A 205,894-nucleotide genomic window follows, 5' to 3' on the forward strand; every position below is an offset into this window, starting at 1 on the left:
TGACTGTCTTTTCCTTACATTGCTACCCCTTCTAAAAAAATCCTGTCTCAGCTTAAGCTCCAGGGTAGGGGCTGATCCAGAAACTCAAAGTTCACTGACTTCATATGTGGAAATATTCTCCAAGTAATTCTCAGAATTTATCCCTCTCTCTGGCTTAGAGTTTGGAGCTGTAAAGTGAGTCAACACAGGGCACTTCCGAAGCTATTTATTTTTCTTGTTTGGAAAATGGTCCTAATGAATCAGAAGCATGAACCTGCTCCTGATGTCCAAACCTCTCCCCATGTGTTCCTACTGGATGGTTTGACCAAAAAAGGGAAAAGCCAAGAGGGCCAGAGAAGGGACGAGTGACCGGCTGCAACTGGCATCGATCTAGTTATGTAAAGAACAGCAGGATCATAGGACATCCCAGCTGCTCCTCACTGGGCCAGGGAAAAACTCTGGAGTCAGGAGTTTATGTAAGTAGCAGAGGGTGCTTGTACACAGGCTTGGCATGCCCTCCAAGCATTTATTTCATTTTTAAAGTGTTGAGGCCACCTTTCTACTTTAATGAAGAAGTTGCCAAGGCAGCTTTCAATTTCAGTAAAAACAATCTAACATCCAAATAAGATACCATAATAAGCAGAATCAAAGGACAGACAAAAATAGAGATGTGTCTGTGAACATGTGACATTCCTATTCTTGCCTGAAGGAGTGCTTTCAGAACCTCTCCTTTCTTTCCTATGTCACTCTGCTTGTTGTTTCTTATATTAAACTTCCTCTCAAGATCTCCTCTTCACTAGCTTCTCATACAGAGTACTGTACATTAATAAACTGCTCAAACAATATCTCCTCTGCTTTATTTAAAAAAAAAAACCTGAAGAAAAAGTGATCATAGCTCAGTGGTAGAGTAGCTGCTTTGCACATAGGTTCAAGCCTGGACATTTCCAAGAAGGGGAGGGAAAGGTGCCTGCCAGGGACCTGGAGAACAGCTGCCAGTCAATCTATCTAGTTTAGTACTGTATTGTCTACATTAACAGCACAATCCTATGCATGCCTGCTCAGAAGTAAGTGCCACTGAATTCAACAATCCTGGGCAAGTGTATATAGAATTGTAGTCAAAGAATCTGACTCTAGATAGCAATTTTGTGTTTCTTTACATTCACTGTCTGATAAATGTTTAATCTCTCAAAGAATCTGGTTGTCATTCTTACAGAACACCTGCAATTTAAATGCACTGAGCAGCATTTACTATACAGATGTATTTATTTGATCCTTTCTCAAAGAAGCTCAGGGTTGGAATACACAGTCTCCTCCCCACCGCCATTATCCTCCCAACAAACTGACAAGATAAGTTGGGCCGAGAAACACTGAACCACTCCAAGTCATCTCACAAGAGTAAGTATTTGAATTAAAGGTCTTTCTCATATAAATCCACCACTAGCTGACAGGATGACACTGACTGCCTCTGGACACAGGGTTTGGGGCTGGAAAGAATGTGGAATGCTGGCCTTCTGTGGCAAGGGAAGGACCCGTCATTCAGTGGCACAACACATACCTGCATGCAGAAGGACCCAGGTTCAATCTTCACAGCATCTCAAGTTAAAAGGAACTCAGGTAGGAGTTCTGGGCAACAGTTTGGAGAAAAAACAGCCAACCAGAATAGATTGCCCCAGTGATGACTGAGCTCCCCTTGCTCTCCTCTTACACCCATTTGTTTCTTGTAAGTAAAGCCTCAGAATATACAGGTATCCACTGATTTGGCATCCACTGATTTGACTCACCACTGATACCAGGGTCTACCTTTAAATGCCTTATAACAAGGGGAAAAAGCACCAAAATCCAATTTCCTACATTTGTGCTGTTAAATAATTATAATTTCATTGCATTAGATTCCATTACTCACCCTATCTAGTGGATGAATGTGGTATAGCGTCTATACCAATGCATTCTGGGGCAACAATGGAGGAGCAAGAAACCTGGAACTGGGTCTTTAAAACTACTTTTCCACTGATTTGGTATCCAGTAATTTTTTTGGATAATGGATAATGAGGTATGACCTGTACTTAGTTATGTACTTCAGAGTTTGCATTTATTTTCCACTTGTCTTTTAACCCCTGTGCCATTCTTTGCAATCCACCTTCCTTTCACCTTTTGCCAGTTTATCAGTGCCTTACATTCATCCCTTGCCTTTTTCCAGCTCTTGTTTTAATTCCTCAGCCGTTTAATAAACTTGTTAGATTTTTACTGATTTACCTTCCTGGATTTTGTTAGTTCAGGAGTGAACAAGACTTGGACAAGACACAGTCATTTAGCATGTCAAGGAATCCGGTCTCCTTTTCATGACCAGAACACAAATTGACCCAGTCGATGTGAGGATAATTGAAGTCCCCCATGATTACAACCCTGTCCCTCCTTGTCACCTCTGTGATCTGTTTCCTCATTTCAAGGTCCCCTTCCGGTTTCTGGACTGGAGGATGATAGTATGCCCCCAGTATTACATCGCTCCTCAGGCCTGGTAATTTAACCCACAGAGATTCTCTGGTGGAGTCGGACCTACCTTCAATCTCTACTTTGCTGGATTCTATCCCTTCCTTAACATAAACGACCACCCCACCTCCAACATGTCCCTTCTGTAGCGTTTATAGCTCAGGATTGTGGTATCCCACTGATTTTCCACATTCCACCAGGTTTCCATTATGCCCACTATGTCAATGTTTTCCCTAGTCACCAGACATTCCAGTTCTCCCATCTTTGCTCAGAGACTTTGGGCATTTGCATAAAAGCATTTGTACATGGAATGACCCAGGATGGGCTGTTTATTAGTTCCTTTATCCCTGCATCCTCTCATTGTACCAAACAGTCTATCACATCCCATCACGCTACCATTCCCAATTTCTTCTCCTACTCTGTATTTACTTTGTTGTTCTCTAACCCCCCCCCATCCTCGTCCCATAGGGATGAGGAGTCACGAACCTTATAGAATTCTTTGAAAAGGTCAGCAGGCATGTGGATGCGGGAGAACCCATAGATATTATATATCTGGACTTTCGGAAGGTGTTCAACACGGTCCCTCACCAAAGGCTACTGAAAAAACTCCACAGTCAGGGAATTAGAGGGTAGGTTATGGATTGAGAACTGGTTGAAGACCAGGAAACAGAGAGTGGGTGTCAATGGGAAATTTTCACAATGGAGAGAGGTGAAAAGTGGTGTGCCCCAAGGATCTGTCCTGGGACTGGTGCTCTTCAACCTCTTCACAAATGACCTGGAGACAGGGGTGAGCAGTGAGGTGGCTAAGTTTGCAGATGACACCAAACTTTCCCAAGTGGTGAAGACCAGAAGTGATTGTGAGGAGCTCCAGAAGGATCTCTCCAAACTGGCAGAATGGGCAGCAAAATGGCAGATGTGTTTCAGTGTAAGTAAGTGTAAAGTCATGCACATTGGGGCAAAAAATCAAAACTTCACATATAGGCTGATGGGTTCTGAGCTGTCTGTGACAGATCAGGAGAGAGATCTTGGGGGGGGGGTGGACAGGTCAATGAAAGTGTCGGCCCAATGTGCGGCAGCAATGAAGAAGGCCAATTCTATGCTTGGGATCATTAGAAAAGGTATTGAGAACAAAACGGCTAATATTATAATGCCGTTGTACAAATCGATGGCAAGGCCACACCTGGAGTATTGCGTCCAGTTCTGGTCACCACATCTCAAAAAGGACATAGTAGAAATGGAAAAGGTCCAAAAGAGAGCGACTAAGATGATTACTGGGCTGGGGCACCTTCCTTATGAGGAAAGGCTACGGCATTTGGGCCTCCTCAGCCTAGAAAATAGACGTCTGAGGGGGGATATGATTGAGACATACAAAATTATGCATGGGAAGGATAAAGTGGATAGAGAGATGCTCTTTACACTCTCACATAACACCAGAACCAGGGGACATCCACTAAAATTGAGCGTTGGGAGAGTTAGGACAGACAAAAGAAAATATTTCTTTACACAGCATGTGGTTTGTCTGTGGAACTTCTTGCCACAGGATGTGGTGATGGCATCTGACCTGGATGCCTTTAAAAGGGGATTGGACAAGTTTCTGGAGGAAAAATCGCTTACAGGTTACAAGCCATGATGTGTATGTGCAACCTCCTGATTTTAGAAATGGGCTATGTCAGAATGCCAGATGCAAGGGAGGGCACCAGGATGCAGGTCTCTTGTTATCTGGTGTGCTCCCTGGGGCATTTGGTGGGCTGCTGTGAGATACAAGAAGCTGGACTAGATGGGCCTATGGCCTGATCCAGTGGGGCTGTTCTTATGTTCTTATGTCACACCTCTCAGATTGTCATATTCAGCTACAGTTAACTTTTTTGAGGGGTGCTCTGGATTTCAGAGCTCTCTGTCTTCCCCAAGGTGACCTCCTTGATTGAGACTTCCCCAAGGTGACCTCCTTCTATCTGGACTTGCTAGCCTTGGGTAGTGGCTGCAAAGAGACCACCACTTCCACAGTAAATCCCAGCCTCCGCCACAGAAGGGCACATGGAGAGCAGACAGTAAACTAGTTGCTGGGCTGTGCATCTGTTCTGCCCTCTATCTCATTCCTTCATAGGTAGTAGGGCTGTGAAATGCTTCTCTCTGCCCAAGATCTTGAAGGGCAGCTGCTAGTTAGAAAGACTATGCCTAGGTAGATGGATCAATGTCTGGCTCTGCAAGAGGCAGTTTCATATGTTCTACAACAGGGGTGCTCACACTTTTTTGGCTCGAGAGCTACTTTGAAACCCAGCAAGGCCTGGAGATCTACCAGAGTTTTTTTTTTTAAATGTTCGCGCCATCATAACATATAACATTTATGTGTACAATGTATGTTGGTGTACCTTGAGCCCCACTAAGTATAACAGGACTTACTCCTGAGTAGACATGCCTAGGATTAGGCTGTGAGGCTGCAATCCTAGCCACACTTACCTGGGAGTAAGCCCCATTGAGTACAATGGACCTTACTCCTGGCATTTCCTCCCAGAGGCACCTGAAGGGGGGGGTTGGCACTCCGCGATCTACTCATTTTGCCTCGCGATCTACCGGTAGATCGCGATCCACCTATTGAGCACCCCTGTTCTACAAGATGCACCAAGCAGCCACACTTTCAGAAGGCTGGAAATGGTTGGTCTGTTGTAGTAACAACAACAAAGGATTTTGTGGTACTTGAAAGACTAACAGCTGACCAAGTGGGCAGTAATCCGTTTAAAAAGTGATGTTAATTTTTTTCTAAATGCATAAAATGATTTGCTGTTTATACCACAAAAAGGTGCTAGAAATAGGGGCAGCTGGAGTACCGGAACATCCAGAGAAGGATTTTAGAGCCTGGCCAGCAGGACTGACCTGGAGGACCACACTATAGAATGATAAATCTACAGGATTTTGTCCATGAGCCTTACTTATGGAAGTCACCATATCTTTCTTTAGCTAGCATTTGAAAGCAGAGGTGAGATGAAGAATGGGTCCTAAGCCAATCACAGCATCTGAGAGCACCTCAGTACCCATTAATACAATTCACAGCTATAAACAGTGAATAGAGCTGTGGTGTATGCAACAACTACATTCAGGTCAGGGTACTCGTACTTTATGTGAGAGTTTTATGAGGCTGTATAATTTTAGACCAGATGCTTATGCTTTTGATGTGTGCTCCAATTACACTTATAGGAAATTGTGAGAATGAAGAGAAACCAGTGATTTGGCAAAATCCTTTTTTCAGCACAATGAAAGCTGTCAGGCTGGAATGGAGATGAAAAATCCTACAAGGTTTTTGGTAGGAAAAACCATAATCAGGCTGTTCACAGTATCTCCTGCTGATTGCTCATTCCATGTAGCTTTCATCACTCCACTGTCTGCTCATTTTTTTCTAGAAAAGAAAAGCATTTTGTTGTGTCAAACAAGCAGCTCCTGAATTTTCCTTTCTTTTAAAAAATTGCCTGAACAAAAACTGTACTGCAAGTCACTGGGACAGGAGACAGGCAGGTTGCTGGCATATTTCTGCTGCCCCCATCTGGTCAGCGTGGGCATTTTCACTATTTACAAGGGACCCACACCATGTTTCTCAGGCTTAATTAGGCCTTGCAGTGTGCTGCCTACACCCCCACTATGCTTTTTCACAAATGGGGTGGGCAAAAGCTCTTTAGCCTTTTTCCAAAATGCACATAGCTTGCTTACATTCATCCAATGTTCCTCTGGCTTCCCGCATCTTTTTCTTCCACTTACACCAGCACCTGTGTTGCCTTCTCCCACGATTGCTGATATTTAGATTGTAAGCTTCCTGGGGCAAGGACCTACCTTATCTGGAGGATTCTTTTTTCCTCTGTAAAGATTTATGCATATTAAGCATTGTGTAAACTAAAAACTAGAAGCATGCACCCAAACTGCTGGCAGATTGAGATTGGTGTAGTATAGAGACTAGGGCCCAATCCAACTTTCCAGCATTGATGCAGCCATGCCAATGGAGCGTATGCTGTATGCTGCAATAAGGGAGCAGTCACTGAGGCTTCCTCAAGGTAAAGGAACATTTGTTCCCTTAGCTTGGGGTTGCACTGGTGATGGGAAGTTGGATAAGATTTGGCTTTAAGTTACAAATGCAGAACTCAAGTTCATATTTCATCTCTGCCATAAACTCACTAGGTGGCCAGAGACAAACCATTCCCTTGTAGCCTCAGTGTTCACATTCAGTAATGTGCACTTCCCTCCCATTCCACTTTTGTCCTTTTTTAGATTATGAGATCCTTTGGGACAGGGGTCTCCAAACCCCTGCCCGGGGGCCAGATGCAGCCCACGACAAGCCTCTATCCGGCCCACAGCCAGCCTCTTGCCCCCTGAAAGCCTCTGGCCCACTCAACTGTACATGACCAGAACTGTGCTCTGGTTGTGTCTGGAGGGTGTTCTGAGGGCCAGAGAGGTTGAATGAATGAGCCCATTCATTCATTTATTCACTCATCTAAGTTCCACTTCTAATTTATTTATTTAAATTTTATATTTAAATTTTTTTTCTGGCCCTCAACACCACACCAGATATTTGATGCGGCCCTCTGACCAAAAAGTTTGGAGACACCTGCTTTGGGACATAGCAATCCTGTTTCTATGTGAACGACTTTGGAAATTTTAAGTTGAAAAGCAAGACAGCACATAAACATCAACACTAACCTTATAGGATTGTTATAAGGATAACAACAAGATGAGACTTACAGAGTGCTTTGACCACTTGAAAGCACTATACAAATGCTATTATTATTAGTTCAAGCCAATACATGAAATAACATTCCTTTCCACTCTGCCCCCCCCCCATTATTTTCCCCCTCAAGACCCTTCTCTCAGGCTCCTCTTTCTCAGTTCATGGCTCCTTTCATTCAGCCACCTTGCCTTTGGACCTCTCTGTCCCCACAGTTTTCCTACTTTCTGGGACTTGTTCCTTTATCCTCAGTCTGAACCATAAAGCTACTCCTATCCTGGGGCCTGTGTAGGTTGAATGTCAGACAATGTGACAACTTTCACTTCTCTCAGAGATGATGGACTGCAAATGTACCAACATCTTTTGTTCCCTGAGGAGCTGGGACATTCAGAAATGTTCTTTGCCATCACATCAACTCAGCCAATTGGTGTCACAAGCACAAAATAGTAACAAGCCAAAACAAAAAACCAACAAGGTGATATATCATGTGCTAGAAAGTCACTGTAAATTTAACTGAGAACCCAGTTGAAAGGTTACATTTACACACATGTAATGGTTCATGAGTTACAACTCCCACTCCCCATTGTTTGTTTCCATCAGTTGGTAAAGAGAGATTTACTTATCACATTCTCCCTAACCACAACTTTGAGAATCAGAAGTGACAAGCCATAGTAGGAACAACTGTGTTGCTCCTCTCACAAACTGAATTGAGAACAGCTCCCTCTTTTGAGTCCTTTCCGCGGTGTCTCAATAGTTTTTTATTTAGGGAAGCTTTTAAATGCTGACACTGGGGGGGCTGGCACTTTTTATGAAACATCTTTTAATGATTCAACTGTGTCTTACTGTTTTATGGTTTTAATTGTTTTTATTAATGTTTTAGCATTGTTTTATCTATTGAAATATTTTGTAAGCTGCCTTGAGGGCCCCTAAGCAGGGTGGCAAGGTGGTATATAAATTCCTTAAAGTAAACGAACAAACTCACACATATCCTCTTTCTTCTTCCAGTGTACTTACTATTATTTATTTAAAAGATTTATATCCCACCTTTTCTATGCCAGAACAAATGCTCAAGATGGCTTACAATTCAAGAACTAAAAATATACAATATAAAAAACAATAAATAATATGGTACAGTCAACAACAAATTGGAGGAGCACAACTATTTATAACCAGAGCACTTCGACAGAGACACAGGGGGCAGATGACATATCACCCAAATGCAAGACAGTACAAAGCTGTTTTGAGCCCTCGCCAAAATACCACAAGGGAGGGGAAGTTCTTAGATCATCCAGTAGGGAATTCGATAGCTGTGGCACTATTACAGAGAAGGCTTGCCCCTGTGTCACTATCCTTCTAAACTTGGGATAATTATGGCACTTGAAGGACCGCCCCTTCAGATGACCTAAGAGAGTGGACCGGAATGTATGGGAGAATTAAATTGAATTAAACTGCCTAGCTCTAGTAACCACCCAGGCGCCACATTCTGCACTAACTGCAGCTTCCAAACCATCTTCAAGGACACCCCCACATAGAGCGCATTACAGTAATCCAGTCTTGAAGTCACTAAGGCATGGACCCCTGTGGTCAGGTCCAATTGACTCAAGTATGGCCACAGCTGGCATACCATCCAAAGCTGGGCAAATGCATTCCTGGCCACCACTACCACTTGGCTCTCTAAGGAGAGCTGTGAGTCCAGGAACTCTTCCAAACTGTGCACCTGATCCTGCAGGAGGAGTGCAACCCCATTCAGAGTGAGCAAATGACTCAGTACCTGCATCAAAGATTTTCTGACCAGGAGGATCTATGTCTTTTCTGGATCCAATCTCAATTTTTTGGCCCTCATCCAGACCCCAACTGCCTCCAGACAGCAGACTAGGACTTCCACAGCCACCCTAGAACAAGATGGCAAGGAGAGATAGAGTTAGATGTCATCTGCATATTGGTGACACCCCACTCCAAATCCCCAGTTGATCTTTCCCAGGGGTTTCATGTAGATGTTGAAAAGCATAGGGGACAAAATAGAACCCTGTAGCACCCCACACTGTAAAGACCAGGGTGCCGAGCAGGTATCTTCCAGCATCACCATTTGGGATCTGTCAGCCAAGAAGGAACAGAACCACCGCAAAGCAGTGCCCCCAGTTCCCAACTCAGCCAGCCAACCCAGAAGGATACCATGGTTGATGGTATGAAAAGCTGCTGAGAGGTCCAACAGGGACACACTCCCCCGTCTAGTCCTCAGTGAAGATCATCCAACAGGGTGACCAAGGCTGTCTCTGTCCCAAAGTGTGGCCTGAAGCTGGATTGAAAGGTATCTAGATAATCTGTCTCATCTAGGATTCCCTGGAGCTGAGACACCATCATCCGCTCCATCACCTTACCCAAGAAAGGAAGATTAGAGACTGGTCAATAATTGTTTAAATTGGTGGACTCAAGAGATAGGTTTTTCAGAACGGGGCGCAGAACTGCAGTCTTCAGAATGCTAGACATCACTCCCTCCTGCAAAGATGAATTTGCAATGGGTTCCACTCTATCGGCCAAACCAGATCGTAGTAACCACAATGGACAAAGGTCAAGTGGGCACAAAGATGGTCTCAAGCTTCAGAGTACCCTATCCACAACCGCAGGCTGTAGCAGTTGAAAAGAATTCATAATGGTGGAACTGGCAGATGCTGTAGGGACTTCAAATGCTTGCAATTTCTTTTTGTAATTTTTATTTTAATTTTTTAAAAAATACTGTATGTATATGTATAAGCAGCATAGTCACAGATGTCCAAAAAAAGAGATATAATATCTAACTTCATGAAAAGGATATGCAACAGAACTAACACAGGCATCAGATGTTTTGTTGTTCTGTCAACAAAATAAATTTTGCAAGTTTTGCCATCTTAGCTACTTCCCACATTTTAAGCAATCATTTCATCGAGTCTAAAGGGTCTTTCCATTTTGGGGTTATATGCATTTTGGCAGCAGCAGTAAGAAGATTCCAAACTAACCTTCTTTTTCCCTATTCCACCTGATTATTAACACACTGCAAAAGAATCGCTAATGGGTTCAGCAATTAGTTTAAAAGAGGAGGTAATCAACATGTCACAGGTGAACTTCTTCCAGAAGTACAGTACTTGATTATAGGACTACCATATATGAATACAAGACTGTTCTTGATTGCTTTGCATCATCAGCAACTGTCATTTCATGTGCTATAGATTTTACTCAGCTTGTAGATGGTCAGAAACCACTGGTACACTATTTTTTAAAGGTTTGTATCTAATGTTGACACACAGAAGGCTGTGAGAGGATGTTTTCCAAACCTGGTCAGTAACAACATACAGGTGGAGCCTATTTATCCGCGTTAGTTCCGTTCCCTGACTCGGCACAATTAACAAAAAGCGTGTTGTACTGAATTCCATAGTTACGCAAATACACTGCAGCCTGACACTTCCAGATGGAAGGAAACTAAGGCAGCTGTTATCAATCCCCTCCGCTCCGCTCCGTACTCAGTCCTCCCCGTTGCCAGCTGCCAGGCTTCTTTCACATGGGATGCTGATCTTTTAAGAGTCCAGCCCTATGCGTTTCTACTGAGAAGTAAGCCCCATGTAGTCAATGGGGCTTACTCCCAGGAAAGTGTAGAGAGGATTGCAGGCAAAATCCCATACTTTGTTTGGTGGGAATGCTTGCTTGCCTGCACCATGGGGGGGGGGGGGTTGCTTGCGTTGGTGATTGCCTGCACCATCTCAATGGGGGCCGGAATTTGGCAAACACTCCCTGGGTTTTTTAAAGCAATCCCCTCTGTTGCTACCACACCTGCCCGTGTGTGTGTGTGTGTGTGTGTGTGTGTGTGTGTGTGAGAGAAAGAGAGAGAGAGAGAGAGAGAGAGAGAGAGAGAGAGAGAGAGAGAGCTCCACCCTGCTGCATGTGTTCTGGCTACAGAGATTTTCGCCCCCCCCTTCCCCTCTTTAGCCTCTTTGCTGGCTCAGGGGCTCCAGGAGTGTTACTGTTCCTTTGCAAGGGGAACCTCTTCCAGGGCTCCAGGGCTATTTCCCTGCCTGGGCGAGGCAGAGCCTTTTTGCAGTGTTTTGGGCTGCCTGGAAATGGATCGAGATGACAGTGCAGGGCAAAGGAGGCAAAGGTGTGTGTGACTTTCGTTTCCACCACCTTCATTCGTATTGAGACAAATCCACAGATAAAAAATCCGTGGATAAATAGGCTGCACCTGTATTCAATAATTCTATCCCACTTCTTTTTGAAATAATATTCTTACGCACAGCAATGACATCATATGTCATTGGACTTGGACTTCCAAGAATGCTGAACTCCAAGCTGCATGGAGCTCAGCTTCTCAGAGCTTTAAGCAAACTTTTCCGAGTGGTGTAGACCAGAAGTGATTGTGAGGAGCTCCAGAAGGATCTCTCCAGACTGGTAGAATGGGCAGCAAAACAGGAAGCTGGACTAGATGGTCCTATGGCCTGATCCGGTGGGGCTGTTCTTATGTTCTCATGTAAGCAGTAAGGCCTAAAAGAAACATTGCTTATCACCATCTAGAGCAGGGATTTTCAACCACTGTGCCACAGCACTTTGGTGTGCTGTGAATGGTCCACAGGACTGCCACAGGAGTTTGAGGGAGAGTCATTAATTTGTAGAGCCATTGGGGGATGTGAGCCCCCCTCTGGCAGTGTGGTGTGCCTTGTCAATTATCAAAAAACCGATGATGTGCCTTAATTTTGACACCTGTCAGTGTGCCATGAGATGAAAAAGGTTGAAAACCGCTTGATTACAGATAACTATAACACATAAATCTGGGATAGGAGTCCTTTCCACCTCTTCCTGCCAACAATGATAGATTCAAATGCTGAGAGCTTGCAGCTCATAACATCATCCCTGATACACTGCTCCAAATATGCAATTAGCTGAAAATACTGCCGCCACAAGGGGGCAATTTCATTTTAGTGTATGGGTTATTATTTCATCCAGCTGTAAACAACTCAGATGCTGTACCACATCTATAAATCTAATTGTTCCACACCTTATCCAAAGCATCAGATTACCTCCTAGACAACCTCCACATTACAAACAAAAGATGATAATAGAGGCTATCTGGAGGGCAGCGCATTCTTGAATTGATTTCTTTTGCTGCAAGGACATAGGGATTTTACTTTTGTTCTATCTTTCTATATTTTACTTTTGTGCTATACTAGATAAGTGCATTAAGTGAAAGGATGCTGCTATGTTGCACTAAGGGCGCAATCCTAGCCCCTTATGTCAGTGCTTTCCAGCACTGACATAAGGGCAATGCACCTCTGAGGTAAGGGAACAAACATTCCCTTACTTTGAGGAGGCCTCTGTGAGTGACACCCAACTGCAGGATGCAGCACACGTCCCATTGGCACCGCTATGCCAGTGCTGGAAAGCCCTGACTGCCACTGACTGGATTGTGCCCTAAAACACATTATGGGGTTTCTACAGGAGCATTAATCCATCAGGCAGCTATCTCTAAGTGCAAGCATAGCAACACTTTAGGACAGTGTTCTTCAATCTGTGGGTCATGATCCCACAGGGTCACAAAGCCTTATTTGGGGGGGGGGGTCGCAGCAACTTTCCAAACCTGTACAAGAGAGGGCTTGGATCCAATCCAATGATGGCATTGCCTTAGGAAAACTGAGTTCTTGATATAATCCTGCACAGCCTCTTCTTGCTGTCCTGCCCCACAGCTCCTAAGGCTGGCACTGCTCAGGCTGCTACCTCACAAGGTTGTTGTGAAAACACAAGAGGTAGGGGGAAATGGAGTGGGAGGTGAGTGGATTGAGTCCCGGAAGAGGGGAGGGATCAGCGGGGGGTCATAAGAACATAAGAACAGCCCCACTGGATCAGGCCATAAGCCCATCTAGTCCAGCTTCCTGTATCTCACAGCGGCCCACCAAATGCCCCAGGGAGCACACCAGATAACAAGAGACCTCGTCCTGGTGCCCTCCCTTGCATCTGGCATTCTGACATAACCCATTTCTAAAATCATGAGGTTGCACATACACATCATGGCTTGTACCCCGTAATTTATTTTTCCTCCAGAAACTTGTCCAATCCCCTTTTAAAGGCATCCAGGCTAGTCGCCATCACCACATCCTGTGACAAAGAGTTCCACAGACAAACCACATGCTGTGTAAAGAAATATTTTCTTTTGTCTGTCCTAACTCTCCCAACGCTCAATTTTAGTGGATGTCCCCTGGTTCTGGTGTTATGTGAGAGTGTAAAGAGCATCTCTCTATCCACTTTATCCTTCCCATGCATAATTTTGTATGTCTCAATCATATCCCCCCTCAGGCGTCTCTTTTCTAGGCTGAGGAGGCCCAAATGCCGTAGCCTTTCCTCATAAGGATTGCCCCGTAATCATCTTAGTCGCTCTCTTTTGCACCTTTTCCATTTCCACTATGTCTTTTTTGAGATGCGGCGACCAGAACTGGACACAATACTCCAGGTGTGGCCTTACCATTGATTTGTACAACGGCATTATAATATTAGCCGCTTTGTTCTCAATACCTTTCCTAATGATCCCAAGCATAGAATTGGCCTTCTTCACTGCCGCAGAATTATACTTTATTGGGGTTGTGGCATGAAAAGGGTTGAAGACCACTATTTCCGATGTTCAGAACACGATGCTATGATGTTCAGAACATATGTGCCCCCCCCCATTTTCATACTGTTTCTCCAAAATTGCTGCGGCCACACTCACTTTCTTCCTACCCCAAATGAAATTTAGAACAGTTTCTTCTTAAATTGAATAAGAAATGGCAACTTTTCAAGCACAAACAAGGCCCTTGCAATAATATTCATTTCACATAGTCTGTATGTGATTTTATAGCCAGAGACATCACTAAATTGGTTTATACAAGCAAACGCTGTTTGTAAAGAAGGTCTAACAAATGTTTTTTTAGCAGGGCCTTATTGTAATATTTTAAGAGACCTCATTATTATTTACCTATTGTTAACTTTAAAATACAGAGCATTTCATATAGGAAAGTACTATCAGATTAGACATACTTAACTGACTACTGGTTAGCAGTCACAAATCGCTGAACAAGAACTTCAAGTGATGCTGATGGGTGAAGGAGCTACAATAAGAAATATGGTGAGTTAAGAGACTTGGTGGCAAGGAGAGCTAACGATAAATCAGCAAATCCCTGGTTTGTATCTTAAGACTGCTGTAAACTCACTAGGTGGATTTAGAAAGCATTAATCTTCAGCCTTAGTCTTCACAATGTTGTTGGCAACCTCCAGTCTCGAAAGACTATGGAATCGCGCTCTGAATGGTGGTTCTGGAACAGCATCTAGTGTGGCTGAAAAGGCCAATTTGGCAGTGACAATCCCTTCCACACTGGGAGCAAGTACAGTCTGTCCCTGGTCTGTCTCCCTGGCTATGGGCCTTTCTTCTTTGCCTCTTTGCCTCAGACTGCTGGCAAAGTGTCTCTTCAAACTGGGAAAGGCCATGCTGCACAGCCTGCCTCCAAGTGAGCAGCTCAGACGCCAGGGTTTCCCACTTTTTGAGGTCCACTCCTAAGGCCTTCAGATCCCTCTTGCAGATGTCCTTGTATTGCAGCTGTGGTCTACCTGTAGGGCGTGAGTCCACATCCACAGATTTTGGACTGGTTCAGCCTGCAATACAGTATAGCAGTGGTTCCCAAACGTATCTGACTGGTGCCTCCACATTACAGCTACAATCTTAAGCATTGTAAAGGGCAGTAAGTTCGATTCTGCAGCTCCTCTGGCTTATTTCTGCGGCTCCCTTGGGAGCCATGGCTCACAGTTTGGGGACCATTGCAGCATAAGTAATAATACTCAATTACTTTACAAGGTTGTTGTAAGGATTACAATAGAATAATATATGTGGAATACTAATTTAAAGGACTATATAAATGGGAAATACAATAAGAATATTATGCCAGGTGTAAAAATAATAGAACAGACTTCCGCTTTGAGGAAGCCTATATGATATGCAGCATCACATAATAGTGCTTAAAAATTAAAGTTTTTTCACTTAAGAACTGGTACCTGACTCACCTGTGAACCTGCAAACAGTGAAGTATCAGTGCAACTCTATGTGTATCTAGTCAGAATTTTTGCTGAATTTAATGGAACTTACTCCCAAAAAAGCACACAGAGGATTGCAGCATTGCTGCCCAAGCCTATGCATGTCTCCTCAAAACTAAGTTCCATTATGTTCAGTAGGACCCTGAAACTCCAGGGTCCTACTGAACATGCTCCAGGTATGGACATGCTCCAAGTAAGCATGCACAGAATTGCAGTCTTAACCCATTTCTGTGCAGCCCACAGGTGTTCACATCTGATCCTTGTTGTGTACATGCAACATTGGGCAGAAATGGCTGAATCTATGACAAGACTCTAGAACAGTGGTTCCCAACCTGGGGTAAGTGTACTGGGGTACTTGCCAGGACTTTTAGGGGTACTTGAAAAAGAATTAAATGGTGAAAAAGGCAGGTCTGTATTATAATGCCTTGTGGGGCTAATTTGAGGGGTACAATGGGCCACCAAAGGGTATGCAAGTGAAAAAATGTTGTGAACCACTGTCCTAGAAGCATAGGCAATATAAAAACGTAAAATACAATAATAACTGTAGAGTCATTCCAAACACCAAGTTTTCCCTCCCTTTTTCTCACTCACTTTTTCTCCCATCCTTAATTTTTTTATCCACTCTTTTTCTGTCACATCATCTTTTATTCTTTCATTCTCTCTCTTCTCCTCACATTATTTTGCTTCTCTCCCCATATGTATCTTCATTCTTTCTTGCTCTTTTCCTCACTCCATTTTCTTCCCCCTCCTCCATGTTTTCTTTCTTCTTTTTCTCTCCCTCTTTCTTCTACACTTTTTGTTTCTCTCTCCCTTCCTCACACTTTCCTTTTCCTCCCACATACATTCTTAAACCATATTTTTCTCCCTCTCTTTTTCTTCCCCTAAACCAGCCATTTTCAACCACTGTGCTGGTGACCAGACATCTTCTTTTTCTAGGACACATCTTCTTTTTAAACCTCATGTCCTGAAAAGAACTTCAATGTCCTCCTTTTCCCTGTGAGCATAGCCTTCTTGTAATCAATAAGTTGTATGTAATAAGTTACATGTAATATAGTTTTGAATTTAATAATAAGTAATATAGTGTTTAAATTAACCACATGAAATCAATTTATGAGCATCTTGAGCTTTTCTTTTGTCATGTCCTACACTTTTCTGCTGTCCCCATATTTTGGGGTGCCTTGTCCTCTTTTGTGGTTATGATATCTGTTCACCTTGGCCATGACACGTTGGTGGGCCATGAGTGGTCCACAGGTGTGCCACAGGAATTTTGGGGGAAGGTCATTTATTAGTAAGACCAATGGGGGATGTGAGCCCCCCACCGGCAGAATGGTGCACCTTGTCAGTTGTCAAAACCCTGATGGTGTGCCTTGACAGTTTGAGTGCCTTGTGAGTGTGCCGTGAGGTGAAAAGTGTTGGAAATGGCTGCCCTAAACTTTGTCTTTTCGTTCTTGCTGTCCATTTTCAATTCCCTCATGTGTTTCTCTTGGGTTTATTCTTATGCATGTATAGAAAACCACTCTACCATATTTTAAAAAATGGAACAAAAATGTACTCTGTGTGTGTATATATATACGTATAAATGTATATGTTTGTAGGTATATACACACACACATATACTGTAATGTACATATATAATATACATATATATCTGTAATGTTATTATTGCAAACTTGAGGTTTTCATTGTCTCCCCCAATCTATTTCTCTCTCCTTTACACAGTTCTCCCCCTCCATTATCCCTCCCCCCCCACACACTACTTCATCCTTTCTCTGCAATCGTTATTTTCAACCCCCTCCTGTCTCTTTCCCCTCACACACTCCCCACTTTGGCCCCCCTCAGAGAGGGGCGCGCAAAGCTTTCTGGGACTTGTAGTTCTGCCTGCATGATTCGCCTTTCCAGACCCCACCCACTAGTGGGTGGGAATCTTGGGCTGCAGGGATTGGACAGAGAGTCGAAGCAGGAAGCGTTCTCATGGAGGTGCCTGCGGGGGGTCTGTTCAGCAGTCTGGTCTCGGTGCTGGAGACGTACCGGGGCAGAGATCGCGTGGTAAGAGGAGGAAGAGTGGACAATGACTGACACACACACTTAGCTCCTTCTTCCCCCCACCAGGCTGTATCCTTTTTTCTCAGTAGTGGGAGGCGATGTGTCTGCAGCTCAAGCCCCTCATCATTACTGATCATCACTTATTGATCACCAATCATCATAATGATCAATGAATTCAATGACTCACTCCCAAGCAAGGATGCAGACTTACTTTTTGATACTTCTTTTATGCTATTCATGGCCTTTTCATTACATTTCCTAAAGTGTGGTGGCGGCCAGACGTTCAAGTCCCTGGGCAGGCAGGGCTCAAACTCATCTTACTTGGCTCTCCACCTGCATCTTCCTGCAGGAAGCTACCAACAGCCTGTTTGGCCTGAATGCTGTTGAGGCTCCCCTTATGACTCATCCCACACCCCCTCCAGGCAGAAGGGTTCCTTCCAGGTGATTAGTGCCTACAAAGCCACATAATCCTTGCCATGGACAGGCTTGTGTTCATTTTATAGGGCTGCCCTCTTCCCAGGGGGTAATCTTTCTACCTTTGCTTTGCCCTTCTGTAAAGGAGCATCCATTCTTTGGATGGGTGCTGCTGAACTTTGCACGTTGGAATTCCTAGCAGTTTTTGCCCCTTTGTTGTTGATGCCACAGTAGCTCCTGTAGGAGGTGAGTGGGCTGTGGCATCCTTGCTTGGGACATCTCCCCATTAGCTGAGTGGGCAACAACCCCACCTCAGTTTAACCTGGTGGTGCTTCACTGGCCTTCAGCATTGGAGCTAGGTGGATGTGATGATTGGCTCCTTGGACATCACACAGATAATGTGCTGATGTCACTAACTCCATGGCTGACAGGCTGTGGCAGGGTTCCCATGAATATTGATGTTACAACTAGCATAAATGAAATGTTACTTTGGAACATTCTGACATTCATTACAGTACAACCATTCTGACTTTTTAGTCATTTATTTCCACTATCCTCAGTTGCACACAGTTGCAATTCATTATGTGTGTTATTTTTCCTCACCGGAAAACAAGTATTTGCATCTTACAGAGACTAATTTTTTTTTCTCTTTTCCTGTTTCCTGCCTCCCCTTTCCCCTCAAGGTACGCACCCTCTCCTATGGGTGCCAGCTAGCTGGAGGGATTCTGACTAGGAAAGACCCCACAGGATCAGCTTTTGGGCATGGCCTTCTTGCTGCGTCAGCCCAGCTCAGCCACTGCCGGACCGTCCTACGTCTGTTTGATGATCTGGCTATGCTCACCTATAGCCATCAATATGGGTTAGGGAGTAAGGTAAGCCATTCCAGAAAAAACATGGATAGCTAGGCAAGTTTGGTATGCTAACTTTTTCTAGAGCTAGAAGCTCTGTGCCTGTAACAGCTTCTTGACATATTTTATGCCTGGATGCTTTAAAAACAACTTTAAAAAAATTAATGTTCATGTATTGAGAAAATTTATCTCTTAAGGATTCTTGATTACTGTGTCTTAGCCCTGATTTAATTATGAATTTTTAAAAGGCAATAATTCACTCATATGACAAGCAGACACCCGCCAGGTGCCACAGCTGTAGCATTTTTGGCTATAGTGCCATTATTCAGGGCTGTGCCAAAACTTGCACATAATTAAAAATTTAGCTTTCACATGAAGTCTTATCTCTTAACATGACAGCACCAGTCTTGATGGTATTTCTATTGCTTTAAGTTGTAGCATATAGGTCCTTGCATGCTTGAAGGGCAGGGCAACAGGCTGAGATCACTATTCTTCCATAAAGGATGCCTGTTCTATACCATGGGCTTTTGCCATGTCTTGATGATCGGAACCAGTACAAAGGACAGAACAGCAGCAGTTCATGGTTACTATAGAAAGCAGTTACAGCAGCAGCAGTTACTGCAGAAAGTTTTTCCCTCATTGATTGGGCCCAGTGGCTCTAAGGAGAAATAGGTCCAAACTCAGACTAAAGTCAGCCAGCCAGCCCCAGGAGCTGATCTGTCCCTCTCCAAACTTGCAGGGAGATCTGCTTCTGGAATCTCAGTTTTGCTTGGCTTGGTCACAGATCAAGCAACTCTGACATTCTGGGCTGTGTGGTCTGGAAATTGCTCTTTGCTGAGACCTCAAAGTTACGTAACAGACTTGGAAGACACAGCAGATTAAGATTGCAATCAAACACTTTAACTTAACTCCTTACTTAACTGGGCCTTAACTCCTGTGTGAACGTGAAGAAGACTGAAGAGAACTGTGAGACTATCGTATATCACTGGTGGAATTAAGGGAGTAAGGCCTGTACCAGTTTAAAGTTAATAATCTGAAAGAGTTTAGTAGGAGTACCTTCAACTAATAGTCCTGTATCAGTCCTCTAGAGAAAATCTTGTTTATGCCAGTTGCTTGCTACTGCCTTTCTCACATGATTTTAAAACAAACATACCTATTTTTAATCTGCAAAGGTTAGAAAGCATGAAATCAAAGTGCATCTCCCTATCTTACACACAGCAAAAGGCTAGTGACCTCTTAGGCATAGTCTATTTACATCATGGGAGAGTAACCTTGCAAAAGCAGCGTGGACCAGCAATCGTCCTTTGACCCTGGCATGAGGGATTGGCGTAGTAGGGAATAGCCTTTGCTCCCCAGGCAGAGCTTAATTTCTAGAGGAGAGGTGCCTGGTCCCATGGCTTCTAGGAAGCATATCTCTGCTCCAGAAGCTCTGCTATTCTCATGATTGTGATTAACATTTTTACATGTTTGAAATGCTCTCTGTTCACTTTTCCAAAAATCCCAGATCTGTTCTAAGTCCAGAAACATTGGCTGGTTGTGTAGTTGTGACAAAGTGGCATTCCGAGGGCCTTATCCTTTCCCCATGTACCCAATATTAGCTGACACTGTGGCAAAGAAATTCCCTGAAGGGATCAGAGTGGGGGACAGAGTTAGGGATTAGCGCTGAACATTGACCTATCTGTGCATTGCAGGAAAAGGATGCTGCAGTGCGTTGGATTTCTGTCCTCAATAACCTTGCTGACCAGCTCTACTATCCCTGTGAGCATGTGGCATGGGCTGCTGATGCCAGAATCATCCATGCCAACTCAAGCAAGTGGTGGGCACTCAGCACAGCACTCTGGGGAGTGTCTTTGCTTCTGGGGATTGTTCGGTAAGGAACACGGAAGAAAGCGAGGTAAAGAAAAAGTCTTTAGACTGAAGGTTTGAGACATGACCCCAGTCCTTCCTCATCACTTTGCACTTCTGTAACTGGGAAAGAATCTAGCATTCCCAGAATCCTTGTGTCTTGAAATGTTTCTCAAGACAGTCCCTTTTTCACATGCCTGCCATTTTAAAGGTCGTCCTGAAATTGAACGAGTACTTAGGGGCAGCCATCCCCATCCCCAACTTGCTCTAGGAGTATGGCCTGCTCTCAACATCTGTTTTTTACATTCGCTTTACAGCTCTTTGAGAATTCTGTCCCAGTTAAGAAGTAAGCTGAAGACACAATCCAGGTAGGACTCTTCCCACAACAATCACGATGCATTCTATCAGATTGAGGTGTTTATTCTGGCTTTCATCACTGCCCATCCACAGAAACGTTTTCCACTGGAGGTTTGCCAAGCTAGAGCCCCCTTCCTGAAGCACTGCAAGAGACATTGTGTAGTTTAGTTGAGAAAGTGTCACTGAATTTGCTGAAATCACCTCTTCTGCAGACTTTCTGCTTTGGTGTCCATTTCCTCCCCTCCCCCCAGCTCATAGCAGGCTTTTAAAAGAAGCTTCATCCTGTGCCCATTGAAAGGAGCAGCTCCATCATCAAATTCAGGCCCAATCATGCTGCTTACTTGTTTGGGACAAGAGAAGGAATTGGGAGAATGGATTGTAGCTCAGTGACAGAGTGTATGCAGAAGGCCCCATGTTCGGTTTCTAGCATCATGTTCAGGTAAGGGCTAGGAAAGATTGCTGTCTTCCCGAAAGCTGCTGCTAATTAGTACAGAGCCAGAAAGACCAACGACCTGACTTAGTATATGAGAGCTTCCTGTGTTCAATTCAGCTAGTGGAGCCCCCAAAAGGTAAATTTCTCCTCCCCCAAATACACAAGTTGCTGAGGACCAGTGGTTTCTGCTCAACAATAGCTGGCCAAGCAGTAAAAGATGAGTGCATTTACTAGAGATCTTCCCCTGCCTTCCCTTTGCCTCAACAGTGTTGCCTCCCACTCAATCGTCAAGAAACTGAGGACCAAAGCCAAGACTGAAGTGTTGACTATCATCAGCAACCTGGCTGACCTCTCCAATGCCATCCACTGGCTGCCTCCAGGATTGCTGTGGGCTGGGATGTTCTCTCCGTGGCTAGTGGGCCTTATGGGGACCATCTCTTCCCTCATTGGAGTTTATCTAAGCTATGCAGGGGATAGTTCTGGGATGGTATAAAAATCAGAGGTGCATTCATAGGACTCCAGCAGAAGTTAAAATTATGATCTCAGTTAGGGTAGGCAATTCTGAACCAAATCCTAAATGGAGATACAGCTGGGGTACTGTATATAGAAGGTACTGTTAGGGGTTGGAAACCAAGCCCCTATGAATTGCTATTTTTTTCTCTGGGGTGTTCTCCGTAAGAAGCAATGCTTCATGCTGGCATCACACTCTCATGGAAGGAATCTGCAGAGCTAGTCCTATCCTAGTGGGAGAGAAATCTAGCCTGAAGAGACATTTATTGATTTTTTTCTTTTGGGAAAGAATCAGGAGTCACTGATGAAATGAGACAGCAGATTTTTACAACTTCTCAAAACTGTAACATATCTGACAGAATAAATGGAAGTGAATTGTACAAAATAGGAGACCTGCTCGTCTGATTACTTTTGAAGTCTAAGACCATTTTTACTACATGGCATTATCCCTGCTATCTTTCCTGCTGCAAACCATTCTTCCTTTCTTCCCACCACCATGTGGCCTAGACATAAGACCATTTATTCCTCCAACCTAAAAGAAAGTATTCTTGTTTTTTATCTCTTTTACAGTCTTCATACCTAGAGCTGACATGCTTCCCTTGCATTTTACAGTCTTTTCTGATAGAATTAATGGTTGGCTTTTAAAATTTAATTGTATTACATGTTCCAGCAATGTTGATAGTAAAGATAGAGCTGACCTTGAAATTCCTCTAGAAGAAGGCTTCTAGATTTTTTTCTTCACACAGACTATCTTGGTAACCAACAGCTTGAACACACCTAGCAGGGTCTACTGGCCCCAAACAGTATCTCCCCAAACAGCACATTTATGAAACACCAAAACACCTCTGACAGCACATGAGGCGATGATTTAAAATTTCAAATCAAGGCTTAATCTAAAGTTTGAAATAGAAGTAACAGTTCAAGACAGTATCAGTTTTTCAATTTTTAAGCTTTTTTAAAATTGCTACGAGGTTTAGAGTTCAGTCATATCTGAGATTCCGAAATCATCCTGCAGTGGAAAAAATACAACTGCAATTGCTGCATTAAAAAAAAAAAACACACCCCAAGAACATTGCTATCATTTTGTGTGCCAGGATCCCATTTGATCATTAAAGTAGTGCACAAATTTGACAAAAAATATTTTGACATTTAAAACCATTAATTTTACAAATAAAATTAAGAGGGTTACAAAGGAGTGTTTGTGATGGAATGATTGGCAAGGCAGGACCTACGTACACACTTTGCATGGGTGGGTAGAGGGTGAACGAACAACAAGGATGTTAAGATGCTATGCCAACTTAAATCTCATTGAAGAAGCAGCAAGTTGGTTTATTCAAGCTGGTGCATAGAACACAAGATTTTTTTCTTTAAGACAATCTGCAGGAGGCAGGGCAAACTGACTTAGAAAGGGGATTCGTTTTACAGGAAACCTTGTTCCATAGGACAGACAGAAATTGGTTTGGAGTGGATTGTAGATGGACACTTTTTTTTAAAAATGCCACCCATATTCTAAAGTGCTCCAATTTTTTTCAGTACAAAATATAAAACACTGATAAGCATGGCACAAATGGTAGTCAAGATGTGGCCCACAAATATCACAAAGCTAATAAGAAGCCAACACCAGTGTGTTGGGAGGAAGGGAAAGAGGTGCATTTCTGTGAATCCAGCTGGGAGACTCAGAGGAAGGCAGCTTCTTATTTAGATACAACCAAATGCCATTTCCAGTTGCCTACTGGAACCGTGGGTACACACCAAGCCATTTTCCAGTTGTATCTGCCACTGACACTAAACCTTAAGCAGTCAATAAACCTAAATGCCATAAGAGTCTCTTGCCATGGAGGGCCTTCCATAACCTGCTAGAGAAAGGGTATTTTATAGGGTTAGCCCCACTGCTGCCTTCTCTTCCATCTACTGAGAATCAAAGTAGCTCCAAATCAGTGTCCCTATTCAACAGGGTCAAAAAGCAACAAACAACCTGGGCAGGCACAGCTCAGGAATGGGACAGGATCCACATGGTATTTCCACTCCTCAAGAAACAGAGGAAATATGTGATGAGGGAAGACATACTTCATTTCCACTCTACACAGTACAGTCCCTTCTGAAAGACCCATATGATGCAGCAAAGTTGGAAACAATGGCCCATAAACCCCATGTTGAGCCCCATGTTTGCTCAAGGTTTTTCAAATAGCAGATACAGGTACATGTACCAGATCAACACAAAAGAAAGCTAGATACACAATACAGAGCAGTGCAACATGAAAGACTGAGGCAAATCAAGCTGAAGGACATTCCAACTCCTGAAGGAATGCTACCCAGCTGGTTAAGGAAGCAACCCCAGAGACAAGTTTATTAGTGGTTAAATTTCAAGGTTCTTCATTCTTTTCCTTCCAGGCACAGGGCCACAGATACTTCAGCACCCACAGTGGCTCTGTGCTGCACTCCCCAGTCTTTGTAGAGGGGCTGTGCGTGATGAGTCAATATGTTGGCCCTGCCAGTTACAGCCAGAGTCTTTAGCAGGAGCAACCATTCCAGCCCCACAAATTGCCCTGTGGATCTGTCTGCAGAATGAGGACAAGACTTGCTAAATTGGCAAGGTACTTTGTACAAACTAATGGAGGGGGTATGTGTACCCATCCCTCAAAGCCCAACCATTGCCCAGGTCCTCTTCTCAACAGAGTCTTTGGCCTCTCAAAACATTCTCAGGAAAGCCCTCTAAACAGTTCCAAGAGCAGGCATATACTTGAGGAATAGGAACAACCAAAGAGACCCTACCCTCACAAGATGTCAGTTCAATATGCTGCTGAAAAAAGCACCACAGCATGCAGTCTGAAGACAGCCACTAGTATCAACTCCAAGGAACAAAACAGGCAGTCTTCAGGTCAGTGCTGCACATTCAAGTGGCCACAGCCTTATCTGGAAGAAGCCAAACCACCTTCCTCTTTTGAAGGTTTCTCTGGACAGACTGTCCTACTCCAGGTCCCAGCCACTCATCTGGGCTGGAGAGTGGTCCTCTTAACACACCAGTCAGAAGAAGATAACGTCCTCCTTGCTGGCATCATCCTGGGTGGGCAGAAGGGCATTGACGCTGTGGGGCTTGAAGAGGTTGCCAGAGGGAGATGGTACTGCTTCAGGGTGGCTCTCAGCAGGGCCGGGTAGATCTCCTGGGAGAAGGAGGAAAGGTGAAGTCTGTGGTTGAGTGGAATGTGGTCACCTACTTTGCCCAGTGAGTCTCTCAGGTTAAACCTACCTGGCAAGAAGGCAATGTTCTGGCTGTGGAGAGAGACTGGGCTTGTGGAGCGCCTGCTCCGGGACACAGATTCTTCCTTTCCAGGCATCCTGGGAGGGAACAGCTGCCTCAGGTCAACCGATGCTAGAAGTAGAAATGAAACACTGAATTGGTTCCAGAAGCCAAGCGAGCAGATAAGCATCTTTGATTAATCCACATCAGCCAAATTTTAATTTGTGAGACTTACCAAATCCTAACCAACTTTCCAGCACTGGCATAGCTGTACCAATGGGACATGTGCTGCATCTTGCAGTTGGGTAGCACTCAAGGTGGCCTCCTCAAAGTAAGGGGATGTTTGTTCCCTTACCTGAGAACTGCATTGCTCTTATGCTGGTGCTGGAAAATGGGTTAGGATTGCGCCCTATGGGTACAACAGTATATTGGGAGTGGAGAGGAGAGTACTTTGATTCTGGAGTCAGTAGACAATCCTGGGCTAGATGACCCAAAGGGCCTGCCTCTGTAAGGCAGCTTCATACGTTAATCTACTTTGAAAATGTCACTCCTCCACCCTGGCCCCAACAAGGTGAGCCGCACTTGCATCCCTGGGCACCAGGTCAACCCCAGAACCCCAAGCCTGTTCCAATTCCAGGCACTTTGGGCTATATTACTCACCTGAGCTATCAGCTCTGTGGGAAGCCTTGGCGGCTTTGCTGCTACCCTTCTCCTTGGAGCCCTTGGTGAAAGCAGCCAATTTGGTAGGGATCTGCTGCTGCACAGCTGCTTGCTTCTGGATTTGGTTGGTGGCACTCAAGAGGTGGATGGGCACCTCGTTCTTGAGAGCCAGCACAGGACGCCCCTCCAGGGCAGCACTGTCCCTACGAGCCAGTTCCGTCCGCTCCAGATAGTCCATCCCAGAGACACTGCCTCGACCACTTGGCTTCATAGGTGGCATGCCTCCTTCCAGCCCTTCCCCATTGAAGCTGACAGAGTGGATCAAGTTGGCCTGGGAAGTGAAAAAACAGCCACAGATCCAACAATGGTGGAGCTGGACAAGGCCTTCCAAGGCAGATCATCCTGCAACCATACTCAAGAGGACTTAGAGGAAAATCTAATTCAATTATCAACCCTGAGAGCCAGCTGACTTGCATATCTACCCCCCCCCCCATCCCACCTCAGTCCATTTGGAAACAAAATTGAAACCCAAGAAACTGCAACATGGGGGTTGTTAAGTTTTAAAAAATAAGATTACTAAGGGTGGGGGAATGACACCTCAGCAGAAGTCTATAAGTTTTTCTTCTCCTATACTATGGGAACTCTGGCACCCTCCAACAAAAATTGATACAACAGACTCAGGACAAACAAAAGGAAGTCCTCCTTTACATCATATGTAATTCATTTAGAATTTAATTCATTCACCTAACAGTCAGTCACACAATGTAGTGATGGCCTCATGCTTAGATGGCTTTAAAAAGGAATTGGTCAAACTCATGGAAGAGGTCTTTCTATGGCTACTAGTAATCAGTGCCATATGAAAGCTGCATAGGCAATATCCCACTATATATCAACTTGTGAGCTTCCCATTGGGGCTGCGTCACCTGTTAGAAACAGGACGCCTGACTAGATGGACTTTTGCTCCAGTCCAGTAGGGCTCTTATTAGGTTCTTAAAGAATAGAGCTGAATACATCACTCAGAGAAATCTGCCTCCAGATCATGCAGTCCTGTGATTCCAACCCAGTATGTCTGACTTTTCCATTCTAGAATTAAGTCTGAGAAAGCACCCAAGAGGTGGAACCTTCTCCTTCCCAAACAAAAATACTCACCTGGCCCATCTCAGGTGAAAAGGTGCCCGAGACTGTGTGCTGCTTCTTCAGCTTACGCAGCTGCTCCAGGCGCTCGCGCTCCTTTTCAACAGCACGCTGGGCCTCCCGCAGCCTTTCCAGATCATGCTGGTAAGCCTCCCGTTGCCGCTCCAGTTCCTCCCGCTCCTGGCCCAGGCGATCCTTCAGCTGTCGCATCTCCTCCTCCCGTTCCTGTAGCTGGGCCTCAGCTGCCTCCATCTCACGCCGCTGGCGGTCCCTTTCCCGTTCCCAACGCTGTTGTTCCGACTTCAGCTGGCTCTGCATCTTCTGGACACTGGCCAGCTCCTCCCGCTGCTTCTCAAAGTTGCGCTGCCTCTCCTGTTCCAGAAGCAGATTGCCACGTGTGGACTGCAGGCGGAACTGTTTCTCCCGGTCAACAAGGGTGCTCCGCTGCAGTTCAACATAGCTGTCCTGCTGGGCCATCACTGCCTGGGAAAGGGGGGATGGAGGGAAGAAGAGATGTACACAACTTGTTCAGCCTCTCTTCTGGAAATTCATTTTGTCTACATATACCCCACTTTTCTCTAATAAAAACTCAAAGCAGCTAACAAAAAGAATACAAGAAGAATATCAACGTTTAATGTAGAAATGAGGGACATAGGAGGTCTGGAATGCCTCCAAGCAGATGGCTCTACCTACTGCCTGAACCTGCTCTTCTGTAGTAGCAAACCCTCACTAAAATTAGCAGATGAATTTTTCACTTACGCGAAAGTATCTGGTGCAAGATTCAGCATTCCAACAGTTACTGAGCAAAAAAACCCTTATGCATTTCAAGTTATAATGGACAGAGAGAAAAACATCTGGATAACTTACAGTAAAATCTCCGATTTCTCCTTCACAACTGCTCCTACCTGGCCTCTGCTCCCACACCTACCCCGGGCTGCCACTCTAATCCTTGCTCAAATTCTTCTGGAACAGAAGTTTTGGAAGTTGAATGTTTGAGGTGGGGAGGTGGCAGCTTACCTGTAGACTGAGTAGCAATTGTGAGAGCGTCTTTATCCTCTGAACAAGCTGAGGAGACAAGTGAAAGGATTAAAATTCTGTACACCATCTAGCACATATTAGCCACCATCGAGGACTACAGTCAAGGGCCAGGAGGATGCCCTTAGAATTCAACAATCACTAACATGCAGCCCCCCCCTCCAGCCCAGACTAGGCTTGCTCCAAACAGTACTTGCTTGCTGCAGATGTGGGAGTGGGAGTGAGGTCATAACTCAGTGGTGGAGTACATGCTTTGCATGCAGAAGGGTTCTAGTTCAATCCTCATTTCAAAAAATCTCAGGTAGTAGGACTGAGAAAGACCCTGAAGATGAGCATCACAGTAGACCACACTGGGCTAACTAGACCAATGGTCTGACTTAGTGCAAGGCAGCTTCTTTGGCTCACACCATCTCCTAGTGACAAACCACTCCCCTTATTTTCACTCTGGGCAGACATCATACAGTACATAGACAAGAGGGGAGTTCCTGCACAGTAGCAAGGAGGAAGGCTGCTGGTTGAGAAACACCAGTCCAGAGCCCCTCTATCCAATATACAAGATGTATTCACATAGTTCATTTGTGCCAGACTATACCTCATACCAGCAGTTCCCAAACTTGCTGGGACTGCGATACCCTCAGAACCTGGAAGTGAATGGTGATGATGCAGAATATGTCACGTGGTGATGTCATCATCACTTCCTGGTTCTGAGGGCTATTGCGGGCCTCTAAGTGATAACAGGATCAGGACAGACAGACAGACAGACAGACAGACAGGCGGGCTTTTTGCAACATATGGTTTTCATGCACTGCAGCTCTGTTCACCATGCTGAGCCTCCTGTCACTATCTGGAGACTCACACCACAGTCTCAATGCTGGGCAGCAGGTGACTCAGATGTCCTGGCAAGTTTGGGATTAGGAACCACTGCCGTATTACAACATGGAGAAGCAGCAGATCAAGATGTCCCCAGTACCTCTGTCTCCGTTTCCAATGGCAGCTGAAGGCTGCTGTTACACTCCAACCTTGCATTATCACCCTGCAGAAAAGGCAAAAGAAAACACACAGGTTGACAGAGCTGTGATTTAATTAATTTTTAACACACAATAATGCTGGCCTCATTCTTCATTTATGGGTACAAGGAATATGCTTATACATTGATTTATTACATTTCTGTCCTGCCTGCTAGCCATCAAGAAGCCGCCAAGGGGTCTCCCAGCCAGACACTAACTGGACCCACGCCCACTTCAGCACAGCTGCCACACTGTGAGCCTTCAGGTAAGAGTCCTGGATAAAGCCTGTTAACAGCCCAGAAGTCAAAGGGGTGACTGAAAATATACCACAGCTTGCAGGCAAACTCTCAGTGTGCTATAAGCTTCTTGCCCTCTCCCCCTGACTGGCAAAAGCCACAGTCAAAATCAATTTGTAGTCTGTCGTTTTACCATGTACCCAAGGTGACTCACAACCAATCAAAGCAGAACAATGCATAACTATAAAAATAAAACACTGTAGGAAGAGCAAAGTGAATTATGCAAATACGTAATTTTAATGGCATGAATTGTAAGCAGATTTGGATCTGCTGAGATGCAGAGCAAATCTTATGAGCAGTATAGATGATGCTCAATTCTATAAATAAACTTCTAAGAGCAGAAACCACTTTTTCACAGGCAGGTTGGTGAACAGCCAAAGGGGGCAAATTTCAAGAAGTCTTCACTCACCAAGCGTAGCCCTTCATCCACAGCAGAAGGGGGTTCCTGGAGCAGCACCTCTGGGTTGGTTGAAGGGGAGCCCCGGCGCTCTCGAAGCCACAGGTCTCTGCCATAGACCTTATTCTTGAAACTGCCAGCTGTGAAAGAGGAATTCATCAGCATGCAGAGGAAACCCACCCAAACTCCTCTCTCTGCATACAACGGAAAAAGGAGTATACCATCTAGCATTACCTATGAGTGCAAAAGCAACTTTCTGCTTGACTGCACGAGATTTAAACAGGAAAATGCAGGAGACAAAGAGCTATGTGAGAATGAAAAGGATTTAGCTGAGACCCAAACAGAAACAAAATGAAGTCCAGAAACGTCTGCTCTGGACTCTTCCCCCACAGAGCAATAGCCAGACGAATGGCAAGCCAAAGCAAGGTGTGGGGGGAGGACATCCCTTGAGAGATTGGATTTGTCAATACCTAGGGACAGAAGACATCCAAGTTTCTAACAGCGGGGGAGGGGATGTTACAGTGGGGCTAACTAACCAGAAAAGGCCTAGAACTTATGATCTGAGTGTGCATGTGGGTGCACCCACTGCTTCATAGGTCTCATATTCCCTGATTGAATCCACCCAGCATCAACTTACTTTTGGTCAGGCATGCTGTGGCACTGTCATATCCCCCAAAAGTCTCTGCTCGCCTCAGCAGTATTGGTCCACCAGCATCCTCGGGACGAGAGGTCACACTCCCCAGTTGACTAAAGATCAGATTCTGGAGGCTTTCCACTACCAAAAGGATAGGGATTAATTTCAACAGCCAGTGAGGGAGATTGGAGGAGAAAGAAGAGTAGTTCTGTGCTAATGACAGGCCTAAGCCAGTGTTTTCCACTTGAGATATTGTTCAGTTGTACACAAGAGGCCTTGGAGCCAGTGGTTGCTTCTTTGCTCCCAGTAACAGTCGCTGTGTCCTGTTCTTGCAAGTTTTTGCAAGAATGAGTTCATTCGTTTCTTAGAGAAGTGACCACTCTGAGCTTTGCGAACCTGGAAGTGATGTCATAGTGACGTCACAGCCCCAGGTATTTTAGGTATTGGTGGTACTTAATTACAATATGAGAAATGGTATGTCAGGAGACACAGGTTGAAGAACACTGGCCTAACCTCTTCTGCTGTAGAAACAGCAAACTCTCCACACCAACATCTCAAGCCCACAAAGAGGCCAATGACAGCTCAGCATCCATGTCCATGGCAAGCTCACTGAGCAGCAAAGTAGAGACTTCCCTGCCAAAGCACAGTTTCAGCAGCTGAGGACTGCTTCCTACTACAGTCATCCTATTCCTCACCGCTCCCCCTCTGTTATGTCTGAATCAAGCAGCAAGGGGATGTTCTGGGGAGGGGAGGGCCACCAAACACATCTCAAATCAAAGCTACTCCAACTGGCTGCTGGAGTCTGTGCTTTTACTTCAGGGACCCAAAACCATTTCCATCCAAGGTTAAGGTTGTATGTACACTTTTTTTTTAAGTCAAAAAACAGACACTAAATTCTGTGACAAAGAAAGTGGAATACTGCCAAAATTACATTGAAACATATTTCACAGTATTATTGTTGCCTCTGTGGGTCAAGACACGACAACTGAACAGGTTGCTCAAGTCCTGTACTAGCAATCTTGTACAGTTACCCAGCCCCATCTAGACTTCTGAGCTCTTGCTAGGCACTGCCAACACAATCATATGTCTACATTATCCATGAGGTGATTTCATAACAGCCCTGCTGGATCAGGCCCAGGGCCCATCTAGTCCAGCTTCCTGTATCTCACAGTAGTCCACCAGATACCTCAGGGAGCACAAAAGACCACAAGATATTTGCATCTCACTATCACAACCCTGCATCTAGCATTCTATTTACCCTTGCACCCCCCTAAATAAAAGCAAGCTGCTGAAGGCCATCTTGCATTTTTAGAAGTCAGAATGTGTGTGTGTGTGTGGGGGGTGCAACTCAACAAACCTTCCCAGCAGCAATGCTGGGCTAAGAGGCACTTTTTAAAATGGTGCTTCTCTTATATTTAGTGGGCAGATAGCAACTGTCCCTATTCAGTGCAATCTGGTGTCTTTACCAGGTTATTAAGTAACATACCTTCTGTGTCTTTTTATACTGGGAATCATTCTGAGATACAGAATTATTTATTTTGTGACAAAAACCAGTTTTGTTGTTGAATAGCTCTGTGTGTGTGTGTGTGTGTGTGTGTGTGGTGTGTGTGTGTGGTGTGTGTGTGTGTGTGTGTTTAAATAATAACAACCATCACCACAATCCCCTTTTTAAAAACTCTGTAACAGATTGTATTCACAGAACTTCCACATTACATCTGGGTTAGCTCTCAGACAACTCCCAGATAATATGATGCCAGTTTGTTTTTTTTGGCACACATACCCATCCCTCTCTTGCTGACAGTCCTCCAGTGCACCCACCTTCTGTCACTGCACGCTTGAGAATGGCTTCCCCTTGCAAGTTCTCAGGGGACTCTGTTCTGCAGATGAGTCGTGACCGGAAGCCTGCAGTTGGCTCCTCAAAGCCATTCATCTCTGCCATCTCCAGATAGATTTGCTGCTTCTCATTCAGACTCTGCACAATCAGATCATCTTTTATACTCAGGCGCTCTGCCAGCGAGAAAAGAAAAAATGACTGTTGAGGCTCACAGCAGTTGGTCAAATATTGTTTGCATCTAAGAGCGGCAAAGAACATGAAAGAGCACAAATCTTGCAAGAGAACCTCCCTCACTTCCTGAGACAGAGGAAGGCAACAGGTGATCAAGACCCCACTCAGCAGGCTTGCAAATGAAGATCAATGCAGTTGTGACTGTGTTTGTATTTTATGAACAATGGGACCATATATCCTACCACAAGGGGGAAGTCAGAGATCTTGAAAAGGAGCTGCTAAGCCAGCAAGACCATCTTTAAGCTGTGTTATTACATTATATTTGCAATCCATAGATGGGGATTGGGGTGGGGAAATCTTCATTCCCCAAGACTAGAGCCTTCCCTTACCTTGGAATTCCTTCAGCTTAGCTGTTCTCACTTCTGCCTGCCTCCTTTCCACATCTGGGTCAGTCAAGATCCCCTCCTCTTCATCAGGACAGCTGCAGGGAAGTATAGAGACCAGAGACCCGACCATTAAGGCTTGGCCAAATTGTGCCCCCCTCTGATCTGTCAGCCAGTTGCAAAATTCTCCTCCACAGACTCCTGTTTTGCTCACACTGGAAAAAGCTAAGAGTAGTCAGCAGAAGGATTCAAGAGCAGAGCCAGCACTCTGGATCTCCCAAGGGGTAGAGGGATGGCAACAGCATCGCTTCCTCTCACCAGGAAGGGACAGCAATGAACACACCACGAATGCTCACCTCTCCACAGCCCTGCGAATCTGTGCCATCCAGAAATTTCTATCCTCCTTGGAATTGGCATGGATTTCATACATCTCTGGGCCTTCCATGGAGGCACTGATCAAGAACATGGCTCTCTCCTCATTAGCCACTTCCCGGACTATCAGTTTTTGCAAGGAAATTGCTGGCGGCTTTGAGTCCTGCAAAGGAAGAACCATAATCACATTTTCCTCCTAGGCAGTCTAGGTTGCAAATATTGCTCCATACTGACAAAGGATATTAAGTGTGTGTTATCTCCATAATGCAGATGGAGAAGGTGGAAGAAGACATGTAGGATGATGTGAACTTATGGCCAATGTGAAGTATGAACCAAGAAATTCCCAGTTCATAGCTCAGTCTCTTAGCCACTACACTATACCAGCGGGTACAGATAAGCACCTCTGTTGCACCATTGTTGTGGTGCTTTCAGATTCACAGAGTTCTGAATTTCTCCAACATCTTGCACACTCACCTCTAAAAACATACATGAGGCTGCCTTACAGCGAGTCAAACCCTTGATTCATCTAGTAGCTCATTATAGTCCACTCAGACTTGCAACAACTCTCTTCAATTTCAGACAAAGAAAGGCTTTCCCAACCCTACTTGGAGATGCTGGCAGGGAAAGTACATACCACAGATGCAAATGTGTATTTCTGGTCCTTCTCTTGCAGCAACAACAGCACATCTGTCAGCAGAACAGCCAGAATATCTGCCAAGGTTAAGAGGAAAAAAATTGTCAAGTAGAAGATTGAGGTGAACTCTCTGAATTCCAACATCTAAATTTGGAGGACTTGCCCAGATAAATAATCTGATCCAGAATGCTGCTTTCTGGTGTCTTTCACCACCGAGTTTCTTCTCTGTAGAGCAGGGTCCTCCAGACTCTAGCCACAGGCCAGAACCAGCGCCCTGCCTAATTCCTCCCCCATGTGAAAGGCACTTACCACTCCGCAGGGGAACCTTCAGTTCATGCCACATATTGCCCCCAACCTTTGTGCTTGCCAGCCACTTCTGGGGTCTTTCATCCCAGTTGGCTTTGCGCCCTGATTTCTGGGCAAGCACAGGCTGGCCAGCACAAAGGTCAGGGGCAATTTGTGGTGCAAATGAGAGGCCGCCAGGCAGAACAGCAAGCTCCATCCATGCCGGGAACAGCTTTACTAGTGCACAGCTTTACTAGTGCACTAGTGGACACCACTGTTGTGTAAAGCAACACTGCAGTGCTACTTGGGTACTGGAAATCATTCATGTTCCTGCCTAATAGGAGGTCCAGTTAGGTACCCAGACATACCAACACTTATGGACAGCCACTATAGAGCACAGTCATCCAAAATCAGACTGCCAATTCTGAGCACTCCAGATGTTTTTATCAGCCCAGAACACCAAGTGAGAACTCAATTTCCCAATTACTGGTCCCCCTCCCAGCAGCTTAAGCACAGATGCCCTCAGTGTCATACCAAAGAGCTATTAAGGACCTCAAATCTCGAAGAATTCACCTTGAAAAACATCACCACCACCACCCACCAGTTTTATAAAAGTCTTCTACGAAGTGGACTGTTCCCTGCTGTGATTACATCCTTCTTTGAGTTTTTCTGGAGCAGCCAGAATTATGTATGTCAGTAGACCCCATGCCATTAATTGTTAGCAACCTACCTGCCTTTCTAGTGAGTTGCACATACACAGTGGGGGACACCCAGGAGAACATTGCCCTCTTGCCCTTCAGTCATGATCTATGCCCCCATTGTGCTCACAAGTGCTGGGACTTCACAAGCCACAGACAATGTCATAGGCAGTGGCACTAAATAGCCGCAAAGCAGCAACAAGAGACCAAATTCAGCACCAACAAAGAAAATTCTGCCAGGCTTTAATTTTCTGAGAGAAGGAAAAAAAAACCACCTGCCATAAGGTTGACATGACATGCTTTGAAGAGGTGTGAAGTGGTCTGGAAGTCATTTCACTTGGAATAATGACTCAACAGTGTGTCATCCACACCAAGGACTTCCTCCAAATAAGGCAGCATACTTGGGAGGGGGGGTGGAAGCAGTCAGGCTCTGCTAAGCAGGCTCTGCTAAGCAACCTCAGTTTGCTTTGCAAGTCGGAAATATAACATGCACTACTTCCTCCAGCGACATTTTATCGAAATGTGCAAGTCAAATTGCAATTCTGTTTTACATCCAAATGAACAATAAGCGTAAAGCAGTATTTCCCAAACTGTGGGTCATGAAACTAACAAGCTGACAGTTGATGAGAAAAATGCATTGAGCACTAGGGAAAGGACCAGTGAGCTGCATGCACTCACATTTGCTTGTGAGTAGGTGGCCATACCTCAGTCCATTTCAAAAGGCAGGCTAAGAGGAATGCAATGCCACCAGAATGATCCCAATCCAAAGAGCACAGACACCAAAAAACACTTGAGAAGGAAGTCCCCCCTCCAAGCTGACAAATGTATTGAGCCCTATGGAAAGTGAAACTGAATCACATGCGTGTGATTACTCATGAGTAAGCATACACACCTTGGATCTGATTGAAGGCCAGATGATGGGGCATGAAAAGCCACCAAAATGGTCCTGATCCAATGACCATGGAGCTCAACAAATGGTCCAGAAGGCAACTCTCTCCCAAAAGTAAGAAGGATAAAAACAGAGACTTGACCTGGTAAGGTGACTTTTTTTTTAGTCTCATCAAGCTTGGTGGATCCCGATAGAGTGTCATTTTAAAAACTGAGTCCCAATGCTAAAATGTTTGGGGACCACTGGCCTAGAGAGTCTACACACATATAGAAAAAAGTGGAGAGAATGAAGTTTTCTCCCTCTTTTGTAATTTTAGAACTTGAGGACCACCCAATGAATCAATGGGCAGGAGATTCAAGACACACTGAAAAAGGTCCCTCACACAACATGTAACTACAGCAAAGGAAATTTCTACCACAAGATGTGGTGATGGTCACTAGTTTAGATAGTTTTAAGAGAAGATTAGAAAATTAGCTAAATTGAGCCTCCATGGGCAAAAACAATTTACCTCTGAATGCCAGATGCTGGCAAATTAGGGGGATAAAACATTGCTTATTCCTTGCTTTTTGCAAGCCCCCTAAAGACATCTGGCTCAGCATCTGTCAGCAGGAGTAGATGCACCCACCTGGGTCTAATCCAGCAAGGCAATTTCTTATGTTCTACCTTTCAGCCTCCCAGAGGCAGCTTTCCAATACAGCATTCCATCCACCAAGAGGCGCCGCTGTAGCATATCCTCCTTCCGGAAGACAAGGCCATTCTTGAATTTCCCTGAAGACTTCAGTTCCATTCTAGTCACAATCTCCCGGAGGCGCTGCCCTTTCTCACACTCATTCACTTTGGCATCCACAGCCATGATCGCTTCCTTGATCAGAGATAATGCTTGGGTCAGGTCCTCATACTCCTTCGTGCCAGCTGCAGCAAAGGAAAGGGCCACAAAGCAAGTTTAGAAAAGGAAAAATACACAGTTGGGGGGGCTGCTTTTCCTAACACAGCCACCAGGCTCAGGAAGAGAAAGAAACAGTCTTAAATTCTGCAGGAATTAAAAAGGCACTACCTGTTACGTGCTCTGTTTTAGTTACACTTGTGCATCTCCAAGGGAAGGGGCACCCACCAGAGTTGTACTTGGTCAGCTTCTCTGACCCAGGAGGGAAGTGGCCCTGGCTAACCACTACATTGAGGGAGAAGGAGGCTGACAATGGCCCATGGGGAGCCCTCAGCTGAGCAATCTTTGCACCTTCTGTGTTCTGAATGATGCGCTCCACCAAGACAGGGTACTTCATGATGCGCTGTGTGACTAAGAGGTAGCATTCTTGCATGCCGAGCCGTCTTACAATGGAAGAATTGCTGATTTTCTAGGGAACAAATACACACATACAAGAATTTTATTCATAGCAATGAGCAAGCAAATACTGGCAACACACCATTCTGTTCCTTGCATCACCTGCTCAAGAAGCACAGCATGACAAATTACAGCCATTTCTGTTGTGTACCCAAAGGCCGATAGTTTGAGGTACATTCTCCCAGTGAATTGAGTTTCCATGTTTAGCTTTCAAGACTAAAAGCAACTGCTAGCCCTCTACTCCTTCAGGAATCTGTGAAATACCGTATTTTTCGCTCCATAAGATGCACTTTTTCCCCCCCAAAAAGTGGGGGGGAAGTGTGTGTGTCTTATGGAGCGAATACTGCAAAAAAGAGTGCACGTTGGGGACCTTAATGAAGGGGGGATTTCATGCCAGTGTATGATCCCATTCACCCTAATAAAGGGAGGGATCTTCATGCCAGTGTATGATCCCATTCACCCTAATAAAGGGAGGGATCTTCATGCCAGTTTATGATCCCATTCACCCTAATAAAGGGAGGGATCTTCATGCCAGTTTATGATCCCATTCACCCTAATAAAGGGAGGGATCTTCATGCCAGTTTATGATCCCATTCACCCTAATAAAGGGGGGGATCTTCATGCCAGTTTATGATCCCATTCACCCTAATAAAGGGGGGATCTTCATGCCAGTTTATGCTCACATTCAAAAAATGTCATTCAAAAAATGTGGCATTAGCAATGCCTTAGATGGAAGTGAAGATGGTATCTTATATGAAGACAGCGAAGAAAGTGATGTCAGTGATTGTGAGCAAATGAGCTTCATAAATTCTGACTCTAGCGATGAGTTCTTGGGGTTTCCAGAAAACTAGAGTACTCAAACCTTTAAGTCTCTCCATTTGTTAATGACAGTGATAATGGTTCTTAATGCCACTGTTGACTGCTGTTCACTTTACATGGTTCAAATGTTATTCTGTTATAGTTTATTAAATATTTTATTACACTATTTGGTTCAGAATATTTTTTTCCCTGTTTTCCTCCTCTAAAAAATAGGTGCGTCTTATGGTCAGGTGCGTCTTATGGAGCGAAAAATATGGTAGTTTTTTGCATCTGAACCAGGGGCCATCACCACACTTCAGTGGAGAGGTGGATTTTGGCAATACAAACTCCATTTCTCCTCAGTGCAGTAGAAGCCAAAATTACATGTACACTTTTCATCCTTAACTTTTTCAGAAAGACTTAAAAAGAAGTGCTGTTAAGTTAGAAAGCCACTTCCAGGGGAAATCCAATCGAAACCTTAGGCTAAGTCCTCCTGTGCCAGGTCTGCTTGGAGTTTTCTTTATCCAATCGTGACATGTGTACTTTCCAGCATCCATATAAAAAACCCTGAAACCTATTCCATTTTACTGGAGATGCCAGGGATTGATAGTGTATGTTCCATCACTGAGCTAGTTACAGCCTCTCCTGGACCCTTTTTTAAAGTTAGTCAAGGCTAGGTTTTGGAACTAATTTGCTCTACACTGACCTGTTCCAAATCAAACAAGGTTTAAGAGCACTAACCCAACTCTAACTAACCCAACACTAGCCCACTGCTATCATTCACTATATTGTTACCTTGATCAAGTTTTGGAACTTCTTGCTTTGCTGCATCAGCTCTTTATAGTGATTCAGGGCCTCACTGTGGCTGCTGCAGAAGACACCATACTTTGCCTTCACCCTCTCTCCATTTTCACCCGAAAACTGAATAGAAAAACAATATTGTACATGGATGGCAACTGTTTTAGAGAGACTTAAGATACTTGCACACAAATTTAGGACCCAAAGTAGACTCAAGAATTGGGGGGGTTCTGGCACCCAACAGAGATGAACGCCCTCTGAGTGAATGTGCTGCAGCTCTGGAAAGGTGGCAGCAGAGACAGGAAAGGAATAACCAGAAGCCACCCACAAGGATCACCTTGAAAACTAAAATAACAGCAAGGCAGCTTTTAGAAAACACACCCCTTTCCCCCTCAGAACACAGGAAAGTGCTTGCACGAACATAACCCGCAAGAGCAAGACGTATGACCCCCACTCCACCTGCTGCACCAGGAGGTCCCCAATGTTCTGGATTACATAGTTCTGCTCGCTGCCCTCTTCCAGGGCCTCCTTCCGAAGCTCCTTCAGCTGGAAGAGGAATGTTCCATGGAGCTCCAACAGCTCATCTACACAGGGGAAGAGCCGGTGAATGACAGTGTTGCCAAACTGCAGCTCTTCCCTCATGGCCCGTGAGTAGACCTTCAGCATGATCTTCAGGGTCCGGACGTGGTGCATTTCTGTCTGCATCAATTCTGGAAGGGAAGCGACTCACTTAACCTCACTATAGCCATTAAGAACCATCTTTCTGGAGTAAATATCCAACATTCTGTTTCCAGCAGCAGCCAACCAGATGTTTCCAGGAAGCCTACAAAGCAATGGCCCTCCCCATTATCTGATTAGTGCTTATCAGACCTGATACTGCTTCAGGACATGGAAGCTTCATTTAGCTATCCTACTGGTTCCTACTGGATCAGACCAAAGTGGGTCTGTCTAGTCCAGCATCCTGCTTTGGGGAGTGTCAAGCCATACAATTCAGGAAAGCCCCTAAGCCCCTATGAAGACAGCAGTCATCTCCTGCTATTTTCCTGTGTATCAACTGGCAATGAAAGATAGGTTGCCTCTAGATATGCTAGTTCTACTTACCCATCATGGAACCTGATCAACCTCTCCTCCTCTTCCATGAATTTGCCTAAACACCTTTTAAAGTCACTTAAGTTGATGGCCATCACCTATGAATTCTGTATAGTAATTCTGAATTGTGTGAATGTCCACTCTCTTTTCTGTCCTAAATCTACCATCCACCAAGTTTACTGGGTGACCCTAAGTTCCAGTATTATGGCAGAACGTGAAAAGGATGTTTCTCTCTCTACCACATGCATGATTTCATAAAGTAGAATTATGTTCCACAACTCCTTCTTTACTTTCTTTTTAAACTAAAAGGCACCAAAACATTTTCAGTTTCGTCTTTCCTCAGACACTTCTCAGTGTGGCCCTTCTCACGAAGCCATAGACTTCCTTCCTGACTATTAAGTACAAAAAGGAAGACCAAGTCAGGAGGCCTCCCATAGTTTACCCCCAAAGTGAGGCTCCATGCATAAACAAGTAGTGGCAGCAGCAATGTTCCTGAAGGGATGGAAGGAATTTCAAAACACAGATCTTACAGGATCTTACCGTATATGACATCTTGCCTCTTGAGGACTTCCCTCTCTTGTTTCTTTGCATACTGTGGCTCCACTGCCAGACTCCAGGACTGAGCCTCAAATTCACGGGCATCTGTCTCCAGCTCATTCCACAAAGAAGCAAAGTGGGCATCTGGGAGAAGGATACATGTTCAATTGCATTTGTATGCAATAGCATTTCCTGCACTTCAAAGACACTGCCTTGGTATAATGCAAAGTACAACAGTAGTTCAGTATTCTTATCTCAATACTGGAATCCAAAGGGTATTATTGTAATTGCTAATTTATAAAATGCTGAACAATGGTAGATGATGTGCAAAAATTAAGCACAACACGAACTGTGCCTGAAGACATAATGAGCACCACTGGATCAGACCAGTCTTCAAATTCTGCTTTCCACAGGAGTCAGTCAAATGCCTTCAGAAAGTCCGCAAGCAAAGTATGAAGGAAACAGCTCCTTGAACTGGAAGTTCCATATAACCATCATATAACTACAGGAACAATTGATAAATTCATTAATTTTAAATTCATGAAGGTTAAAGTCTGTGGGATCTTCTTTAGAGTGGCTTTACAGATCAGGCACATTTTCGGAGGAGAAAAAATAGGGATTACAGGGGAGCCACCCGTGTCCATGGTTCCCATAACTGCAATTTCAGTTAACCATGGATCAGATCATGGATCAGTTAACCATGGATGCACATGTGCCTCGGGAGGGTCTTCTGAGCCCAGCAGAGGTCATGTACATCCACCTGCAGCCTGTGTCAGGCTCAGAATGACCTTTAACAAGCAAAAAAGTCACTTCCAATTTTTCTGAAAACCAGAAGTGACTTGTTTGCTTGTTACAGTCATTTTGGGCCTGGCACAGGCCATGGGTAGACATGTGTGGCCTCTGCTGGGCTCAGAAGACCCTCTGGAGGTGAGTGGAGCAGAGCTCCTCTCACAACTGGAGGGTGGAGGGAGACTTCCCCTGTATCCATGGATATGGCGGCATGCTTGCATAGTGGTTAATCAACTTGAAAGCTAAATGAGAACCTTCAAATCCAAAGGCAGTCAACTTCCAAATATCAGCTGCCAGACAGGGTTGTTCTAGTCATGCTCTGCAAGAGCTGTCCACTCAGGAAGATGATCTCTCTATTTTGAGAAATAAAATGCTGGACAACTGATCCAACTTGGTTTGATACTGCAGGACTGCAATTATTTCAACAATCTAAATATCATTTGACGATAACCTTGATAATCTTTGTTATTTCTTTCTCAACAGTACTGTCTTTTGGATTGACAGATAGACCTGGGAGATTCAAATTCACCTCCCAGATTGTTGTTCTGCATGGCCCTGAGCAAGTCTTTCACTCTCAGTCTTGATTTCCCCACCATGGCTTCTGAAAGACACCATTCCAATGCAAGAAAAACCAAATGACAGTTACTTCCAGCCAGGATGACAAAGTAGGGCCTTACTGTCTCAACTCTCCCTCCGAGGCTGCCAGATGGAACAGCTGACAATTGGGACAGGTCCTGGTGCCCTGTTGCTATCAGACTCCTTTCAAGAAAGGGAGTTCTCTGCTCCCTCTTTTATGTGCCCATTAGGCAGGGCAGGCAATTAACAGCCCATCTCAAGTCAACAGTTAAGGAGTTTCACAGAAGTGTCTTACCTTCCACAAAGACAGACTCTGCTGTCAACGGAGCCAGCGAGACAATGTCATCAGAGGCTGATTTAAATCTCAGGAAGCCAGAATCCCCTTCATCCATCTCTCCACCAAGGAGCCTGAGCAGTCAAAGAGGGGGGAAAAGATACCACCAAGTAAGCTTCTGCTACTGTGTCTGAACTACCAAGCAAATGCTGGACACTCATCTCTTGTTAAGCTATTTCCTACATTAGTAAGTTCAAAAAGAAATGCACATGGGATCAAACAGCTCCTAACTGCACATCTCAACCAGGATGGGTCCTGATTTAGGAAAGAGAGCCTAAAGGTCACAGTAAGAAAGTCAAGGGACATATATGAACATGCAAAGCTGCCTTATGCTGGCTATAGCTCTATCTAGCGCTGTACTTTCTGCTTTTATAGGTAGAGGATCTACAAAATCTCCAGGCAGAGAGTTCCTTCCAAAGTCTCCTGATTCTGAACTGAAGATGCCAAGGAATTAAACCTGGAACCTTCTGAACACAAAGCAAGTGCTCCATCACTGAACCGTGGGCCTTCCACCCCAATGTCAACATAGATAGGCTACTGCAGTAGGAACAGCAGCTCAAGAGAAGAAACCACCATTCATGAATATCAAAAAAGGGGTAAGAAAAGCCAGATGGCCAAGTATAAAGAAGGCCATCACACCAGGTGTGAAGGGTGGCCCTGTTTAAGATACCATGGGCAGTTCTATCCAGAAAATGATGCTACTGAGCTGGAAGAGTAGTCAGAGACAGATCTTCCTCCTTCTACAGCAGATTCCTTCCTTTTGCAGGGAAACCAAAGTAGATGGGATTTCGAGAATTTGGGGAAATGACAAATCCAAAACAGCCAAACCAAGTCCCACCAAAGCGACTTCTAAAAGGAGGTACAGACAATGTACGTTCACTCCAAACTTATTTCAGCAAGTTTAAGACTAACATTAAACCAAGGATCAAGTTTATTTAGAGACATGTTAAAAGATTAGGAATGGTTTTCGTCCCTGGGATCTCTTTTAAGGTCAGTGCTTTGCTTATGTAATAGACCTTATATTCCCATTATTATGATTATTTTGAAGAATGGCAAGAACATAGGGAATTGATCTGCCAGGGCTACTACCTACAATCAGTGGCGTTGCTAGGGGGTGCATGCTGCACCGGGTGACGTGCACAGGGGAATGACATGCACTGGGGGTGTGACGCACTAAAATCGCAGCGGTTAGGAGTAACCCCATCATGTTATATACCGTTGGATGTGGAATTTCAAGCAGAATGCAATGCACAAAATCAGTGTGAAATATCTCCTTTCTATCAAAAGGTATGGCCAAAAAACCGGAGAACAAAAATGCATGGAGCCCTATGGAAAGTGAAACTGAGCCGTTTCACATGTTTACTCGCATGTAGGCAAACCCGCCTTAGTCCATCGGAAAGGGCAAGATGAGAGGAATCCAACAACACCAGAATGGTCCTGATCCAAATGAATGCAGCCCCCAAAAACACCTGAGAAGGAAGTCCCTCCCTCCAAGCAGACAAATGTATTGAGCCCTATGGAAAGCAAAACTAAGACTTATGGTCATGTTTACTCATGAGTAAGCAAATGTGCCTTGGCTGGTGGTTAGGCCAGGCAAAGGGGAATCTGAAAACACCAGAATGGTCCTGATCTGATGGAACTGGAGCTCAACAAATGCTCCAGAAGGCAGGGCCCCCCCCCCCACTAAAAAGGATCAAAACAGAGGCTTCAGCTAATAAGGTGAACTTTTTTGAGACTTGCAAAGCCAGGAGAACCCTGACAGTGATCTGGTTTAAACAGAAGTTCTTAAATTGAACTGGGCACTGGGTGGGACTGAAAACTTTACTGATTTTGGAGGGGGGGTGTTATTGCAGGCAGGCTACAGAGGAAATTCACTTGGGGCATGAGCCTAACCAGGTCTACTCAGAAGTAAGTCCTATTTTGTTCAATGGGGCTTACTCTCAGGAAAGTGCGGTTAGGACTGCAGCCTCAGTGGAACAGGGTTGGCTTCTGCTTATTTAATTATTTGTTTTACTTTCATTATTTATACTTATTTATTTTAATTTGCTTGGTGTCACTTCCACCATGACATCACTTCTGGTGGGTCTTGGACAGACTGTCATTCTAACAAGTGGGTCCCAGTGCTAAAAGTTTGAGAACTGCTGCAATAAAGTGTAAGTAAGTTGACACCCTGGAGGGGGGTGTGTGACACCACTAGTGACCAAAATCACTATGCGTAATTTCATGCAGAATGTTTTCTATCTTAGTTACATCTAAAGGTACAGACAAAAAACCAGTTGAGGTGGAGTGATGGTACATCACCACGCCCACCAACTGGTGCGTTGCCCCACCCACTGCATGGGGTGTGACGTGCTGGCTTCCTGCACTGGGTGACACGAACCCTAGTGATGCCACTGGCTACAATAGCCAGAAAATACATCTCTGAAAGAGTTTATTACAAGCTACCACTTGCTGGGGCAGCTAATGGGGGACCAACACCACCATCTCTCCCTGCTTGTTAATTCTGAGCATCTGGTCAGCCCCTAACAAGAACCAAAACAGCAAGCTCTACAGGTCATTGCTCTCACCCAGCATGGTAAGGCTACTTTCCAATTACACAATAATTCAAATTCAACTCACAGACCATGATCAAATAAAAATAGGTAAATCTCACTGATGCTAATGGATACTAGTCCCTGGCCCCAAATGAACGATGCACCTAAGAAGGGTACATTAGCTAATGCACCCTGATAAGGGTACATTAGCACATACAGAAACAGGACACTCCATAGTAATCCCTCCAGGCTCTGCCCCCCTGCTGTCATACATGAATCTTACTTATTGCAATACGACCACCTAATGCTAAACATAGCCTAAGTGCATGTAGCTGAAATAGTCTCATGTCCTCCCCACCATCTCCACTTCCCTCCCTTTCATTTCCCCGTGCTGAATTGGAGATTATAACTTCTAGAGGCAGGGACTTGTCCTCTGGCATACAGCATGCAAAGAAACAGCACCATGATAACATTATAGTTAATATTAAACACTAATATTAGTACTAATATTATGTACTAATATAAATATAGTATAATAAATAAATATAAAGTACTAATATTATGAACACTACTAGCAATATTGTTGTACCACAGATGAACAAACCTTTTCTGACACTCCATCCCCATAAATCAGCAGTTTTTGATTTAAAAATCACTGTTGACACGTCTACAATAAGTCCCAAAGGAAAAAAGAGACCAGAAACAGCCACCAAAGGAGGAGAAGTCGTCCCTTCTTGCAACCAAGCAGCAAAGTCGGTCTCTTGGATCTTTTCAGGGTCCTTTACTGAGTCACTCACATCCAAGCAGGCACCTACTCACCCAAACTTACTGACTGCACCAGTGGTGGTACTCAGCGACGACGGTGAGCTCCCTCTCTGGACAATAGTCATGCCGAGATTCCGGGAGAGGCTGGGGGTGCCATCTGGGCCCAGGAGGGTGCTCCGGGGGTGCTCCTTGAGAGAGGTAGCTACAGAAGCAAAGACAGAATTTGCGCTTAGGAAGCGAGGAGTAAACTGCAGGCTGCCCATCCTTAGTCCTCGGTTTTCTGAATGTGGATGGAGGACAGACAAGATCTTAGACGTCAGAAGTTCATTCTCCAAGAAGACACTCTCATTCCACTTGTTAGAAAAGGAGCCACAAAACAGCAACTCTGAACGGGCAGAGTCACTGCCATCACCACCTTTAGAGTGGATATTCCCCATGTTTGCAAACTGGCTGCACATAGCAACTGTGGCCCCAAAACGCTCCACCTTTATACTGCTGTGTGATCCTTCTAGAAATATCTACAAAGTTGTCACTTCAGCGTTCCTTATTGGCTAAACCAGCAGGTCCAAAGAGCAGGAAATTGGTCCCTACTGTGTCAATTTGCTTTGAAAATTGCAAAGTATCTCTTTTAGCACAGGGGTGGGGAAAAATCACCACCATCAGACAGGAACCTACAACACATTATTATTCACACCCTTCCATGGAAAGGAGAAAATGCCTCATGTCAAAGCTGAGAATTATCTGACAGTACAAAGGGGAGGGGGGAAAAATCCTCACGACTACCAAGCTTCTCCAAGAAGCCAGATGTCTCAGTGCTCCCGATTTAGTCCCAGGCACTCAAGAGAACAGCCTAACAGATTCGAACTAAACTGAATTCAAATACTGCAGCACTTCTGACCATTTCAAATGGGCGGGCTATTCAAGAGTACACTGCAAGCCCAGAAAGTTGCAAAGTCAATATTCACCAAAAATCAGCTTTTAAGGACAGTAGTAAAAATATGGAGTGTAAAGATAAAGAGACATGGTAACAAGAAATCCCCTACTTCCCCAAATGGAGGCAATCCCTATGAGTAATGTTTTTATACGTTTACCTTAACAAAAACAGAGGCAGACTGAACGAAATGCTCTTCCAACAGCTTCAAGCAAAATGATCCTCATTATGATGGGTGGTGTACTGCGAAGGGGGAGTGTATATGACACAGACATCTTAGGAGAAGGGGGTCCTCTGTGAGGATTAGGCCATGCTTTACCAGAAATATTATCCTTACAGTTAACAGTGATAAATTTCTTCCACATTTACAGTCTACAACTGATGTTTAATTCCGTTATCCTTGCAACAACCTGGAGAGAGAGAGAGTGTGTGGTTGAAAGATGAAGGAGCTCGATCAGAGGTTCTCAAACTTTGAGGGAGCTTTACTCCCTCAGTAAGTTCTTGTGGGGGAGGGGCTAGGGCAGCGACGCTTAGTGTTGCTAAAGGAGGCGAGGAGGGGTGCTTTGCACTTATGTTATGTTATGGAACATACCAAGATCCAGGTCTATAGAGCTTGCGTCCTGAGTATACTTCTATACTGCAGCAAGTCATGGACTCTTCGCTCACAACAGGAGAGGAAACTGAACGCTTTCCACATGCGCTGCCTCCGACGCATCCTCGGCATCACCTGGCAGGACAAAGTTCCAAACAACACAGTCCTGGAACGTGCTGGAATCCCTAGCATGTATTCACTGCTGAAACAGAGACACCTGCGTTGGCTCGGTCATGTTGTGAGAACGGATGATGGCTGGATCCCAAAGGATCTCCTCTATGGAGAACTCGTGCAAGGAAAGCGCCCTACAGGTAGACCACAGCTGCGATACAAGGACAACTGCAAGAGGGATCTGAAGGCCTTAGGAGTGGACCTCAACAAGTGGGAAACCCTGGCCTCTGAGCGGCCTGCTTGGAGGCAGGCTGTGCAGCATGGCCTTTCCCAGTTTGAAGAGACACTTTGCCAGCAGTCTGAGGCAAAGAGGCAAAGAAGGAAGGCCCATAGCCAGGGAGACAGACCAGGGACAGACTGCACTTGCTCCCGGTGTGGAAGGGATTGTCACTCCCGAATCGGCCTTTTCAGCCACACTAGACGCTGTTCCAGAACCACCATTCAGAGCGCGATACCATAGTCTTTCGAGACTGAAGGTTGCCAACATTGTATGTAGGCAGGGATGCAGCAGGCTGCAAGAGGTGCGGGAAGCCCTGCGCAGTCCTGCACAGCACTCCCTGAGGCCTCAAACATTCGCTAAAAGCAGGCGCAAAGCACCTCCTGCGAAACGGAAGTGCTTTGCGCCCGCTTTAAGTGCACGTTCCAAGTCTTGGGGAGTGCTGCGCAGGGCTCCCCGCACCTCCTGCAGCCTTGCCTTCTTTAAGTAAGTGCAAAGCACCCCCCCTCGCCCCCCTTAGTGACACAATCCTGGAGGTCACATTGCTGCCCCCTCCCCTTCCCCCCTCCCTTAAAGGGACGGGGAAGCGTTACACAAACTGTTTGAGAACCACTGAGTTAGATGAATGGACAACACCCCTCCTACACCAAATGATTTGCTAAAATCTTTAGAGTATGCCATGGTATGTACATACATGAAACTACATATAAACATACCATATTTTATTATTTAGGTTCATTCCATACAACTGATGTTTAAGATTTAGTTCTGTCCATTCAATAAAGGCAGGCAGTTTTGGTGGGCTCATCTAACCACACACCCACACCCACCTCTGACTGGAATCACAGGGATGCTACTGACTAGGGGAGTGAGCCTTGGAGGTGGAGGGATATGCATACATGCACACACAATGTGTTCCCCACCAAGGTATCACAATTCTGCTCACAATATGAAAGAGTAACAAGAGGAGCCACGGCCTTCCTCTCCACTTTGAAACTGGGGATAGGGCAAGGGTTGTCCTCACAAAGCTATGGAGACTATCCATCTCCACCTCCAACCTGGAAACAAAGGCTGGGGTTAGCTGTTTTGGCAGTGAGGGGCTATGGTGCTTGGACTTTCAGCTTTGGAGAAGACTAGGGCTGCCTGTTCACAATCCAACACAAGAGTCACTCTTTCCCTCTGGCTCAAAATTTGAATTTGGGAGGTACTATCCTCACAGTTGCACTGAGCTTCAAAGACTCTCTACAGCCCAGCAGGAATGATGCCAACCAGCTTCACTCATATGCATTTACCTAGATGCAAAGGGTAATGATGCCCCCCTCCACTGAATACAGAAGGCTTACTTCTGACTAACTGTGTTAAAGAGTAGCCAGGACTCTGGTAATCATGGATTTTGGCTTAGATGCCAAAGTTAAAAGATCTCTGCTTCCAAACTCTCCCATACCCACAGGAAGAGATTGTGCAAGGACATGAGCACTGACAACTGCTGCAAAGTGGGTAGATTCCTCTGCCCTGGGTTGACACATAAATGCTGAAAAGCTGCTGACCTAAATGACAGAAAAAAGAGAGCAGCAAGGCTTCCTTGGCTCCCAGAATATTTGGCTGCAAATAAACAAGATTATCATAATCATCCAACTGACTGCCCCCATCTGGGTCTATTTCATCCTGCTCCTGGCAAGGAGGGCCAGCTGCAGTGGAAATGACTCAACTCTAACAAGGTTGCAGCAGGACCTGAGCCCTGTTTTGTATCATCGTAAACTATAAGACCAAAAGGACAGACTGTTCTTGTATACAGCAATTGTCACTGTCAATTCAAGAGCCTTTAAGAAGAACAAGATACGCAAACAATGCTATAAATGTATTACTGCAGATTAGGCCCAACAAGTTTTGGCCTCCAGAGTAGAGTAGAGCAGATCTCTCTCTTTCTCTCTCTCACACACACACAGGAATGATATGAATTTAATAAAAATATTTACACCTAGTTTTTCTATGTAAAGTATCAACACAGTTCACAAATTGCTATTAGCAAAAAAATATTTCTGAATAGTATGAATACAATTTCACTGGTTCCCATCTTTAAAACAAGTGTCTCATTACCTTCAGGCAAGGAGGGATGCAAGAGGAACCCCTGCCCCTCTCTATAGATCAGAAAAATACAGAGATCATCCTCATGCAGTGCAAGTAAGGGAAACATTTCAGCTTCACTGCTGAAAGAAAAGCTAGGGCTGGGTAAAGCCTCTTCCCACCAAAGCAAAACTAGGCCTTTCCTTCCTCATTCCAATCTTAGAGAGGGAGATCAAGCTTGCAGTGGCACCAGGTTTCTGCATCTCAGTATAACTGCTAGGATGATTCCTACCTGTCCCCAACAGGAAGAAAAGATTGTATCATACACTTTCCCTTTCATTGTCTCTCTCATCTTTGGGGACTTGCAAGTCTGAGGGAAGGAAGGTTTGGGTCTTATTCTTATTTATATACAGATCCCAATACTGAAATTGCATGTTCAATTTTAAAATGCTCTGGGAGACAAATTTTTACATATAACTTGGCATAAAAATATAATAAAGAACACCACACTGCTTCTCTGTAGGCCCTTCAACATTTAAAGATATACTCTTTCTGCCCCAGTGCTGGCAGTTTTGTCAGTTCCATGAAGAACAGACTGGTGAAAGCAGAGAAACTGCATTCTGAGTGCAATTAGCACAGTCTGCACACTGCTGAGAATAGATATTGATTACTGCTCCCTTCTTGCAACAGACCAGCTGTGTACCGCAAAGCTGTTTCAACCACAAAAGTTATCTTCATTTTACTCCCCCCTCTTTGGCCACCTTATTTCTTTTTTTAGTTTCCAAAGTGTTCCTTGTCAAGGAGATAAAATCATTCTAGGGATTAGGAGCCATTAAAGTCACCCTGGACCTTTGCGTTATCCCAACAGCAGAAATCAACCCCAGAGTCTCAAGTCTCCACAATAAATCATATCCCATTTTGCAAGGAATACTGGTCAGTTCTGACTGGTCTTCTTGTAGACTGAATGGCAATAACCTGGACTACAAAATATGTCTGGAAGGCAACATATTGGAAGGACCAGCATCCAAGCCTCACCACACACACCTAAATGCATTGGTTCATGTCCAGGGAGGCCCATACCTGTATCCTCAGGTGGGGTACTGGATTGCCCTCACCAGCTCCAACTGCCATGGATTCTGTCTTTGGGGCAGGACCACCTGCCTGGGCTGAACTGCAACACAGCCTTGGTGAGCCAGATGGCGCAGGCTCATCTGCTGCTAGGACTGCTGGTGCAAGCCTCCCCAGGCATCACCCAAGACACCGTCTCCCAACATGCCCAAGACTTTGGAGCATGGAAGGCTGCGCCATGCCATCCCACCGCCACACCCTCAGGCAAGCTGTGTCAGGAAGAGGCAGGGGACCTCCCACTTTGGCTGGTCCAAGCCCAGGCCACTGTGAGAGCTCTAACAGAGGGGGGACGGCACAGCAGGATCCCAATAGCTGGGATTATGAAGAGGTGAACCAAACAGAGCTGAGGAGCGGAACACTTTTTGGGTTTGTGAGGGGGGAGGAAGGGGTGGGGTTACCTATACATTAGCACGTCAGAATGCCAGATGCAAGGAATGGCACCAGGATGCAGGTCTCTTGCTGTCTTGTGTGCTCCCTGAAGCATTTGGTGGGCCACTGTGACATACAGGAAGCTGGACCAGATAGATCCAGTAGGGCAGTTCTTATGTTCTTACTGCATTCAGCCGATAAGGAAGCTTAGAAACAGTGATCCAAGTGACCCACAAGACAGCTAAGTCAGAGGAGAAATCTGACGATCAAGAAAGGCGGTATATAAATACTTATTATTATTACTACCACCACCACCACCACCACCACCTGGGAATAGGACAAGGGTTGGAGTAACCCATCCACTGGCCGGGTATTCCAGCCTTCACAATACCCTTATGGGCCCAGGGAAGAATCTTGGCCCCTAACCCTGGATCTCACATCCGTGACACAAACACCACAGACTAGTGAGGACACGAGGGTTCGCCCCTCACCGAAGACCCCAGATGCCCCAAGTGGATAGTTCATTAAAAGAAAAAAAATCCACAATCCAAAGTACAGTAATGCCTTCACAAGGGCCAACCAAAAGTTGCAAAATATCAAACAGCTAGATTTTGAGTAACAGGAGTCTTCAGCTGGCAGATGGTTAAAAAAAGACAGATGGAATAAAATGGGGCATGCTGTAGGCAGAGGCGTCCCTACTGCGGATCGTACCTGAGGCAGCAGTTCTTACCTGGAGCTTGGCATTCTGGAAGTTCAGGGGTGACATGGCAACATAATCACATAATCCCCAACCTTCCAGGCTCTTGCATGCAAAAAGCCCACCTTCCTTCTGCAATCTTCAGGCTGCTTCAAGCCCAGCTGCTGCACTAACTCGCCAGTGAGCGGTGGGAAAACTATTGATGGTAAGAGAAAGCAGAGGCTAGGCCTAAAGTGACCTGAAAATCACTGAAGGGAGGCTCAGGTGATGTGGTGATGCACCCCCTTGAGCCTAACACTCCGAGCAGCCCATCCCCTTTCCCCAACCTAGTGACACCACTGGATGTAGGGCCCCAGCAGTCTGCATTTATAAAAACCTAAGGATGGGATTACAGATTTAGTAAGGGGTATTCTTACAGGTTTGACTTCGCCAGTGAAAAGTGAAAGACAATTTCAATACACACAGGGCTGTTTGACAAAGAAAGCAAAAATGGAGGATAATCTTTTACCACCAGACAATAGGATTCTACTTCTGTGGGATGAAATGCTCTCCTCCACTGCATCTAATTTAGCTGCAGATGTGTTTCAGGTCTAGTCTACCACTTTAAATTGTCTCCTACTTTGACAGTACAATGTGTCTACTTGTTGCACTGTTTCTTTTCCCCCCTGATCTCTGCTATGGAAGGAACTTGTGGGCTTTAAGTCTGCACTGGAAATGAGACTGATTTAACCAACAGATTTTATCCTTCCAAAAATGGGAGCTTCAACCATTCTTTGCTTTGTCTAAACAGCCTTGCACAAGTACTGAATCTGTATCACAACTTTCAGAGACTGATTCAAATCTACATGAAAACCCCAACATGATATTTAGATTTTTAAAGCTGCAGAATGCTAGATCTCCTACATGTCCCCCCTTTTCTCAGCCTTTCACTTACGATCTATTTGATGAAGAGTCCTCAAAAGCTTGTCATTTGATATACAGGTTAAGTATCAGAAACCCTGAAATCCAAAAACTCAAAATCCTAAACTTTGAGTTTCATGTTAATGATTTCTGAAATATATGGTTGGCGTTATCTTGTTTTGCTCATGTTCTGTTCCTGTACCTTTAAATAGCAGCTTGATAAATAGAAATGAAGGTGAGGTTTTTCCTTGCACAGAAAGAAAGGTCTAGTTGCTGTGAAAAGGACAGGAACAGAACATGAGCGCCAAAAGGAAAAGACAGACACGCCTCAATGTTCCTCATCAAAGTTCCAGCTTCCACATCTCCTTCCCGGAGCTCGTTGTCTCTCCATACTTTCTGGAGAGAAAGGCTCAGGTGTGTGGTGCTTATTTTGTCTTCTCCCCGTGAATATCCCTTGGCGGTCACCATGCTGTGGAATCCCTCCACCTCTCTCCTTTGCCTCATCCAGATAGCTTCAGCAGAAGTTCCATGCCCAAGAGTGAGGGGGCACTGGAGGCTGTGGTCTGGGATTGGGTATGGCAGCCTGCAATTAGATCTGCAACCATTAGCATAAGATGAAGTTTCTCCTTTTAAGTGAGGAAATCGTGCGCCCTGATGCTTGCCTACCAAGCTGCTCTTCAAGTCTCCGAAGTGGGTCAGACCCACTTACAAATATACAAAATATTGTAAAAAAAATTACCTTCAGGCTATGTATTTATATAAGGTGTATATGAAACAAATGAATTTTGTGTTTGGACTTAGGTTCCATCCCCCAGACACCTCATTATGTACATGCAGATATTCCAAATTTTGAAAAAATCTGAAATCCAAAACACTTCTGATCCCAAACATTTCAGGTAAGGGATATTTAACCTGTATTACTTTACTTTTAGGTTGGTCCTAATGAAGGCATTATATATACAAAGTCCAGTCCTTCCTCAAGATGAGCAAAGCTGTTTCTGAACCAGTCTAAGTCAAGCCTCCATTAATCAGCCCTAGTGCAACCATCCCTTCCATTTTACCACTACCTACCCACTCCCTGCCACACAATACATCTAGATCAGTGGTTCCCAAACTTCTCCTCAGAAGTTGGAAACCACCTAAGTATTTGTGTGGGAGGAGGAAAGGCAGCAACACGATCACCAGGAAAATGCCTCCAGAGCTCCCCAAGCCTCAGAATATCTAAATCTGTGATCATGACCCACTTCTAGTTTGTGACCACAAAACCAGAAGTGGGTCGCGATCATGATTTTGAGACATTCCAAAGCTTGGGGAGCCCTATGGAGGCATCTGTGGGCTCCCCACACACACACACACACACACACACACACACACACACACACACACAGAGGGAGACTAGCAGAAAGATTTTTTAAAAACAATTTCTTCCCCATCAGCACATGATCCTGCCAATTGTGTCGCTGCCTTTCCTCCTTCACACCCCTTAAGGCATCAGAAATGGGGCTTTTCCTGGCTGGTGGGTCAGGACCCACCAGCTCGGGAACCACTGATCTAGACTGTAAGCCTCTAGGGGCACAAGATTATATTACTCAGTGTTCTGTAGAATAGTTAGGCCATTATTGACTACTGCTGCCGCTGCCGCCTTTCTTAGGCAAGACTTTGATTCAGATAGTGAATCCTATGAATAAAGGCAGCTATTTTATTAGTCAGATTATTGGTCCATCTAATCTAGTTCTATCTGCTCTGGTAGGCAACAAGTCTATCCCAGCTCTGTTACCTAGGATCTTTTTACTAGAGACACCAGGGATTGAACTTGGGACTTTCTGAATGTAGTCTGTCACTGAGCTACAGCTGTTCCTCCTCTAAACAAGGGACAGGGTTGGCTTGGAACCAGGGTCAGATCCTTATCCATCTAGTGTAGAATTGTCTGCTATGACTGACAATGGCTCTCCAGTGCCTCGGGTGCGCAGGGGTGTATTTCCCATCACCTGCTACTTAATCTGTTTTAAAACAAGAGATGCTGCAAGAGACTGACCCTGGAACCCTCAGTATAAAACCCATAGGCCCAATCACTTAGTGACAACCCATCCCCAAGTACTGAAGTGCAGGATAGTTGTGAACAAACACAAGCAAGATGGTTTCTGGAAAGTACACAGCTAAGGCAATGCCCTCTTTGGAAAGGTGTCAAATAGCAGGCATTACTGCCCAAGATAGCACTATGCTTGGCAGTAAAAAGCCCAAGGCTAAAAAACTCTCCTACCTCATTCCAGTTTTCTAGGCTCTGACTTTTCTCTGGGTTTGCCCCCCCCCCCCCACACACACACACCTTGGTCACTTTCTCTGAATAAATTCATTTTTGAAAATATTCAGGGAAAAGGTTAAAATACACATCATTTAACAAGTTCTGCTCATGGCACAATTTAACAAAAGCAAGTAAATCAGGATATATTTTTTCCATTTCACAGCTGCGGAAGAAGCAATCAATGAAAAGCCAGCGTATTGATTTTCACTGTTCTGTGGGCGCTGTTGTTGAGGTTGCAAAGCAAAGTGGGGTAAAGCAGAATAAAATTAAAGAAATAGCAGAGGTTATTCTAGACTATTCTAGACTAGACTATTCCCTAGAGAAAAAGGGAACCCTTTCTTCATTCCTACCATTTATAGTCTTAAGATAAACAGATATCTGAAGATGACACCATGATCCCTTAAAGAGGCATAGAAAACAGATCTTTTGTACAAACCTGAAGAATTCTGAAGAGAACTTTGAGGAGAGCCAGGAGGGCAATATGGTAAATCCTTTTGCTGCATGAGGAAAAAAACACAAAAGCATTTTTAAGCCTGGAGATGAGCCTTACATTCTGACTTGTGAGAAAGAGTGGCTGACATGTGCTTCAGCAACACAGATTGCTAGAACACCTAAGACATTTCTTTCCACCAGGAGACCCAAACTAAACCAAGATCCCCTGCATTTGAAACTGCCCACCAAGGGAAGCATCAGAAAAGGCTCCCATAGTCAATTACTGAAGTGCAATATAATCAGGATAGCCTATTTCCCAAGGTCCACTCTTAAACACAGTTGGTCAGGGATTGAAGCTGGGCCCTCCAACACTGCCAGACCTTTCATGAGCTAAAACTCCATTACTTGCTCTAATAGTTCATGAAAGCTTTGATTACACATTACAAGACTCTCTGTTGAGTTTGCTGCAACAGATTAATAGGAGTGCTGGTCCTCAAGAATTGCTGCACACCTTGTGCACATTTGAGCTGTGCATAGAAATGTCACTAGTTGGACCTTTTGCACATCAGGGCCTTTCTGGCCCCACTGTTGATAACCATTTCATTCATACCTACATATATACAGGTAGTTCATGATTTATGCAGGGGTTATGTTCTCAGTAACTGGCACATATATTGAAAACGTGTAACCTGAAACTGCTTTCCCACAGTAACATACGGGATTGGTATCTGTTAGGGGAAAAGTCACTGACTCCTACAATACGCAATTACAAAGGGAGGCTACTGGGAGTGGACCAACAAGGTTGCCAGTGTTGATGGCTGAGACAATTTGTTGTCAGACGTCGAATATCATGATGTTTTAGAGAAGTTGGATAACAGTGTCTTTTGCAAGGCATTTGTTTTTTTCCCCTTGCAAGGTCTCTCAGTAACACTGCATAGCCAAGTATGCTTCCTCAGCTGGGACAGGGACAGAAAGAAGGAAAAAAGAACAGCTGGAGACAGAATAACAGGCAGCTCAAGAACATCTGTGCCACCTTCAGTGGCTCTTGGGCCGTCTCCCCCAGCTCCTGTGGTTCATGGGGTGAGCAGGTGACAGCAGGGCTCAGGAGGAAACCAGAATGGCTTTCTTTCATTCAGACTGTGGGAGGAAGGGGGTGCTACCGCCTCTTAACTCCTCAGAAACAGTAACACAGGCCTACAAAATTGAGGGCCAGAAAAGATTTTCCCAAACTTTATTTATTTGATAGGAATTAGCCATGGTGTAGGCTTCCTCATGAGGAAGCTGCTTGAACCATTCTCTAAAGAGGCTATGCCATATCTTCAAAACTAAATGTGATAGGGCAAAACAGATGCCATTTTTGGAATCAGCACCCCAAATATACCCAGGAACTGTTGTAATGTTTAAGGAAGTAAAATGTGTGTTAGCAGTGGCTGACAGTGTTCAGGGCAGCAGTGCAATACCTACACACCGCTAGAGCGACTCCCTGCACCATCTGGGGTGCCCTTTAGAAGTCAACCATCCTTCTCCACACCCTCTCTGGACTGAAGGAGACACTGCCTCTTTTCCTCTCCCTTCTGCACAATAAATGGGATGCCCACATAGTGAGCTGAAAAGGGAATAAGGAGGGGAGAAGAGGAGCAGAGGCAACAGTTCCCTGCCAAGAGAGAACCAGGTGAGGCAGTGGGCATACGACAGCATGAGGTACAAAGCCTTGCCTGAGTGCATGATGGGAGTTTTCTAGATATGGTGTCACAACTGACAGATGTGCCAAGTTTTGCACATCACTCCTACTGGCCAAACACGCAGATGCATGGGACGATTTACTATTTCAAAAAGGAGCTTACATAAATCAGACTTCTAGTATTATTTTGCAAGTTGCACTTTTTCGAAAACATGGAAATTAAGACCATATAAATCAAAAGCTACCAATAAACATACCTCTATGGTATGATTTATCTGTCACGTTTAAGATTTTTCTTTTTTGCATTTGCTAAAACTGCTAATCATAGCTATAGAATAGAAAGGTGTGTCCATTTCTGTAATACCATCATTCTTTCTGTGCACAGAATTGTGATTGTGAGCAATTTGAAAAGCAACAAAATTCAGGGCATTTTCAACCAATTCTGCCTTGTTAATGAATAAATTAACACAGTCGCTTTCTCTTCTGAATAACTTTTGTGACTCAAGCTTGTTATCCAGGTCTCATTAAAGTTCCTTCAGGAAAACTCACACAGTGAAATTTTGAACTCAAAGGCCTGGTGTACACACATTCAGCATTCTGAGGTGGCAGGTTGGGCTGAAACAGCTCCAAGTTCTGGTGAAGGAGGGGGAGAACTGCCCACAAGTAGTAAACTAGCACAACAGGGAGCAGTTCGGGTTAGAAACATTCTCCCTGAAGTTCTTGTTTTCTTGTGAGGAGTTATTTTTTAATCACCACAGCCCAAAGCTGGGCAATCGATGGTCTCAGGATTCTTCCATCACATTCTCCTACATACGTAGATCACACTTGCCTTACCTCAATGAGGCAGTTCTGGAAGATTACAGATTGGTTTTTTACAAGATTTTATAATGAGAACCAAGACTTTGAAGATTGTTTCACATAGGAATATTGGCCAAGCTTAGCACTTTCATCAGTGTATTTTGTTTGTATACATGGGTGTTTTTTTAAAGAAAACTGAGAAGGGTCAACATACCTTGAGCCGGGCACTGCTGCATTCAGGCAAGAGGTTCTTGCAGTTCTTGTGGACATTTACAGCACAATCTGGAAACGACAAATACATTCTGCATCTTTCTATTCATGTTGTGCGTTTGTGATTTCCTACAAGTTTGGTGGCTTTGGCAGCCAGCTAAAATGTCAGCTCCACTGTCACGTATAACAACACAAGATATTCAGTATTGTACTTTTTGAAAATGCAAAGTGCTTCACATGTACTACCCCGATGTAATCTTTATAACACCGCACGGCAAGCAAGCATTATACCCATATTACAGTGGGGAGCAGAGGCCAACAGTGAATGACCTGCCTAAGACAATTTTGTGAGTTCGTGGCAGAGACAAGACATGAACAGCTCCATCTTTTAGCCAATATGATACCCCAGCCTCAATGGCAGGTGAAATTTCTTGTGCTCTCCCTCCCTCCCCCCCCCCATCAACTACAATGAGAAATATCACAGCCAAGACTTCCCCCTTAAGCGGTCACTATGAAGGAAAGTTGATCTTTAAGTGGCTACAATCTCTCCCACCCACCCCCCCAAAAAAAACCCACACACAACACAAAAAGGGAACTTCCCCCCTTCCCGTACTTTCCACTAAACACATGAAACTACCTTACACTGAGCCAGTGGCCAACATTAACTGGCAAAAGCAATTCGATATCGAAGGACAGGACAGGGGATCTTTCTCTACCCTGGATGTGCCATGAATTGAATCTGAAATCCTCTGCATGTAAATGTGGGTGCTCTACCACTGAGCTGGGCCCCTCAACACACAAATGCTACATCTAAAAGCAGCTATGCTTCAAACAAGCACACATCCCTCAAAGGGAGAACTGGTGATCTGGCTAGCTAGTCAAACTGTGCAATTAACACTATCAGTTATGCTTGGCTGATTTCTGTTCAAAGCTGTCTGATTCTACACTCTCCTGCAGCAAAGACGTCATTTTTGAAGGCTGATATTTCCAAGACAAACTGAAACAGGTTACACAATTCACACAAGATACAGCAAAATGGCCAACATTTCTTTGAGTTGCGATCGCACTCAAAGCACAGGCTGCACACCATGTTCTTGTAAGGAACTGGCCAAGAGGTTAACAAGGTAAGGTGCTCAGCTCTGAATTATCTGGGGCATTTGACCTCATTGCCTGCAGCAGAACAAGGAAGCTGGCCCCTCCTCAGCACTGCAGACATGTCTAAACAAGTCAGAACCACCCAATAGCCACTGCACAAGCGGACCCTCCAGGGGGAGGCAGTCTCTCTCACAGTTGCTCAAAAATCTGGACAAAGAAAGGGGGTGGTAACCAACTTCACAAACAGGGCCAGAGCTATTCCTAAACTGAATGGAACTATATAAGCAATGTGTAACTTAGAAGGAAAAGAGCCAATTTTAAAAGCTTCCCAATCTGGTTACCTAGGCAGAGATCTTCACTCACCATAGATGATCAAGTAAACCTGGCTGTAACACAGGTTTTAGCACCATGCATGACCCCACTTGTCTGAATCCATTCTGAAAGTCTGCCCCTTGAAAACTACAAGGCCTCTGCCCCACCCCTTACTTCAATAATGACTATTAGGGAGTCAGCAATACCACACCTACTCCAGGAAAAAGAAGGGGATGTTTGCAGAAAGACAAGCAGGCAGCAGATCAATCCAGCTTCTCTGGGCCTTCCACAGTCACCAGGATTTGACCATTTCTCCTTAAATTTTCATGTTTCAGTTGCAGAAAAGGGAGCTGAAACATGTCACGACCAACCAAACCAGCTATGAGAATAGTTTAAAGTGACAAAGGAATGAGAGACCAGGAACTCAAGAAACAAACATGACCTCACCCCTAGAGGTATTCAGAACATCTAGGAAGTGAAAACACCAAGAAAAGAGAAACCAGCAACAAGTCTAGTTCTGTTTCAGGTACTTTCTGAACTGCTTTTAAAACACTAACAAGTGTACTCCTCACAAGTACCTGGCTATAAGGCAAGCCAATTAGGGATCCAATCCAGGCGCTGGCCCTTAGCAACTGAAGCAAACTGATCCCACATATATACTCAAACTGCAAGACAAAATGCTCACATTAACAGGGAAAATACCCCCTTACACTTTATAACTTGAATCCATGCACATCAGAGCAGAGGTGGTGGCAACCTTGTTTCTGGATTATACCACTTCACATCAGAAGTGCTGGTCACACAGTTGACCACATCTGGTGAGCCACAGTTTTTGACCACATCAAAAACTGATGCTTGTGGAAAACTAACACGCCAGGTAGAAGGATAGGTTAAAGCAGGACTTGACAAGTCCTACGTGCCAGGTCACCATGGCACCCAGAAATTTAATAGTAGTGTGATTTGCTTCTTTTCAAGTTATTGAGATAGCTAAACAAAGTGCAGTGACTAGGTCACCTAAATGCTCATCTCCAGCAATGAATCCAAGTGCCAAATTCTTTGTTTACCGATATATGCTATTGCGTGCATTGTACTGTGTATTATACAGTGGGAGGACATTTCATCTGTGCACCACACAAAGCAAGGAGCACAGTGGTTGTGTACCAATCTGGAAAATCCATGAACACAATTTTATAATCTCATTAGTATGTTCATCATCTGTATGCTGAGGCATTAGTTTTTATTAGTTAATACAGCGGGCCCTTGGTATCCACAGATTTAACCAAGTGAAGATCAAAATATGTATTGGGGGGGGAATTTCACACACCTTGCAAAAAATACTGCATACCGTGCTGTAGCGTCCTGCCATTTCACAGATCTCTCCAGCACTAGCATCTTGTTTATGCAGTTTAACACAATTTATGCAATTTTATCTGTGGATTTAAGCATTCGCATTTTTTGGTATCCACGTAGAGCCCAAGAACCAAATCCCCACAAATATGGCAGGCCCACTGTACTGTAAAATGAAGTATGCATGCAGCAATGCTGCTGAGAAAGAAGAAAATGCAAAGCAACAGTGAAAGTGTTTGCTGTTTTACATCAGAATGTTATTCTATATGTTGTTCTTTATGCTTGTTTATATGTAAAATCTGATTTATGATCATTTACTAGAGGAAGATGAAGATTGTTGCCATTGTTAAAACAAAATCCTGAAAGCTTAAAAATTCATCTGGCTCTTAAATTTGAGGGCTAGCTCACAGATCTGAAGCAAATTTGGCAAACCCAGATTCTGATATCTAGTTTTAAAGGTACAGGGAATAATTTTGTGTGGAAGATCTTACAACCATCTGAGGCTGAAGTGGTATGGTCAAGGGACACAAACATTCAGCCACTTCATTGATTTTTTTGTGCAATGTAGACCTCGGTGTAGTAGCTAATGAATGTGAACGGCAAAGTCTCCAATTCAAATATCAACTCATTTTGGATTTCTTTGGGAAGCCACCAGGCAAGCCATTATGTTTTACCCCACTACCAATTTGTAGCATGAAGATAAATTAAACAATCATACCTCACAAAATAGTTGTAAGCATTACTGGAAGAATGTGAAGCTCTTGAGGCTACTCAAGTAGCCTTTTTTCCACCAGAGGTTCACTCTGATGTAACTGTTCAAATGTATTGTTTGGTCATACAGCTCGAGAGATACTACACTATGGCTGCTCTGTGCCCAGTTGTGTAAATCCACAAAAATAAGTGTGTTGGCCAACACTGCTTCACCATGAAAGTAACTTCCAACTATATTCTTTCCTATAAGATTGGTTAGTGGCGGGGAAGGTAAATTTCTGTGACTGACAAGATTATGGAAGGAGAAATCCATGTTCAGATGTTGCCTCCCTCTGAATACCAATTGTTGGGGAATAAACACCAGGGGAAGACTGTTGTCTTCCTGCCCTGCATGTGGGAAACAGGATGTTGAACTGGATGGACATTTCATTTAGCTTTATGTTAATACGACTAACTGGAACCTCCCTACTTAGAGATAATCTACCTTACCAGTTATGAATAAACAGAGTGCACGGTTGTCTTCTTGCTCCTTGGCTTTCCCACATACATCTAGGTTATGCTCTGATCCTGCAGGTCTCCTCCTGTGTTCCTAATAGCATGTACAGGGCTTCTACTTCAACACAGCATTCGAGCTGTGGGAAGGCTGCAGTACCCAAAAGCCCAAAGAGCAGCCACTCTTGTTTCGGGATTGAATATATGACAGTACCGCTGCTTTGACTGGCATCAAACTAAGATATCCAAAGCAGCTTTAGGTGCTCCAGTGGAAGAAAGTAAGATGTGGGAGTTAAACAAGAGGAGGAGATTGAAAGTCAGATCAGCAAAACCCCCAAAAGAAGCGCCCTGGCTACAAAGGGCTGATGTGGCCTCCTCTTCTCCAAGCCATCTCCTTAGCTCTAGCCGTCACTTTTGGCTAGGCTCACATGTCATCCTGGCAGGCATCAGCCTTTACAAATCATCTCCACTGGCCTTCTGAGGCCTCAGTCTGTTTTGTTTGGACTCTTTCCAGCAAGGCACCAACACCAAGAGGGATTCCCAAGGCATTTATCACTTCCAAGAGCAGGGAATAAGCCAACTCTTCTCTCTGTCTTCTAAACAACACTTCATTAGCAGCCCCATCTCCTTCAGAACCTTAGGGTTTTTTGCCCCTTAAGTTTCCTCAGATCCTGCATTATGTGGGATGAGCACTGAACAGAATTTAGGATTGGTAAATCTTGATAAATCAACCAATTTACATCTGCTTGGAAGGAATAACCTAAAGAAAGCAGGCAGGTTGTGCAGGCCTGGGTCACGCAAGCATTTTAGGAGAGGCATTCCTAGTCTTCGTCCCCCACATAGTAAAGAATGCCTCCTTTGCCATTTGCAGCTTTTGTTACCAACTTATATTAATATGCCTTAGAAATCTGCTGCCCTATTAATCATGGGCACCCACAGGTAGTCAATAAAACTGTTTTTAAATGTATTAACCAAATTTTCCTAAATATTATAGAGACAACTCCCCCTTTCTTAGACAGGTCTTCACCTGGTTGCATTAAATGGGTTCAGAAGTGAAATTATAATGCAGATCAGAGAGGACTGGGTGACAGAGAAAGGCAACCCAGCAATACACTCACCTTCTTTCTAGTTTGGAGAATAAATTCACTAACAGCTCTGAAACCACAGTAGCCACAGTACAGAGGACAAGAGCTACTGTTTGATCTGTAAACTCAAAGGCTGTAAAAGTGTATTCCCTTTCATTGGCTTAAGCCTAGCAGAACAGCTTCTGCTTCCATGTTTCTAATTTCATTGGCTTAAGCCTAGCAGAACAGCTTCTGCTTCCATGTTTCTAATTTCTCCAAATAATCTAGAATGGGGAGAGGAGCAGCACACCAGAGAGGAGTGAGAATTTAAAGTTTCTCCTTTTCCGTAACATTTAGATTTGACTGACAGCTGAGGTTGCCAAAAAACAAAACACTGCATCCACCAGCAGAACTGCTGTGCCTCCAGGTTAAATCTGCTACAGTACACTTAGTGATACCAAAATAATTTTATTCTATGCATTTATTTTAAACTATTTATTTTAAAGTATCCCACCTTTCCAAACATGACAGGAAAAGCTCAAGACAGTTTATATGAATAAAATAAACCACCAATAAAACTCAACACAGATCCGAAACAAAAATAAAGCAGCAACTCAATAACCAGCTGCTGTCAATGAAGTGCAGAAACACAACAACAAAGACTCAATGGAACAAAAATGTTTTAACTCCCCCTTCATAAGGCCCACAAAGAGGTGGCAGTCCCAATCTCAATTAAGAGTTCCAGGTGCTACAACTGAAAAGGCCCCACTGCAGTATAACTAATTATGTGACTCACAAGATAGGAAGAAAAGGTCTATCAAGTAATCTGTGTCCCACAGATGGAAGTATCAGTGGGGGGTGGTAAAATGGTCACAACTCCTGGCTCCAGGCTTTAATCAACAGCCTGATGGCTGCATTCTATGCCAGTTAAAGTTTCTGAATAATCTTTGCACAGTGTGGGGCAACAATGCAATCTAAATGTCATCAGCACCCAGGCAACCATAGCCAGGTCTGCCTGGCTGAATACTATTGAACAGACTAAGTTCCTTAACTCTGAACACTGGTTTGGGGACTGCTACAGCAACATGAACTCTCCTCCTGCAGCTAAACCAGCTCTGGAAATACCTTGTTTTCTAGGCAAAAGAAACCCATCAAGGAGCTTCCTGCAGGGGATAGACCAGAAACAGAGATACAGAACAGGAAGATCTCTGAACTATAATTCCCAACTTCACCCCTGAAATGAGCTAGACCTACTCTCTAGGAGTAACAGGGAGACGACACTTCTGCTATCTTTCACATCCACACACCCCTCTTCACTTATGTCTCACAAGGGAAGGGCCTTGGCCTCAATCCCAAGGCTTGACTTTTTGAAAGTACTGTTCTGCCCAGACCTTCCTGGGATTCATCTAACTCCTGCTACATAAACACTGGGGAAAGCATGTTTATGAGAAGGGATTAACAAGCACCAAAGTTTTTCTTCTGGGGAAGGGGGGACAGGGCAAGAAAGATACCCCAAGGGGAAAAACTCAACTTCCAACTGGACCAAGAAGCAGAAGCTAAAGACTGTTCTAGCTTTGGCATGAAGCTTCCTGCAGAGGATAATCCTGTGATCGGAGCAACCAACCTTTTCTTTCTGCTCTCTTTTTAATTCTCACCTTTCCCACTCCTCAGAGAACCAAACTCGGCATACAATCAAAATTAATAACTAAAATAATCCACAAGGCAAATAAACCAGCAAAGCAATGAAAGCACAACAGAGAACTAAAGCATCAAACCAAGACAGCACTATTTAAAAATCTACAATAGAGCTAACACTACTAAAAGCTTCAGTTAGGAATCTGAAGAGTTTTCTGTTCCCATGAAACACCAAAAGCATAAAAATATTGATTTCGCATATGGAAAGCATTTCCCAGGCTAGGCACCATACCAAAGAAAGGCCTAATGAGTCACCATGAACCACATATCCAATGGAGAAAACACCCATAAGGTCTCCCTGATTGTGGGGTGGGGGGGGTAGGGATATGGGAAGAGATCCAGATCAGGTCTCTATCAGAAATTAACCTGCATTTTGAATTGTGCCTGGAAATGTACAGGTAGCCAATGAAGATGGTACAGCAAAAGTGCACATGGTCCTGACCGCTGGAGCCACATAGCAACTTAGCAGGTGCATTCACATCATCTATGTTTCCTCGAAGAAGTCCACACTGCTGCACAGACCCCTTAGGTTGCTGCATGGCACCTCAATGCCATTTTCAAATGCACATTGATAACATCATACATCGCCAGACTTTCAGGATTGCCAAGCTCTGGAGTTGTGTAGAGCTCAGCTTCCCAGAGCTTCAAGCTTCACAGGCACATGGGCATTGTTCTCTTTAAACTGAGTGACCATCACCAACTACAAAAATTGATTCAGAACTTGCATAGCCTCCCCATCTAAAGAGGAAAAGAGCTGGGTACCAAGATGACATCCAACTCAAAAACCTCCTTTCACCAGCACTCTCACAGACCACTGAAGTCAGAATTGTCCACAAGCAATTGACAGTTAAATCCCAGTGACCCTCAAGCATAGCTCTTCACCAGCTCCTTTTGGAGGCCTCAAAGGTTCACAGAAACCTATGGTGGGAGATAACACCTGTCAGACTTCTTCCTTCCTCGTTCCAAAGCAAGATAGCTCCCCTCCACCATGCTAAAGGCTCCCCCCCTTCCCGGATTGTTCTAATAACTCATCTTGTTTCATACCAAATCAATATTCCTGTACTAGCACCTTAAGTACTCCCACCTGTAAAGAATAGTACTAAATATGCTTTGCATTAAACTCTATGTACAGTAAGGACACAGAGAACACAAGACAAGTTTGCCTTCCTGCCCTGTCTACAGGCTTTCCAGAAGTATCAAGCTAGCCAGAGCTGGCAACAAAATGCCAGACTAAACTGACCTTCGGTCTGATTTTACAACCTTGCAGATAAATCCACAAAAGTTACTAGTCTATACGGCAAATTATTTTGGCAAACAACATTTCTGAAACTTCTAAGCCTGGAGACAAGCCATTCTCATCATCCAGTCACCTATTTACAAGCAAATAATACAACTGCTGTAGTCATTAACAGCCACAATAATCCAACAACAACAGAACAATAACATTCTTTGGAGTAGCATAAAGGTAAACAAGAACTGGAAGAGGAGGGAGTTGTCCCATTGCAAGGAATGATGGCTGCAGGACCTCACACCCAGGAACCCTGGTTCTGTTCCCCTAAACCAGGAGTCTCCCAACTCCACTCTGCAGTGCATCATGATAATTTCAGGCGCAGCTTGGCAGGGGTGAAGCCTTACCATTCTGTGCCACAACCTCCTTTTTTCATGCCCAATCTTGACAGCAACTTGCACCAGACAGCCACTTCACCCCAGAAATTGGGATGCAGAGCCTTGTAGGGCAAAGTGGAGTGGAAGTGGCTGTCCAGCACATGCGGCTGCAGAGATCGAGTGCGAAAAAAGGAGGACATGGCGCAGAATGGTAAGCCTTTGCCACTGCCACACCACACCCAAGATTATCATGGTACACTGGATTGGGTCTGCATGCCGGAGTTTGGAGACCCATGCCCTAGACTAGCAATTTTCAACTACTGCACCATGGCACACTGGTGTGCCATAAATGGTCCACTGATATATTGTGGGGGGGAGGATCATTTATTAGTAGGGCCACTGGGGGATGCAAGCCTCCTCCCAACAGCACAGTGTGCCTTGTCAGTTGTTAAAAACTTACAGTATGCCTTGACAATTTTAGCACCTTGTCAATGTGCTGTGAGATGAAAAAGGCTGAAAATTGCTGTCCTCAAGCTTTTGATACCAACACTTAATTAAGTTAGGACCTAGCCTCCATACACTTGTGTACCACACTTCTCCCATTCCATTCCAAGGATTATCACAAAGACATTTTGTTCACCGAGAAACCCCATTCCCTTCCTGCGCCATTGTGCTTCATTTACTTAACATTTAGCCTCAAGAATTTAAAGCAGCAGTTCCCAACCCATGGTCCACAGGAGCATAGCAGGTGGTCTGTGAGCCAGCTGGCCTTAGCAGCCAGCAGACAAGCAAAGCGCCATGTGCTCCTCACTTCACCAGCTTTGTGTAAGCGCCCCCACCCTCCCTTGGTTCCAACAGGTCTGAAATTAGGCCAGTTCAGGAGCTATTGGCGAAGGCATGATGATGTCATTGCATCATCACAACTTCCTGCAGCTGCATAATCAGTGGTCCAGTCTCCCAAAGGTTAGGAACCACTGATTTAAAGGAACTCTAAAGCTTGCTCAGTTGTTCATGACTATTCTAAAATAAAGGTCCTTTTACTTGGTCCTAAAAAAAAGGAATTTCTCTATTACATTTTGAACATTATTCTTCCTAAAGAACAGCCACAACTACTTGCAATTTGCAACAGACACTTTGTAAATTCCTCCTTCTTTTTGTTGTTCTCCAAAGTTGCCTTCTATCACATCAGTTGCTTTGTTCATCTAGCCTTGTACTGTCTAACTAGTAGCAGATCTCCACTCCTGCTACCAGAAATCCATTATCAGAAGAGGCCTAAACCCACAACATTATGAGGCTGCTGAATTCAGACTGAACTATGTCCTCTCCCCAATTAGCTTATACCACAAAATTTAGTGAAGACTAATACCTTACATGGCCTCTCTTTTCAACAACTGGACAAATGAAATAAATGGTTATTAAGCTACAACAGCAAGACATAACCTCCATGTTCAGAGGCAGTCAATCTCTGAACATTACCAAGTTGCCTTGTGTGGAAATAACCCACTATACCACTTATTATTGCATGGCAAATTTGAAAAGGCAGACACAGCCCTAGATCTTGGCATCTTATCCATGCTAAGCATGTGCTCAACCATAAACCTGCTCTTTGCCCCTTAGTGCATGTGCTCCCTTCATTTACCCAACTGTATTTGAGACTACTTCATCAGGCTGCATAAGCTACTTTCAGGCTTCAAAAATCACCCTGTCTTCACTATGCACAGTGAGTTCCCTCCAAGCTGTAGCCCATATTCTTTCTCACAGCATTTCTACAAACTTCTCTGAAGTACTTTCTCAAGAAATGGAGATGGCACAGGAATAATCTGGACACACACTGTTTTGTTCGTTCTCTCACACTCACACGCAGAAAGTATATAAAAATACACACTCAAGTTCAATAGATTTCACTAGTCCACAAGTTTCAAATGAGGAAAAACAAAAGAGTCCAAGTTACTCTGTGTACGTATGTACTGATTTTTTAAAAATTACATTCCTATTCCATTCCTTCAAAATTTGAAAAAGGAACAAAACAACTGAAAGTTGAGGTAACCCTGCATGTGTGCACATTTATAAATGTGTGCTCTGCCTTTTGCTCAAGTGATCCTCAAGGTGATCTAGAATATATGGCAATAATAATGCAAATACCCAACACAGACAACCAAGTAGCCCTTAGCCTTCTGGATGATAACACAACTGAAGGGTGCTTTCTTTTAGCTCTGCAATCCCTGAGATAAACTGGTAGCTGGCGCAGGGTCTGGCAGAGAGAGGGGAAGTAAGCTCTATCCAGCTGCTAATTTCCCTGGCCAATGGCTAGGGATAGGCTACTTGTCTTTTTGTTAGGATGTTCTTCCTTGGAGCCAGAAGGTACATCATCTCAGAGGCCTTTAGTCTTTTGGTTGATTACACAGGCCAACACATTTTGCTTCGTTAACCATTACACCAATTCCTGGGTATATTTGGAGTGCTGATTCCAACAATGGCATCCATTTTGCCCTATCTAGTTTTGGAGACACGGCATAGCCTCTTTAGTGAATAGTTCAAGCAGCTTCCTCATGAGGAAGCCTACACCATGGCTTCTTCATGAGGAAGCTGCTTGAACTCATTAGAGGCTATATCTCCAAAACTAGACATGATAGGACAAAACAGACGCCATTTTTTGAATTGGCTCCCCAAATTCATATCAAACCATCATAAAGTTTAGGAAAAACTTTTCTGACCCTCAATTTTGTAGGCCTGTGTTATCAGAGGCCTGAGGTAGCTCTGTAGTCTCCAAGCAACAGGAAGTTAGAGCACAAAACTGTTTTAATATACTCTCTCTCTCTCTCACTCACACACACACACACAGAGCTACCTAGAATTTCACTGCTTTGTTTTTACCCGATTTGGAAACATAAGGGCTAGGACTTTGACACACTCTTTGTCTCACACTCATGCTAGGTCCTTCACATACACACAATGCTTCTGGAAACATGAGGGCTAGGACCTCAACTGCCACACACAGTCACACACACACACACACACACTCTGCCACACACACACACTGTCTCTCACACACACACTCTCTGTCAGTCTCACACTCACTCTGCCACACACACACATACACACACAGTCTCACACTGCCACACACACTCTCTGTCTCACACACACACTCTGTCCACACATACACTCTGTCACAGTCTCAGACTCACTTTGCCACACACACACACTCCCTCTCACACACACACTCTCTGTCTCTCTCTACCTCACACACACACACAGTCTCATACTCACTCTGCCACACACACACACACACACACACACTCTCTCTCTCTCTCTCTCTCTCTCTCTGTCACTCACACACACACAGAGAGATTCACTGCTTTGTTTTTACCCGATTTGGAAACATGAGGGCTAGGACTTCGACACACTCTTTGTCTCACACTCATGCTAGGACCTTCACATACACACAATGCTACTGGAAACATGAGGGCTAGGACCTCAACTGACACACACAGTCACACACACACACACACACACACTCTGCCACACACACACACACACACACTGTCTCTCTCACACACACTCTCTGTCAGTCTCACACTCACTCTGCCACACACACACATACACACACAGTCTCACACTGCCACACACACACTCTCTGTCTCACACACACACTCTCTGTCACAGTCTCAGACTCACTTTGCCACACACACACACTCCCTCTCACACACACACTCTCTGTCTCCCTCTCTACCTCACACACACACACACACACACAGTCTCATACTCACTCTGCCACACACTCTCTCTCTCTCTCTCTCTCTCTCTCTGTCACTCACACACACACACAGAGATTCACTGCTTTGTTTTTCCCCAGTCCGTAAACACGAGGCTGGGACCTTCACCCCTGGGGCTGAATGCAACACACGCACAGAGCAAGCTCAGCCTGGAGCCTGCGGCTGCTGCTGCCTTCCTCGAACCCGAGCCTTGCCACCACTGTTCGCACTCTGCCCCTTCCTGTACAGCCCCCAGGGGTGCACGCCGGGCCCTGCTGCGCTCACGCAGCGCCGGGCAGGAAGAGCCGAAGGAACACACAGGCCGGCCCTGCCGAGCTCCCTCCCCACGCACTGGAAGGGTCACTGGCTGCCACGAACCTGTGGCATGATCGGGGCGCCCTGGCGGGTCTCCCGGTCCGCCTCTGTTCCTCCCCACACTTCGCGTAACTGCGGCTCCGCCTCGGGGAGGGCCTGGCACGACCAGCGGCGACAGCGGCGGCGCCCCTCTCCCGTTCCAGGGAGGCCGCTCCTGGACTGGCCACCTCACTAAGCCCTTTCCCTTCTGACCCCGCCCCCTGTGGCAGCTTTCCAGGCCTCGCGAGATGTTCTTTTTTCTCGCGAGAGCTCGGCGAGGGAGGGGTTTCACCCTCCTAGTCTTCTGTTGAGCCAAAGGAGAACATGTGAATGCACAATAAGGCACAAGCAAGCCCTTTCCCGAAATCTCGCGGGACTTCCAACCGCTGCCAGGACGACACATAGGACATGCCCCCACCATAGTCCGGTGTTGGCCCCCCACAAAACGGGCCACAAGAGTCTGCCGCGAGGCTTCCCACTCCCTCTTGAAGCGCATGCGCACCTCACACGCGAGCCGCCCTGGAATTCTCGCGAGATGTCACCTGTGCAGAAATGCTAACCGTTGGTTGCCCCTAGCAACCGGGCCTAGCCATTAAGGGCGCACAGAAGCTATAATACAGTTTTAGTGTAATTTTGTTTTTTTAATAAAATGATTGTAAACTCACAGAGATCCTCTATCTTATTTGAATGTTAATTATATATCAGGGATGTGAGGTGGGTGGGGAGGCAGGTGAGGCAGAGCCTTCCCACCAGAGTCTTTTGAAAAGCGCCGCCACCATGTGAAGCACCCAAGCACTCTGCCACCATGCTCTGCGTGTGTGTGGTGGGTGCCTCACATGGTGCTTTTCGAAGGACTCCAGTGGAGAGGCTCTGCCTCACCTGCCTCACCACCCTCTGCACATCCCTGAGTACCCTCACACCTCACACAGTTGTGGCCCCTTTTGAAGGACTCCAGTGGGGAGGCTCTGCCTCACCTGACTCCCCACCCACCGCACATCCCTGAGTACCCTCACACAGTGGCGGCCCTTTTTGAAGGACTCTAGTGGGGAGGCTCTGCCTCACCTGACTCCCCACCCACCGCACATCCCTGAGTATCCTCACACCTCACACAGTGGTGGCCCCTTTTTGAAGGACTCCAATGGGGAGGCTCTGCCTCACCTGCCTTCCCACCCACTGCACATCCCTGAGTACCCTCACACCTCACACAGTGGTGGCCCTTTTTGAAGGACATATCCCTGAGTACCCTCACATGTATGTATGTATGTGGGCAAACAGACAAGTCCAGGGGTACCAGCTCTGGTACCCATGAATGGTTTGAAAAATCAGCATCAGCTCATTGAACTGTGCCTGGTGGCAGACCAGCAATCCATGAAGCTATTTCATAATTGCCTCCTACAGATAACAAAAAATACTTCTATCAAACCTTTCCTGCCTTTTCATTTTCTTTAAAATATTTATACACTGCCTTTCTTCCAAGAAAGTAAGGTTCCAAGGCTTCCAAGTAAGGTTCCAAGGTGGCTCACAAACAATAAAATACAATAAGATAAATTAATATTTTAGTCACGCATTTTATTTAATAAAAATAATTTAACTAAAAATATTAATTTTATCATCCTCATAACTGAGCCTGTGCCATAAGTAGGTTGGGCTAAGACAGTGACCCACAGTTACTCAATGATTTTCACTTAGCTAATTTGTATTTGAGTTGGTCTTTGAACCAGCATCTTCCTGCAGTTAATCCAATCACTACACCACACTGGCTCAAGGCTCTTGGGAGGGTAATAATGATTGGAGTGAAAGTAGGTAAAACCAAAATACACTATGAAATCTGTGGAAGACAGGAGGCAAATTAGTAAGAACAAAGTAAAATAAAGGCCATACTAGGCATTAAGGGACACTAGTCTCTCAGAATAAAGCACTCCATAGCTGCTGCAAAATGGGTGTAATAATACAATACTCACCAACCTCACAGGGTGGTTGTTAGAATTCCTGAGATAAAATACAGTACATAAAATGCTCTGAAGATTTGAAACACACACTACAGCAATACTGTTATATTAACAGAATATAATGCATTATAATTGTTATTCTTCACAGGGTAAGCATGTGCAGAAGTGGATTTTCCTATACCAGTGGTTCTCAAACTCTCTGGGAGTTTGGGAACCACAGTAAGTGCTTGTGGGGGAGGAACAAAGGCAGCAATGCAATGACTATGATTGTGCCACTGCCGTGGATAAAAGGGTTTTTTTTTTCTTTACATACTCTTTACATACTCAGTGCTGGGAGCCCACTGACCCATCTGCAGGGCTCCCCAAGCTTCAGAACAGCTAAAAATAGCAATCATGACCCACTTCTGGTTTGCAAATGCAAAGAGCAGAGCAATCATGGCTGTGTTGATGCCTTCACTTTTGCTATTGTCCTGCTCCTTAAGGGGGCAGAGACAGGGCCTCCCTGGATGATGCATTGCAACACCCCAGTTTAGGAACCTCTGCTCTATACTTACCCATACATGATTTCCTCAATCCTTCAGCTTTGTCCAAACTCAATTATTTCCATACAATCTATAAGCAAGTTACTAGACCATAATGTTTTGTTCACCTTTTAACTTTCTGACCCATCTATGCAATCTGATTATTATTTTTGTTCTAAGAATTAACAAAAGCAACTTTGGAGGAAAACACACCCAGTAGAGGTAGCTGTGTATGGTGATCATTATTTGAATAACATTTGTAAAACATTGTCCTGTTTGGTTGCTTCAACAAACTCAAATACTGTAAAAGGAAACAACGAAGTAGAGATTATATTGAATGCATGTGTGTATCAAGGGAAGGAAGAGGCACCCTTATTCTTAGATCTGGCTAGGCAGTTTTCCTTTTCTCCCCCTTTAATATATAAAGTGTTCCCCTTGGAGGTATGCAAAGATACTCTCAGAAAGGTACATCAGCAATTTGTGCAAGATTTTTGTGTCTCCACTCACTGGAGGTTTTCAAGCTGTGGCTGGACCACCACCTGTCAAGGATATTGTGGCAGTAGCTTGCACTGTTCAGGGGATTAGACAGGTTATCTTTAAGGGCCTCCCTAACTCTAACATTTATGAGTCTATGGATTTTTAGCCTAAATTAAACTTTGCTCAACTGGCACATGGTTAGAAAAATATTCCCACATCATGGATTTCTGCCAGCAAAGCTGCTGTCAGAAGCCTTATCAAAAGAGAAAGAGTCCATCCTAACTAGAGACTTGAGGGAGGAGAAAGAGACAGAACAGCAGGTGAAAAGCCAGGCCAAACTACGAGGGGATGTGTGGAAAGAGCTACAGACAAAACCAGCCCTGTGAAGGAGGAAGCTACTCACTCAAGCATTGCAGCCCTGGTTTGTTCAGCAGGGTTTTGCCACACAGAGAGCAGCAGGTGCCATTAGAGAAAGCCCCTGGTGCCAGCTCATGCCCATGCACAGCCTGCCTCTGTTCCTTTGCTTCTACAGCCTCTTTCTCCCGGTCTTTGTTCTTACCCTAAAAATGAAAGGAAAAAAATGCCACAGGATCATGCTCTGAGCAGCATGCAGAAGTAGACAGCCACTCACATTTTCAAATTTGGAGGGGGATAATCTCTCCCTCAGGGGACCTGCTTCATCTCTTCTCTGACAATAACACCACGTGTAAGGTGAGCCAAATCCCCCAAGCACACAACCCTCTCACCTTCTCCTTCTGCCATGAGCCAGTGACACGGTTGCGCAGTGAGCTCAGCCGGCGCTTCACCTTGGTCCCCTTCTCAGCCTTGTCACTCTTCCCACTCTCTTCACTCCTGTGGTAAGGCAGAAGGAAAGAGGTATGTAACTCTGAGCACTGAGCCCATTTTCAAACTCCGCACTTGGCTTGGCACTTGTGTGGAATCGTACACAGCCCTGGCTAATCATCATTGGGTAGCGGAAAGAGATGCTGCCAAGTCCCATCACAGCATCTTGTTCCACACTCCAGAGCACTACAAGCCCAGTGCTATCTGGGATGACACAGCCAGGCCAGGAGCAACAGTATAGTATTGTCTGTCACCCCTCACATAAACAACCCCTCCACTTACTCGTTAGACAGGAATTCAAACCATGTCAGATTTTGCTGGGCCTCACTGCTGCCTTCAGGTGCACAGGACCTCTGCTTAGCACTAGCATTGGAGACACAAAGCAGAACAAAGGTCAGCACAGAATGCCAGGGCAGTGAGTGGCCATCTGGATGGCATTTTACTAGCCTAGCTAGAAAGCATGACTTGCACGCCCAGGAATCATCTCCAGCCCTCCCTCATCAGATAGATCAGTGCTGGAATAACAGCTGACATAGTCAGGACAGAGGGAGCACCGTAGAGGCAGTGAGATCTAGGTGGTGATGATGGTGGAATCATCATTTTTAAAACAAACACACAAAAAGATGACAATCTTCACAGAGCAGCAGGATGGAGTGACAGACTGACTAAGGGGCATGCACAACCTATCAAACAACTATGGAGTCCTAACTCTGTTCCCCAAACCTAGAATAATTCTTAGCCAAGTCTGCAACCAGCCACTCAAAAGCTTTTTGGAATCCAGGCTTCCTTTTCCTGATCTTCCACCCCCACCTTGAGAAGAAACTTAAGGTTTCACCACATGGAATCCAAGTTCTTCTGGAACCTGAAGCAGCACTATGGTATGAAGTGAACAGCCTGGAGGAAGGCAGATGCCTGGAAAAAGATACCATACAATCCAGACTCACATTACGCAGGACATTGATCCTCAAAGACTCACCTGTGATATTGTGTAAGCTCCTTCAGCACCTGCTGAACTATCAGCCTGTTTGGAGAAGGAATGGAAATCAGAGGCAAAATATGGAACCCTATGTCTGCTATAAGCAAGAATGAACGCAGCTATAAAGCCCCCATTTAACTTTCCTAATGAGTCTTGTCTGTCCATCACCCCAGATTTGCATGTATAATGTAGAGCACCACAGAGACAGAATCGTATTTTTTCATTTATGTTTATAAATGCCTGCAGTGCTCAACTCCATCAAGGGCAACTTATCCCCCCAAAATGTAAGAATTCATATCAATAGGGAAAACACACATTTTTCTTTTAAAATATCAAATTAAATATGTACTGGAAGAAGTAACTATAAAACAAAAGTTTGCGACATTTTAAGCCAGTGACATTTTACAATATTTTAGGTAGTACAATACCACTGGTTTTAAAGCACTGTTTGAACAAAGAGCAGACCCAGAATTTCTTTGCCATCCAAAAATGTTATTGCCCCAAATATCCTTTTAGAAAGGTTTTTGCCAGTCTTACATGAAGCTGGTCGGGGATTGCACTGATTGCTGGGGTAAGGAGGAATCTGACAGGAGCTGGGAAGTTTCCAGTTCAGGAGGGTTCATCCCTCAGGGATCATGGGATTAAAGTGTTTGAGGTCATCAAAAAGGAAAGGGAACAGAGCAAAAGGAATTTTAAATTCCAGTATTTTCCAAAGTCAGGTACCTACACTTGCTCTGGGGCTACATGTTCTTTTTCAATTATCTCCAGTGCAGGTGGCACAATCCCTGAAATACAAAAGAAAAGTAATACATTAGGACAGGGAGGTTATAGGAGAAAACAGGAGTACCAGGACTAAAGCTAACACTTTGCTGTGAGGCTTTTGACCATTTTTCACACCCAATCCTAACCTGTACTGGTAAGCCAAGTCACATGGACTGCACTGTATCCAGCACAGGTTAGGAGATGGTTCGAGGTCTCCTCAGGGTAAGGGAATTTTTCCCCTTACCCCGAGTAACACCACAGTATGCCCTATGAGGTTACTCAGATCTCTGCCAGCTATTTAGCTGGTGGACATCTCAGTGGCTTGGGTTTATTGCTGGGAGGCAGGTTAGGATACAGCAGAGGAGGTCTCTGCTGAACGCTTCCCCTTCCTGGGCCTTTCCCACTCCCTGTTGCAGCCTTCCTGCTCTGAAACACCCTCCCACCACCCTGTCCCAGGCCCTGCACCACTTGGCGGCATATGTACTTCTGGAAGTGGCTGGACCTCTGAATATACTGCAGGACTGGCGGGGTAGCACAGGCCTCCCCACCAGCACTGCTTACTTCCACAGTGTCACCAATATGCTTTACATCATGTTCACAACACCTTCAGCTGGCACAATGGCCATTGAGCTGGTCGAAGGTGCTGTTAGGATTGCACTCTCATTTGCAGAAAGGGCCCCTCACCACATGCATTGGTAGAGAAGGCAGCCAACTGTGTTCCTGTTACTTGGTGCCTTTGCCTTCTTCCCTTGTTCATTTACTCCATGGGACAAAGACAAAACAGTGGAAGAAAATACAGACCAAAAAAGGTCTTCCCCATCAACTTGTTACATTCTTCTCTTCAGGACACAATCAGGATAAACTTTCTGGATGATCTGACACCTCCCTGCCTTTAGTTATATTTTAGGAATACATTGTTTCGCATCTCATTCTCAAAATATGGTGTTTCTTCAGTTTCAGCATGACAGCATGTGTCCTCCAAAAACGGCTTCTAAGCCCTGGTAATAAAAGCTTCCTTTTGTTTACTACAATGGTGATGTTTTGGAACTCTCTTCCCCTGGCCCCCATTCTCCCAACTGTCAGAAATGAAAATATACTTGTTTAGTATAAGAGTGCAGCCAATTTCAGCTCAGTTTGTAATTATAATTTGCAGGGCCAGCCTTAGGAGCTGCCAGCCCAATTGGAAACATTTTTTGTGGCGACCCAAGTTCATAGCCAAGGTCTACAAAATCTTAGAACTTATTATAGACATTATATCTCTGGTAGAATGGAAAGCAATCAAAATGTGTACTTTAAAAGTGCATGTGAGTTAATAGGTCTAAGCACCTTTTAATAAAAAAAAATTGCATACAGGTAAGCCTACAAGTAAACAAACAAAATGTGTAGATTACCTTTGAGTAAACAGTTACAAAACCACTTGTTTTAGTGACTATGAAATGATTTAGTAAAAATATTAATGTTAAGGGGAAAAAATTCAAAATGTAAGTGAACAGCATTGCTGGAAACAAATTATCTATGAAAAATTAAAGTTGCTACTGTTCTCTTGATTACCCTAGCATGGTTGCCACTCAGGCACAGGGTCCAATTGGTCCAATTAGCTTAGAGTTAAATAATTTGAATTATTAGGGCTGGCTTAATTAAGTTAATTTGTGTTTCATAAATACAGCAAACCGGACAGTTGTATGTGCAGTGATATATACAGCACAGGTAATGCCCTTGCTGTATTTCACAGAAGGAAGGATTTCACAGAAGGAAGAATTCTACTCAATGCAACAGGTTCCATTCTAGTACAACCACACTAAAAACATTTCCATTACATAGACTCTCTCTTGCAGATCACTTTGGACAAGACAGGAGCTTTCTCAAGCTCTGGACCCAGCAACCCAACTACATCAGCTGTGCCACATGAAAAACAGGCTTGGGGCTGCCCAACAGGCACAGCACCTCCCCTCCACATGTACCAAGTTATCAAAGAATCCAACACTCCTAAAGGGATACCAACCTACATTGACTGGAATTGAGACCTCCAGACTTTGAGACATTTGTTGGGAGGAGGTACTATCAGAGGGAGATGGAACAGACTTGGACCTCTGACGCTTCCCAGTGCTGCCAAAATCCTGAAAGAAGAAGAGAAGTGGGAGCAGCCCATTAGCATGGCCCTGACTAAGTTGGCTGGTATACATGCCTCTTACCTAATTGCTGTTTCCTGTGCATGTGCATAACAACCAAATTCTACTGTATGCCTAGTACCACCATCACAAGCACCACAGAAATATCCTTGAGAGTTAGACATTTCCCCATTTTCAGCACACTTTTTCTTTAAAACTTTGGGACTATGAAACTTCATATTGTTAGGAGCAGGGCTGTCAAACATAAGGTCTGGCCCTCAGGATCTCCCAGGCTGCTGAGCTGAGGTGTCACTGCTGACAGGGCTGCTCTTGTGATAAATCTCTTCAAATTTGAAAGCATCTTCAAATTTGTGTATTTTCTCTTCTGTCATTTGCAGTTGTGAGAAAAAAGTGAGAAAGTAAGAGAGAGAAAAGTACTTATTTCTATTCATGACTTGTTTAATGATGTCACTTCCTGCTTCATGACATCACTTCTAGCCCTCAACAGGCATCATGAATGCTATTTTGGCCCACCGTATGAAACAAGTTTGACACCCCTGGTCCAGAGGGTTGAAACTTCATGAAGTCGCTAAGGACAAATGTCATATACTGTCTCTTTTATGGGAGAGAGTCTTTAATCTTTAATTCTTTGATCTCAGAGTCTTTTCCTGTTGCCCCAGTGCACCCATTTGTCACTTGGACATCTTTTAAAATTTTTCCTAACAGGAGCTTTCTCCAATCAACCTCAGTCTCCATGCCACCTGTATCACATCATGTACCAAGCCAGCACTTGGGTGACGCCTCATGCTAGGCCACATCTAATCAAACAATACAGTTGCAGCAACTGATTGCAGTTTTGAAAGAGATTAGGAAAATCTGAGGGCTGTCACTCAGTGGGAAGGAAGCCACCATCATCCCCCCTCCCTTCACAGCACACCACATTAGGATTTCACATAACTCAAACTTACCCCATTGGTAGGCTCCTGCACAAGGCCCAAATTCAAGCACAAAGGCTCAATCTCCACCTTGACCACTGTCCCCCCAACACTCCAGGTGTCTACCTCTGCTTGGGGCAGAAGCAGGGAAAGATCCAGAGAATTCTTTTCAGTGGCACCTTCTCTCTCTGTATCACTTTGTAATTCTGAGGCATCCAGACTGAACCTGATGGGAGGGGGAAATGGAATATGACAGCTTCAAATCCAATAAACATAAGGCCTCCATGAAATCCCTGACAAGGCTATTAGCCAGTGAAATCCCTGACAAGTCTGTTAGCTAGGACTACATTCTGTACACACTCAACATTCCAGTTAACCCTTTTAAGAGGAGAGTGAACCCAAGGTTCAGAGTAAGATTAGGAAATAAGGGGATAGTGTCTGAAGAAATCCAAGTAGCATGGAAAGAGGGAACATGGTACGCAGCAGAATCTCCAGACGGCAGGATACCAACAGCTATCCCCAGTGTTCCTTTTTGCAATCTGGCATGTTTATGTGCATGTACCTTTTAAATTCTTAGAAGTAGGGATTCAAAATTATATGTGCAGGAGTAGCAGTAAACTTATCATTTATGTGCAGAACCCAGACTTCCTTGACTGAAACAAATCTAAACTTATTTTGTAATAGCTTTTATTGTCTTGAATACAGAGTCACACTGGTGGTTGGCACAAAGACAGAAGTTTTAAGATTTCTTTTTTTACATGTGTCTGTATTTTTGTTTTGTTTCTCTGTTTAAATTGGGATACCCTAATAAAATTCTCTTTCTGCTACCATAAATGACTTTATTTACACACCACACTTAAGGCTGTTTGAAACTCCAGAGCAGACACAGGGAGAAGGCAGGTCAGGATCTACTGGTAGTTGTCTAGAGCAGTGGTTCTCACACATTTAGCACTGGGACCCACCGGGACAGAATGAGAATCTGTCGGGACCTACCGGAAGTGATGTCATGACTGGAAGTGACATCATCAAGCAGGGAAATTTTTAACTATCCTAGGCTGCAATCCTACCCACACTTACCCAGGAGTAAGTTTCCTTTCCTATCATTGTTAAAATAATATACAAAGTAGTTTGTTAAAAGTACAGGTCTATAACAATTCCCCAAATGCAGTCACATACTATGGAAGCATCAAGTCTAATATATTAAAAAGAAAATATTGAAATTAATGGGGACCCACCTGAAATTGGCTCATGACCCACCTAGTGGGTCCCAACCCACAGCTTGAGAAACACTGGTCTAGAGGATTGGCAAGCGTTTATGATACCAATTGTTTAATGATAGCAATGAAACAAAGGCTGCGCATTTACTTGCCTGATCCATGGACAAGTAATATATTTCTGATGGTCCAATTCTATCCTCCCCCTCCCAACCGTACTGAAAAGGTGCACAGTGTACCCAGATTTGGGGGGGGGGGGGTTGGTGGAGCAGGAGGCTTTGGAAGGAAAAGGGGATTTCCCTTTCCACTCTGAAAGCTTCTGTCCCCACAGTGGGTCTCCTTGGACCTGCACCAGTGATTTTGTTGGTGCAAGTTTGAGAAGACAAAGGGGGCAGCGAGGCTCTGAAAAGGATAGAATCCAGCATGCACCATCACCACCTTATCCTCCCCTTCCTGAAACCTCCCCTTGCCGCATTTCTCCTCCTCCCCACCTACTGTCACCTCTCCCCTGTTCCACCTTCCCCACCCTCTCTCACTTCCCAAGTTGGCTTATCTTCTCCAGCGGGCAGCCAACATGGTGACAACACACATGGGAAGGCTCTGGCCTTTTCACACAATGCTGGAGTGTGCTTTACAGCTCCCTTATGGCAGCCAGAACTAGCAGAACACTAGTTCTAACAGCAGGGCAGCTGCCCACCTCTGTTTTCCCTGTAAAATTAGACTTTATGTTTAGCATTGACACAACCGGCCTTTTCTTAAAATTGCAAGTTTAAAAAAATTCTCTGCCATGGCTGACCTTGTACCAAATGCTTCTCTCTGTCTCAGTGTTCCTCACATAAAGTAGGAGTATTAATTAGTTGCATTTGAACAGGTCTTTGTACAGCTCTAATGACTAGTTATAGAAGCAAAAGGAAAGTTTTGCTGGATCAGGCCCAAGACCCATCTAGTCCAGGATCCTGTTTCACAAAGTGGTCAACTATATGCCTGCAGGAAGTCCACAAGTACAAGATAGTGTTCTAGATTGTAGTGATAGGAGAGAGGAAGAAAAAACTACTCTATATTCACTTTCCCCACACTATGCATAATTATACATGCTTCAGTCATGTCCCAATCAATCACCTTTTTCTAAACTAAAAAGCTGCAGCCTTCCTTTGTAGGGAAGGTGCTCCAGTCCTCTGATCATTTTGTTTGTCCTCTTTAACTCTTGTTCAGCTCAACAATATCCTTTTAAGATGTGGTAATAAGGACTGTACAGGGTATTTATTTATTAGATTTATATGCTGCATTTCTCTCTGAAGGGCACCCAAGGCAGCTAGTATTCCAAATGTGTTGTACCATAGAATTATGACAACATGATATGGGCATTTCAATCTCTTTCCTAAAGACTCCTATCATAGAATTATCCTTTTTCACAGCTGTCACACATTGACTTGATATTGTCATTGAGCTATCCAAATTTTAGCTGGGCTGCTATTATTGTGACTTGCCCTTCTTGACCCTCCCTTTCAACTTTTCACTAGTTTGTTATTTGTGTTTGTGTTGAACTTTCTTGGGGGGGGGGGGCAATTTTCCACTTCAATATGTGTTTAACTGAAATGCGCTATAGTCACCATTCCCTATCAGTTCAAAAATAGTTACATCTTACAGCAGGTCTTGCATGCCAAAGAGCATGAAGTCTGGATTTGCCTCCCCTCCTGTTGATTCCACGACCAGCTCTTTTGGCACAGTCATTTAGGGCACCAAGGAATGTGGATTCCTTGTCATGTGACTCCTTGTCATGTGTCATGAACATAAACACACCCAGTCTACATGAGAGTACAGTAACTGAAGTCACCATTATTTCAACACTCTCTCCTTTGGACACCTCCCTGGTTTCTTTCTCTAACTCAGGATGTCCCTCAGCATCCCTCAGATTCCCAGTACTAAATTACCAAGTTAAAAGAGTTTTACGTTTGACTTCCCGCTATGCAGTAACTCAGGTGTAGTTTTGTACTCATATGTGCAAGTGAGCCACTATTTCCCATTTGAATCCTGCTGGTGGCTCTTCAGGATTTAGTAGTATGCGCACAGAGAAGATCCCACAAAACTAAGAGTCTGCCCACCTTGCTCTAGAGAAAAGGAGTTCTAAAATGGAGGAGATATTGATGCATTTTGGTTCTGTTTGCTCTTAAGCTTCTGATTTGAGGAAAAACCCTTGAAACTGGCAATAATTTGTCTCTGCCGTCAGCCTGAAAGGAGTGGACATGAGGATGGAAGGAAATCTGCCTCCAGGTTGAGGTGACACTGGGGGTGACTTCCCAAACCTAAACTGAACCACTTCTGCCCAGGCCTCCATTTGCATTGCCAAGCCTGAAGGGCAACTGTACAGGGCCTTGGGTAGGCACTCTGCTCCTTCCCATTTTGACAAAAGGCCCTGCCAAGATCCCAGGCAGTGATCATTTCCCCGGGCACCTTATAAGGAGGGCAAAGCTAAAAATAGACACACACACCCTTCCTGGCCAAGCAGCAAGATCAATATTGCATGTTCAGAGCTGGTAGAGATGCAGGGTGACAGCAGTCACCTCACTGGACTTGCATAGCCTTAAAAAGGCACAGCCTGGATTAGTTCCAGAGCTCTGTAGAGTTTTTTTTGTTTTTTTTAATCATACTAGCTGACAGGCCTGGCAACTCACCCAACTTTGAAAAACAGGCTTCTGAGTGTTAGAGACTGGCTTCGCTCTCCCTTTTGAAACTGTTCTCTAAACTATCTTTTGCTCCAGTCGCATCTTAATTCAGATGCCAATAATTCATTGTTTAGGACAGGGGTGTCCAAAGTTTTTGCCAGGAGGGCCACATCATCTTTCTGACACTGTGTCGGGGGCCTGTGAAAAAAAGAATTAATTTACATTTAAAATTTGAATAAATTTACATAAGGTTACATAAATGAATATATTAAAGATGAACTTATATGAATGAATGAAGGTCTTGGAATAGATCAAGCTGGCACAAAGCAAGGCCAGCCTTTCCTTCGCTGCCACTGTTGCATTACAGATGTGAAACAGCAAGCAGTGGAGGGAGCCCTCATCCCACAGCTCACGCAAGAGGTCAAACAGTCACCCTCACGCTGAAAGCAGTTGCGTCGGGCCAGTGCGAGCTCCAACAAATCTTCGGAGGGCCAGAGGCTCATTGGGGACTGGGGGCTCCCTGAGGGCTGCATTGGGAGTCCTCAAGGGCCACAAGTGGCCCCAGGGCCGGGGTTTGGGCACCCCTGGTTTAGGAAATAAAAATGCCAGCTTTGTAAGACCTGTGCTTGCTAGAGCAGAATTAAGCACTTTGGAATATATGTATATGAAAGTATGAAGCTGCCTTTACACCAAATTAAACCCCTGGTTCATCCAAGCCTACTGTTGGCTTTTACTGAGAGCAGATCCCCAAGTTTTCAAGGATAGAATAAACTTTCCCATGCTTTTCTATCTGGGATCTTTTTAACTGGAGATGACAGGAATTGCGTGCACAGTAGGTGCCACAAAGCTGAGCTATAAACCTTCCCCCAGAACTTGCAAATATCTTCTCAGGACACTTAATCTGAAACATAAACATTGCAAGATCTGAGCTGTAAAGTTAAACTAGAGCTCTTCCATAAGTTCTCAGAAGAGGATGGATCATCATAGCTCAATGGCACAGTATCTGTTTTGCAAGCAAAACTCTCAGCTTCAGTCCTTGACAGCATTTCCATCCAAAGAGGGCTAGCTGAACTGTGAAGAGCTGTTGTCAGCCAGTTTACACTTTACTGAACTAGAAGGACCAACACTTTGACTTGATAAATAGCCATTTCAGATGCTAATAGATGCTTTTTTCAAAGGATCCAAGCATCATTTCTGCCAGGCCTTTCCCTGAAAGAGAATTTGGAACAAGCAGGGCCAAGGTAGGCAATATTCCCCTTCATAGAAAGATGCTTCTAGGACAGAACATGGGGCTCCAATAAGTTGCCAGAGGAAAGCCAGGCTAAAAGAAGAAGGAAATTCTTTGCTGCTGTTCAATTCAGAGGTACCTTGATAGCTTAGAACAGTGTTTCTCAAACTGTGGGTCAGGACCCACTAGGTGGGTTGCGAGCCAATTTCAGGTGGGTCCCCATTCATTTCAATATATATATTCAATATATATATTTTTAATATAGTAGACTTGATGCTGCCATGGTATGTGACTGCATTTGAGGAAATGTTACAGATCAATTCTTTCAACAGGGTATCGTGTATATGCTTTAAACCAGGGGTCTCCAAACTTTTTGACCAGAGGGCCACATCAAATATCTGGCGTGGTGTTGAGGGCTGGAAAAAAAAATTAAATATAAAATTTAAATAAATAAATTAGAGATGGAACTTAGATGAGTGAATGAATGAATGAATGGGCTCATTCATTCCACCTCTCTGGCCCTCAGAACACCCTTCAGACACAATCAGAGCACAGCTCTGGTCATATTCACTTGAGTGGGCCAGAGGCTTTCAGAGGTTGGTCGTGGGCCAGAAAGAGGCTTCCTGTGGGTCACATCTGGCCCCCGGGCCGGGGTTTGGAGACCCCTGCTTTAAACAATTATAGTAAATGGAATTTATTCCTGGGTAAGTGTGGGCAGGATTGCAGCCTAGGATTGTCAAAAATTTTCCTGCTTGATGATGTCATTTCTGGTCATGACATCACTTCCAGTGGGTCCTGACAGATTCTCATTCTAAAAAGTGGGTCGCAGTGCTAAAAGCTGAGAACCACTGGCTTAGGAGATGACACCAACTCTCAAATCACATAGAGAGCAGAAACAAGAAGTTTTCAAAAAGACCATATCAATAATCAATCTGGTGCATACCCTGAGGTTTTGAGCTGGGTATAGGACTTCCACTGCCTGTTTTGGCCCCATAACTGCTACCCCATTCTTGGCAGAGGCAAAATTTGAACCAGGGGCTTCCCAATTCATATTGTTACCTCTTGGCTACCAAAATGAAGTTTCATTCACACACACCCAACTGAACTCACCTACGCTGGGCATCCATTGGAGACAAGGGAGTATCCCAACTGTATCGTCGTGAGGTAGACATGGACCTGACCAACACTGGGAAAGATTCCTCATCTTCTGGGTGGTCAACCTCTGTCTTGACAAAGCTTCCCTGGTTCCCGGTGCTACATGAACAGGCACAATCTGCATCCAGGTAGTGACAAGCCATCTCCAAGGTTGGAGTGGGGCAGGGGACATGGGTCGATGTCTCCCCACAACCCGTGTGTCTTTCTGCTGATGAGCAAGATCTTGGAGCCCCCCAAGATGTCTGATCCAGCTTCACTGCTGTTGTGGCCACACCATCAACCTCTGTGGGCCCAGTGAGTCCCAAGTCCCTGTAATACTCTGAACCCTGGAGAGCAGAGTCTATGGAGAGGATGTCTTCTGTACTGCTGTGGATAGTGCCCAGGCAACTCTCTGGCTCAGGAGAAGAGACATCCTCCTGTTAAGCAAGAAAGAGGTTAAATAGGGATTATATTGGAACCATAAGAGGAGGGGCCTTTCCTATCCATAGTGGAAAACTTATTTCTGGTAGCATTGCTAAAATAGTAGGGCACCTTCAGTCAAGGGATAGGGATTGCCTTCAGGTCTCGATGCAACATGTTTGAAAGGAACACAGATAAAGCACATATTTAAAAAAATTCTGTTTTAGCCATGGGGTCCTTTCATCTGAGACTCAGGGGCAATGTAGCAGTTGTTCTTAACTTGCCTCTCAGACTGAGGTGTCGAGACCTATACAAGTACACATTCTAGCACAAGGAAAACCAGATACTGTAGTTGCAATAAGCTGATCATGTTGTTGCAAGAACAAGAAGGTTGTGTACATGAACTATATACACCAGTGAGAGAACTACCACAGGCATTTTCTGGGTATCTCTGAACTGGGAACATCAGGGATCGAACCAGCAGGTGCTCTACCACCAAGTTATAGACTTTAAGGGCAAGATGTACAGCAGGAGCAGTTGCTTACCTGTAAGCTGTGGTGTAGTGGTAAGGCTTGAAGGGCAGGATCTTGTCTTGATACCTCCCTCCCAGAGCCACAACAAGAAAATCAACTTTAAAACTGTTTTATTAGAGTGTTTTCTCTACTTATTCACACTTTGAAGCTTATTGTGCTCCATTTGGAGATGTAGCTCATTTCGTCCCAAATTCTTGGAATAAGTTCCAGTAGTTTAAAGCAAATGCATAAAAACTGAATATAAAAATATCCCAAAATATAGTAGGCATTAGAGTGCTAGCATATGCATGATTACTGAGAAGACCATTGTGTTAGGGATGACTTATTTTTAGGTAAATGTGCATAGGGTTGCATCCATAATGCAAAATAAGCTACATACTGTCTCTGAGACAATCCTTGTAAAAGGGCCTAAACATTAACACATGTCTCAGTTTGCCTCCTGCTGAGCCTGATGTTTCTTTCTCAGCTAAGAGCATTGGGAGGAAAGGGCTCATAATGTCCTTTTATGGCTGTTGATGACATCACCACTCCTGCTGTAAGAGAAATCCTGGAGCACCACTCTCTCTGCCCCCATTGTCCAGGGTTTGTAAACCCCCTTTAAAGGGGTTAGCATTGATAAACTCTGATAGTCATCAGTGATTATTATCTTGGAGCTAGGATGGGCTGCCCATAGAGCAGTGGTTCCCAAACTTTTTTAGCACCAGGACCGACTTTTTAAAACATCACGCTATCGGAAACAAGCTAGGTTTACCAAACTTTTTAAAAAGGAGATCTAAAAGAAATATTTTGTTAGTTTATAAGTAATGATAACCAGACATGGCTCAACCTGGACCCTCTGGAGGTGAGGGGAGCTGTACTCCACTCATCTCTGGAGGGTGTTCTGAGTGCCAGAAAAGCCACGCATGGCCTCCCTGAAGTTAGGAAGCTCCTCGGAGGCCTTAGAAGGTCACTTCTGATTTTTTCTGAAAAACTGGAAGTGATATTTTAAGGCCTTAAAACGTCTTCAGAGGGCTGGGGAGGGCTTCTCCAGCTCTCCAAAGGCCTTTTAAGGCCTTAAAACATCACTTCTGTTTTTCAGAAAAACCAAAGTGAACTTCTAAGGCCTCTGAGAGGCTTAGAGGGGCTTCCAAGCATCAGGAAGGCCACATGTGGCCTCCCCGGCCTCAGAACACCCTCAGAGGATTAAAGGTACTTTAAACTGTGGGTTTCATTACCTGTGGCTTTTGGTATCCATGGGGTTTTTGGTAAACACAGTGGATAACAAGGGTCCACCAGCATATTCACACATGCTTGCAAACTGCAGGAGCTCAGCTCCTTTTAGGGCACTTAGCAGCTATTTTGCAAACTGCAGGAGCTGAGCTCTTTGCAGGATATTTAGCAGCTATAGCATCTGATTTTCCATTTGTCTCAGAGCTTGAGGCATTTAATTATCTGGTCTTTCCATCACTCTTTGGCAACCCACCCAAAATCAGGTCACAACCCACCAGTGGATCCCGACCCACAGTTTGGGAACCACTGCCATAGGGAGAATAGACAGTTGCTGACCATCTCTATTGAAGAAAGGAACCTGCCCTAAAGGAGATGCAAGTCTCTATATTTGAATAATAAATTGTGCCTTATTGGGGTGCATGGGGGCAAACACCCCTTAAGTTCAAACTGTTGGAAGATAGACCCAGCAGTTTAGACCTCAGATAGGCCTCAGCTCTGCAGAGGTGATGACTGGAAGGCTCGAACATCTGTACGAATAACTCCTTAAAGAACTGTCTTCTTTCTACATCGCCTCTTTACAGTACCTTCACCTACCCTCCTGTCCAAGCCTCCTCTCAAAATTGAGACTGAACTGTATATTACATCACTAACTTGAAATACTGAAATTGATGTTACGATAGATATGACTTTAGTCCAGGGGTGCCCAAACCCCAGCCCGGGGGCCACTTGCGGCCCTTGAGGCCTCTCAATATGGCCCTCAGGGAGCCCCCAGTCTCCAATGAGCCTCTGCCCTCTGGAGATTTGTTGAAGCCCGCACTGGCCCAACGCAACTTCTCTCAGCTCCCGCCACTACTTGCTCTTTCACATCTGTGATACAGCAGCGGCAGCAAAGGAAAGGCCAGCCTTGCTTTGTGCAAGGCCTTTTATAGGCATTGAGCTATTGCAAGACCGTAATTCATTCATATAAGTTCATCTTTAATATATTCATTTATGTAAACTTATGTAAATTTATTCAAATTTTAAATGTAAATTAATTCTTCCCCCCCCCCAGCCCCTGACACAGTGTCAGAGAGCTGATGTGGCCCTCCTGCCAAAAACTTTGGACACCCCTGCTTTAGTCGGTATCAACGGGGTTTCAAAGGACATATTTGTCTCCTGAACAAAATCCCTGACCTGCAAGGCTTATTCAGGAAAGTGGAAATGCTTTCAACAAAGGAACGCGTCTGTCCAGGACATCCTACAACATGGTATCCACCTCACATCCTCAAGTTGGCCAACTCTTCTATGAGTTCATTTTGCTGCCATTTCTGCTTTTCATTCAGCAACAAACAACATACAGTATCTACTCCTCCTCACACCCTCTGCTTTAAAAGTTGTCCAAGGGCCTAGTTAACTTGCATTCACTCACCCAGTTCCAGTGTGGAGTTTGTCCTTGGTGTCATCCCAGCTTATGGGCAAGCTATGGTAGGTGGACTTACACCCGTTCACTTTCAAGACACACTTTCAAATGGCCATTACTTTAACATGGAGGGTCAGTGAATTGTACTCTGTATTCTGAATTCATTGGGTAGAATATACTCAACAAAGTTCTGGAAGCTAGTAAGGTTGACTCTGCACATGCATAGAACATTACGTTTGACTGCTCAGCGACCATGAAGAAAGTCAGCCACTCTTAAAAGGAGGCAAACAAGGACCTTGTTCGTTTTTCAGCTTCCAGCGCTAGAAGTGCTAGAGAGCTGTTTTTCTCCTTCCAGCACACTAGGGTCACATTTGTTTTTCACCTTCTATCACACACACCATGCTAGCAGTCTTACCTGCAAGCTCGTTGCTAGAAAACACGGCCACCTCCATGAATAATGTTATCCTATTGCTCTGTTCCAAGGAAACAACTGGGCACAGCTGTCTTGTTCAGCAAATAGGGGAGGTGGTGGAGGAGAGGTTTTTAAATTTTGGACAAAAGGAGCCTTCCATTCTTGAGACTTTAAAATCGTTATACAGAAGTTAATAACTTGAAGGTATCTTTAATAACTATAAGGCAAATATTAAATGTCGCAGAAACACCCTGCAGTACATTTGACACAATTTTCCTTCTGTTCTTTAATGTTCCACATTTCTAGCATGCTAGAAATGCTAGAATACATTTCCTGCATGCTAGTGTCTTCAATTACTTTAGGAATAAGGGGAGGCTGACCTTAACTCCTGTAAATCCAGATTGGTTTCTGATTCTGATTCTGGTTTCTGATTCTGATTGGCTGGTGGAGGCTCCTTGAACTTCTGCCAAGGGAAGGTCAAGGGAGGACTTATCGTTATTCAAGATTAAATTGCTCTGCTCTTCCCTACAGGTGTATTCAGCTTGCCAAGGTCTTTACTTCTCTAAATCATGTGAGGTAAATAGACAATCAAGCAGAGGACTCTCTTGTACTTCTTTAGAATGTTTGCCTTGAGTTGGAACCCGTTCTGTATCATCTTTCTTATGGAGGTCTCTGTTCCCAGACAATTAGCTAACAAGATTGATTTTTTTCGACTAAGAAAAGCAAAGGAGACAAGTTAACATTCCCCTGAAGACTATTAAAATTCTTAGTTGGAATATAAATGGCTGGAATAAGGCTACATTAGACCCTGAGACCCCTTCATTTCTTCATTTGATTGCATCATGAAACAAGAATCTTGGCTTTGTAATCCCTGCAACCTAAATGGATATAACTCCTTTTTCTGCCAGCTGGATAAAGGACGCCCCCACAGGGGTCTATTGAGCTTTGTATCCAGCAACATAGGGAAATCATCTACCTTCCCCCTATGCCCTTCAAAGTTAGCTATGGCACCAAGTCCAAAGAAAGTTTGATGGTGAACATCTACCTTTCTCCCAAAACCTCTAAACTGGATCTGGACAATCAGTGGACAGCACTAGAAGAATATTTACTGGACCTCCAAAGCAGTCATCCTCATGCCACAAGGATAATTGGGAGGGGGGACTTTAATGCTAGAATTGCCCCAGATAACAAATATAGGAAGAAAGACCTCCTCTATAATAACATCACAGAAGGATCACTCCAAGTATAACACCATCAGCTGGTCAGGAGCCAGACTGGTGAATATGGCCTCCAGACTCTCACTAGCAATTGTTAACAGGAACAGTTTATTTGACATTTGCAGAGACTACCTTTATTTTGCTGCAAGTAACTAGTGTCAATGACTACATCCTGATTGATGATACTAACTTATTTAAAATATTGGAATTTACAGTAAGCAATCAAGGAACAAGTGTTCATCTTCCTATTTTTAATAAGGTCTCAAGCTTCCCTGCTGCAGGGAAAACTGCTCCATTGCACAGAACAGGAAGAGATACTAGGAGATGAACAAACAGAGTTTAGGAAGGGTCACTCCTGTATAGAACTTTGTTTCACCTTGGCCTCACTGGTAAGCAAATATGTATTAGACACTCTTGGCACTTTATAAGTAGCCTTCATCAATCTAAGAGGTGCCTTTGACATTGTCTCTGGAACAAACTAAACACAGCATGTACACTAGAAGTTTGTTAAAATTAATTATATTCTAGAAATCCCTTACATGTCAAGCTGAATTATGATGGAGACATTTCAAATTCCATACCTGTTCAAAGAGGTGTCAGGCAGGGATGTGTTCTTGCACCTCACTTGTTTAACTTGTATTTAAATGATTTTGTTCCAAAACTACTCAGCGCCACAACCCATGCATCATGCCTAGGAAATAGACTGGTGCCTACTTTATTGTATGCCAGGGGTCTCCGAACCCCGGCCCGGAGGCCAGATGCGGCCCACAGCAAGCCTCTATCCAGCCCATGGCCAGCCTCTTGTCCCCTGAAAGCCTCTGGCCCATACAACCAAACATGACACATAGACAAACAGGCCTTGCTGAGGGAGAATCAGCATGGCTTCTGTAAGGGTATGTCTTGCCTCACGAACCTTATAGAATTCTTTGAAAAGGTCAACAGGCATGTGGATGCGGGAGAACCCGTAGACATTATATATCTGGACTTTTAGAAGGAATTCAACACGGTCCCTCACCAAAGGCTACTAAAAAAACTCCACAGTCAGGGAATTAGAGAGCAGGTCCTCTCCTGGACTGAGAACTGGTTGAAGACCAGGAAACAGAGTGGGTGTCAATGGGCAATTTTCACAATGGAGAGAAGTGAAAAGCGGTGTGCCCCAAGGATCTGTCCTGGGACTGGTGCTCTTCAACCTCTTCAGACCTGGAGACAGGGGTGAGCAGTGAGGTGGCTAAGTTTGCAGATGACACCAAACTTTCCCGAGTGGTGAAGACCAGAAGTGATTGTGAGGAGCTCCAGAAGGATCTCTCCAGACTGGCAGAATGGGCAGCAAAATGGCAGATGCGCTTCAATGTCAGTAAGTGTAAGTTCATGCACATTGGGGCAAAAAAATCAAAACTTTACATATAGGCTGATGGGTTCTGAGCTGTCTGTGACAGATCAGGAGAGAGATCTTGGGGTGGTGGTGGACAGGTCGATGAAAGTGTCGACCCAATGTGCGGCGGCAGTGAAGAAGGCCAATTCTATGCTTGGGATCATTAGAAAAGGTATTGAGAACAAAACTGCTAATATTATAATACCGTTGTACAAATTGATGGTAAGGCCACACCTGGAGTATTGTGTCCAGTTCTGGTCGCCGCATCTCAAAAAAGACATAGTGGAAATGGAAAAGGTGCAAAAGAGAGCAACTAAGATGATTGCTAGGCTGGGGCACCTTCCTTATGAGGAAAGGCTACGGCGTTTGAGCCTCTTCAGCCCAGAAAAGAGGCGCCTGAGTGGGGACATGATTGAGACATACAATATTATGCAGGGGATGGACAGAGTGGATAGAGAGATGCTCTTTACACTCTCACATAACACCAGAACCAGGGGACATCCACTCAAATTGAGTGTTGGGAGAGTTAGAACAGACAAAAGAAAATATTTCTTTACTCAGCGTGTGGTTGGTCTGTGGAACTCCTTGTCACAGGATGTGGTGATGGCGTCTGGCCTGGATGCCTTTAAAAGGGGATTGGATGAGTTTCTGGAGAAAAAATCCATTATGGGTTACAAGCCATGATGTGTATGTGCAACCTCCTGATTTTAGAAATGGGCTATGTCAGAATGCCAGATGCAAGGAAGGGCACCAGGATGGAAGTCTCTTGTTATCTGGTGTGCTCCCTGGGGCATTTGGTGGGCCGCTGTGAGATACAGGAAGCTGAACTAGATGGGCCTATGGCCTGATCCAGTGGGGCTGTTCTTATGTTCTTATGACCGGAGCTGTGCTCTGGTTGGGACTGCAGGGTGTTCTGAGGGCTGGAGAGGTTGAATGAATGAGCCCATTCATTCATCTAAGTTCCATCTCAAATTTATTTATTTAAATTTTATATTTACATTTTTTTTTCTGGCCCTCAATACCATGCCAGATATTTGATGTGGCCCTGTGGCCAAAAAGTTTGGGTAAGCCAAAGACTTCAATTTATCTTCAAGAACTCATGATGGTCTAAAACATGCCATTAAAGCATTTATTGCATATTGCAATGAAGAGCTACTGGAAATAAACGAGGGTAGGTCCAAAATAATGGTTTCCACAAGGTCAATGAGGAAGACAAAATCTGGAAAATCAGCACAGCAGGTAAACGAATTTAGCTACCTGGGAATTGTATTTCAAACAAATCTTGCATGGTCAAAACATATTCAACATCTCAAGAATAAAACTGAACTAGCCTTATTAGCACTGAAATTTTTTTCTATGTTAAAGAAGGATAATATGCACCAGCACTCCTAAAAACATATAAAGCTGCAGTAATGCCATGCTTATTATACAGCTCTCAAATCTGGTTCTTGGGCCTAGCGCAGCCATTTTCAACCTTTTTCAACTAAAGGCACACTGTCAAGGCACTAAAATGGTCAAGGCACACTCCCAGTTTTTTACTTACCTTAAATTATTACATTGCAATTAATTTTTAATTAATATAATTAATACAATTAAATCATTACATGACAACGGGCATAATCCTAACCAGGTCTACTCAGAAGTAAGTCCTATTTTGTTCAATAGGGCTTACTCTCAGGAAAGTGTGGTTAGGATTGCAGCCAAAGACTGGGGGCACATTGGGGGGGAATGTGCCTGAGGGACTTACTTCTGAGTAGACAAGACTAGGATTGGGCTTTTGGTTGCACGCTTCTTTCTCAAACACAGGAGCAGGCAACTGGCACTTCTCTCTCCTCCTCACCCCCTCCCACAGGCACATTCCCCCCATCTCATAACTGCAGTTAGTTACTGTCCCTTCCATCACCTTCCAAAGGTCCAGAATCACTTGCCTCACATTCTCCCTCCCCCCATTGCCTGTATTTCAGAAAAAATACAAAAGCCCAATCCTAGGCATGTCTACTCAGAAGTAAGTCCCATTATAGTCAATGGGGCTTACTCCCAGGAAAGTGGGATTGGAGAGGAACCTGAGAGCCCAGCCCAGCTCAGGCATGTCTACTCAGAAGTAAGTCCCATTATAGTCAATGGGGCTTACTCTCAGGAAAGTGGGGCTAGGAGAGGAACCTGAGAGCCCAGCCCAGCTCAGGCATGTCTACTCAGAAGTCCTATTATAGTGAGTGGGGCTTACTCCCAGGAAAGTGTGGCTAGGAGAGGATCCTGAGAGTTCAGCCCAGCTCAGGCATGTCTACTCAGAAGTAAGTCCCATTATAGTCAATGGGGCTTACTCTCAGGAAAGTGTGGATAGGACTGTGGCCCAGCGCCCTTCCTCTGAAAGGCAAAGGCAAGGCAGGGAGGGTCTCCTTGGGGAGCTGCAGGCAACTGTGGCAAGGAGAAGAGACTTTCATGGACCCTCAACCAGCCCATTTTTAGGCTGCTTGCCTCAGCAGACTCTAGTACCTGCTTGCCTGTCCCTGGCTCGCTCACTCACTCACTCCACCCAGACCTCCTCCAGGCTTCTCTCGCAGCCCAATCAGCATGCAGGGCAAACAATGGATATCTCTGAGTAGACAGGCCTAGGATTGGGTAAGCCCCATAGTAGTCAATGGGGCTTACTCCCAAGTAAATGAGGATCCCCAGGTAAATGAGGAGCGGGTTGCAGCCTTCTTCTTGCTCAGCTCATTCTGGGCTGAGGGTCAAAGCAGCCGCTTCTCCGCCTGCAGCTGCTGCCTGCCTCCGCTGGCCCCATGGCACACCTGAGGCTGCCTTGCGGCACACTAATGTGCCGCGGCCCAGCAGTTGAAAAACGCTGGCCTAGCGGAACAACTTGAAATTCCTACAAGTTTTCTTTTGGAAAACACTAGCTTTACCCCTATGTACAGACCCTGTAGTAATACGCCCTTCAAATTAGGGCTCCCAAAGGTCCTAACTCTGATATGGAAAGTTATTATCAGTTTTAAACATCAATTAGCAAATGCTGAAGACCTTCTCAGCTTTATGAAATTAGCAGCACAAGAACCCTACTGGACAAAATGAAATGATGAAACCGATATGAAAATGTGTAAGCTGGGCTTTCAGAGAACGGGGAATTTGAATGCATGAAGATGGACATTGCTGGTAGAAAAGTTACTTAAACAAGATTGGGACAGCCTTCAGGAGGAAGCCAAGTGGAAAGGTTCCCCACTTTAACTTAGGAATCTGATTCCTGCTAAATTTCCCTATCTACTTCAACATGTTCCCAAGCGGAGGTGGGCATATATGGTCACATGCTGTAATGCACAACCAGCAGTACAGATGAAAGGCCGTTTTCAAAACATACCATTGGAACAACAGTTCCAATGTGACTGTGACTACTGTGACTGTCCTTTGTCTGAATTTGACTCACCATCACACATTTTCTTTTGCTACCCAAAATACACAACAGCCAGGGAAAGATACTTGAATAAGTGGTTACAAAAATATTCAGTGCTCCCAGACCCTCCAAGACTGAAATTACTCCTAAGCAGTTTTTGGAAAGGATGCATTGTGGGCTTGGCCAATTTTTTGTTTTAATGTGTTTTAAATTTCAAACATATAGGTATATGGCTTATGGGCTGTTTCACCTAATCAACTTGGACTTTTTGGCTAGCAACTTCACTTCCAGCTATTTTCTAGCCAAAAAGCAAACGCAGCCAAGAAGTCTTTCTACTGGCCCAAGAACTCCATCATCATGGTGCCGAGTGCTGCAAGATGAAATGGAGAATTGTATACAGAGCCCCCTTGGAGAATTGTATACAGAGCCCCCCTTAGGAGGGGGAGGGGAAAAGGGGGTAATTTGTACCCGGGCCCAGGGTCAGAAAGGGGGCTCAGGAGCCAAAGCAGGGAGCCCAGAAATTTCCTGGGATCTGACATTTTCCAATCTCACCCAGGCTCACTGCCCATGCGGGATGTTGGGGGCATTACTGTGGGCACTACAGTAATGGCAGCGACTGCTGCCACAAGCCACACACACCAGTTCCAGGAATGCAAACATTCCTTAACAGTGTCATATCTGGGAGGAAACCAATTTGCTACATCATTAGCACTTTGGCTTGTGGATCCACTAACCAGGAAGGAGTGTAGAGGAGCTCAGCGATACATCTGTGTCCCTGCAGCTGCTGCAGAAGTCAGTTTTGGTGTACACAGGACACTCTTCATTCTAGTGTGAGCCTAAATACAATGATGCTCATCTCCTGCAATGAACCTCTATATTTGAAAGATTTTGGAGAGACTAAGGAGGGTGTTTTGTTGTCCATACTTAGCTGCCAATGCTGGGCAGGCAGGTAGACCTGAACTCTGCATTGGGAAGACTGACAGATCTGGACTCCAAAGACTATTCTGGCTGTCGCCACTTTCCCCCTGCCTGTTTTGCCCCCATTGCCACCCCCCACTCTTTGTTTCACCCCTCCCTCTTTGGGAAGCAGCCCAAAAGAAACCTTGTACCCCCTGGTAAAATTCCTCTCAGAGGCCCTGTACAAAGCAGACAGGCCTCCTCAGGTGTGGCCTAAATGGACAATAGGAAACTAATCCATCAAGAGAGCACTAGATTATCCTTCCTTCAACATGTGCTAGCTTTCCTCTGAGGAGGGAATCCCTTTTTTTATGGAGGATAGTTCAGTCCTGTGAGCCTCCACCTGCCTGTTGTGGTGGTACAGCCCAGCCTCAGGAACTTACAACTGGGGTGGATCTGGCAATGCTTACTTACCCCCTCTTCTGCCATGCTGCTGAAGAAGACTTCATCCTCAGCAATCAAGGATGGAGACAGAGTGTCTGGATTGTTGTAGCCCAAAGCAGGGATGGTGCCACTGCTGGGGAACTCTTCTTGCACTGCTGACTTGCACTCTGATCCTGGGAAAGAGAAAGGAACAGGTGTGGATTGTCACAAAGCAGAAAAACCAGAGCAGGCCAGGAAAATCTCTCTCTGCCTCTCAGCTTCACATTCACGATGTGACCTGCAAAAAACGCTGAATTAAACAAACCCATAGAGACTCCTTCAGATGGTATTTGCAGACCCTCCCAAAAATTCACAGGCAAAACAGGGACACAGAACATCCAAGCTCTCCTCCCAAAGATCATTGCCAAACCCCCACAACCATAGGAACATAGATCAATGGTATCCTTCCTATCTAGCTCTATATTGTTGACACGGACTGGCATTGATCTTCCAGGTTTCCGAGAGGAATTTTATTCAGCCCTGCCTGGAATCTTCTACATGCAAAGCATCTTCTACATCAGGTGTTCCCAAACCCCAGCCCTGGGGCCACTTGCGGCCCTCGAGGCCTCTCAATGCGGCCCTCAGTGAGCCCCCAGTCTCCAATGAGCCTCTGGCCCTCTGGAGATTTGTTGGAGCCCACACTGGCTCGACGCAACTGCTCTCAGCATGAGGGCAACTGTTTGACCTCTCACGTGAGCTGTGGGATGAGGGCTACCTCCAATGCTTGTTGTTTCATGTCTGTGATGCAGTAGTGGCAGCAAAGGAAAGGCCAGCCTTGCTTTGTGCAAGGCCTTTTATAGGCCTTGAGCTATCGCAAGACCTTCATTCATTCATATAAGTTCATCTTTAATATATTCATTTATATAAACTTATGTAAATTTATTCAAATTTTAAATGTAAATTAATTCTTTTTTTCCCCTGGCCCCTGACACAGTGTCAGAGAGACGATGTGGCCCTCCTGTCAAAAACTTTGGACACTCCTGTTCTACATGCAAAGCATTGTACACCTTTCTACATGCAAAGGTGTACAGCATTTGCTGTACACCTCTGAGCTACAGTCTCTCCCCTAAGGACCATGACCCATCCCTTTCTAATTGCTGTATCCATTTACTCTACAATCACCTGCCTTTCACCGATTTAAAAGCTTGGAAGACAGCTGTTTTTTCATGTATTTGAAAAACAAGTTGTCTGACCCCTAGTTATCCGCAATTTAATATAGCAGCTGCAGCATGTAGAACAGCAGAACATGGAGCTTCTGTGTTCACGTGCATACTCGCTGACCCTAGAGGATGTTATCTGCTCTCCCTGCTTTTCAGGATCCTGGGAGGGTGCAGCTGAACCTTGAAGATTGATAATGTTAGCAACTCACTATTATTCAGAACAAAGGCACCTCAACAGGCAAAACCTGGGGCAGTGATTTCCAGAACTTTCCCAGGTAAAACTGGTAAATAGGAGCCTGGAGCCCCCATTGCCAGAACTCCTGCTTTTCTCTTACTTCCTTTAAATTTTTCGTCAAAAATCTACCTCTACCAAGACATAGGCACAGACCATTAGCCCCCCCCCCCAATATAATCAAGCTGAAGTACATTACCATAATCAAGTATGTGCAACTGCTAGAATGTCCCTTGCCTGCCCCACCTCAATTTCTCTCCTCTTGTTTGTGTCATTTCTCTGTGCCACAGAGACCTGATTCCCTTTCAAGTGCCATGTACATGGAGCACAAAATCTTTTATTATTATTCCATCTAGTCTTATCCATTCATCATTCCATCCATCTTATCATTCCATCCAGCTTACTTGCAGTGAAATAAGATGTGTGGCCAGGAGATTTTCCCTGTGGTCAAACAGTTCAGATTTTGCGGTTTCTCTGGATTAGCTAGCAAAGAAACCGGCTTCTTCACTTCCTTCCTAGCAGCCCTGCCTATGATAGGGCTAGTTGTATGGGAAGAAAGGGAGTCTAAACCTTTTTCTCCATTACATAAGAACATAAGAACATAAGAACAGCCCCACTGGATCAGGCCATAGGCCCATCTAGTCCAGCTTCCTGTATCTCACAGCGGCCCACCAAATGCCCCAGGGAGCACACCAGATAACAAGAGACCTCATCCTGGTGCCCTCCCTTGCGTCTGGCATTCTGACATAACCCATTTCTAAAATCAGGAGGTTGCGCATACACATCATGGCTTGTACCCCATAATGGATTTTTCCTCCAGAAACTTGTCCAATCCCCTTTTAAAGGCGGATTATTTATTAGGCTAGCAAAGTTACACATGGATCTCTAGCACTGTTGCAGGCAAACCTGGATGAATGGGTGGGTAGGGGGGAAAGTGACAAGACAGGCAAGTGATAGTAGAACAAAAAAAATCAGATGTGTCGAGAGACAGCAGGGAACAGCCTGAAGAATTGGGCTCCAATTAAGAACACTGCTTTGTCCTTATTCTCCATGGTAGAATCCAGCAGGCAGATTCTTGCCACCCCCAAGAAAGGACCTTGTGTTCCAGATGGCACCCAAACCTGGGCACTGTACCAGAGGTACTGCTGCCCAAAGCCCACCCAGAATCTTGACATTCTCCTCAGCCCCCACCTCCCTACCCTCAGATGCTCCTGCTGCAACACACAATAAATCAGACCCTGTAAACTCTGGAGTATGCCATGTGTGCAAGAAGGGAGAGAGGGAGAAAGAAAGGAGGGCTGCAAGAACCAGCAAAGGGAGACCTTTTTAGGCAATGTGCAGGCCTCCTAGGATAACTACCAACCTCCCTCCCCCACCCTCAGTTCTCTGACTGCCTGATCTGCTGGGTGGCAGTGAAATGATTCCCAGGTAGTGCCTTGGAAAGAGAAACTGTGCAGAAGCACAGAACAGGGGTGAGGAGAGGACAGAACATGTGTTTTAGCCCTATCAGCAAATGGCTAAGACAACAAGGGAGGTCACCTTCTCTGGCCCAGAAAAGAAGAGAAAGAGAAGCTGGAGAGATTTATCAGCCTTGGATGCAAGTAGGCATCTTTGTGCCAATTTAGTGGAGCTGTAAAGGGTTCCTCTGGCTTGCTCAGGACTCTGATGTTCTGGCAAGAAAGGGACAACCCTCTAATAAGACACAGAAAATGGGAAAACAGGAACTTGGGGGTATCCAGAGAGCTTCCTCCTTGATCACAATATTGCCGCTTTTACACCTTCTTGGTCTGGTTTGCCACCCAAGTTTCAGTCTCACCATCAAGAAATCAACAAACACCACACCCACCATTTTACTCTTCTGCCTTTTCTTTGACTAGTAGATCTGCAAATCTTGATCATGATACAGGCTGCAGAATACTTTAAATTCTAGAGGATGCAATGGACATTGGTTGGCAACCTTCAGTCCCAAAAGACAATGGTGTAAGCCTATAGCACCCGGTATTCCCAGGCGGTCTACCATCCAAGTACTAACCAGGCCTGACCCTGCTTAGCTTCTGAGATCAGACAAGATTGGGCATGTGCAGGGTAACCAGGTCAACAAACAACCAGTCAGGGGGGCCTCTTGGTGACATGGTGCAATGTGTTTGGAGTGTGCAGTGAAGCTGCTCAGCACTTTGGTGTCACTTCACCATCATGAACACATCGCTTTTGCCATGCTTTTGCCATGCTAAAAAGTGTCCCATGTAACACCATCCATTTTATCCCATCCTCTGTGCCCCATTCTCCTTCCTGCCTACTCAGAACATTGGGCATTGCTTATAGGGACATCATATTGGTCAATTTAGACCAGTACCATCTATTCCGGCTGGCTGTAGTCCTCAAAGATCTCATGTACTTTCCCTCATAGCAGAAAGCAGCTACAGAACTTCTGCAATGAGTTGCTACAATCTGGAGGCAATCCTTGGAGTTGGCAATGGCTGGTGATGCACCAACATCCTCAAACAGGAGGGAAATGGTTGCTTCCACAGGACCACTAAATACACCAATACACTAAATACGAAGGAAGAGAAAAGACTCCTAGCATCTAAACTGTGCCAACTCCTAGCCCCCTCCCCAGTTGGCAACTCCCTACTCTTCCCTATCAATGTGTGGGCTGGAACAAGAAATAAGGCCATTCTGAAGGCTCCCAAGGGCATGCCAATTGCTCCAAGGGGGCATCAAGCAGATTCCAGTCTGCAGATGCTTATTATGCATCTGAACAGAAACCATAAAAGGTTATGGTTGCAGCAGACAGATGGAACAATGGCCTTGTTTCTCAGGCAGGAGGCACCACTCCTGAAAAAGCTGGCTGAAGTGGGGGCCTTGTATAGAAGAGAAAAGAAGATGGGGCTGATGAAAAAAGAGTGAGGATACTCTCCTATTTCCAGCACCAAAAGACTGAGAGTAACAGGAACAATCCCTCCTCTGAGCCTCAGAGGAAAAGATGGTAAAGCAAAATGGGAGCCATGTGGATTGGTGTGCCATCCACTCTGAGAGGCTAGTCAATAACTGCTCATTTGAGCTTGATCCACCAAGAACCCCCAACTTGGGTTCTATATTTTCTCAAGTGGATAAGACTACCAGAGCAGAAGCAGGCTGGAATTTAATTAAGACAGGCCTAATACCTGCTTTCAGTATTTAGTCTCCCTCTTAGAATATGTACAGACAGCAGTGTCGCTGGGGGTGGCCTCACCCAGTGTGGAGCTTGGGAACCTGGAAGTTTGGTGGTGATGTGATGATATCATGTCACTTCCAGGTTGCTGAGCTTTCACTGCTGGAGGGAGGAGAAGCCAGTCATGGTGTGCCAGGTGCGCATGTGCACCTGGCACATGCATGAGCTCAGCTGCAGCTAGTGCTGCTTTCTTGTCCACTGCTTTTCAGCAACTACCAGCCAGGCTGCAGCATGTCTGATGCTGGCATGACCGAAGCAGGAGCAACACTGGCACCCTCTTTTAGCATCTTCTTATGGCTGCTGTCTGAAGCAGACCCACACCCCCACTCCCCACTGCTATGCCACTGTGTACAGAGTGCACTTCAGGGCACATTCCTTTACTAACAAGTAAATGTGATCTATCTAGACAGAAGGATCAACACTTTCTCTTAATTCCATTAGTTTCAGATATAGGTTTGCAAAGCCAAGCAGAATTTAGCTCAGCATCTCTTCCTGCAGCAGTAGAGGTAAAGGTGTCAGGTGAAGGTTGCCCACAATGTCAAAAGTGGCATCTGGTAAGAAATACCACTAAGGCAGGCACCCACAGGAAAACCTGTGAGCCTCTCAGATCCACACCCAGAATTTCACATTTGGGGAATACAGACACTAAAACTCAGTCAGAAGTTTACAGCCCCCCCTCCAAGATCTACATGCACATCAGCCTCACAGGAACAGATCACACAAATATGGAGGATTCTTCCCCTCCAACACACACAGAAGTAGCACTAGGGCTCTGGTGGGTCAAGGAAGCTGTGGCTGAGTCAAATGAACAGCTGTTGAGAAGGCACTTAAGAGGCCCCGGGAAGAAGAAAGGAAGAGCAGAGCAAAATATTTATGCTAGGTCTGCATCGCCGCCTGGCCTTCTGCTTTGCCAGGGTTACAGAATCAACAGGCAGAGAGTCCGTGCTGTCTCACCCACTGGGCTGCCTTTTGATAGCTGCAACCTCTGGATTCTGCCATTTGCCAGAATTACCTCTCTTGAAGGACCATCTCTTCATCCAGCGCCTGGAGAAGGACGGCCAGGAGTGGTTGAGGAGTGAGTCGGCCATGGGGGAGCTGGTGGGTGTCTGCCTGGGCTGTGCAAGAGGAGAGAGACAACTCCTCCAGGGCTCCAGCTGAGAGGGGGAGTGGAGGCTGCGGCAAAACAACGACTTTGTCAAAGGCATCAGCTGATAGAAGGAAGCTGTAGCCAAAGGGGTGGATGATCTAGAGCTGCCACTTTGGCACCTGCTCCTCCACATGCCAGGACAGAAGCTGCAGAAACAGCTCCACAACAGTCAAAAGGAATGGGGGGGGGGGAGAGAGAAGGAATACACATGCACCTTTAATCTGATGCAGATGTACTAAAAACTGCTCTTCCAATTCAGTACCTCTCCCTCTCCATATTGCATAGGAAGTGGGTGTTTTTGAACAAAAACAGACTGTAAGCAGCTTTCATTTCAAAAGCCAATGCTGAACACTGCAGTAAAAATAGTCGTTTTAAAGTCAAATTTCATAAATAAAATTTGGAAGAAAATTAAGTTTTGACAAAAACTAAATGTTCAGATTGCAGATGGCAAGCAGGCTCCCCAAACAAGTCTCAAGCAAGGTCCGAGAACAAGTTAATCTGTTTTTTGACTGGGCACAAATTTTCAGATTAAAAAAAATGTCTTAAAAAAATATCTATGTGGATTAAAAAAAAACAGACATAGGTTGTCTGTATGCCTGTATAGATTAATATCAGAAGAGTAACCACACCAATCTAGAGGAATGGAATAACAAAATAGGATGTCCTGGCCACAGAAGAATTTATATGATAATGGGCACTCCAATTTCATGCAGCAAGTCAGGGGCTGTCCATGAGGATGACAGAGGCAGATGCTTAGATGGTAGATTGAAAGGGGTGCCAGCTTTCCATTTCTATCTACTCACCTCTGCTGCTGCTTCTCCTGCTCTCTGCATTTGAAAAAGAAGAGAATGGAGCAGAAGAGGAAGTAGAGAGAGTGGTGAACTGCCATCCTCCTCTCCTGCACATATTCCCAATCCATTCTCATCTTTCTAACTATATCCAGTAAGTGGAAGGAGGCAGCAGCTGGCACACCACTGAGTAACAGGGAGAAGAATGTGGCACTTGTCACCTCATTGCAAAGGGAGAGGTCAGCATTTGGCAAGCCTCCTTAGTTGGTGGGAAATCCTAGGCTTGCTCTGCAACAAACCACAGATTGGCATCATCTGGAAAGGTCCAGGTCCCTTCAGAAACTTACTGTGGTAGGTTCATCTGTTGCCTAAGACCAGCCTATCTCATAGACCCACAAACGGAGGTCTATGACACCATACTTTAAACAGAGAAGCTGGATACCCTCTGCCACGCATCCATTCACTAGAAGATTTGGGTATAACACTGAACGTAAGAAACTGTTTTATATGGAGTCGGAACCTTGGTCCATCTCACCAAACATTGTCTACTCCTACTGTTCAAAGTTCTCCATGGTCTGTCTGTCTGTCTGTCTGACACACCCACACACTTACTGGAAGCAGCTTTCCAGGGTTTCAGCCCCCTCCCAAAAAAGATCTTCTCCTACTTGGAGATGGAATTTAACTTGGGACCTTCTGCATGCAAAGTAAGTGTTCCACCTTTGAACTATGATCCCTTGGAGGATGACAAGGAAAGGCTCCAGAAGGGTAGCAATGTTAGTCTGTGTAATGAAGTGACAGAGTCCTGTGGTGCATAAAAGACAACTTGTGGCAGGAACTTCTGAAAGCTGAAGTTCACTTTGTCAGATGCATGAAGATCAGAAAGTAAAGACAGGATCCCAACAGAGTGTAGCTAGTACCAGTTCCAGTTTGTTTGGGTTACCTTTCCTTTCAGCCAAACAAGGATGGCTGCTGTTCTTGCAGGGCAGGCGGGAGCAGTAAACTAGCTTCATGCCAAGTGCCTATTTTAAAATGTCACTTATCTTTTGGCCAGGGAAGCAGTGGCTCAGACCATCTTCTGCTGCTGAAGAAATTGGCTGTAGACCAAAAAAAAAAAAACCCTTTCATGCTAGAATGGTCCTGGGACACTTGCAATTCTGGGACACACAGATGGGTTTCAACTCACTCTGAATGTCAACTTGTGGCTGCATCTCAGAAGAATGGTTTCCATATTTCCCAAACTGGGGCATGATTATCATTCTTTGGGACTAAGACCTTTTAGAACTCACTCCGCAGGGATGCTCCCCTGCCTTCTCTGTTTTCAGTACGTTTTGAACACCTCTCCCAGTCAGCAGGCTTTTAATTAACTGGCTTCCAAATTGGTGCATGAGATACAATTACTGAACACCAAAACAAGACAGCAATGTATGTTTTAATGACCTTCTCATTTTTAATTACAGTATTTTTAATGTTTGGGACATTTGTCCTAGAAGGTGGGATAAACGTGCATTAAACATGTAAAGAAAACTAGACAATTTGTGACAATGGAGATGGCATCCAAGAAGGCACAAAGTATTGTTGGTGGATGCCCACCAACGCCCCTCCCCATTTTCCTTCCCATCCTGCTTGATTCCGTGTACTACACTGCCACCCAGTGGGCAAGACCTCTCACCTCATCCTGCCCCACACATAAAAGCCACACCTTGATGGTGTGCTTTTAGCATCATGGTAGCCAGGAAGATCTACATATTTCAGCTCTCCTCCCTTTTTTAGTTTAAAATGCTATTTTCTAGTCCTTATTAGCTTGTGGAAATAGAAGGAAAAGCTGGTTAACAACTGTTCTCCCCAATTGTTTTAGTCTACAGTTAAGCAACTTTAAGCATATTAAGGTTACCTATATTATATGCTCATTGCCCTGCACTAATTTCCCCCCTCCATAGGTCAATATCCCAAAACATTCCTGGTGGTAAGCCTGCATTATTGGAGGTAGCTTCTTAATCATTGTACAACACCATGCAAGTCAAGTTAGCAATTCATTCCCCATGGGATTGGGGGGGGGGTGTTGTCTCACAAGACAGTCTTTGAGATTAACTGCAAAAGAGGCATTTCTTTACCAACCATGATGTACAACTAGGTGTCATTCATATTAAGACTGCAGGCAACTGTGCTGGACTATTATGGGGGAAAAATCCAACAATAAATTACAGCTTTTATGAAGTGCTGACTGAAGTGTCATCAGCAAGCTGTAAAGTTTACCAGAACTCTTCCTTAGGCTGGATGTTCAGTAGAATGACAAGGAGGAGGGCATGGAAGGGTAAAGAAAAAAAAGAGCTCCTACTAGATTTTGCTTCTGAAGAGAGTGGCCATGGTTCTTTGGTGCAAAGTGATGCACCCCCAAGATCTCTTTTATGCCAGGCAATATCAAACTAAACTTTTTAGTCTACAAGTCTGTCCTTCATCTGTTCCATCTTAAAAACTGTTACAACATCTGGTCAGCTTTAATGCTCACTGTTTTTATTCCTATATCTGTATGGGGGGTTTATAGTAGTGCAGTAAACTGCCCATATAATTTTCATTGACAAGTGGTATATAAAATAGGTAACAAAAACATGTATAACCTGTAGAATGCAGAACCTTTCCATCACACTCGAAAACATCTCTTCCCCCATCTGTTTTTGTGGCTAGCAAACTTAAAGAGTTCTGTTGAATTCAGAAGTTTACTCATTATTTTGATTGATTTTAGTAAAGAAAGAAGCATGAAAACTTACCTAGAAGCCACCAGCACTACTTCTTTCTGGTCGCACTCTCCAGTTTGTCCTTGGGGTGCTCAATTTGCTGACAAATGCTAGTTCACTTATTTGCTTCTAAAAGCAGTTCAGTTCAAACCACTTCCCCTTTTCTCAGTGAGGCTTCCCTTCTGCTGGTCCCAATTCACCCCTCACAAGAAACATCACCCCACCCCATCTGCACCTCATCCTATTTTTTATCATGATCAAAGACTCTTCAAACTGAGCTCCTTGGTATTGCCGATTTGACAAAAATATATGATTAGTTATGTTAAAAAATTGTCATGCTCATGAGGAAAAAAAAACAAATACTGTACAGGGGAATAGTGTGCTTGAGTTGGTTTCCACAAGCATCTTTGGACAGACACAGTAGCTAAAAAGTACTAGCCTCTCCTTTACTGCCTGAATTTTTTGTCTGCTTGTTTTGTTTTTAAACACAATAAGTACACAAGAACAGTGAGACAAACCAATTGCCAAGGAATTGGATGAGAAATTGAGAGGGGCATTCCTGTTCTGGAAAGTTGTTAAAGTTCACACTCTTAGAAGGACAATTCTTTTGTGAAGTTTTGAATACCCCATAGGCAGCAAAAGCAAGAAGAAGTTACCATGGACTGCTAGTTCCTGTTCCCAACCACCAAGTTACCCAAGAAATCTGCAAGGAAGTTGGGCAACTAGTGACTCTGCTCCGTTGCAAGTTACACAGAAACAGTCTAGACCTTCCCTCTCAGGGGAAAGAGAAGCAGAGACTGAAGCCAGAGCCAGTCAGCTGTTATAAGTGTTGGCCAGATTTCAAAACATGAATGCAAGAGCCTCTCACTGCATGTCCAAATGCAGAGCTAATGCTAAGAAAATGATTTTGCCTAATTCCAACCCTTCAGTTCTTATAAATTCCAAGTGCCTTCTTCTACAGCTAGAGAGGGAAAATAGTTTAAATGAAGTGACAACAGACGGGTGTTCATCAGAGATATTCTTGGATAATTTATTCAGAATGTTTTTAATATAAACAGTTAATTGTTCAATATTTTACACACAGCAAGTTTTTCACTTTATATTCAAAGATACTCTCTGTACACATCACTGCTTGGCTCTTATATGAAAGCATTGAAAAAATAAATCAAGTGGATATTTTTTATTAATTTTTTCCCAAAACCATGGCACATGTTGATCCTTTATTGTAAAACAACGAGGTATTTTTGCAAAAACTCCTCTCAGTGTTCTGGGATCATCTGCGTGCACAAGGAGCAGCAGGGTGGGCACATAAGGGGAGCAGGGCTGGCCTCCTTGGCACTTCCTGATGTTGTGCACTGTGTGGGTGCTGCTTTTGCCTTGCCCAAGGCAGGAGCAGAAAGACACCCAATCCAGGCCACAGCAAAGGCCAGTCACAGCCATTCTACTACAACATCCACCCATCCACTCTCCCTTCCTCAAAAGGTAGTGGCTGGGTGTTGTTAATCATGAAAAGGGGAAGCCACTCCAACCTTCTCTGTGTATAAAGATTTGCAGGTTTCTAAAGTTCTTGCAATATTTAAAATTTGGATCTTTCTATTATGATTTTAAGACAACCGATCAGCCTTTTAAAAAGCCAACAAAAGCAACTGTGTTGGTGACATGATTAACGTCAAATGCGTGCATGAAGAAATCTTTCTGCTTTTAGGAGACCAAAAAGAGCTTCAGCATTTTCATTGCTGGGGTGGGTAATACAACTTGGGAGAAGGAGGAAGAAAAGAGGAAAACCTGAACATTTTATTTATCTTGCTTGCTAAAGGTGTTCAGCAAAATGGTCATACTAGGATATGAAAGTCACACTGTCTCTGCTGGTCCCCTGCTTGCATTGCAAGGTTCTGATAAAAACAAGCAAGTTTGAGCGCTGACATTTTTAACACTGATTTAAACCCAAACCCAATAACTCCACAAAATTCACCACTTCCATTTTGTCCTTGATAAAAACGTGAACACTCGCACACCAAGTTGAATCTTGCAGTGCCTGCAACAACTCCAGCCAGAACAGGACAGGCCAAGGCACCCAAAAAAAAAAAATCCCTACAATTAAAATCTTGACAGCAAAAAGTTCACACATGGCATTGAAGTGGAGTTAGCATATAGCCAAAGAGTAAAGAAAAATCACCATTGAAAAAAGTCAATGCCATAGAAACAATAGCTAACTGTTATCTCAAGAAATGTGATTCATTTCTAGAGTAGGCTTCCTGAGATTCCAAACTAACACATAGCTCCAACTCCTCCCAGAAAGATACCTGGGCTGCTGATTCCATTTGAACTAAACTCCTGCCAGGTTTTCAGCACAGAAGCATTAAAGCCAGTAGATTTGTAAAGCAAGTCTAGTTTCAAAGATTGCTTGCTGTTTCTTGCTCACAAAACATGTCAAAGGGATGGACCTCTCACCTGTAACACGCAACATTAAGGGAGGAAGTTTGTATGGGACAAGATTTTGGCTTTGTTGCCAAGCATAAGACAAGAGATCCTAGCTGTCTAAAAACATTTCCATTGGGAGAGAAAAGTTGTTTTAGTTAATTCAAGATCCCTTCTCAATTAGCCTGACTTGGCCGCTAGGGTTGCCACACAACTTTGCAAGAATATGAAATAGCAAGTCTGCCTCTGATGCTGCCCAAGGCAAAAAACAAAAAGGGAAGAGAGAGGCCAACTCCGTCACAGTTATAGTTTTATGTCTAGGTTGCAACACAGAGAGAAGAATTATGCACAAAGAGCTCTCTCCTCAGAGAAACATGTACGAAGACAATAGGCTCTTCTATACTTTAAAACAAAATATAAGAAAATAAATGTTAACTGCCACTACCTTTCATAGTTTTTAGAGACTCAGGACCTATCCAACTTTCCAATGCTAATGCAGCCGCAATACAGCCCTAAGGTAAGAGAACAAACTTTCCCTTACCTTGAGGAGGTACACCTTTCCCAGCTGTATCACAGTGTGGGAAAGTTGGATAGGACTGGGCACATTTTTGCTGTGCAAATGGTGGATGGGTAGGAAAATGAAATACTCACCTAGATTTGCCTAAGGGCCATCAATGGAGAAAAAAAAGACCATAACATTTCCCAAATATGTTAAGGACTGAAATGGGAACAAACAAGTACAAAAGTGGCAGCATACATCTGTAAAACTTAAAAAAAAAAGGAGGTTCCATTCACTTATCACAGGTGCCTTGACAGATATTGAAACTTCTTCAAAAACTCCAGAGAGGCTTCTGTAAGGAACTGTGGACCTCTGCTTTTTCTCCACATCCCTCAGATGCACAATCCATTCCTCTCCTTGCATCTCAGAATCTCCTTGCAGATAGCACCCAAATAGTTTTGTGCAATAATGCTGTGAACTATCCTGCTTCATGCTGAGAACTATTACCTCTGAAGATCAATCGTTTCATTCCATCAGACCATTCATTGGTTGTGGAGGAGAGGCAAGGCCTTCCTCACAAATAAGATCTCTCTGCCATAGCTAATCTTCCTTCCTCCCAAATTCAGACTCTGTTTTCCTCCCTCATCCTCAAAAGATACATTAAAAACAATTAAAATATTCTCAAGGAGACCCTGAACAAGAGTTGGCAAAGGCAATGCAAAGAGTGGAGGAAGAGAGACAAAACTGTCATGCCTTGCATCATTCTTGCTTGTTTAAAAAAAAAATAATCAATTTTTTGTAAGGTCTGAAATTTACTTTCTATCAAACAAAGAGCAAAGATTTGTTGTTTTTTTCTTAACACAAAGATTCACATTATTCAGATTTTTTTCTTAAAAGCTTATTTAGCAAATAGGAACAGACACATACAAAAAGATGAAGCAGCAGCACTTTGTCTATGTCTTATTTCCTACACATACGAGCAGAACAATATTAAGGTAATTAATTCAAGAGCACTTGAAATGTGAGCCGGGGATTCTGGATATGTGAAGGACCAGGGAGGCACCTGGGAGGAAGGCATGGCCAGGCAACAGAAGCAAGTTAAAGTGCACTATTTGAAAAGTGAGAGGGGAGCGAGAACCTCACACTGAAGAAGAAACTGTTTTTAAAAAGTATTAAAAACTACTCTGAGAGAGGGGGAGATACTTGCGCCACATGCATCAACACATACAGGCATACACACTAGAACTCCCTTCAAGGATAATGAAAAGCAACAATGGCAGGGCAAGGTTGGATATTACTTGCTGTCTCCTTCTACCCCCCTTCTAAAATATCAGGTTCTAACAGTCTTTGATGGCTTTAAACAGGAAAACCATGGAGGATAATAATGCTATTAGCCATGACAGCTGAATAAAACCTCCATGTCCAGAGACGGTACACTTCTGCATATCAGCTGATGGGGGAGCCAATATTGGGTGGGGATTATAACTGTTGCCTTTAATACCTTGCTTGGGGGCTTCCCAATCAGCCACTGCAAGAAACAGGATGCTGACTAGATAGTCCTCAAATTCAATCCAGCAAGGAAATTCCGACATTCTAAAGACAGTGCCCCAGACAACCCTGCCTACAAATCTGGGGAATGCTCATATACAGCTCCTGTTTGTTTCAGTTAGGCCTGAACAAGAGAACTTCCCAGTGGACTGTGGCCTACGCTAAGGAGTAAGAGGTGAGACTATGCACGCTGTATGAATTTGCCACCTGAAACAGCACATTAGACTTTACTGTAGACTTTTAGTGGCAGAGAAAGGGAAGGAAAGAAAAAACACACACCAGGGCCTAGGTTTCAGTAACGCAGCTAGAGAGGTGCATAATCAAAAGTAGTGCAGGCTCCCAAATGCAAGTGTAAGCACCCCCTCCCACTTGCCCTCTGAGCCATTCAGGCAACAATAGCAATGTGCAGCTGTTCTTGCCTGAATGGCTCCAAGGGTGAGTGGGAAGGGCTGCTTACACTTGCATTCAGGAGCCTGCACTACTTGCGATTTTGCACTGTTCTAGCTATGCTACTGCTAGGTTGCATTGAGACAGCAGGATGTAAGTGCTAATGCCTGTGGTAACTTTGCACCATGCAGCAGAGAGAATTGCTCTCTCCTCTCCATTCCCTCTCTTACTCTGTACAACCTGAAAGGCACGGATAGCACTTCCCCAGCACAGGCCAGAAGGCACACATGGAAAGGTGGCACAAGAGGAGAGCCACCAAGCCCAGGCAGTTGTCATAACCTTCCAGCTTGTGTGAATCAACTGATTGAAGCTGTTGGATCTGAGCATAGTGCCTATGGTGGCCAACTGTTTCAGAAATTATGGGTTTTTAAACAACAAGACAAGCCTATATGACTCTATTATTAAAGTACTATAGGTCTGTGTACCACACTTGCTAGGTGTACAAGTTACTAAACCAGCTCAGTCACTTAAGGGCCCACTTTAAGGCTGAATGAGCAAGCAAAAAGCCATTCCCTTTCCCCTAAACAAAAGGTTCACAACAGCATTAATAATTTATAGCGGGTTCACTAGCGAAGATTTAAATATGTCACAACAAACATATATATACTTAATGCTGACCAGACAGAGTTCAGGGTCATGGGGGCAGAAAGGTAGGGGGGAGGGTTTGGCTTGCGTGACCTTGTTTAGTTACGCAAGCACTCCAAAAAAATCCTGAACCTGGCATTGGCTACTGCTTTGGCTACCTCGTTTGCTGATAGGGATGAGGGGGTCTCCCCCACCTAAGAGTTCTTCAGTATAAAAATAATCTGTTCAGAATTTCATTCATGCCAGGGGGGGATTAACAAAGAGGACAGTGACACACTCCACCCCCTCTGTAGTTAGATACAAAAAAACTGTTATGTACAAAAAAGTCCTAACCATTTTCACATAGACCTCCATGTATATATAATCCAAGCATCCACATCCACCCTCCCATGCGCGCGCACGCGCACACACGCGCACACACACACACACACCTCTATTGAGGAGGAAAGCAGCAGCTGTTGGTCAAATCGGAGGGGAAAAAAGACAGGTACATGTTTGACGCATGTTGAAGATCCTTCAGCCTTTTAAACATGAGAAATCCTCTTGAGAGGCCAATGGGAAGAGAAAAGCTTCACATCCTGGTTCTGGGCTCCCTCACTATTCAACAGCAAGGGACGAGTCCTCAACTCCCTTGGCCTGGAATCAAGAGGCCGGCAGAAGCTCTTCCTCTTTTGAACACTGTTGCATGAAGTCACTTCCTGTTTCAAAACCAGAGTTATGTGAAGGAGCATCAGCAGCCACGGTATTGTCCATTTGTGTTTCACAGATGATGAAGACCACTGACAGGTAGTCAACTTTTGCGCCAGAAACAACAAAAACACACATACACATACACACACACACACACACACAACCCTCTGCCCCACCTCCATAGGTCATTATAATCTTCAGATGATTAAAAATTTGAATAGAAAGCAAGTCCGTGTTTCGTACGCTGTGGCAGCAATACTGCAAGTCCTGAGATTTGTGTAGAGAGGAAAAATCCAGAGAGAAAGAGATGCAACTAGAGGGGAACTATTAGGAAGGGCTCGAGCGAGGCATGGAGAGAATGCGCCCATTCTTCTTGCCCCCATTCATGTGAGTGTAAGGTATGTGCTCCTCATAGTTCCCTTTGAGCCCCACTGAGGGCCCGTTGTCCCGCCCCAGGACCTCATCCCGCTGAGTGTAGGAGGCTGGGTCGAGCGGAATGCTCTCCATGTTCTCAAAGTCCATCTCAAATTCTTCTGTTTCAGGAGGCTTGTTCTCCTCACTGTAGAAAAATGAGACCTCCTGGAAGGTTGGATGAAGGTCGTCCTTCAGCATCTCAATGATCTCAGTGAAGGAGGGACGCATCTTCGGGTTGTATTGCCAGCACATCTGCATTAGGTTATGGCTGGAAGGACACACAAGCAACCAGGTCAACTGTCATGCAGCACTGGGAGCAGGATGGCTCTGCTCTGCCCCCCACAAATTAGAAGGCAGGTTTTTTACCTCTGCCACTGCAGATTTGAAGACAAATGCCACCTCTTAAAGGAATTCCACTTTGTACTCCACTCTTTTCCTTGTTCATTGCTACTACTAGAATCCCAGTGTAAGCCCCTCTCCAATTTACTTCACAGAAAGGAAAATAAATCCCAATATTCCATAAGAAGGGCTGCTTTGGGGAGTTGCCATCTTTGCTATCAGCTGCTCTTCTGCCTCCTCTTCCTGGAAAGAAGGGCCTGAAACCTGGACCATATCACCAACTGCCCAGGATTAGAAAAGGCTGCCTCCCCATCCTCCAACTTATCTGTAATAATATTGAACACTACATGGATTTTAACTGTACATCAGATTTGGGAGTTAATCTTGTCTGAAGGGCAAAGTATAAATTTCCAAAATAAATAATAAAACTATGGGCCTGGAAAGCCCAGATGGGAAGATACAGAGTATCCTACTGGTTACAGAGGCCTACAAAATTGAGGGCCAGAAAAGTTTTTCCCAAACTTTATGGTGGTCTGATATGAATTTGAGGTGCCGATTCAAAAAATGGCATCCGTTTTGCTCTATCACATCTAGTTTTGGAGATATAGCCTCATTAGTGAATGGTACAAGAAGCTTCCCCATGAGGAAGCCATGGTGTAGGCTTCCTCATGGGGAAGCTTCTTGTACCATTTACTAATGAGGTTATACTATATCTCTAAAACTAGACGTGATAGGGCAAAACGGATGCCATTTTTGGAATCAGCACCCCAAATATACCCAGGAATTGGTATAACGTTTAAGGAAGCAAAATGCGTGTTGGCCTGTGTTAGTTGTCCTTGCCATATACACCAGTAAAATGCCATTTATCATCATAAACATATGCAGAACGCTGGTCAACTTTGCCATCCCTGCACTGTACAAAGTACAGATCCTGGCTTGAATCTGGTACTTACAGCCTTTCTGCGCAATTTTCTGGCCGCTCAAGGCACCCCCCATCCATTACAAACTTCAGGACCTGCTCGTTGGAAAGGCCTTGGTAAGGCTGCTCTGCCAAGCTGCTGATCTCCCAGAGGACAACACCAAAAGACCTAAAAAGAGGAAGAACAAGAGTGCTGGAAGGGGCCAAGCTTAGTGAAAGAGCACGTGCTTTGCATGCAGAAAGTCCCAAGTTCAATTCAATCAACTGAAGGATCCTGGGTAACAGGGCTGGCTAAGGCTCTCTCTGCCCAAGACCATGCAGTGCCACTGCCAATCAGGGAAGACAATTCCCAGCCAGGTCCACCAAGGGCCAACCACTTCTTGTGTTCCCTTCCTTGTTTTGCCTCCAATGTAGACTGCTGCTAATCAGTATCTCTTTAACTTCAGGAAACCAGAACATCCCCCAACAATAGCAGAAAGAAGCCCTTTGTGCACTGCAGTGACCACCTGCTCCCACACAAGCATGCTCACATCCCTGAGATTAACCGTGGCAGGCAAGTGGTGACCAAGACTTGGGTATTTTCAGTGGTGGCACATTGCCTTTAGAATACCCTCTGCAGGATCATGTGCCTGGTGCCTACTCCTTATGAGTTTCAGGCATCATCTCATTTTATTTGCCCAGGTGTTTAATATTTCTGTTGCTTTACTGGCTGCTGTTTTTTTTTAGAAAGTTTCTAGCTCCTTCTAAAAAATGAAGTATAGGTGTGCACCCCTTAATGACCTTCCAGCCAACTACGGGCTGTATATGTGACGGACACTGCTAGCCACGTAGTCAGACCTGAGAACACTCTCCAAGCCTCCAGAGGCTTTTCTGAGCCTCCCAGAGGCAGCATGCATCTGTGCGCTGCCTCTACGAAGCTCAGAATGCTCCAATCGCACAAGTGAGATGATTTCAGGTTTCCTCCAGGAAACAAGAAGTCATGTCTCTTGTGCATTCTGAACTTTGCAGAGGCAGCATATTGACATGCACTGCCTCTGGGAGGCTCAGAAAAGCCTCCGGAAGGGAGGGGAGCAGAGCATCCCTTCACTTTCAGAGGCTTCACATTACATCAAGCCCTGCTTGACAACAGGGTTGCTGGTTTGCATCCCGGTCGTTAAGCGGTGCATGATCGTATTTTAAAATTTTATTCTGTGTAGCTGTTTTGGTTTATTTTTTATAATAGATTTTGATCTGTAAGCAGACTTAAAAAACCTATTTGATAAGGCAAGATCTAAATATAGTCATACAAATGAACACAAAGTGCAACCAAGAGAGCAGCCAAAGCAAAATGAGAAGAGAGTAGCCACTTCTGGATCACGTTTTGGGTCTAATCCTATACAAATTTCAACAGCAATGTAGCTGCAATGCAGCTCCAAAGTAAGGGAACAAACATTTCCTTACTTTGAGGAGGCCTCTGTGACTGTCCCTCCCCAATACAGGATGCAGCGCATGACCTGTTGGCACTACTGCACCGAGCTGGAAAGTTAAGGGAACAAACATTCCCTTACCTTAAGGAGGCCTCCATGACTGCTTCCACACTGCAGGTTGCAGTGCATGTCCCATTGGCATGGCTTCAACAGAGCTGGAAAATCGGATAAGATTGGGCCATGTGTCTTATACCAACTAGGTTGTTTGTTTCCAAGTTCAGTTTAGAGGGCTGGTATTGATCTTTAAAGCCTTAAATGATAGGGCCAGGATACCTCAAGAACTTCTTTCTCCTGTACAAACCACTCTCAACATCAAAACCAGCCTCAGAGGCCCTGCTCAGTTGCGTGTCTACCATTGGGTTTGATGGGGCAAATGCCCCGGGTGCCAGCCACGAGGACCCCGCGGAAGCCTCTCTGAGGCTCCCGATGGGGGCAGAAACTGTGCTTCCGGTTTGCCGGAAGCACAGTTTATAGCACCGGGGAACCTCACAGAGGTTTCTCTGGCCGTGGGCTGCGGTCGCATGAGGCTCCGTGAGCCTCTGGTGAGTAGGGGGGGTGGATATCTGCGCAGGGGGTGGCGATAGCCCGCAGGGGGCACCATCACGGAGCTTTACCCTGGACGCGGGGCTGCGGAGGTTCGTGGCTGGCCCTGCTGTCTGTCCCATGATCTTTGATCACTATCTGTACAGGAAAGGATCTTTTTGGTGATGGTACTAAAACTTCAGAATGCACTTTCCAATAAGGTCTGGCAGGTCCCCTCCAATCCTACATGTGCGTATGCCTCAAAAGGCTGAATTATCCAGATTCAGCGATTGGTCATGTTAAGATTGGTTTTAAGCAGTCTCCTGCCTCATTGTTTTATTTTTCAAGGATCACCATGATAGTCTGCTTTTCATCTGTTTTATCACTTTGCGAGCTTTTCAAAAAATAAAAATGAAGGAAGCCACTTAAGTCTCAGATCTTTGTGAAACACAGCACCTGGACTGGCTCCAAGAAGCAGTGCTCCACTCACCACACATCCGAGTAGGCTGTAAAGACCCCATCCTTCAGAGACTCTGGTGCCATCCACCGCACAGGCAACAGACCCTTCCCCCCTTTGCGGTAGTAGTCTGTCTCATAGATGTCCCTGGTCATGCCAAAGTCTAGGAGAGAGAAGGAATTTAAGCACATTAAGTTAAAATTCTATCTCAGGCAGGAGTATATGAAAGAAGACCACATTTTGACTGAAAACTTTATTGATTTTGGAAGTATTAAACCCAGAAGCAGCAGGTTGTCCCAAAGCTGTCTCTCCTAGTTCTTTTGTTTTCTTAACTCAATGATTCTCTGCAGTAATCCAATATAAACACTGAAGACAGATGAGCTCTATTTTACAGCAGCCAAATTATGGTACTCCCAAACACAGAAGTTGGCCCTTCACCCCTGAGAAGGTAAGCATACCTCCAATTTTGACTGTGAAGTCTTCAGCTACCATACAGTTCCGGGCTGCCAGGTCTCTGTGGACAAACTTTTTTGCATTCAGATAAGCCATGCCATCAGCAATCTCCGCAGCCATCTGGATCATTTCTCTGAGAGTTGGTGGTGGGCAGCCAGGGTTGTTCTAGAACATTAAGGATTTAAAAACACATTTATAACCACAAACATACAGGCCGACTGTCAAAGTTCCAATTCCTTCCCTTCTGTGCTGTCCTCCCAGAAGTCACCACAAGCAGTTACCTCTGCCTCGGGGCGCAAGGACCGGAGATAGCTTTTCAGATCCCCATGTGCCATCAGCTCCATGATAACTAGTGTAGGCTGCCCTTTTGACACCACTCCCAGGAGACGAACCTAACAAAATAAGCAAAGGAAAGACAGATTTTAAGGCATGGCAGAAGGCTATCATTTCCTTGTATTTCTAGCTATACAAATACACAATTCCTCAGTTGTAGACACAAGTTACAGATAGCCCAAGAATAAGACAGACCCAGTCTTGATACAGGCATTCCATTTAAGGAGTCTTTGTTCACATAATTGCTCCGCCCAGCACTGTCAACTCCGCCCAGTGCCCCAACTGGCAGCACCTTCCTAAGTTTTTAGTAAAAAAAAACCCAACCAACCAAAAAGCCTTTTGGCAGCTGTGTTCCCAGACATCTTTAAACTAAAGATGCTATAGGCTGAACCTGCTGCATGGAACAATCTAATGGCTCCACTAAGCTTTACTTGTCACTGGACCAGCCAACTTTAAAATGCGTCCCTTACTCTGGTCATAAATGCGCCATTTGCTAGCTCAGCCCACATTCCCAAGACCTCTCTCTCTCACGCACGCAGGCACGCATGCACACAGTCTTGGTGAAAAGCAATAAATCCACATTACTAAAGACATGCTGAACCACCAGCTCTTAAGCTGAGTCACAAAGCAGGCGCCTCCCTCACCACATGGTGGCAGCTGAAGCCCTTCATCACAGAAGCTTCATTGAGGAACTCAATACGCTCACGGAGGCTGGCAGACTCATTCACAGTCTTCACTGCCACTCGAATCTCTGCCTCGCCCTTCACTATGTCTTTGGCGATTCCCTCGTACACCATACCAAAGGAGCCCTGTCCCAACTCCTGCAGGAGAGAAATCTTCTCCCTGGGCACTTCCCACTCATCAGGGATATAAACTGCAACACAAAGGAAAGAACAGTCAGTCGTCTCGCTGCAAGAAGACAGAAAGTGTAGCTTGGCTCAGCTTCCAACCTAGATAAGCAAGCAGCCCTGGCTTCTAAAACTAGAATCAAGTCAGCCAAAAAACTCATTCCAAGTTAAATACTTCCTTAAGAATACACTATAGCAGTGGTTCTCACACATTTAGCACCGGGACCCACTTTTTACAATGAGAATCTCTCAGGGCCCACCGTAAGTGATGCCATGACCAGAAGTGACATCATCAAGCAGGGAAATTTTTAACAATCCTACCCACACTTACCCAGGAGTAAGTCCCATTGACTATCATTGTTAAAAGAATATACACAGTAGCTTCTTAAAAGTACAAGCATTTGCATTTCCACAAATGCAGTCACATACCATAATAGCATCAAGTATAATATATTAAAAATAAAATATTGAAATGAATGGGCACCCACCTGAAATTGGCTCGCGACCCACTTAGTGGGTCCCGACCCACAGTTTGAGCAACACTGCACTATAGGCAAAGGGATAACTGTTATGCTCAGTTCACAAGATACATTTTTGTTTTTATGCCAGAAAGTCCTAATACTGAATGAGAACCTTACAAATAACTTCCCTCCCTTACATTTTGCCATGCCAGTTTTTTTATCCTGTTCACTCTCCCCCCCCCCCCAAAACACACACAACCCTCAAAAAGGCAGGTCTCTCCAGCTTCCAGCCTATGGGCTGGATTCGGTGCCCTGCCTAAGCCCTCCCCCACAAGAACGGCACTTACCATTCCGCTGGGGAGCCTCTGCAAAGCCTCTCCATGCGCTCCCAGTATTCACACTGGCCAGATGCTTCCGGGTTCCGACGCCCCAGAAGGCTTTGCACCAGGATTACCAGCCAGATGTGGCTGGCCAATGCAAGAACTGGGGGGGGGCACGCACAGAGGGACTTTGCTGAGGCTTCCTTGTAGAATGGTAAGCACCATCTGTGCCGGGGAAGCCTTTGCCAGCGTATGCCAGTCTCCACTTTGGTAACCACTGCTCAAGGGCATGCAAACAGTAAAGAACCAGAATGTCCTCTTTTCCTACACCCAAGGAGGAGGGAGATTGAACCCCAGGAGGTATTTTTCCTTACGCACATTCTTCTCTGATGAAGCCTTTGTTCATGCCTAGAAGCCAGTAAGTTCCTCCTGTCTAGCTAATCTATAAACTCCTATCATGTCCTTCCTCTTTGCCATATCATTAAACTAAAAAGTCCCCAAAGCTTCAGTCTTTCCTCACAGAGAAGATGGTCTATCTCTGTTGCCCCTTTCTGTATATTTTCCAGCTATGAATAGTGTTTCTGAGACAGGGTGACCAGAACCAAACACTGTATTCCAAATAAATAAGACTGAGTGCATAGAAGGCTAAAATAATGTAATCATAATATCAAAGCTGTCAGATATAAACCTGACCTTTACAGAGACAGAAGCCTGCAGAGGAACACTTCACAGATGCATACTCTTGGGAAATTATAACAAACTGAGGGCTGAATTGTAAAGCACTAGAAGCTCAAGTTTTCTTACCATCACTGGCGCTGAGATACTCTGGGTTAGAAGATGCATACAGTGGTCCTGTTGGTCCTTCTGTTTGCCTGAAAAAACAAGTGCACAAGTCATTTATAACTGAAATGCTTCCAGTTGCAAAGTAACTCCTCAAAATGCAAGAGGGTAGATATAAATAATTACTCTGAACAACAGACCTAAAATTCTCGCACAACAAACTGGCAAATGGGCTGGGGGCTTTTGCATAATCCAAGAGATTTAATCATTTCTTTTTAAAAAGCAAGTTTTTACTGCAAAATTGTAGATCATAGTAATTGTCACAAAGCTATTTTTTTTATTAGAACACCAAGGAGATTTCTAGTCCTCAGTATACAATAGAGAAAAGCAGCAGGTAACCGACTGGTCTAAGGAAACTCTTTTGTCCCAGTTGCTTGAAAGCAATATTGTCTTCTCCATCCCCCCAGCCTGCTCCTACTGAGTGCAAGTTTAATTAAACCAAATTTCTCTGGAGAATTGACCAATAGGCTCTCAATGGGGCAACCTTTGCTATCTGTCAAAAACTAACTTTCAGCCACACACCTCTTCTTGATAAAAATGAAGGTGCCTCCGATGACTGCCATGAAGAAGATAGCGAAAACTATTGGAACGAAAATGCTCACAAGGTTGGGAGGAGTGTTCACTAGAGTTAGAGACAGAGGAGAAAAAGGGAACAAAAGATTAGGTCTGCTTCCAAAACCCAACCTCCCCAAAAATGTCTCCTCAGAGAGGATTCAGAAGTTTCCTCAAGGTAGACAGGCACAGAGGACTGACCCCTTCCTAGTGTGAACACCATGCCTCTGTCACTTTCCCAACAATCTAGATTGCCTGGGGGTGGGGAAAGATGGAGGGGAAATCTCAACTCAAGTTGAACATTTAATAAATATCTTGCATGCACTTGACAGTGGGTGAGGACATACAAAATACGAAGGCTATTCTGAAAATAAGTACCACTTGGCTGTTAAAAAAAAGGAAAGGAAAACGATTTAATACTGCTCAGAAATTACATACCATGGCCACACTACTTCTCCATGCAAACTCCATCTGAACTGAGGCAATTGTCATGTCATGGGACAAGCTTCTTTATCCCCTCCACAAAAAACATTCTGGCCAGGGAGCTCAGCCAGTTCTGGTCAGGGAGCTCGGTCAGCTCTTAACCCCATTCTGCAGGTCTCTGTGTGTGTGCATGCACTGTCATGCAGAAGAAGCAGCCCAGAAGGAGCATTCTTCTCCTTTTGTTCCTAACTGCTTTCCTGCCTCCCAGGTGACTGTCATCCTTTAAGGTTGTTCCTTTAAGGTCCCAGAACACAGTGGCCATTAGCATCCTGTTGGAGAAAATTTGTTTGAACTGCGGTTGTCTTATGGAGTTTACTGCTCAAACAACCCAAATAGTGAACCTGCCAAACAAACTTTGTCTGTTTGGCCACTGTGTTCTAGGACCTTAAAGGACAGTCACCTGGGAGGCAGGAGAGTGAGGACATCAAGCTTGTCCCAGTACATGACAGTTCAGATGGAGACTGCATGCAGAAGTAGTGTGGCCATGATATTTAACTTTTAAGTAGTATTAAATTGTTTTCCTTAAGTCTTGTTTTTTTTTAACAGCTACTTACCTTCAGAATAGGCCTTGTATGTGGGGAAGGGGATTGGGATGGATTACAACTCCTTCTAGATGCTGCTGTTCTTTTTCCCTACCCCACCCATCTATACAACACCTTTGGAATAATACAGAAACAACTCTTGAACTGTATCAACTTACAATAATCAGAGACGTAGATGTACGTGGGCTCTGTCCATGACCCATTTCCTGCCAACGAGGTGGCTCGGACACGTACACTGTAGTTGCCGGGTTGCAGGCCCTGTAGATTACACCCCCCGTCATTGGAAAACTGCCGGCGAGACACGCAGTGGTGTTGCTCCTGAAAATGAGAACAGGGCGACAACAGAAGGAATACATTTAGGATTGCTTCTTAACTCTTCCCAAGATAGACAAGGGGCTGAAAATCTGCAGCCATGTGAACTAGGGATGAGGGAAATGGGCCCCATGCACCCCAAGGAGTGAGCAGCAGGAGGCAGTTGCATCCAGGAAGCTGCTGCAGGATGCAATAAGACAGAGTAGCAGCTCAAAAGTAGACTGAGAACCAGTAATGTGCCATGGTCAGAGTATCAAACTTTGGCCAGCAAAATCCCCACTCAGTCACAAAATTCATTGGGATCACCTTGGAACAGCTTAACTCTCTCTCTCTCAACCCTAACCTACTTCACAAAGCTGCTGTGAGGACAAATGAGGGTGGGATAAAAGAATCAATGATGTCACCTGAGATTAGAAGAGGAAAGGCAGAACATAATAGTGTTAACAACATAAAGTGATAACGAATGGTGGCTCAATAGAGGAATGACCTTGATCCAGCAATGCAGATCCCACCTGACAGTCATGGTTAAAAGTAATTGGGGACAAGAGATTGAGGCATCAAGAGACCATTTTTACGCTTTTCCAGAGGACCTGAGTTAGTCTGTAGCAGCAAGCACAACAAAGTGTGGCACTTGGAAGATTAGCAAATTTCTTGTAGCATCAACTTTCATGGATTAAAGGCCACTTCATCAGATGCAAGTGTTACATCTTATACTACAAGTTTGTTAGCTACAGCACTATTTGTTCTCTCTATCCTGTCTCTAATAAGATCCCTAAAGTTAATTTTTCCCCAAAGATGTTGTATGAAAGCACAGGTCATAAGAAAAGCACAGGACATAAGAAATCCATGTCACTTCTTTTTAAAAAAGAGAAACAATCTGGGGTGGGGGAAGCTAGAAGAAAGAGCTCTCACCTCTGAATTGCCAAGGCGCCCGTAATTAACTTCGTAAAGGATAATCAACCCATTGGGGTCCTTGGGCTCCTGCCACATCAGATGGACTATATTCTTATCTATGAACTCATGGATCACAGGCCCCAAAACATCATCTGCTTTTGCTAGTGACAAAATAGTTGAAAGAACAAGTCATTTAACATCATTAACTAGACTAAAATCAGAACAGCTTGCCTCACACCTTAACTTGATGAAGGTAGGCCAGCTAAGAGGGAATCAACTGGAAACTGGCTTGCTCACCTTCTGGCATGGTCCTGGCACTGACATAGGCTGGAATACTGCATTCTTTGGGGGCTTCACGATTACAAGCCTGAATCTCGATCCGGTAGCCTGTGAAGTGCCGCAGGCCAGAGATGACCAAGGATTCCTTCAAAACCACCTTCACAATGGGCTTTGGCTCCCCTGTGCTCTCAGGTTCTGCCATGGAAGTGTTCACTGAAGCTGGGATGGTTGGAACCACTACAGTGCTGTTGGCAAAGATTCCTGGTGCTTCCCTCCGCTTCCTAGATGGTCTGCAGCATGCCACAAGTGAGATATTAAGAGAAGTTGGCAGAAAACATGCATTGTATGAAAGATCTTAGATTCAATCTCCAGCACCTTCGGTTTGAAAGAAAGCATCCTGCTTCCATCAACAGTCAGCTGGCCTGTGAACTTTCCTCTGGGAAGCTCATAAGCAAAGCAGGACAGAAACAGCCCTCTCCTGCTCTCTATTCCCAGCATTGGGCACTCAGAGGCATACTGTATGAAAGTTGATACAGCTATCATGACGAGCTCAATGGAAGAGATCTGAGTTCCTCCCCATGATGCACTTGCTAAATATATTTTCCTATAGACCACAGAATTCTAATTTGTAACTTTAACCAACCAATGTTATTTATATTTTAACATATTTTATATATGTAACCTCTTGCCCTTGCTCATGAGGAAACTATAATTAAAAGTGGCCCTTCTCTGCATGGGATCACTGGCAATCAGAATCAGTTTGAAACTGGGATGAGGGAACAATGGAACCTTAAAAGAAATAAATGAGTTCCCTAGAGAGATATCTGTGTCATATGATCTTTTCTGTTTCTCCACTTCCCGCCACAAATTCTCACCCCAGGCAATTAATTAGTGTTATGGTCACTGTTGGAAACAAGATAACAGGCTAGATAAACACACCAAAGCGGCTCTTAAATCATCAACCTCTTACCTTGGAACAAACACCTCATTGTGAAGGTAATTCTCAAACATCTTCCGGAAGGCCGACTCCTCTTGCTCCTTCTGGATCTGCGAGTCTGTTTTGGGACAGGAGCAACACTTTCCATTGATCTCATCATTATCACTCTCGTTGCGCTTTAAGAGATCTTCAGAATCCAGAGGGGGTGACCATACCCGGGAAGGCAGTTTCAAACCTGAGAGGAAGCAAACAGGAAGGTTCATGTCTCAAATGCTTCATAGATCCAGGTATCCCTATCCCTTAGTTAATTAAAATGAGAGCACTCATGAGGCAAACACATGGAAAGGCCCAAAGCTCTTGAGAGTAATTCTCGATTCTAAACTGCTAATTCTTGTTGGAAGGAAGCTATTGTTTAGGTGGCAGTCCACTCTGGTTGATCCTGTTCCCACATTGTCAACTGTAGAAAACAAACAATTGCATTCCATTAAAAGGGGCGTGTATGGGGCTATTTTGTCCAGTGCTGTCTACTGAAGTGGAGCAGACAGGAAATAGGAGAGAACAGTGGGGAGATACTCCAGCTAAATGCAAGAGGAACTGTGCCCATGTAAAAGGGGCCAGGTACAAAAATAAAATGTAACTCCCAGAGGGTGAAAAAAAAGACAAGTCACAGGAGGGAAAGGAAAGCAAAGAATAATTTTAAAGGAAGCAGGGTGCCATTTGGTGCTTCACCTTGGGCATCCCAAGACTTGGGCTGGCCCTGGGTGGAAGGATAAGGAGGAGGGGCAGTTTTTCTTACCCTTCATGCAGTAGTCCAGTTCATAGAGCTCAGTATCTTCTGTCTGCTGTATCCAGGATACCTTGTAGTGTGTGATGTTCCCATTCGGCTCAGATGGCGGCTTCCACTTCAAAATGATCTGTGATGAAGAGTTGGAAACGGAGATTGCATCCAGGGGGACAGAAGGCACTATGAAAGAGAAAGATGTCAACATCAGTAGAAAAATGGAAGCAGTTGATCAGAGCCCTGCTAGATCAGACCAAAACATCAATTGCATCCGGTATTCTGTTTTCCCCAGTGACCAAACAGGTATCCCATTAGGAAACCCTTCAGCAAAAATGAAGGCAATAGCTCTTCTCCCTATGGCTTCTCAGCCACTTGCTAGTCAGCAGTATATTGCTTCTGAATATGGAGGTTTCGTGCAGCTGTCACAATTCACTTCCATTGACAAACCAGCCATTCTCCATTAATGTGTCTAAAGCCCCTTTTAAAAAACATGCAAACTAATATCACCATATCCTGTGATAATAAACTCCATAAAATTAGTTTTGTGTTGGGCAAATTATTCCTGGATCCAGGAATCCACTACATCTATGCTGCCCCACCACCATACATATTTATGTAAGGCTTTTGCAACTGTTTCTTTCTCTCTTGGCATTCTGCCCAGTGCACACAAAGGAGAACGCACTACTCACCATAGGCATTGGTCTGAACATAGATGATCTCACTCTTTGCCCCATAGGTTTTGCGCTCATCAGAATAGGTGACAAGAGTCTTCACAAAGATGGCATACTGTGTCCAGGGTTTCAGGTTTCGCAGCAGCCACCCAGGCTGCATCTGATTCTTGGAATCAGGAGACCGGTTAGGAGCATCAACATCAACGACTGTCCAGCTATTGGAGCCACAGACGTCCTGCCCATCAAACTCTGTTACATTCCGAAAAGGACTGACCCCAGAAGAAGAAAGAAAGGGCTATTATTGCAAAAAGCAAATAAAGACCTGCATACAAATGCAGTTGATTTTAAAAAATTTTATGGATATAAAAGTGCCAAGCCACTTACGATTCCAGAGCTATGGGGTAGGAAGGAATCTTCCCCCCAATCAAATTGGCCAAATAACTTGAGAGCTAGGCAGTGCTGGCATGCCAGTGCATGGCAATTGACCGGTGAAATATTTTCAAAATATGAGGCCCAGAACACCTCTGACAAAGGAGGCAGTTTACCCACCCTTTCTTAAGCTTCTTAAAAGCTGTAAACATTTGTTAAAAAAAAAACCTGTCAAGTTATTTCATAGTTTCACAGTAACAATTAACCAGTTTAATTTTATTAATGCAGGTATCAAAATTGTTGAGGGTTCAAGTATCTTTTTCTGTTGTTCAAAAAATGTCAATGCATTCAAAACTTGTCCCATCAGTTGAGAATAATACTTGATCAGTCAAGTACCCAACCCTACAGCTGACAACTGTTAAGTTGGATTGCAAATTAACCAACTTATTTGCCACTTTTGTTCACCCTTATGTAGGGTACACTCCCCTCTCTCCCCACCTCACATGGCACAGTGCAGTCTTTCAACATCAATTGTTTCTTGGTTGAAAGTTGGAGAATTCTGAGCCAGAATGGTTTCTTCTAGCTCTCCAATTCTGTGGATATTGGCTCCTTTCCAGCCTCACTCGTAGGGCTGCACAACCTACAGTTGTGAAGTTGAAAGCCTAATTTGACAGGATCCTTTACTCACGCTTCCTTATAGAAGAGCATGAAACCCAGGAGGTCACGGAAATCCAGTGGCCAGTATGGCTCCCACTTCAGCACGATCTTATCGTGGGCTGTCTTTATGAAAGAAAATTTCAGCATTTCATTTTCACCTGCAGGAGATGATACCACATTTTTGTTACTAGCATTAACAGCACTACTCTTGTAAAGAAGTTCATACTTCAGCAAAAAAGGGGGGGGGAGAACTGCCATATTTGGGTTAAGAAATGCTAGTACAATAAGCTGCAGAATGAGCAGAAATAATACCACACAACCCTTTGAGAAGGTGTTGGTAAATCAGGCATAGCAATGGTGAAAGTAAGGCATGTAGAACTTTGTTCCATTGGCCAGGGTTGGAAACGAGAACAAGACTTAAAAGCTTTGGAAGAACCAGAATTGCTCTCTGTGCTAAAGGCCAGGACTAAAGGGACAAGGCAGTAAAAATCTAAAGCAGAGGACAAGGTAATAAAGAAGTTAGAGTGTTTCAATGAATGGGTTATATTTGGAAACTTGGAAAGAGATGGAGCATCTGCTTTTTACAAGGACTGAACATGCAGAGGCAACTGTGGCTAAGTGACATGTGTCAAACAGAGAAACCAGGGCCTTCTGGATTGTGGGGAGGAAGCTGAAATTTACACAGACACCCTATTATTATTGCTAATAGAGGCCAAGAGGACAAACTGTCCCATGCTCATTACAGCTGCCAGCCTGGCAGGAATTTTACAAGAGAGACGAGTTTGCTGTTGACACTGAACAAACATATACTGTACGTAAACAGGATGCTGCCTTTTTGAAGACTGAACTTGGGAGTGTAAAACCACTCCTCCCTCCCACCCCACCAGAAAACAAAGCCAAAACACAATAAATACACAACTCTGGAAGCAATGCCCAGATCCACTAGTCTCTGACAGACAAGAAAAAACTACAGATGCATAGTGGATGTCAGGCAGTTCTCAGTTTCCATCTCACAAAGCAAGGGATGGGAGACAAGTTCTTAGCTTGACTGAGGAAGGTTTCAATTGTTCCCTACTTCACTCAAGGGCATGATCCCCTGATTCTCCAACAAAATCTTAAGGCTGCAAAGTCATAGCATTTATTCTATGTATCACAAGAAGATACTGCACAAGGACAACAAGAAAAGATAAGTAAGATGGTTCTTCCTTGCAAGAAACTCACAAACTTTAAAAAGGAGTACTTCTGAATATATTGAAGTAATCTCAATCTTCTCCCAATGATTAAACTACAATAAACACCACTCATCTGGGATTAGGGAAATGATGTTTATCAGGCAGTTCTTTAACTCTGGTCCTCCCATTTTAGAAACAAACGGAATTTAGAAATTCCAAACTGATAGCTCCTCATTTATTTTGTATTTCTAAATTTTGTTATTCCAGTTTAAAAACTTGACTGAAAAGCAATTTCTTTTTCCTCTCTTTCAACTGGACATGCACACACTTATCCTAAAATATCCTTACAAGAGGCCTGGTCGCCATTGGTCTTAGGTGCAATATCGTTCTTCTCCTGGCGCTCTTTAGTCCCAGAGATCTCCTCCATCTTGTGGATCTCTGATAGGCAAAGCCTAGGGTTGTAATGGAAGAAGAGCTTTCCCCGGGCAATGGTGAGATTGTGCTTGTTCCAGTCCCAGAGCTGCCGGAGATTCTGGTTGTCCAAGGCGTAGAAGGAATAGTTCCTATAAGAGAAGTAGGAGCACACAGGAGGTTGCTGCTTATTTTTCTTCTTCAAGTCCAACAAATTAGAAAAAAAAGGGAAAGGGCAACTGCCCCATCACTTGAGAAGGGCTGGGTTTTGTTGTACTGCTTATTAACACGAATGTTTTCCTACAGTGAGGTGTGCATCTCAGAGGCATATGGAAATGAACTCTGCTATTCAAACAATAAAACACGAACTTTCACCACCATCCCCCACCCCAACCCTGACCAGGCCTTGCTTCCTGCAGCAGGAAATGCAATTTGAGAAACCACCCTGAGATCAATGAGATTGGCCTGAGATTAGGCAACCCCTATACTGAAGTTAGGGTTGCCAACTATTCTACTGGCCCCGCTTCTATGCATTTAGCAGCTGCCTGACATGCAGAAATTATGCTCATAAAACTTTATAATGGCTCACAAGCAGGCCCAGAAAAAGCCTCTATTATTCTCAGAAATACTTACAAATAATCAATTCAAAGCCAAGATATTCTTCATCAGCAGAACTCACCCGGATTCCAAAGACTGCCCTCTAATCAGATGAAGCTTGCGGAAGAAGGAAAGGGAGACCAAGGCATAGGAGCGACGGATTTTTAAAAAGCCTGTAATTTCTTCAATCAAACCAAGGTTGGCTTCTAACTCAGCAGCAATGTTACCTAAAGGAGGCAGAATTAGAGAAGTAGAATTGGGCATCGGCCAGAATGACAAGGAATTCTAGCCCCTTTCTATCCATCCAAGAAATGGAACCTAATATTCTAATATGCAGGTAAAGAGCTGGGGTCATCTTCAAAGTCTTCTTTATAAGAACAATTAAATACCTTTTTTTGCAACTAGCTTCAAAACAGATATACCAACTCTGTCCCAAACAAGAACCTGGCATCCCTTTCCCCAAATCTTGCTTTTCTGTCCTTCAGTGATGCTCTTATCACTCCCTCTGGGCAACATGGAGAAACAGAAATGGGGCATGACACTTACTTCCTCCACGAATGTTGATGACTAAGCTCCCATTCACAATGGTACAGCCTCTGAGCTCCTGAGCAGCAGTAACGGAATCAATGACTTTTTCCCTATTGAACTCGCAAATTTTCGGGCAGGGTCCTGCACAGGGACTGCAGTGAAGACTGGAAGACAAACCAAAGGGAATGCTTTGGAGATTAGCAAGTGCCTGCTGCTGCAATTATTTATACAGGGTCAATGTGGAACCAAGAGAGCAAAGATTCAAACCTGGAGCTCACAGACATCATCATGACTAGACAACCAGTAACAACTGATGCATTAACAACTCTTTTTTTTCTTCTTCTTTTTTTAGGGAGAATCAATTCTTCTGAGATCAGGTTGATAGATGTAGATTCAAATTCAGGAACCTTTTTTGGCATTACATAAAACAATATACTCTTAATAAACCATAGACCTACTAAGCCCCCAACACTTCATTAGGATACCCCCAACAAACTCTATCAGGATTGGCATGCTTGTACAACTGCACTGCGTCTTTGCAGAATTAAATGTAGGAATGCCACTCCTAACCCCTTCTGCCAGGTGGCTCTCTCCTTTCATGGTTTGCTGCACTTTGGCACTGGAAAGTAGGCTTCAGAGTTACAGCTCAGCCTTAATGAACAGGCCATGAAATCCAATTAGAAGGCAACTACATTTTTGCTCTTTCATGAAATCAGGAACTGAACATATATCCTCAGTGAAAGTCCTGGTAAAACATATGGGCCATGTGGTAAGAGTTTGGGCTAGGGTGGGTCTGTCTTCACACATACTAATGACACAGAGCTCCACTGCTGGTCTCCTCTAAAGGGCAAAATCAGGAAACAGGCTCAAAAGTCTAAGGCAGGAGTAGTGAACCTGTGGCATACCAAAAAAAAAAATTGTTGGCATGTGGTATGTTGTGCCTCCCCTTGATTATTTAAGACTGACCCATAATAAATGAGTGAGCGAATTAGGGTGCAATCCTAACCAACTTTCCAGCACTGGCATAGCTGTGCCAATGGGACATGTGCTGCATCATGCAGTTGGGTGTTACTCACGGAGGCCTCCTCAAAGTAAGGGAATGTTTGTCCCCTTACCTCAGAGCTGCATTGCCCTTATGTTCAGTGCTGGAAAGCACTGACATAAGGGGTCAGGATTGCGTCCTAAATGAATGAATATTATCATTATTACCAAGTGAAGCAGCAAATGATTTTTTTACAAACCAGGAGCAGTGAGAAGTGTTCACAATAGGTATGGCACTAATAGGGTGGTTGTGAGAACATGTGACATTGGATCACATTTTGAAATCCTCACAGATCCAGAGTATTCAGAAGGACTTAATTGCTTAATCAGACTTATTTAAGAATGCTCTCAAGAATTTACTTTTATTCTCATTCTGCATTGAAAAAATTGTAAATTACAAATACAATAATAATAAATTATAATCTGCAGCTCCAAATTACTATGAGCACTGAGAGAAATTCTGAGATTGCAAATTTGGGCACAAGCTCACAAAAAGGTTTGCCACCCCTGGCTTCAAGTAATGACAAGATACCCTGGAATGATGAAGCGAAGAGTGAGTGCATCAGCGCTAACAACCAGACATCGATATTCAGTTGAAATTCAATTTCACAACCTTATCCAGGAGGAATGAGGTCTCCTGCGATAAACAACTTAACAGGCAATTATTTGATCTTTCCGGAGAATGTTCTTAATAAGCCATTTCCTTTCCCCTGAGGACATGCCAGTCTTGTTTGCTGCTCTGTACATTTATAGAAGGAGCAGTTGGAAAACTGGAGCATAACTGACACCCCTGCATTACTATAACAATACGAGGGGCAGCGGAGAGGAGACAAACACACAGTGGTGATGGAGCAGGAGAAGAATGAATGTTCTCCATGCATTTGAAGGACAAACAATTGCATAAGGATACATTTATGAAGGATAATTTGGTTAATATCTAAAATGAAGACCAATACTGAGTACATTTGCACTAACTTCTTATTTTTGATTAACAATTACAACAAGGGCAGTCTCTAACTGAACATGTACTGTTCTGTCACTTCCAAGCATTGGTTCAGAGGATGATAGATTCCGGCTACGTAAAGTGCCAAAGAGGATGTTTTCTGTTAATACTTAATGTAACTGAAATCAACCATCCTCTGAACCAATGCCTGGAAGCGGCAGAACAGTACATGTTTGTTTAAACCATTTCTGCCCAACGTTGCATATATGTAATGGGGATCAAATGTATACACCTGTGGTCGGGCAGAAATTGGTTAATTAGAAACCGTAGCCCCAATTCTGTAGTTCCTGTACCTATGCAGAGGCTCCAACATGCACCTGAAACACCATGTGAACAAGGGCTTCACCATTTGTCTCAGGATTGAGAAATGCTCTGCATGGAGCTCCTTGCGCAAATGGGGATTCTGTGGAAATCTGGGTCTGAGCTTGCACCTGAAACATCTGGGCTGTTTCAAAACTTCCACTATGATCCCTGCATGCCTCAGAAGTCTGCGAGATGGCCCTAAGGGAAATAACTGTTCTGTGTATCTAGTTTTTTCTAGATGGTGTGTACTTCCACTTTCTCCCAAATATTACCAGTAATATAGTCAGGTAACAACTCCTAGAAGAGCTCTTTGAGTTTCTTTTGCTGAGATGGCAGCCCCCTCTAGTGCCCAGCTCTAACAAAACAGTTTTCATGAGACATATACGTTTGACCTCTGTGGTCCTGATTTTAAGTACTTTCTGCTGTTACAAAACTTTGCAAGGGGAGAGACAACACTATTTGTAAACATTAACTCTAAAATTTTTCAACACTTCCATTCTAATTTCTTCTCCACTTCACCACTTCTTGGATTCAGAAATCCTATTTTGTTTGTTTTGTTTCAACAGCATTGTGAGTTATTCACTTGAAACTCACTGATCAAATTGATCAATGTACTGTAGGCTTTTGCATTATGGGATGTTGAATGCGGATATAAGCTCCCATTTCAAATTTAAAAACTTCTCTACATGAGAATGTCCTTCTCAGGGGACTTTATCAGGCAAGAATTGCCCCAGTAAAAGACCAAACATCAGAATCAATTAGCAGGAAGGTACTTACTTGCTGGAGTTCATGGTGTATCCAGAAGGGCACCCAGGGATGCACTCGCCATTGTGGATAACATGGCAATTGGACTCCCTGGCAATCTTGCACTTGTTGTGAAGTTCCTGGCAGTGTTCAAAAGTCACACAGCGCCAGCCACGAAAACGGTAGTAGTTGGGTGGACACGTCTCCATGCACTTGCCATCCAGATTGAAGTTCCTGCACACCACACACTTCTCTGGGTCATTGGGCTCCAAGCAATTGCCCAGGCACTCAGCATGGCAACACTTGCCATCTGGGGTGCAGCCTTGGGATCTGCATGCAGTCGGACATACTGGATGAAAGAAAGGAAGAAGAGATGAGTACTTTTAAAGGTAGCCTTGAGCCAAAGCACCTCTTGCCTACCTGTGTTGTTGCATCTCTTGCACACACCCCAACGCCAGATTTCCCCTTTCCCAAAAGCTTAGAAGGTGCACTCCATATAACACTGGACAAGCTACCACCTAACATACTATTTTTACTACACAAATGGAAGTGTGCGCGTGTGTGCGTGCACGTGCATGCATATGAGTAGAATCAGCCAAAATCATAAAGGAGAAGTTTCATAATGGCTATTGGATGTGTTAGCTATGAGGCAACTCAATGAAGAGAGGCAGTATGCCACTGAATACCCATTGCCAGAGGGCAAGAGTAGGTCTACTGCCTTTCTGCAGGATCCTGGAAAACAGAAGGCTGGACTAAACGGACTTTTGGACTGATCCAGCAGAGTTTCTCATGTTTACTAGCTCCAGATTTGAAGCAGTTACATAGAGATGAAAGGTCATTGGGGGGGACACTTTCTTTTCCTCCTCCCGTTTTCCACCAAAACAAAACCTAAATTAAAACTGAAGGTCAGGTCTAAACTTCAATATTCTTATTCTAAAGGGTGTTAGAATGTATAAGGTGTATAACTTTACACTTCCAAGACAAGCTTTGATTTGCAATATCTACACAATTCAACATCTCACCAATCAACTGCAAAGCAAGAACCAAGACAAGAGATTATTCAGACATTCCTGGAAGCTATGAAGCCCCTGCCCTCTCAACAGTCTCATTCTGGGGGAACTGTAGTTTGTTAAGGAAATTGAGAGCTGTAAGAGCTACCCTTAACAAACAACAGTCTCCAGAATGTATTGAGGTAATAGAAGTGTATTGAAAGTGAACTTGAATGTGGGTTGCAACCCAACCTCAAATGGGTCACAATACAGCTACTGTCACTATTTTGGCCTATACAGTTTGAACACTTTCCAGGTTGAGGTAAATTCTACTGGAGATTGAAGGCATTATTTTGGCTAAGCCCCCAATCCTCTGGAGCTCCCCCATGATTACCCACCCACTGCTCTCCCATCAAAGCATCTGTTCAGCCTTGGATCCTTTTTCATTGCTTTTCAAAACTGCTTCTCCTCTCCTTCCAGCAGGTCTGGAAGAAAGGTGAGGCAGAATAAGACTCTGAGAGATGTTGACCCAAGGTCACCCAGGAAGCTTCATGGCTGAGTGGGGATTTGAACCTGGATCTTCCAGGTCTAACTCCCAGAGCACTACACCATCTTGGCTCTTTTGGTGGTCCAGTTCATCATTCCATCATCTCTGCAATGCCCTTTTTAAACACAGGAGAGTTTTCACAAATTTGGGTGAGGGGGCAAGAGAGAGAGTACATATACTTGTTTGCTCTTTTAACACAGTTCTAAAAGGAGAGAAGTGCTCTTTCACCCTTCTGAGGTACAGGAAGTCCTCAGTTTTGTTATAAGTTTTTTCATTTTTTAAAAAAATTGATCCCTGGTCGGGGCCACTGTCTGTGTGGAGTTTGCACTTTCTTCCCAGGTTTCTGTCCCAGAAAGCTTACATTTATTTTAATGTTAAATATTAGAAGAGTTTTGGGACTTCATTTAGAAGCTTGGTGATGTTTTTGTGGTCAGAAATATGCCGTAGAAATGCAACCGTTGTTTACATATATACATTAGCCTATGGTAAAATTGGTTTCATTATAAATAATTTTGCTTAAAGCTGCAATTTCCAAAAACCTATCAACAACTTTAAGTGAGGACTTGCTGTAGTGCTGCTTTTCCTACTATTCCGCACAGTTCTTTCTCTAACAACCACCAAACCACAAAGTAGGACATGATTCAGTTAGGACAAAACATGAAGCACAACAGCCTCCAGAGAAAGCTCAGTAGCCCTCAACAAAAGCTGCATCCTGCCCATTTGCTAAGCAAGCATGTGCTCCCCTCCCCTCCATTCCACGAGAGAGGTGTATATTACCCTGATGTCATTCACCAACCCAGCTGCTCTGTGCTAGTTCAAGCAGTCAAAACTTCAGCGTGAGACTATATGGTCACATAGTAAGCACTGAGACAGTACTATGGGCAGCAGGAAGAAGAGAAAGAACTGCTAAACTTTGGAAGTTCTAAAAGTTAAAGAACCACATAACGACCCTGCCACCTTGCAGTGGTTACTCATCAGAAACTATGAGGCATCTACCCAAGACCACAAAGAAAAGCCCATTTTAGAACAAAAACCTTGGGTGGGTATTTTAAGCTCATAGGCAGATTTTGTCAAAATATGTATCTAGAAGCCACAGATTCCTCAGTCCAAGGTCCCAGATGGCTCAAAAACAGATACTCTGAAACCATGATGGGGCTTTCTACAAAACAGCAAAGCTTTTTATAAACTGCAGGGGAATGTTAGTACATCTTCCTCCTGGCTACTGGTGAATACATATGACTAAATATAAATGTGTGTGGTCAAAATCTTTGTGGACCAGTAACTTATGCAGACTTACCAGTCCCACCAATAATTTTCACTCAAACACTTGTGTCTAGCTGAGAGTGTAGCTTAAGACTTTGCTTGCAGTATCTTAAACTCCTAATTGCACCCTCTAATAAAAAAGGCATGATTTCACTTGCTGTAAGATTTTCACTCTACTGTATAGAACACTACTTATGTTAAATACCCCAGGAAGATTTCATTTCCGAATTACACAATGTGTAGAAAGTGATGGTCTATGACAGCCACATCTTAAATGCTTTGCCACTCTAGTACCCCTTCCCATGAAAGAAGCAGTTCCTACGTAAAAGCCAATTTCCTTCTCTTTAGCCCCTCACAGTGGTGTAGCTGACTGGGGAGGGCCAGGGGGGATACAGTGATCAACCCACTATGCAACTTGCTTTGATCATCGTTTGCAACATGGCTTCTTTGGGACATCCTTGAGGGGTTCACTACCCCTGCCATGTAAACTTTGAAGTTGCAGATTGTTGCTTGCTGCCGCCCGCCCACCTTCTTCTCCCTTCTTCCTGAGCAACTGCTTCATAAGAACATAAGAACAGCCCCACTGGATCAGGCCATAGGCCCATCTAGTCCAGCTTCCTGTATCTCACAGCGGCCCACCAAATGCCCCAGGGAGCACAGCAGATAACAAGAGATCTGCATCCTGGCGCCCTCCCTTGCACTGACATTCTGACACAGCCCATTTCTAAAATCAGGAGGTTGCACGTACACATCATGGCTTGTAACCCATAATGGATATTTCCTCCAGAAACTTGTCCAATCCCCTTTTAAAGGCATCCAGGCCAGATGCTGTCACCACATCCTGCGGCAAGGAGTTCCACAGACCAACCACATGCTGAGTAAAGAAATATTTTCTTTTTTCTGTCCTAACCCTCCCAACGCTCAATTTTAGTGGATATCCCCTGGTTCTGGTTATGTGAGAGTGTAAAGAGCATCTCTATATACACTTGATCCTTCCTATGCATAATTTTGTATGTCTCAATCATGTCCCCCCCTCAGGCGTCTCTTTTCTAGGCTGAAGAGGCCCAATCACCGTAGCCTTTCCTCATAAGGAAGGTGCCCCAGCCCAGTAATCATCTTAGTCGCTCTCTTTTGCACTTTTTCCATTTCCACTATGTCCTTTCTGAGAGACAGGTCGATGAAAGTGTTGACCCAATGTGCGGTGGGTCAGGCAACAACATGAGACAGGTTTGGACCTGGGTCTCTTATTAAGCCCTGCTCATGCTCACATCACCCTCCTGGAATAAATTTAGTTACAGGTATAGCACATTGATCTGAGATATTGTCCATTACTGGTCAACTGATTGCCTATTTTATGATGGTTAAAATAGTGTGAAATATTTAGTGAAGCCTTAAATACCACTACCATTGGTCCAGCTTATCATTTCATAACAAGTTGTGGTACTTGTTAGCAAGGGCAGGGGCGAGGGCTCCTTGCCCTGTCGCTTTCAGGGACAAATTGAGCAGCAGAGCAAAGCCTCTCCCATCGGTCCCTACTGGAATCTCTAAACAGAAACAGTCATAAGTGGCAAAAGGTCACTTTTAAACCAGCATTTTTTTAAAAATTAACTGGAGGTGACTCTGGTGTTCCAGGATAAAAGTCAGAGAAAAGAACAGTTCAGTGAAACTCACAATTATAGAAACCTTACCTAACACTGTTCAATAATTCATTACTTTTTTAAAAAGTTAAAGGATTATTGTGAAACAATGAAATTAATTTGTATTCAAAATAAGCATAAGTTGTCAAACCTGTTGATGATTCAAGCATTATAGTTACTCTTCTGATCAAGTTAATGATTGACAATATTCGACTGGTCAAATGCCCAACTCCAAGTCCAGTAGAAAGAAAAGGGAAAAAAAAAGGAGAGTGGTGCCTCAAACCAAAGAGAAACAATGTCCTTGGCATATTTATCCATGCCAAGTTCTGTTCTAGTGAAGCTGGTCCAGTTTAATCCCCTAATGCAGCCATTTTCAACCTTTTTCAGCTCACGGCACACTGTCAAGGTACTAAATTGTCAAGGCACACTCCCAGTTTTTTACTTACATTACTATATTACAATTAATTTTTAATTAATATAATTAATACAATTAAATCATTACATGACAAAGGGCACAATCCTAACCAGGTCTACTCAGAAGTAAGTCCTATTTTGTTTAATGGGGATTACTCTCAGAAAAGTGTGGCTAGGATTGCAGCCAAAGACTTGGGGGGGGGGGCGGAATGTGCCTGTGGGACTCACTTCTGAGTAGACATGCCCAGGATTGGGCTTTTGGTTGCACTCTTTTTTTCTCAAATACACGAGCAGGCAATTGGAACTTCTCTCTCCTCCTCTCTCCCACCCACCCCCTCCCACAGGGACATTCCCCCCTCATCTCATAATTGCAGTTAGCACCTCTCCTACTATCCCTCCCCTCACTCCTCTGCACCTTCCAAAGGTCCAGAATCACTTGCCTCACATTCCCCCCCCCAATTGCCTGCTCCTGTATTTCAGAAAAAAGTGTGACTAGTAGACACTTTGCCCAATCCAAGGCATGTCTACTCAGAAGTCCCATTATAGTCAATGGGGCTTACTCCCAGGAAAGTGGGGCTAGGAGAGGAACTTGAGAGCCCAGCCCAGCTCAGGCGTGTCTACTCAGAAGTAAGTCCCATTATAGTCAATGGGGCTTACTCCCAGGAAAGTGCAGATAGGATTGTGGCCCAATACCCCTCCTCTGAAAGGCAGGGAGGGTTGCTTTGGAGAACTGCAGGCAACCTTGACAAGGAAAAGGGACTTTTGTGGACCCTCAGCCAGCCCATTCTAAGGCTGGTGGCCTCAGCAGGCTCACTCGATTCCTACCTGCTTGCCTGCCCCTAGCTTCCTCCTCCTCACTCCGCCCAGACCTCTTCCAGGCTTTTCTGGTTGCCCAATCAGCAGGCAGGGCAAAGGGACTTGATACCCAATACTAAGGGTGTCTACTCAGAAGTAAGCCCCATAATAGTCAATGGGGCTTACTCCTAGGTAAAGGAGGATCCGGTTGCAACCTTCCTCTTGCTCACAGCAGGAGATGCAAAGCAGCTCCTTTTTCCACTGTGTGAGGGTCAAAGCAGCCGCTTCTCCAGCCCAGGGCTGCTGCCTGCCTCCTCTGGCCCTGCCTGAGGCTGCCTCGTGGCACAGTAGTGTGCTGTGGCACAGAGGTTGAAAACTGCTGTCCTAACCTTTTCATGATCCCCAGTCTAAGTCAAAGCATATGAACTTGCGTACACACAGGGGTTCGGTCCAAATTTTCTACAGCCTCCTAAGCAACAGTATGAATCACTGAGTTAACAGAAGTTCTTATGGATGCAAAAAAGGAAAGAGGGGAAAAGAGAACAAAAGGAAAAGTGAAAATAGGTCAGAGCCAAAAGCACCAAAGTGGGAGGCATATTAACTGAAGGATTCAAAGCTGTTGCTTCAGGTGCATGTTTAATATTTTAAAATATTTTCAACTAGTTGATGAGCAAAAATTACTTCTTCCAACTCCCATGTTTTCAAAGCTCCACCCTTTCCTCAGTTAAGATACTTCCAGAGAGGCCTACCTTTAAAAAAAAAAAAAAAAAAAGGCAGGGCGGAAAAGCCAGCCAAGCAGGATTTCTAAACCTTTCAGATAACTTGTAAATTTGCCATCACTACTATTAAAAAAGCTCCAAATATTCACTCAGGGGTGTGAGGAAACGGGAAATTCAGAATGCCAAAGCATCCCAAAAGTATTTGTTTTAATAAGCCCCGGATGACTGGTTGAGGGAAGAGCAAGTTGCACCCCGAACCTAAAAACAAAGCTGCAAAATTTGACAGACTTTCCCCCCCTTCCAAGAGCCTAAATATTAATAGAGGCAGGTAGGAGAGAGCCTGGGCTAGGTGAAATACATTTTTCAGGAACATGATGTGGTTTTCCCCCGTATGTAGTTCAACAGCCAGCACAGGGCAGAGATCAGAGCAGTTGTTCAGAATTTCTGTACATCTATCTATGGAAGACAGGCTGCATGTGATTTGAGTGCTCAGCGGTGCTGCCTTTATACAGCCAAATCTAACTGCACACAGTGCAGGTCCCCTCAGGTGGGGCTGCACATCTTTTCCTTCAGCAAAGCACTTTCTTCCTGGCTGCTTTCTCAAGAGAAATCTATCCACTCTAATCTCCTGAGCATACTGTCCCCCTTTTTTTCTATATTTTTAGTGTCATATGTGTTTAGAAAGATTTAGCTTCCACTTCCAAGTAGAAGATGGTAACGAAGTTCCAAGGGAAGAGTCCCAATGTTGATATTATTATTATTATTTATTATTAATTGGACTTGTAATCCGCCTTTCTCCCCGAAGGGCACCCAAGTGGCTAACAGCACTTAAAAACCATAAAATACATTAAAATACATAAAATTATAAAATACAATAATAAAATAAATAGTAAAACAGCAAGGCCAGCAGCGTTAAAATGAGCAGTATAATTATTTAAAAAGTAGCCATCATGCCCTCTATCAGGCATCAAATGCTTTCTGAAATAAGAAAGTCTTCAAGCCTCGCCAGAAGATTAACAGAGAAGGAGCTGTTCGAACCTCAAAGGGGAGAGAATTCCACAGTACAGGAGCCACCACCGAGAAAGCCCTGTTTCTGGCTGCCATCTCCCTCACCTTTTTCAATGGCGGCACAGCCAACAGGGCCCCTCCCGATGACTGAAGAGGACGGGCCGGACTATATGGAAGAAGGCGATCTTTCAAAAACACTGGTCCCAAGCCATTTAGGGCTTTAAAGGTCAAAACCAGCACCTTGAATTGGGCCCAGAAATGAACCGGCAGCCAGTGGAGCCGCTGGAGTAGCAGCGTGAGAGTCAAACCGCCGACCTCCAGCAACTACATGAGCCACTGCATTCTGTACTAGCTACAACTTCCAGACTGTTTTCAAGGGCAGCCTCATGTAGAGCACGTTGCAATAGTCTAATCTTGATGTCACTATGGCATAGACCACCGTGGCCAGTTCCGACTGAGGCAGGTACGGCCGCAACTGGCACACCACCCGAAGCTGGCCAAAGGCGCTCCTGGTCACAGCTGACACCTGGGCATCCAGGAGCAGCTGTGAGTCAAGCTGTGAGCCTGCTCTTTCAGGGGGAGTGCAATCCCATTCAGAGCAATGCGATCGTCCAGCATTCGCATTGTGAATGTCTGCATCAGGAGGACCTCTGCCTTGTCCGGATATAATTACAGCTTGTTCGCCCTCATCCAGATCCCAACTGCCTCCAGGTGGCGCTCCAGGACAGAGATGGCCACCCTGGAGTCCAGTGGAAAGGAGAGATAGAGCTGGGTGTCGTCAGCATACTGATGGCACCCAACTCCAAAACCCCAGATGACCTCTCCCAGTGGTTTCATATAGATGTTAAATAACATGGGGGACAGTATAGAACCCTGCAGCACCCCACACTCTAAAGGCCAAGGTGCCAAACAGGAGTCCCCCAGGACCACCATTTGGGACCTGTTGGCCAAGAAGGAGTGGAACCACCGCAAAACGGTGTCTCCAATCCCCAATTCAGCCAACCGTCCCTGAAGGACACCATGGTCAACTGTGTCAAAAGCTGCTGAGAGGTCCAGAAGGACCGGCAGGGATGCACTCCCACCTGTTCACATCCTCAGGTTCCACAAGCTAAAAAGAATCCTACAAACCAGGACTGACAGGTGCCATGGGGCATCACCAGACATTGCCAATGCGGAGTCCAAGTCGTGGTGAATGTTGTTAGTGTTTATGGCAAATATAACTGCTACAAGTGGCCACAGCCATTTCACATTAACAAGGACACACACAGGCATAATTCAAATCAAACAGACATGGAATCTAAACTGTCACGGGTGTGTATGGAATTTCTACCCATGCTCTTGGATTTCATGTTTTTGTGAATGTGCCTGTAGAAAATGTTACCCCAGAAAGTCCAAACGGTTGTAAAAGAAGACAGAGGGCAAAACAGGCACAGCATATAGCAGTTAGTGATAACAGTATTCCAGGTAAGCTGGGTGGCCATGCAGCTGCACAGCTCGAAGCTCAGCTAAATTGGAACTTGATTAGGACAACATTGCTCAGTGTTGGAAGACATCATTGTAACGCTGTGCAACAGCAAGGACCCATTAGGACAATGGTTCCCAAACTGTGCATCGCGACATCCTGGAGTCTCACAAGGCACTAGCTGGGGTATCATAGGCTGCCCACCTGACAGCAACAAGACCATGCACAATGCCTGGAAATACTGGTAGGGCAGCAGTCCTATACACAGTTTTCAAGTGCCCTCAAGGGCTCAACTGCCATGAGCCTCTTACCTGCGTTTGTAGGTCTCCCACAAGACTCTGAACCCAGAAGTAACTGGTGATGACGTCATCACCAGTCACTTCTGGGAGCTTCATGCTTCCTCTGCAGCATGGTGGAGTGTCACAGGCCAGCAGACATGGGGAAGCACTGCCTTTGGAGGAATATAGGATAACACTCCTTGCTCCCTGCTTCACTTTAATAGAACCCCCAAATCAGTTTCCCTTAAATATAACCAGGAGTGTAATACTGGGAAACATAACAACCCTCTCCCTCCTTAGTGAGCTGAGACCAGGCAGGTAAATTGTAAATGTGAAATAAAATTTATTAAAAAGCTGAAAAACCAAAACAAAAAGATGTGTTGGATAAAAGCAATACACTGACCAACTAGCAAAAGGCTAGCAAAAGACTCATGAGCTACATGAGGCTCTTCAATATATAAAGATTGGATTGCAGAAATATGTTGGCTGAACTCTTTTATGCATCACACAGGATTGCTTTGCTGTATGCAAACTGAAAGCACTTTAGAAGTCCACTGAGCAAGAAAACAACAAGTGTTCTGCCAAATATTCAAAGCTTCTGCTCATCTAAGCTAGCCCCTGCAGAACACACACAAGCCCAAGTCAGGTAAAAAAAAAGAGACCATAAACAGCACTGAATGGGGAACGTTCAGTGTGTTGGACAGCAAAAAAATGAGACAGGAGAAAATTAAAAGAGTCCAGATCCTTAGAAATCCAGGACAGGAAATGCTTCTGACAAGAGAACCGCCCTCACTCTGAGCCAATGTGTTGGCTGCCTGGGTAGAGAGCCATTCATCACATTTTTCTTTTTGCACAAAGCAGATACTTAACCCCTTCTGAACAAATGAAGAGAGAAAACGTTGTGACTCTCCATGTGCTTTCGGGGTATAAAATCCTCAAGAAGAGATTCCGTACTTTTTAAAGGTTTTTTTTTTTAAAAGCCACGTTGCATTTGTGACTGCAATACACAAGATTTGACTGAGGTGGTAAGCTTAAGAGCCAAAAAATGTACAACTTGAAAGTTTTGGAACAGCTTGAAACAGTTTGCTTTGGCCAAAACCCATAGGAGTAAGTGCCAAAAGATGAACGGGTGTGTACTGTTCTGATCGAGACAACGATCACTGGAACACCCAGTTGAATTCAGGTCTATGAGGAAAAATTGTCCTTGCCTTTCTCATACAGAATAAAAACTGGTTTTTTTGTTGTTTTTTTTACTGTATATGGAGCAATATGCACCTATCACAAGTATGGAAACACAGATGTACACCTCCACTTAACGTGGTCAAGTTACAGTTTCTATGTAATAACTTTGAATTACAGGTTGCAGGTGAATGCAATATCTTGGCCTTAGCACTACGCTGACAGAGAAGGAACATTCTTCAGAAAGAGGGGAAAAATAAGGTTAGGGTCATGAGTGTGCAGATTTTTAGTTCTGTCACAGCGAGTATCCCCCTGCACGTTCCATCCACTTTGGAACTGGAGTTTTACAACCCAGAGGTGTGAATTAGTTAATGCCTCATCTTATGCCTAATAAAGGTTTTGTTGACTGTTGACTATGCATGCCTCATGTAGTTCTCTAAAGCACCCAACTTTGTTCACTTAAGCACTTTCCCATCTGTGAAACTGTCATGCGCCTCATCTGAAAACAAAATTCTAGGCTCCATTTTCAAGCCTGTTATAGTGACACACACCATAAGATATGCATACATTGAGGGCCCCCTCCTCCAATATACTGAAAAGCAAGGTAACCTGTTTTCATTCAACATGAAAAACAAGTGAAGGAGTATGAGGGGCCATTGAATAAGTTTAGGACCTCTAAAACACAAAATACAGGAAAGCAAAGCAACTCTACAAGATCATGGGGTGGGGGGAAAGAGGACTGAATTTTTGGCTCCTACCTGAATTCAAATGCACAAAAGAAAGTACTGTCACTTGTGCAACACTTATTGGAATATGGGTGCAGCAAACCCACACTGTGCCCAAGTTCTGCTCCAATCGAGGATTGGGGTGGCGGTGGTGGAGAAATGGGGCTCAAGGAGCAGACCTACCTCATTTTGAGAAGTCTGACTCCTCCTGACCCTGGCTTACCCCAATCAAGAATGACTGGCATTCACTGTAAATGGTAGGATTCTATGTTTAACATTAAAGCCCCAACATAATGGAAGGGAAGCAGTCTGAAAGTGCTCCAGGACCTTTTGATGAGTTTTCACAGATATTTCAGCTAGACCAGAATTCTGCAGAAAAAGGACAAGGAGCTACCACTTGTTTCCTTCTGCTTCATTCCCACACTACTACCAGTGTGGCCAGTGAGCCCACATGCACCAACTACTGACCCCTAAAGTTGAAACAAGTTTGTATATAACAAGAATTTTTTCCCCCCCAATCTAAAAACCAATATCCAGGGAAGTAGCCATGTTCGTTTGTTACAGCAAACATACAAATATGCTTTGGGGGCACCTTAAAAACAAACCAATTTATTTCAGCATAAGCTTCTGTGGACTATAATCCACTTAAGAAGACGCATTCTCTTGAAATAAATTCGTTATTCTTTTAAGCTGCTACAAGACTTGTTATTTCTGCAACAGACTCACACAGTTCTACTCTGGAACTTTTACTGAGCCAGAAGCTTTCATGGACTAGAGCCCTTTTCTTCATACACACAGAAGTGTTATTCTCAGTTGAAAGATTACACACATATACATACACAGGTATAGAGAATATACATTTTTGCATATTTAATGGACTGTTGTCCACATAAGTTCTTACCATAATAATGCCACGCTTCTTTTTTTGTTTCTCTTTTTCATGTATGGGTGCTGTCCTATTTTTGAATGATGGAAGCCCCTATGGTCTAGAGCAGGAGTGCTCAAACCCCGGCCCTGGGGCCACTTGCAGCCCTCGAGGTCACTCAATGTGGCCCTCAGGGAGCCCCTAGTCTCCAATGAGCCTCTGGCCCTCCAGAGATTTGTTGGGAGCCCACACTGGCCCGGGGCAACTATTTGACCTCTCGTTTGAGCTGCAGGGTGAGGGTTCCCTCCACTGCTTGTTGTTTCACATCCTTTTCTGCAGTAGTGGCAGAAAAGGAAAGGCCAGCCTTGCTTTGTGCAAGGACTTTTATAGGCCTTGAGCTATTGCAAGACCTTCATATAAGTTCATCTTTAATATATTCATTTATGTAAACTTATGTAAATTTATTCAAATTTTAAATGTAAATTAATTCTTTTTTTTCCCTGGCCCCCGACACAGTGTCAGAGAGATGATGTGGCCCTCCTGCCAAAAACTTTGGACACCCCTGGTCTAGAGCAGGGGTGTCAAACATAAGACCCGGGGGCCGGATGCGGCCCGTGGAAGCTTTTTATACAGCCCTCAGGCTTTCAGCTGTTGAGTAGTGCTGAGGTGTTACTGCTGAAAGGGCAGCCCACATGAAAATTGGGCTTTCCCATATCTTGAAATATGATCAAGATTCTTATATTTTCTCTTTTGTTATTTGCAGTTAATGAGTTCCTAAGTGAGAAAAAAGTGTTTATTTTTTATTATGACCTGTTTAATGACATCACTTCTTGCCTAATGACATTACTTACGGCCCTCAGCAGACATCATGAATGCTATGTGGCCCTCTGTATGAAATGAGTTTGACACCCCTGGTCTAGAGTATGCTCCTCCTTTACACTGCTTCTCTTTCAAGATCTAGGGACAAGTTGCTCTTCTAATAGTTACCAACAAAGACCATGTTTTTTCAAAACAATTGAGCAAAAGAGGTGATTTGGTTTCAGTGTTTCTTAAGTGTTTCAACAACACAGGAATAAAATGCCTTGTATTTACTGTACACAGTGCACTGAGGAAGCTGAGAAATCAAAATCTGGACTGGGACATACCTAACAGGAAAGGTTCAATCCTATTAACAAAACCACCTTACAAAACTGTCTGGATTTACCAGTCTAAAAGCTTTAAAAGGAAAATGGAGAAATGTCACTAAGGGCAATCAAAAGAGCAAAGCCAGCATTGTATGAGGCTGCAGTTACTAACCATAGGATTTCTTAATGGCTATAAAACTGCCTTGTTTTCATAAAGGCTCATATACATTCAATCTAACAGTGAAAAATCCTGGCACACAGCACAAGGAATCAAAGTTACTCTGCAGACATTAAAAACTGAGTGCACAAGAGCTGAACAGCAGAACCAATTCACATACAATTGAAGGAGCAAAAAAGAAAACAAAAAACTGAGGAACTGGTCATTTTAAAAGTGGCTTTCCATTGCAATTCAAATCCTAAAACAGAGTTGGACATTTGGAGGATCAAATAATTTTTAAAGTGTTACCTACTTTAATCATTTATTTATTAGTGATAAATTTATTTATTAATGATACCTTTCTAAAGAAAATCAAAGTGGCTATTAAAATACAACAATAACCCTAAAATTCTAAAACTAATGACAGTAAAAACATCTACTTGACTCTCTTTTGGGAGACATGGAAGAATGGGCAAGATCTAGGCACGTCTGGGACTCTCAGAAGCAAAGAATACCCAGATGGATGGATTGTGGCAAACTAAAACTTAAAATACAAACTGGAAACAAAAACCATAAAGCTACCATATCTTTCTAAGTACTTTTTCTTCCCAAGATATATTCACTCCTAGGCAAGAATATTGACTCCTACACCAATACAAGGCTGAGGGATAGGTGACCCTCATCAATGCAGCTGATGCTCTAGATGTGCAAGGAAGGTTTCATTACCTCGCTTTTTAGAACCTCTATGTATTACCTTAGATTAACTCAAGGGATTGCTTGCCTGGGGTCACCTGAGCCCCTTGACTTTCCCAGTCTTGGGAAACATGTGAGTTTTATGGACCAAGGAGCTCAGTCAGTTCAGAAAAGCCAGCAACAACAAAGCAAAAGGAAGCATCCCTATTCCTAAATACAACAATAAGTAGACCAGAAGTTATCCATCAGCCCCCAACCATTAGCATATAACTGGTCTGTCTCCGCCTTTTTGCATGCACACAAGGCAACACCTATATAGAATGCCCTTTGGCTTGATGGAGGTTGACAAAGAACTAATGATGCTTTTGGGAGATATTCAAAAGGCAGGAAGTTTCTGTCAGCAACATTTTCATGTAAAAGAAATGTATACATATGCACAATACAGAACACTTCCTACTTTGCATAAAAGATTACTTCAAACAATGCCTCTAAAAACAAGTAGAGGACAAGTAGGCCAAGCCTGCAAATACACTGGGGACATTTCTTAAGTCTTGTAAATCTTTAAAACAAAGGTTGAGCTACAATTGTGGGGAATACTTGAAACATTTAGGATACAATCCAGGGGAGAGATGGGCCAATGTTAAGTCCCTTACGCCAGCCTAGGAGTGTTGCAAACATGCCATAAGGCATGTCTGTGATGACTCAAGAGCTGGTTGAGCCAGCGCATGGATGTGTGCTAGCTCCTGGAAGCCATATCCACTCTGGAACAGGTAAGTAAATGTTGGGTTGGGGAGGCTGCTGTGGGGGGTGGGTAGGGCAGAAAGCCAGAAAGAGGGTGTTTTGGGGTGGGGGAAGGGCCAGTGGGTGAACCAGGCCTGGATAGGGTGGGATCGGCCTCCTGCATTTAGGCCAAATCCCAGCCCCCCACCCAGCAATCTGGTGTTATACCAGGCTGCTTGGACTTGTGCGAGTGAATTCGCTGGTGCAGATCTGAGTAGCCCCTTTGAGGTGGTTGCCACACAGCATGGGGTAAGGGGAAATAAATCCCCTTACTCTGAGTTGTGTGGGATCCAACCCTGCACTGGATACAGCTGGTAGCAATAAACTACCTAAAGATAAACAACAATGGGGTCAGTCAAAGTGGGGGGGGGGAATTCCACAGCTGGGGGGAGGTCATCACTGAGAAAGCCCTGTTCTACATCTCCACCAGACAAGCTTCCAATCATGATGGGATGCAGAACACAGCCTTTGATGACAAATGAAAAGTGACAGGAGGTCCATGTTTGCCAATGGTGACAGGTCTACACAAGGTCTTCTATAAGGTTTCCCTTGTTTCACTCCTGGGTTTGTGACTACCATTACTAAAGAAGTATAACAAGAAGCTACCAATTCATCCCTTCAACCCCGATGTTCCAAATGGCGACAAAAAAATTATCCTCAATTCTTCCAAAGCCTCACTTTTGTATCTTGAAAACCCAAAATAAGGTGTGCAAACATTGAGTGGAACCTCTTTTAGCCTCTTTCAACCAAAAAATGAACACCCTTAAACTGAACTCTCCAGTGGTCCAAAATGGATAGAACTGTTGCAGTTTTTTGTGCAGACCCAGGATTAATTTTGTTGCTCTGTCTGCTGTTATCCCCCCCCCTTTTTTTCTGGTGTCAAAATGTTGCGCTGCTTCATAAATGAAATACACAAAGAAGGGGGAAGGAGAGAGAAATACTGGGATTCATTAGATACAAGAAGCAGCCCAGAAGGGTTAGGAGCCTCTGTATATTTCAGAAATTCCAAATATGCATCACAAGAAACCAGCATATATACGGGTGAGGCACCCTGTAAGGGGGAAAGGAGTTTGCAGGATACTAAGATGGCTGCTATGAAGGAAAAGCCTTTCTGATGGAGCAGAAGTGTTCTTTAGTTCAATCTAAATCTGGGACATTAAGAACATGAGTAAACCTGGGCAATTATGAAAAAGCATATCCAAGTAGTGGGAAGGAAAGAAAGTTATGATTCAAGGACACAGTTCTACAAACTGGAGATCAAGCAAATAAGGCATCCAGAAGAAATGGGCAAATTTGTCAGATACTGAATTTGCTATTTGAGAAACAGGAAGAATAGAGTTGGAGCTCATTCACCAGCTCATGCATGTTTTATCCGTGACTGCCTGACAATTCATACCACTGCAATTGAATAAAAGAGCTTACTGCCACAACAAGAGCAGTTCAGGACACAACATGAAAGAGGAAACAATTCATTGTTTTTTGTGTTCCAAATTCACTGATTCTGCTGTTTTTTATTCCGTGCAAAAGATTCCTGTTCTATCTTTCCTTGCAAAAGTTTCTTTCTGAAGTGCCTGCACATATTCCAAAATGTCAAAATGTTCCACACCAACTCTGAGATTAACTGTTACTCAAGGTTCCCTCCCACCCTTGTTATCAGTATTAAATTGTTATTTATAAATAAATGTTCAGTACATAATGCCATGACCCTTCTGAACTGCAAATCAGGAATGATGCACATCTACCCAGAAAGCAATGAAATTCACTTAGCAGGTGTTTCTTTCCCAGATATGAAAACTTCCAAGAAAAATTGCACAATGTATTTACGGAGTTCTTTGCCAATAATGGAGCTAGAATTCTTAACTTGAGCAAAAGCAGACCTGCCAGATCCCAGTGGATCCAGCAGCTAGGCAAACGTTTCTGGCAGGACACCATGGATCCACACCAGATCACCAAAGGGAAGTGCTCCCAGTCCTCTACCTAAGGGCCCTAGCTCAGCAAAATGAGAGATTCCCTCATCCTAGTCTCATGCTGCATTGTTGAACTTTGCCCACCACCTTTGTATGTCCTACAGTGGGGTCTCCTCACCCATTACTTCAATAGTCAGCATTTGTTTATCTTAATTTGTTCAACTTTCATTTCCTTTCTGTACTAAATGCAATTGCACCAATAACAATATAAGAAAAACAAGCAGAAGTCCAAACTTTTGCACTAGAGATTTGCTATGACTGGCATGGTAAAGTACTGCCCACTTCTGCCTTTCCTGTAGGGACAGACATTGCAAAATTATAATGGGGAATAAATGCTGTATTAAGTACCATGTGGAACCATAATGATAAGTCCACTAACAGCAGATTGCGGAAGAGCAATGGTTCAGCAGTACAAGTGGAAACCACTCAAGTTTTCCTAAATACAGCGGCTTTCATAACTGCAGTCCCACAAACCAACTTCATTAGGCATGGCAAATGAAAAGATCGTATTAAGAATTAAGACTGCTAGACTTGTCCCCAAAATCATGATCCCCAGAATCTGTTTGTAAATAAAAGCTAGAAAGGGCAGCAAGCAAATTCACCAAGTAGGAAAATGGCATACATCAGCAGATGAAGCAGAAAGCAACTTCCCCCATTTCTAATCCACTATATCAAATTAGGACTGGGTGCATCTGACACTCTCCCAAGTCTAAGGTAGCAGGCTTGTGCCAATTACGCAGTCACTGTTCCATCATGCCTACTTTCTGCTTTGCTCTCTGGCTGCTAATTGTAAGCCAAGAGCCAGACAGAGTTGCCACATTCCAAACACAACTAGATTCAACCACTGAAAAGGAAATTGAGAAGGAGCAAGAATGCAGTTGAATAATGAAATATTAGCAAGACTAGCATACATAACAAGAATATACAGGGGCTACTGACACTTTCACACAAACCATACCTGAGTAATAAATATTTTCTGAACAAGCTTTCTTACTAGTCACTGTATGCACCACACATAGAACTGCTTGCTTCCACTGAGCTCTTTGATCAGCCTATTGCCTGCAGCCATCTGCTGCCTGACTACCACTAAGCTGTGCAGAATTGGTTCTAGTTGATTCATCTCTTCTCTCTCTCCCCACTTCTACTTTAACCTCATCCCTTTAATTCCATTAAGAGCATGGGCATTCACTGGTGGGGTGGTTGCAGCATCCGGGTAAATGGAAAGCGACACTCTGCTTCCATGGAAACTGCAGTTAAGAGAATTGCTTGCCAAAGCTTTCCTCCTCACACTTCTCCATGCAAGACATGCAGTGAGGAGAGGGATGAGAGAATTCATCACAAAACTATGCATCTTCACACGAACATTTTGTAATAAATGTACAGGCAACACACACTAAACATGCCTGTATAGAATTGACAAAGAAATTGTGAAATTCACAGGACACTCAAACAGTAGCAGGTAAGGGAGGTTTCCAGCTCACAAATGCAATCAGAGAGCAGGTGACTGGATGGAGTGACCCTCCTTGTTCTGTTTCCATTAATTTAACACAGGGGGAGGTCTCCGTTAAGAAGACACATGCTGCTACTAGGGGAGACAATATGGGTTTACTCCCTACTGGACCAGGCCCCAAAATATGAACTCAAGCTGCTAGAAGATGAGCAGTCTCTGTGGATGCTCTGGTCTCTAACTGACAATTGTCTGGGCCAATGCCTATCCCAGTCTATTGGCTAAAATGTGAAAAAGGTCTTTCCTTTGGGAAATTACACAGCTCTGATTTTCTCTTTACTTGACCATAGGTTAAAAAAAAAAAAAAAGAGTGAGCACAGTTACAAGGTCAAGGTCAAAAATTAAAACAGTCAGTATATTTTTAGGGGAAAAGATAAACAAGCCCCATCATATGAACTCATGAAATTGTACATGATACAGTGAAATTAATAGTGAAATTGCACTATTGATCCATCTTACCCAACACTGGCTGAAACTCCCAAGATTTAGATAGGGGTCTTCCCCAATCCTGCTGCCCAAGATCCTGTTAACTGGTAAAGTCAAGAGCTGAACCAGGAAACTTCTGCATTCAAAGCATGTGCTATGGTCCTTCCTCAGGAACAGGTTAACAGGATATCCCAATTCCCAGCAGATAATCATCCAACACCACCACACTTCTCCTTCCTTGGCACTGGGGAAAATCTTGTGCTCAATATCCAACCCTTATGCGTGCCAGCCAAATCTATGCAAGAAGATTTCTTAGAGCTTGAAGGAATTTCTACAGAAAGCTTTTTTTAGCCATACATTCAAAATTTGACCCATCTGGGTCAAAGCCATTTGGCTCTTTTCTGAACAAGGCAGAGAGGATTCTCAAAATAAGTTATTTGGATTGCTACTTTTTACCAGGTTGTGGGGCAACACTGGTGGCTCCTGCTCTCTGAAGCCACTGAAAACATTTAAATGGGCACATCTGCATATGGAATCAGGATAAAGAAGGCCAAGCAACAGGATATACAACTGCTAGAGGCACTTTTGCCTTGAACAAGAGAGATTCTAAAAGAATCCCCATCCTGCAATTAAATAACGATCCCCATCCTGCAATTACTTAACGATCCTGGTTAGTTTAAGAGGAGTATTAAATTGCTGTCTGGTCTGAGAAAAGCTATTAAAAACCCATAAAAGCATCTGAAAATGTGAGCAGAATGTTTTATTAGTTGGCAGCATGAAGACAGAAGGAATGAAAGAGAACATGCACACATTTGCTTCTTATAGCATGTCCTAGTCACAGGGAGTGGCCTGGTATCCTCACATTTGCTCACTGACAATTTTGGCAAATGGAGCGAGTGCTCCAAGTGTTTCCAACTTTGGAACACAGGAATGTTCTAGATCAGTGATTCTTACACTTGTTTGCCTCCAGAGCCCTAAATTGAGTCTCGGGGAGCCCCAGACTGCTGATGCATAAGCAGAGTGGCACTGTGCCGAACAGATGGCAGCCATTTATGGTGTGGTCATGGACCCCCTGAAGAAGCCTCAGGGAGCTCCAGGGCTCCTAGGAGCACACTTTGAGAAATGCTGTTCTAGATCAGGGGTCTCCAAATTTTATGGCCAGAGAGCCACATCAAATAGCTGCCACAGTGTTGAGGGCCAGAAAAAAAAAATTTTAAATATAAAATTTAAATAAATACATTAGGGAAGAAACTTAGATGAATGAACAAATAGGCTCAAATTTCTAGGATTTCTCCAAGCACCAACAGAAATAAAGCACACACTTAAATGGACTCCCATTCCCCCACCTCCCAAGCAGCTTACTTAAATACACAGGAATAAATATCTCAGAACTAGCACAACACAGGAAACACCCAGAGCATGTTCTGAGGGCCGGGGAGGCCTCCCTGACTCCCAGAAGGCCTTCTAAGGCATTCAAAGAGTACAAAAACAGTTTTTCAGGAAAACCAGGAAGTGATGTTTTTAGGCCCTCTGAACATGACAGCAGCACAGCTATGGTTGTATACAGTCAAGTGGGCCAGAGGCTTGCATGGGTCCAGTGGCTGTTTGCGGGCCAGACAGAGGCTTGCCATGGGCCGCAACTGGCCCCAGGGCCAGGGTTTGGAGAGCCCTGTTCTAGATCATTACACAGACAGTCTTATGCAAAATACGGGCAGCCCAGTCCTGAGCTCCTGTGGCACACAGCTTCAGCAGCACTGAAAACAGCTGCCGCCGGATCCGGCATGCCATGGGCCACCGCGGGCAGCACCTCAGGAGTAGGGAACTTTTGTCCCCTCCCTGGAATGCCTCCTCCCTGCCCCTGCTGTAGCTCGGTGGTCCTTGCGACCGTCAAGCGGCGGAGGCCGGGCACCCACCTGGCACTAGCCCAGCACCAAGCTAGCACAGGTGCTGGCCCGGCTGTAAGGCTCGCAAATGTGCCTTACGGCAAGTTTGCAACAGTGTGCGCCAGCAGAAAGCTGGTGTGCACTGTTCAGGATTGGGCTCTCAGTCATTTGTTACCATTCTAAATGAGCAGCACCATTCTGGTGTGCTCCTTCGAAGAGTTAGAGAGTACCAGAGGCTGCCACTGCTACCCAATCCCTATTGCTCTATGCCATACCACACATAAGAAATGGGGAGACTCTTGTGTGGTCCAGAAGATAAAAGGAAACATAACCTGCCACAAGCACCAAAGTCAAGAATACCATGACAAACACTCAAGCCCGGACAGAGATAATCTTGCCACATAGTTATTCAAGTTCTTTTAACATCTAGGCTAGATCATCATATTGGATTGGATGTGGGGAATCCAATCTTTGAATACTGTTACTCTTTGAATACTGTTCAGCAATGCCAACTGTCTCAGGATATACCAGCTAAATTCTTAAAGAAGGCTTGTGAGTTTCATCATCTCTCATCAGCTTTCAAAGTAGTGGACAAGTTACCAGTTTGTTTCCAGGCACAGTCTGTAATGCAAATACTAAATGTTAAAGCCCTGAATAGCTTGGCAGCTAGGTACTGGAAGGATTATCTTTTCCCATATGAATCTTAAAGTTCCTTTCCTCATCTTAAAGTTCTTCTGCATGTATCCCTACCTTCAGAGTAAAGCCAGCTGAAGATACCCAGCTTATGGAATGCCTTCACCAGGAAAGTCAGCGAGATGCCTACACAAGCTTCAATTATAAAGCCAGGCTAAAAGAGTTTTACTCACCAAAGCTTTAACAGCTAATTTATGGCCTATTATTTTTATTCGTTTTAGACTGCTAATTTTAATTGTGCAATACTAGTTGTGCTATTTTTACTTGGGCATTTCTTCTGTTTATGTTAATAAGTTTATAGGTAGGGGAAGGACTTAACTTTCTTTTTTTACAGTTTTAGCTGTTTTTGAGCTGCAGATGATAAAACTAGAAATGCAGTTGTTGGCATCCTTCAGTCTCGAAAGACTATGGTGTCACGCTCTGAATGGTGGTTCTGGAACAGAATGTCCTCTCCAGAGCGCGAAGCCTGGGTAAAGTAGGTATGGAGGATAGGCTGTTACCCATGCAGCAAATCCCCCCTCTCCACGTCGCTGAAATGGTCCAATGGAAAGGCAGAGGCCAATACGCTTGGTTCCAGCGGCGTCGCAGGAGTTGCCAGAACATGACTGTATTCAGCCATGAACTGCCTCGGGGACTCTGGCTCCGGATTTTGCCTCAAGGTTGACTCCTGAAGCCTTTTCCATAACTGGATGTAGCCACAAGGCAGTGGAGGTTTGGGATCAGAGTTTTCCTTCTCTCAGATGAGCTGCCTTCCCAGGCTAACGAGTCCCATCTACCCGGTGGCTGTTTAGTCGCCTCTTACGACAAATACAGCCAAACTGAGGGCCTATTCTTATCCCCAGTCCCCAGAAATGCAGTATAAAACACTTATCACCCCCCCACACACATACACACACACTCTGCATATAACAAAGCCTACCTCCACATTGTGACCAAATATGACGACTCTGGAATAAGTGCAGAAAGGATCTAAGCCTAATCATGCACAGAGTGAAAATTAGCAGTTGCATACTCCATAAAGGTGTTGCAAGAACACATGCTATAAGTGCTAGAGGGGCCAATGAATTTTTTCGTTTGTTTCAAATTTAGTTCCAATAACTTTGTTCCCCTCATGCCTGGGTCCCCTTTGGCATGAAGTACCCATTCAATTCTAGCAGTTAGAGAATATTGAATCTTTGGCACATGTTGTATTTTATTGTCCCTGGTACAAAGATTTACGTATTGCTGTTTTGAAACCATTATTGACCTGCTACTCAGGGACCCGCAATGATGCAACTTTGCGTTTCCTTCCTTCAACTTCTGACAAGTTAATTATTACCCAATTTGCCGATTATCGCTATGCTACTATCCATAGGCGCAAAGTTAAATCTGTTGCTCCACATAGAACTGTTCATATATGAGTTTGTGGGAACCCTCGCCTTAAGGGCAGGCCATCTTTGTTCTTTATTTGTATTTATGCCTAATAAAGGTTAATGAAATAAAAATTCTAGCAGTTGGGTTTCATCACAAACCCATGCCCCTTTTCCAACAAGGTTTACTAAGCGGCTGCTGCTCTTCTGTAAACCCAAGAAGGTTATGCAAGCTCAGTCAGTGAAAAAAAAGTGAAAGTCTTGCCTTTTCCTTAAATGCAATGCTAAATTTAGATAATATTATTACCCCAAAGCAATTGCACAAGCAGAGAATACATCCCAGAGCAGTAAACAAAAAAGGGTTGCGAAAACATCCCACTGAGAAAAGTTAGTGAAGAGCTGAATCAGAAGGCTGAAACAGAAATATTTTTAAAGAAAAGGTGGGAGAAGAGCACCAACACCTCTCCTGTCACACAATATGCATATACAGAGGAGGTAAGAAAAGCATACTTTGTAGTCAACAAATCACAGGAATCTGGGGCCAGCAGGGGGCATGAGAAGGAAACATCTGCCTAACCTTTGCTGCGACCTAATTGTCACATTTAAAATCTGACTTCAGGAGTTCACATGCTAAAAATAAAGCAAGGAAAATAGTGCCTAGTATTTGGCAATCAAAACCGTTTGCCCACAGTAACCAAGATTACCTTTGACCCCACTTAGAATCACCACATAGTGAACAACCAAAGATGCTATAAAGCAGGGGTGTCAAACATAAGGCCCAGGGGCTGAATGCAGCCCCTGGAAGCTTTTTATCAGGCTCTCAGCTGCTCAGCAGTACTGAGGAGTTATTGCTAAAAGGGAAGCCCCCACAAAAATTGGGCTCTCCCATATCTTGAAATATGATAAAGATTTGTGTGTTTTGTCTTCTTTCATTTGCAGTTAATGAATTCCTAAGTGAGAAAAAGTGCTTATTTTTGGTTAAGAGTTGTTTAATGACATCACTTCCTGCCTAATGACATCACTTCTGGTCTTCAGCAGACAACATGAATGCCATTCGGCCCTTGATATGAAACGAGTTTGACAGCCCTGCTATAAAGCCTTTCCCAAGAACAGGAAAGAACAACTCCATTCCCATTTGGTGTAAAACAAGTTGTTTGGGTGCAGAGTCAGGTTCTCAAATCTGATCCATGTTGACAATGAAATGGGAACCAAAGGAATTAGGCTCTATCTGGTTTGCCATAGTATCCCCTGCTCTGCAGAAATTTGTTGCTTCCTTGTTTAAAGGAGCTAGCTACAGAAAACGCATACAAAATCCTATGCATTGCATTCCTATCAACAATAGCATGGTGGGGGGGAGAGGAAACAGTAAATACTGCAGGTAATGCAACACACCATGTAAGTGACCCTTCCCACTCACTTTCTGTGTCATTCAAAGCAATGACAATAATGCGCTGGCACTTGCTGAACAAAATGGCATCTCCTACACTTGCTGTCACTTCCCGAAATGGCTCTGATGGTGAGTGGGAGGGCTACTTACGCAGTGCACTGTGGCATCTGCAGTACTTATCATTCCCCCCTCTAGCTATGCTACTGCCTATCAAGTTATTTCCTGCAGTCAGCCCAGAAACCAGAAAGAGTTGATGATGGGTAACTGATCTCCAAGAAAGTCTGCCAACATCAGAGACTACCTTTGCCTAGGGCTTCTTTTTGAGCTCTCCTCAAGAAGCTTCACATATTCTCTTTTCACAAGACAACTTATGCAAGCCTTTTTTCTCTCCAAATAAGCATGCACAAACACCTCAGACACCCACCTATAAGGTGATCCCACAGATAAGTCGAGGGCAGGTTTTAAGCCAACAATCATGGAATTTTCTATGACCCTCGGTTAAGTCAGGGGTTAAACTTAGGGGGGTGTCTGACTATAGTTTTGTCTGATTTTACTTGAGGCCAGATCCTGAAAAATAACCCACCACTAATTGTTACCTAAGTGAGACAAGGCCATGAAGCCACTCATGCTAACAGACCAAACGTTTAATGAAGCAAATGTTATGCCATGCTATGAGTGTATGTAACCATTATGCTGAAACTAACCATTTATGTTTACTTATGTTAATAATGTTAATGTAATGTAATGTAATGGGTGAATTAGTTAAGTTTATATGTTTATGTTATGTTCATATGTTTAGTATGCCCACAAACAAATTTGCAAAAATCACTGCGTTTGTCTGAAGCAGGCCTGAAACAGCAAAAGCCGACAAGCTGTAAATCAGTCTCAAGCAAGCTGTCAAGAACAAGATAAGGTTCAAGCTTCAAAGCACTGTTTGTGAAAGAAGCTGGAATTTCCAGCTGTCAAGTTTAATTGGTATGATAAATGAAGCTAAGCTGTAGTTTCATTTTAAATCAGAAATACACTCCCAAGCTTGAATGTTAGAACAACTGAACAGAGACTCAAAAGGGGATTTTTGCATTCAGGCTTCCTTAAACCAGAGAGAAGAAGGCTTTTGGATTCTTAGAACATAAATCAGACAGGCTTTCCTTTTTGAACCAAATACAGTTTGATAAACACTGGGAAGGGCTGTTGAGACCAGAGTTTCATGTCAAAAGATCACAAAGTTAGCATGTAAGCCAAATGATGCTTCAATATTTTAATAGTTATTGCTTAGAAGTGTAAATTAATGTTAGTAGCATCAGAAGTGAATTTTAGCTGTTAAAATAGTTTGATTAAAACACAGAATAAGTGGAAGCCCTTAAATTAAAAGCCACAAAAGTGATTCAGAATGCAACCTTGAAAAGGCAGATGCCAAGCTAAAGTTAATTAGGAGTTTGACAAGGAGACCCTAGAGAAGTTACAGTTTACGGATAAAAATCTAGGCAAGGGCATTCCTAACTCTGTATGTCCCGCCTGTAACTTTTAATGAGAACCAGAGAATTACAACTGAAAGAGAGACAGATTAGGATACACTTGCACCATTAATTAGGAAGAGTTGTGGCAGATAAGAGTTTATACACAGGTCAGAGACATTTTAATGAGAAAGTCTTAGTAATGCAACTTCATATCTTGTTTGACAAATAGAGACAGCATGACAGGAACAAGATAGTAAAGTTGTCTATGAGAAAGCCCCTAATTAGTAAAGCATTCCTGAGAATCTCAGTCAGAGTCTCTAAGCTGACAGAGAAAGCTGAATTTAATTGAAATAAAGCGGAAAGTCTCTTAAAATCTTTATTTACAAATAAGAAGTTAGTTTGTTTTGTATAATTTTACACCACTATACATCACCCAAAGGTAACCATACACATATGGAGAATCACAACTAGAGAGGACTTAGTTTAAACAGAGGTTAGCAGAAAGTCCACAGTGTTTGATGAGACCAGACACAAAGAATGTTAGAGATAAGCAGGTGGCTCTTGCCAAGGTCAGGGGATAATTGCAAAAGACATATCAAACCTAGTACTGTAATAAATGAGTAAACAGTGCCACCTAGTGGTTTTTGAAATATGTATGCATTTGCCTTTTTTGGAACTTGTAACTTGAAACTGACCAATCCTGAGAAAGCTTCCATCTCTGATGTCATAACCCCAGCCAATGAAATGTAAGACTCCTCAGACAAAGAAGCCAAAATGCTATATAAGCAAGAGGTTCACACTGGAACACTGCTTTTTCACTGAGAGCTCTGAGAGTTCCCACATAGCTCTCATTGCTCTCTTCATTTGGACAGGAGTCCCTGAGAAGCCTGTCGCTGGCAACGAAATAAAGCTTGCAGACAATCACCACTCTTGCCTACTGAGTTTGCTTTTGAACTTTGCTGCTGACCTTGCAACATAAGAACTGTAGTCTCTAATTTATTAAAAAACATAGTAAAAGATCATAAGATAAATTTTTATTCTTTTTAAAGTCTTTACCATCTCTTTGTAAGCACTATCAGAGTAAGTGCACTGTAAACTACATACCAGTAAAACAGTGGTTCCCAACCTGGGATTCATGTATTCCCAGGGACACTCAACAGGACCTTTAGGGGTACTTGAAAAAAAATGGAATAATGGCAGAAAAAGGCAGGTCATGCTCCAGAATGCCTTGCAAGACAGGAATGCCTTGCAAGGACCAGCAAGGACCAGCAAGGCAGGTAAGGAGGTAGCTAGTTGGCTGTGAAAGCCCCACCCATAGCTAGTTTTTGGTCATCAATTCATCTATGAACCAGTGATTGAAAACCAGCACAGTAAAAAAGTGAAATATAATATGGAAAGTGATCAATCACCCAGAATTTCTCAGCACACTTCTGGTGCAAAACAGTGCAAAGACAGAGTCTTCCGTTCCTCAAACAGATAAAAAGAGAACACACTGTGATAAATACATGAAGTCTGGGCTTTCACAGGGCTTGTATTATTAATTACAAACATTTTGCTAAGATGAAGGGTACAATTTATGGAAATGGGCTGCCAGGAACATGCAAGTGCAAAAAGTTGGGAACTACTGCAGGAGAACCATGAATCAAATCCATCTTTAAGGTGTATGGTGTGTTAAGCCAGAAGCTCAACGTACAACATACAACCCATAACACATAACTGGGAGTGTGCAATTCAATTCACAGCAGAGAGATGCAGCTGCGTATATTTGCAATGCTTTTTACTAAGAAGTAGATCCACTGCTTTCCATGGGTGTTATTCTTAAGTTATGGTGCACTGAATTGTAGCCTGCTTCAAATGGAAAGGAGAATTCACATCCTGGTGTTTCAAAAAACAGACCTACTTTGCAAGCATTTGCAAAGCAGAACCAGGCTGCAGCAGAAGGAGAATAAAAGGTTAACTTTGGCTGGAATTTCCCCATTGCTGTAGAAACAAATTGCTTCTAAGGAGCTGTGCCTGCCTGCTGCTTGAGAAACTTGGTGCCTGCCTGCCTGCTGCTTGAGAAACGAAACTTTCCAGAGTTGAAAGGCTCTGCCCTCTGATTGACCTAGAGATAAGTCGAAGTGATAATTTGAGCTTGATTACTTGGCAAAACCAAGTGGGAAACCCTGGCCTCTGAGCGGCCCGCTTGAAGGCAGGCTGTGCAGCATGGCCTTTCCCAGTTTGAAGAGACACTTTGCCAACAGTCTGAGGCTAAGAGGCAAAGAAGGAAGGCCCATAGCCAGGGAGACAGACCAGGGACAGACTGCACTTGCTCCCGGTGTGGAAGGGATTGTCACTCCCAAATTGGCCTTTTCAGCCACACTAGACGCTGTGCCAGAACCACCTTTCAGAGCGCGATACCATAGTCTTTCGAGACTGAAGGTTGCCAATACAATACTTGGCAAAAATTTCATATACTATAGGGGGGTATCTATGGTAAGGTGGATTGTTTTCATTATTTTGGAGAGTACGCAACTGATACCTGGCAATTCTTATCTATTCCCAAGAGGTCGGAAATTGTCAAAGTCCACAGAGGCCAACATGTAACAGAAATCAAGTTTGGGAGGGCGGAAATGAAAGTAAGCATTCTGCTGCAACATATGGTGAGCCATGTCCAATTTAGCTACTGACAACTGTCAGGTGATATAAAAGCCACTTTCCTACCACATCTTCTCCACTTGCCTCTTCAGAATAAATTAGACATCTACCTGTTAAAGGTATTGTATATACAGGTCCAGCCTATTTATACACGGATTTTTTATACATGGATTTGACTCAACATGAATGGCCCCTGCAAATGAGAAGAAATGTGCTGATCCCTGGAGAAGGGGAAAAATGCATCCCTTTAATATCAGTTTTAAAAACTGAACAATCCTTTAACAACAGCCTCCTTAATGAGAGGGGGGGGCAGCAGGCTAACAATGCATCAATCCTTCTCTCTCCTTCCCCCTGAGCACATGAAAGAAAGGGATCATTTTGCATTGGTGTAGGTGTAGGGAGGGGCTGAGTGAAGTGCTGATGGATTGTCTTCTTAATGACTCTTATCTTAGAGTCAAAAGGTCACCAAGGCTGTTTTTCAATCACTGGAGCAAAGAAACTTTGTTTTTTAAATTGATTTGCTATAGTGCTATATTGATTTGCTATAGTTTTTTTTAATCCACCTGAGTGCTTGGAATGGAACCCACTGAATAATTAGTCTCAACCTGTAATTAAGTTCACTAGCCATGGATCTGTTATCTTATATTTTAAGAAACTGTGCACTTTAAGCAACCATTTTGAATCCTTCTCAGCAGGGACTGCATCACTCTGTAGTACAGCACCCAGTACACAAGAATGTGCATGATGCACTATGCAACATAATCAGCAGAAGTACCAGTTTTTGGAAGAGATGGCAAACTCACAAAGTCCCCCCACACAAACATCTAGAAAAGTAGCTTCCACTTCCATTTATAACCAGGGTTTCTACAGCCTCCTAAAATCTAACAGGATTTCCAAACAATATGGCAGTGGCATCTTGGCCAACAAGACAGCTAAAACTTATTTTCTTTGAATGGGAGCAGAGTAATATCTTTCACTTCACATAGTCAGGATTTAAGAATCCCAAATATGGCACTAAGGAAATTCAGCTTCTGTGCTGAAAAATGTTATCAAAGAGAAGTTGTTTTTGGGACCAAAAAAGCATTCCCCTTTACTCATAAGTAGCAAGAAGTTTGAACACACATAAAACCCTTTGTTGCAGCCATTATCTTTCCATCCTATATCAACAGTGCCTTGTTCTGTAACAGGAATACAAAAGTCTCTCCTGGTTGCATCATCACTGTCTGGTTCTCCAAATCTCCCATCTTTAAATTGATGGGGTGGGACAGAATCGTCCTCACCACTTGTAAATCACTTGATCTATTTTGGTTGGAACATGCAGCAGAAGAGGATGCCAAGGACTGGAGTTGTGTAGTGCAAGGAAGAGAGAAAGTTGGTTTTAACTAATCTGTTGATGAAAACCCAAGAGAGATAAATTTAAACCTAGACCAAGAACTCCACCATAGACAAAGTTTTGGAAAAAGCTGTGGGGAGCAAGGATTCTTGTCTCCTTACCCAAGCAAGGGCTGAGTTGGTCTCAGCACCTCCAGAGATGTAAAATAAGGACTTGCTAAGACCAAGGCCTGGTTTACTGTTAACTTGCCACAGTTCTTTGCAGGGGGCATCACTGCAAATTATTTTGTCCTCTTAATCCTCTTCAGGAACCATTCTCTAGCCTTTCATTTAATCTCAACAGGAGATTCCAAGTCCCTAGACACATCGGTCCCTTCCCTCCAGCTAAGCCATTTATTCCATGGATGTGTTTGCATTGGGATCACATGCACCTGTTGTGCTGATTAATTAAGAAATGTTTTCTGACAAAAAATCCAAAGGCTCTTTCATTCATGGATAAGATCAGAGACATCTGCCAGGAGGCAATTCAGACTAATCTCCTACATTTGATCAACATTATTTACTGTGCATCACAATCTCCTACATGTCTTTTAGGATCAAAGGCCAAGCAGAGCTGTATCAAACTTCAAGAGCCACAAACATCTTGCTGCCCAGACAGACAGCAACTCCTGAAAAATACACATTTTAAAAAGGAGAGGGACACATGCATGAACCCTTATGCAATGCCATTGCAACACAGTAGCACGTGAAAGACTGCTGCCACAGATGTTCCTGAACCCTTGGAGTTTTAGCAATTTAGATTCTAGCAATATAACATTTTTGAAAATTGGGATTTTATAATTTTTTCCTCATATGGCTCCCATAAAAGCAATAACTATTTATGGAATGAGACAGAGAGGGAACTCCTTGTATCATATTCCTCCGTCTTGTGTGAATTCCTCTGCTCATTCTGCAATTCTGACAAGAACTCTTGTTTCTGTTTGTAGTTTCATTTGAGGCATCTACCTGGCCACTGCTGGAAACAGGATACTGGTTTAGATGGACTTCTGATCTGATCCAGCAAGGTTCTTCCTGTATTTAAGTAAGATGTAGTAGGCTCACACCCAAAAGTCACACTCACTGTTCCCAGAACCTCCCCACTAATCGAATCTAGGGAACAGGCTGTTGGCTACAAAGACCAACAGAAAGACCTTCTGCAATGCATTACTTAACAAATTCCAGGACTGAGCCTGGGGCTGAGACTCAGCACCCAGGACAGGTTCTAAGGGTCAAATTAAGTCATTCTTTGTTCTTTGCATTAGCTGGGCATTCCTTAGCTCTTTCTCATGCTGTCAGCTCTGCTTAATGGATTTAAGGAGGAAAAGCTGTTTTCCTCTGGTGCTCTAGCTACAGCTGACAGGCTCAGAGCTTCGTCAGGTCTCTGCAATTACAGCGTGGCCACATAATCAAGATTCCACAGGAATTCCAGAGCAGCAGGCTGCAACAGAAGCGGGAGCAGCTCTGAGTGATAAATGTGTGCGCTATGGTAAGCAGAAAAACATGCAATGCATGAAATTCTGCAGAGATCGCAAAGAAAACATGAAGAGAAGTCATGACATCAGTCACTTCTGCATCAGACACTCACACATAAAGGCTATTACTACTATTTTCCCCCACAATTATGTTGCACTGGTGTGCTAGACAGTGTACAGAATATAGCCTATGCCTTAATGATTAGGCATTCAAGTTAGACTGATGGGGCCAGAAAGTGCTTAACAATGAGTGTGAACAGGACTTCTATTAATTTGGGATTCTAGCCCTGCAGCCCTGAAAGGAGTCTTTAAAATGTTCATATGTGGAACTACATAACACCAGGACCTCACAGGTGCAAACAGAAGGTGGTCAGTCCACACAGAAGCAAAATGCTGTGCCATCCACAAAAACGTTGCCATGCACATGACAAATGAACAATATTGGAGTCCTTCAATAATTTTCCAAGCATATTACAGCATTATGTCCAATCCCTCCCAGTATTTCATTTGTTTTCAATACTGAATCCCAGTGGTTCCCAAACTGTGAGCTGTGACTCCCAGGGGAGCTGCGGAAACCAACCAAGGAGCCACAGAATCCTAGTGAAAAACCTGCCACCCTATGCAATATATAGGATTGTAGCCCTAATTGGGAGCTGCGGCCAATGGCCCAGGAGATCAAGGGAGCCGCCAGCTGAAAAAGTTTGGGAACTGCTGCTGTATCCTAAAAACGCAATCAACAACTCAGGCATTATTCATAACTGAACTATATAAAATATTATAAATGGTACTCAAAGTGGTTCACAGCTGCATCAAATAGGTAAAAATGTCAATTAACACAGACTACTCAACAAAGGATCAACAAACAGTGGCAGAGTATCAATGCTTTCCCATCAGGTAAAATCAAAAAGAAAAATACACATTAAAATCAACAGGAATAGACATTTTTCTTGACTCAAAAAAAGAAAGAAGTGTGCCAACCAAAGAGCAGAGAATTCCATGGTGTAAGCGTCACTTAAAGGTTCTACTTACAGAGCAGAGTCTAATGAATCGATTCTAATGTTTCAGGTTAGGGGCTCACTCAGAAGGCAGCACTTCATAAAGTACTGAGAATACAAACTGCAAGGAAGCTTCAGCTGAGAGAACCTGACTGAAAAAAGAATGGAGCCAATGCTGTGAACTTAAGGAAGGCTCCTCCAAACCCCGGCCCGGAGGCCAGATCCAGGGTTTGGGGAAAGTGCTCCATTCTATGAACAGAGCTTATAGTTCTACCTCCATGCTGCTCATGTTCTGAGGAAATCTGGGCACCAGGATGTTCTGGGCAGTCACATCTGCCAGGACATCCTATTGCACAGCCTTCTGGGATGCTGGGCAACAGACGTGACTGCCCAGAGCATACTGGTACCCAGATTTACTCTGAATACGAGCAGCTCAGAGGTGGAATGGTAAGCTCCGGTTTGAAAGGGGACCGCTTTTCAGTCGGACAGTGGTTGCAAGTTGGGCAACCACTTGCTAAGGGAAACAATGACCACCCTGGACTCCAAACAGGAAATATGTTTCCATCTGCCCTACAAAGAGAGAATATTGCTTGGAACGTCATAGGTTCTCAATCATCATGTCATTGGCAAAAGTGTGCATGCATACTTCACCTGTCCCCTAATGCTGTCATGGATGGTGAATGGGAGAGCACCAATATCAGTTTGTCTTGGGACAGGTATCTTTAACTTCTCAAAGAGGCAACACAAACCTTTCCAGGCATATGATGTTCCATGTCGCCAGAATCCTTCTACTATATCCCAATGAGTTCATTCTGATCCTGCCAATATGAACCCACATACAATAGGTGGATACAATCAGTAAGCACAATGGTCAAACTTTTAAACCAGCAATTACTGGAAACAGATAATAGTTTGGCAGTTCTTTATTTCAGGATACTAACAATTCTAAAGGGCAGCAGCAGAAAGGTCAAAATGTTCAAGACTTGAGCTAGGAAAAACTTTTGGGGGGGGTGACAATCACATTGTCAAAATTTCAAAGCTGGGGTTATTTACAGTGACAACTCTCAGGTTCAGGATAGAAGAGGGCTACAAAAAATTAACAGAACACATAAGTGAGAGAGGGCTGATCACTACTGGATACAACTTCAGCATTCAAGAGATACATTTGATTTTACATTCCTCACCTCTCCCTACACTGTAGGGATGTGGCCTACAGCCACCTCATGAGCAGTTTATCCTGCTCATCTAAACTTTATGACAGTGAAAAATCCTCAGGGAAAAGTATGGTCTCTATTCTATACATCATCTAGTGCCAGTCAACATAAATACTAGTGGTCTCCAACACAGCTTTCCCTTTAAAAGAAGGTCAGTTAGATGAAACACTGTCTTAGATTGTAACAGGACATCTCAGACACAAAAAGGAGATTTTTGAAATGAAATATTATAAAGCTTCAAATGTAATAATTTCTTTAACACTTTTAGATTTACTAACTTACTCTAACTTACTATTAAGACTATTTATACTGTACACCAGTGGTTCCCAATCTGTGACTCACAAAGCCCTGGGGCGTTGGGACACTTCCCAGGACACTGCAAGCCGCCTGCTGCCTGGCAGCAAGACTGTAGTGCAAGGCTCAGCGCAGCTGGCAGAGCTGCAGCTTGTGAAAACCAGCCCGCCTGCCCTGACCCTGTTTGGAGGCTTGCATTAGGCCTCCAAACCCAAAAATGAAAGATGGTGATGTCACTGTGTGACACAATTCATGTCACCACCACTCACTTCCAGTTTTTCATGGTGTTGCATGTAAGTTTGGGAGTTGCTGCCCTATACCATTTTTTTTAACAAAAAGAGTTCAAATCAGTTTACACAGCAAAAACAAACTGCTTCCTGTCCCAGAAATATTTACAATCTAAAGATGAAGAAGAAATGTTAGCAAATAGCCTGGAAAAGATAAACAGCTGTGTTGAATATGGACTTGCTCTCCCCCAGCTAAATATAAGAGTACCACCGTTTCAGTCTAACAGGTTTACAGGAGAGTCTGAAAGTCAGCGATGAAGTACATGCTTTTCGTGAAGCAGATCTCAGGTTCCATCTAAGACGCACTGCTAGTTAAAGCAATCTCAAGTTATTGGAACTGAAAAGGAATCTCTGCTGGAGACCCTCAAGAGCCACTGCTAGTCAAAGCAAACACTGGGCTAAGTGGACCAATGGCTGTTCATAACTTTATTTCAGGAGGTTGCCCTGGATACGAACTTTTGGGGGATGCTAAACCACCTGCACAACAAAACTTTCATTTTGTTAGACTGGGACAAAGGCAAGCTCTCTGTTTACTGGGTATCGCCATCAAAAGGGGTGGAGAAGAGAACAACTGCATCTTCCTTGACTTCCAAAAAAAGTGGCAGTCACTCTCCCACTAATGACAGGAAATATTTCCTCGCGTACATTTCATAAGCTTTAAGAAATATCATACCCTTGAGAATGGGCAAGTTAATTCAGCGCTATCTTTAAGACTGGTTTCCCCTATTAAGAGGGATGGGTGGGATGGAAGAGGAAAGTGGTGCGCGATAAAATCCAGTTTATGGTTACAGAAATTCCCAGGACATTTACAAGAATTTTTTTTAAGTTACAGGAAACTGTTGCTAAGTAATATTTCTACCTAAGTAAACATTACAGAACACTGTTTCCCACACACAGAGTTCTGAACTTTGCCACTTTCTGAAAAGCAAATCTCAGTAGTCATGAAAGGAACTTTCACAAAGCTGTGAGCAAAGAGCAATTCAAGGACCACAGAACTTTACCAAAAAGACCCCTTTTGACAAAGGTTCCACAGCAAGAAGCTCTCCTTGAAGTCTCAACACACCTTTGGAAGGGCTTATAGCTCAGAGGTGCCAGGCAAGTTTTGCAAACAGGAGAGATCCAGTACAATTCCAGTATCTCCTGTTAAAGGATCTCACATTACAGGTACTGAAAAAGACTTTTACCTGGAGAGCTGCTGCAAGTCAAGGTAGACCTGGACTCAAGGGTCTGACTTTTAAAATAATAAAATAAATATACAGCCTGCCTTAAAAGAAATCAGGAGGTTAAATAAAAATAATGCTTTTATAAAATCAGAGTATAAACTCAATTATTAGAAACAATAAATAAAACATAAAAGGGAGGGATGACATGCTGCATAAAACGCAGCACATAACCTGTCACACCAGCCTAGTCATTTGCAGTAACTTAAAATTAAATTAAATTAAAAAGCTGAAATTGATATAAAAATCCCAATAACATGGAAGATGTCTTAAGTGCATAAAGGAGAGAGTTCCAGAGAAGTGGTGCTACAACTGAGAATGCCCTGCCTCTAGACAACATACTCGACACCTCCTTCGGAAGTGGCACTCTCTTATATTAGGCAGTTTCATAGAAGAGGAGACTTGGTAGGAATGAACATCCTACATCAGTTCATGTTCTTCTCACTCCATTTTCCCAGCCTCTCTCTCTTCCCAAGCTTTTCTCATGCTCTTCTCTGCCATTAATTCACCATTACAAACCAGTAACTGAGAAAACTTAAAAACAAAGAACCTCTTCTCTAACACAGCTCAGAACCAAAAACAATTAAACCAAGTTGGAATTTCATTTTGTGAGCAAAACTGCTTCCTCCAGTGGAAACAAAGACACAACGAAAAGAAATAATTACAAGGGAAAGAAATGAGAAATTTTAAAAAAGAAATTGAGAAAAACCCTCCCCTTGCCAGATACGCAAGGTCAAGGAAACTGCACTTTCCTCTATTTTGTCTGCAACAGCAGATAGAGGAGAGTGAAATTAGCTCAAACAGAACGTGGTGGGGTATGTTTTTTGGCACTGGAAGGAGAACGTTGCACTTCTCTTAAAACAAATAGCTTTGTGTAGTACAGCTGGATGCATCTAGGCACCTACAAATCAATGGATTCTGAGTGCCTCAGGTAAACAGATGCAGGAGAGTATGTAAAGAGAATTCATGCAGCTTATATTTTGCAAGGGGCCTTGGTCATGTGTCTAGAACAGGGGTGTCAAACATAAGGCCTGGGGGCCAGATGCTGCCTGTGGAAGTATTTATCCCACAGGCTCTCAGCTACTGAGGTGTCACTGCTGCAAGGGTAGCCCACATAAAAATTGGGCTGTCCCGTATCTTGAAATCTGATAAAGATTTGTGTATTTTCTCTTCTGTCATTTGCTGCTAATGAGTTCCTAAGTGAGAAAAAATGCTTATTTTTGGTTATGACCTGTTTAATGACATCATTTCCTGCATAATGACATCACTTCCGGTGCTCAGCTGGCATCATGAATGCTTTTCGGCCCTCTGTATGAAATGAGTTTGACACCCCTGGTCTAGAAGTTAACCCAGTGGAAAGGAACCACTGCAACCCATGCACTCTTCAGCCAATTACCCAGAACTAGCAGGTTCCAAAGTGTTTTTAGAAGGGGATGGGAGAACATGATGCTAACATCTGACTAAAAAAAGATTACAGCACTGATGATGATTACAACCATGATGCTGGGACACTAATCCACAACTAGGCAATATACCCATCTGATGGCCTATTCCAGGGGTGCCCAAACCCCTGGGGCCATTTGCGGCCCTCAAGGCCTCTCAATGCAGCCCTCGGGGAGTCCCCAGTCTCCAATGAGCCTCTGGCCCTCTGGAGATTTGTTGGAGCCCACACTGGCCCAACACAACTGCTGTCAGCGTGAGGGTGACTGTTTAACCTCTCGCATGAGCTGTGGATGAGGGCTCCCTCTACTGCTTGCTGTTTCATATCTGTGATGCAGTAGTGGCAGAAAAGAAAAGGCCAGCCTTGCTTTGTGCAAGGCCTTTTATAGGCCTTGAGCTATTGCAAGACCTTCATTCAATCATGTAAGTTCATCTTTAATATAGTCATTTATGTCAACTTATATAAATTTATTCAAATTTTAAATGTAAATTAATTCTTTTTTTCCCCGGCCCCCGACACAGTGTCAGAGAGATGATGTGGCCCTCCTGCCAAAAACTTTGGACACTCCTGGCCTATTCTAAACTAGAGGAAATCAGGGGATGTGCATCATGTTCATTCAAAAAGCTGGCAGCCAAACACACACAGAGTAAGTTCAGTAAAGTTATGATGGCTTGTTAAGTTTTTCCCATGCTGTTATTCAACTGGAGAGTTGCCACTCCAAATGTTTTGGGTTTGCAAAACAAATAAATTGAAAAGCAATCTATAAGGAAGCTTGGAGGTAAGTAAACTCATTCTTGAGTTTAGCAAGCAATCAAAGCAAGCAATTTGTTTTTCTATCTTCAAGAGAGCCCAAAACACTGACATAAGAAATTTCCAATGAACATGGTTATGATAAAGTTTCAAAGACAACAAATGCACACAGACACAACCCATTACTAAGCAATTCTGAACTTTAGAACATCGATACCACACAGCATCAGTAATCTGACTTACCTAATATGTTCACATTGACTTTTTAACAAATCCTCCAACTACAAGGTTAGGCAAGGCTTCAGCATATCCAAATAGGAATGTACATTCACACAGAAGTGAATATTTACTTTTGTGTGAATTTACATCCCTATTCAGTTATGTTGATCATATAAAAATGCTATGGTCCTTTGGGAAATGCTACTTCCTTAAATGGGATCAAGAAGTTTAGAAACATGCTGAACCTTCAAAGTATGGTCAAATCCATTTAAATGCCACAGATGTTGTGGTAGCTGCAAAAATCTACAGCTTAAGAGGATTCATAGTTCTATAGGTAACTACAAGCCATGAGAGAGAAGATGACATTGTATAACACAGCCGACAACATATGTTCACTATTACCAGGGATAAATGGTGACTATTGTTTGTAAGATCTGGTTGGCCACCACTGGCAAACAAAATAGAAGACCAGATTTATAGGATGGTTTTACACATCCTATAAATTCTTAGGAAGTGGAAGATAATTTATGTTATGATACCAGCGCCACACAAATATATTTGACCCTCCCTTCCCCACCCCAGCCCCAAAGGATCACGTTTAACAGCTCAACCATTTAGTGAGACACAAGTTTTTATCTTTGGTTGATTACTTGGTCACTTTGCTTCTTGAAGTCATGGGGCTTTCACACTGTTGAGCTAAGGAGGAGCTGTAGTTTAGTGGAGGAGCATATGCTCTGTACACAGAATGTCTCAGACTCAGATCCTACCAGTATCTCCAGGTAGGGTGGAGAAAAACTGCTGTCTGAAATCCTGGAGAGCAGGGCTGCAGACAGCCAGAGTCAATACCACAGAGCTAGATAAACCAATGGTCTGACTCAGAAATGGTATAAAACCATTTCTTATGTTACCCAAGCAATACAGGGCCCCTCAAAAAAATGCACACATATTTTAATGAGCTCTAAATCATAAATACTTCATTGCAGAAAACCTGTAACACTCAAACATCTACAGGAAGCAATTAAAGAGATGTGTGGAACTATCCCGGCGCACACATTCCTGGATGCCTGTAGAGCCCAATCCAGCTTTCCAGCACCATTGCATTTGCAACACAGTTCTGAGGTAAGCGAACAAACATCCCCTTACCTTGAGGAGGCCTCTGTAACTGCCCTCCCACTGCAGGATGCAGTGCATGTCCCATTGCCAAGGCTGCATCAGTACTGGAAAGTTGGATAGGATTGAGCGCTTAGGGTCCAATCCTATCCAATTTTCCAGCGCCGGTGCAGCAGAGCCAGTGGAGTGTGTACTGCACCCAGGGGTGGGGAGGCAGTCGCAGAGGCCTCCTCAAGGTATGGAAACATTTGTTCCCTTACCTCGAGGCTGCATTGTGGGCTGCACCAGTGCTGGAAAGCTGGATAGGATTGGGCCCTCAGTTAGCTATGTCAGCAGTGTACAGGTGCCAATGGAGAACACTTCAAGCACTTGGTCTAATTCAGGGGTGTCCAAAGTTTTTGGCAGGAGGGCCACATCGTCTCTCTGACACTGTGTCGGGGGCCAGGGGGAAAAAAGAATTAATTTACATTTAAAATTTGAATAAATTTACATAAGTTTACATAAATGAATATATTAAAGATGAACTTATATGAATGAATGAAGGTCTTACAATAGCTCAAGACCTATAAAAGGCCTTGCACAAAGCAAGGCTTGCCTTTCCTTTGCTGCCACTGCTGCATCACAGATGTGAAACAGCAAGCAATGGAGGGAGCCCTCATGCCACAGCTCATGCGAAAGGTCGAACAGTTGGCCGTCATGCTGAGAGCAGTTGCATCGGGCCAGTGTGGGCTCCAACAAATCTCAGGAGGGCCAGTGGCTCATTAGAGACTGGGGGCTCCCTGAGGGCCGCATTGAGAGGCCTCGAGGGCCACAAGTGGCCCCCGGGCCGGGGTTTGGGCACCCCTGGTCTAATTCATTAATTCATTAACTGGGTCAAGCAACTGCTTCTGTGTATGCCATATACAGGGAATTATAGTATATGAATGAATCACAGCATAATAAATTAGACACCACGAAGTGTGTACACATTATCTTGAATCACCTTATAATAATATTGACTTGGACATCACTGGAGAGTCATAGAAATAGGACTGATAGAAAGGAGAGGGGTGAAAGAGAGAGTTACTTCTTTTTAAACGAAGTAAAAGGAGCTTTTTAGCTCCTGAGGTCTAGCTAAATAATGAGGGCTATTACTCAAAAGAAATCATAAATCAATTATCGATCAAGTCTGTATAAATTTGCATACAACTGTTTTGAAGAAAAAAGCATAAATACTTCATTTTGAGATTGAACGCATATTACATAGTAGAAGTTGTCTTCGAAGAGGAACTCCCCCTTCTCTCACACTAGTCTCACATGCAGTGCAGTTTTAATAAGTGTATTCTTAAAATCTGCTCCACAGTTAATTGGGGTGCCTTATTAATTGATCAAGTTCTTTTTAATATTCATTTAATCCAATTCTGCTGCGCTATAAATAACACAATTTTGTTACCAAGGATTTTAGTAAACATAGGATTAGAGAGTTTACGCAGCAACCATACTGGGTCATTCCATGACTCATCACACTGTTTCCAACTGACTTCCTTAGATTTTCATGAAATTTGGGGTGCTTATTTGTCCTAATAAGCAAATAATGTAATGCAAAAGTACCAGATTTTAGCAGCCTATGTTCATTATGTGAAATTTTATAGCTATGTACATTTTCAAGATTTTAATCAATAAATGGCAGGGTAGTGATATTTTAACTAGCTGTAACTCAGACACTAATTGGGATATAGAGCTTGGGTGGTCTCTTTTTAAAGCTCTTTTAACAAGCTTTCATATGATATGACACATATGAGTGAATCTGGGTCACATTTATCTTGATCATATGTATGTGTTACCTCTCATATCTTACGATACCATCATCATCCCAAAACACTTTTTGGGAGATAGTTGGACAAGTAATTCTGAGACTTTTTTCAAGTTTTTAAAAATGAGAGCTGATTTTAAATTGAATTTTTAAAAATTTTAAAAATTAAGCCCATTGTGTCATATATCACATGAAAGCCAATTAAAAGAGTTTTAAAATGAGACTACTCCCAGTTCTATATTACAACTGGTATCTCAGTTACAGTTAGTCAGAATATCACTATCCTGCCATTTATTGATAAAACTTTGAAAATTTACATAGCTCTAAAATTTCACATAATGAACATAGGTTGCTAAAAATTAGTATTTTTACATAAGATTGTGTATTTAAGTTTTATCATACAAGTATGACAAGTTTTATCAAATCTAAGAACACAAGGTAGAAAAACATAAAGGCACAAATCCTAATCCACTTTCCAGCACTGGCATAGCTGTGCCAATGGAAAATGTGCTGCATCCTACAGGTGGCTGGCACTCATGGAGGCCTCCTCAAAGGGAGTGTTTATTCCCTTACCTTGGAGCTGCATTGCCTTTATGTTGGTGCCGGAAAATGGGTTAGGATTGTGCCCTAAGTGTGATGTTTTGACATGGAATGACCCCACTAGGCCATACTGCAATAAAAACTGAAAACAAAGAAACAGACAGCATGCATCAGCAATATATTCTGCTCCATAACCCTACCTCTCTGGCAATGCTCGAGAGTCCAACAGCGTTCAATGAAAATGCCATTGATTACAGTAGCAGGGCAATTGCTCTTCCCTTGCATTGCTCCCGGACACACATCTCCACATTCTTCTTTATCATCCTTGTTGGCAACAATGTAGTTATCTTCAACAGAGTCTAAAATCCGAGACCAGTCAATAGTTGACAAGTAGCAGAGTTCATCATTCTTTTCAATCCGCACAGCCCCACGAGTGATGTTCATCAAGTTGTAAAGGCCAATCTCTCTCATATGGACCATCTCAAAGATGACCAAAGCATAGTTGAAAAAGAGGCGAGTCCCTCGAATCACAGTGAGGTTAGGGAAAAGCTTCCTGAGGCTCTCCAGGCCGTAGACCCGGAATAGTAGCAAATAGTCAGTTATCAGTGTCAGCATGGGGAAGCTTAGGTCCCGAAAGTCCTCAGAATTGGTTTTGAAGAGAAGCAAGATCTGCAAGTGTCCCTCAATCACAGTGCAGTTCTCAAGCATGAGGAACTGGGTAATATTGTTGCGGATGTCCACACTTTGGCAAACTGAAAGAGAATCAAAGAGTTAAAAATAAGCAAGAGAGTTCTGTTTTCCATGGCCAACATGCCTCTTCAACTAGCACAACTCATGGCCCAATCCTATGCTGCCCGCCTACGCTGTGGTACACAGCACCGAAATGACCACCTCTGTATCCTGCGGGGTAGGAGAAGCAGTTGGAGAGACTATCAGGTCCCTTATCATGTGTACTGCCCCCGCAGACCCGATGGGTCTACTCTGATCTGCACCAGCAAAATCACTAGTGTAGATTCAAGTAGTTCGTGTCAGGCTTTCAGGTGCAGGATGGGGAACAGGATATGGCAGCAGCCTCTGCCACTGCCCTCTGCCTGAGCCTGAGCAGCCCTGTTGGCCACCCTCCCCCTGCCCAGAAGCGCCTTCTAGCTGTTCAGTGGGACACTTACCATTGGGAACTTGCCCTGCTCCTGCTGCCAGAACAGAGGAACAGCACCAAGTTGCATGAGCCTCTCCACCAGAACCTTTCCCCTCCCAGCCACTACAACATGCCTTACAGCATGTTTGCAATGGCTGTAGCTTGGGCAGCACGCATAAGTGGCGCTGCCTGGCTGGTGGCTACCCATGACCTGCCCATTCTGAAAGCTAGAGAATCTTTTCAAAAACATACTCAGTTTTATAAGTCTGCATGCCACCTTTCAAAATAAATGTGCCCAGGGCGATTAAAGATACAGACATAAAAATAAAAAATAAAAAAGTAGAAAATACTAGATTAAAACCAAAGTTAAAAACAAGCAACAATAAAATAAACTAAAACCCTGAGAAAACAAAACAATCTTTGCTTTCAGATAACTCACTTATTCACAAGACAAAGTTACTAGGCACATAGCTTTACTTGCAGAATCAGAGGGAGCCAAGCATGATGTCTAAATCCAGTAAGGGACTCCCGCACTACGGGACTGTCAACAGTACAAGCAGCATAACCAGCACCTCAAGGACACAGAAGTCATGGAACACACTATGAAGAACGATCTGTAGAGCATCTCCCTAGAATTCTTCACTGCTGAACTCTTGAATTATTCCAACTACACAAACGAGTTCTTCAAAGGTATTCACTTTCTAGGGTTGTGAACTATTCTTTTGTTTCCAGAAAGCAATGTACTTGCCACTTAACAGCAATCTCAGCTTTAGTTCCTGCCGAGGTGCTAAAACAGGGCATGGTCTGAATGTCATATCTCGACATTGCTACCTTAATGAAATGAAACATGTCTTGGTTTGATCAGTGCCTAAATGGGACAGTCCCTGGGAACACCACAAACACCAACCTGAATTCCCTTGTAGATGAAAAGGCAGGATACATATGTAAATCAAACAAACCAGATAGGGACTTCCATGATGGAATGGTTCTCTCCATCCACTCCTCCAAAAAATTCCTACATATCAAAACTATTTTCTCCCTGACATGGTAAGCTAGTACCATTTTCCCCAATAGTTTGAGGCAAAGAAGTAAGGCCCATAGCCAGGGAGACAGACCAGGGACAGACTGCACTTGCTCCCAGTGTGGAAGGGATTGTCACTCCCAAACTGGCCTTTTCAGCCACACTAGACGCTGTTCCAGAACCACCTTTCAGAGCGCGATACCATAATCTTTCGAGACTGAAGGTTGCCAACATATTTAGCTTTGAATAGTGAATTATTTTCTGTATTGCAAAGCCACTTGGGGTCTTTGAAAAGCAGCATTTAAAAAACCCCAGTACAGTCATGTGACTCCTTAAACCCCCCGCCCCACACACACACACAAGGTTTACTGCCTCAGTGAGAATCAAGGCTTATTCAGCACACTTGAGATCAAAAGAGAAAAACAAGTCACATTTGTGAACAAATATACCTAAGTCACATGACAGAGCCTCCCTGCCTCCCTCCCTCCCAATCTGGCATCTTGCAAGGGAAATTATGTTTTCGAAAAAGTTAAGCATCTGGTCCACTACAGCATGGCCTTGATCAATGAACAATTTAGGTTAGGAGATTGTTGAAACAATGTCCAAGAAAGAGCATTCCAGCCTGCATTCTACAGAACCCATTTATTTAGTGAGGCTACCACAGGAAGGAGGCAGAAAAAAAATCAGATCACACAGATTCAACCTGGACCCAGTACTAGTTGTGATCTTAACAGTAACATTTCCATCTATAAACTACACTTGATTTCATCATCAGCATCAAAGAGCACAAAAGGACCTCACACAGTCTTTCACCCATTCAGCAAAATATTTATATTAAACTACAAGCAACGCCTTTTTTGTGCATGAGGAAAAGAATGCCACTCCAAAATTTCAGCTGGCTTTTCAATACAATCTTGCTTATATTAATGTACTGGAGTGGACTTGTTTAAGACAAAGCAATTTTTAGATCATGGTGGGCAGGGGTACTTCCACGTCTTCTTTTGTACCTGTCACATGTAATTCTGACCAGTCATACAGAAGCTCACTGTGCAGTGGATTACTAGTATGTTGGTTACAGAGACTACCCTTATGATTAATCCCAGTTTCTCTCCTGAAGAAAGTGTTCCTTCCAGCCATGGGGGCTCAAACACTTTCTCTGAAAAGACTTGTGAGTGTATTACTACAATAGCTCCAACAATGGGAGGGGAGGGGATGTGCATGTGTGGTCGGTCAGAAATGGGGCATTTTCCCATCATTGGTGGCAGGGGTTATCACTGTGTTTCTTATGCCTGGGAGCAGGTGGGGTACCCCTTCCATTGTGGGTGAGTGGTGTTGGGGTTTCTACAGATGCTAGCAAATTTGGTAAGAGGCCTCTGCCAGCATGAAGTTGTTTGGACTCTTATTTCTCCCTACCTGCTATGTGCTGATGGGCTTAGACCAGGGGTCCAAAGTTTTTGGCAGGAGGGCCACATCATCTCTCTGACACAGTGTCAGGGGCCGGGGGGGGGGAAGAATTAATTTACATTTAACATTTGAATACACTTACATAAGTTTACATAAATGAATATATTAAAGATGAACTTATATGTATGAATGAAGGTCTTACAATAGCTCAAGGCCTATAAAAGGCCTTGCACAAAGCAAGGCTGGCCTTCCCTTTGCTGCTGTTACTGCACCACAGACGTGAAACAGCAAGCAGTGGAGGAAGCCCTCATCCCACAGCTCACGTGAGAGGTCAAACAGTTGCCCTCATGCTAGTGCGGGCTCCAACGAACCTCCGGAGGGCCAGAGGCTCACTGGAGACTGGCGTATCCCTGAGGGCTGCATTGATAGGGCTTGAGTGCCACATGTGGCCCCAGGGCCGGGGTTTGGGCATCCCTGGCTTAGACTATGTCATTGTTATTGTTCGGTTCTCTTATACACAAATAAAGGATGTTTGGGGGGGCTATGACAGATGTTGCTTGGATATAGCAGGGACGCTGGCCCCGTCTGTACACAGGACTGCACTGTTAAGTCTCCTAGCACAACATGAACTAAATAACTACGTGGAGCTCCTGGATATCACTGGATGAAATACAGAATTTAAGGTACATTGCATTTTCAATAATGGACGGGAAACAGGAATATATTCAGTCTAGACCAACAGTCTCCAAACTGGAGACCGCTGCACACTTCAAACAGCCTCCCCGCACTACTGGAGCTTACCATTCTGCAGGAGAAGCTTTGACCATCGCTGCTGATCACCTCCCATGTTCACTTTGCCCTGCTGTGTCTGCCAAGAAATCCAGGAACAGAGCTTGCTGGGGCAGCAGAACGTGGAAGCAGCAGGGTGAATATGGGGGTGACTGGCAGCAACAATTGAAGTCCTCCCTGTAGTACAGTAAGCTCCATTCACAGGGGGAGGGATTAGTGGGGGAGCCAGATCAGGCCCACGGGTCGGAGTCTGGAGAGCCATGATCTAGACAAAGTGCTTCACACCTCCTTGTTTTAACTTTTGCAAGGCATAAGTCACCTTTCAACCAAGAGACTTGCTCTGGGACACCATCAGTTTTGTTTTCTTTTAAATTCATAAAGCTTATAAAGCTCATAGAGGGCTGATCCAGCAAGGCTCTTCCTATGTTCCTATTTTGCTCAATGACCTCAAATTTTGATCTCATTAAAATTGAGATTCTGTATACAGTGTTACATTTTGACTTCTTTAAAAAAAAATCTACTTTGAAACAAATCTACTTTGACCAATGCATTTTAAAACTTGGTCTTCTGTCTCAGGTGCAACCCCCCTCCTCCCACAAAAAACAAAGCACAAAGCAAAAACAAATGTACTTCAAAAAGACATAGTATGTATGAACAAGAGCTACAATACCAGCATTTCTAGGAAGGTAGTAAACCTTCACGACAAAAGAGGAATTAACTGTACCAATGCAATAGAACAGTGCAGCTAAGGACAATTCTAGACAGAGGATTCTGAAAGTGTCAGGTGCCATCTGGGAAAACCATCTCTCCTCTCAACAGATTAGGAATAACTAAGGGTGTAGACATGACCATCACCAGTGATGCTGTTTGGTTACCCATATATGTTTTGGCTTCAGATAATGGTCATTCTACATGTATTTAACATTAGGGGATATGCTATTCAATTATCAGGACAAAAATGGTGGTGCATTGTAATTTACTAGCATCAGAAATACATGCAAGAGGAGATTTGGTTGTGCTTAATTTTTAGCAAAGATTATTTATAACAGTAATGAGCTGATTAATGATTATTTCTTCATTCTGATCACTTATATATAGTTTTGTCATGGTCATGTTTTTGTATATATTTTAGAACTTTAAAAAAGAAAAAGGTTTTGATTTTGTATGCTCTTTCAGCAGCAGGTCTAAAGGCCAAATTCACAGAATGCAAAAACGGCTAGCTGACAACTTTGAGCTTTTCCCTTCCTCCATAGTCCAAACCAACAATGTTGTATGTGTCGGGTAGGGAGAAGGTTGTCTGTTCCCCATTTCTCTTCTGGCATCAGGGATTGCCACACCTCACTGCAGGATGGAACAGATTCGTGACTCAGTTATGCAGTTGTTCTAGAGGCAGACAAATTGCACTGTATGGTTGGTGGGAAACTGATTATCCTATCCTTCACTAATCAACCAACTCAATGATCTTCAAGGCTTTTTGCCTTTTTTCCTAGCATGTGGCTCTGCTTACTCACCTGAGGTACCTGTAGGTGCCTTTGGTCTATGTGCTCTTGCATGCAGCATATTGTAATCTGTGACTTTCAACCAGTGACTCAGATTAACATCCTTTCCAGTCTTATAAACTACATACACTATCTAAATATAATCTTATATCCATCTTTCAGAATCTTCTATTTCTTCTGCATTCAAAAGATGTCTCTTAAACTTACTGTTTCTGAAAGTCTGTGCCCAGAGAGCATACATGTGGCTATTCATGTATTAAACATCAGTTCCTGGTTAGAGAAAGTTTGGTATAAACTAGACACTAGCTTCACAGCATAATTCATTAATAAAACATGCACTACAACAGCTTGTACTTTGGGCGTACTCAGATCAGGATGTTAATGGCAGAGGTAATTGTTATCGCCACAGCTATTTGGGTTATTTTTGTGTTCATGGTAGTTGAGGTAAAGTTTATAGTTCAAACCATAATTTTGTGGTGTTGCCTGTGGTTATAATCATTCAGTAAAGTGAAACCACAGGCTGATGTAGTGTGTGAATCCTGAAGCAGCATGATATTCCATAATACATACTAAATGAGCAGCATAAACTCAGGTTTATGTGTTTAGCTCTTTCCAGGCAACCGAACCCCAAAAGATCAGCAACTAGAAGGAATTAATACTTCAACACAGCATTCCATCCTCTTTATACTTGTTAGTATCTTCCACATAAAGCCATAACTATCTAGAACATATTTACTACAGACAGACACCCTAAGGACCAATGAAGTGTTGAAAGGAACAGCACATACTTTACATTCAGAATGTCCCAGGTACAATTCTTCATATATATACCACCTTCAATGTATTAGGCGCTATATATAACCCTGTCCAAGTGGCTCACAATCTAGATACTGACAGAAGAAAGAAAGGAGAACAGGGATGAAAAAAATGGGAGACACACAGGAGATTGTTTCAGTTATACATACTGAAACATGGCTATAGTAGGGAATTAAAATTGCTCTTGGTATTTCCAGGTAGAAGGATAAGGTAGCATGTAATGGGAGAGTTCTGCCCACAGTTTCAGAAAAATACTACTAATCAGAGTAAATCATACTGAGCTTCATGTACCAATGGGCCAACTCACAATAAGACAACATCATAAATTCATAGTGTAGAATATTAAGGCTAGCACATTTACTAGGGAGTAAGCCCCGTTGAACAAAGAATTTACTTCTGAGAAAAGGGGAAAGAATTGGGCTTCAGCCTTCCTATGCCTTCTACCTCTTCCTAGAACAAAGAAAAACTATAGCAGTAGTGAAATTAGATGTAGAGAACACCAAGCAAACAGATTTCCACAAAGGTCATTCATGTTCAGCCCTGACAACCTGCTGGCCTGATATACTCAACTAGGCCACCCTCTTGCGTGCCCTTTTGCAGTTGTAGAAGTCATAAACGATGACTGAGAAAACAAGGCCAACTGCCAAGTATTCAACCTGCCTTGTTGAAAGTTCATAAGCTCCATCTCTGTAAAGTTTAGTCAGTTTATTACCACAATCCTGAGCCTGCAACCTGAGCCAAATTTCCTTTCTATTCCATCAAGGGAGCTCTGATGGAAAAAGCAAAAACTGCATCCCCAGCGCATGGTTCAAAGGACATTATGGATAACTTTATAGCTGCCTTTTGTCATTAAGCTATGAAAACTATTTTGAACAACCATTTCAGAATGATTAACTACAAAAAAAATATTAACATGGCAATGCTACTTGGAAATCTAGAACAATATGGTTGCTACACAAGATTCCTCTGGCACCACATCCAGGTTGCTTCATAAATCACCAGTGGAATTCTTCTCCTTTTAAAGAAATATTCCTTAGACCTTGAGCCCTTAAAGGTGGTATCAAAAAGGCCTTTGGTCAGTTAACAGTCTTCCACTTCATACATTCTGGCAAGGGAAACAAATAAGCCAAACATTTTGCCCCAAATGTTTTCCACTAGCCACTATTTTCAATCTTTTTTAAGGCAAGCTTATCATATTTATTGATTTCCACATTCAGCCAGCATCAAGCCAAAAGCTCAGGGTCAGAAGACAAAAATAAAGTTTCATACAGTAGTTACAAGTTTAACACAGTTACCATAAGCCATTGCACATATATTTCAAAAAGATTTAAATTGTTTCACACCTCCTTAACTCTGATCATTTAAATATTAAGAGGAAGGAATTTCATAACTGACTCAATTTCTTAACAACAATATACTATTTAGAAGCCAAGTCAGACCATTAGTTCATCTAGCCCAGGGGTCTCCAAATCCCAGCCCAGGGGCCAGATGCAGTCCGCAGCAAGCCTTTATCTGGCCCACAGCCAGCCTCTGATCCCCTGAGAGCCTCTGACCCAGCTGACCAAACACAACCAGAGTTGTGCTTGTGGGATGGGGAAATGGGGGTCCATTTAAGTGTGTGCTTTATTTCTTGGTCTGTGTTGGTGCTTGGAGAAGTCCTGGACATTTGAGCCCATTCATTTATTCATTCACCTAAGTTCCATCTCTAATGTATTTATTTAAATTTTATATTTAATTTTCTTTCTGGCCCTCGACACTGTGCCAGATATTTGATGCAGCCTTTCAGTTGAAAAGTTTAGAGACTCCTGATCTAGCCCACTATCATCCCAACTGATAGCAACATTCAAGGGTCTGAGGGAAATGTCTTTCCCCATCATCTGTTCCCTGATCTTTTGGGGGTCCCCAAATCCTGGCCTGGGGCCAGATGTGGCCAACAACAAGCCTCCATCCGGCCCATGGCCAGCTTCTGGTCCCCTGAGAGCCTCTGGTCACTCAACTGAACACGATAAGAGCTGTGCTCTGGTTGCATCTGGAGGGTGATCTGAGAGTCAGGGAGGCTGCACACAGCCTCCCCAGAGCTGTGAATGCCTTTTAAAGGCCTAAAAACATCACTTCCTGGTTTTCCAAAAAAACTGGAAGTAACTTTTTATGCCTTCTGAAAGGCTTAGAAGGCTTTCTGAGAGTTGGGGAGGTCTCCCAGTCCCTCAGAACATGCTCCAGTCCTGTGATGTGCTGGTTCTGAGTTACTTACTTCTGTACATTTAAGTAAGCTACTTGTGGGGTGGGAGTAAAGGAGTTCTTTAAGTATGTGCTTTATTCTTGTGGTGTGCGTTGGTGCTTGGAGAAATCCTGGAAATTTGAGTCCATGGGTATTCCAATCCTATGCGGCCCGGAGTGTGGAGCTGCTGCAGCTCCAAAAACGGCTGCCATGGCATCCTAAGCACTAACCAGCTGCCAGTCACAGGGGCAGCAAGTGGTCAAGGAGAGACCTTGACTGGTATATGCTCAAAATCAAGGAACTTAACAGATAAGAGAATATCACAAATGCTGTAATTTTCCTCAAGGATTTGTTTGTCAAGACAATTGAGCTACAATTTTCAAGGTTAACAAATAAGTCTAACCTTGGGCTTTCAAAAACCCTAGGAAATTTTTTAGGGTATAAAACATGGAAAAGAAACAAGGTTGAAACTGAACAAGGCAGTATAAAAGAAGAGACTCAGGCATTGCTGAACAGGAGATAGATGGATAGGTGGTAACCAAGATGGTTACTAAGAAATCCTAGTAACATTAAATCTGCCAAACTACTCTGGTCTATATCATTGGTCTTTGCTGGTAGCTCAGGACTCACAAGTAGATTTTTCACTACTTAGACGGCATAGCATCAGTGTTCTCCAAGAGAAGGTGACCAAAGGAAGACAAGTCTCCAGTGTTTTAATCATTGCTTAGAAGAAGGAATTCCAGCATATACAGTTTCTCTCATCCCCGCCTTACGAACTATACCAAAATTTTATGAAACTATTAAAGATACCGGAACCTTGCCTGCCCTGTTATCTGATCCCCCAAGTGAGTAAGAGTATGAGAATGTATTGGTTAAAAAAAAGCCCCATGTTGCTGATTGCAAGTGAGTCCCAGGTCTGAAAGGGCTGAAGATAGCTGGTCTACAATGCTAGCTCCAATATGAAGTTCCATCGTATGTGAGTGAGAGTAGCAAAAGTTCATGCCACTTTCCAAGTCTCACAAAGTCAAAGTCAGGTATGGGGTGTAGCAAACTAGACAGTTTTCTAAACAACTGCCATGCTGCAAAACCGCGTCCAAAACTCCCCTTCCAATCCTTCCTAGGACATTTTAAGGGAAGCTGAATTTCCCCTCTCAGTTTCAAAAGAGATCTCCTGACTTGCATGAGGCCTCATTTAAGATTTCTTTTACTGCCTGGCATGTTTGCTCCATCAACTATTTCTAAATGCAAATGCTATAAGAGAGTGAAATGAGAATATTTATTTGTGGAAACCCACTTGACTGCATCAACATCTCTCCCTAACCCTGCATCATGTTCCTCCCAGTTCTGAAATATTACTGGTGTAACAAAGAAACCCCACAGTTTTAAGCCAAACAGCAAGTAAAATGTTTGGGGACATCTGTTTGTTTTATATAAATTATAGATTTTTCCCCCTTTTGCAGGGAAAAATTTGACTCACAAGGAAAAAATTGAGGTGAAAGGTCAGATAATCTAGAAGAGAAGCTTTCTGAAGTCAAAGTACAGATCAGCTTCTTGAAGAGAGCCACGTCTTACACATCTGCTTGAGAGAGCAAAACAGCCTAAAGAAGGTTAGTGAGTCCAACCCACTGCCCATTACAAAAAAGGGGGAGGCATCTACACATTGCTCCCCTCCCCCACATACAAAGAATGCATCAGCAATGTGTCATTAGAGCAGAGAGCTTCAGAGGCCTTGTCTAATTCAACCTTCTGCATTCAGAAGGAACAGGTTCCATGTCCAGCATCTCTGGTGAAAATCTCCAATATCAGGGTGGGGAAAGACTTCAGTGTCTGAAACCCACCCTGGATCACCATTAGTCCAAGAAAACAATGCTGGTTTAGGTGAACCAGTTGCCTGTCATTAGACCAGGCCAGTCATTAGCAGACTTCTATAGCCATGCTTTTCTTTTAGCCAGACTCATTGCTAGAGCACATGCACTGCATGCAAAAAGTCACAGGTTCAGTTTCCAGATCTTCAGTGAAAAGGACTTCAGATGCCATTAACTGGAAAGACTTCCCTCTCCATGATCTCATGGACAGCTGCTATCAGACAAGATAACATTGGGCTGGATACAGCAACGGTCTGACTAAGTATAAGGCAGCATCATATGCTTGCACCACATAACAGGTTTGGAACTTAAGCTGTATTGGCACAAAACTGGAAATGTAGCACCACCTCTGTGCCAAGGACAATTGTAGAGAGGAGTACCCTACTCTCAACTAGCAAGACTCCACTTGCTAGCACAATCCAAATGTAGATTTTATGGAGCCCCCAAAAGATGCAGAAATGGATGAAACAAAAAAAGGGAGGCAAAGCTTCTTACATAAGCAACTTCAGTAGCAAGACCCTTGAGGAATTAAAGAATGAAATCAATGTGCTAGGGCAATTCTGGAATGTAAGAGCATGTTTATAGTAAACAATTTGGATAGCAAACCTTCATGACTCATGTGGGACTTGGGCTCTTTGTACAGGGAGGCCTAGAAAATGGGGTGGGGAAGTGCAGGGGGAGAAGGAGAGAGAATCACAAGCCACTGATGACAGAAGAGGAGAGTTTATACTGTTAATAGTAAGTACTATACTTGAAGTGACAGCATGTCCTGAGGGGTCTTTCCCTTTAAGCCATTTCTGCCCAATGCTGCATATACGCAACAGGGATCAAATGTGTACGCCTGTGGGCTTGGCAGACATGGGTTATTATTCTGACAGCAAGGCTCCTACAGGTTGGCCTCCAACATATATTGCACTGTCAAGTTGAGATGCATGCCCATGGGCAGCCCAATCACGTTTCCTGGCGCCTGCTGGAGCAGCAGCACTGAAGTGGCTACCGCTGTATCCAGTAGGTGCTGGGAAGCCACTGAGACTCTCCCTGGGTGAAGGAGACTTTCAACCCCTTTGCCCCAAAGAAAGCACCAGCAACGTGTCTCCTCACATCTGCACTGGCTATTCTGTCGTCACAGATGCAAAAGCCTTTGTGTCAGGCCTTCCAGCCCAAACACACAGTTCCAAGATCTGGTGGTCCCCCTCCCACCCCAGTTCATCCCCCAGTTCATCCCCCCACCCCAGCCCCCCAGAGTCCGCACTGCTGCCCAGCAGTTTCGCTTACCCCTGCCAGCACTGGGCCCAGCGCCTGACTGGCACAGGCCCAGCGTCAGCACTCTCTACTCTCCAGATGCTGTCAATGTGCTTTACAGCACTCAGTGCCAGCACTGGGAAGGTTCAGATTGGGCCCCAATTCATTCAAGGAAAACAGGGACAAATTGCCTCACAATCCAAAATGCTGATAAGAGTCCAAAGCATTATAAGTAGCACTTCAGGCTAAGACAGCGGTTTCCAATCATAGCACCCTTCTTTCATGGCGGCCTCTTCTTCCTGGCTCTCCCAGGGGCTGCCATCTTGGATCATGCAAGATGTCACATGGTCCAAGAAAGTGGCCCCTGGGAGAGCCAGGAAGCGGAGGCCATCACGGACATACCACGGCATCCCTAAGAGTCACCACACTGCCTTTAGGCACCATAGTGCACAGTTTGGGAACCACTGGGTTACGGAAAGAAAAAGAACACCCTTCCCCACTTTTAACTTATTTTCCTGACAGTAAGAGTGCTCACCTTCCTGGCACACAATACAAAATACTGCAAAGAGATAAATCCAGGAGCTTCTATTAAATCTTTAGAAAAGCAGAAGCTTGGAGAGCTTTTTTTTTTTTAAAGTGTTTTCCCATATGTGCAGTTGACCATCATCTTTATGGCTGGAATATAAGTATTTAGAGAAATAATAGCTTACTTTCAAGAATAGACCAGACAAGACTCCTCTGAATAATACAGTATTATGCAGGGCTCCAGGTCTCTAAAGCATAACTGTCCTTTTAAAAAATTACTGAAATGTTTTACTGAATTGTACTCAAGTTTCTATTCAAAGCCTTTTATAATATTGTTAAAAGATACCATAAGGGGGTGTGACTGTTTACACTTGGTTGATTTAAACCCAGAGTTTCCAGCGTAAAGATAGCATCCCTAAGGCAGTATCAGTGCAATATTTACTTCGGGAGGCACACAAGGACTTATAACAAGGACTATAAAGATCCAAGACAGACTGATGAAGAACTGCTGCTTCAAGCCTTCCTAACTACCTCCCAGAAACTATGACTGCTGTTGGCACCATTTTCTGCAAAACCCTGACTGAAGCTCTCCTCCAACACTTCTGATTTCTTAGCTACCAACACTTAAACTTCCAGGAATTACTCAAAAAACCTTTTAAACTCTGTGCTACGCTAACAAGCTTATTCTGAACTGCTGTGAAGTAAGTACAAGAGGGGGCAGGCAGACAGGCAAGGGAACCCTTCATAAGGAACCTTATTTTCTTTTGGCACAACCCAAGCCCCAGGATGCCATTTACATTTTGCACATAAAGAATGCTAGCATAAAAAATCCAATGGCAATATGCCAGCTTGACTCCTTATTTTATATATAGCCAGTTACAGATATATATACATGGATGGTACAATTATACCCCTCTGTGTTCCAAATGCCACATTCAGGAGAAACTGTTTTAGAACCTAGAAGCATAGACACACATTTCAGAGTATTTGCAAGGAAATATTAAGATCAAGTTCTGTTAAACACAGAAAAGAATAATGTTCCTGCTAATTGTTAAGTTAAAAACTTCAGTGTCCAATGCAAAACAATGCAGATCCATACAAATTCAGATGTACCAAGACTGAATCAGGGCCAAAGATGCTTGCTCATAAATAATCACATTGTAGAAGTACTTCCAAGTGGCATGAGAACTGTAGCCCTATCACGTTTAAAGGCGTTTTGCTATCTATTTACTTTGGTTCTCTTTACAGTGAATATAAACTAAAAAAAGAAAAGGGAATTTACAGATCTCTAGTTCACTTATTCTTCCCATTTATTGCATTTTCTTTTCAAGAATTTGTCTTTGTAAATAATTCATCTGAGAGCCCAATTTTATAAAAAAAATTCTTATCTAAATTTTTGACAAGTAAAGTCCACAGAAGCTTTTAAGAAATGCATTTTAGAAATAGCTCAGGTTGCATTTGAGATTGCTAAATACATTTCTCAGGTTGATCACTGCATTTTTCTGAAAAAGAAAAAGTAAGGAAGTTGGAAAAGATACAGATACTATGCCCAGAACCAGAACAGAAACATGAAATATTAACACTAGACTAGTTTGCCTTGTTTTGTTTGATTGTGCAATTTTTATGAAAGATAAAACTAATCTGGTTTTATCTGTTACTGTTCTTAATGGATATCCTCAAGGGTTCCAGTGTCAAATCCAAAGGAGAATTGTTGCTATTTAAATAAAATTAACAGGATATATATTCTAGTACCTAAGCACTTCTAAACTCACCATCTCTTATATTTTTTTGACGTTGTAAGGCAGTGCCGTAAGACAGGCACACCGAGTTTAATGCCTTTGTAGATGTTTAGATGGTTGCCTTGAAAACCTGCCAGCCTCAAAAGTTTAACACAGTATACAGATTGGATACAGCAGCTGAGCTCATTAGAAAGCCTTGAGCAAAATGTTGGAAAAGGAGATGGCTAGGCTTAGGACAATGAAGTCCCCAGAATTTACAGACTGAACAGGCTGTTACAGCTGAGGGTCAAAGAAATATACTTTTACTATTCGATTAAACAGGCAGATTTCCAGAATTACCTCTGGGGCACAGCTTGGGCTGCTTCAGAGGTAAGCAAATCTGTCTTCCACTTTCTTAGAACAGAATACCTATCCTCTTTCTAAAGGCAGCAAAGCAAGTTGAGAGAGAGATTCTCCACCACAACATGCTGTCAAGGGGAAAAAATAATAGAGGGGGAGGGAGAACTACCTTTATCAGATGAAATTGAATATGAAGAGTAGGTTGTGATAAAATGGCCAAAGCAAAGGCTGCTTTGATTTAAAAAAAATGATAACCATTTGTATGCAGGAGAAAGGAATAAATACAGCTGAGACCAAGAGCAAACTGTGACACTTTAAGCTTTATTTTTGAAAGATCAATGGTAACCAAACTCTGCCCTCCAAGGGGGTGGTGGTGTGGTGTCTGATAAGCCTCTTTCAAGTAATTTGTGCAGTTAATAGACTTTAACCAAAAAAAAACCACATACAGAACACTAGGCTACTTTTAAAAGTTACATCTTTTGTTCATTTCACAATTGCCACCATTATAGTGTGTCTCCTTTAAACTCAGTTTGCCTGTGTTTTACCTTTCCAGCTTAATTTACATTCTTTGCTAGATAAACTTGAGCAAAAGATTCAAGAATCCAATGCCTTGTATTAATGCTATTTGGTTCCAGTTCAACACAATACATGTGTGTTTCTGCCAGGAAAGTCTTTGCTCACTAGATCTGCTGGGGGAGGTGCAAGGGAGACCCCATACATTGCAAAACTGCTTTTTATGCCCAAAACAAACCATCCTTGCACAAACTGAACCAAGTCCAACAGCAATATTTGAATATCAGTCGCAGGGGAGCATTATTGGGAGACAAGCAGCATTCACTCTAAGGCAGTGATTTTCAACCTTTTTCATCTCAAGGCACACTGACAAGGAACCAAAATTGTCATGGCACACCATCAGGTTTTTGACACCATGCTACCAGTGGGAGGTTCACATACCCCATTGGCCCTACTAATAAATGACTCCCCCCAAATTCCTGTGGTGCACCTGTGAACCACTTGCAGCACACCAATGCACCACGGCACAGTGGTTGAAAACGTCTGCTCTGAGGAGTCTGCGCCAGTGCACGCACCCCTCCACCAGCTGCCCACTGTAGCAATTTTGTCACAATGCCGTGTCCAGACATTCAGCACTGACATCATCATGTCATTGCCTAACTTCCAGGTTGATGAGCTCCATGCTGTGTGGAGCTCTGCTGGAAGGTGAGCAGCCACTCAGCTGCACATCTTAGAGAAAACACTGGAGTTGAGTATGCCACTCTCTCTCGATTGTAGGTTTCCCAGAGACAGCTGACAGGCCATCAGGAGTACCCTCCTTTTCCCCTACACTCTTAGCCTGGCTCAAGGTACTTCCCATCACCAGGAATATAGTCTGTTGGCAACCTTCAGTCTCGAAAGACTCTGGTATCGCGCTCTGAATGGTGGTTCTGGAACAGCGTCTAGTGTGGCTGAAAAGGCCGATTCGGGAGTGACAATCCCTTCCACACCGGGAGCAAGTGCAGTCTGTCCCTGGTCTGTCTCCCTGGCTATGGGCCTTCCTTCTTTGCCTCTTTGCCTCAGACTGTTGGCCAAGTGTCTCTAACAGGTGGGAAACCCTGGCCTCTGAGCGGCCCGCTTGGAGGCAGGCAGGAATATAGCTAGAGCAATAGACACCCCCCTCCCAATTTGGACAAGCTGACTATGACACTAACAAATACCTCAGTGTGTCATTAAAGATTTAACCAGATTTGGGGGTTGGTGAGATGAAACATGCAAAAGTGTTCAAAGTCTCGCTTGCCCCACTATCCTCGCCCCACTCATCCAAACACAGCATACAGATCTTACTACAGAAAGACTTCCACTCTTGCACCACAAGACAAACACACCATATACCCCTTTTCTCAAAGGAAACCTTCCCTGCACAGTTCCACAGCAGCCTTGAAGATGGATTTCTGCCCACTTCATATAGATCAGCACAGACCTTAGTCTGCTCCTCATAGATACACACACTGATTGGCCCGGAAGGACTAACATCTTATAGGAGACATCTCCATTCTTTTTAGATTTGGCACCCCAGGCTATCACACAGGGACCCATTTATAATGTTTTAACTATGTATCTCCATCTTTTGCCTTTCTGGTGAGGATAGGTGGATGGGCTCACACCAAAGAGCAAAATCTGGCAAGTGCAGTTGGTAACACAGGAAAGTGAAGAGCTGACCACAACTTCCACAGGCCTGCAGAGTTTGGCAGCCTTTGGTAGCCTGCCAAATTCTCTACTCACCTAACTGGAGAAGAGGATAGTGATGTCTTGTCTCAGACATCAGGTGAGCTTTGGAGGTGAATGGAGCGAGTCTGAAACTCAGCACAATTGTGGGCTGTGAATCAGATTTAGAAAGAGGGCAATGGATTATCTCTTGCGTTTGGTCAAGAAAAGGAGATGCTTGCCTCTTGCCACCTTAGTCAGGTGTGCTGACATGTAAAAGGTGGGGTATCTTTTAAATAAAATTCTCCATCCACCTTTACATTCAGAATATAAGCAGGATGGGAAACAACACCATGTCACACACTAATAGCATAATATCATTAATTAAAACCTAGTAATCTAGTACTAGATTAATTAAAATCTAGTAATAATAGATAGCCATAACCTGAATGGAAGACTATGTGGGGCCTCAAGTTACTCCTCATAGCTTTCTAGGAAGAACAAAAAAAGGAGATAATTCTGCTCTCATAATCTATTCTGATAGGCTAATTATAACAGTAGCAGCAAGTGCCTGGACCGGAGGCAACTGGCTGCCCCATGTGAACATACATTTTACTTTTTCTTTAGAAAGCTCAGAGTAATGTACAACTAATATAAACAATACAGAAGGCAAAATTCAAAGGTAAGTGCTTGAAGTTTCATTTATTTCAGCAGGGGAAAGTTTCTGCATATGCTTAAACTTGCCCCCATGAAAACCATAGGATTTTAAGGAGTAAATGCTTAAGCGTTGTTGACATCCTTCAGTTCCAGAAGACTATGGTATCGCGCTCTGAATGGTGGTTCTGGAACAGTGTCCTCTCCAGTGCGCGAAGCCTGGGTAAAGTAGGTATGGAGGATAGGCTGTTACCCATGCTGCAAATCCCCTGAAATGGTCCAATGGAAAGGCAGAAGCCAATATGGTTCAATACGGCCATCGCAGGAGGTGCCAGAACTTGCCAGAACGTGACTGTGTTCAGCCATGAACTGCCTCAGGGACTCCGGCTCCGGATTTTGCCTCCAGGTTGACTCCTGAAGCTTTCCCCATAACTAGATGTAGCCACAAGGCAGTGCAGGTTTGGGATCAGAGTTTTCCTTCTCTCAGATGAGCTGCCTTCCCAGGCTATTGAGTCCCATCTACCCGGTGGCTGTTTGGTTGCCTCTTACTTACTGTCATCATAATCGCCTCTTCTTTAAAAAGTATAACCCACACAAGGGTCCCGCAGTTTCCATCCAGGCACAAGCTAGTACAATTCATTCTAGTCTTTAATATTAATTATATTATCAGTTGCATATCCTCAATTATATATTCATTAATATTATTGACCAGCACCTTTATGGAAACCCTAGGAGCCCCATCTGAGCTCCTTAGGAAGCATGGAATGGAAGAATCATTAAGGTATCAAAGTTGTAATAGCAAGACTGCCAGAGGATCTCTCACCCCCACTGAATACACACACAAGAGAGCTTAGTATTATACATATTTATACACAGATTCTGTCATTTTGTAAGATAGCATAGGGCAGCTCACCTGGGGGTCTCACCTAGGCACTGAGTAATAATATCGATGACTTTATATTGTTGAATATACTAATAAAAGTCAGTGGCCAAAGCCTCTAGGAAGTCTTTCGAGAACTCTTTAAAGAAGGTATAGAACTCTGTATGAACAAGCCATGCCTTAACAGAATTTTTTTCCTAAACTGACTCTGTTTCCAAAGTGACATGCAACAGACATTTACAAGCAGGTTACAGGTATTACAAAACAAACAAATCAGGATAATTAATAGTAAATTCCATAAAAGAGCAGCTCCCATATGCCAGCACAAGTGCTTAATATTGGATGATCTACAATCTTCTTTCAATAATACCTTGCTTACTCCCAGGGCTTACTCCCAGGAAAGTGTGGACAGGCCTGCAGCCTCACAGCCCAGTCCTATGCAGGTCTACTCTGAAGTCAGTCCCATTACAGTCAATGGGGCTTACTCCCAGGAAAGTGTGGACAGGCCTGCAGCCTCACAGCCCGATCCTATGCAGGTCTACTCTGAAGTCAGTCCCATTATAGTCAGAGGGGCTTACTCCCAGGAAAGTGTGGACAGGCCTGCAGCCTCACAGCCCAGTCGTATGCAGGTCTACTCTGAAGTCAGTCCCATTATAGTCAGAGGGGCTTACTCCCAGCAAAGTGTGGACAGGACTGCAGCCGCACAGCCCAGTCCTCGGCATGCCTACTCTGAAGTCAGACCCACTGCAGCCCACGGGGCTTACTCCCAGGTGAGAGTGGCCAGGAGTGCAGCCCAACCACCAGCGCGGGGAGACTCACCCTTGGCGCGGCTCCAGGCGACCATCCCGGCCAGGGCCAGGGCCAGGACGAAGAGCAGCGCCGGCCCCGACGCCCACTTCGCGGTCGCCATGGGCAGGCGGGAAGGAGGCGGCCGGGTCTGTCAGAGCCTCGCGAGGCGGCCCTGGGGCCGGGTCGAGGTCGCAGTTCCCCCTCCCCCGCGGCGCTGTCCCCGGCGGGGCCTCCTCATGCCCGCGCCCGCAACCCACCGTCTGGCTGGAGCCGCCTGACAGGAGCGGGGCTGAGGCTACGGAGCGGCTGCGGCCCAGGAGCAGCGCCTCAACGGCACCCGCGCCCTCGCCAGAGACTGTCCACGCGAGGCCTTCTGCGCCTGGGACTGGCGGTGGCGGCGAGGAGGCCCGGTAAACAGGCGGCGGCGGAGGGCGGAGAAGGCGCGAGCGCGGGGGGCGAGACTGGGACGCGTCGAGCCCTCCTCCTCCGCCGCCAGCTGGAGCCGACCAGAGTCCTCGGATCAGGGGGTGGGGAGAGGGGGCAGGCCCGCGCCGCGGTGGGAGGGAAGGGAAGGCAAGGCGGCGCTGGCAGCCTGGACGGGAAGAGGAGACGCTGGGAGCGCGAGCCACGCTGCTCTACTCAGAAGCAGGGCCGTGTCTTCCGCGGGGCTTACTCCCAGGAAAGCGTGCATGGGACTGCAGCCTGAGAGCACAAGCCTATGCATGTCTACTCAGAAGTAAGTCCCATTATAGTCAATAGGGCTTACTCCCAGGAAAGTGTGGATAAGATTGCAGCCTCACAGCCCCATGCTCTTCAGTGGGGCTTACTCTCAGGAAAGTATGCATAGGATTGCAGCCTGAGCAATGGGAGAGTTTCATCCCATTAGTTAGTTAATGCTAACTCTGATGTTTTTTATAATCTCACATCACAAGCCTAGGCATGCCTACTCAGAAGTAAGTCCCACTGAGTCCAATGAAGCTTACTCCCAGGAAGGTACATTTAGACCTGAGGTTGCAATCCTATCCATACTTACCTGGGAGTAAGCTCTGTTGACAATAATGGGACTAACTTCAGAGTAGGCATGCATAGGATTGGACTGTGAGGCAGTAATCCTATGCACATTTTACTGGGAGTAAGATCCATTGGCTATAACAGGATGCACTTCTTAGTAGACAGGTTTAGGATTAGGATTTTATATCCTGCCATATCCAATAAAGTGTACTCCCAGGAAGGTAAGTTTAGACCTGAGGCTTCAATCCTGTCCACGCTTTCCTGGAAGTAAGATCTATTGGATATAATGGGACTTACTTCTGAGTAGACAGGCATAGGATTGTACCCATATTCAGATCTTATACTAGGATAAACCCTGTTGGACTCAATGGGACTTTTTACCCATTGAGCATGCATAGGATTATGCTGTTCATTAATGTACATTTTCTCAATCAGTTCCCAAACTTTTTAGCACCAGGACCCACTTTTTAAAATGATACTCTTTGGGGACCCATCTAGGTTTACCAGAATTTTGAAAAGGAGATCTGGAAAGAAATAATATTTATTTATTTATTTATAACTAATAATAAGCAAAAAAGACCCTCAAACATTTATCTCCCTTTATTCACACATGCTTGCAAACTGCAGGAGCTGAGCTCTTTGCAGGGTAGTTAGCAACTACAGTATCTGATTTCTGAATAGTCTCAGGGCTTGAGGCAATTAGTTAGCTGATCTTTCCCTCACCCTTTGATGACCCACCAAAAATCAGGTTGTGACACACCAGTGAATCCGGATGCACAGTTTGGAAGGGGGGTTGGCATCCTTCAGTCTCGGAAGACTATGGTGTCACGCTCTGAATGGTGGTTCTGGAACAGAATGTCCTCTCCAGTGCGCGAAGCCTGGGTAAAGTAGGTATGGAGGATAGGCTGTTACCCATGCAGCAAATCCCCCCTCTCCACGTTGCTGAAATGGTCCAATGGAAAGGCAGAGGCCAATACAGTTGGTTCCATCTGTAACAGTTTGGGAACCACTGTTATAAATTAAAGTTGTGTAAACTGCACCGTGCGACCTTGAAGCAGCTGACAAGCTGAAGCCGAGCTATTCCATCTGCTCTGAGCGTGGGAGGATGGAGGCCAGAATGTGAAGCCAGATCGGAATGAAACACCTTGAATGTAGTGGTTCTTGAAAGAAAGAATCTTCTTTCAAATTGTAAAAATCCCTATTTAATAAGGGATTTAAATAAAGCCTGCCTATGTAAACCACCTTGAATAAAGTCTTGAATAAAGACCAAGAAAGGCGGTATATAAATACCTATTATTATTATTATTATTATTATTATTATTATTATTATTATTATTAGGTATTTTATTGCTAAAAGGAGTGCCAGGGAGATCAGTGAGTTGATTGATTTGCTGTAATGTTTCCAAAAGATCTACAACCAAAGCTTTAGAAGCAGGCAGGATATATCTTTCTAAAATAATTGAATATGGTTAAGAATAAGCACACCCATGAAAGGAAAAGATCTTCCCCCAACGTGCAGGTACACTTATGATTCTTTGTTATCTATACCTATTTTACATATTCATCATGTAATATATATCTTGCCTTTCTCCTTCAAGGCATCCAAGGCAGCTGACAAAATCATGTTGCTTCATTTTAAACAGTAGTCAACACAATGTAATTAAATAAACCCAACAAAAATCAATAAATGAACAGAATGACAGAATCCCACAACACAATGAAAACACAGGGAGAGCAGGAAAGCAATAAGAACAGATTGAAATATTTTCTGGATCAGAAAAGTCATCAGTTGCAAAACACTGGCAAAGGAGGAGCAGATTTAGAGCCCAATCTTATGCATGTTTACTCAGAAGTAAGCCCCATTATAGTCAGTATGGATAGGATTGGACTACTAAACTCCAATGGCAAGGAGATGAATATGATGGGGTCACTATGGAAAAAGCTTCATGTGTTGCCAGCAGTTGAATTTGATGATGGTGGTATATACGTAGAAAAGTCTTATAGAGAAGTCCACAGCAGCAAACTTGGATCACTGTTCCCTCTAAACTTCGTGCCTACATGGCCCCAAGCTTAAAACTGAGCTCTGTGCAGCTTGGAGCTTGGCTGTGCAAGTCTGCGATGATATGTGGCATCATTGCTGAGGCCCCATCCCACCACCATGCAGCCGTCGAAGGGCTCTGCATAGTGGTGGGAGAGGGAACACTGTCCTGGATGTTCAGTGTGTTGGCTTTAGTGATGGCTCATTCATGAGGCCAACAGAGGCAGTTGCCTCAAGCAGCAGTTTGGCAGGTGAGTCCACTTCTGTCCATCCATGTATCTCTTCTGCTCTGCATCCCCTCTACTCCTTGAATTGGAAAAGAGGGAGACAGAGCGGAAGAGGAAGCATGCAGAAGTATTGGGTGAAAGCATCTCAGGCTTTAACCTACTACTGTCTTCTCTAGACTTCCTTTTCTGCTCTGTCCACCTCTTCCTTTTCCAGTCCAGGGCATTGAAGAAAGCTGGCACATCACCAGGGAAGGGAGGGATGACTGCATTTAGCATGCCACCTGAGGCACCAGGTAGTTTTTGGCTTGGTTTGGCTCACTTTTCCATGCATTGACTAACTGCTTGATTAATTAATATAGTGGTTCAGTTAATGAAGGGTCTCTGTGTGTCTTCTTTTTATTGGTGAGAAGAGGAAGGCTGAGGAGTGGTGCAGAGAGAGACCAATGGTTTATTAATTAATGATAATTTCATTCATCTGTGCAGGTTGTGAAGGGGTGAAGGGAAGAAAAGGAGAGTCAGGAAAAAGAATTAATAAGGCTGTTAGTAACATACAGTTGTTGGCAACCTTCAGTCTCGAAAGACTATGGTATCACGCTCTGAATGGTGGTCCTGGAACAGTGTCGAGTGTGGCTGAAAAGGCCGATTCGGGAGTGACAATCCCTTCCACACCGGGAGCAAGTGCAGTCTGTCCCTAGTCTGTCTCCCTGGCTATGGGCCTTCCTTCTTTGCCTCTTTGCCTCAGACTGTTGGCCAAGTGTCTCTTCAAACTGGGAAAGGCCATGCTACTCCAAGCGGGCCGCTCAGAGGCCAGGGTTTCCCACCTGTTGAGGTCCACTCCTAAGGCCTTCAGATCCCTCTTGCAGATGTCCTTGTATTGCAGCTGTGGTCTACCTGTAGGGCGCTTTCCTTGCAGGAGTTCTCCATAGAGGAGTCCACCCAGCATCCTCAGCTCCTCAGCATCATCTTAGTCACATAAAAAATGTTATCAGGGGAGAATCATGGTATGTCTTGTATTGGTGGGGAGAGGAAGGGCTAGTTCGAGTAGTGCTTATTGTTATACTTACTATACTGTTATACTTACTAAAGCCCTATACATAGCAAAAGAAATGAAAAGATGATTCCTTGTCTCAAAAGGGCTCACAGTCAACAAATGCCTATGGCATTAGCAACAGCCACTGAAAAATACACTATGCTGGACTGAATCGGGACAGTTGTTCATCTCCATAAGAGAAGCACCACTTAAAAGTGCCTCTTTGCCCAGTTACCTGTTAATGAGAATGGCAAATTGTTTAATGTATTAATTATTGGGAATAACATGGGTGGGTTGGTTAAGTGAGTATTAAGTGAGTTCATAAGCATGAGGGCTAATTTGGGTAGTAATGAATTAGTCATGAGAGCACTGGGGGTTAAATTGTCAGTTTATTAATTACAGAGTATAACAGGGTGTTAAGTATTATTATTATGGGCTGATTGAGTAGTAATTAGTAAGGAGAATTGCAGGATTTAAGTTGTTAATTATAGAGAATAAGAGTGTAAATTTAATATTCATGGAATAGTGGGAGCTGACTGAATAGATATGAATTAGTTAAAAAGAGTAGTGGGGATTAAACTGTTAGTAGTTAATGCATTAACAGTAATGTGGGGTTAATCATATAGTCATTAGAATTGTGGGAACTAATTTGAATAGTAATTCATAATCACAGTAGCAAGATGGTAAATTATTAATCCTATCCAGTTTTCCGGTGCTTGTGCTGCTGTGCCTATGGGGTATGCACTGCTTCCTATGGTGGGGCAGCAGTCACAGAGGTCCCCTTAAAGTATGGGATCATTTGTTCCCTTACCCCAGGGCTGCATTGTGGTTGCACCAGTGCTTGAAAATTGGATAGGATTGGGCTGTAAGATTAATTACAGAGAATAATGGGGTGTTAAGTATTAATTATTCATGACAATAGTGGAAAGAATTAAATATTAATTATGAAATTAATCAAGAGTGTGTGCTATGCTACATACCAACCCCCCCCTTTTTGTCTATGCAGCAAAGCAAGGTAGGTTAAGGCTAAAATAATTGGTAAAATAATTGACCCAAGATTAGTTGAATCCCAAGTGAGATTCACCATTTAATGAGGATTTGAACCCTGGTCTCCCCATTTCACCGTCAATGGTTTGTCTGCTAATACTTCTCGCTGGCTCTCTTTACCATTTAAGCCATTTCTGCCCAACGTTGCATATACGCAACAGGGATCAAATGTGTACACCTGTGGGCTGGGCAGAAATGGCTTAAATTGCTCAAGACACTGTACAAAAACAGTGAAGAATCTTATAAGTGGCATTAAAATTATGATTTTTATTAATTATTACATTCCTTAAACTCCCTCCCAGAACGTGAATGTGGTACCATGTCTATCAAATTCCATCTTTTATGCCTGGTCTTGGCTTATCCACTTCATCCTCATTCTCCACTGTAACAAAGTTTTATGTATGTACCCATGCATAGAAACAGCCTGCCATATGTGTATCCCTAGCTGGATGGTGAGCTGCATGCACCTGACTATATGATCCTGTGTGCGTGGTTCCTTTTCTGATCCGATAGCTGGGGCTGCACATGTGTAGAAGCCCTTTTAAAGGGGTTAAAATTCACTCAAAATTCATTCAAAAATTGCTTGTGGCAAGAGAGCAGCTCAGGGACTGGCTTCAGCCCTGTCTGAGGCCCGCTTCCCCACTGAACAAATGATCTGCTGGTTTTTACCCTTTTTGAAAGATGCGTGCATGCGGCCCCAACTGTTTTATATAGATTCCTTTAGATCACAGTGGCAATGGGTGACCTTTTCCTAGCTACCTAGCACACTTTGAGCATAGTTTGGCCAGCTCTTTACCTCTTTGCTCACAGTTCTGTGATGCTTGCATCCTCCATGAATCTGAACTTGACTAACTGCCCAAGTTATCCCAGCTCCTGTCCAAAAATGCTATCTGGAAAGGAGAAACTTTATTAGTGTTCTCTCACTGATGGGCTTGTCCTGGTCATGCAAGGCCCAAACTGACTGCCATGGAAAGAAGAATCTCACAATGTTGCTGACCAGCTGTATAGAGTACAAGAAGTTCTATGTCTATAGAGTGAGCATTTTCTGGTTTTTCACTCATCCTCCCACTCTACTCCAGTGGGATTTTAGTAATGAAGCTTTCTCTTTCATCCTTTAGAACTGAACTGGATATGACAGATCTGTTTATTTAAACCCAAGTCTGCTCCAATAACATATAAAGCAGGGTGTGGGGTAGGCCAATGTTTAGAGCACTGTTTCCCAACCTATGGTCCATGGATCACAGATGGTCCAAGAGGCCTCAGGAAAAAAAAAAAAAGCTTTTGATAACTTCCAGTGTCTTGCTGTGCAAGCAATCTCCCATGGACCACCAAAGAGGATGGAGACTACCTACAGCCTCAGCCACTTAAGTGTCAGCTGTGGCTGTGGGCAGTTCATTCTCTGTCTTGTCTAATAGTCTGTAGGGGAGCACTTGGGAGACAGACCACCAAAAAGGGCAGAGGCTAGACCACCAACAGCTACATATGGTCCACCATGATTCAAATTATTGCCTCAGTGGTCCCTGGGCTCGCAAAGGTTGAGAACCACTGATTTAGAGCAAGTGTTTGCAGGTGAGAGGATCTGAACCCACCCCTCATCATCAGTAACATCTCCATATCATCCCTGCTCAAGCACTTTTCTACTCAGCATACTGGCTCTGAAGGCGAGGAGGAGGAGGGGCTGCTGTACATCAGCGGCCAGGCACCTGAAGAAACTGAAGAAAGGAGGTGTTTTGCCCTCCCTCCAGGAATGCCAGTGTTTCTACCAACGGAACTCACTTGCAGATCTGGAGCTCACTGAAGAAAAGAATGCTTGGAGAGGTAGGCTGCAAGGAGGTACAGTACACCTTACAGTACAGTACAGTATTGTATTGGCAACCTTCAGTCTCAAAAGACTATGGTATCGCGCTCTGAAAGGTGGTTCTGGAACAGCGTCTAGTGTGGCTGAAAAGGCCAATCCGGGAGTGACAATCCCTTCCACACTGGGAGCAAGTGCAGTCTGTCCCTGGTCTGTCTCCCTGGCTATGGGCCTTCCTTCTTTGCCTCTTTGCCTCAGACTGTTGGCCAAGTGTCTCTTCAAACTGGGAAAGGCCATGCTGCACAGCCTGCCTCCAAGCGGGCCGCTCAGAGGCCAGGGTTTCCCACTTGTTGAGGTCCATCCCTAAGGCCTTCAGATCCCTCTTGCAGATGTCCTTGCATCGCAGCTGTGGTCTACCTGTAGGACGCTTTCCTTGCACGAGTTCTCCATAGAGGAGATCCTTTGGGATCCGGCCATCATCCATTCTCACGACATGACCGAGCCAACGCAGGCGTCTCTGTTTCAGTAGTGCATACATGCTAGGGATTCCAGCTCGTTCCAGGACTGTGTTGTTAGAAACTTTGTCCTGCCAGGTGATGCCGAGAATGCGCCGGAGGCAGCGCATGTGGAAAGCGTTCAGTTTCCTCTCCTGTTGTGAGCGAAGAGTCCATGACTCGCTGCAGTACAGAAGTGTACTCAGGACACAAGCTCTGTAGACCTGGATCTTGGTATGTTCTGTCAGCTTCTTGTTGGACCAGACTCTCTTTGTGAGTCTGGAAAACGTGGTAGCTGCTTTACCGATGCGTTTGTTTAGCTCAGTATCGAGAGAAAGAGTGTCGGAGATCGTTGAGCCAAGGTACACAAAGTCATGGACAACCTCCAGTTCATGCGCAGAGATTGTAATGCAGGGAGGTGAGTCCACATCCTGAACCATGACCTGTGTTTTCTTTAGGCTGATCATCAGTCCAAATTCTTGGCAGGCCTTGCTAAAACGATCCATGAGCTGCTGGAGATCTTTGGCAGAGTGGATAGTGACAGCTGCATCGTCGGCAAAGAGGAAGTCACGCAGACATTTCAGCTGGACTTTGGACTTTGCTCTCAGTCTGGAGAGGTTGAAGAGCTTTCCATCTGATCTGGTCTGGAGATAGATGCCTTCTGTTGCAGTTCCCCTACAGTATAAGGGCCCAACCCTGTCCAACTTTCCAGTGCTGATGCAGATGGGACATGTGCCAGCAGGACATGCACTGCATCCTGCAGTGGGAGGACAGTTACAGAGGTCTCCTCAAGGTAAGGGAACATTTGTTCCCTTACCTCAGGGCTGCATTGCCACTGGAAAGTTGGATAGGATTGGGCCCTAAGTCCCCCCTTGGCAATGTATCTCTTTTGCTAAAACTGGCCCTACATCCCCTATTTCTATACCATCAGGGCAGATCTGGGTTCACATTTGCTGATCTGCTGCCACCACAAGTACCGTAGTTTGGCTTTTAGATGTTTGTGCCTTGTCCTTTGGGCAAAATGCATCATAGTTCATCTCCTGGCAACCACTGGAGACATACTTAGCCGTTTGGTCCAGTGTTCTTCCAGCATCTACGCAATTAAGGATTACACAAACTGTATGGGCAGATCAGGTTTTTGTTTGTTTTTGTGATCTGTTAGGGAAATTTATTGGGCTTCATAGACATGATTCCCCCCTCCTCCACCACACCCAATTCTCATGGCACTATGGAGTTTTCAGACAGGAAAAGACAAGAGTCTGTTAATTATACTAAAGAATGTAAACTATTAATGATTACTAACCTAAATGACTATCCAACATTACAAGACAATCCCCAGCATCTCTTTGTCATTATGAACATGGATTCAGAACTGGGTTATTCTGTCATATCACGAGACTATTAATCTGTTAACATAAACTGTTACTAGTGTCAGGTTCATAATTTAAGGTGTGAACCATCTTAGTATATCTATATGTTTCCCTTTTGGGAGAACTCTAATAGGTTAATTACAGTCTTAGTCATACACTATTTTCCTTTCGGCTGGCATCTTCTTTTTTTGTGGCTACAGTCTCAGTTTAACATAATCCCTACTGAAATGATTTATATGAATATAATTAATGTATGGATTTCACTGTCACAGGATGTAGTGATGAGTTGAATGGTTGTAAAAGAAGGTTGGATACATTCACTGAGAGAACCCATTTGGTGCTTATTAGCCATAATGGCTGAATGGAACTTCCAGAGGCAGTTTGCTACCAATTGCTGGGGAACTGGGTTGCCTTCATAGGGTGCTTGTGGTCATCCAGGAAGTATCTGGCTGGCCACTGTGGAATCAGGGTGCTAGACTAGATTAACCTTTGATCTTACCCATCAAGGTCCTTCCCATAGTTTTACGTACCTTGATGTATAATATCCTTGAGTTTCCAGTAAAAACAAAGCCACCATTGGTAGAGGTGTTTGAAAACAGTGTTATTTTACTCAGGAGGAAGCCATTTGGATTCAATAAGACTTATGCTTTAATCTTATCTTACTCGCCAGAAATACTCTAATGACCATCGGTGATGGTTTTCTATGGGTCTAGATCGGCATTTGGTCTATCCTTTGGTATCTCTATGCCACCTTACATACTTTGCATCTGAACTGTTTTACTGTGTTTTAGACCTGAAGTGCCAATAAGTACTGCATGAGAATTGTGTCCCTTTGTTTGCAACATGGCTAGTACTAGGAGCAAGCAACAACAGAGTCTTCCACCTTTGCTCTTGCACCCTCTCTTATAAAGAGACTGAAACTATTATTTTTGGGGACGGGGACAGGGGCAGGATTCTAGGTTGGATCTTTGACCTTGCATAGTGAAACCTCATAGGCTAGTTCACAGATGAGCAAACCCAGCAGTAATGGCCACATCAAAGCCCACAAGTAACCAGAGGCGGCCACTTCAAATGCCAGGATTATGAGACTGATGGGGAAAGAGTGCATATCTGTTCTGCAAAGGCAACTTACAGGTCTCCAAGAAGCTGTGCCTTCTTTCTATACTGTTTGCATGCTCTTCATGTATTCATGGGAAGTGTATATTTCCCATTTTCACAAGTGCAGTGAAATCATAGTGCCTGCCATCATCTTAGAAAACAGAAGACAAACTGATTTGTTCTTATGTTATGATCAGCATTCCTTCTAAGCTGTGCAGTCATGCAGCTGGAACTCAAGCCCCATGCAGCTTCCCTGTTGTCATTCCAGCGTTTGGTGATGATGGTGACATTACCAAGTGCTCCACTGCTGCCCCACACAGCCACCATATGGCTCTGCACATTCCCCTCAAAGATTAGAGGGAACATTGGTTTTGATCCTCTGTGAGACTGATAAAATAATTAGGGAAATGGTTGCAACTCATTAGTATAGCATAGTTGTTAGTTAGTTGGCAACCTTCAGTCTCGAAAGACTATGGTATCACACTCTGAATGGTGGTTCTGGAACAGCATCTAGTGTGGCTGAAAAGGCCGGTTCGGGAGTGACAATCCCTTCCACACCGGGAGCAAGTGCAGTCTGTCCCTGGCCTGTCTCCCTGGCTATGGGCCTTCCTTCTTTGCCTCTTAGCCTCAGACTGTTGGCCAAGTGTCTCTTCAAACTGGGAAAGGCCATGTTGCACAGCCTGCCTCCAAGCGGGCCGCTCAGAGGCCAGGGTTTCCCACTTGTTGAGGTCCACTCCTAAGGCCTTCAGATCCCTCTTGCAGATGTCCTTGCATCGCAGCTGTGGTCTACCTGTAGGGCACTTTCCTTGCACGAGTTCTCCATAGAGGAGATCCTTTGGGATCCGGCCATCATCCATTCTCACGACATGACCGAGCCAACGCAGGCGTCTCTGTTTCAGTAGTGCATACATGCTAGGGATTCCAGCACGTTCCAGGACTGTGTTGTTTGGAACTTTGTCCTGCCAGGTGATGCCGAGAATACGTCGGAGGCAGCGCATGTGGAAAGCATGTGGAAAGTATAGCATATGCTTTCCATGAATTAGGTCCCAGGTTCAATCCTAGGCATTTCTAGGTAGGGTAGGGCAGGGCTGAGAAACAAAATCTGCCTGAAATCCTGGAGAATCACTGATGGACCAATGGTGTTATGCATAATTTGCCATGGTTGGTCCAGAGGTGATCAAATGCTAGTCTAGCTCATTCCAGAGATCATACTGATTCTTCACCACTATTTGAGAATAAGTCCCAAGGTTTTCATATACAACTATATTGGTCAACTCCAATGTAATTCAGTCTTTGGAGCCATAGTTCTGATAAGCACATGTTGCTTCTGACTTTTTGGGGTGGGTGGGGTGGGTTGTGATCTCCAATATGTGATTTTCTACATTTTCCTTCTAACACTTTTTCACTAGCCCGAACCCTGTTGCTCTTTGCATCATTCCTTCCTCCTCTCAGTCCCTGCCAACTCAGTATTATCTTTTCCTCCTCCCAGGCAGCTGAAGCTCTGTCTGGTGGTACACGGTCTTTGTGGCTTATCACCTCAGTCCACACAGTCATCTTCTGAACCTTGTGTTGACTAAAATTACAATTCAAGGTCCTATTTGAACCGGGTCAGGGTGGCAGCCTGTATTCCCTGAGCCTTAGCTAGAAATTCTTGCCTTTAGGCACATCCAAATTTCAGCTGCTTTGGCCACTTTCTTGCTCACCCAGATATACAAACATCCTGCTACCCACTACATCTATTTACCCTCTATTCAAAATCTAAACCTTTGTGATATTGGTCTGATTCAACATGAGGCACCTTTAAACAGGCTTCCAGCTATCCCAGTCAGCAATAAAAATGAATGCATGTGTGGGGACTTGTCATGCTTGCCCAAGTGCCACAGTTCAGAAATCAGCCTGATCATCACTGTAGCACAGCAGCTACAGGAACCAATCCTATCCAATTTTCAACAGCCAGTGCAGCTGCATCCTGTGGTGGGGAGACAATCAAAAGAGGCCTCCTCAAGATGTGGGAACATTTGTTCCCCTACCTTGTGTTCTGCCAGATTCCCAGACCAAGCTCCACCTGGAGAATTATGCTCACTTTTAGCTAATTAGCTCCCCTTCTTTCCTCAAAAATGACCCTAGTTTTGCCCTGCAGGACCCCCCCACCAGGGTAGTTCACTTGTTCCACCTGCAGAGGTCCTACTTCCTCCCCTCTCCTACTAGCAGCTCCTCCCACCACATTGGTCCTTCACAGGTCTTGGGCAGGGCAGCCAAACACAAATTTTAGTGTCTCCAGCAGCCTCCAAAGTCCATTCACACATCTGTCCATCAGCAGTTTCAGTAGGCCATTAGTTCCTTAGTCATCAATCCAGTCTCACACTTTCCTCCTTCTACTACCCACACCAAAAGCTTCCTTCATCAGGTGCTTTTATGTCTGAGAGCCCTATTGTCCTCAAGTGGCTGCAGCTGTGCAGCACACACCCTGCTGAATGCCCAGGCCTTAAAGGGGCCACTGCTGACACCACATCCTATCTCCTTGAGGTATTTTGTACATTTCCATTACACCTTGGGGCTGCATTTCAGCTGCACTGGTACTAAAAGTTTGGATTGAATTGGGCCCACAGTGGTTTTCTAGTACAGGCTTCCTTGTCTGTGTTTTTCAAATGGTCCTTGGTACACATTGAGCTGCCTGCTTCCTTGGAACTGTAAGGAATTCCCAAGATACACACTGTCCACAAAGGAGCCACTGTACCAGTAGTTTTCCTTCTGCTGTCTCTTAAATAACAACTGATGCCATTAGCACATTATAAAACTGTTTGGGCAAATAACAATTAGAATGTATGCACTCAAATGATTCATTCCATTTCAGGAAACTTCCAGAAGATGGATCATAATGGGCATCCTTGGTAGAGGAGGGAGGGAGTTTCCTTATCCCATCAACTTTCATAGTTAATGTAATCAATTTCACTGAATCAGATACCCTTATCCTTGGAAATTTGCTTCTTGGCTACCTCTAACCATGAGCATGTGATGTCAGGCATCCAGGAAGGAAATTGATATCCTGTATTTTGCACCAAGAATGAAAACGTGTGAGAGAAGGAAAAAGACAAAGTGGTGATCTCAAAAGGTGTTCCATCCTTGGAAAAATAAGTTGTCCTCAGAGAGAAGAAATCATTCCAACAAAGGAAAACCTTTTCTTTGTTCTTATAGTGCAATCCTGTACTTCAAAACAAAGAAAAAAAATTATTCCAACCTGCTTAGGAGATGCTGCAAGCCCATGGATACCAGAAGTACTTTGTTTGAACTCACTCTATGCCATTTCTTCATTGTAATGTCAATACAACTCCATACTGACATACCTCAGATGCCAGCAGAATTGATGTAAGCCCCAAAAAGGGTCAAAGAGGAGCTGACTTGTACCTTATTCTACACCTCTTCAGATGATAGACATGACATTGATGGAACATTGCACAAAACCTGAACTGGTGTTCAGGTATAAATGTACACATAGATATCTACCCCCACCCCTTTCATTTTCAAATGTCTGTTTGCTATAAACTGTGTTGCCTAACATTCCTTTCTCTTGCAACACCTAATCACACTGAGTACATGCACTCTCTCTTGGTGAATGCCAGAACAATCATTAGCTCCAGAGTTCCACTGCAACTCCCCACAGGAGAGGAAAAGGCAATGCCCCAGGTATTGCACTCTCTCCCTAACTATAGGCATTACTATAAGTGCACTTGGGTGGTGCCACTCTCACTTACAAAGCATACATCCTGACCCATGTGCTACTGTGAGTCTCTTTGCTTTCCACAGGCAGCTTTCCATCAGGGAAAGAGGACACGGTACCCTCTCCCACATGGCCTTCCATGTGGAACTCTTTGCCACAGGAAGTAGTGATGGCATCTTGCCTGGATGCCTTTAAGAGGAGATTGGACAAATTTCTGGGGGAAAGGTTTGTTACAGGTCATAGTAGGCATGTGCAAGCTCTTGGTTTTAGAGGCACGGTGCCAGATGCAGGGGATGACACCAGGACACAGGTTGTATCTGTTGTCTTGTGTGCTCCCTGGGGCACTTGGTGGGCCACTGTGAGATACAGGAAGCTGGACTAGATGGGCCTTTAGCCTGATCCAGTGGGGCTCTTATGTTCTTATGCCAGGTATGTAGACAAGGAAAGCCCACAGCATGCCTCGCAGCAGTGACTAGTGTGATTCCAGCTGTTCCTCTACAGGGTTGCTGAGCTACATGTTTCAAAGGCCCCTATTGTGTTGAAAACTCCATGTCAGGCAGCAACACAACTGGTGCAACCAGACCTCACTGACACCTGCTACTCTGCTGTCTGTTATACAACTTGCAAAGTGACAAGAGCCCTGATGGGTTGGGATGGTTGGTGAATTTAATTGTATTTTGCTTTTAGATGCTGCTCCATCTTTGAAACTATGTAACAAAAATTTTGTCTTGATAACTTTGAATGCACTTTTTTAGTAGATAGGATCCCTACTCTAGTTGTTCCGTAGCTCAGCTGGCTTCAGGATGAGACACTGAAGAAAATGGGCCTCATTGCTAATAGAGTTCAGGGCCAGCATTGTCCCCACTTATGAGCTCCATTGGGGGAGAGGGGCAGGCTCTTCAGGACTCAGAAGGCAGCCTTGATGAATGAGGCCGTATGATAGTGATTACACTTAGGGATTACAAACAATAAGTGCCAGTGATGATGCAAGTGGATGCCGTGTGGGGGTATGTGGAGTGGGCCAATGCAAAAAGGAATCCATATCACATGCAAGAAAAGTGATTGGTTCATGTGCTACAGTTCCCCAGCCACATATGCCTATTTATCATTCTTCCAAGTCCATTTTTATGAGAGAGCCTATCTCAGGTTTGAACATGTACTCTTCTATTGTGCCAGCATTCCAATGGCTGTGTGGATAGGTGGTGCTACAGGATACTAAATA

At 44.0% G+C, this 205,894-nt stretch overlaps 3 protein-coding genes across 5 annotated transcripts; 1 reads left to right on the plus strand and 2 right to left on the minus strand.

Moving 5' to 3' along the window:
- Positions 1-17,210: 17,210 nt before the first annotated feature.
- On the plus strand, positions 17,211-22,082 carry PEX11G (peroxisomal biogenesis factor 11 gamma). The gene is made up of 5 exons (XM_066636066.1): positions 17,211-17,293; positions 18,388-18,576; positions 20,244-20,422; positions 20,715-20,765; positions 21,455-22,082. Exons 1-5 carry the CDS (start codon positions 17,219-17,221, stop codon positions 21,678-21,680), a joined length of 720 nt encoding a protein of 239 aa, XP_066492163.1. The 5' UTR covers positions 17,211-17,218; the 3' UTR covers positions 21,681-22,082.
- A 545-nt stretch (positions 22,083-22,627) lies between these two features.
- ARHGEF18 (Rho/Rac guanine nucleotide exchange factor 18) lies at positions 22,628-101,738 on the minus strand. Of its 2 annotated transcripts, XM_066636064.1 has the most exons (31): positions 101,595-101,738; positions 95,971-96,113; positions 84,629-85,089; positions 78,447-78,639; positions 77,373-77,487; positions 75,336-75,393; positions 74,609-74,653; positions 73,915-73,995; positions 73,536-73,641; positions 73,193-73,349; positions 57,420-57,487; positions 54,731-54,791; positions 44,978-45,125; positions 41,586-41,698; positions 39,929-40,069; positions 38,759-39,009; positions 38,297-38,422; positions 36,599-36,716; positions 36,028-36,276; positions 33,493-33,569; positions 32,843-33,021; positions 32,493-32,584; positions 31,917-32,105; positions 30,102-30,239; positions 29,477-29,604; positions 28,735-28,797; positions 27,747-27,794; positions 26,745-27,212; positions 25,596-25,926; positions 24,945-25,067; positions 22,628-24,858 (listed from the first exon to the last, which is right to left on the minus strand). In XM_066636064.1, the coding sequence occupies exons 1-31, from the start codon at positions 101,668-101,670 to the stop codon at positions 24,722-24,724; spliced, it is 4,683 nt and encodes a 1,560-aa protein (XP_066492161.1). In that variant the 5' UTR covers positions 101,671-101,738; the 3' UTR covers positions 22,628-24,721. The 2 variants fall into 2 exon arrangements, with proteins under 2 accessions (XP_066492161.1, XP_066492162.1); XM_066636065.1 differs by lacking the exon at positions 73,193-73,349 and having other exon boundaries at positions 73,535-73,641.
- Positions 101,739-110,162: 8,424 nt separating this feature from the next.
- Positions 110,163-191,327, minus strand: INSR (insulin receptor). Of its 2 annotated transcripts, none has more exons than XM_066634978.1 (21): positions 191,102-191,327; positions 171,931-172,482; positions 131,118-131,433; positions 128,012-128,157; positions 127,548-127,692; positions 126,806-127,020; positions 125,317-125,443; positions 124,278-124,528; positions 123,604-123,771; positions 122,841-123,042; positions 121,889-122,160; positions 121,610-121,752; positions 120,544-120,703; positions 119,331-119,430; positions 118,773-118,840; positions 116,984-117,213; positions 116,288-116,398; positions 116,012-116,171; positions 115,587-115,716; positions 113,143-113,277; positions 110,163-112,118 (listed from the first exon to the last, which is right to left on the minus strand). In XM_066634978.1, exons 2-21 carry the CDS (start codon positions 172,436-172,438, stop codon positions 111,764-111,766), a joined length of 3,942 nt encoding a protein of 1,313 aa, XP_066491075.1. In that variant the 5' UTR covers positions 172,439-172,482; positions 191,102-191,327; the 3' UTR covers positions 110,163-111,763. The 2 variants fall into 2 exon arrangements, with proteins under 2 accessions (XP_066491075.1, XP_066491074.1); XM_066634977.1 differs by having other exon boundaries at positions 190,875-191,327.
- Positions 191,328-205,894: the final 14,567 nt, after the last annotated feature.

This window comes from Tiliqua scincoides, chromosome 8 (genome assembly GCF_035046505.1).
Source record: "Tiliqua scincoides isolate rTilSci1 chromosome 8, rTilSci1.hap2, whole genome shotgun sequence".
Classification (NCBI taxonomy): Eukaryota; Metazoa; Chordata; class Lepidosauria; order Squamata; family Scincidae; genus Tiliqua; species Tiliqua scincoides.

What these genes read in the sequence shown, in the direction of transcription:
- INSR (XM_066634977.1), bottom strand. Translation starts at nt 190,965, where the DNA reads ATGGCGACCGCGAAGTGGGCGTCGGGGCCGGCGCTGCTCTTCGTCCTG. An exon ending in TGCCAGGACCATGCCAGAAG is followed by an intron (nt 121,753 to 121,888) that starts GTGAGCAAGCCA and finishes TTTTGTCACTAG; the next exon opens with CAAAAGCAGATGATGTTTTG. An exon ending in CCTTGCGCCCCGAGGCAGAG is followed by an intron (nt 116,172 to 116,287) that starts GTAACTGCTTGT and finishes TTAATGTTCTAG; the next exon opens with AACAACCCTGGCTGCCCACC.
- ARHGEF18 (XM_066636064.1), bottom strand. Translation starts at nt 101,670, where the DNA reads ATGGCCGACTCACTCCTCAACCACTCCTGGCCGTCCTTCTCCAGGCGC. An exon ending in CTCAATTCCAGTCAATGTAG is followed by an intron (nt 75,394 to 77,372) that starts GTTGGTATCCCT and finishes TTTGTATTTCAG; the next exon opens with GGATTGTGCCACCTGCACTG. An exon ending in TGGATGAAGGGCTACGCTTG is followed by an intron (nt 28,798 to 29,476) that starts GTGAGTGAAGAC and finishes CCTTTTCTGCAG; the next exon opens with GGTGATAATGCAAGGTTGGA.
- PEX11G (XM_066636066.1), top strand. Translation starts at nt 17,219, where the DNA reads ATGGAGGTGCCTGCGGGGGGTCTGTTCAGCAGTCTGGTCTCGGTGCTG. An exon ending in ACCGGGGCAGAGATCGCGTG is followed by an intron (nt 17,294 to 18,387) that starts GTAAGAGGAGGA and finishes TTTCCCCTCAAG; the next exon opens with GTACGCACCCTCTCCTATGG. An exon ending in TTGCTTCTGGGGATTGTTCG is followed by an intron (nt 20,423 to 20,714) that starts GTAAGGAACACG and finishes TTCGCTTTACAG; the next exon opens with CTCTTTGAGAATTCTGTCCC.